The 248895-nt window shown below is 39.4% G+C and overlaps 3 protein-coding genes, 1 long non-coding RNA gene and 1 pseudogene across 26 annotated transcripts; 4 read left to right on the top strand and 1 right to left on the bottom strand.

Annotated features, from left to right (window-relative positions):
* Window positions 1-19800: 19800 nt before the first annotated feature.
* On the bottom strand, window positions 19801-123459 carry TLCD4 (TLC domain containing 4). 11 transcript variants are annotated; one of them, XM_072834622.1, is made up of 10 exons: window positions 123321-123459; window positions 122797-122890; window positions 116388-116512; window positions 115703-115905; window positions 69490-69655; window positions 64998-65087; window positions 63228-63286; window positions 60903-60997; window positions 40935-41008; window positions 19801-25707 (listed from the first exon to the last, which is right to left on the bottom strand). In XM_072834622.1, exons 5-10 carry the CDS (start codon window positions 69642-69644, stop codon window positions 25389-25391), a joined length of 792 nt encoding a protein of 263 aa, XP_072690723.1. In that variant the 5' UTR covers window positions 69645-69655; window positions 115703-115905; window positions 116388-116512; window positions 122797-122890; window positions 123321-123459; the 3' UTR covers window positions 19801-25388. The 11 variants fall into 11 exon arrangements, with proteins under 11 accessions (XP_072690723.1, XP_072690727.1, XP_072690722.1 ...); XM_072834626.1 differs by lacking the exon at window positions 116388-116512; XM_072834621.1 differs by lacking the exons at window positions 122797-122890; window positions 123321-123459 and adding an exon at window positions 117422-117637.
* Window positions 33099-246458, top strand: ALG14 (ALG14 UDP-N-acetylglucosaminyltransferase subunit). 13 transcript variants are annotated; one of them, XR_012035119.1, is made up of 8 exons: window positions 123492-123698; window positions 124458-124640; window positions 128565-128716; window positions 158744-158875; window positions 242082-242297; window positions 243842-243970; window positions 244333-244404; window positions 246230-246458. XR_012035119.1 is itself a non-coding variant. In XM_072834613.1 (5 exons), exons 1-5 carry the CDS (start codon window positions 33178-33180, stop codon window positions 212688-212690), a joined length of 603 nt encoding a protein of 200 aa, XP_072690714.1. In that variant the 5' UTR covers window positions 33099-33177; the 3' UTR covers window positions 212691-213104. The 13 variants fall into 13 exon arrangements, 9 of the variants coding, with proteins under 9 accessions (XP_072690714.1, XP_072690708.1, XP_072690710.1 ...); XR_012035121.1 differs by lacking the exons at window positions 242082-242297; window positions 243842-243970; window positions 244333-244404; window positions 246230-246458 and adding exons at window positions 151150-151265; window positions 212460-213104 and having other exon boundaries at window positions 123485-123698; XR_012035118.1 differs by lacking the exons at window positions 242082-242297; window positions 243842-243970; window positions 244333-244404; window positions 246230-246458 and adding exons at window positions 194642-197886; window positions 212460-212596.
* On the top strand, window positions 89724-98576 carry LOC140638009 (uncharacterized). The gene is made up of 3 exons (XR_012035125.1): window positions 89724-89857; window positions 93262-93310; window positions 95918-98576. It is a non-coding gene; the product is annotated as an uncharacterized lncRNA (long non-coding RNA).
* Window positions 95207-95686, top strand: LOC140638005 (phosphatidylinositol N-acetylglucosaminyltransferase subunit P-like). Its single transcript, XM_072834634.1, has one exon. It carries the CDS (start codon window positions 95270-95272, stop codon window positions 95669-95671), a length of 402 nt encoding a protein of 133 aa, XP_072690735.1. The 5' UTR covers window positions 95207-95269; the 3' UTR covers window positions 95672-95686.
* On the top strand, window positions 97844-97937 carry LOC140639258 (small nucleolar RNA U3; annotated as a pseudogene).
* Window positions 246459-248895: the final 2437 nt, after the last annotated feature.

Genomic DNA, 248895 nt, shown 5'->3' with positions numbered 1-248895 from the left:
AGAAGCCAATTCCATAGAAGAGAAGGGAACTTTTTCAGACTTATTTTATGAAGGCAACATTACCCTGACACCAAAACCAGACAAGGACCACAAGAACATGAACATAGATGCAAAACTTCTTAATGATATATTAGCTAACCAAATTCAACAATACATTAAAAGGATCACACACCCTACCCTGATCAGTGTAATTTATTATAGGGCTGTAACAATGGTTTATCATCTATAAATCAGTGGGATACATCACAATAATAAAATGAAAAATAAAAATCAAACGATTATCTCAATGGATGTAGAAAAAATACTTAACAAAATTCAATATCCATTTGTGATAAAAGCTCTCAATAAAGTGGGTACAGAGGGAATGTACCTCGCAGCTAATATCATAGTGGTGGAAAGCTTAAATCTTCTCCTCTAAGATCAAAAATAAGACAAGGATGCTCACCTCCTCATTTTTACTGAACATAGTATGAGAAGTCCTAGTCAGAACAGTTAGACAAGAAAAAGAAATACAGGGCATCCAAATTGGAAAAGCAGAAGTAAAATCATCAACACTTACAGATATGATATTATGTATAGAAAACCCCAAAGATTCCATCAAAACACTGAAAGAACTAATAAACTCTGTGAAGTTGAAGGATACAAAATCATAAAAATCTGTTGCATTTCGTACACAAATAACAAGCTATTAAAAAAAGAAATTAAGAAAACAATCCCATTTGCAATTGCATCAAAAAGAAGAAAATATCGGGATGCCTGGGTGGCTCAGCCGTTTAGTGTCTGCCTTTGGCTCAGGGCGTGATCCCGGGGATCCAGGATGGAGTCCTGCATCAGGCACCCTGTGGGAGGTCTGCTTCTCCCTCTGCCTATGTCTCTGCCTCTCTCTGTGTGTCTCTCATGAATAAATAAAATATTTTTTTTAAGCTATCTTTAAAAAAAAAGAAAAGAAAATACCAGGAATAAATTTAACCAAGGAGGTGAAAGACCTGTATATTGGAAACCACAAAACATTAAAGAAACTGAAGAGGGTACAAAAAATTGAAAGATATTTTGTGCTCCTGGATTGAAAGAATTAATATTGTTAAAATATGCATACTAATCAAAGAAATCTACATATTCAGTGCAATCTATATCAGAATTCCAGTGACGTTTTTCACAGAAATGGAACAAATAATCTTGAAGTTTGTATGGAATCACAAAACACGGGCATCTGGGTGGGTCAATCAGTTAAGTGTTTGACTCTGGATTTCAGCTCAGGCCAAGAACTCAGGTTGTGAGTTCAAGCCCCAAGTCAGGCTCTGTGTTGGGTGTGGAGCCTGCTTAAGATTCTCTCTTTTGGGGCTCCTGGGTGGCTTATTCAGTTAAACAGCTGCCTTTGGCTCAGGTCATGATCCCTGGGTCCTGGGATCAAGCCCTGCATTGGGCTTCCTGCTCAGTGAGGAGTCTGCTTCTATCTCTATCTCCCTCTGCCCCTCCCCACCACTCATTTTCTCTCTCTCTCAAATAAATAAATAAAATCTTAACAAAAAAAAGACCATGAATAGCCAAAAAAATCTTGAAAAAGAACAAAGCTGGAGGCATTATACTCCCTGATTTCAAACTATAGTACAAAGCTATAGCAGTTAAAACAGTATGGTACTGGCATAAAAGAACAGACACAGAGAATGGAATAGAATAAGGAGCTTAGAAATAAACCCACACATATGTGTCAATTAATTTATGACAAAGAAACCAGGAATATACATTGGGGAGAGGACAGTCAATTTAATAAATGGTGTTGGGAGAAGTGGACAGGCCACATGCAACAGAATGAAACTGGACCACTACATTCCCACACAAAAAAATCAACTCAAAATGGATTAAAGACTTGATCTTAAGATCTGAAACTATAGAACTCCTAGAAGAAAACATAGGCAATAAACTCCTTGATGTAGATCTTGGAGATGATTTTATTTTTAACTGGCACCAAAAGCAAACAAGTAGGACTACATCAAATTAAAGAGCTTCTGTACAGAAAAAAAAAAGATCAACAAAATGAAAAGACCACCTATTGAATGGAGAAATTTTTAAACAAATTATAAATCTGATAAGGGGCTAATATTCCAAAATACATAAAGAACTCATAAATAATAGCAAAAACTTTCAATCCAATTAAAAAATTGGCAGAATATCTGAATACATTTTCCAGATGCTCAACATCACTAATCATCAAGGAAATACAAGTCAAAATCACATGTTAGAATAGCTATTACCAAAATAAGACAAGAACTAACAGGTATTTGCAAAGATGTGGAGAAAGGGAACACTTGTGTGCTGTCGGTGCAGCTACTATGGAAAATAGTATGGAGGTTTCTCAGAAATCTAACAATAGAACTATCTATCATACAATTCAGTAATTCCACTTCTGAGTATTTATCTGAAGAAAAGAAAAACACCAATTTGGAAAGGTATACACACCTCCATGTAATCTGCGGCATTATTAACAATAGCCAAGATATGGAAACAAGCTAAGGTCCACTGATGAATGGATGGGGAAATTGTGGTATATATTCACATATAATTAAAATTATTCAGCCACTAAAAAGAATGAAATCTTGCCATTTGGGACAATTTGGTTGGGCCTCAAATGCATCATTCTAACTGAAGTCAGGCAGAGAAAGAAAAATACCATATTATCCTTCTTATATGTAGAGTCTAAAATAAATAAATAACTAATACAAGCACAGAGATATGGAGAACAGATTGGTGGTTGCCAGAGGTAGGAGGCAGGAAGTAAGAAAAAGGGGTGAAGGGAGTCAAAAGGTAGAAAAAAAATTTAAGAATAATAAAATGCTATTCAAAGCTAATGGTAAACATAATCCCAGACAGGTGGAGGAGGGCCAGATGCAGATCCAGAGTGAATAAGCTATTTGTAGTCTGGTGATTGGATTTGAAAAGGAGCAAAGCTTCCCAATGACCATTTTAAAATCACTGCAGAGACTGGTCAAAGAGTTGGGAGCAAGAAATCAGCATTGGTTCCAATGTCAGAGTGCTTTGGAGAAAGTTTTTGCTAGAGAGACCAGCAGGGGTAAAAAGATTTAAGTTTAGCTGGGGTCCTGTGTTAGTCAGATGGTTCCAACTGCTGGTGAGAAATTCATCTAATGTTTTGTGATTTGGCAGCAATGGCAGAGCCAATCTCAGGCATTAGGGAGAAAACTTGTAACTATGCTGATCTAGTAGGAAGTAAAGGAAATGCCAGGAAAGTTAAAAGGCTGACACCCCTGGTGGAGAAGCAATGTCCAGCAGCATTTTTGCTTATTTTTTTTTTCTTTCAAACTACAACCAGATAGAGAACTCAGTGGAATATCTAAGAAGAACCAGGGCAATCTGTTTTACTGCTGGAAGATCAAGAATGCAGAAGGAGGAGGCCTGAACTAGAAAATTGGTGGAAAAATAAACAAAACAACTTATTTTAAGCCTACCTCTTTGGCTCTTTTCTTTCTCCTTGAGAATAAGGTTCTACAAAAGAAGTTAACTGATAAGTGCTAACTGAGCAGTATTTTGAGTATCTATTTCTATAAATAGTTCAAAAGGAGCAGAAATCACAATAGGTTGGAGCCACTGAGGGAATAGTGACTGAAACTTGTCTTCAGGGATAGGTAGGATTCCTACTAAGTGGAAAGGAAGAAACAGGAGAGGCTTGCTAGGTAGAGGACCATGCCATGCACAAAGGAGGCAGGAAGCACAAGGCTACTATTACTCGTAGTTTAAGCAGATGAGAAAAGGTTCAGATAGACTAAATTGCCAAAGGATACACAGCTCCTATGTTACTATACTGGAAATTAAAGTAAAGGTACTTGATGTAAAAGCCCACATTTCTTCCCTCAGAAAGAAAGGAAAAGAAAAAAGACAAGACTGGTGTCTCCCGGTGCGGGGATACTACCCTAGGCGCTGAATTCTCTTCTTGGATCTTAGATCTCAACCGTTACTCTGCAGCCAGGCATCTCTCCAGCTTGCTGGCAATTCTAGCTGCTTAACTCATATCTGGCAACTGCAGCCTTGCAGAGACACACAGATAAGCTGAAAAACAAAAACAGAAAAGGCAGTAATAATTCTAATGCAACTCTATGGTACTGTCGTCCCCTATCAGACCAACAAGCACATCCCAACACCATCCATCAGACTGCGGGACCAGTCTCTAATGGTGATACCCTATGGACTCAAACAAAGATAGTAGACTTACCATTTCCAGTGCTCTCTCCACTTGATGCCTGGAAGAGGACAGACTCACAAAGCTCCCCACTCTTGGGTTGAACCTGTATCTGAAAAAGTATGGAAACTGCTTCCTAACATGAACTCAATTTATTAAACAAAACATGTGATCGCATTTGTAAATTTGTGAAGGTCACACCAGTCACACAAGTTTTGGTCTTTCTGCCTAACACATAAATATTGCCATTTTTTAAGATGTTGTGCTTCACCTAGATAATTCCATCCAATCTGTCACCTTATTATCTCCATGGTATACTACTCTGAGGGGGAAAAAATAGGTATGCTATTTTTCTTCTAAAATGTATTAAGAAAGGAAGCACCTCCTGACCTCCAGGAATTGGCCTGCTACTATCAGCTAGGCCTTGGGGCTCTCCTGTTGAACATCAACAATTTCACAGAACTTCAGCATCAGACAAGGCTGCTTTGTGACCATGGTAAGTCAGGGCAATAAAAGCCACTCCATAGTCATGTCTGCACACAGACATAACATAAACATTGTGCAAGCCACAGAAATTACTCAACATCCTTCTAACCTGCCTAGTATGAATGACTGGTGCTTCTTTGCCAATAGCCTATTCTCCATTTGGTCTTCTCTCCTTGAAGATAGATTTATTAAGATACCCAATCATGGAATTACCTGTCTCCTGACAAAATCCAGCCCTAAGCACAGCCCCCATTTCCTCAAACTCTCCCTAAATTGTGTTAAATGATAACACAAACCCAAGTCCTATAATTTGTCATGGAGACACCCCATGAGTTCCCCATGGTATGCATTCTTCCTTTCTGCCGTGAGTACTTAACCCCAATTTGTTCACTCACAAGTATGTTTCTAGTAGTCTTTGGAGGGCAATGGCAGTATGTTCTCCTATATCTAAGTAAAATACTGAATACATATGTACTATTACTTATGTAATTATGTGACTTTAAGAATGACAGGAAGTCACATGGACACCTGATGTACATTGATATACAGCCAGTATCTACCAACTAATTAAGCATTGTTTTTTTAAAAAGATTTTATTTATTCATGAGAGACAGAGAGAGAGAGACAGAGACATAGGCAGAGGGAGAAGCAGGCTCCATGCAGGAAACCCGATGCAGAACTTGATCCTGGAACTCTAGGATCATGCCCTAAGCCAAAGGCAAAGGCTCAACTGCTGAGCCACCCAGGAGTCCCTAAGCACTGCTTTTTGTTGTCTCTTAACTTGTCTTATTTCACTGTTTTTTTTTTAAAATAGTATTTAATTTGTTATATTTAAACATTTATACTCCCCAATGGATTCTCCTGGATCTATCTGGACAGAAGAAAGTTTTGATTTGCTTGTTTTAAATAGGTATGTGATCATATATAGCTCAATGCCGCCTCAGGAAGCATGTGCTCATGGGGTGACATTTATAGCATGTAGTACAGGATGGACACAGTACCTTGTTGTTAAAAGACTCAGCTGCTGAACTCATCCTGCAGAAGCAGGAACCCACGGTTCCTTTCAGTATTATTGCTTGTGTTATATCAACTCCTTCTCTGTTTTCTCCCATCTCAGTAAAGTCTACAGACAATATCTTTGTTCAGGTGTATTTTTTGTGGAAATTGGAGATGAAACAAGTTTTGCCTCTGAGTTCATTCTATAAATTGTGGGAAAGTGTTTGGGTTTTTAGAGGCTACAGAATTAGCAATATGTTTTGATCTAATTTTATCTAGATTTTCAAGGAGAGGCTTTCTGTTGACACCTGGGTTGTACACATAATCTGAAAAATATGTTGAGACTTTTTGAACTATAGTGGAGAATGGAAGTGGCTGTAACTACACTATGGACTTTTTTGGAATGGACTTCTCTTTTCAGTCCTTACTACTCAAAGTGGGATTCAAGGTACAACAGCATTGGCATCAACTAGAAGCTTATTAGAAAAATAAATTCCTATCAACCCCAGGATCAACCATGCACAAACCCCAGACCTACTGAATGAGAATCTGCATTTGAATAAAACTCTTAATTCTTTGTAAGCACAATGAGAAGAACTGTGAGTCTGGTACTATACCTCAGTCATCCTTGAAGGAGAGAAAGGATAGAAAGAAGAAAGGAAGACCATCTTATTTTGAAAGCTCTTATGCTAGGTTATCAACAAATGAGTTTATGAGGTCTTTAAACATGAGATAATAAGGAAAATATTTTAAATTAAAATTCATAAATACTATGTAGTCCATAAATGCTTTTTTTGTTTGTTTGTTCTCTAATATCTCATATTACTGTCACAAAATTTCTCACAACTAATTTTTTAAATATAAGTGCTATTATGGTTGAAATCATCTTTTTTTTATTACTTACTTTGACATAAAAATGCTGCCAACTTTGACCTAAAAAAATAAGGACATCAATATTCCTTCTTAGCTACCCAGATCAGCACTGCAGTTTTTACTTATTATTTCCCTTTGATTTAAGTTTTAGGATATTACTAATATTCCCTACTGAAGTTGGTCACCAACTTTCACTCATCTTGTTTTGGTAGGAAGTTAAGTTGCCAAAATAAATTGTATTAAGTCAATATTCACTTTATAATTTTGGCTCCCTTAACATTTTGAAACAAAATCATAAGCACCCTTCAAAATTGTTTTCAGGTTTTGGTAAATTTAAGAAATGCTAGAGGTCACAATGACATTTGATAATGAACCTTGTGCTGAAGTAATCCTGTTGATATAAGTACTTTGAGAATTCTAAGTACTGTGCTGGCTCTCATCCTCCTTAGCAAAGATAAGAGAATGTTGGAAGTGCTCACACTCCAGTGACCTTAAGAACACAGTAAACAGAGAGCACTAGTCTGCTGGGGTAAAGATTTACTTAAATTTCATTGCTCTTCTCCTCAATGTTTGCTGAAGAGAAAGAAGTTCCCCAAGATATTCAACTATCAACTACAATGTTTTTGTTTATTTCCAGGAAATAAAAAATTATGTGAGGACCACACACTTTAGAAATCATATTTGTTATAGGAAATTATATTTTTCCACTGAATCTGTAGGATGTTATTATTTAAATGTTTGCTATTTAAATCATTTGATAGATTGCTTAGTATTTAAATTTAAATTGTTCAACATTGTATAAATGGAATCTACCAGACTTGTACAGACTACCTTCCCTCAATATTTCATGTGAAGGGTCTCATTAGTCAGACTCCAGCCTTAGCTTTCCAATAGCAGTTGCTGAAAATATAGGGGGCCCTGAGTAGATACAATTCCAAACACATCAGAAAGCCTCATTCTTCCACAGAAACCATAATTAGGCAATTCTTATTTATCATTAATGTATTGAAGACTTTCCTTCCCCACAATTAAATAATATATATATATTTGTTTTTTTAATTTTTTATTGGAGTTCAATTTGCCAACATACAGCATAACACCCAGTGCTCATCCAGCCAAATGCTCCCCTCAGTGCCCATCACCCAGTCACCCCAAACCCCTGCCCACTTCCCCTTCCACTACCCCTTGTTCATTTCCTAGAGTTAGGTGTCTCTCATGTTTTGTCACCCTCACTGATATTTTCACTCATTTTCACTCATTTTCTCTACTTTTCCTTTATTCCCTTTCACTAATTTTTATATTCCCCAAATGAATGAGACCATATAATGTTTGTCCTTTTCTGATTGACTTATTTAACTCAGCATAATACCCTCCAGGTCCTTCCACGTGGAAGCAAATAGTGGGTATTTGTCGTTTCTAATGGCTGAGTAATATTCCATTGTATACATATACCACATCTCCTTTATCCATTCATCTTTCAGTGACACCGAGGCTCCTTCCACAGTTTGGCTATTGTGGACATTGCTGCTATAAACATTGGGGTGCAGGTGTCCCAGCATTTCACTGCATCTGTATCTTTGGGGTAAATCCCCAGCAGTGCAATTGCTGGGTCATAGGGCAGATCTGTTTAACTCTTTGAAGAACCTCCACACAGTTTTCCAGAGTGGCTGCACCAGTTCACATTCCCACCAACAGTGCAAGAGGGTTCCCCTTTCTCCACATCCTCTCCAACATTTGTTGTTTCCTGTCTTGTTAATTTTCACTATTCTCACTGGTGTGAGGTGGGGTCTCATTGTGGTTTGGATTTGTATTTCCCCGATGGCCAGTGATGAGCATTTTCTCATGTGCTTGTTGGCCATGTCTATGTCTTCCTCTGTGAAATTTCTGTTCATGTCTTTTGCCCATTTCATGATTGGATTGTTTGTTTCTTTGCTGTTGAATTTAACAAGTTCTTTATAGATCTTGGATACTAGCCCTTTATCTGATAGGTCATTTGCAAATATCTTCTCCCATTCTGTAGGTTGTCTTTTAGTTTTGTTGACTGTTTCTTTTGCTGTGCAGAAGCTTCTTATCTTGATGAAGTCCCAATAATTCATTTTTGCTTTTGTTTCTCTTGCCTTCCTAGATGTATCTTGCAAGAAGTTTCTGTGGCCAAGTTCGAAAGGGTGTTGCCTGTGTTCTCCTCTAGGATTTTGATGGAATCTTGTCTCACATTTAGATCTTTCATCCATTTTGAGTTTATGTTTATGAATTGTGTAAGAGAATGGTCTAGTTTCATTCTGCACGTGGCTATCCAATTTTCCCAGCACCATTTATTGAAGAGACTGTCTTTTTTCCAGTGGATAGTCTTTCCTGCTTTGTCGAATATTAGTTGACCATAAAGTTGAGGGTCCACTTCTGGGTTCTCTGTTCTGTTCCATTGATCTATGTGTCTGTTTTTGTGCCAGTACCACACTGTCTTGATGACCACAGCTTTGTAGTATACAACCTGAAATCTGGCATTGTGATGCCCCCAGCTATGGTTTTCTTTTTTAATATTCACTTGGCTATTTGGGGTCTTTTCTGATTCCACACAAATCTTAAGATAATTTGTTCCAACTCTCTGAAGAAAGTCCATGGTATTTTGATAGGGATTGCATTAAATGTGTAAATTGCCCTGGGTCACAGTCACATTGACATTTTAACAATATTAATTCTTCCAATCCATGAGCATGGAATATTTTTCCATCTCTTTGTGTCTTCCTCAATTTCTTTCAGAAGTGTTCTGTAGTTTTTAGGGTATAGATCCTTTACCTCTTTGGTTAGGTTTATTCCTAGGTGTCTTATGTTTTTGGGTGCGATTGTAAATGGGATTGATTCCTTAATTTGTCTTTCTTAAGTCTCATTGTTAGTGTATAGAAATGCCACTGATTTCTGGGCATTGATTTTGTATCCTGCCACACTGCCGAACTGCTGTATGAGTTCTAGCAATCTTGGGGTGGAGTCTTTTGGGTTTCCTATGTACAGTATCATGTCATCTGCGAAGAGGGAGAGTTTGACTTCTTCTTAGCTAAATAGTATTTTTAAACACCAGCTTGAAAATAATGTGTTCTGGGGGGAGAAGGAGAGTAAGGCTAATAAGTACAGCATAAAGTAAGTGTTTCAAATGGTTTATAACAAATTTTTAAATCCAATATTCTAAAGTCAAGGAGGGGTGTTGGTTCCTTTTCTGGGCAATGAATCCAAGAAGGTTCTCCAGCAAGGAATTTCGATCACTGTTTTCCCTTGAAAATCGCGATTCTTTATATTAAGCTACTGTTAAAACAACCATTGGGAGCACCTATTCATATGGTTTTATCTTAAGCAAGCTTTTTACTGATGTATATCATCCAGAAGTTTGTACAAACTACATAAATTTTACCAAATGAACTCACCCATGTAACCAGCACTGAGATCAAGAGACAGAACATTGCCAGAATCCCGAAGCTTCCATCCTTACCCCTCCCTGTCGTTATCCAGCCTTTGTCTCTCTCCAAGGTGTAACTGTTAACATCATAGATTAGTTTTGCCTGTTTTTTGAAACTTATGTAAATAGAATTATATGGTATTAACTCTGTTATCTATCTTCTTTCACTCAACAATAACATGAGTTCATGTTATTCACCCATATTATTCCTAGTAATTGTAGTTCATACATTCTCATTGCTATGTAGTATTCCACTGTGGGAATAGATAGGGAATGGGTTTTCCATTCTAGTATTGATGACATTTGGGTTGTTTCCAGTTCAGGGCTATTATGAATCATGCTGCTACATATATGGTTTCAAAGCCAAAGTAAAATAATGAGTTTGAATAAGGAGAAGCTTGTCAGATACTTCCTTTTCATCATGAGTTTCCTCTAAGAAAATGAAGCTATTGGACTAGAGAGAGCAGAGTTGAACCTTAGAGGTTAATATTGTATAATCCTAAAATATCATACTAATACTTTCTTCTTCTTATAAAAAGTAGTCAGCTTATCAACTGCATTAGTTTCCATTGCTGCTGTAACAAATTACCACAAATTTGGTGGCTTAAGGCAACACGGATTTATTCCGTTACAGTTCTGGAGGTCGGAAGTCCAGAATGGGTCTTAAGCAGCTAAATCAAAGCATTGGCAAGGCTGCATTCCTTCTGGAGACTCTAGGAGAGACTCTTCCTTGCCTTTTCCAGCCTCTAGATGCTGCCCATGTTCTTCATCTCACAGCTTGCAGCCAGTAACCCATCCCTGCCATCTGCACTTCTGGTCATGTATCCTGCCTCCTTTCCTATATAGATCTTCCTCAATTTATGATGAGATTATGTCCCAATAAGCCCATCATAAATTGAAAATAAGTAAAAAATTCATTTAATACACCTAATCTATTGCACATTGTATCTCATCCTAGCCTACCCTGAACATGCTCAGAACACTGAATTAGTCTGCAGTTGAGTAAAATCATCTCACACAAAGCCTATTTAATAATAAAGTGGTGAATACCTCATGTAACTTATTGAACACTACTTAAAGTGAGAAACAGATGGCCAAATGGGTACAAAATGGTTATAAGTGTATCAGTTGTTTACCCTTGTGATCACCTGGCCAACAGGGAGCTGGGGCTGCCACCACCCAGCATCATAAGAGAGTATCATACCACATGTCACTAGCTGGGAAAAGATCAAAACTCAGAATTCAAAGCACAGTTTCTGTTGAATACATATCACTTTCACACCATTGTAAGGTTGAAAAATTGTAAGTCCAACCACTGTGAGTCAGGGACCATCTGTAATATAAGAACTCTTTTAATTACATTGGATCCATCTGGATAATCCTGTATAATCAAGATCCTTAATCACATCTGCAAAGCCCCTTTTGCTATGTAAAGTAACATTCACAGATTACAGGGATTAGAATATAGATATCTCAGGAGGGCCATTATCAGCCTACCCCAACAATTCTCTGAAATCATGTTCTGCTACCATTTCACCATACATTTTGTCCTTCCCGCCTCACTGAAGGAAAGCAGAAACTCAATGCCCTTTTATTCTGTGATTTCAGCCCAAAAACATTTATAACATAAATTCCTGGAGAGTAGAGAATGACTGCTGTATTACTGTTTCTGCACCAACCCAATAATAATCTGATGCTCAGTCGGCATTCAGTGACTATTGGTTGGTTGACTGAATTCAAGAAGAACTATTCCCTACATCCTCACATCTCCCGGATAGGTAAGAAGCAGCCACATTACACTCATGGACCTGGGGATGGGTGCCTGCAGCTGTGCTTTCATTCCATAGTCAGGTCTTAACCTCCATTTCCTCATCTGATAAATGAGGTGGCTGGCACAGGTAATATCTAGAGTACCTTGCTACCACTATTCGTGTTCCACATTTTAAGTGGAAATGATACCTACAATATACTGTAAAATGAAAAGGTGAGGATTCAAAATTCTGTAAATGGTATGATTCAAATTGACTGTAAAACTATGTACCATACTAACATAAATGGGGAAACCGGATTTGGGGTATTAACCATATTAACTTCACAGTATTTCGGTAAACTTAAGCTGTTATTTTATATTTGAAAAAATATATTTTAATCCTCTATCCAGGATTCTTAGTAGGTATGGAGATGGATGTATATACATCCCAATCTGAGCACTTATACAAAACTGATTGGAAGATATGATGTGATCATATGTGTAGATATTTAAAGTTTAAGAAACAGTGGACTAATTCACTGGGTTTCTCATTAAATTCACCTCATTATAAAAATAAAGCTACTCATTAAACATCAATTACCATAATTATCATTATCCATAGAAAAAGTTACATTAAGAAAACATTAAAACAATTAATCATGGTCATTTCTATGTGGCTAGACCACGGATCCCATTTCTTTCTCTTTTATTTTAGTAAGCAGGCTTTGCTTCTATGATGAAAATAAAATTAACAATTTTAAAGTATTTTCAAGAGTCTACACAAAAATTTTTGTTGGCTTATAATTTGAGCAAGTAATATTACAAATATTCTGTATGTACATGAACGTATATAATTGGAATTATTCAAAGTCTTTAAAGAAAATTTATTGATTTTCTTTCTACCCTTCCCGTAAAACATATTCCTTCCTTGGTCTTCCCCCTCTCAGGATATAAGAACATCCTCCCATTGTTCAAGCCAAAATCATAGAAAATCATTGTTTATCAGGCTTTTTTCCTTACCTCCCCACAAATCCATCAATAACCACTGTCAACTCTACTTCTAAAATATACCCTGAATCTGTTCATTTTTCTCCATCTCTACTGTCAGCACTTTAGACTGAACCAGCATTTTACAAAAACTGTGATTTGCAACCCATTGATGAGTTATGAAATCAGTTTGGTGGATGACAACCAGTATTTCTTCTTTTACAGTGAAATCAAATAGCAAATCTCAGAGTGCATCACTCATGGTTAAAGGGATTGCTTCATGAAATTTTTGTTTATGCATATGTGTTTATGTACTGAGTTACCATATAAAATATGTGTCTTCTTGGCTATCGTGCTAAAAAACATTTGAAAGCCTGCATGTAAGCCCACATCATTTTTCCCCTGGACTGCTTAAAACCTGGAATTCTTACTCTCAGCATGATGAAAAGCCAAACGTTACAATGGCCTAACAACTCAATGTGATCTGTGCCTGTTTACCTCTCTGACCGCATCATATTTCTCTCCTCTTCTTACTAAACATACTTCAGTCACAGTGGCTTTCTTTATATGAAACATACCAAAGTATCTATACCTCGGGGACTTTGCACCTGCTATTTCCCCTACCTACTGTGCTCATCACAACACCTGTATGTTCCGCATGGTCTTAGTACAAGGGTCATCTCCACAAAGTAGCCTTTCTAAAATGCCTCCCAATCCCAACTGTCTTGTCTTATTTTTTTCTTTTCTTTTCTTTTCTTTTCTTTTCTTTTCTTTTCTTTTCTTTTCTTTTCTTAGGATTTTATTTATTTATTTGTGAGAGGGAGAATGTGCAAGAGCATGAGCAAGGGGTGGGGAGAGGGAGAAGCAGGCTTCCCACTGATCAAGGAGCCCAGTGTGGGGCTTGATCCCAGGACTCTGGGATCATGACCTGAGCTGAAGGCAGATGCTTAACTGACTGAGCCACTCAGGTGTGCGCTCCCCACCCCCCACTGTTATTTCTTTCTTTCCCAGCACTTATTACTTGAAATTACCTTGTATATTTATTGCTTTTTGTCAAGTTTGTTTACCATTGTTTTCCAGTGGCTAGAATGTAGGTTCTAAGAGAGCAGAGCCTTCTGTGTCTACCTTGTTCACTGATGTCCTCTAGAGCCTAAAATAGAGCCTGGCACATAGTAAGTGCTGACTAGATGTTTTTTTGATTGCATAATTTACTATATGTGAAACACTATGCTAGATCTGAGATCAAAGAGGAAAGAGTCACTTGACCTATATATGCTTTCCTCCTCCTTACCTCTCCCTTCTAGCTCCCTGTCAAGAAGGCCTCGACAGTTTTGTTCACCATATTTATATACCCTGTGCTTGCATGGTACCTGGTACCTAAAGTGTCAATGTTTTTAAAGTAAATGACCGATTCCATGAATTTGTGGTGGCTCCAATTACACAGAGTTGAATGATTTTCCAGCAGATTTCTGGATCCTGAGTTGAATATACAAAATGTAGGCATTTGGTTAGATATGGGATAAGGATATTTAAGAGTTTAAGCTAATGACTGGAGAGTCATGAAGGGAATGGACAGTGGAGAGTAGACTTCTTTTTGGGTTCACGTTTTCAATACACACAGTGTAGATGCCTTTCTAAAAAGAATGGTCCAAGTTATAAAAGTTTTTAGGTTAGTCATTTTTAAAGAACAAAATTTACATACTGGCACGTCCATTTTCTCACTCCATTCTTTAGAACATAAATCCTAATTAGCATTTATTTTTACTCATTAGAATGCTAAGGAATCATTCACATTTTCCCCTTAGAGCCATGCAGATTTACTTATTTCATTACTTTTCTTCGTGACACGGTGTCTTAGAGAGTCCATCTACTGATTGTAAAAATCCAGAGCAGATCTTTCTATAGATAATTCCATTATCAGTCAGCCAAAGACCAATAAAGTTACAAGAAACAACTAAGTATACCACTCAACTAACTCACAGACAACAAACGTCATCAGAATAGTTTCCCCATCCCAGTTCATCCTGGCCTTGACTTTGCACAGAGCCACCACATAACCCTAGCAGACTACGTTTAAAGTTACTAAGAACACAACAATCTTATGGAAAGTCTGATTAGCCAGTAGTGAGTCAACCAAGGTAATTGACCCATTTGTGATAGACTGGCTTCTCAACATAATTGGAGGATTCAGTTTTTGTTTTGGTGAGAAAGGAATAAATAACTTACTGTTTACATTTTCATTAGTCATTTGCTTTCCTTTCTGATTATATTTTCTTGTGGGAAATAAAGAAAAGGGGTTCCAGTTTGGATACCATAATGGAGATGTTTATATCTTTCAGAGGTTAACACTAGGAAGAGTATTTTAAAAATCAACTTGGCTTCAAGTATAGTGGGAAAGTACATCATTAAAACTTTATCTCTTTTCCCGAAGAATCTTGAAGCACTTAGCAAATATTACACTCAGACTCTTTTGGCTAGGTTCATCGATTGCAAGTGATACCATCTCCTTTTACAAGTGAGGAAGATGGAGTCATAAACAAGGGGCCTTACTCAAGGGCACACAGTTACAACCAAAGTTAGAATTTAAGCCACCTCCAAAAACTTAGCAACTGAAACCAATATTGTAGAATTGCTGGCTGACAGAAATTAGCTTGCCATAACCTGGGCTATATATACCCCAACCTTGATTTTAATTACTCTTTTTTAAAAATTTTTTAAAGATTTTATTTATTTATTCATAGAGATGCAGAGAGAGAGAGAGGCAGAGACACAGGCAGAGGGAGAAGCAGGCTCCATGCAGAGAGCCTGATGTGGGACTCGATCCCGGGACTCCAGGATCATGCCCTGGGCTGCAGGCGGCGCTAAACCGCTGCGCCACTGGATCTGCCCTTAATTACTCTTATCATAGAATGATGAACTTGAAAGAAAAGGAGCCTTAAATTCATCCAGTTGAACTTCTCACCTTACAGGTGAAAACAAATGCCAAGAAGGTGAGAACACTTGCCTACACAGGTCACAAGTAGGTGGTAAGCTGGAACTGGAATCCAGGTTTCAGACTCCCAGATCAAGTCTTTCCACCATGTTACTCAAAATAACAAAGTCTGTGCAGAAGCCTGAGGAGGGCTGAGCTCCCACTACTTGTTCCAGCCAGTGGGAGTGGATGAACTAATTTCTTTGAGAGGAAACATAACAGCTTGGCTATGGCCATAGAAGCTTCCCCAAGACAGAAAGTTCTGAGATCCAGGCTCAGTAAAGAATGAATTTATTTATCCTGGTTGTTCCAGAAGACCTCTTGGCAATCTAACCAGTGCTTAATAAATATTAACATGATTTGGGGTGCCCAGGTGGCTCAGTTGGTTAAGTGTCTAACTCTTCATTTTGGCTCAGGTCATGATCTCAAGGTCCTAAGATTGAGCCCCAAGTTGGTCTCTGTACTCAGTGTGGAGTCTGCTTGTCCCTCTGCCTCTGCTCCTCCCCTTGCTGTCTCTCTCTCTCTCTCTCTCTCTCATAAATAAATAAATAAATAAATAAATAAATAATTTTTAAAAATATATAAAGTAACATGATTTAATAAATGTATTCTCCACTTCACCTGAATGTGTTTGTTTTGTTTTTAGTGGAGAAAAAAAAAAAGAATCCATTTTCTTAATATGTGTCTTGAGGTTAAAGTAGATGACAGATCTGTGAGAGGCAAGGGTTTCCAAACTTGAGGCATAGCAAGTGCAAAGGCATGCAGCTTGGATGAACAGGTGCAGATAGTAGAACCAACCTGCTGGAAGTTAGATAGATAGGATAGGGTAAAATCACCAAGAACTTTAAATTTGGTTGAAGGAGTTTAGACTTGGGAGTATTTTACTCAGAATATTCAGAAATTCTGAGCAGGGCTGTGACACATATTGAGGATGTGTTCGAAAATGAGTCAGTAGCATGTGTGACAGATGGGCAGGGAGGTAGTGTATACTGGGAAAGACCAATTAGGAGACTGTATAGCAGTCCAAGAGGGAACGATTTACAGTGTTCTCCATGACATCTTCCTAGCAATTCAGACACAGAAACTGGAGACCTAACACATTCCCAACAGCCTCCCTGAACCTGCTCCAGGTAACGTGGGCTTCTGCTGTCTGCTTTGAACTTTGCCCTCCACCCTCACCATCCAATGACCACCTCTCCTAGGCAGTCAAACCCCTCCGCAAGGCTGTAGATCTGTCTGCAGCAGTCTCCAACTACCGACCTGCAGCCAGACTCCCCAGAAGGGCCTTATATTCTAGTCATCCTCTCTAAACTTTACCCAAGCTCTTTGACAAGAGAGGGCTGGACTGACACCATGGGCAGCATTGAGTCACGAGGACAGACAGCAGACCTGAAAGGGCTGTGGGGAAACTATGGGTCAGTGACACTCAGGAATCTTGAATACACAAATACGAGGGGTCAGGGCAAGACCATTATTCAGACATGAGAAAAGCAATGCAAGTCACCATAGTGAGGCACTTTGAGACATTTCTTTCCCCCAGAATGAATTCTCCAAGTGGCCATTATGTTAAAAGTTTACCACAGGCTCCATTCTGCTCTTCCAACTACTGTACTTTGCCTTTCCTCATGTATAGAAAATGCCTGAGACCTTGACTTCCCTCTTTCCTCTCATCCACAGCATCTCCGAAGAGCTGTTGCCATTCTCCAACATCTTGCTGAGTCCTCGGCTCCCCATGTTCTGACATCACATCCAGTGGCATCTGTCACCTCTCAGTTCCGCAGCTTTATTCGTGAGTTATATTCAGTTTTTCTAAAGCCTTCTGGTTCTCTCTTTGCAATATTTAGCAGATCTGGCCCTTCTGTCTTTCTTCCTTGTCCAAGGCCATGCATCAGGCTTAACCACTTTGCAGTTGCTTGGCCAATTTCTCCATCACTAGCCTATTTCTGTACTCCCATTCATCTGACACTGAGGATCTCCCTCAGATGCCATTCCAATCACATCACTAAGCCTTAAAGCTATACTTGCTCTGTTGTAATTGCTTTGTTTCAAGTAAAAGCTCTTACTAATAGGATAGGAGAGCTGGAAGGAAAGTCAGGAGATACATAAAACATAACTTTACAGATAACAAGACTAAGACTCACAGAGATTAAGATACTTTTTCACCAATACCTTTGGCCCTTGGATACTTCACTCTTTGCAAATTTGCTCTTTCCTAATTTACAATTCAAACAAAATCCTACTGTCTTGTGCCATATCCATTCGTACATCCTTTCTGTCCACAACACAGTATACTTTCAAAACTTCATTTTCTAAAACCTCTCATGATGAGTCTGACAACACAAATTATTTCACAAAGCTTAACTGTCAGGCACAGTTGGGTGTTTTGTAATCACAACAGACTTGGACTTGGGGTCTTCTGCAGGCTCAGACAATCCACTAAAATCACTGCTCCAGGAGGGTGGCCCCTCATTCCTGCCTCTGCACGGAGACATCTGTCAGCAGTGGGTGACACACTACCAAGATAGATGATAGATACACACAGTCACATAGCATACCTGCATATATATACATATATATATATAAAGACAAATACTATATGATTTCACTCATGTGAAATTTAAGAAACAAAACCAATGTTTGGGCAGGGGGATGGGTTAAATGGATGATGGGGATTAAGGACGGCACTTGTGATGAGTCACTAAACTGTACACCAGAAACCAATATAGCACTGCATGTTAACTGGAATTTAAATAAAAATTTGAAGAAAAAAGGCACATATAATGAATGCTTACATTGCATTTTAATGAAGACAAACATTCTTGTAATGTGCACATGAATTTCACTATATTCATTTTGAGGGGTTCATGTTACCCCAAATGCAATGTTTACCTACAGAGCATGTTCTTATTTTGGTTTCCTATTCCTTGAGATCTTTTATCTCTACTTTTCTATGTCATTCTTCCCAAATTTCTATCTATCCTTGAACTTTATCCTCCATAAAAATGCAGCCTATAATCCATATTACTTTTCATTTCTCCCTACAAGTCCCCTTCTTTGAAAGTTCTGCTTAGATAATTTCTGAAATGGTATAATTAATGATTTGGTAAAATGACATAACAAGATGTAGCAGAATTTAGCTGGAGATAAAAGAGGAAGGGGCTATTTAGCCAATAGGGGAGTCAAGCTCCAAGCCTAGGAGTGCTGCAACAATGGGCTACTCAACTAGATTCGGTGTGCATAGACCTTATTTGAAGAGTCCAATTTATGAGAAGCATCTAGGAACAGATTATCAGTTACTAGAAAGGGGAAAATTGCAAACTTGCCAACTTGCTTATTCTGTGCAGTTTTAAGAACCATCAACAAGGAGGGAACGCAGTAAGTTAACTTTGGTAAAGACTAGGAAAAAAAAAACAAGACGGGTGGCTCATCTTTGAAACAAGCTGAGGTGTGAGAGAGAGCACCCATTTACACTTGCTTAGAGCAGTTCTGAATCCTTGTAATTTTACCTGTGGCCTGTCTCCACTAACAGCTGTGGCTGCTATTTTAATTTTGAAATTCAGCTGTTCCTTTGCCAGTCTTGACACAACATTTTAGGCATGTTCTGAAGCATGACTCATGGTACTCTCTCCAAAGGCCAAACCACTTCAGTATTCTATTCAATTAGCTTTCTGCTTCCTGATCTACTGGATATTCTCAGACCAAGATGCAAAATTAAGACATGGGCAATTTGAGAAGGGAGAAACTCCAGCCAAGACATTTGGCAAAAAACACTTGAGACCACATGAGAGGCCTAAAGAACACGAGGAAGGAGATTAAAAACATAACTGCCAAAGTTTTACTTAATCTAAAAGAGCCTATGGATTAGATAGCACCATTCCTTCCATCAACAAGCATGACTATAATGCCTGCTTCCCCTCCTGGTTTGTTATAAGGCAGGGACCTCAGGGAGAAAAGGGAGGGAAGAGGGTAAACAAGCTCTACAAACATCTTGAAGAAAAATATTAGCTTTAGGATTCAAGAGCTGGAAGAGATGATTTGAGGAAAGTAATTTTTATCATCTATTCATCAATTACTATGAAAGTGTACACTTTGCAGACTCAGACTTTTGCACTAAATAATTGTGATTTTATTAATTTTTTTTCCCACAAAATACAAAGCTTTGCACCACATTAGTGTTCTAACACAGGAAAATTTCACGGTTTTCATTGGGAGGAGGGACCATTTATATATATAGGATATTGATTTTATACACATTCTTAAAATCAAGATCAAATAAAATTTGTCATGACAAAGGAAGGCCAACCTTGTGTAACATGCAGATTATTGCTTAGAACTTGCGTATACTTTGAACTGGCACACATACAAATAAAATATACAAACATTTAACATTTTTAAGGGAATTACCTAGAGATATTAATTAATCCCCTTCAAATTAAGCACAACCAGTGACCAAAGAATACTAAATTGCTATTTTAATTGCTAATAAATCTGAATAACACTTGTTTATAAATTACCAAGTCTCACATTTTGTAAATAAGAGTTTTTCATTCAGCCTTATGGAAATAAATTAGAAGGTGTGTTTCTCAAAATGTTAAATGTATTTTGAAAGACTTCCAAAATCTTTATAACAATTAAATAGTAATGTATATTCCCAGAAAAAAATTTTGTGTATCACTAGAGTTATCACATTTGCTGCAATTTCCAAGTAGCTTTTTCAAATGAAATCCATGTCTAAAAGTTATTATAAATTCTAATAATTACCAAAAATACTCATAACTCATTCTAGTTACTAGTAAGAGTATCATCTATGCAAAAATTCTTTAAGTAGAAAGTAGACATAATGATACTAGAAGCAAACCAAGCAAGAAACAGAAAAATATATAGCATATTTTATTTACAGTTATATTTTTAGGCTTCATTAACCAAGAAGTAGCAAATACCTAATGCACACTTAATTACAGAAAAAATTATGTAAAGATATAAAGAAAAATTATACAGATGATGATTAACGAGTTTTCAGCCAGAGGTACTGTATTTATATCTTTAAGATTTAGAAATACTTCTCATTGTTTTTGGTCTTAAATATAGGGCCTGATATCGAAACTGTCTAGTTTGCTGTAGACATTTTCAATGCAAACAAATGGTTTACGGTTTATGGTGTAGCAAGGGACTCAGTATAAACATTTTCAATGCAAACAAACCAATTTTAGCAGCTAGCCTTCAGTTCTCCACTGCTATCCAAAACATCTTCAAATAAAGGTACAACTTAATATCAAGGCTGGTAGAGGCAGTTTGAGGTCTGGGCTAGAGAGGGATAGGGCTCTAGTCCATGGGTGTTGCACTTGTAAAACATGCTGAGTTATCCACTTGCTGGTAAGCTTGTTTTTAAAAGAAACATGACCATAACTAAATTTGCTCAGTTAAAGAGCAGGACCCAGTAATGCTGCCACACACCAGCAGCCCCTCCTCCTAACGGCCTCATAACACAGAGCTACTTCAGTTCCTCCTCCTGCCATGGGGTCTAAGGAAGAGCATTTAGATAATTTATAGGTCTACAATGAATCCATAGCTGAAATACTATAAAGCTCTTACTGCTAAGCCAGTCTAAGAAAGAGACTACAGATGTTTTTCTCAATAAAACCATAACCTTATTAGCCTTGTTTCATCTTGTAAAAAGTATTAAGTACTAAATGGCTTCTGATAGCCTCTTAGCAATTATGGTTTGCTGACCTCTACTTAAACGTATTGCAATGCTTTTTTTTTAATTGAAAAACGTACTTGAAAACTTTGAAATTTGCCACAACAGATCAGAACACTTATGGGTATGGGGAAGCCTCAAAAATTGAAAGGTGCTGGCATAGTCTTAAGGGTGTTAGGAGGATGAGTTGGAAGGGCTGAAGGAATTCAGAGAACAACCTTTAGATGAGGGAGGGACATCATGCCTTTTAAAGGAAAATCAGTCATGGTGTCTCCAACTCCAGGTCCTGCTGGCTTCTCATTGTTCTCACACGTGCCACATATGCTTCGTGTGAAAAATCCCTTGCAGTAGCTTTAAGGGATTGTGCCTGTCATCAATCAAGCTGTGGTTAAGGCTGGGCAGTTTGTTTGTGTGCCCAGGATCTCTAAACACAGGAGGGATCTCACTGCTGTGTTGGTTCATACCGGTGGAGAAATGCTGTGCCACATTTCTGAAAAAGTTATATGCACTTCTTCTGGAACCCAAGACACACAGATACATAGTCTTCCATAAAGTAAAACTATGATGTCAACAATTACATGGACTTTTCAATTTTAAGCAATAGCCTAGACCACTGAAAGCTGATTCATATGTATATTTACACATTGGAGTTAGCAGTAACCTAGAAACTGAAATTTGTTCAAACATTTATTTAATAATAATGTCTTTTGGAACATGTTTATTTCCCTTAAAAATGAAACAGAACAAACATGAATATTACACTTTCCCCTATATATCTCCATGACAGGATTTTTTCTGATGCATGATGACAAAAGGTGTAACCAGCTGTAAAGCTGGCCCTTACATCTGTGAAGAATCATTCTCTGAACACCCAATGCACCTCAGAGAAAGTGTACAATTTAGAAACTGACACTTTAGCAAGAAGTCGAGCCAAACAGATTAAAATTTAGAAAAGAATTTGATTCAAACACCTATAAACTAGGCAGTTTTTAAAAATAAGACCTTTACAATAGTACTGGGGCATCCTTGGTATATCAATCACCCTTAGGAATGGTAAAGACATTATTATTTCTCCAAACATAGCACTAGCCCATGAAACAACAAAACTAAACAGTTGAAATAAAAATTACATCTTAACTTACCATAAGGCATCAAGACACAAGTTACACATGAGTTAATTTCTTTGCACTTATATAACTCCATTTTGAGTTTTAAATAAATGCAAACAATACTTACTAGAAAGATTTCAGACACAAGAGTGCAAATTCTACAAACTCAAGCTCATAATTTTTAAATTCTCCCAAATAACAGATGCAGAATCTATGATCTTGCATGCTATTTAGTTGATTTTCATTCACTTTCAAAATTTTGTAAGAATTTTTATTTTTTAGACTACTACACATTCAAAGAACACCTTTATAGTTACAGGTTTGTCACTAATCTTCTTCTATAAAAATAGAATTGCTTAAAAATTTATACCAATTTGCTTTTATTTTCTACAAATATTTTAATAGTTGTTAAATTCAGAATGCCTAATAGAATTATTTAAATTAATCCAGTCAAAATACTTAATATGTAAAATGTCTAGCAAAAGTTAGTCATTTAATAAATGAAAAATTCATCGTTTAATAAATGATATGTTCTGTCTTTAACTCCTTGTATCTTAGGTAGGTGGATACAATCACAGAACAGCAAAGTATAGCTCCTGTAAAGATCTGACTTAAAGTAGTATGGCAGTTTGTAGTGTCTTTTCCATTTCATGCATGTTGTACAAGGAAATATGTAGCTTCTACTTTTGGATATTGAATCTGGATGTTGAATTAGCTGTCATGCAGCCAGCATAAAATAAGATTTGCTGACTAAAGGGAATAGTGAACTTTGGTTCAAAACATTGTATTTTAAACATTTGTTTTGTGAGTAGCTATACTAATGAAAAGTGCTGTTAATGAAAGCAAAAATAAAGTTTTAAGCATGAAATAGCAACTATAAAAACTGAAACTGCTATATGGAAACTCACTTATCAGTGAGCTTTATATTACAATACATTGCAATATATTGCTTTATATTGTCTTCATTTTGATGGTGGATTTAAAATCTGTGTTCAGAAACTATAGAAATATCCCAAGAGTCAAAAATATTTACTTCAATTTTTGTTTCTTTTTAAAGGAATTAATTTCCAAAATAGTTTTCTAATATAAATATTTTCCATTTAAAAATCCAGTTTTCTTGCAAAAGAGCAAGAAAAGAACAAGATAAAACCATGTGCTTTCCTACTCCCTCTAAACAACCAATACGCATTTAAGTGCCTGTGATGTCAAAGGCACTAAATTGGTATCAAATTATCAATTTAATATTAGTAGCTTTAAAAACAAATACCTATACATTACTTTGTCTTTCAAAAATAAGTGTACTTACTAAAAGCCAATAAATTTGATTTTCTCATTGAGTTATTGACTGAGATTTCAGTTACTTTCTTTAAATGTTCTAAAACTTATCAGGCTCTCTCTGCATTAAACAGCCAAATCAAATCAAATCAGATCAAATCAGTCTGATCTATCCAGCCAGCCTCCCTTCACCATCATAACATGGGCAATGAAAGGAAATCATTCTCCTACCAGCTGAGAAACTGAGTGGATTAGATCTTTTTTGGGTTGGGTTCAATTAAATTCAAGCAGCTGTCACTGATTAAATTTCTTTCTTAGGTAAGAACAATCATTAAAGTACTTGAGAAAAATAAAGGCAATAATAGTTAACTATTATAATTCTATATTTGGGTTGTAAGAATCAAAGAAGTAGTAAACATATACTTACAAGAATCACAAAAAAAAAAAAACCCAAAAACCAAAAAACGGGAGTCACCAACCATTTATCACCACACGGGAGAAGGATGTTAATAATCAGAATATTTAGATTAAATTATCTATTTTTTTTCCTGTCCTTTAGGAAAGACAGATATCCAAAGCACTCAAAATGTTGGTTAAGCAAGTATGGGTGTAAACTGTGAATAAAATATGAATTCTGACTCTTTTGGAGTTTTGGTCTCATTAAGAGGCCTATGTTAGGAGCGTGACAGATACTGCATAACACTTTGGTACTGATGATGTTGGGTTCTGAACTTAGGGGAGGTTTTGCAAGTAGAGCAAATAGAAAGGTTATATTTTTCATGGAAAAAGTGCAAGGGAAACAGAGACAGCAGTGTTAAAGCTTTTTTCTTAATAATTCCTCCCATCAGCCTAAATAATTATCTGTAACTTGCATTTTTAGAAAGAGGAATTCATCTCTTAAGGGGCTCTGTAAGACCTATCTTAAGCCTTACAACAAATAAAAAAGCAATACTTTGATAAAATGTTAAAAAAAGAAATAAAGTGGTCTGAAAAATCTAAAAATTAAAGTATTTTCTGTGACTGAAGTAATTAAATATTCCCAAAATAAGCAAAAATATTTTATCATTCATAGATGAGAACATAGCTAAACAAAATATACATCATTTCTAATAGCCTAAAGAAAAGAACATTTTAACAATTTAGAAATTAAACCCTACACGGGTATTGATAGCCATAGTAAGAAGTGAGTGCAGTACAACAAAATGTTGAGAGCTATTTACAAATTTAAAAGCAGTTCCCATTCTTTCAGCAAAATTGGTGACATAAAACTAAGTGCACCCAATTAGCATAGTCATCTTTTCACAGAGAAAAATACCAATCAATGCAGGTTAACAGATTTCTGAAAAGATTCACCACTATATTTGTAATTTTTTTATTTAAACCTTTAAGATTTTATCCATGCTTATATTGCAGAAGAAAATCAGAAAAGAAATCTTGGAATAAAATCTAAGTTTTAGTTTCTCTTTTCTAAAGGTAAAAAAAAAAAAAAAGGATTGAAATCCTTGATAACAAATATAATTAATAAGAAGTACAAGAACATGCCAAGAATTCATCCTATCAGTAGATATAATGCAGATAGTACTGAAGTATGCATATCAACAGCCCACTTTTAGTCAAGTTTTCCATTCTGAAGACTACTTTTGGTTTTCTCTTGTCTGATGAAAGAGATGACTTTGATGCAACCCTTTGTAATTTTGATCATCCACATGACATTCATTATATCCAAAACAACACAAGTAGAGATCCAGGAACATTGGATTAAAAATCCAAGCCTTATGTAGGCTTCTGTTCCTAACACGGAATACATGTAACTATAAAAAGGAGGTATTGGGGCAATCCGCACGATGAAGAACACCACTGTCATGAGTATTCCATTGATGACGTTAGCCTTGGAAAACTTAGGATACTTCAGAGCTTCAAAGAACCACCTGGAAAAAATTTTTAAAAGCATCACATTTACTCTGTATCTCCAAGGATTAACCATTTTAATTTTAGTTTTCAGTTTTTAAAATTCAGTGAATATCCCCCTAAGATTTATATAGAGAGGCAAAGGGCCTAGAATAGCCAATATAATACTGAAAAGGAAGAAAGTTGGCAGACACATACTACCCACTTTCAAGACTTACTTACTATATAAAGCTACAGTAATCAAGACAGCATGGCATTGGTGAGAGAACAAATAGATCAACAGTCTTAGCCCAGAAACAAACCCACACAAATATACTCAATCGATTTTTCACTACAGTGTAAAGGGAATTCAATAGAGAAAGAATAGTTTTTCCAACAAACAGCTGGAACAATTGGATATTCATATGCAGAAAAATGAACCTAGGCAGAGACCTCACATTTTATCCAAAAATTAACTAAAAATGAACCACAGACTTAAAATATAAAATGAAAAACTATGAAACTTCTAGAAGAAAACATAGAAGAAAATCTTCATGATCTTGGGTTTGGTGATAATACTTTAGATATAACACCAAAAGCACAATCTTAGAAAACAATATTAAGTTGGACTTTACTAAAATTAAAAACTTGCTCTGTGAAAGGCACTGTTAAAACAAAATAAAAAGATACCCATGCACTGGGAGAAAATATTTACAAAATACATCTAGGATAAAGTACTTGTATCCAAAATATAAAAGGAATTCATAAAACTCAACAATAAGGCAACAACCCAATTAAGATGTGGGCAAAATATCTTAAACACCTCATCAGAGAAGATATACAAAAGGAAAATAAGAATATGAACAAGATGTTAAACATCATTTGTCATTAGAAAACCGTAAATTAAAACAATGAGATACTACTACATATCTATAAAAATGATAAAATCCAAAATTTTGGCAATACCAATTGCTGGCAAGGATATGGAGCAACGGAACTCTCAAGCATTGCTGGTGAGAATAAAACAGTAAAGCCACTTTGGAAAACAATATGTCAGTTATAACACTAAACATATTCATAGCACACAATCCAGCAACCACTCTCCTAGGTATTTTTCCAACTGATTTGAAAATTTATGTCCACACAAAAAAATTACATGCAAATTTTTACATCAGGTTTATTTATAATTGCAAAAAACTGGAAGCAAGCAACTAAGATGTTATTCAGTAGGTGAATGGATAAGCAAATTGTGGTATATCCACACAATTGAATGTCATTCAGCAATAAAGAGGACATTATGTAAATTCCAATTTACATAACCACATGGATAAATCTTAAGTGCAGATTACTAAATAAAAGCCATTCTGAAAACAATACCCACAGTATGATTCCATTTATATAACATCCCAGAAAAAGCAAAACTATAAAAACAGAAAACAGATCAGTAGTTGCCAGAGGTTCAGGGAGAGAGAAAGAGGGTAGAGAGTAAGTGAAGCAGAGGAGATATTTTAGGGTGGTGAAACAATTCTATATGATATTGTAGTAGTGACTGCATGACGTTATGCATTTGTCAAAATCCACAGAACAGCATGAAGAATGTGTACAAATTTTTTTTTTCAAATTTTAAAATATCAGGAGTTTGGTAGTGCCAGGATAGAATCTAGACTGTGACAAAAGAATCTAAGTGCTTTACAAATATATGACATAACCTTACTCTAGGAAGTGCGGTAAACACAGGTGATCTAAGTAACTTTGGAAATGGTGGCTATAAGACTAAAGACAAAACTATACACAAGCGCTGTATTCTATTTGGTAAAGTTGCATGTCATGGAGGAACAAGTTAGCAATTCTGAAACCCATATATATAATTTGGGATTTAACACATAAGTACATTTGTTTGATGGTGAAGCGGGGACCCGGTTTCTCATTGTTGGGGTGGAAAATTACTGACAACTGAGTAAAAGAGGCTAGATTGAGCCATATGATACTGGGTTAGAGTTGAAAACATCAGTATGAATTCATTTAGCTTAATTGTGTGTGTGTGTGTGTGTGTGTGTGTGTATGTGTGTATTTATGGACATAGAATAATTATAGGTAGCTGTATACCTATAATTACACAGGCTAGTATATTTCCCAGTTATCTGGGAAATTATAGAAACAATGATGCCCCAGTAACAATGAGCACACCCAGAGCCTAGACCATGGTCTCTAATACCATTCTCCAATAAAAGGAATCAGGGCTCTTTGAGACACAGCTGATTCTAGGGCTGGAACAGAGAATATACAATATGAATCTAGCATATTTTTTACTGCCAGAAAGTAAGGAAGTACTCAAAAAACAAAATGGTGAGGTTATAGCAAAGGGACACAGAAACCAACTGAAAGAGTTCAGTGGCAAAAGCTGTAACATTTTAAAAACACTTGAAGTATAAAATAAATCCATGAATCCATAGTAATATAAATGAATGAAGGAATAAGTGATTGAAGGAGAAAAGATAAATATCCTATGCAGAATAATTATAAATAATTTCTGTAGATATTGCACTCTCAACAAGGAAAGGCATAGGGGAACTATTCATAGTGACTTCCTTCCAGAGTTCAGGATAGAAAGCAGGTGGGATTGAGAGAGTAACTTAAAAATTGAGAAATCTAACAAATGTTACTTCAGCCAGGGAAACAAGGAAAACATCAAGTGATAAGTCATGTTTATAGCATGTAGGCCTGATATGCTGTCATGGGAATGGTACTTTACTTCTATGGTCTTCCTCCCCAAACCCCATGATCCAACTCTAATCATGAGAAAAACATGAGAAACTCAAATTGAGAAATATTCCACAAAACACCTGACCAGTACTCCTCAAAAGCAACAAAAGTCTGAGAAACTGTCACAACAAAGAGGAGTCTAAGGAGATACAACTAAATGTAAAGTGGTATCCTGGCTGGGGTCCTGGGATAGAAAAAGGAAAACTAAGGAAATCTGAATACAGTAGGGACTTTAGTTAATAATAATGTATCAATATTCATGAATTGTGACAAATGTACCCTACTAATGTTAAAATGTTAATAAGGGAAACTGGCTGTGGGGTTATGAGAAACTTCTGTATCACCTTGCACTTTTCTGTAAGTCTAAAATTATTCTCAAAGTTTATTTTAAAAAATTCAGTATTTTCTCTGTTATTTCTGCTCTTTAAAAAAGATTGTGCTGAGGGATGCCTGGGTGGCTCAGCAGTTGAGCATCTACCTTCAGCTCAGGGTGTGATCCCGGGATCCAGGATCAATTCCCACATCGGGCTCCTTGTGGGGAGCCTGCTTCTCTCTCTGCTTGTGTCTCTGCCTCTGTATGTGTGTGTCTCTCATGAATAAATAAATAAAATCTTTAAAAAAAAAGATTTTGCTGAATTTCACCTCATTGTTTAGAGATTAAACTGCAAATATAGTAAAATATACTATCTTAATATATATATATAAATATATATCTTAATATTTAATTTGACTGAATTAGTTATGACTAAACTAGAAACTGCTTAACCTCAGTAACTAAAGCTTAACAATTAAGAAAACCTTAAAATATTTTACTAAGATCAAAAGATCAAGTAGGAGTAATTGGTAGGATAAGAGGTGTATTACAATTTGTCAGTATATGTAGTGTGAAAAGAGAAAAATCTCAACTATTCAAGTCAATTAAAAGAGAAACTATTTAGGCAGCAATGTCAAATTAATAAAATATCACAAACAGGAAAACCATCACTGAAGCAGTAAAGTCAAAAACCTTTGTTCTAAGGGATCTTCTATCCCTCAGTCCTCTTTAGTCCAAAGACTTCTCTTGTTACCCTCAGCCATTAAAAAAAAAAAACAAACAAACAAAACCAAATAGCCATTTTTTTAGACTATATGGTGGCCTTGGGATTACCAGAAATGCTATCCCTTAAATGACCAATCCCTTTCTCATCACAACTCTTAACACCCCGTATTTCACTCTACCCAATTCCACCTAAACCCATTCTTTGACCTCCCAACTCTCAAAATCCTATCAGCCTCCAGAGTTTGATTACTTCCTTTCCTACCTCCCTGAACTCAGATAACTTCAGAACACACATCAGCACACTCAGGTCTCTAAACACTTCATACATCCCACCCACCCCGTCTGCCTCCAATTTCTTATCACACCACCTTTCCCAGGCATGTACACTGCAAGTCGTACTGTGCTCTGCAACCAGAATGCCTGGGTTCAGAGCCTGCCTCTGCCACTTAGCACCTGTGTTGTCTTTCCTCTCTCCGTCATTGACTTCTATGTCTCAGTTTTATCTCTACAATACTGGGGGCAATGATGGGAACTCCCTTCTGGTATGAAGTAGTTATGACACATAGTAAGAACCCCACTCCAACTAGAGCTCAATAAATAATTATGACTCCCCAATACTGAAATTAAGATAAACAGCAGGCACAACTATAATTTAAAGAGAGCTGGACTTTAGCTGAATTCTCTAATTTCTTTCACCGTCCTTTTACTTAACTCCACACTCCATAAAATTGCTTCTAACCTCTCACCATTCAAGTTACTTCCCTTCCTCATTCTTTTCTACTTGTCAATCCCTTCAGAGGAACTGGCCTCTTCTAACTACTGAGATAGTAGAGTCCATCAACCATGAATTCCTTAAACTCTGACCTCAAGGTCTCAAAACTTCTTTTCAGGCACCTTTACCTTTATACTCAGATAAAGAGGTTTCTCTTGCTCTCTCTAAGGCTAACTGCTTCCCTGCCCATGCTCGGGACCACACTCCATCTTCTGGGACTTTAGTCCATCAATTATCCCCTTCCCCTTGATCCATCTAGGTTGATTCTTTCTTCTCTCTGACCAACTTGCTCAATTTTTCCTAATCCAAAAATCTCTCTGCTTCTCTTTCCTATCACACTTTTTGAAAGAGAAGTCAACAGTATATTCACAGGCATTCTTATTATATCTCATAACCCAATACAATATGATTACATTCCCCTACAAAAGAAATTGGTCACTAGTGGCTTCCCTATAATCAAGACAGTGGGTTCATCTTAGACTTCATCCTAAATGGCTTTTCTATAGCATATGACACTGCCAACCATCATACTTCCATCTCTCCTCACCTCCATGATACTATTTTCCTCTTGGTTCTCTAACTACACTTTTCCAGTCTCTACTTCCTCTGCCTATCCCTTAAATATTTGTGCCTCCCAATCATCATTCCTTTCTATATGTGCTACCAAGGCCATTTCATCCACTCTCAAAGGCTTGACACCCTAAGATGAATATTTGATTTCAAGTCATCTCTCAAGGTCTACTTGTAGTTCCAGATTTTTAATTTATTGTTGAGCATTTTTATGCTCAACAATAAATTTATTGTTGGTGAGCATTTCACAAATCAAAAATTCTCAAATATGCCCAAAACTCAACATGCTTAAAACCAATACTCTACTCCTTGCCTAATCACTCCTCTGTACCCAGCCCCCAACCACAGAAAACTGCCTGTTTCTCTTCTGATCCTCCCAATCATTTTGTGGGGTTTTTGAGAGATGGATATGCTTTTATTTTCATGAATAAACTCCATTTTAGTGTGTGAATATATACAAATATGTAAATATATGATATATATAATGAGTTTGTACAAGCAAACTTTTACAATAACACTAAGCTATAGAAAATTGGCTTGTGTAATTAAATGGTCATATTTCAGGTAGCTACATAAGACTGGGAAGGGCCCAAAGGCCATCTTTTCAATATAGTTTGTGTGTTAGGTGTCATAAGCATCCCAACATTTGCTTTTTCTTTGTTCAAATTCAGGTCTTTCTGTGGAAAACTGTGTGTGTGGTCTGTAAATTTTAATTATTTATTTTTAAACTTGAAGTATAATTGACATATCACAGTATATTAGTTTCAAGTGTACAACATAGTGGTTCCACATTTGTATACACTGGGAACGGAGCACCACAATAAGTCTAGGTAATGTCTGTCATCACACAAAGTTGATACAGCATTACTGATTTATATTCCACAGGCTGTACCTTACCCTCCACATTTTATAAATGGAAGTTTATAGCAACCAATCCTCCCAAATCTTCATCAGTGGCATCACCAATGACTTAACCATCCACATCAGAAACTTGCAGTCATCCTAGACTATTCCTATAGTCTGTAACCAAGCCCTACCCATTCCATTTCTGAAAATTCTTCCTTATCTTCCCCTGATTCATTCCGTTCCCACTGCTGCCATTATAATTTTTGGTCCTCAGTATCTCTAACCTCAATGACTACAATGACTCAAATGGGTCTCCCTTGACCTAACCTTTCTAGACTGTTCTCTTTTCACAAGTCCTATTCTGTATTTAGTCCAGAATACTTACACTTTCTGTTCTCCAAGTACTTCATGCACTTACCAAATTTTTGGTTGTGTGAAAAGGTGATCATCTACAAATCCAGACTTAAAGAAGTTGTCCTTTGGCTCTACTATGAAATCACCATATTCATCTTCTGCCAGTTTTTTTCATGTGACCAATACCTGGTCTTTAAGCCAGTTTCATTCATTCATTCATTCATTCATTCATTCGAGAGAGAGTGAACATGTGAGCAAGTAAGGGAGGAGCAGAAAGAGAAAGACAGAATCTCAAACAGGCTCCGTGCCCAGCACAGAGCCCCAATCTCATGACTCCGAGATCGTGATGTGGGCCAAATCAAGAGCTGGATGCTTAACTAAGTCACCCAGGTGTCCCAAGCCAGTCTCTTTTAAAAGAAAGAGCTCATATATTAATTTGAGGTGAAATAATATTTATGTAATTGCTTTTCCCTTCCTCTCTCACATCAGAAGAGCCACCTATTTTGTTGGAATCTACTTCTTACCTAATTCAAACACTCTTTTATTCCAACAAATAAAGGCTACTAGATTGTGAATATATTCATTAAAGCTGAGAGGGAAAGGGGCAGGAGGAAGAAGGAAGACATGCTTGTGAGAAGAAAGGACAGAGGGAAAACACTCTTTTACCCACCATCTACAGTTATTACTAAAAAAGGTATACAAGAAAAGATAGCAAATTGTACGTGTTTATAATCTTCCAAACCCAACTCTATAGGGAAAAATCTGTCTTTGGTCATTGAGCACTTCTTTCTCCACCTGCACTTCTAAACTTGAACCTTTCAATTATGTCCTGGGAATTAATGGTGCAGTGTGGTATTAACTACAAATAGTGTAAAAACAAGATATTATCTGGTATAATTCACACCTGGCAAAAGCAAAAATGGTTCCTTGCAGGAAGAGAAAGAAAGGAAAAAAGTGAGAAGAGAATGGAAGCAAAAAAGTCCATCCCAACACAGCACTGCTTCAGTGTGTTTTTGGAATTCAGAGTTGAAGGTCAGAATTTTGAGTAAGCCTGGGGTTCTAGGAGATATTGTGAGTTCAAGAGGAGCAAAGAGAATTTTAAGAAGTGTAGCTGTGAATAACAAACTCGATCTTTGTTGACATCCTTGGAAAAACTCCAATAAGGCTATGGATGCTGTACATTTCTGGGCCTGGGCAGTGAGTTGACCCCAGTTACCTTGGTTGCTAATGTAATTTTTTCAGAATGTAAACATTGGTATTTAATAAATATTAACTGTGAAATTTTAGGAGTTCAGAAACTTAATTTTAGAAAAGTTGCCCACTGCTCCAATATTATTTTGGCTCCCCTTCTTCTTCTAAACCATTCCTTCATTATCTACTCCTCCTTATCTTATGCTTCCACTCTAAACACTCAACTTTATCATTTAAGTGCCATCTTTTCTCATGGCTTCAAATGTCACCTCTATCTGATCATTCCAACATTCTTCTCTGTACCTCTCACTATAGTTCTACTCAGATGCCCTGTTTGTCCTCTTACCTAACATCTCCAAACCAAACCACCTTCCCTCTAGTCCTCCCCCTTGCCTCCTCATTTCTTTTCATGGGCCCAATCCTCAAAGGTACAAAGGAGTTGCCCTAAACTCATCCCTTTTCTCTAATCTCTCATCCATTGCCAATTTCACTTTTTCTTCCTTGAAAATCTCTATTTTGTCATCTTTTATCTATCCCCACAGGCTAATTTGGACTCCTATTTATTTCCTGGACTAATGTAATTACACCATCCATTCACATAACTAAGAGTGTCTGCTAACCTCCTAACCCAATCTTTGCCTCCAGTCTTCCAATCTATCCTACAAATACCAAAAACTACAATTACTCAATGCTATTTTCAGAATGTCTTCCCCACTAGACTATGTTCTCATCATCCACTGGTTCAAGTTCAATTAACTCTGACACTCAACACCCTGTAAGTCTATCCACCCTCCTCCTAGGCATACTCTTTGATTCTACAAGAATGGGTTTCTCTTTCATGCAGCATGTTTATTCCACTTTTTAAAAACTTATGTTCATTCCTTCCCCAACCACTTCTAAAAACATTCTAAAAACCATTTTAAGAATATGTCCTGCCTTCTCTGTGAAGGCTTGCATGACAAATATCAATAATAGATATTGAAATGTGGTCCATGCACCCTGAGACTTTTTGGAGGGTGTACAAGGCAAAACTATTTTCATAATAATATTAAAATATTATCCACCTTTCTCCTTGTGATGACTTCTACAATGAGGGTGCAAAGCATGGTAGATAAAACTCCTGGCATCTTAACACAAATAACGGCAATGGCACAAAATGATACTAGTGGACACTGTAGCCTTTACCACCACACACTTGGAATTAAAAATGAAACAAGGGAATTTTTTAAAATGTTACAAAAGGGGGGGGGGGCAGAAACGGTTTCACTTAAGAATGTCCCCAATGAAGAAGAATAATTTCACTGCATCCTGACCTTTAGGTACATCTTTTTAATATTATGTGTGATAAAATGGGAAGTATACATAACACACTTCTGTTGCAAAGTACAACAGTTATCTGAAGGAAAAAAACCCTTAGATGATGATTTGAATTATGAGCTAAACTACCTGCCTTTTCCATGCAACACCATTTTTACTTGAAAAAACAACTGAAAAAACTATGTTATTTAGACTTGGGTATTTGGCAGGCATTTTCTCAAAAATGAAAAGTGAGTTTGTCACATTGAGAAAAGAAGCTTGTCAGTATTTGTTGCCAATAACAAAACTTGAACTTTCAAATGAAAATCAGAATTTTGGAAAATTTTTATTTGCCACTATGATTTTGATAGCCTCCCAATACTTAAAGGCTTTTGAAATGAGATCAGTGGTGATATTAACTAATGTGAGGTTTTAAAATATTACTATTTAATGTACCAACATTTGGAAAACCTACAAAACTCAGTGGACCAAATAAACAAATGACCAAGGCATGATGTTACATAATTATGCATAGGCAAAAGATTCAAAGTGCAAAGAGACCAATGAATTTGAATATAACTCTGTATGGAAAGTTCGTTGATACAGTTTCATATTCTATATTTAGATAACCTTTAAAAAAATACCTCTTGGTATATTTTGGCATAATGTTAAAGAAGAATATCCTTGAATACTTGAAAAGGCTTCTTAAATACTTCTACCTTTTCCTACTACATTATTAACTCTGAGAGGCCGGGTTTCTCTTTCATATGCTTCAACCAAAATAACATTTCACAACAGACTGAAAACAGAGGCAGCCCTGAGATTCCAGCTAAATACCACCATGCTAGACATTAGAAAGATTTGCAAAAGCGTACATCCATGACACTGTTTCCACTAAAATTTTTTTCATTTTGGTAATGTGGTTATTTTTCACAAAAAACACATTATGTTAACATAAAATATTGTTACTATTAAATGAATTAATAAATATTTTTAATGTTGCAGTTTTAATTTCCAATCTGGCAAATATCAGTAGATATAAGCCCACAGGAAATAAAAGTTCATTCAAGTCCTCAATAATTTATGATATCAACAAGTTTGAGAACAGCTGTTTTATACCATTAACATCAGCGCTTTTTTTCTTGCCCCTTTATACATAACGTCTTGTTTTACTAGATCATTTTATACTTTTAAGTCCTACTTTTTCAATCATAGACATGACACCAGACACCATACTCAAAGGTCCCAGAGGGCAGGGACTGGGACTTTAGGTACTGCGGAGGTATTTAGGAAATACTGAATTAACATATTAAGGAGCATGTGTACAAAGTTCTTATAAGCTATTTAATTTTAATAGCAATGAATAAATATGTCCTCATGGCAACTCAAGGCATTTAGACAAGAAGGAAGTTACCACCATTGAATTATTTCTTATAAAAAGAAAACTGATGCATGGATATAACTTAGCAGAAGAAATGTAACTGTGAAGCCCAGGTGTCTAAGCTTTATTTCAATCCTCTTTTCCTCTATAACCCACCACATGCATTCCATGTGCCTTCTTAAATCATACAACACTTTAAAATAAAGAAAACAAAAATTTACAAACTATAAAGAAAACAATTAGCCAATAGAAAACTCTAACAGAGCTTAAATAGCTGCACTCAATTTTGTTATGATCTCCTTGATCCATTATACCATTTCCTGTTCACATTCCAACCACACTTCTCCTTTTCTTAAATTACTAAAGACTCAAAGCTTTTAGATAAAGGTATAGAATTAAACTATTGCTAATTTTATGAGTTCTCAAAAAGTTTCAAACAAAAACAAATTGAAGTTCTTTTAAGCATCAGAGTTAATTTTTGCTTCAATATCGCATATTCTGAATCATATTCAAGAGATGGACATTGCTAGAGCTTAACTGATCACCTCTTGCAGGTCTTTTGACTTCATAGTCATTGCTCTTTGCTCTAGATTTTCACATTATCAGTCTTTGAGGATTGCAGAAGAATTATTATTTTAAATATATAAATGGCCAAGCCTAAGAAACTTTCTATCTTCTTGAAGAAATATTACACCATCTGAAATTACTGGCAAACAAAATAAGACAGTATATAAACAAAACTTGGGAAAGAAAATGTCCAGCAGCAGCTCTGTAATCTATTTGCTCTTATTTGGGGAGTGGAAGGATCACTCTTCCTCTGCTCCCAGAGGAATACAAAAGACAGATGAAAGGGGAACAGGACTGGAGACAGGGACAGTCTGTCTAGAGCAGGAATCAGCAAACTTCTTCTACAGAGAGCCAGAGAGTAGACATAAGTAGTAGGCTTTGGAAACTGTACACTCTCTGTCACAACAAATTGACTCCAGTGTTGTGGTGTAACAGCAGTCATGTAAACAAAAAGCAATTAAATGGCTATTAATGTGCCAGGCAATGAGTGCTGGACCACACAAAGTTTAACAAAATTTTGTCCTTGATCTAATGAAACACAGAGATGAGTAAGACACAGAAAGAAAGAGAGAGAGAGAGAGAGAGAGAGAGAGAGAGAGAGAGAACACTATCATAAAATACACTGATCATAATGGTGTAACTCTAGGTCACTATTATGGAAACACAGGTGAGGGATACACAATATAACCAGAGAGAGATGGGGTTTAGTAATGGAAATAATCCTCAGGCTGAGTCTTGAAGGATGAGTAAGAAGCCAGGAGACTTTTCCAGCACGTGAACAAGTTGGAGAGATTTTTGAGGAGGAATAGGTGGCAGAAAGAGATAAAACAGATGTATTTGGAAAATTTTCTGTCATATTAAAGAGCCCATGTTTTATCTTGTAAGCAGCAGGAATCACTGAGGGGATTCAACCAGGGGAGGGTTGAAAACATTTTTTGTGTTTTAGAGGGATCATTGTGGAAGAAAATACAAAAGACAGATGAAAGGGGAACAGGACTGGAGACAGGGGCAGTCTGTCTAGAGCAGAAATCAGCAAACTTCTTTTACAGAGAGCCAGAGAGTAGACATAAGTAGTAGGCTTTGGAAACTGTACACTCTCTGTCACAACAAATTGACTCCAGTGTTGTGGTGTAACAGCAGTCATGTAAACAAATGAGCATAGCTGCGCCCCAATAAACTTTATTTACAAAAAAACAGCAATAGTTTGGCCCCTCAAGCCTTACTTTGCCAACCCCTGGTCTAGAACAGCACTGTCCAAAAAACTTTTATGCAATAATGAAAATGTTCTATAGATATGCTACCCAATTTGGTAGACACCAGTAACATGGGGCTGTGAAGCATTTGAAATGTTACCAGTTAGACTGAGAAACTGAATTTTTAAATTAAATGTAAATAGTTACAAGTGACTCATGGGTACCCTCTTGGGCAGTACAGGGTTAGAAGTTGGTACAGGAGCCTAGGCAAGAGATGATGGGAACTGATGGTAGAGACAGAGAGACAGTGGCAAGGCAAGAAATATTTAGGATCTAATATGGACCAAATAAATGTAGGTGAGAGAAACAAAGATGATAACCACATGTCAAGCAGGAGTGACTGACAGAGAATGGCTTGGCCACATGCTGAATAAGAAACTACAGAGGGAAATATGTTGCATTCTATTTTAGACATGTTGACTTTGATGTCCACTTGGAAGGAGAAAACACTGGACTATAATACAAAGAAGTAGGTAATATTAAATATGCTCTTTTTAAAGAGAAAGCAACTGTAGTACAGTGATGTTAAATAACTTACCCCAGGTCAGGGCAGGTTAAGTGGCAAGGCTGAATTGCAACTTGAGTTTATCTGGTTCTAAAATTCATACATAGTCCATCACATGAAAATGAGCAAATTGGTAATAGTTGACACCGTGAAAGGAGAACTCACCCCAGGGAGAAGCATTGAGAAGGTCAGTGGGCCCAGAAGAGAGCCTCAGGGAACACCAGCATTTATGGAACTGTCTCTTACCAAGGAAGCTGAGAGAGTATGGTCAGAGAAATACAAGGACTGGGTGAATACGGTGTTATGAAAGCAAACCGTAGAAGAAGGTGCTCAACAGCATCAAGTCCACAGAGAGACATAATGAAACAGGCACCAAACGGAGTTTGCTGCATTTTGCAACTGGAAGTCACTGGTGCCTCTAATGAAATAGTTCCAGCACAATGACAGAGGAGGAAGCCTAATTTTAATGAGTTTAAAGAGCAAAAAAAGGTACAATAGAGAAAGCAAGCATAAACTATGCACTTCCAGTGTTCATTGGGTTTTAGCATGTTGAATATGAATGACATTTAGCATTTACTGTATGTAATACCCAATGGCAAGCACTGTGCCAGGTGCTTTATACACATGATCTCACTGAATCTTCACAACAAACTCTGAGGCCTATAGGCATCATCATCCCTGTTTTATAGGTAAGAAACCAATCTTAGATTAAATAATCTTCCACTCATATACAATGGTGAGTGGGAGAGTTTGGATTTGATTGCAGGTCTTTTGACTTCATAGTCATTGCTCTTTGCTCTAGATTTTCACATTATCAGAGTCTTTGAGGATTGCAGAAGAATTATTATTTTAAATATATAAATGGCCAAGCCTAAGAAACTTTCTATCTTCTTGAAGAAATATTACACCATCTGAAATTACTGGCAAACAAAATAAGACAGTATATAAACAAAACTTGGGAAAGAAAATGTCCAGCAGCAGCTCTGTAATCTATTTGCTCTTATTTGGGGAGTGGAAGGATCACTCTTCCTCTGCTCCCACAACCTTTGGCAAGAAAAAAAAGATCAGTTTAGGGGGACCTAGGTGGCTCAGTCAGTTAAGCATCTGTCTTCAGCTCAGGTCATGATCTCGGAGTCTCAGGATTGAGCCCCCACATTTGGCTCCCTGCTCAACAGGGAATTTGCTTCTCTCTGACCCTCCCCCATTATCATGCACTCTCGCGCGCTCTCTCTCTCAGATAAATAAATAAAATTTTTTAAAAATCAGGCTAATTGCTTGGTGAACATACTAATGACAGATGTCCTGATAAACAGACTTAGCTATTTGTTGCAGGAGAGTCTCATCCATGGAATGCTTTTCAGATATATCTAGTTTAGGATTGCTTATGCTACCCCTTGGGGAATATTTCATAAGTTATGTAACTATCTATTAAATGGCAGTGTTTCATAACCTCTATGTCCACAATAGGAGCTATATATACTGCCTATATGGCCCCTCTTAGATAACCTTATTCCAGAGTCAGCCCAATGCCAAAAGGACCCAGGGAATCCTTTTGATGGTCCTGAACATCTCCCTAATTTGCCAGGGCTTCGTGATTACCTGGATCCTTGGGATTTTTAGTAAAGCTTAATAGAGGGTACACTCAAACCCACACGAGTCTGGTTTGACACTCTCAATTCCCTGGGTTATCTCTGTACTAAGTCACAAAAGGGCTAACTGCCATCCTGGGAGCCTCCCCTGGCTTTGGAACTTTGACCTAAGATTTAAAAATAGGTAAATTTTTCAAAGATGTAGGATGTGAATAAGGGAAGAAACGAAAGAACCACTCACAGGTGCATGAGACAGTAAGGGCTCAAAATGGACCCTAATGAGTAGGAAGAAATAAGGCTGGAGACATATGGAGCACATTACAGCGAACCTCAAAGTCAGAGAAGTGTCTAAATAGGATGCAGTTTTTAGAAGAAAATAAGGTACAGAAAGTGGATCCCAGGGAAGATTACATCAGTAGCCCTGTGAAGAGAGGACTGAAGAGAGGGTCAATCTGGAAGGAGGGAAGTCAGTCAGAAGGCTATGGCAGTAACTGAACTATGGATATCCAGAAGGCCCTCACCTAGGACCATGGACATGGAGTGAAAAGAACAGCTAACGTTACACAGAAAAGACATCAGCAGTCCTCACTAAATGACAAGATAGTAATACAGCACCATAATAAATCCATTGGCAAATATGAGCAACTACCTCCTCCATGGGGTGGAGCTTAATTTCCTTTCTCCCTCACCCCTTAGAGTGGGCTCTACTTCATATCTTGCTTTTCAAGAATAGATAAGGAAAAGAAAAAACTTCACAGTGGAGAAACCTGGTAAACACCACTTTAAACATGGGATGCAAGTTCACATCCCCAGTGATGTCACATGGACATCATGTTTCTCCTGACATGATGTGATGAGAAGGGCATTCTAGTGTCAAGAATGTGAACTGGACCCAAGTTGAACCCAAGTATAATAAAGCATCACCATCCTTCAAAGAGAGTTTTGTTGTAAAGCTAGGACCACCACTTTCTAACTAGGTTTCTCTCACCTTTCCAAAGCTTGGTTTCCTCATGTGCGCAATGGTGATAATAATTAATATCACATATTCTCATTTTTATTCAGTAGCTTTAGGATCTTGGAAAAAACTTCCCCAAACTAAAAGTAAACAGCACAAGTTTAAAATAATGAGATTAATAACCTACCGCTGATTCACAAAAGGGCTGGAAAGTTCTGCAAGCAGGCGAAAATTCCCAATGGATGCCAGGACTCCATACCTCTGGATGATAGACATAAAACACAATGTCAGGGAGGACAAGCTTATCAACATTTCTAAATATTAAAAGAACATTCAATAACTTCTCCATGTAAAATAACAATCAATACCAAAACAGACCATGTCTCCCAGCTGGTTTTCTTCGTTATGAGAATTTAGAAATGTCACTACAATTCTATAATATTTTTAAAAGACAGCATATTGTACAGTTATGTGCACTTATAAAAACAGATTTTAAGCAGTTGTTTCCCATGTTGAACTAATTAATTCTGCAAACAGCCAATGGTAGCAGCATTCTCAAATTACTGTAAAAATAATGACCAAAATAGCATAAATTTCAGAAGTTGAAGAATTTTATAGCAATGAAATACCTAATAGAAACTCATTTTTATATCCATTAATAAAAGTATCTTTAAAATCTCAAAAGTGTACTTAACATCCTAAATAACAATATGTGAGCCTGTGAGTAGATGCATATTTGCCAAGGGTACACACATGCTAAAACTTATTTATCACATTTGACCTGAAAAATATATTTGTCAATCAGAAGATACTGCAGCTAAAACACACACTTTAAGGACCTTTATGAACTTAGAAACACAATGCCTAGTAGTACATTGTATGAATTTAATAATAGGAAAAGTAGAGCTAATAAACATTAGAAAGAAGAACAAAAGTATACATTTCAAAAATATCATGTAATTAAAAAATTATTGCTAGGTAAATAGTCATTTCAGTACTTCTAATTCAATCAGAATTATGATCACACACAAAAAGAAATAGTCCTACCTACCCCCAAAACATTAGACACATATGGAACTTCAGAAACTCGATGCCTAAAAGCTATACCATGCTGTCTTCCAAATGGGAATGATACAAAGCAATAAAAACATGAATTTTTCATTTGAATATTTTCAGTTCTTCTCCATGGAAATTGTTTTAGGGATTGAAACTTCAGAGCTTGGGGATCCCTGGGTGGCTCAGCGGTTTGGTGCCTGCCTTTGGCCCAGGGCGCGATCCTGGAGTCCCAGGATCGAGTCCCACGTCGGGGTCCCGGCATGGAGCCTGCTTCTCCCTCTGCCTCTCTCTCTCTCTCTCTATGTCTATCATAAATGAATAAATAAAATCTTTAAAAATAAATAGATAAAAATAAAAAAATAAAAATTCAGAGCTAGTTACACAAATTAGCTTTTCCAACACTAATTTAGAACTTTTTATAATCTCAAACTCACTGGCCTTAGTGAAATTGAAATGGGTGATGAGGAGAAAGAGAAGAAGGGCACCTGGGTGGCTCAATGGTTGAGCAACTGCCTTTGGCTCAGGGCATAATCCCAAAGGATGGAGTCCTGCATCAGACTCCCTGAAGGGAGCCTGCTTCTCCCTCTGCCTATGTCTCTGCCTCTCTCTGTGTGTGTCTCATGAGTAAATAAATAAAATCTTAAAGAAAAAAAGAAAAAGAAGGAACAGAGGGAGCAGGCACAAAGACAGCGGGTGAGTATTGTACACGGGGGTGATCAACTTTATCTAAAGTCAGCTGAGACACAGCCACACCACTCCAAAAACACTGACAACATAGAACTAATCACTCACATGTGTTATTACTTTAACAAAGAATTATAAAGAATCAGTGTTTATCTGAAATTATATATTGTTTTGTACTATTTACTTTTCTGTTACAATAAGAGCTTTTATTTTAAAAGATTAATAATGGCAATTAGTAGTAATTAAGAATAGGACTAATTTAACAAGTAAATGTATGAAAACAATATTTTTATGTTTTTTTTTAATAGGAGGAGAGAGAAGGAAAGGCGGGGGGGGGGGGGTTGAGGGAGGGAGGGAGGAGGGAGAGAGAGAGAGAGAGAATCTTAAACAGGCTTCATGCCCAGGAGCTGATGTGAGTCACATTCTCAGTACCCTGAGATCGTGACCTGAGCAGAGATCAAGAGTCAGATGCTTAACCAACTGAGCCATCCAGGCGCCCCAACGTTTTTGTTACTTTCTACCCTTTTATTTAACTCTTTTTTTTCTGGATATTTAAATTTACTAGGCTATATTATTGTATATTTCTGAGGCTCTGTAAAAGGAGAATGTAAATACAATTGGGACTAATTAAACAGTTGTCTATATTTAATAAAAAAAATAGTGACAACTTCTTATCTATGACACAGTAGGATATTTTTACTGTTTCCTTTTCCAATACTACTACTATGAACTGCCTGCAGCCATTAGGTGAAATTATATATATATGTAATACACACACACATATTTTGCTTTTATTCCCCAGGAATGAACTACAGTCCAGCATACAATTCACTTTGGTTTCTAACTCTGCTCTTAGAAGTCCACGTTACTTATATCGGTCCAACAGGATGACCTCAACCTAAATATTTTCGTAAGAAAGATGTGAGCATAATATACTTGAGATTTTACTTACTAGCAACAGCAAGCTTCTTAGAGTTATAAGAATTAAGTCCCTAGCTCTCTTAAAAAGGTCCACCCACTTTATTCCTACAGGCTTGTTTTGCTAGACCAACTGTTTGTTTCCAAGGTCCTCTGCATGTATAAATTCATCATATAGACTACTCATTTCTAAAATAGCCATCCTTTTCAACACTCCAAAGCACACTGGGTGGATTCCAAGTAAGTTAGAGTTCTAGTAAAGAAAATCCTGTTCAGTGTGGCTACTCTTTTCTGGTAACATTTTTTAGTTCAGAAGCAGTCTAATTTCCCCAAAATGAGTCATTTTTCCATTGAGAGAGTGTTCATCACAACCTGCACACCACATGAAATAACTAAGGTTTGGATTGTTCATCCTTTTCTGACTGCTTACCGGTCCCCTCAGTAATCACCAAACACTTTTAGAGAAACGGTACATAAATACCCATTTACTTAATGTAATACTTTTCTTCCTTCTCCAATTTATTTCCCCAGTTACAGAAGGACATTCTCCTTGCCTCACACTCTAAACATGTGCTTTTACAGCTGGCCAACATTTGCTAGCAACAATTGTAGCTATGTTGTAGGCACATGTCTATGGACATCATCTCCTTATATTTCCATAAAGTCAAAACTTTCATTGTTTTTGCAGGTTTTGAGGAAGCTAAAGGTGACAAAGAACCTTCATTGTGAAAGCCTCAATGTCACAGGTAAGCAAATCACATTCCTTTTTAGCACTGTTCTATGCATGATGTAGAAGACATTTCGCAGGTAGTAACTTTTCATTTTATTTGGTAAGAAGTTGATAGACCAAATGGAATTTGCCAGACTTACATTTGTGCTGTCTGCCAAATATGCAGACAGATTGAGCAAAATCTAATCCATACTTGAACACATCAACAATTTTTGTTTATGTGGATTCTTTATAATCTTTATAGAAATCAAAAATTCAGCTTGAACTCCATTTTTCAAATCAAAGTACCTCAGAGCTAGGGGAACATCTTGTTGTTGCTGTGATTCGGTGCAACACTTGATAGAATGAAGAAAGTATGATCATTAGTAAGATCCAACAGAATCAGCTCTCTATGTTGTAAGAAGCCAACACATCTGTTATCAAAATTTCCCTTTTTTTTTTTTTCACTGACAGGATGTTTTAGTTGCAACCTCTGAATCAGGAAATGTAACTTTAGTCAGTTTCATAGAGCAATCAAGGGAAAAAATAAAATGTGTACATCCATGTGATATGTCCAAGTTAATTCAGTGCCTGCTATTTTCAACTGAACGTCAATGTCTTTTTGGAAAATGAAAAAGTACAGATTGAGATGCATTTGCTTCTCTCATTCCAGACTTGTGAGACTCCGTCTCTTCAGGTGCTTTTACATCCCTATCTCTACCAGGCCCAGGTTAATTTGCCAGAGCTGCTATAACAGAATACCACAGGTTGGGTGGCTTAAATAACAGAAGGTTATTGTTTTACAGTTCTGGAGGCTAGAAATCCTAGATCAATGTGCTAGAGATCAAGGTGGATCCATGTTCCTTCTGAAGGTTCTAGGGAAGGCTCTGCTCCAGGCCTCTCTCCTAGCTTCTTGCAGTTCCTTGGCTTCTGGCAGTCCAACTCCAATCTTTAGGCCTTTTCCCTGTGTGCATGTCTGTGTCCAAATTTCCCCATTTTATAAAGATACCAGTCACACTGGATTAAGGACCCAACCTTCTCAATGATGACCTTGTTTTCACTTAACTAATTACATCTGTATTGACCTTATTTCCAAATAAAGTCACATTCAGAGATAGTAGAACTTAGGACCTCAACAAATGAATTTGGGGGCGGGTTACAATTCATTCCATAACAATGCCCAAACTCAAATTCTTTTACGCACGTTGTGCAGTATGGTCTATCTTGGTTATCCAATTCCCTCATCCATGTGTCTTTCCATACATCTATAATAACATACCACTATATACTAAAATATGTAATAATATACATATTTCCATATATAATAACTATAACCTTCTTTATTGGTGATGCTTAGAGCATTCTGGTGTTGGTATCATAACTATTCTCATTCTGGTTATCCAAACTTCCAATAGACAAAGATAATTGTTAATGCTCATGATTACAACATACTTCAGTTCCATCATTCAGCATAATGTGACAATGAATGATCCATTATTGTGAATTGCAAATCATGCTTGCCATGATTTTTTTGCATCACAGAAAAAGATTTCACAGGATGTAAGACTTTCAGTGCTAAAATGGTAAAACCAAAATGGACTTGCGCAGGCCACTCCTATCTTTGTTTTATTATGAATTTTATTATAATAAATCTCAAATGTCAGGTGAACTTTTTCATTTTAATACATAATCAGAATCATCTTCCCAGCAATGAGAAGGAGACATGAATAAAGAGTAAATGTCTTGGGATGCCTGGGTGGCTCAGCAGTTGAGCATCGGCCTTCAGCCCAGGGCGTGATCCTGGAGTCCTGGGATCGAGTCCCACGTCAGGCTCCCTGCTTGGAGCCTGCTTCTCTTTCTGCCTGTGTCTCTGCCTCTCTCTCTGTGTGTGTCTCTCATGAATAAATAAATACAATCATTAAAAAAAAAAAAAAGAGTAAATATCTGACCTAACTCATGCCGCACAAAGAAGCACTTTGAAGATAATAGGAAACAAATTGCCTTGCATATGCCAAGTTCCTTGATGTTTTGTGGATTTATTTTTTAGTTTTGGTGATTTGTTTGAAGTTTAGGTAAGTGTTTCCAAAGGAAGTAGTTGGAATATTTCAGTTAAGAAAAGGTCAGGAAAATAAGTAATTGTGTTTAGTTGGAGACCATCCCAGTAAAATTAAAAAGCTAAAATGTCCTGCTTTCCTCTACTACATACTTAAATTCTGCAGTGAGCAGAGCAAGGGAGAAGAGCTTTGAAAATAGTGCACAGGTAGAACATGATTTTTGGGGAGGCGAAAAAAAGCAAGGAAAATAGTTACTTTAGGGAGATTCTTACTTGAAGCACACATATGAAAATCTTAGAAATATTTTTTATTAGGAGAAATCCTCTATTATAATAAATTTATGTGTGTAATAAACATTTACTCTTAATTTTTTAATCTTTTTTTTAAAGATTTTATTTATTTATTCATGAGAGACGAGAGAGAGAGAGAGAGAGAGGCAGAGACACAAGCAGAGGGAGAAACAGGCTCCATGCAGGGAGCCCGACGACGTGGGACTCGATCCTGAGACTCCAGGATCACGCCCTGGGATGAAGGCAGCACTAAACCACTGAGCCACCAGGGCTGCCCTACTCTTATTTTTAAAGTTAATTCTCTCATTTATAACATTGCCTTTCTCTTTTCAGGTAAAGGCAACTCTTATTCCAATCTATTTTTCTAACAATCTTATTCTTTTGTTTAATTGTTTTAAATCTATGGTATTCTAGGTAACTATATCCAATGTTTAGAGAGTATGACAGACCAAACTACTATAAAATATGAATTAATATGTTCCTAGGGTCAGCCAAAGCCATGCTAAATTCCTTACTGTATCTTTCAAGTAAATCATTTTTCCAAAGATGAGATCCAATACTGAAAAATTTTTAATTTTTGTGATTTCTAAAATATTTGCAAACAGATACCCCAAAGTCATGCAAAATATTGAAATAATATTCCAGCAATAGTCTTACTCTCAAACTTTAAGAATTTTAAATATTTCTCTCTACTGAACTTTAAAAATACAAAAAAAAAAAAACATGAAATGTACTGACTTTTTTTAGAGTCTAGAAAATTATTTCTTTTAACTTCTTTCAAATTGGTATACAATTAAAAGTAATATTAACCAAAATATCAAATTAACATCAGATAAAACCTGACTTTATAATAGTCTTTAAATATTAAAAATGACTAGCAAAAATTATAAATTTTGTATGTTACTTTCATCTAAATTTAGACAAAATGCGGTATCTCCACACTTTGAAAAGACTTTCTCTTGAGTTTATGAAAAATTGGGCATAGCATCCTAGCTGTTCTTCTAATTTCTCTCCCCTCTTCCCAAAGAAAAGGGTTAGTTCTCTCATTTCTAACCCAGTGGTTCTCAAAGTGTGATCACTAGCCTAGAAGCATCAGCATCACCTGGATATTTGCTAGATATGCATATTCTTGGGCCCATGACAGATCTCCTGAATCAGAAACCCTGGGGGTCAGATAAGCAATCTAGTTTTAACAGGCCCTCTACATGATTCCAATATTCACTAAAGGTACACAACCATTGCCCTAGCTTACAGATGACCTAGGAATCTCTAAGCCCTCAGGGAAACTATCTCCCTACTTCTCTGACATTGTAATTAGTGAAGATTTACAAATCCCCCCATCAGATCCCACCAGCATTATGAAAGTAAACTAGCTGTATCCCTCTAAAAATTTTCCCCTGACTCCTTAATATCCATCAGGGTTAAGTGTCTCAACAGATCTCTCTGCTTGTCAGAGTGCTTAACTCCCTGCAAATATCTATATTCTTTGTGTCTCATTTACAGTTCTATCCATAAAGCCTAGTGCAGTGCCTGGCCTATATTTTCTGAGTTGAACCTCACCTGCCTCCTCAGTGTGAAACAAGCAGAATCACCTCCAAAACCAGAATCCTAAGAGTCCTATAAACCTATTTCTGAGTGGGTAAGCACTCTAATGAGAATATTAGTATTCCATTCTAAAAGAAAAGGAGAAAAATATCCAGATGTTAATTTTGTAAAGAGATCAGTAGAAAAGAGTTAGAGGTCATCATAAATGTGTATGATAAAAAGAAAAGTCTGATATTTAATCTCCAAAAATTGATACATTTAGATTAGTGAAGCAAGACAGAAAAAAGTGGGTAGGCAAGTAAAAGAGATAGGGAATATCACCTTACTTCTATCAGATTGGCTAGTGTCAAAGCTTAAAAAAAAGAAAAAGAAAAAAAAAGTAAGTGTTTGCAAGGATATGAAGAAAAGGGAACCTTCATACACTGTTGGTGGGAATGTAAACAGACGTAGCCACTATGGAAAACAATACGGATGTTCCTCAAAAAATTAAACATAGGACTACCATATGATCCTGCAATTCTACTTCTTGGTATTTACCCGAAAAAAATAAGAACACCAATTCAGAGAGATATGTGCACCCCTATGTAGCATTATTAACAGCCAAGATACGGAAGCAACCTAAGTGCTCTCTGATAAATGAATGGGTAAAGAAGATATGGTATATACACACAATGGAATATTAGTCATTAAAAAAAAAGAATGAAATCTTGCCATATATGAGAACATGGATGGACTTGACCTAGAGAGTTTTATGCCATGTTAAAGAAGTCAGTCAGAGAAAGACAAATACCATATGATTTCACTTATATGTGGAATCTAAAAAAAACAAAACAAATGAACAAGCAAAACAGAATAGAAAGACTCACAGATACAAAGAACAAACTAAACTAATGGTTGCTAATGGAAAAGTCTGTTGGTGAGGGACAGGGCAGGTGGCCAAATGGGTGAAGGAAGTTAAGATGTACAAACTTCCAGTTATAAAATAAGTCATAAAGATATAATGTACAGCAAGGGTAGTATAGTTAATAATATTGTAAAAACTTGGTTTGGTGATGGATAGTACTACACTTAATGTGTAGATCATTTGGTAATACATAAAAATATAAAATCATGATGATGTAAGCCTGAAACTAATAGGATACCATATGTCAACTATACTTTAATTAAAAAAAAATAGAGGTAAGAGAATTTGAGACCTGCATAACAGCTATGGACCAGAAGGAAACTCGCTAGAAGAGGGCATCAATGAGCCCTTTATTAACTGCATAACCTTATGGTTATTAACTGAATTTCTCTAACCCCATTTCCAGATTTCTACAAATATGATGAATACTTTTTAATAGAGCTACTGTTAGGAGTGCGTGGCGGCTGCTGCACTATCCTCATCATCCCTGTTTTACGGAACAGTGGAATGATAGATGGAAGTGTCTAAGAATGCTACTTGATTATCACCACTGTATCCCAATGTTGATGGCAGAATTTCCATATTTCTTGGCTGGCTGACTGTCAGAATCTTTCAAAACCTTATTCTCTTTGGAAAATTCATTATGATAATTAAACAGTTAAGTCTGGGAAGGCGGGAGACTTAGTATAGTGATCACAAGCCCATGGCATGGAGGCCAGGCTTTGAACCCTCTCTCCTGAGTGACCTTGGGTGAAGCTGATCTAAATTTCAGTTTCTCCATTTGTAAAATGGGCATAATACCACCTTTATGACAGAACTGATGCAAGAATAAGATGAAATGTGTACCAATGGCAACCAAGAGAACTATGAAAACAGAAAAGGCACTCCAAAAGTGAAAAAAAAAATCTGTAGTTTAAAGGTAAAACTGAACCTCATAATTTTTCACACCATGATTATGAAGACGATTAATTAAGCTTAAGGACGAGTCCTAAAAGGGCCTATTCCTTCCTGTCTATGTATTAGTCTTTGGCTCACTGATACTTGGGTGATTTCATGGGATGAATGGCCCAACTGGAAATGATGAGGAAGAGGTAATAATAACACATCACCGTCATGATTAGTGAGGACTGAATGTGGGCTCACTATTCTATTTCAGTATAAAAAATAAATTATGTCAACACATCACTCCTCAAAAATAGCTAATGTTACTAATTGTTGCAGAAAAAAATCCAATTTGAAAAGGAAAATAAATACTTCTTAGGGCGAACTGCTTTATTTACAGAATAGCTTATGCCAAACTTTCTACCTTACAAGGATACTTCACCCAACCCAAACTTCACTCTGTTCATGACAACTTTATGTTCATCACCATCAGGATGTGGTGGCCTCCTTCTTTTACCCACAGATTTTGTAATCCCATCTACCAAAGCTCTTTCAATTTGCCCTTCAGCCTGGACAACTCCAGGTTAAGAAGTATAGCATCTCCAAAAGCTGCCTACTCCACCTTGGAATTGCTATTCAAAAGTTCCAGAACGGGGGATCCTTGGGTGGCTCAGGGGTTTGGCACCTGCCTTTGGCCCAGGGAGTGATCCTGGAGTCCTGGGATAGAGTCCCGCGTCGGGCTCCTGGCATGGAGCCTGCTTCTCCCTCTGCCTGTGTCTCTGCCTCTCTATCTCTCTCTATCATGAGTAAATAAGTAAAATCTTAAAAAAAAAAAAAAAAAAAGTTCCAGAACTACACTGCACCCTCTCTGACCTCTACCTGCCAGTCCCTACTTCTGATCTTGCCAATCCAAAAATCTCTTCTTCACATGATAATTCTTTTTTTTTTTTATTCTTTTTTTTTTTTTATTGGTGTTCAATTTACTAACATACAGAATAACACCCAGTGCCCGTGTCTATCTTCTTTCCAGGTACCATTTCCAACTTGCTAAAAAAAATTCTGGTCTACCCTTTTCACAGGGTTCCTGAGCCTTATTAACTGCCCATCTTCAGAAAGTAAAAAGAGAACAAACAACAAAAACTAACCAATCTCTTGGTGAAAAGAAGCATTTACACATGCACATACATCTTTTTGAAGGCATGGGGTAACCTTTCCAAAGAGAATTTTAGCAGAACATGTCAATCTACTTAAAAATGTACATGCCACTTGCCCAAGATTTCCACTCTACATAATTATTCTTTGAAGATAACTCTGTATTGCACAAATATGGCATAAATATGAAAAAATATAAGGATGTTCAATCTATACATAATCAAGAAACTCTGAACAGACACATAACAATAGGGAATTGGTTAAAGATGATTATATATCCACATGCCACCAAAAGAGATAACAATCTGACCAGATGGCCTGAGAATAAAAACATTTTCGGAACTTAAAAAAGACTTAGAGAATTTACCTCCTTCATGCTCTTCCTTAGGAAATCATTTGAGGTTATGCTACAGCACAACAAGTGAGTGAACCAAGAAAGACAGACACAGGATCCAGGAAACAGTGACCCCACACCAGGAAAGTCATGGCAGGAAGCCCAGGACACTGGGAAGCAGACCTAGAGAGCAAGCTGTTCAGACTGGAGTGGCGAATGGAGGGCTCCAAGGGCTGGGAAAAGACAATTGCAGACATGGGATGCAATCCTTGAGAATATGAGAGAAGTCAAATGTTAAATGATAAAGACAAATGTTGCAAGAAGAAAGGGAGGCACCAGAAACTCTAAGCAAAAATTAGATAGGAAATGTAATCTTGCTTGTGCAGTGAACTATTTTAATAGAATCATCATAAACACATTATTCATTTTCTCTGTGTAGGATAAACTGGACATAAAGGAAAACTCAATATGATTATGGAATAAAAGGTAAATAGTTTAATATAATAGAATCATCATAAACACATTATTCATTTTCTCTGTGTAGGATAAACTGGACATAAAGGAAAACTCAATATGATTATGGAATAAAAGGTAAATAGTTTAATATATTGGCGATACAAAAGTCCAAGTAAAATGACAGAAATTGAGGAGTGAAAAGGGGTTAGAGACACAGAAGGAAGAATTGAAGTGCTAATATCTTCACCTTAAAAAGTGTATCAAGAGGTGCTATGGAACCAGAAATAAGAATTTTCAGAGGAACTGAGACAGAAACTATAACTCCTTTAACAACACTGAAATAGAGGCATGAGCATTAAACTTTTATCTATCACAGCATGAAGATAATAAACATTCTCTCACATTGACCAAGACTGGGTGATAGTCTCCGAGGATGGCCACCACCAATTCCTTCTCTCTTTGTTTGTGCACAATGATCCTCACAGGAAGAGGTGGAGTCTAATTTTCCTTCCCCTGAATCTAGGCTGCCCTAGGAAGCTCACTTGACCACCAGAATGCATTGGAAGTAACATTATGGGTCTTCTAAAGCAAGGTCATGAGAAGCCTTGCAGTTTCTTCCTGAGAAGCCCAAGGCACACGGAGGGGCCACATATGTGCGCTGTAGGCAACAACATGCTGAGGTCCCAGCAGACAGCAGCAATTCACAAGAAGGGGCTACTGGAATGAGCCCCTTTCCACCCAGTTGAGCCTTTAGAGGACTGCAGTCCCAACTGCTACCTAATAGCACCCACATACAAGAACTGCCCTGCTTTCTTCTTTTTTTTTTCCTAACATCATTAAGAACTCATTGAGTCTATGGGTTTCAATGGCCACAGTAGTTTTTGTAATTGATGATCAAAATGCCACATTTTTCAGCCAACAGGACTACCTTCATGTTGGTTCCTGTGTCCTTTTGACACAGCCCCATTAGTCTTTGATGGGTTCCTTGCTTTCTGATACAAGATTACCAGTTATTTTGTTGTATGCAAACTTCAATATGTAAAACAAATTTTACATTTCAGTTTTGATCTCATTTTTGTAATAGTCATACACAGAATGCTATTTTTGACTTATGCATGTGTACATAGGAAAAAAGCAGAAATACATTCCTATATGTAAATGGTAATTAAATAGATATAAGTAGTTATGTCTGGGTTGTGGGATTGGGGCATTTTTCTTTTTGCTTGTCAATGTTTTCTAATCTTCAAGTAAAAATGAATGACCTGGCTAATTAATTTTTTTAAATGGCCTCTGCTTATACATTATTTTTCATAGCTTTTTAATTTACAATGTTGCTATAAGGGGCTTAACCACTGTTTTCCAAATGTATACTTCTGTGGTTCTCTTTCTACCCTTCTGAAGTTCCCCTTTGCCTCTTATAGAGGATTATCCTCCTTCTGGTCCCTAACTGTGACCTTGATCACACTGCCTCCACAAGACAAACCTTACTTCTAATGGCATATGGGCCCCTTTCCCCTGGAACAGCTATGTTATTGCCACAAACTTCATAGCATCTAAGTTACCTTTCTGCCCAGTGTCTCCCATTTCCTTCCATGGTATCACACTCCTCTAGTGCTCTGGGTCATTTTGCCCTTTTCATTCTCTTCATTCTCTGAAATCCAAATTAGTCACCATGGTCTATTGATTACAAAATAGCTTTTAGGTTTTTCTTCTTCATTAATATGACCACCACCATAACCACCAAAATTAAATTCTTCATAATCTATCACTTATACTACTCTGATAACCTCCTACAACATATCCTCCCCCATGCAGTATTTTTTTCTATATATTATTATCAGCTTTACCTTTCTACTATGCCAATTGTATCAAGTTATTTTTTGGCTATTAGTCCTACAGCAATTCTGGGGGGAAAAAAAACAAGGCTGGTAAGTTGGAATGTTCACTCTATCAGGTGACACCATCTTACTCATCCAAATGTACAACCCCTATCAGTCCCCCATGGATCCTATGCCCTTACTACAGCCCCTGAAGATTGGATCTCTTCATAGAACCGAGCCCTTACTACAGCCCCTGAAGATTGGACCTCTTCTCAGTGATTTTCATCATGTCTTCTGACCTAGGAAGCCTTCCCCACTTTTTTGCTGCCAATCTAAACATATTTTTTTTGAGATTGAGTTTAAGTCCCATCTATCTCAAAAGCTTTCTTAGAAATTTTTAAAAAGCATAAATATATATAGGAAAATCTAGGCACAACTTATATTCATTTCAAGAATATATATCAAGTATTGTCAACTGTTATCTCTGAAGAATCAGACCTAGAATCTTATAAGTGAAACTTATATTCATTTCAAGAATATATATCAAGTATTGTCAACTGTTCTCTGAAGAATCATACCTTAGTATAATCAGACATTATACTAAGCATTATATTTCAACAAACTCAGAATTGTGTTTATAAATATCCATATGTAGACAAAAATATTAATAGAAATTAACACATTCATTTTTTCATTCCCTAAATTGCTAAAGCATTACTGATTTATCAGCAGCTGATGTATTGGTTGAATTTTTTTGATAGCTTCCTATGTTTAAATCTTAGCTACCTAGCAGAATTCCACAAGTTCTATCATATCCTTATCCCCTACCCCCAGAGCTCCTTAGTTCAAAACCACACAGGGGTATAGAACTATGCTTCAGTAATCTTGCTTCTGTATTTTCTGCTCCTGTACCTCATGGCTGGCCACCTGATTAGTCCAATGCACCTATGACAGCATTAAGTGTGGCATGTACTTCCAGGGGCATAGGTAACTATTAGATAAGCCTTAGGTTATGTGTAATTCTTCATTACCTTATCCCCGGCTCCCCTACTCAAGAAAACCAACCGAAATACAAATGAGGTAGATGTTATTAATGGGAGAGGTTTAAGTCTACTCTAATATTTTTAGATACATGAATTATAAGTTTTGACACTTTATTGTTAGTGAATTATGACAAAACTCACAACTCACTTCTGGCCAATAACGGGATTCCAACTCTACCATTTATCTACAGTACAACTCACACTTGCCTTGGCCTCTACATGACTCCCTGAGGGAAAACAAGACAGGATTTGTCTGATCCCTTCTGGAGCTTAAAAGAAATTCTCCCTTTAGCCACTGATTATGAAAATCTGGATTTTTCTCACCATGGGAAATTTCATTTTCTTCAGCTGAAAGTGGCTAGGGTTAGAGCTTTAGTAGATAAGAGAGAAGGATAACTAAAGTTATTATGCATCTACTCCTGTTAGCATGGTCTTAAATACTGTGCCACTATCAATGGCCTGGAGTGGGATGGACACCCTATCTCACCACTAGGGCTAGAGAGAAATTCTGGGCATCTCAAACTGGACACTTGTGTAAAAATGTGACTGTGTTCGGCGTGGCAATAATGAGGTGCTTTTTCATAGGTTATTACACTGACCTGGAGCATTTCCATGGAAACTCTTTTCAGAGTACCATCAATCTTAAAATGAGATTTTGGAACAAAATCCATCCTATATTTAATAATTATTTGCTGAACTGTAATCATTCAAGGCTTTTGGTTATTTATTTACAAGACAATCAAAGGTCTAAGCTAACACACAGAACTGGATTGCCAAATGAGACTCATGTGAAACTGATCTTATCTAATATTAAGCTTTACTAAATGTTCCAAAGATAGAAGCAGCCAAATAATTCAGAGGACACAGAGAGAGGTGGGGGACGTCAAAGGCAGCTAGCAAGCCAGGTCCTCCCTGTGTTGAACAGGAAGCTCTGGTCCCTAAGAAATGAAGAGTCTACTAAGTGACATTCACAAAGTTCCCCATACAGCAGTGAGAGTTTCACTTGTAAAACAGATCTTTCCATACCCCCAGAAAGTTGTACGGCCAATATGACGTTCTCCAAGGCAGGCCTCACAGCAACTCCATTCACATTACCATGTCATCTTTGGCCAGGGCCATCTTAAAGGCATTTCAGAGTTAAGGTCTCTTCCTCTTAACATAGGTCAGAACTCTGTTTACCCAAACGTCCTGCTGACAAGATCAAACTAGAGTCATCTTCCCTCCTTTCTTCCCCTCCCTTTCTTCCAAGAAGCAAATGGATTTGTAGGCCAGCTGCTTTCACCCCTTCCTGCCACGGTTACTTAAGAACTTGGTGACATAATTTAGCTTACTCTTACTTGCCCATTGCCTAACTTCTCAGTATTAGAACCAAATCAAATCATTTTAACAAAACTGTTGAATCACAGAATTTCAGAATTAGAATAAAACTTCAAAGATACTTTAGCGTAAACTCCTACCCAAAGTTTTTACTTGCTATATCTATTTTTATATCTAGCTGATTTAAGATATCTTATGGTAGAACTATTTTTAAAAGGTCACTGTTATAATCATCTATTCATTGAGTGTCTCTTCTGTAAAACAGAAGTCTGACCTACTTCTCTTTCACTGTCCTCAAAGGTCCCAGTTCCAATACCTGAATTAATCCAGAATAAATCTACTCTTCTTCCACTTAATAGTCCTCTCACATTCCCAAAGACATTTCCAAACCATCATGTCCTACAATTTATCTTTGTAGGCTCACCTCTCTGGGTCCTTCAATTGTCACAGGACGATAGTTTCCTAATCTAATCTCCACTCCGTTATTCTGGCAGCCCCACCCCCACCCCAGGCATATGCAAGGTCAGGGACATCAGATAATGAGCTTGGGTGTGGTCTAACCAGGAAATCTGTGATTTTTGTTTGAATTGGATATTCTGCCTCCCTTAATAAGAGTCTAAATTTGAAAGCAGCATTCTTTTTGAGCAGATGTGACATGCTTTTGGTACAACTGAAGTTGTGGTCATTTACCACCTCTGGGTCATTCCTCCCTTCTTATACATTGCCACACCTAAATGCAAACCTAACATTTATCACTATTAGGTTCCACCTATTTGTTTCAGCCTATTGCTCCAGCCTGAAACTTTTTAAGAATGTAATATATTATCCAGCATATTATTAGTTCTCCTTCCTCGCCTTCAGTCATTTGATAGGCTTGTTTAAAACACAAACAAACAAACAAAAAAACTTTCTTTATTGTGGTAAAATATATGTAAAAGTTACCCTTTTAACCACTTTTAAGTGTTTAAGTCTCCAAAACTTTTCATATCCCCAAACTGAAACTCTCACCCATTCAACAATAACTTTACCCCTTCCACCCAGCCCCTGGTAACTTTTCTTTTCTGTGTCCATGGATTTGACTATTCCGACACAAATATTGACTAGGGTAGACATGGCAAGCCTCTCAGCTGACATCTATTTTACTGTCACACAGAATATGAACTGTTTCATTTCCTGGTATTGAAAGGAAATAGGCTTCAAAAACCAAGCCAGGTTAGAAAGGGAAAGGGAGACAGTTCTGCTAAAATAATCCAACTATGCAAATCTGAGGGGATTCTCTGCTCTCATAAGAAAGCATGAAGAAGCAACCACAGGGCCAGGAAGGAAGAGCTAGCCTTGAACTCCACCTAAACCAAAACAAAGGGCGGTCTTAAGGAGCTTTGTTATGTTCATGAAATAGGGGGAAAATGGTCACATCAAATATTAAAGTTTTAATATTTTAATAAAAATTAAAACAAATTCCAAAATCCAAACTCATATATTATATGTATGTAGGTCTTTACATATATGCACACACATAGAACATAGTTTTTTAAATAGACACTTAACATTTTTACCACGACTAATCCCTCAATTAATAGTAAGAGTTATAAACTAACTGTAAAACTGTGGTTGCCTATAGATTTGAATAACTATACAAATACTAACAAAAATCTAAATCACACAGACCTTACTACTCAATCTTGCTTTAGCAAGCTATATTGGATGGCTATTTTATTACTTACCTCATCAACAAAAGTATTCATTTTTTGAAAGTTTATTATCTTTTGAAATGTTGCTCTAACAGCTATGATAGTTACCTAAAATTTTTCTTTAAGGCTCTCCTAACAGGAGAAAAGGAGGAAATACATTATTTATGTCTAACTGAGAACAGGCAACACTATTCAAGTCATCTTAAAACATTTTAACAGTTTAACACTGTTAATGATAAACTGTTAGTGAGTCATGGCATTTGTTTCATGGCACTGTTGTGGCAATTCTTTAGACTAAACCGGAAACCAGTATTTTTCTAATTCTTGTCTCCTGATGTAAATTACAACTTTTTATTATATCTGACATAACAAGTCTTTCATTTTTCAATACCACTTCATACATACTTGCTTGCAAAAATGTTTTTAAAATGTGGACACTGGAGTATAACACTAAACAAAAAAACAAATTCTCACCCTCAGGGTATCACACAGCACCTAATTCCCTTACATAAACTCACTGAGAACCTTGGAAACCAAATTCTCTTCCTAAATTGCAGCTGCGTGGTTTAATGATTAGGTTCCAAGGTAGTGTAATAATGCAGAGGAGTTGGGGAAAGTATGTATAGCAGTGCTTTTCTTTTAAAATTTACAAGTTTTCCAAGAGTATTCTAACTCTTATTTAAAAGTTGTGGTTTGATAGGGGGAATGAGGTGATTCACAAGAAACACAGAAGAAAACGAAAGCTACCAAAGAGTATCCTGACTGAGGGAAAGGTAAATACTAAGAAAAAATCTGTAGGATTATCACCTTCTTATATAGAGAGAAGATTTCTTAAGCTCTACATTACTCCACCAGAGAATTTTCAAACTCCATTAAATATACTGAGAGAGGTACAAAAAAATCAAGATGTTATATAACCCATTTAATAACCTATATTTAAAAGGATCTTACTTTTCAACTATTCAATAGAGCATACATTTAAAACCTACAGATAACTCATCTCTATTTTTCATTTTAAGTTTTATTTAGTTACAATCAGTCTTTTGGGGTGTCTAGTTGGCTCAATCGGAAAAGCATGTGACTCTTGATTTCAGGGTTGTAAGTAAGTTCAAGTGGAGAGAGAACTTAAATAAACTTTAAAAAAAAGAAAATTTTTGAAGAAAAGAAGTTACTACAAATAGCTTAATTAGTTGTATGCATATCAAGTCAAAGTGCTTTCCAAACCCCAATTATCAACATGTAAGTGAGGAAATTCATAAAAGTTTATGTAAAATAATAATAGTTGTTGTTACTATTATTATTTTGTTAGCCTTACTTAAATTGCACAAAGTGACCTGGGATTCACTGCTTGGAACAAAAATTTTTCTAGAGTTGAACTGGAAATGTAGAATCCATAAATGACAAAGGATCACTAACTACATCTATAAGCATTTATTATTTTCTAGGTTTTTTTTTTGTTTCCCTCTAAATAGATTCACTTAATTAGATAATTATAATTAGATAAATTTACCTCATATCATTTATTTCATACAACAGAACATAGGAAGAAACCAAAAAAGCAATCATCTCTAGAAAATACAGCAGTTAATTTTTTTATCAACTAAATAAAGTTAATTTCTTTCAAAAAAATCCATCATGCACCTTGATTTTTTTTCTATAAAAGCATAAAAGTCCAAAGAGAAAACAGTATTTATCCCACATAATTAAACACTCAATCTGCCAATCCATGCACAGCCAGCCCTTTGGCAAGCCTGTAATTCAAGGGCTGAGAGAGAACGGCAGCTCATCATATTCACATTTACAAGTTGACATTAAGTGACCTGTTATCTTTCATCAGCTTATATTCTTTTCACAGCACAATGGTTATTTGTGACGCATGTTCAGAGAACATATTTCTATACTGCAGTATGATACTAAACTTACATGGGCACCCACACATTCTTCCCAGATTTAATCAGTATTTTGTTAGTCAGCTTTCATGTTTTTTAAGCAAGTGTTTAGGAAACAAGTGCTTGACACCAAATATTTAAGAACTGTAAAAGGTAAAAATCTATATTTTATAACTACTTATAATCTATTAAAATCTAAAAAGACAAACAGTAGGAAATGCCACTAAAAATAGCCTATTGGTCCAGAAAAATAAAGGATATCTTCTGGATATACATAAAGCACTTGTTTATAGCATTAAAACCAGCATAGTTTTTAAGACATTTATGTTAATGATTTAGATTTATGACTTCAAATGGGTGATATAGTCATGAAAGGCCAATAATATAAGGACTTTAGTAAAACCAAATAAGAAAAAGTCAGTGGTTATATTTAAGTTTTAAAAAGTAGAAAACATGGAGTTGGTATACCATAACTATTACATAAAATTTAGATTATCCTAGGGGCATCTCGGTGGCTTAGTTAATAAAGTGGCTGACTCTTGATTTTAGCTCAGGTCATGATCTCGGGGTTATAAGACTGAGTCCCAGGTCGGGCTCCACACTCAGTGTGGAGCCTACTTAAGATTCTCCACCTCTCTCTAGCCCTCCTTGCTCCTGCTCTCTCTCTTGTGCCCATGCATACACATGCGCTTGCACACACTCTTTCTAAAAAAAATAAAATTTATGTTATTCTATTTTACATGTATCTGTTATTTCCAAATATCTATTTGGGGCTTGTTGGCATATCTAGGTTTAAAAATAATTGATTATGGAGAAACCTAACAAACATACAAGGGATATAAACTTGCTAATTTACAAAGGTATAATGCAGGAAAATAATTTTAGATATAAAACAATATGCATTACTGCCTGAAACATTCTGTTGAGTAGTACCCTCTATTAGTTCAGTCTTAGAACTCTGATGAAGTATCTGTGCAAGACTCTCCCAAATGCTCCAGTCTACTTCAATGTAATTACATATATACATGTAATTATACAATTATTAAACAGAAAAGAATTATAGTAACTGGTTATATAAGAATCTATTCCTAACTCTGGCTGTTAGTCATAAACGCATCTAGAAAGACAGGCAGATATCAAAGGCTACAAAATCCTAAATGGTTTAAGTGAAAATTTAAGAAACTAGGGTCATCTGCCTTAAATTTTATAAATCCAAACAGACATACTAATACAAGCACACAAGTAATTATTTTTGTTAATAAAAAGATGACATATCACAAGGGTGATCCCTGAATGCATCTGGAGTTGGTCTTTATAAACTGAAAATTGTATGCTTCAATGTCTGTTCACCTTTAAGTCATCATTCCCAATCTTGTCTACTTGTCAGACTACTGTAAATTCTGGCACTCACCAGTACATAGTAGTATGCATACAGCGCTGCACAATGGTGAATTATAAAATATTTGTCACCAATCACTTTCCAATACAAAATGAGAATCAACAAATCTGAAAAAAGGAAAAATAAGTGAGATATTACATAGGAAGAAAGCTGTTTTATTTTTCAAGTGTATTTAACTTTCTTCCTTAAGGAGAAGACTACTTCACTAGTCTAATTACCCATGTTATTGTAAGGTATCACTTCCACACAACTGTTTCCCCAACTCTACTGTGACTACCCCCAGATGAAGCCCAAGTCAGGGAATCTAGCACAGTGCTGACCACACAGGTAATATATTTGTTGAAAGTATAAATGAATAACTTGTTTCCAGGGTTACATAAAACAGAAATGTTATTGAAAAAGATAATTTTTAAATAAGCCTAAATTACTGATGTTTGCTACTATAACAATTCAGACAGATAAGATGGCTGCAGAAAAGGTACAAAATGACAACTCATTTATGACACAAATTCAACAAACAATATTTAAAAATTAACAAAGGATGTAATTAAATATTCATTCAAAATAGAAAAAAAAAACCTAAACCAATTCAAAAGATATACAAAGAGGTCAAGGCATCAATTTCTCTTTAAAAGATCCTAAATCTAAGCACCATGATTCAGAAAATAGTTTCCCTTAACAAAACAGAATGTTTAATGAAACAAAAACTTCTCAAAATGTTAACACAACTATTTTCTTTCCCAAATGGTTAAATGTGAAATTTAGACATGGAAGCAAATGGCTATCATAGATGGAAACCAGGGGAGGATTCAGCATTTATGGGGTTGGAGCTAATATATAATATTGGAATCTTCTTTTATACACTAAAAAAAAAGAAAATTACTGATACAAAACTAGATGTGAATATTTTAAGAAAAAGTATTCAGATTACAAATTTTAAAGAGAAAGCAAATAGTACAAATGTGAAAATCAAGAAAAGATAACAGTATTAGAACTGACTGCATGACAGACCTGCAAAGATACATTTTCCTCTACATATTTTGGCTGTACACTCTTTGGTCACCAATTTCTATGATAATGACCTTGTCATATTTTCCACAGACAGAATAAAAAGAATTCACTTTCATTCAGCTTGGTTTAGAAAAGCTGGTTTCAGTTCATAATTCTTATTTTTAAATGCTTCAGATTATTATTTGAGGAAAACTTTATCAAGTTTCTTTTATACAAGACTTTCTGGGGGAACCTGGTTAGCTTAGTGGTTGAGCGTCTGCCTTTGGCTTTGGTCGTGATCCTGGGGTCCTGGGATTGAGTCCTGCAGCAGGCTCCCCGTTTCTCCCTCTGCTCATGTCTCTGCCTCTCTCTGTGTGTCTCTCATGAGTAAATAAATAAAATATTAAAAAAATAAAAGACTTTCTGGGTGGTGACTACTCTCTGAATGGACAACACTCATTAAGCAGGGCATGGGATGTACTATAAATGTTGTGTCATCCTTGTCAATGACGGTATTTTTTGCTAAACAAACATTCTCACTTAGTTTCCCCTCTGTCTCTTGTTTAAAAGGTTATTCCAATCCCATCTCACAAGAGGAGAAATATAACAGAGGGAAACATGGAGCAGAAAGAGTCCATGATCTTAATGGATTATGACTAAAATAGTTTTCCTTTGTGAACTTTCCCCAGACAATACAAAACCACAAGCATAGGAACGCATTTCAAGTGTCCTTGCAAGTGAAAAAGACCTTCATGCTTAAACTTCATTTGCTTCCACCCATTCCACCTGAGAGACCATTTAGGCCAAAAATGGACCATTGCTAGTAAAAAAAATATCTTGGCCTGAGACCCCACTCATAGCTCTATCTTCAAATAGAACCAGAGAGCCAACAAGAAAAATGTTTCATGTTCTACCATCACAGCAGATATTTTTTCCCCTCTATATGGGTCCCACAAGCAGCTTCTCAAATAAATAAACCAAAAGCACAGACTATGTATTCTTTGCAAAATCCCATGAGTAGTTTATTTTTTTAAATTTTTTTCTTTTTTTTTTTTTTTGGTATATTTTTTTATTGGAGTTCGATTTGCCAAAACATAGTATAACACCCAGTGCTCATCCCGTCAAGTGCCCCTCTCAGTGCCCATCATCCAGTCACCCCAACCCCCTGCCCACCTCCCCAACTTCTACTACCCCTTATTCATATCCCAGAGTTAGGAGTCTTTCATGCTTTGTCACCCTCTCTGATTTTTCCCATTCATTTTCTCTCTTTTCCCTTTTAATCCCTTTCAGTATTTTTTATATTCCACGAGTAGTTTAAAAAGAAATAGTGACCAACATATCACATACCAGAAATGAGGTAGCCTGTAGCAATAGAGATATTCACTTTCACAAGCGATGAATCACCCCTATAAATATTTAAAAAAAAGAGTTTCCTTTTTTTAGCATGTGGGTTATAGATGACAGCTACGTTTTTTTTAAATTGAGAAATAGAATTAAAATGCTTCCTATAGATTCTTGAATGGTAAATTGTCATTTGTACCAGGTCCTATGTTAGCTATGATATACTTCTAACTACACAAATAATCATAATTTCTTATATTAGCTAAAAGTTTTATATAAATAGTTTTACCAAAAGACAACTCCATATAAATGTGTTCCCGTATGATTTGTTTCTGAAAGGATTCAAATAGATTTCCAGATGCTGGATTTTTGTATTTTGGGGTGTTTTTTTTTTTTATTCGTTATTCTAAATCAGAGACTCAAATACCTCAAGAAGTCATCTAGCCTGCCCCTGACCTTAAGGCAATCAATACACTATGATTAGTATCACTCTACTGATGACTGGAGAGATCTGCCTATTATCACACAACTGGGAAATGGTCAGAACAGGACAGTTTAATTCTGCTGTTTCAAAACCTATACATATCAAGATCCTACAATTTGCTCTAATAATTGTCTTTACGCCAAGAAACAAATATGAACTATTAGCCTTTTATCTGGTTTATAAGGTGAACTACTGGTGAAATGAACACAAAATTAAACTGATAACAGCTAAACTGCAAATGGAAATGTTTAGCAGAAGTCCCGTCTTCTTTATAAATTTTGACCTGCAAATATAACCCAGGAAAATTGAACCTGGAATAAATTGCAGCATCAAAGAAAAGTAAAAAGCCTGATAAGGACAAGAATTGGTCACTGAATCAAATCTTTGTCATAAAATTTACCTCCCAAAAGAACTGGTTCTGTTGACAATCATTTACTACAATAAAATTAGGAGAAAAAACTTAGAAACAGTTTAGGTAGATAACATGAAAACCTTATGGAATTAAATTCACTAAATTGATTCACTTTGAAAAATACCTTTCTAAAGAGAATTTATCAATACTGATTGAATTCTGATGAGCATAATTCCATATTTATTAAAATGATATTGCTGCAAACAAATAACCAAAAATTAAATTGTCCCACATCCCCCAGAGCCCTCATCTACTACATCCCTATGCAGTGCTTTCTCAAAACATACCTCACCTCTCAAACAGCGAAACTAAGCCTTCTCATATAATGCCAGGAAATACAGTTTGCAATATCTCTGCCATTGGAATGACATTTAAATTTTTCAAAAAGAGTCAGCTTAGAAATTATCCTATTATTGCTGAACATAGTTATTATTAGTACTTCAAATCTCACGTGGTACTAACTTCAACTTCATCTATAATCCTCATTTTTATACCTTTGATACCAAATGATGGGTTAAACACAAGACTGAGTCTTAAGTAGATTATTATCCACATTGACTATCCTATCTCAATAGTAACTCATTTTTGCTCAAAACAGTGGTTACAACATATTGGTTTTACTAACTCAGTATAGATGTTTACATGGTCATCATATTCTCCCTGTTTTGGATAATTGTGATACTCGTACAAAGTGGCCCTCATTATTTGTGTTCAACTCTAAAATCCTTTTATTGCATCTTGCTGAAATAAGCCTGAACACAGGCATTTTAATAAACCATGCACCATCAATATGTTTTCCATTTTAAAGTAAGAGATGTTCTTATTAATAATTAATATCAAAACATGAAATCAATTTGACTATATTGGAAAGAAAGCTTACCAGAGTGGATCAGCCATTGTAGCCTCATCAAAAAAGAAAAGGTACAGGCCAAAAAGCCCAACCACCAAAGAATGGCATGTAGATACTACCCTGAAATGAAACAAAATATAAAGATTTTAGGTTCTTTGCAAGAAACTGTAATTCTAGCGAGACATTTAACATTTTGAAGAAGTTAAATCTGGAAGCATTTAAATATAGGAATGGAGTACATCTAAGAGTATGATATAAAATTGCCATTTAGAAATCCAAGGGCTATGACTTTACTTTGGAATTAATAACAAGAAGGATGCCCAGGTCTACAATTTCCCGCAAGAAAATTGTGGAATCACTTATTGGTTAAATATTCCAAAGCAGGAGTGCCAGGGTAGCTCAGTCAGTTGGGCATCAGACTCTTGATTTCAGCCTAGGTCTTGATCTCAGGGTCATGAGTTCAAACGCTGTGATGGGCTCCACATTGGGTGTGGAGCCTACTAAGAGAGAAAGCGGGAGGGGGGGAGGGAGGGAGGGAGAGAGAGAGAGAGAGAGAGCAGAGCCTATCTAATGATGAGGTTGACAAAATTTTGTACAGAGAGCACCTGGTAAGTCCACTACCCTGCAACCTGCTCCAAGCCCCAACCCTAACAACATCACTGCAGCAGTAGTTTCCTCTTCCAAACAGTTAGGAATAATTTCTAAATCTACTGACCTTCACCAATTCTATATTCTTGAATCGAATTCGAATGGATCGTGAAATGAAAATTTATTGCCTTGGAGATTTCAGTGTTAAATGCACATTCACATGCACTGCTGCACTTGATTCCTATAACCAATCCACGAGAAAGCTAGAATAGCTATTATTAGTCTCTTTTTATCATTATTATGAAACCAATTCTAAGTAGAAAAATTGAGGACCATGAATTTATACAGAAAATCTATTTTTAAAAGAAACACTTGAGTGAAACCAAAATGTTCACGAGATCCGGGCTGAATTTTCTTTTATAGAAGGAATAAGGTTTAGATGAAAAACATCAGTTTCTATGAACATATCTTGCTAATAATTTAATGATTCAACCAACACCCAAGCTCTATGATACACTACTTAAAGAAGTGTACATAGGATACCGTGTATTTATTCACACAATGAAAAAGTTTACAACTAATTAAGTTTCTTTTCTCTTCATTAGAATAAAGCATAAAAGGAACAGCAAAATTTTCTCTTTAGAAATTAATGGGATATCATAAATTTCTGTCTAAAATATGACCCCAAATCTTTAACACTGACACATATCAACTAATATGAAGCTTTATATTAGAAAGTCTTATTGTAACTTGAAAAATCAATATGCTTGATCTAATAGTGTAGGTCTAAATAGATATACCATGTTACATCATATTTAAAATGCTCAAAGATCCTCACTAATTTATTTATTTATTTATTTATTTATTTATTTAAAAGATTTTATTTATGTATTCATAGAGAGAGAGAGAGAGAGAGAGGCAGAGGGAAAAGCAGGCTCCATGCAGGGAGCCTGATGTGGGACTCGATCCCAGGTCTCCAGGATCACACCCCCGGCTGCAGGCGGTGCCAAACCGCTGCACCACCCGGGCTGCCTGATCCTCACTAATTTAAAGGCATTGACAAAGAATACTTTGTAACACCAAAAGATCATTTCAAAGTGTGAATAATCCAATTTATCTGGTTTACAAGTCTGGAAATTTCATGCCAAAGGTATCTATACTCCAAACACAGCAGTTTAAGGATGTAAGTTCCTTTGCGGCAAACAAAACTCTCCATCTAAATAATCATACAATCAGCTTTCTATTGCCATTCAAAAATTCTATGACACCAGAAAGCACAACCTCTCACTAACTTATTTTAGTGTTTAATAAACTTACACCAGAAAGTTTCCCCTTGGAAAAATGCAAACATTTTGTTCCTGATACTCAACCCTCAAGTTCCCTTTTGTGTTGAAATGTTACATGATAAATGGGAAGAATTACAAGCCCTAGCTGATGGAAATGGTATATAATTCATGAGAGAAAAGTTAAATCTTATTTGGATCAAATAATCTCCCACTGTAATGAGCAGGAAAAAAAAATACCCTATGTTTACATACTCCTCTGCATTAAAAGTCTATGCATTCAGAAACCTCTGTTTAGCAAACATTCCACAATCTATGCTTTATTTTTTTTTCTTTCTTTCTTTTTTTTTTTTTTTTACAATCTATTCTTTAAAATCAAACTCTTGGCAAAGCAAAATGTAGGTTCCTCACAGTCTAAAATGAAACACCAAGATGCCCAAAGGAAAATACTTTTTTTTTTTCAAAGAAGGTTAAAAAGAAATGTTTGTGCTAATAAAAAGACAGGGAAATAATGGAAATAATGACCATTGTAGAACAGCAATTTAAAGTTACTGATTAGATCATTTGCAATTAGGAGGAGTATTGCCAACAGAAATTATATAGCTCAAACAGACAAGAGTTAAAAATTAGAGAAGCAGATTTTAAAATTAGGAGTATTTCGACACAATAGGACTTTCTATACCATAGGAAAACAAGTGTATATAAGAAAATGTTTTTTAATTATAAGATATAAATAATACCTCTATAAGTATGTTTTTTTCTGAAAAAGCAACAATTAAATACAGCAATTTATCACTTATACTTAAACTGTCATCTCTCAGGTGTGAATTTTCTGGTGAGTTGTTTTTCCTCCTGTCCTTTTTTCTTCTGTAGGGCTTAGACCGCTCATTATTCAGAGATTCTTTCCTGATTATTAGTAAGAATTATGTGGGTTGTGTTGATCTGGGTGTTTCAAGACTGGAAGCTGATTTCAAGACCTATATATGTATTTTACTCAAAAAACAGTCAATCTTTTTTCTTTCTTTACATTCTACCTCACAGTTTCAGTCTCATGTAAACCAAGCTGGAGTGGAAACAAGAGAACATTTGAAAGAGAGACAAAAAGAGAGAGAACACCATTTGAATAGGGTAACGCATCTTCTATAATCCCAGACTCCTTTTTCAAATAGGAACTCAGTTTCCCAAATGGTGATTCTGCACACCACAGAATGGCAGTGATTAGACTGAATAATGCAAAGCATTTTACAATTTCATTTCATTTTCATCTTTCCCTCTATCTCTCTGTACCATCCCTATTTTGTGGGCTCCCTGCTCTCCAAGATTCAGATGCCCTTACCTACCCTAACAATGGTGAAAAGGAAATGAAAATAGCTCAAAATTTACTCTCAGAAAATTGGTCTCCCATCCCACTCCTCAACCCTTCCTTCTCTTTCCCTATTCTACCTATCTCCATGTTAGAAAGGGTTTTTGAAAATAATGGTTAGTATCTTTTGTATCCCGCTTGTACAAAACATCTTTGTGCTATTAAGACAAAAAACACATACTTATTTTTCAAAACTACACAGAGAAATAGTTTTCATTTTTTGGGTAAAAAGAGCTATAGCATGTATGAACTGGACAAATCAGTGTAAGGTGCAAAAGGAAACAACTGAGGTCTTATTCACAGTCTTAAGTTATAAAAGTGGATGCCTACAAACCAATTTGGCTCAAATAGAGGGGATTTCCAGTCAAATATGACCATTCTCAAAAAAATACTTAGACTCTGGCAGAAGTTAATTCTAAAAGGAAATTTCGATGAAAAATAATTATAGCAAGTTTAGAGACCTGAATTCATTTTATAGTTAGCATTAACTTCAAGTAAACAACAACAAATATACCGATAGATGCTCCAATTCACCGTAGTTTGCAAATGCTTAGTGATGTGTGGGCGAAATGTTCTCAAGCACATGAAGCAGTCATCAGAGTCATTTTGTGTTTGAAACGTTGTGTGAAAGGTTAACGAGTTGCACACACAAAATATCCATAAACCAACTAATTAAAACTCTGCAGATTTCTATACCCTAAACAAGTACTACTCATTTTCCTTTTTTTTGGGGGGGGGGGGGGGGAGTCTTAAATAAAATCTAAAAAGTGTATTTTACTTTAACGAAAGAATAGATTCTGGTGGGCTGAATTATAATAAAAAGTTCATTAAAAGACAGATATTTTAACCATTTACCACACTCTTTGGTGTACAGCATTTAACTGCCTTCAGTCTGGCTAAACCAGACAACACTATATATAGGCTACTCACAGCCCCAGCCAACATTAACTTCTGTGATCACTTCCAGAGAGCATGTGTTTGTTATCATAAACGTTTCAGAGGAGAATGTAAAACAGGACTCTTCTGAAGTCAGCTGGAATCTACTTAAATGTTCCCACGCTTCCCCAGAAAGTTCAATTTTTCCTAACATCTTTCAATAGAAGAATTTTTAGAATTTTCTTGTATGAGATCTATCTACTTACTTTCCTTTTCCTCCTAAGGTCAAATAAAAAAAATATGACCTTAAATTTTGTTAGACCTTAAATGAACAATTTTTTGGAAATATTTTAGATAATTTTATTTCATAAAACTAACTTTCAAAAATCAGTTACATTTTCATATGCTTTACCTGGAGTTCCATTCAATCTTCTTCTCAAAGCTGAGACTAACAAAACCTGGAGAAACTTTTGCTGAAAACCAGAAACTTATAAAGTAGAAAAGAAGCTGAAAGGTGAAAAAGCTGGTAAAAACAGTGCTGGAGACCACTTTGGTGTTGGTGTCCATATTTCTTCAACCTGTTAAGAAAAAAAAGATAGCTGTCAATTGCTTTAAATTGCTCATAACAAATCTAATTTTATTTTAAAAGAGTTATGTGCTTACATTTTTAATAATGTATTTTAACTTGCACAAATACCAGAATACAAGGAAACTAAAAGACTTTTAAGTCTTTATCAGCTATTTGTCACGTATCTTGTATTTGTATTTAAAGAAAAGGGAAACTTATCTTAAATATCTCACTATTGTCAATTTTAGAAGGCAAATTTAACAGTATGATTTCCAAAATTATCTAAGTCTTAGAGTTTAGGAGGGCATTTCAAGTACTATAACTGAAGGTATTCCTTTAGTAATATTTTTAATTAAACTTAGGAAAAATCACCTGATTTCTCTATGCCTCAACTTCCTCATCTATATGAGTTCATTAGATAATTTCTAAGAAACAATTAGGCCAAAAATCATAATAAAACCAAGATTATCTGCAACAGCAAAACAAAATAATTATATTATAAAAATTGTACAGTGAGACAAATGACATTTAAAACAAAATTAAAATGTTAAGAAGAATAATACTATCTTAGAAAAAAAGAACTATACCACTGTTGCTGCTTAAATTAGAATTTAACTTTTAAGAAGTATTCTGCAATCACACACATCTTTGAACCAAAAATAGCCCATGGCTTTTTATCTCTAAAATAAAAGATTTTTATAAAAGAACTTCAGGTTTTAATGGTAGAGTTAGTAGAAAGAATAGTAATATGCATATATACACATTCAAAGTATGTTTTCCATCTCACTGAACTGAACTGTATTTGTATCCTAAAAATCTTCGGAACATTCAGACCAAAAGAAAGACACTAAAGCATTTGCTCATATTCAGCAAATACAGCATTTCTAGAAATGGCTCCATCTTTGAGAGAGCTGACCCTCAAAAGAAAAGGAAATGAATCAATACATATTTCCAGCTGCCTCATGTGAAGAAATAAAGTCACCTACTAAAGCCAATTCACTAGAGAAAAGCCAAGTCATTGACTGTACTAGCAATAACCCCACTTCATTCCCTTCCAACCAGTACCTCATAATAAGAATCAGGCTCCCACAGGACCCCTTCTGACAGAACTCATGTGTCTGTAATGAGTTCTTTCCCCATTCTTTCTTTCTGATGTGTGTGCTCAGTAAAAATATTGATATTACAATTCTTCTCCCTGAGATTCCATTAACCTTATTGTTCATTTACTTTTTTTTACAATTCAACATGTGTTTTAGGGTATTAAAAATTTAATTTGTGATCTTTTAACCTAGGTTTAATATTAACCAAATAACACATAAAAGTTTTGTACATAAATTAAACATTATAATTCACTAAGTGAGATGTAATAGGGAAAATGGTTTTCTAAGATTAAAGTAAATGGGGATCTGGAGGCCAGGTGGGCAGATAAATATTAAAAAATGAAACCAGTAACCAGAAAAGAGTGGAGAGTTTAAGCTTCATTGTGAGGATAGCTTGCCCTGAAGGATTCTGTATGTTCCCTGTTAGTCCTGGTGGGTGGCTGGACATAAGCTACTCATTTACTTTTGTTAAAATTCAACTATATAATGAGCATTTGTTTCATTAATGATTTCTTTTTTTTTTTCAAGATGCAACTTTTTTTTTTTTAAGATTTATTTATTTATTTATTCAGAGAGAGCAAAAGAGAAGCAGAGACACAGGCAGAGAGAGAAGCAGGCTCCATGCAGGGAGCCGGACATGGGACTCGATCCTGGGTCTCCAGGATCACACCCCAGGCCGCAGGCGGCGCTAAACCGCTGCACCACCGGGGCTGCCCTCATTAATGATTTCTAAGTTATATTATAAAACATAGTAGGTATCACACAATATTATCCATTTTATGAACTATTACCCAGCATGTTAACATAAAAACACTTGAACAACTCACCATTAAAGACATTCCTCATTCCAACTGGAAGAACAAACAGTATTAAAATGTCTATCCTACCCAAAGCAATCTGCACATTTCATGCAATCCCTATCAAAATACCACCAGTATTTTTCACAGAGCTAGAACAAATAATCCTAAAATGTGTATGGAACCACAAAAGACCCCAAATACCCAAAGCAACCCTCAAAAAGAAAAGCAAAGCTGGAGGCATCACAATTCCAGACTTCAAGTTATATTACAAAGCTGTAGTCATCAAGACAATATGGTACTGACACAAAAACAGACACATAGATCAGTGAAACATAATAGAAAACCCAGAAATGGACCCACAACTATATGTTCAACTAATCTTCAATGAAGCAGGAAATAATATCCAATGGAAAAAGGACAGTTTCTTCAACAAATGGTGTTGGGAAAACTGGACAGCAACATGCAGAACAATGAAACTGGACCACTTTCTTACACCATACATAAAAATAAATTCAAAATGGACAAAAGACCTAAATGTGAGATAGGGAACCATCAAAATCCTAGAGAACACAGGCAGCACTCTCTTTGATTTGGCTAGAGCAGCTTCTTACTAGACACATTGCCAGAGGCAAGGGAAACAAAAGCAATAATGAACTACTCGGACTTCATTGAGATAAAAAGCTTCTGCACGGTGAAGGAAACAATCAACAAAACTAAAAGGCAGCCTATGGAATGGGAGAACATATTTGCAAATGACTTATATGATAAAAGGTTAGTATCTAAAATCTATAAAGAACTTACCAAAACAACACCCCAAAAACAACCCATTTAAGAAATGGGCAGACATAAATAGACATTTTTCCAAAGAAGTCATACAGATGGCTAACAGACACATATAAAGATGCTCAACATCAGTAAGCATCAGGGAAATACAAATCAAAATCATGAGATACCACCTCATCCCTATCAGAATTAACTGATAACTAAAATTAACAACACAAGAAACAATAGATGTTGGTGAGGATGCAGAGAAAGGGGAAACCTCTTACACTACTAATGGGAATGCAGACTGGGGCAGCCACTCTGGAAAACAGTATGGAGGTTCCTCAAAAAGTTAAAAATAGAATTATGCCATGATCCAGCAATTGCACTACTGAGGATTAACCCAAAGAATACAAAAATACTGATTCAAAGGGGCACATGCACCCTGATATTTATAGCAGCATTATCAACAATAGCCAAATTATGGAAAGAGTCTAAACATCCATTGACTAATGTATGGATAAAAAAGAGGTGTTATAGACACAACCCCCCCCCACACACACACACACACAATGGAATATTACTCAGGCATCAAAGGAATGAAATATTGCCATTTGTAATGATGTGGTTGGAGCTATACTGTATGATATTAAGCAAAATAAGTCAGTCAGAGAAAGACAAATACCATATGATTTCACTCATATACAGAATTTAGGAAACAAAACAATTAACACACGGGAAGGGAAAAGAAAGAGAGGGAAACAAACCATAAGAGACTTTAAAAAAAAAAAGATTTTATTTATTTGAGAGAGAGAACACAAGCAAGGAGAAGGGCAGAAGGAGAAGTAGTCTCCCTGCTGAGCAGGGAACCCGATGCAGAGCTCAATGTGGAGCTCATTCCCAGGATCCTGAGATCATGACCTGAGCTAAAGGCATATGCTAACCAACTGAGCCACCTAGGCATCCCACCATAAGAGACTCTTAATGATAGAGAACAAACTCTGGGTTGATGGAGGGAAGTAGATGAAGAAGGACTAAATGGTGATGTACTTGTGATGCACACTGGGTGTTTTCTGTAAGGGATGAAACACTAAATTCTACTCCTGAAACCAGTATTACACTATATGCTAACTTACTAGAATTTAAATAATAATTTAGAAGAAAAAAAAGAAATTCCTCATTCCTAAAAGGCTACTTTTTGTTAAGTCTGGCTTATTTTTTATTTTTAACAGATTCACTTTCACTTAACTGGGGTCTTTAGGGTACATGTTGAGTCTCCCTTTGCAAAAATGTTTCATTTAAAACTAAAGAGCTCCATATAGTCAGTGGAGCTGTGGCTTCTATTAAAGGCTCAACAGACAGAAGCTAATTAAATTGTTCTACTCCCAGCTTTGTTTCTTATTAAGCAGCTGCTTGCTTCATCAGTCATGCCAAATCAAGGACAAATCCAATGATTTTTTACAAATTTCCCCAGAAAATCAAGGCTTCCGGTAGAAAGCAAAGTGCCCCTTTCATTCGTTGAATCAGACAAGAAAAGGGGGGAAATGGACAATGCTTATTACTGACCTAGATTAAGAATCTTGGAGGGGCACCTGGGTGGCTCAGTGGTTGAGCATCTGCCTTTGGCTCAGGTCATATGATCTGAAATAGACTTGAGAAATAACTCCTGCTATCCCATAAGGTTCCCTCTTGGTCTCTTATATGTAACATTTTTTACAGATATTTATATGGTACTCAATCTGCATATAATACAGAGCTGGAAAAGATAGCTAATATAATGGGTTAACAGAATTAGTTTCTAAGTTATCTTCATAAGCTGAAATAGTGAATCTCAATCAGAAAGAAAAAGTATAATAGGAATACATTTTTTAAAGGCAATACCTAAGTACAAGATTTAGTATAATAGCTACATAACACACACACACACATACACACACACACAGTGGAAGCCTTAGCATTTTAAATTACACAAACCAATGAGAGATAATGTAATGAAGATACGAAAAAAAAGTTCAGGCTCATTTATAGTCAGCATAAAAGTATACCTTTGGATCAAGATACTTATTCTCACTTTACTCTGAATTAATCACATATCATTGGGAACAAGATTACTTAGAAAAGACTCAAGAGCATTCTGCAAACATCTTCGGTGTCATGCGGAAAAGTGAAAGAAGGAACTGATTCTGCATTACTCAAAATGGCACAAATGGGCAAAAATTACAGGGAGGGAAGAGTTCAGCTTAATTTAAGGAAGAACCTTCTAACAATTTAGAAGTGCCCAAGTATCCATCACGGAGGTGGTAAAAGGACCTCAAGGAGGTGGACCTGAGGCGTTGAGAGCACTCTCAAAAAGAAAGATTCTCTAATTCTAGGACTAAACTGAACTTTGGTATCTAAAAAAAAAAAAAAAGAAAAAAAAAAAAGAAAACAATTTTGGGGATGTCTGGGTGGCTCAGTCAGTTAAGCACCTGCCTTGAGCTCAGGTCATGATTTCAGGGTTCTGGGATGGAGCTCTGCATTGGGTTCCCTGCTCAACAGGGAGCCTGCTTCTCCCTCCCCCCTCCCTCTGCTACTCCCCTTGTGCTTTCTGTCAAATAAACAAAACCTTTTAAAAATAGACAATTTTTCATTAAACACTATGTAAACTTCTCAACAGTCTATCATTTAGGTTTTTAAAAATCAAAATTACGTATGTAGGAAAATATTAAGTACATATAACTCAGCGGGGAACACACAGAGTTAGTTGTGGTCTTGAGATTGAACTTCATTCCACCGCTTGCTGTGTGACCCAGGACAGATTACTAAGTTTGCCTTACCTGAACCTCAGTTCCCTGTAAAATGGGGATAATACTACTAGCTTGGCATGGTTGTCATGAGGCATGAACCATACGTATGTTGGACACTTAGAACAGTACGTGGCATACGGTGCACATTCAGTTATGTTTCTGCTTCCACCACTATCCGTCCCCAGCGGCAAGACGGTATGCAATTTCTGGGTCTGTCACCACGCCAGCCAAGGGCAATAAGACCACTGTCTGGCCACTAGCCCTTAGGCCCCTAACCCCTCCCAGTTGGCATTAGTCAACAACACTCTCACATGCAGGCAGACCCCATTGCAGATATCTATCTGCAGAGACCACGTGACTCTCCCTATCATGCTCCTGAGTTTCTCCCCAGCAGCCACCTGACCCAGCCCCTCACTGTTCACCTCCCAAAGCCTCCCACTAGGCCCCCCATTGGGCTGCTGCTCCGTGCCCAGGGAACAGATCTCTGTCCTTGGCCTCTCCTCTGTGAGCTCTGAAAACCACCCTCCCCCACCCCTCCAGTCCCCTCAGGTTGTCGCTGCCTGGTGTCCCACACTTCGGAATCAGGAGGTGGCCCCATGTCCTCTTTACTCCTCATGGTCTCCTTTGGGCCTGACTCCTCCTGTCCCCTGCTGCCCGGAAACACCCAGAATGCTTTGCTCCTGCTATTTAGTGATGCCACCTCTCCCTCTCCTCACTGGTATTCTATATTCCAACCTCTTGGATGTTTTCTCCCAGTCAGAGACTTTGGTCCCAGTTCCCCAATCTCCTCAAGTCCTAATATCACCCTGAGTGACTTCTCACTACGTAGAAGGTGCAGCCTTCCTTAACAACCCTGTCCTTCTTTCTTCATCAGAACTGGCACCTCTTCCATGCCACCTCAACCACTTATGGACCTTTATCATTCCTGACTCACTGTTTTCCTGCCTCCACAATAACATTTCAAGTATTCCCCTGTTGACCTTTCTTCAAGTGTGCTCAGTATTACAACATTTTTGAGTCCACTGACTTGTTGGCTTGTTCCCAACCCACCAGCCCTTTCCTATGTTTTACTTCCCTCTTTCATCAGCTTAGATCCTAGAGCCTATCATTTTAGTAATACTCTTACTCTAACTAGCACCCTACATTCCTTTTCCACTGCCAAGAGCTGGCAAAGCTCCAACCCCAGAACTGCTCAACTATTTACTCAGCGATGAGCCCTAAACAATCAGAGCTCTGTTGGGAAGTGCCACACACCAGAAGGGATTGGGGCTGGTGAGTGAAAAATGGCAGAGGGATTAGACAGCCCTCAACACTGGCTGCACTCCCATCACACTGCCCTGGCTGACCCATCCTCTCACACACCACCATTCATTTTCCAAATCATCCCTACTTTTCAAACCTCTAGCCACGCACCCCCATTCTCAACAGATAACCCCCATCCGACCTCATAAAAGAACAGAAGCCAACATAAGAAAACGCAGTCACCAACTACCTGCATCTTCACCCATCTGTCCTTCCATCCCAGGACAACCTCTCCAACCCATGCACTCTGGATCCATCCTTTCTGGTTGCCCTGGGAATCTTCTGCTCCCCGTGATCCTTTATTCTCTGCAACTAGATTTTTCTACTGGCATTTAAACAGGCTCAAGTTCTCAGTAGAAACAAAAATCAACAAATCCACCACTTCTTTAATCTGATAGTTTTCTCTCTTGCCTTCTCTCCCCCTCCCCCCACTCCCTTGAAAGACAAAGTTCTAGAAAGGTGTAACCATACTACCATATCTCATCTCTCTTGCTCTTTAGCCCACTCCATTCTTGTCCCCACCTTCATCACTCCCCTGAAATGGCTATCACTAAGTCAACAATGAGCCTAACATGGCCTTCGTGTTACCTGAACTCTCAGAAATGTCAGACACTATTGACCACTTTCTCCTTGTAATACTTCCTTCCCTGTGCTTCTCTAACACCTTACTTCATCTTCTGTCCAGTCACTAAATAAGAGAATTCCCTAAGGCTCAGTCCCAGATCCTCTTCTCTCTACTTGCTTCCTATGTGATTTCACCTATATCTGTGACATCAGTAACCACTTACATGCAGAACAATCTCAAGTTGAAATATCCCACCCAAACCCTTTGAGCTCTTGATGTATACAGCCCACTGACTACTTGTCAGTACCACGTAAGATTTCAAAGGCATCTGAAACCAAGCTCATGACTTGACCCCTAAACTTAGTCCCCTTCTAGGCTCTTCATTTCAGTGAATCTGTATATCCAGATTTGACAGCCAGAGCCTACGAGCCATCCTTAATAACTTGCTTTCTGGACCTTCCTACTATGCCCCATAATCCAATCCAAAAAGTCTATGGGTTTCATTTCTCAAAGAGCTTTCAAAAATATCCATTTTTCTCTAGCTATGATCATCACTTTTCTAGACTATCTGTAAACCGGCAACTATCTCCAAACAAACTGGAGGACTCCAGGGGAATCTTCACTCAAAGCTGCCCTTGATTATGTCACATCCTCACCTACCCCCAACTTAAAACCTACAATGGTTTCCAAGTGCTCTTACAAGTACCCTACTTTCTCTAGCCTCAACTGGCACTTGCCCTCACTTGCTACACTCCAACTAATGTGACCTTTCTGTTCCTTAAAGATGCCACGTTCTCTGCCTTTAGAAGGCCTTTGCAGAACCTATCCCCACCCCCCACTCTGCCTTCCACTCCCAGGTTAACCCTCATACTTCTTCAGCTCTCAAGTCAACCCTCACTTCCTCAGAGAGGCCTTCCCCAAGCTCCAGCACCAGGTCAGTCTTCTCTGCTCTCATAGACATAGTGCCAAGTTCTTCCCCTTTACAGCTGCAATTTTTAAAAGATTTTATTTATTTATTCATGGGAGACACACACAGAGAAAAAGAGAGAGAGAGAGAGAGAGAGAGAGAGAGGCAGAGGGACAAGCAGACTCCATGCAGGGAGCCTGATGTGGGACTTGATCCTGGGTCTCCAGGATCACACCCTGGGCCAAAGGTGGCACTAAACTGCTGAGCCACCCAGGCTGCCCTACAGCTGCAATTTAAAAAAAAAAAATATTTTTTTTAGTATACTAACATGCAGTGTTGTATTAGTTTTGGGCATACAACATAATAATTCAGTAAGTCTATATGTTAGAAACACTCACAACAAGTGTAGCTCCCATCTGTCACCACACAACACTATTACAATACCATTACTATATCCCAATGCTGTGCCTTTTATTCCTGTGACTTATTCATTCCATAACTGAAAGCCCATATCTCCTTCTCCCCTTCACTCATTTTGCCCACTCACACCCCTCCCCTCTGGCAACCATCAGTTTGTTCTCTGTATTTATAGGTCTGATTCTGCTTTTTTTTTTTTTTTTTTGCTTGTTAATTAATCTGATTTTTAGATTCCACATGAGTGAGATCACATAGTCTTTGTCTTTGTCAGTTATAGCTACAATTTAAATCAATGTCTCCTTCCCCTAGTGAAATGTGAACCCCATGAAGGTGGGAAACATGAACTTGTTTCCCCTTGCCACTGCATCCCCATACCTAACACAGGCCTGCCACATACAGGCCTCTGCTCATACATGTGTATTAAATAAAAATGATTAATAACAGGCATTCATATCGTTACATGGGCTTTCCATTCTGCTAATACCTCATCAACAACAGGTCTCTCATTTTATAGTATAGTCAGAATATTTGAAAAAAAAAAAAAGAATATTCTAAATTGACAACCCCCGTATTACAGCATGAAAACATATTTACTTCAAAAGGATCCTCACCTCGAATGTCCAAAAGTAAAGAGCACCAACGAAATATTATAAAGTAAACTATTACTGAATATGTGTTTTAGTCCATTTGTATTGCTCTAACAAAATACCACAGACCGGGTGACTTACAGACCGGGTGACTTATAAACATCAGAAATTTATTGTTGCCCACAGTTCTGGAGGCTGGAAGTCTGAGATTTCAACATATGAATTTTTAGGGTGGGGGATAGACAGACATTTAGAATATAGCAGTAACATAAATGGTTTCTCTATCCCAAACTCCTTATAAAAAATGGTATGTGTTCAAAGGTTTCATAATAATTATAATCTGCATTGTATTTTCATTCTCTTATCAACGACAGAAGTACTTACTTCTTGATTTAGCTATGTCACTAGGCCTAACATGTTAAAGTGTTTTAAAAGTTTCTATTTGCAAACTGTAAGCTATTCAGAAATGAACACAGGTCTACAGAAGCTATTTGCCAAACCAAACAAAACCCTATCAAAAAAAGGCATACTTGCACCTCACCCAATCATTCTCAGTTTTGTTTGCATTTTCATATAGGTGGTACACTGCAATTATCTATCTAAATGCTTATGAAATGTCAGTAATTAACCAGAGACAATAAAACCCCCCTCAGTAAAGAATAACTATCACACTACACACTCTTATCTTTTTATTCATGTAAAAACCATTAAACATCTAATCAAATATATACAAAGGTCTCAATTAACTACAGTTATAGGTTTTGGGTTTTATTGGCATTACTGTTATTTTAATTCTACATTGAAAGCTATACGAGAAAAGGAAAATTATGTGCAGAAAACATTCCACCTCTTCTCCTTTTCTGAGCATCAAGTTCAAGAACCATTAGCACTAGTGTGAAAGTCTACGGGAAGCCAGCTACATAAAAGCCAACCTAACTTCCATAATCCTCCAGCTCCTTAACCCCTCTCTGAGAATTCCTGCTGTTTCAAGAAATAATTTCTCTCCTTGGTTTCCTATAGCACTTAATCAGGTCTCCCTTCTATTACAGGTACTTTTAATTAGGATTTTAATAAAACATTCATTCTTATTTTCCTAGCTTACATTTACTTACACTTTTTACATGTTCTGGCTATTAACTTGAAAATAAATAAAATGAAATCTAATACAGTTAACCTATATTGTATCAACTTTTTAAGTCTTGTCTTATTCACATTTTTTAATTTCCTTTTGCACTTACTCTTTGATATGGGATTTGTCTTTATTTTTTTTTCCTAAAGATTTTATTTATTCAAGAGAGATACAGAGAGAGAGGCAGAGACACAGGCAGAGGGAGAAGCAGGCTCCCCACAGGGAGCCCAGTGCAGGACTCAATCCCAGGACCCCATGATTATAACCTGAGCCGAAGACAGACACTCAACCAACCACCCAGGCACCCTGGGAATTTATTTTTATAATGCCTAACAAGAAGTGTGGCTGTAGGAGAGTGACAGGAAAAGACTGCCTTCCCCAGCTCGCCCTACTGCTCTGCTAGTTCCTGATTCCCAATCCACTGAAGAATTCTCACCTTAGAAATTCAGTCCATTTTCTAGGGCCTTAAGGCTCAGAGTACAGATTACATTTTGTTTAACTGGTAAACATTTCCTAGCATCTAACCCCACTTAAAATTTTTATAAAGAAGTTTTTGTTTTGCAAACCTAAGAGATCCAATGACAGCCACTGGATTTTGGATAAACCAGAATGTCTTAAGCTAGCAGACAATAGTAATTGGGAGATTGCACAAAAATAGCACTTGACACAAATAATAAGGGGGTTAGAAGCATGTACAATTAGAGGGCCCATCCTTAAGAAACTCAAGATTTCAAGTACAACACAGTCCCCAAGCCTTAGAAGAGGTTAGTGTATGAGGAGCCCAACAGCTAAAGCAGGGACCAGGTGGCACTGTGTCACCTGGGGGACTTGGGAAGAGGACTGATGTTCTGCAGCCAACTTCTACACAACATCCAATGTCCTTATTTCCCTGCAATTCTCTTCCTGGAAGGGAGCCTCTTGGCTTGGGACATCTCTTGGCTTTCTGCCAACACTGTGAAATCAAGGAAAAGCTGGACAGAGCAAGATTTTTCCAAATATGTTTTGTTCCTCTTCTAAAGGAATCACTGCCAAGCCAGCTGGGAAATCAGAACCTAAGGAAACAGGGAGGTCCTTCTCACCTTCAAATTGTCAATCGGATTACCCCTGAGAGTGTCCTTGGGATGCAGAGAAGTGGCTGAGGCAGGACAAAGCCCGCCTATCTTCCATTTTCTCTCTTTTTGCCTACTCCCCACAGGAGCCATAAAAAGTACTAATGGGGCAAAGGAGCTGAAGAACAATTTAGCAAAATTCTCTCACCTGTTGAGTCTTAAAATACATTCCATTCAATTCAAGAGAGACCTAAAATCAAATCCTACTCCCAGAGGCCATGGGCAAGAAAAATGTAACCTTTCTGACTTGCAAGTCCTATGGAAAGGGATAAGAATGCAAACATTGCAAGACTGTTGTCTGGTTTGAGTGAGATGGATTAAGTACATCAAGCACAGTGTTTGGCACATGTAGCCACTTGTGATAATTCCTTGGCAGTGTGACATCACCACTCCTGTCACCCATGAATCTGAGCTGGCCTTGCCTCCTGATGACAAACAATGAGTAGAAGAGAGGCTGTGAGGATCCCAGGGCCTCAGTAAGCCTCAAAGCACCTCTTTGAGCATCCGCCTTTTGCTCTCTTGAGCATTGCTCTAAACTTGCCACATAAAGAAACTGGTCTAGTCTACTGGAGCATGAGAGACCATCTGCAGAACTGAGACACCCCGCTGACAGACAGCACTCAATACAAGCCACCTGTGCCACACTGGTAAGCCTCCTCCGATCTGCCTGCCCAGTGGACCCTCCAGCTGAATGCAGCCATATATATGAGCCTATAACCAGCAGAGTAACTGCCCAGCCACCCACAGAATCATGAGAAAGAATAAATCACTGTTTTAAGCCACTAGGTTTGGGGGTGGTTATTCAGGAGTACATCAAAACACCACTCAATAAAGGATAGCACCTGTTATCACCACCTTTTCCTAAGCAAAAAATATTACACCCATGTCTCAAATGGTAGGTACCAAGTCACAGAGGGATAGGATATTCAGGATTTAAAGCAATGTGATCATTTCCCCCTCCTTTTAACCTATGGCCTAGGGGCCCTGCAGCTTGTCTACACCTCTGATCTGATTGGGGGATATGGTGGCTTAAATAAGAAGAAGCCAGAGTTTTTAAACTCTCTACGTGGCCTTTCATATTGTTCCCTAAAGGCCACTTAAAACCCTACCAAGGTACATTGAGAGTGGTTTCTCTTCTCTTCTGACATCTCCCGTCTTCCCGTAAGATTGCCTTTGCCCAACGGCACTGTTTCCCAATAAACAGGATATTCACCAGCCTCATGACATCTAGTTTGACACTTGTCAGGCAGCCAAAAAAATCTGAACACAGTGACATGTTTCCCTGAACCATTTCTCAGGCCATGAGGTGATGTACAAAACAATCACATGTAGCTTCGGATGACCTCAAGGTTAACATTTACTACAATCTCATGTTTAAATTCAGGCTAAGTCCTATATAAGTACCTTAGCTTAACCCATAGGCTGGGTAATAAAGAACTGTTCTGGGACAATATTCTGAGTTAAGACTTGAGTGAATGTGATCATGGAAGCATAGACTCAAGGTTCATGAGACTTGAACTTTCCCAGCTTCACAAAACAAGGTCACACTGCACTGACCTGTAGATCTTGGAGTCCTGCAAACACTCTCACATGCTACAACTTAGTAATAACTGAGAGCTGGAACACGCTCTCGAGATTTCTTGGAATGGTGACCCTGAGCCCTTCTCAGTGTGAACATGTACCATCCTTCCTACACGGACCAACTACAGATTTGTGCATGTATGTTTTTAAGAGGAAAATATTTCATTCATTGCTATAGTTCTGATACATTAATGCTGTTTAAACATCCTCACTTCTTAGAGGTGGCTGAAATAGATGATGGAGGATTGAGGAGTGCACTCATCATGATAAGTGCAGGGTGGTGTATGGAAGTGCTGAATCACTATATTGTACACCTGAAACTAATATTACACTGTATGTTAACTGGAATTCAAATAAAAACTTTAAAAATAAATAAGTAAACACCCTCACTTCTTGCTGTGTAAGTTGCAAGCCTAGAAATCCTGGGCAAGTGGGTTCTACTCATAATATTCTACAAAAATTATATAATCTGTACTACCTTATAGGAAAAAATTGCCTGAGAACAATACCAGATTGCTGTTTTAATCTGTCCTCTTAAAGCTCTCTCTGGATTAAGCCCATGATCTTACCTCTCACTCTAATGGCCCTTCACGGAGGAGTGCCAAGGCATGATACCCCTGATGAACAGTAAGGAACATGGTATGAAATGGCATCACAAGGCAAGGTCACTAGGTTTTACTGTACAACACTGGGGATGTTGTTGGGAATCCTGGCCATCGCAAATGCAATGTTTTCTGGCTGAAAATCCAAAGGGGGAAATTTCTCTCACCTCCTAGAATCAGGAATAGATGGATTTCTCCAATTTGATTTCTCTTCTAGAAACCTTGAACCTTGTTGTGGACTGTTTACCTCTCCTCTTAGGCTGCTGGAAAGTTTACAGACAAAACTTCAAAGTACACTAACTAACCTCCCTCATAACTCCATCTTATTTTCCTTTGGTTTATTTTTCACTCTCATCTGAAATTTACTGCATCTTGTCCTATCATATGCATCTTTGTAAACCATCCCGAATCACTTTTGGAATAAGGATGGGTATAAATAAAACTAAAGATATTATAATCAGTGTGTATGCCTAATTCCCCTATGCCAGATGGTGAGTTCTTGTAAGGAAGGGCTGTGCACTGCCCCACTATGAAATCCTTATAGTGTCTAGTGCTTTTACCCCTGAATGAATATTTGGGGAATTAAATGTACAGAATATATAAATTTTGATACCACTGTGTTAAATGAATTACAAAATAAGCAGTATACCAATGATTTTATCTTTTATCCTTAAAACAGGAATGTGTCAATGGATGCATGTACAGGGGTGTCTACAACAGCATTAGAAACAACTCTCAGGGCCAATGATAGGGAAATGATTAAATATACTGGTGCAGCCACACTAGCAAAGGTTATACAGACATTTAAATAAACAAGATGATACAGAAAGGCATTCATTCACCTATCACACACTATAGGGTGAAAAAAAAAAGCAGGCAGTAAAATAATACATTTTTCATAAATACCTGAGTATTTTGGCATTTAGAGAGAAGAAAGGCTATACCCCCAAACTGCTAACTGGCTGTATTCGGGAGTGAAATCAGGGGAAATTGGAGCTGGAGAAAGGGGAAGAAGTGAACTGTCATTCTCTTCTGTATTGATTATTTTCATGGTTTTTGTTATTTGTAACAAGCAAATTTCACTTTTGTAATTAAAAAAAAAACCACTAAAGAAAACATTTAGCAACTTGAGATTATAAAGCATTCTCAAATCCTCAAATTGTCTAATGTCTCAAGGGTTTGGTTGGGAGATACTAAGCTGGGATACTCCAAACAAGCTGCCTTTGCTCCCAGGCTCTGCCTTCCTTATGGGCAACTTGGCCTCCTACCTTTAGAGCCTTTATCTTGCCCTGGATTCCTCCACAAAGCACGTAAGAAATTGGTTTAGTGACATTCATACAGGTTTTTAAAATACGAAAAGGCAAAAGAATCTTTCTCAGTCAGAACACAGCTATAGTCTTTGCAAGTCCTGAAAATAGCACATAATAAATCATAAAAAATTTAAATTCTTAATTGTCTCAATGTTCTCACATGTACTAGAGCAAAACATGTTAATTGAACAAGACTAGTTTGGGGAATTCTGTCCCTAAAACGTTAATGCTTTGTAAACAGGGAAGGTTTAATTGTTCTGATTTTTCCACAAGATGAAAATTCCTTCTTCCCTCATTCCACTAGGTAAATACATATCAAATAGGGAGAAGTTTTCTATGCCTTCAAAGTGTACTTTTGAAAGGTTTTTGTAAGCCTATTTGGAGAAAACTAAATTAACTTGACCAAGACAGATTTTCCATGTCCCCAAAATGTAAAAATTAAATCAAAACCAATGTATAAACCCATCAATGAATGGTTATTTCTAGGTTGGCCATGGCAGGATACGGTGGACACCAGCACAGCACAGGCCAGGATCCCCACACGGGATTCTATGGGAACAGTCAGGTGGACACCAGCAAGTCCAGAGCTCAGAGATTACATCAGAGAAAGCACTAGATCTATACCAGACAGCTGAGGAGAAGGAATGTGAAATGCTGAAAACATATCCCCTAAGGAAAGAAAATCAAACAAAGCAAGGATGGGTCAAAGGGAGGATCTAACGAGTTCAGAATGCGTATGACACAGGCAAGCAAGTACACAAGCACCTCCAGTGAACTCTGACACCTGTGCATGCGGCCTTCCACCCTTTGTGGTACTTGCCCTACTGGTGAGGGTTCCAGGTGTAGGAGTCAGGTGTTTGTTGTTAGGAAAAGGCAATCAAAGGCACACAGATAAACTCTGCCCTTGATTATCAAACCCCAGGACCCAGTTACTGGAAATTAGCTTACGGATGCTGCATGCTGCCTCACCTATTACTCCAAGCTTATTTGGCAATCCCAAAGACTATGAATAAGGATTCCAGTTTGACTGTAGATCTTGAAATAGACATCTAAGGAAGTTTTGATAATCTAACCCCTTTACACAAGGTAATGAGAATATTTTTCCGATTCTCTGTAAGGCAGCTAATTTCCTAATGAGTTTCATCAGCACATGGGATTTTGAAATAACACATCTCATCCACTTTTGTAAGAACTTCTCAAAGCTGAAAGGGGAGTTATGAGCCCACATATCAGACTATGAGCCCCTCTGGTCCCTATCCAGCTGATGAAAGTGGACGTGGCCTAAATCCACCAGGCAATTTGTTCTGGATCCATTTGTCCTCTCAACCTACAGAAAAAAAATCTGCCCTAAACCCTAAAGATCCAAGTTTACTCCTTCCATGCTTCCTTTTCCCTCAAAACCAACTATTTTGCTTTGATGTGGATAGAACCAGTAGGAAGTTCCCCTCTGCACCTGTCCATCCTGCTGCCTTCACTAATATGAGTCCTGCTATGAGACACCAGATGAGTTCCCACACTTCCTCCTGTCTCCACCAACAGAGGTCCAGATTTCCCTATCAATTCTATGCTCCCCTCGAGCATCTCCAACCCCAATGCAACCTGCTTATCCAAACATTAGGCAAACATCTCTAAGCAGTGGACTCTGATCCACTAACGGATGATGAGTTTTTCAGAACTGAATAGGAACAGAAAGCATAGAAAGAGAAACAGAAAACAGAATGCTATGCAGGGTAAGGGTATGTATCATTTCATGAAACTGGTTTCAGACTCACATACACTTACTTACATCCTGGGTTGTGGTCCAAAAACCCATTTTGTACTGTGTTGTAATCCGAAAACTCTGAAACACTGCTTTAGACAGCCTTTATCCCTGTAGTCAGACTACCCCCTTGCTATCCATCCCACTGCTCGACAAACTCCCTTCCCTCATGCTAGCTCAAGCTCTGAACAGACTTCCAGCTGTCTTCTTCACCCGCTGTTTTCACAAACCTTGGCCTTTTACAATGATTCACAAGCTCCTTCTCATGTATCCAAAGGATCGCCTTCTCCTTGAACAGACCAATGTTCTGAGGAAAAAAAAAAACAAAACAAAACTCCCTTGCTATTCCTGCCTTCTTTTCAGGTCTGGGATCTGCTTGCAGAACATCCAACTGTCTCACTATGAATAACAAACCTCTGAGCAGCAGGACTCCATTTCTTTGTGTGCTACCTTTCATCTCCAACAAGATAAAAAAAAAAAAGAAAGAAAGAAAGAAAGAAACACCACCAAAGTCACTCTCACAATACCTTAGGTTTTCTTACAAAATTAACCTCGCTTTCCTGATGTAATGTGTTCTCGGGTGTAATACATTGAGTGCCTGAGACCAATGCCAGGTGAATATAGCTCATCTCCAGTGGTCCCCATCCTTGAGAACAGATGGTTACTCCACCTCCATACTGCCATCTTCTTCCTCTTGCAAGGCAAATGGAAGGAGGGGAAGCACAGCAAGGTGGCTCTCCCTGTGTGGTGGCATCTTTCCTCTCTCAAGGACGAGGGCACAAGCTGTCCAGCACAACTCCACCACTCCCCGCCCCTGCCTTTCCTTGTCCAACTGCCCACAATTCTCCCCCAGACCATTCATTATCTTCCTCCATAGGAAAACTAGTTTTGTGTATCTTCCTGTAGACTGTTCAGTTTACTTTTTTCAGCCAAAATGACTACCCTGCTTTTTAACCTTCCAAGAGATATCAAAGCCAAATCTGTAGGACATGGAACACTAAGTTGAGAAGAAGAGGACAAGGAGACACTGAGGTCTGAAGGTTTCTTACGAAACCTGCTCAGTTTCCTCTCATACTTGGAATGCCAGCTTTGCTGGTGGAACATAAACCTAGGGTAGTCCCCTTGCAGAGCACTAGGGGAGGAAAGAGCTGCACTTGACTCAGAAGGGCAAGAAACTTGCTCAGAGGGAAAGAGAAAGGGAAGTAACACCTAGGGCACTTTCCAGAATTTGCCAGGAAGTTCCATCGCTGGTCCCTTTCTGTAACCCATCCCCTTTCTCACTTCTGAGTTGGGAACCTGGGGGCTCCTTCACTACCTCTCTGGTTGCCGGACTACCAGGCAGGCCCTCCATTCCCCCACCCCACACCCAACTACACCAAGTCCTCCTCCCTAGTCCTTTGGTGGGAATGCTCTTCATCAGCACTGAGTCAGGCCTCTGTTTACCTTGGTAAACAAATGAATCTCTCTCCATTGGTGATTTCAGAGAAGGAAGGAAAAGATAGGCTGACTCTTGCGTCCGTCCGTACTCCAGGGTGTATTGAGAAGACCCAGCTTCTTCCGGTTAGCTTCAGCCCTTGACCCCCACCATTCCTAGGCACCTCCAAGTACTCAGCTTTAGCTTGGAAGAGCCATTTAACCTTCCCGCAAAGAGGCTTACAGTTAAAGTGATAGGAACACAAAGCTCATCGTGTACACAATTACGACCGACTGAGCAGCTGGATGCCAGATGTCCGGCTCTAGACAGGTGAAATTTGTACAAGATCACACAGTAAGGATTCCAACACTGGACGGGGGTATTGTGGCAAAAGGAGTCGCAGGGGTAGGAAGAAAAGATGCGCTCTGTAAATATATTCTCTGGGTCATCTGATGGCATGGGGGGGGGGGTCGGAGTAAGTCAGTGTTCCTGGAGCCATTCTTTCTAATTTTCTAGCATGGCAGGAGTCCACTTGTCTAATTTAGTTTCATCCCTACAATTAAATGAAACGATTAACAAGGGGGAAAAAACCTCTACTTCACACTTAGAAGGGAATGGAGGTTTTCGGTCATTTAACCTTAACTGGCTACATAAAGATGAAGTTGCATTCCAACCTATCCCATTGCTCACACAGCAGTTATCTCTCAACACACACACAATCCCAGATCGATTTTTCTCAACTCCATTTATGACTGAGTGAAGATTTCACTAAAATGACAGCTTTTTTTCCTGCTTCACGCATCAACTCCTAACATCCACACAAACTCTCCCCTCTTGTCCCCAAACTGGTATCAGATTCATTTAAACATTGTCAAAGATCACTCCTTAGGAACAATTTGTAGTCTCACGTAAGTATGTGAGCTGCATTAACACTCACATGTGGACCACTGAGGGGGAAAAAAAACAAAAACAAAAACAAAAAACTCCTGGTCCGCAACAGTGACCCTTTAAGGAACTTCGACAATTCTAAGCACTTTCCCGGAGGTTCCCCCACACTCTTGGGGCTGTAGGAAAATGCTGGCATGCTGGATCCCATTTCCCGGCGGGGTAAACCGAGGCTTTCAGTGTAATCACTCACCGGGGCTGCCACAGTGGTGCTGTGAATAGAGCCCAGGATCTTTCCCAGTAGACTCTTCAGCATGAGGCGACTGAAAATGGGACCCACTTGAGACGACCAGGGTGAATAAGAGCGTGTTGTTTTCTGTAGTTGGGGGGAGGTGCGAGGGGGGAGACTCACCCACTCGGTGCACCCGGCGGTGCCCCGGCCTCCGGCGAGAAGGCCCCCGCGCCCCCCGCGCCCCCGCGCCCCCGCGCCCGCCCCCCGGCCGACACCGCGGGGCGCGGGCCCGAGGATGCTGCGCGGCCGCACACCTGCTGCACCCGCGCCCCCGCCGCCCTCGCGGGGCGCCCACCCGGCTCCGCGCGCCCCAGCCGGCGGCCGCGCTAGGCCGGGACGGGAAGCCGCGGCGCCCCTGGCCGCGGGGCTGCGCGGGGGAGCGCGGGGGAGCGCGGGGCGCAGCGAGCCCGCCCTCGGCCCCGAGCCCCTCCAAACGGCGTCACCTGTGCCCTGTGCCGGGTCCGGGGCGCCTGGCGCGCGGGCGCGGTGCACCGGCCGGGAGAGCGACGGGCGCCGCCGAAGCCTGGTCCTCCGGCCCGAGCCCCCGCGAGCTGCTCGGCGGGCCGGGGAGCAGCCCGAGACCACAGCTACCGCCGCGGCCGCCGCGCCCGCCCGGACTGCGGGCTCGGGTTTCCGCACGGCGGCTCCTTAAAGGGGCCGCGGCCGCCCGGGCTCCGGCTCGGCTCCCGCTCCCGCTCCGGCTCCGGCTCCGGCTCCGGCTCCGCTCGCGGCGGCTGCGACCCGCGGCCAAGGTGGGCGGGGCCCGGGCCGGCTGCGGGGGCCGACCTCCGAGGGCAGCGCTCGGTCCCGGAGGCGCAGAGCCGGGAACGCCCGAGGCGAGCACACCTCGCCGGGGACCGGGCGTGCGGCTCCCCCGCTTCCCACAGCGCGAGCCAGACGAGCAGGTGAGGACGGTCCGGGCCCTGTTCCGCAGCGGGCAGGACCTGGGCTCACCACGTAATGGAGACTCTTTTCAGGTTATGAGTTTATATTATATTTATAAGCGAGAGGACAGGAAAAGGCCAGCTGCAGATTTTCCGTGCCACGTCTGACTTGGCCAGAGCCGAGTCCGCCCAGTTCTTGCTGGGGTTGCAGGTGCATCCCAGCTGGGCAGGGGGCGTGTGTGGAAGAGGCTCGTCCTCCCTCCGAGCCGCCTCCTCCCGAACCCCTGAAAACCACCCCAGAGAGTGCCCTAGCACTCCACCTACACCCAACACCTGGAGCCCCGCTGCTGTCCGGGCGGGGATAGAGGATCTCAGTTTTTGGTGCTGGCACAGAATTCCAAGTTGCCCAGCGCAATTGAAAGTCTGCCGTTCAATAGCAGCTCTCTGACCTGCTATATACAGCCTCAAAAACCTTCAAATATTCTCGATCAACAGGATGGAATTTTTTGAATACAATAAAATAATGAAGAAGTATATTTGGGCTGTTAGAATTTGCGAAAAGTAATCATAAATACTTCTTTTTGGAAAGAGAGGAGTTCTAATGTTAATTAGTAAGCACTACTCTTAATAATGTAGGGAAGTTATTTGTAAGAAATGTCTATCAATACAGTTAATATGTTTTACCTAATATTTACATGCACACACATACACATTAGCTAAACTAATCTCACTGAGGCTCAATTTCCTCATCTATAAAATGGGGATAATTCATAATTACCTCTGCAGACCCCAATCTTGGCAAATGTACCTCTGACTGACCTAGAAAGGCAAAGCCAAAAAAAAGAAAGAAAGAAAGAAAGAAAGAAGGAAGAAGGGAAGGAAGGAAGGAAGGAAAGAAAGAAAAAAAGAAAGAAAAGAAAGAAAAGAAAAGAAAAGAAAAGAAAAGAAAAGAAAAGAAAAGAAAAGAAAAAGACAAAGCCTGTTCTACCCTATAGAGGCAGCGGCCTGCTGGCAATCAAGCAGGGTGGAAGATCCTGCAGCCCCCAGCCCATGTCTTCTTTTTCTCCCCAAGACTCTCAGGAAGTACTAGGGCAATAGTGGCCTTTGACCACAACCTGTCCCATCATATTTGCTTCACACAGTCCTTGACAACTTGGGTTGCCCCACATATGCTTTATGTATTCATGGGGCTATAAGCTCACTCTGTGGTTGGTTGTGTGTGTACATCTGTGGGGGCAGCGCTACATACACAGATTGCACCTGTCATCTCCAGACTCTGCCTCTAGATACCTCCTCCAGACCCTCCCCTGTGTTTGTCTGCAGTGGCTGATAGTTGCTCTGTTTTTTTCTGATAAATGTACCATCATTATGTTTAATATGCATATTTTCTAACACCCAAAGCAGTAGCCAAAGCCAAGTAAACCCACAAAAATCCACTCTATACTCTATGTCCCACTATATTCCTTCTTGTTAGGCCTCTACAAATGCACCATCAAATCTGCAGGATTGTTGTGAGATTACACAGAGCATGTCAGTGAATACATCAAGGACAAGGCCTCAGATAAGGAAAGGAATTCAGTAAACATTAGTTGAATTTTGAAACTTTTAAACTAATCAAAACACAATGACCTTAGGAGGTAGAAAACTATATCAACTGCATATTTTTCATCAAAACTGTAATGCAGCTTAATTTCTTTAAAAATATTCATTTCATTATTCACATTTAAGTCTTAACTGTGTTTTACCAATGCTCTCCTTCCAAGGACAGTTGCCCCAAAGTCTGTTATTTACTATCTTAAGTTTTTCTCCTTCTTAACTGTGAGGTATCAAAGCTGACCTGCACTTCTTAAACTTTTGGTCTTGAAATAGTTCAGAGAAATGAAATTATCTTTCCTTAAAAAGAGAAAAAAAATACAAAAATTCCTTTAAGGCAAATCCCCTCCCCCAATTTTTTTTTCTGCATACACTCTAGACAAGAAATATGGTTTATTGTATTTGTTACTATGTAAAGAAATAGGGTTTATTTTATTTGTTACTCTCTAAGTATTCTTGTTACTGCGTGTGTGTCTTGGTTTTTCTTTTTTAATTCCATGATTAACATGCAGTGTTATATTGGTTTCAGGTGAGCAACATAGTGCTTCAATAATTATATATTCTCATTGCTCATCATAGGTGTACTCTTAATCCCCCTCACCTATTTTACCCATCTTTACACACATATACATACACACACTATATCTCCTTTATCCATTCATCTATCCGACACCTAGGTTGCTTCCATACTTTGGCTATTGTAAATAATGTTGCAGTAAACATAAGGGTGCATATATCCTTTCAAATTAGTGTTTTTGTACTCTGTGGGTAAATATCCAATAGTGCAATTAGTAGATCATATGGTAATTCTATTTTTAATTTTTCGAGGCAACTCCATACTATTTTCCACAGTGGCTGCACCAGTCTTGCATTCTGACCAACAGTGTAAAAAGGTTCCTTTTTCTCCACATCCTTGCCAGTACTTGTTGTTTCTTGTGTTTTTGATATTAGCCATCTGACAGGTGTGAGGCCATACCTCACTGTGGTTTTGATTTGCATTTCTCTGATAAGTGCTGTTGAGCATCTTTTCATGTGCCTGTTGGCCATTTTTATGTCTTCTGTGGAGAAATGTCTATTCATATCTTCATCCCATTTTTTAATGGATTTTTTTTTTGGTATTGATATGATTAAGTTCTTTATATATTTTGGACACTAACCCTTTATTGGGTATGTCATTTGCAAATATTTTCTCCCATTCAGTGGGTTGTCTTTTAGTTTTGTTGACTGTTTCCTTTGCTGTGCAGAGCTTTTTATTTTGATGTAGTCCCAGTAGTTTACTTTTGCTTTTGTTTTCCTTGCCTTAGGAGACATATCTAGAAAAATGTTGCTATGACCGATATCAGAGAAATCACAGCCTGTGTATTCTTCTAGGATTTTTATGGTTTCAGGTCTCACCTTTAGGTCTTTCATCCATTTTGAGCTTATATTTGTATAGTATAAGAAAATGGTCCAGTTTCATTCTTTTGCATGTAGCTGTGCAGTTTTCCCAATGCCATTTGTTGAAGATAAATTTTCCTGATGAATTTGTTTTAAAAAATTCCTAAACTACTAAATGGAGGCAATTGTTTAGAAAAACTGAGACCAAACGCTGTTTCTTCCTAAAATAACAAGATAATTAAGGCAGAAGTATTTTGGAAAACTGCCTCAATTCTCCACCCTCTTGTTAGAGAAGATATAACCAAAATAATAGCAAGCATTTTGATCAGAAAGATTGAGTTAGTTAAAAATGAATAACCCCACGCACTACTTTTTAAATTAGTATTGATAGTTTTCATGTATCAAAAATTTGTGAGTTTTTAAAGTATTTAAAAGTCCTTTCATTTGTTTTTCAGAATTTTTCAAGAAAAAATATTTCAGGATATTACCAATGGTTATCTCTGGGTGGGTAAGATCCTTATGTCTTTTGTGGGGTTTTTGCTTATCTTATGTAACTTTTTCCTATAATGTGTATGTATTGCTTTTGTGTGCATTTTTAATGAAAGTAATACATATAAGTGAATACTCAAATAGTTCATAAAGGCTTATAACAAAAACACTTGAGTCCCATCAGCCCCTTAACCAATTTCCTCCCACCAGTTCCACCCCATGCTCCACATAACCCTACCAGGTGTTCATTTCCTAAACAATATGCTTATATCAATGTTTCCTGCTTCCATTTTTAGACATTATTTATTGACTTCTTGTCATGGAATTTTGAGGATATAGCTCTTTTATGCATACCACCACCACCACTTTGCCCTTACCCTTCTCACACAGCTATGTCACAACTTTTATTCAAATCAATAATTTGTGTTTTGATCATTCTGTCAACATAAATACAGTACACTACTGAATCTAGGAAGCTGCCATAATGGTGCTTCTCTTGAAAATCTCCTGGTCTCCCTGGAGTTAATAATTGCTTTTCTTTTTCACTTATTTTTAATGTATCTGACCCAAATTTTATCCAGATGCTTCAACATATCAAACACCCATCAATATCTTCAATGCTCAAACATTGGAAGTTCACACTCTTATTTTGCTGAAGCACAGATTTCAGTAGTTGACTTGGAGAATGTGTATAGAAGATAAACTATTTTAGCGTGCTTGCATGTCTGAAAATATCTGTATCCTAATTCTCATCCTCAATTGATAATTTGGATAAGATAAAGATCATTTTTCCTCAGCATTTTAAAAGCACTGTCCCCCACTGTCTTTTACTTCTAGTGTTGCCACTGAAATAAATGCCTAATGTCTTTCTGGTTCCCCTTCTTCTGTATGTAGCCAGTTCTTCTTTCTAGAATCTTCCTATTATCTTTATAATCTGAAATTTCACAATGTGCCTTTTGCTTTAGAACGGGCCTTTTTTCTTTGATTGTGCTAGACCTCCAGGGGTGCTTTCAATCTTACCTGCAGATTTTTTTTTTATTATTATTTCTTTGCTAATTTCCTCCTCATTTTCTATGTTCTTTGTGAACTCTATTCAGCAGGAGGTTGGGACTTTTATTATTCTCTAGATTTATTGTGCTTTTATCTCACTGATTATCTCTACAGCTTTCTTTTCTTTTCTTTATTTAAGTAGGCTCCACACTCAGCATGGAGCCCAATGCGGGCATGAATGAATTCACAACCCTGAGATTAAGACCTGAGCTGAGGGCAGCCTGGGTGGCCCAGTGGTTTAGCGCCGCCTTCAGCCCAGGGTGAGATCCTGGAGACCTGGGATGGAGTCCCACGTCAGGCTCCCTGCATGGAGCCTGCTTCTCCCTCTGCCTGTGTCTCTGCCTCTCTCTGTGTGTGTGTCGCTCATGAAAAAATAAATAAAATCTTAAAAAAAAAAAATGACCTGAGCTGATATCAAGAGTCAGATGTTTAACCAACTAAGCCACCCAAGCACCCCATCTTTTCTATTATCTATTGTCTAAGGCAGAGGTTCTCAATTGGGGCAAGGATGGGAGGTGTTGATTCTCCCCCACCCCAGCCATTTGGCAATGTCTGCTGATGCTTTTGGTTGTCATCACAGGGAAATGAGGCATGCATGGACACCTAGTGAGTAGAGGCCAGGGAGGCTGCACAGCCTTCCCACATTTAGGAATTTCCAATCCCAAATGTCAGTCACACCAAGATTCAGAAATCCTGGACCAGGAGAATTACTTATCTTTATCTTCCAACCTTCTACTGAAGTTTCTATTTCAAACATATTTTTTGGCACAGGATGGCAGCATGCAGTGGTTTAGGCTAGGGGAAAAAAATGCAGAGGCAGTGCCCATAGCAAAGTGATGAGGCTACAACAGACCAGTGACAAAGGGGTGTGATCACTGATGATAACTGTTTCTTTCTCACAGATTGTCTAAAGCCACAGGGAAAATGGTGGAAAACTCACCATCGCCATTGCCAGAAAGAGCTATTTATGGCTTTGTTCTTTTCTTAAGCTCCCAATTTGGCTTCATACTATATCTTGTGTGGGCTTTTATTCCTGAACCTTGGCTAAACTCCTTAGGCTTAACCTACTGGCCTCAAAAATATTGGGCGGTTGCATTGCCCATCTACCTCATTACTATAGTAATCGGTTATGTACTCTTATTTGGAATAAGAATGATGAGTACCTCTCCACTTAACTCCATTCATATAATCATAGGTAACTATGCTAAAAATCAACAGCAGAATAAATATCAAGAAGAGGCCATCCCAGTATTAAGGGGTAATCCTATTAGTGAAGTGAGCCACATGTTATTTCTTGCAGCCAAAGAACTTTATGCCAAAAACTAAATTGTATGTAGACTAATACCAAACACTTATTATAAGTTTTTGATGTAATAATTTTGAACATAATACTTTATCTCTTATTAGCAACTGATACCGAAATATAAAAAAAGCCGAACTTCTCTTAAATTCCATTAATCTTATAAATGTTCCCAAATATTAGTTATTAATGAACAGAATAAATAAAATACTGCATTACCATGAAAAAAAATATCTTTCTTTCCCAGTCTCTGATCAGCCCTTCTGTTACAGGAACTCTCCATCAAAAGATAAACACCGTTCTCCAGAAAAGAAACTTCATATTTCACAGAGGGATTGTGTTAGTGGTAGTATGGTCAGTATGACATGCATGAATGCACAATGCTGTATGAGAGGCAAGAAGGGACCCAGTGGTGTCCAAGAGCCTTATAAACAACTTTCAGGCAACTCTCCTTCAGGCTTGCACCTCACTCCTGCCTTCCCTGGTAAGTGCCAAGGCTCCTCAAAGCACTTTTGATTAGCCCCTGTTCCACTCTGTCAAGTCAATTATCTCCATCAGCCAACTTCTGGTTTCCATAATTTACTGAAATGTCTGATCTACTGTAGACTTTTCTCTTTTCTTTTTCCTTGTGGATTCTATCTTGTAAACTCCTTTCTATACTATCATCACTATGTACACTACGAGTACCACTTTGCAAAGAGTAAGGATAAACAAAATAAAATTAAAATAGCAGAAAGAGATCCAGAACAGAGAGAAAGGGAAAAACATGAATCTATTTTTCTTAATTTCTAACTTGTTTTTTTAATTGTGCCAAAATGTTTTCATGAATTTTTAAAAACTTTTACAGATACTGAAATCGATATTACCAGTCAGTAGTTTATGTTCATAACATTTTTTGTTCTATAATCTTATTTATTCCTTTCTTTTTTCTTGAAGCATAGTTGACACACAATGTTACATTAGTTTCAGATGTACAACATAGTAACTCAACAACTTTATACATTGTGCTATGCCCTTCATAAGAGTAGTTACCATCTGTCACCATACAACACTATTACAATACCATTGATGATATTTCCTATGTCGCACTTTTCATTACCATGACTTATTTACTCCATAACCAGAAACGTGTATCTCCCATTCCCCTTCACCTATTTTGCCTCACCTCTGGCAACCATCAGTTTGGTCTCTGTGTTGATGGATCTGGTTTGCTTTGTTTGTTTAGTTGGTTTTTTAGGTTTCACATATAAGTGAAATCATATAGTATTTGTCTTTCCCTGTCTAAATTATTTCACTAAGCATAATGCCCTCTAGGTCCATCCATGTTGTCATAGATGGCAAAAATCTCATTCTTTTTTATGACTAAGTAATATTCCACATCTTCTTTATTCATTTATCAATGGACACTTAGGTTGCTTCCATATTTTGGGTATTGTAAATAATGCTGCAATAATGTATTCATAACTTTAAGATCAGTTTGTTGAATATCCTCCCAGAGTTTTCCAAGCATACATGTATATACTCTGATTTTTTTAAACAACAAAAAGGACTAAACTATACACATTATTTTGTAATTGCTCAGACGATTCCACTCAATGGATGCACCATGATGTATTTTACCAAACCTTTACTGCTAAACATTCATGGACCTTATTGTGGACCAAACTGCCAGTTTTCCAGGTAGAGCAAAGTAGTAATTAATGTCTTACTAGCAATTAATTCTAAGATTCAAAGCTAGTTTAGATTGAACGGGGAAACACTGGAGGGTTCTTGTTCAGGTCAAGAAAGGAACAAGGGGATACCCACTCTCCTACTGCTAATACAGTGATACTTGCAGTAGCAGTCAAGGGAACTAACTAACTAACTAAAGAGAGAAAGTAAAAAACTGCTGGGGAAAAAAGATTATACAGTTGTTATTATTTGTGGATTATATGATTATATACTTAGGAAACCCAAGAAAATCAACTGAGAAAATAAACAACAGAAAATTAAGTATGGAAGCTGGATACAAAATTAATTTATAAAAATCTGTGACATTTATGCATATGTGTACATATATGTATATATAAATACATATGTATATACATGTGTTGTACACACACAATATCCTCTTAACAAATAAAAGAAAGAAAAGATTCCATTTACAATTGAAGCAAAAAATGTAAAAGGCCTAGGAATAAATTTTATAAGGAATATAAGAGACTATACTTTCAGGGATCATTTCTATAGTTTGTTACTAGAGAAGTTTCTCTGAACGTGTAGGGTACAAAAAAGAAAAAAAAAGGAATATGAAAAGCTTATATGAGGAAAACTTTAAAACGTTCTTGCAGGATCCAAAAGTAGACCTGAATAAATGAAAAGATGGACTATGTTTTCAGATTGGAAAAGTCAATATATATCAATTTTCCCTTTAAATTTTTAAATTTAAATTTTTAAATTTATTGCAATCTCAATGAAAATACCAAGAGGCTATTTTCTGGAATAGGGCAAGCTGATTCTAAAGCTTGTATGAAAAAAGTAAACAAACAAAAATAGCCAGAAAAACTCTTTCAAAAAGGAAAAATAGCTTTCTATATATTTTTAAAAAATAAAATTATAGAACCTCAATAATGAAACACCCTGGGATTGCTATAGGAATAGACTAATGGAATTGATTAGAAAACCCAGAAATAGACCCAAATAAGTGGCATCTCAAATCAGTGAGATAAGATGGGACTTTTTAATAAATGTGTATCATCTGGAAAAAAATTAAGTTAAATCTCTCATATTGTATGAGATAAATTCCAAATGGGGCAAATATTTAAAGTATGAACACTCAAATGTATTACAAGAAAATATGAAAAAATAAAAATAAATAAAAATTAAAAAAAAGAAAACACGGGTGAATTCTCTTCTTATTTTGGAATGGAAAAATCTATGATTCAAAATCTAGAAGCCACAAAATATTAATAAATCTAATTAAGAATAAAAAAAACACTATGAGGTAAAAAATAATAATAATAACAGACACAGAGTCAAAACACAAATTACAAACCAGGAGGGGATCCCTGGGTGGCTCAGTGGCTTAGCGCCTGCCTTTGGCCCAAGGCGTGATCCTGGAGACCCAGGATCAAGTCCCAGGTCGGGCTCCCTGCAGGGAGCCTGCTTCTCCCTCTGCCTGTGTCTCTACCTCTCTCTCTCTCTCTTTCTGTGTGTGTCTCCCATGAATAAATAAATAAAATATTTAAAACAAACAAACAAACAAACCAGGAAAAAAGATGTGGTGCTCAAGTCACAGGTAAAAGGCTAATCTCCTTAATAAATAACAAGCTCCTAGAACGTGAGGAAAGAAAGACCAGTCACTCAAGTGAAAGATAATGGGCATTAACAAACAAGTGACAGAAAAAGAAACATAAAAATGACCTATACACATTATAAATGGCCCTCATTCATATAGAATATGCTAATTAAGATTAACCAACCCAGAAATAGATTGTAACTCTTTTTTCACATTATTCTGCCTTTGGAGCATTTACTTTTCACTACATTTTCTTCAGACTGGCACTATCTATCATTGTTTTTGGAAATTTATGAAGCTGTATCTTTTTTAAGTTCTAGATCCCAAACAGTAAAGTATTATTGCTTATAGACATATTAGAGTTTATGCTTAATGTTTCAAAACATGAAAAACCCATGTATCATATGATAAAAATCAGAATATAATTCCCTCTATTGCTATGAATAAATGATTTTTTAAAAAAATAAAGTTGATAGTTGAATTAGTCATGTCATTTTCATAGACCTTATAGCAAAATGCAATTTTTGAATTTAGAAATATTCCTTAGTAAAAACCATCTCTTGCCCGCCCCATCCTCTGATAAACATACTCAACTCCAAATTTCTGTAGTGCTGTAAATCTACTACTTTGCTGGTCATATGTCCACATGCACCATTTATATGATCTATCCTTTATTTTTTATTTTTTGGATCTATCCTAAATATAACTAAAAAGAAAAAAACAAGAGAAATTTTCATGACAGTATTTTTAAAATATATATTTCTCTTCCATGACCCAATCAAATTGATCTCTTAATGTCATTATGACGCTTGTTCATTCAGTATAGTATTACTATAATCAACCCACTCCTGTACATCTAAATGACGTTCATCACTAACTTAAGTTCCTACTTTTAGACACTCTCTATATACAAAGTTAAAGGATCAAGAAAATGTATATGCTGCATTCAGATCTCCCACTTAATCCTGAGGTCTGTATTCTTTGCATTTTGGTAAAAAAAACAACAACACATTTTTGCCCTCCAACAAGGAAGTCTTGAAAAATTACCATCTCTTTTCAAAATACTTTTGTTATACTTTGCAATATACTAAGAATTTTTTTAATTTTAAAAAGAAGGCAGTCTAGTTTTAATAAAAAGAAATCATCTTGTGAGAATGTATTTTCCACAAGGAAAGGTATGGTTCTCGTCGCAGATTTTAAAATTCTCATTGGTAGAAAATAAAAGGTAAAAAATAATGTTTGAAAGACTGTTACAATTAAATGTCTTCAAACTTTGTCAAATATGTTTCACATGTGGAGTATCCCAAAATGCTAACATAATGTTTAATAACCAAAAAGTAGGAAGAAATGGATTGTGGGGTAAGGAAAATGTTAACTATTAGTACTAATTATATGTAACGTATCAGAAACTATAATATCAATAATGAAAAGACCATCAGGATATTTAACTTAATCACTGAATTCTTCTCCTAAAATATAAATCAAGTATTTCACAAAAATAATATGTATACCAAACTGAAATGAAATGGCCAAATTTTTTAGCACAAAAATTATCGTTTGATGTAAATAGGAAACTTGCTTTTCTCCTACATATTTAGTTGTGAGCTGAAGTCTTCAGAATTTGGACCTTTGGCCATAACCAGTTTGCAGACACACTACTACTTGGAGAGGCTCTCAATCTCTCTGCAAGGCTACATGACCCACTAACAACTGTGTCACCTATGACTCCCTTCCTGCCCCACAGAAGAAGCATTCACGGTCTGAATCAGAGCAACCATCACCAAGCTGGTCTCCTGTGCTCCAGCCTTACTCCTACAACTTCTAATTTACCTTTATTGCTATCATGAGTAAGAAAATAATCTTTTTCATATTTAGAAATAAATATGACTACATATTCATCCGAAGTCCAGCAGAGTTCTGGACAGCACTTCACTATCAAAGCCCATCACCAAAGGGAAAGGCAACATATGTTCCATCAGAGTCCAGAGCACAACGGAGAGTCTCACAGCTGTGTTCTGGGGGTTCAATCACTAAAGTTACCTGAATTTTACGTTGCCTGAAGACAAAGTTTCTGTCTCATGCATCTTTGCACCTTACACTGCACCCTGCAAAGTTAAGTGCTCTGCATGTATTCTCTCCTCACATGTCTTCCCCTACTCTTCTCAGCTTGCCAAGGAATTCTTACAGGTATTCAAAGCTCTACAGCTCAGGGAGAGTCTGAACTGATAATCTATATCTACAAAGGAAAAGAGCAAAAGAATGACATATTTCCCCTCATTTTTTATCCTGAGCGATTACCCACAGGTAATAAAAGGCAATCAAGTGATTTAAAGAACTACTTCACCTTTCCTTTTAAAAGCTCCAACAGGGGAACTGACCTCTGGTTTGCAAAGGAAGTCCTGGACCAGGTGACATTTTAAAAATGATCAGGACTTGGCTTTTAACACAATCTTATGCACACAGTATTCTGCTAGTACAGAAAGGGAAAGCAGTCCCCCCACCCAATATATCAAGGTAGAAGTGAAAGGAATTTAACTTCGATTCACTCTGTCTTAATCCAAATTATCAATTCTTTCAACAAAGACTGCACATTTAAGAGCATCACGGGAGACTTTTAAAACAATTGAGTAGATTCTGATTGCTCGTTATACAAGAAATTCTTGAGAAATAAGTAACTATAACCAACAGTTAAAAACACTAACTGTTTACATTCAATATTTGCTATATTGATTTGAAAGGTGGAGGGGACAAATAAAGTTCAAAACCACTTGTCTCCTAAACAATGTAGATGTGGTTTTTGGTTTTTGGGTTTTTGTTGTTTTTTTGGTAGATCTGCCCTTCTTTAGTGTGTAATGACCATTACAACAAGAGAAACTAATCATTCTTTGAATTTGGATGTCAATATAAAATTACAAAGCGTTAACTCACTGACATCCCGGTCATCGCTTCATCACCCTGAACCCAAAACTCAGCCCTTCCACTAGTTTCCAGAGAAAAATTATCTCCGAGAAGTTCATGGTTTTCCCCCCAATTTATATACAATTAAGGAGTTCCTGGGGAGTTGAATGGCTTCCCACCAGTTCTGTGTTCTCTCTGTGTTCTACATGGGAATCGAAGGACTATCTTCTCTTGCTTAAACTCCTTGGAGTTTCACTGCTTGCCTAAAGTAGCGCTTCCAAAGGCAACCCTATCCCTAAAATAAGCCCTAGGAAACATTCTTCAACTTGATTCCCCTCCTTTGCTCTCATTTCTCAATAAGCTCTTGCATTCTCCTAGACCTTGACTTCTTCACCTCCAAGTTGACGAGTCCTTGCACCCAATAACACATGGGCTTTTCTGCTTAATTCTGAGGTCTAAAGTCTGCAGTTGACTTTGCTCAGTTCATTTCTACCCACTCAAGGCAATAGCCTCACCCAATATGGACCCTATCTCAGCCTTGACTTATCTCTGTCCTCTATTCTCCAATCATTGGCATGTATCTAATATCAGCTCAACTTACGCGATACCTGTCTTACACTTTCTTTCTTGAGCTCCAGATTTTTAATCCCAATATCATACCAGGTGTTCCAGGTTCTACAAATGCAGTAAAATTATCCCCTTTCTCCTCTCCATACTTTTTTCTCACTTTTCTCAGTTTATGGAGTAATTGTGCCTCTAATCACCAAATCCAAGAAACCTCAATTTTCCTAAATTCTCCCCACTGCTTAGTCCTCTGCATCCAAGTAGACACCAAATTCTCTCAATTCTACTTGCTAAAGATCTTCCATATATTTACCTTCTCTACCCTTCCTCTTTCACTCTCCAAGTTTAGGCCTATATACCTTCCCAGAGAATCTCTGACATCTTTCTGACATTTTCCCTCTTCAAGCTTTTGTATACCAGGACAATAACTTCTCTTCCCATGTTCTCCTAATGTTTACTACCACATGTTTCACACACAACAGACCCTGAATAAATATTCATAAGTTAGGGAAAAGATTTCAAATCCTTGTAATCTCACATCTTTCCTTTTCTTGGCATTCAAAGATTGCCTCTATCTCTCCAACCTCATGCTTCTTCAGGATTCTTCTAACTTGCTGTTGATTATCTTCTTATTCTTTCGCTTTCAGTCAAAGCTTTCTATTACTCTTTATTGCCTATCAAATAAATGAATGGCATGGAGGTCCTCCATTCTAGCTAAAAGCTACCTTTCCAATCTCATGGTTCATATTCTCCCTCTCACATTCTTTACTCAGTCTAGCCCAATTCAGCCACTAGCCATTCCCAAAACATGCTGTGCATTTTCCTGACTTCTTGCTTTTGTTCATGCCTCTTCCAAAACAGAGAATGTCTTTCCTTGGGACACTTGGGAGGCTCAGTCAGTTAAGCGGCTGCCTTCGGCTCAGGTCATGATCCTGGAGTACAGAGATGGAACCTCGCAACAGGCTCCCTGCTCAGCGAGGCATCTGCTCCCTCTGCCTTTCACCCCACTCATGCTCTCTCTCTCTCTCACTCCCACTCCTGCTCTCTCTCAAATAAATAAAGACCTCTAAGAAAAAGTCTTACTTTCCCCCTTTCTCTGTCAAAAGCATTCCTAATTTTAAGACCCAAACTGAATGTCACTTTCTTCATAAAACTTACAGATTCCTCCAGACAGAATTTCTCTCTTCCTCTTCTCTCCTTCTTTGAAACTTAGTTTACAATTTTGCTTTGTACAAGTATTTTATTTCTTCTACTAAAAAAGTTGTTCAAAGCAGTGTTTTTCAGACTACCTGAAACAGAATAACTGGAGTCTAGTTTATTTTATTTTTTTTTATTTTTTTTTTTTTTATTTTTATTTTTTTGGAGTCTAGTTTAAAAAGAGAAGCAAAATAAAAAACCCTACAGAACTAGTTTCAGGAGGTAGAACTGCAATCTGAAGAACCCTGCAATCTGAAAGCCAGCACCCCCTTACGGTGCACAACAAAGCTGGAGACCTTGGAGTTGCAGAATGGGCCTTGAAGTCGGTAAGCCTCGGAGTTGCATTCCAGTTATGTCTCTGTTAAAAGATAATTCTCAGAAAAAGCTAATAGAACCATAATTCTGATACAGATAGAAAAGGAAAAAAAAAAGTCAGAGATTTTACTTAACTCATTCAATGAGGTAACCAGACAGGTGTCATAACCTGTTCAAAAGAGAATCTGAAACACATTAATACAGGGTTGTAAAATGGCTCAAATATGACGAAAGGCTACCAACAGATAATCTGAAAGGATGTGCAATAGCTCAAAGACAATGAAAGACAAGAATCTGATGACCTAGAAGATGTCCTTTAGGCAATGCAGAGTTTTCTACTGACACAATTTTTTTCTATACCTCTTCCTAGCCATATGACTTTTGAGTATGTTACTTTTCTGACCAGTTACTTTTCCTATAAAACGATAAGATTTCATAATTTAAAAAAATTTTAATGGTAATAATGCTTACCTAATATTGCTCTTGTGAGAATTAAATGAGCTAAGGAGCACCAGGCACTCAAGATGAGCACGTAATACTCGACAAATATTACATAGTGGTACTAGTACCAGTGGCAGAAGTTCCTTGAGACCCTCTCTTGTTTCCTAATGAATGTGTTCATTCAATCAATCAACCAATGTGCATAAAATACCTAATCATGCTAAGTTTGGGTGGATAATAAAATAGTCCTTGTCATCAGGGAGTCCAGGCTAGCCACGGAAATGAGAACTGAGGCCAATAATTACATGGGATATAATAAGTGAAAATAAAGGTATGTGAGCACCACTGACAACATGACTAACCATGTGTGGAGTGTACAGAATGCTTACAGAGAAGCATTATCAAGGGGAACTTGAGCTGAATCTTGAAGGTTGAACAGGAAATCACTAAGCACAGTGTGCTAACAATTATTGTACTAGATCATTATGTATGTTAACCTTATTTAAATCACACAAGAGCCATACAATACAGGCTCACTCTAATTGAGTACTTACTATGTGTCAGGTGCTATTTTAAATAACCATGATTATCTTATTTTATGGAGAAAAAAATCCTGAGGCTTAAAGAAATCAAGTAACCTTTCCAAGATGATACAGCCAATGAGAGGCAAAGCCACAATTCATCCCAAATAACCTCTTCCCAAACTGTAGGAAATATTACCTCAGTTTACTAATAGAAGAATCAAAACCTAGAAAGATGATGAATGAGTTCTCCCAGAGAAACTGATTAGAAATTTTGTCCCTGGTTTTATCAGTCAGGCAAATGGGAAGGAATAATGTTTCAGAAAGAGGGAGAACAGACAAAACCCTGGAAGCATGGAGGTTAGCATGGCTGCAGGAACCAGAAATGTTTGGAACTCAATATGCATTTAGGGAAACAGCAATCAAAGATAAAGCCACTGGGGGCATCTGGGTGGCTCAGTCAGTTAAGCATCTGCCTTTGGCTCAGGTCATGATCTCAGGGTTCTGGGTTGGAGCCCTGAGTGCGGCTCCCTGCTCAGTAGGGAGTCTGCTTCTCCCTCTCCCTCTCCCTCTCCCTCGGCTGCTTCCCCTGCTTGTACTCTCTTGCTCTTGCTGTCTCTCTCAAATAAATAAATAAATTAAAAAAAAAAAAAGATAAAATCACTAAAGTAGGCAGGGACTGTGTGAGAGAAATTACACCATACTAAATATTGCAGACTCTGCTCAGGAGGATATAAAACTATAACAGATTTTAAGCAAGAGAATGAGATCAAAAGTTTGGCAACTGGAATTTAGTATTATTGAGACCAGTATTATTAATACCAATATTATTGAGATCAAGAGTTTTGAACTCCAACAGCCTGCCATTTATCATGACCTCAGGAAAGAGAATCTCTTTGAGCCAGAGTCTCCTCATCTGTAAAATGAATAATAGGGTCACCACGAAGTTTAAATGAAAGAAGGTAGGTAAGTACCTGCTAATGTACTTCCAATCTAATTGGCATTTGATAAATGGTAGTGGTAATATTAACAGTTGTTTATTGTGACTTTGCTGTGATGCAAATACATTGAGACCTAGTTTAGGTCTTTTTGAAGGAAGAACATGTTAAATAAATACTCTTTTACTAAAGTTGTTTGATTTGTTCAGTCAGAGTAGATTGATCTGTTCAGACAGAGTAGATTGTTCTAAATAGCAAAGTCCCAGGAGCACAAAAAGAAGCAGATTTCAGGAATGGCATGAAGTTTATCAAACAGTTTTTGTGTCCCTACCATGTGTGTCTAACATTGTATTAAGTGGTACATATCTAACAAGAATTAAGATACAGTCTCTTTTCACAAGGAGTCAACAGTCTACAATAGAATTATTTTGGTTGATTTCCTTATCCCAGCCTGGCTTCCTCTCTTATTTACAACTTCACCCTCCCCTAAGTTCTGATATTTACATTACTCTCATGGAAATGACCTTTGTTTCCCTACTTGGTTACCTGCCCTCCTCTCCCACCTTGGACTACTTCCTTTCCTGGCTACTCCAGTTGGCCATGTCAGATTACACCTGTTTGATCCAAATCTGTTCCCAGTACCCTGGTTCTAAGACATCTTGCTCCTATAGTGAAGTTAAACCAATTTTCTCAATAGCTGGTAGAATTCTTTTCAGAAGAAAACAACCTCATGAGTCATTGTGAGCAGTATGACTGAGGAATGAGGTTAGCAGGAGACAGGATCATAAGAGACAAAATGTTCTACTTCAGAAATTCACCTGGGGGTAATGGAAGAAGTAGTTAGAAGAGAGAAGAGAAAGAGAAAAGAGATGGAAGACATAGGAACTTCATGTAACACCTAAAATACTTTTTTAAATGTACAATGCTCTTACTTGCATTTCTTTGACTCCCTCATGTCTTCCAAATCTTTAGTAAGCCTTCTATAATCCCGAGGCCCCCACGCCTCCCCACAAACATATGCCTTGTGAGTAGGTTGGCGGGGAGGGGTAAGTGAAGAAATCATGGGGCCAAGTGCCACACTTGAAGACAAAAGGAACAGCATGGAGACAGCACACGCAAAACAATGACACCGGGCATAAATGAACCCATCAGTAGGAGCAGGGCCCAAGGTAATGTTAAAATCATAGACATCTGGGAAATTGGCAAAACTTATCAGCAGGTACCTTTATTTAAAAGTTGTATAATTGGGGCTTGAACCAACTTAACTAGTTAAAAAGCAAAACAGATTATCTCGGCTGATATCTGGGTCATGATTTCTTCAGTCATTGATAATTTGGCACCAATTCCATTGGTCTGCCTTTCCAACATTCCTACTGCCTTCCTCGAAGGTGGTCACTGTTGTCTTACTCAGTTACTGCAACCATCTCCCTGGGACCAGCAAACATTGTCTTTCTCTTGCTCTCTTTAAAACTGTACTTATTTATTTATTTATGATAACACAAGCCGGGGGGGGGGGTGCAGAGGAAGAGAATCTCAAGCAAGCTCCACACTCAGCGCAGACCCCAACGGAGGCTTAATCCCACGACCCCAAGATCATGACCTCAGGCGAAATCAAAAGTGGGACACTTCACTGAGGAGCCACCCAGGCACCCCAGCAGACATTTTCTTAAAGGGTCAGAGAGTCAGTTATGCCACTCTGCACTTAAGGCCTGGAAGCAGCCACAGACAATATGTAAATGCATGGATTTGGCTGTGTTCCAATAGAACTGTTTTACAAAATCAGGTAGTAGACTTTCTGTCCTGCTCCTTCTGTTCCCCATATTATACTCTTTCAAAATGTCACTCTTCTGTATAAACATGTGATTGTCTTCCCATTAACCTCAGAATGAAATTCCAAATTCCCTAACTTAAATTTTATACCATTATCTCCTCTCCAGCTTTTGGCTTCAAACTCAATTTTCAGCACTATTGACTGCTTTAAATTCCCCAGGTTCCTGGTTCTCTCTTCTTTCTATGCATTTGCATATGTTGCTCTTTGGCCTGGAATCTTGTTCTCTTCCCCCCACTCCTTATTAGTAGATTCCTACTCCTCTAAAGTTCAAGTTTCACATTAAGTCTAACTTCTTCCAGGAAGATTTTCCAATCCCTAAATTCTCACAGAGTTGAGGCTGCTGATTTAATTGCCTGAATCTGCTGTTAGTTTGAAGTTCTGTGAGGACAGGAAACTGGTCTGCCACTTATCATTGTATTCCAAGGTGCTCAATAAATAACTGGATTCTTAACTGACGAGGAAAGAAAAGACAAGAAGCAAGCTAAAGATGCAGGGGGGCCTCAAAGGCAATTGGTGCATAAGCTGAGATTTGTTTGAGCTATTCCCTCTATTTTTTTAAGATTATTTATTTATTTATTTATTTATTCATGAGAGACAGAGAGAGGCGCAGAGACACAGGCAGAGGGAGAAGCAGGCTCCATGCAGGGAGCCCGATTTGGGACTCAATCCTGGGACTCCAGGATCACACCCTGGGCAGAAGGCAGATGCTCAACCGCTGAGGCCCCCAGGCGTCCCGAGCTATTCCCTCTAATCCAAAGTCGGCTCCTAAAGCATTTTCCATTTTGCTGTTATAGCTTGCAGAGAGGTTCAGGAAATATATATTACATCATCCTACACTTTCTGATGCAGCAACCAAAGTCCTGAAGGGTTTCACTTTTGGCTTGGTTTCCAAACTTCTTCTGTTCACCTTCTCTTTGGCACCTGATCGCTTACCTCACATCCTGTTTACCATCTTGCATACATGTACATATTATCCTTGCCCAGAGATCTTGGCTTGCCTTTCTCACCAATACTCACATTTCAGTTATCATGTAGCGGGCATATTCTATATGCCAGGCTCACAAGGCTTCTTCTATAAGCCAGTCCTACAGGACTTAATCATTCAGTCCTCAGACGAGCCTTGAAGTGATGTTCTCAGAGATTTCCTTTTATTATTTCCACTCAACAGCTGACAAAAGGAAGACCTAAAGGAAGTAACTCATGAAAGAAAGAGAACAAATGGCAGAGCTGGGACGGAAGGGAGGAAAGCCTGACTGCCGAGCCCAAATTTCTGACCTCATACTACTTTACAGTCCCTCTAGGACCATGTCTGTTTCCCTCTGTGAGTGCTGATCCAGCCCAAGCCCAGAAATCTTCCACAGTGATCCTGCGTGGTCCCTCCTGAACTTCACGGATGGTGTGGCTAAATTCAAGGCCGTCATAATCACTAACACTTAGAGAGCATAGTCACTGTGCTCGGCTCCATTCATTTAACCTGCACAGACCCTAATATGAAAGATAGGGTTAGCTCTGTTTTATGGATAAGGAAACAGAGGCACAAAGAGGTAAAATAATGTGTCCAAAGTCACACAAATAGTAATGGGAGAACTTAGGATTTACACCTGGACACTATAGCTTCACAACCCACACTCCTAGGCAAGAAGAGCACATACAGGAAGAGAAAAAACACAGAGTTCCTCAGGCCTCACAGGATGACATGAAAAATATGGGTGAGGTTGAATGATTTGAGCTTTAATCATCCTGGATAGGAGGTCATTAACGAAGTCTTAGTTATTGCTGCCCAAAATAAACTATCACAAAACTTCATGGCTTAAAACAATCATTTATTAGCTACCAATTCTGTGGCTCAACAATTTGGGCTGGACTTAGTTGGGAAATTCCGCTGCATTTGCCTGGGCTCACTCACACAGGGATAGTCAGCTGTGGTACCTTGACAAGAGCTTGATGGTTCAAGATGGTATCTCTAGGGTCAAGGCCTGCTTCGTGGACATGCAGCTTGTGCTGAGTTTATTCTGCTATTCCCATCTCCTTGAGATTCTTAATAATTATAGAACAGGGGGAGCTACTGGGCCTTGTAAATTCCACTGTTACTCATGCTGGTGGTTGGTACTGGATGCCAGCTGGGCACCTTCTCTACATAGCCTCTCATCCTCAAAGAGGCTAGCCCATGTTTCTTCACAGGATGACAGAAGCTTTCCAAAAGATTGACAGCAAAGCCTGCGAGGCTTCTTCAGCTCTAGGGTCACAAATCCCACATCAGTACTTCTGCTGCATTTTATTGATCAAAGCAAGTCACAAAGTCAGTCCAGATACCAGGAGGTGGAGATCCGGAGTCCACTTCTTGATGGGAAGAACAGAAAAGTCACAGTGCAAGAGGGCATGTATAGTGGGGATAGGCCGAGTTTGTGACCATTAATTGCAATCTCTCACAGAGTAGGTACATGTTTAAGCAAAAATTATTTCAGTCTCAGACATGTTATGATTAACATTTTTCCTATGGTCAATCCATGCAAAGGTAGCCAATACAGTTAACCCTTGAATAGCATGGGGGTTAGGGTACCAACCCCATGTAGTCAAAAATCTGCATATAAATTTTGATTCCCTCAAAACTGAACTACTAATAGTCTATTGTTGTCTGGAAGCCTTACCAATAACATAAAGAGTCAACTAACACATATTTTGTGCATTATATGTATTACATATATTCTTATAATAAAGTAAGCTAGAAAAAAAAATTATAAGGAAAATATATTTATAGTACTGTGCTGTAAAAAATCCACATGTAGGGATCCCTGGGTGGCGCAGCGGTTTAGCACCTGCCTTTGGCCCAGGGCGCGATCCTGGAGACCCGGGATCGAATCCCACGTCGGGCTCCCGGTGCATGGAGCCTGCTTCTCCCTCTGCCTGTGTCTCTGCCTCTCTCTCTCTCTCTCTCTGTGACTATCATAAATTAAAAAAATAAATCCACATGTAAGTGGACCTGTACATTTTGTTCAAAGGCTAACTGTACTTAGATAATATAGGTCTAGAACATGAAAGAGAATCCTGGTTGGACATATGAATTTGAGAGGTATCAAGTGCAGGTGATAAGTTTCTGAATAAATAAATCAGAACCTCCAGGAAGATTGTATGAATTAAGGCAAAGATAAACAAAGAGGTTCACTCAATCCTTCAGACTACCCAACTATGTGAGCACTCTCTTCTTCCTATATACATCAACCTCTCTCTCTAAAAGACACCATTCATGGGCCTACCCAGGTTCTGTAGCCAGCTCAAAGTCCAGTATCTCTGAGGAAAGTACAGCCTTCTCTGTTATGTCTATGTTATGTGGCTGAATATAGTCCAATAATTATAAACGAAACAGAAGTTACTTGATGCCCATACTCAATGCAATATGCAATGGTGGCACAGGAATAAAACTAACCACAATAAAAACTTCGAATTCAAAAGGACAGAATGGGAAACATGCAACAACCAGTAGTCCTTCACAGTTTCTTTCCAAACAGAAATTCTGCTCTAGCCATGGAAGAAATTTCCTGATTAATCGCTCTGGACATGTTTGGTTATGCCCACAATGACCCTAGGTTTACACACTCCAGAAGGTTCTTCCTTGTCATTATCCTCCAGTTTCAAAATGGAGTGAATGCTGGAAAGTGTGCTTCCTAGAAATGGCTTGAGGACATAATGACTGCTTTTGCAGGTCAGATGCCTGGGTTCTTTAGCAATGTAATTTCCTCAAAATCTTAGTAGGCTTCTATGCTATTCCTCTCCAGTCTGTTACATGTGCCAGAAACTATACCCAAAGTTCTTTTCTGGATGGAGCTCTTCACTTCCTTACCCTCTAGTTTTATTGTTTTAATGGTTGCTATTTTGAGGTAATCTTTAAAAACTAAGTGAGGGTAACACTGCTAATCTGACCTTCACTGTAAGGCTAGATCTCTTTGGCTGATGAATCTTAATGGTGGGGCTTTAAGAAAGTGTTTGAAAAACAGTCTTATCCTGTTTGGACCACAGAAGTAATTGAATTTCCTAACCTTGTGAGGCTCCAATTTTCTATATACTCATTCCTTCCATCTCTCCTTGCAAACCTATCATTTCTTTTTTTTTTTTTTTTAAGATTTTATGTATTTATTCATGATAGTCACAGAGAGAGAGAGGGAGGCAGAGACACAGGCAGAGGGAGAAGCAGGCCCCATGCAGGGAGCCTGACGCGGGACTCGATCCCGGGTCTCCAGGATCGTGCCCTGGGCCAAAGGCAGGCGCTAACCCACTGCGCCACCCAGGGATCCCCGCAAACCCATCATTTCTTATGTGAGCTCATTTCTTTTCTTGAAAAACCTTCCTAAACTAGCCAAGGAGCAATAATTTCATTTATATTCTGGTTCTTTACAAATGCTTCCTCTAAAATTCAGCCGTACAAGAAACATGGTCAGTCTTCCAAACTGAGTAGGTGAGAGTTTTACCAAACATCTTACAATGGTGCCACAAGAATCACCAGTTTTCTAGCCTGCAAGAGCTATTTCCTCGCTGCCAAATTAGCTGACCACTTAGGTAATGCTATAGCTTTAAGACTTTGTTACAAGTCTCCCATTTCCAGGTATCGATTTTTATTTTCGAGTCAAGGCTAACTTGCTGTAATAGAGACCCCAGAAAGCAGTGGAAATGAAAGTAAGAAATGAAAATAAAAGAAGATGAGTGTCTTTCCCTCTCACATAATAGTTGGGCCTAGACTACAGGGCACTCTGTTCTGTGAGGCCATTTAGGACCCAGATTCCTTTTATCTTGTTGTTCCACCCTCTCTTAAGATGTCTCCCTCATCTCAATGGTTGCAGATGGTCACAGACATTTCCATGGAGGAGACGGCAAGCAGTGCAAGGGAAGCTGTCTTCTTTTACAAAGATAAGGCCAAAGTCATACTCACCACTTCCAGTTAGAGTCTATCAGCAAGAACTCCCCACAAAATCATACCTAGCTATAAAAGAGGACAAGGAGTCTCTGACCGAGCCAACATGCACCAGAAGAGGAGGAATGGAGGTTATGGCAACAGCCATTCATCTGCCAGAAGAAGTAAGAAAAATTCCCAAGGTTAAGAACCCTCAGAGGGTATAAAACCAAAATGGAGCATATAAGGATTTTTTTCTTTAGAGGGAAAGAGAATGGCAGTATGGAGAAAAAATACAAGAAAAGGAAAACCTAGCTGGTGACTACCTAAGTATTTTCTAGTATTTTCTAAATATATTTTTTAAGCTGTTTTTTTTTAAGGGAAGTAGAAAGAAAAACTAAAGAAAAAATTCCAAATAGAACAGTAGTGATGTGAGAGAAGCAGAAGAAAATGGAGTAATGAAAATCAATGGGAGGGAAAGGTTCAATTACCTGACTGAGAGAAGACAAGAGAGGCTAGAGAAGGAAATACTCTTTGGACTTGAAAATCTAGACATTACTGGTGAATAACAATGGCAGAAACTAGATTGCAGCAAATTAAGAGTGAATATGAACAATGAAAAATAAGACATCAAACATGGATTAACCTCTTTTAAGAACATTGAGTTTTTAGGAAAAAAGAGATAAGATGACTAGTTATGACTAGTTCCACTTGCATCTGGACTAAGATGAGAACTAATCCCCAGGGACCAAGTTGGGGTATCTGGCTCTGGAGACCAGAGAGGCCCACAGTTTATAGCCTCCCTGGCATTATATAATGTGTAACTTGAACAGTTGGCATAGAAAAGCGTTCTGCATGTTAGGTTGGTAAAGTTCTCCCAAAGTTCAGAACTACTCTTGGATATGGTGGTTGAATCCTATAGTAATGGGGTCCTGAGGCCTAAAGAGACAATGCCTCCACCTACCTCCACTCTCATAATCAGTAATTGCCTCTTTGTGCATGAGATAGATGGCTTGTTCTCTGGAGAATCGGGGATCCATGCTGGGTGTGGAAATGAAGGACCCAAAACACCTTAGCCACAGCTGGAGTTTGGGCAACCCCCTACTCTTTAGAATATCATGGAGGGGGGCAATACATCAACGAATATGAACAGACAAAAGAGAGATGAATCAGCAACAGTGAAACATAAACTTCAGGCATTTTTGTTTGGCCGATTAAATTGAAAATATGACTCCCCTCCATCCCAAACCCCCATGAAAAGACTCACAATCAAATTCTAATTAAAGTTGGTGCTGTTTCTTTAAAGTGCCAGAGAAAGTAGCAATCTTTGTTCTGATACTATAGGGCCAAAATTATTTTAAAAGGAATATTTCATGGAGAAAGGATTGGATTGGATTGGATTGGATTGGATTGGATTGTCTCTGACGAAAAAAAGTGCTATTGCAATGTGTGCTTAAATTTTAGATGGCATAGAGATCACTGTGGTGGGAAGACTAAACAACTATTGGGATATTTACCTTCACCCTTAGTCATGAGACTTAAGGTCATTATCCTCTGGAACCACAAATGACTAAGGGGAAAAAAAAAAAAAAAAAAAAAAGAACGCTTATTCAGATGAAGCCTGAGGCATTGGGATATGGAAAAGAAACCAAGGAATAAAAAAAACATCCTCTGATGGGAGGTGGATGAATATTTCTGAAGGACAAGAGGGGCCACCAGACTGAGACTAAGAAGAAATACAACAAAATGGGGAAAAGGCATTTGAAAGCTCCTTTCTTAGGCAGTTTGTTAGGTCTTTTCAGAGAGTTATTGCAGAGCCATATGGTGATGGCTAACAGGGAAGACTGGCTAAGATAGAGCAAACCTAATATACTGCATTTGTTTGTTTCCTTTTGTAGGAGGGGCAAGTCAGGTCAGCACAAATTCAACCAAGTTCTTAACCACTCAGCCACCCTTCAGGCTCGTATATTATAGAGGTATCCTGTATACATAGGACAGTGTCATTCTAGGTCAAGGCCTGTGTCAGTCAATACCTACTTCTCTAGGGTTGAGATGAGAGGGTCCTGCTTCCTCTTTACACTGAGAGGAGCCTCCATATGTGGAGTCCACTAAGAATCGGCTGCCTGGCTACATGCTCAGATGACTACCTCTCAACACCTGAAATACAACTTTGCTTTGTGCTCACCAGAAGGCTTCAGGAAACAGCCCAATTGTGTAAAAACAGGCTGGGAGTGGAAAAACACTCTGGCAAAAGCATAAAGGTGTGGTTAAACACTGGAGTGACATTTTCATGTGGTTGGGCTGTGCCTGGCTGGTAGTTTAAAAGGGTTATGCTGAGCCAGACTGATTGAGGAAGGGTTTTATTGATCTTGCTTTTATTTTTTAATGGGGGAGACTTAAGCTTTGTAGGCTAAGGATAAAGACACGGTGAGAGTCAGTGGTTAGTCAGGAAAGAGAGGGCATAATTGATGGAGGATACTGACCATGGGAGGTTTTGTTTAGTTTATAGCATTTTTTCAGAAAGGGAAATCTAGAGATTCTTTTAAATTTTGAAGTTAAGACGAAGGTACTCCCTAGTTCCCTAGGTAAATACTCATCAAATATTTCAAAGTGGTAAGACTTTCTCAGGTTCATTTGTTATCTTTTATGTTACTCCAAAACAAATAAAACCTGCAAAGATCTCATTGGAGTACTAGAGTGGAAAAGAGAACCTTAAGTTTGGGAAATAGCTAAGTTATCTGAGATTTCTACCAAAAAATATTGTTGGTAAATTAACAACCCTGTCTGTAACAAATTGAGAAGAGATTTCACAATGAATAGGGCACCTAGTCCTGATATAAGGTGAGTAGAACATTAAATAAAGCACAGAGACTGATAAAAAACCAGGTTAGGGATCCCTGGGTGGCGCAGCGGTTTAGCGCCTGCCTTTGGCCCGGGGCGCGATCCTGGAGACCCGGGATCAAATCCCACGTCGGGCTCCCGGTGCATGGAGCCTGCTCCTCCCTCTGCCTGTGTCTCTGCCTCTCTCTCTCTCTCTCTCTCTGTGTGACTATCATAAATAAATAAAAATTTAAAATAAAATAAAATAAACCAGGTTAAAGGTCACAGTAAGAGTTATTTACCTGCTGTGGTGAAATGTATTCATATACATTTTTTTGTTTACACAAAACTTGCAAGAGAAAATAACACTAACCTTTAAGTAGCACATCTGTATATTTCATTCTTCTTATCCCCTTCTTCTTAATGTAACATGTTTTCTGCATTAAGTGTCTTCCCTAGGTAACATCACCATATTCCTGAAGCCACTAGATGGCCACAGTACATCCACCGGAAATCAAATCAAAGCAGCAGCTGCGATGAGTTAGTGTTAGCGTGGTAAAGCCTCAACTTCCTCACCTACAAAATGGGGATGATAATAATACTTAAGTTCACAGGAAGCTGTGAAAAGTGGTTGAGAAGGTATATAAATGCCTACTGAATGGTAGCCTGCATGTTTTATTATGCATGTGAATTTCACAGGTACAATGTATAGTCAGATAAGAGAGAAGGTACAATCTGTGTGTTTCTAACAAGGACAAAGAGCTCTCTGGCAGCAAAAAAAGGATTTGGGAAAGATAGGGTGGAAAGGGAAGATGTACAATGAAGAAAAGACAGACCCGATTGGCAGGCCAGGCAGAGGCATTGTGGGGAGGGAGGGTTGGGATGAAGAGAAAATTAATTAGCAAGATTTCAAAGAAAAGCAGTATTTAGTGCAGAAATCTAATTGTTTCTGACTTTATTTATAGGTCTAGAATTGAAAATATGGTAACTGAAAATTAAAGGAGCCATTATTGTTGTGGTTGTCATTAATAAACAGTACAATGTGGTATGATACTTACCGTGATAGTCTGGGAATGTATTTTTAAATAAGATTTTAATGTCTTGCTAAATTTGGAACTGATCAGGCATTTTGTGTGTATAAGGCTGGAGCAAGGAATTTATAAACATATCTGGAAAGATATACCTAAGATAAATGAACATAAAGCAAGAGAATAAAATTAGTGCGTCTAGTAATTTCACTGTAAACTTATCTTAAACAAGGCATGAATCAAGAGTGATTATATACAGAGAGAGAGAGACATGTCTATTTACTCTAATATCCTTTTTGGAATGCAATTGAAGAACAAGCTAGAAAACAGAAGCAATTCTTAACTGGAATATGAAAAACCCACTTTAAAAAAATGTTTTTTGGTAGGCTCTACACCCAACATAGGGCTTGAACTCACAATCCCTAGATCAAGAGTCATATGCTCTATCAACTGAGCCAGCCAGGTACCCCTGAAAAGGTCACTTTTTAAATATCCTTTGCCTCCTATTTAGCTCCAATTTTATAAAGAAAAAGTCATAGTAGAGTATATTTCTATTTTCCTTTCTTTAATATATAGCACAACAGCTGATATAAATAGATGACAAATACTTTTAATGATACCGTAGAAGGGAAGAGTATGGCTTTCTGGAATACTGACTGCCAATTCCGGGCTCTGTGACCCAGAGCAAATGATTTCTCTGTACCTCAATGTCTTCATTTGTAAAATGGGATCATTATAATGCCTACCTTGTAGGGTATTATGAGAATTAGTTAATTCATGTTCTGAGTGCCTGGCATATAGGAAGCACACAGTAAATGCCAATTAAATATTAACAATTGCCTTAGCCTTTAAGGGTTAGTATTCAAGGAATCCTAGCACGTGGCTTCATTCGGGAAAAAGCTGCAACTTAAACATGTATTAGTATATTTGACAAGGAAAAAGTCTTGGCTATAGCAAAGATTTGGGTTGTACTGGGACAATTTCTGTCCCCTATCCTACCACATCTTCCAGACGATGTCTGTGGCAGTCTGTGGCCCAGACGAAGAACTCCCTTCCAAGTTTACCTTGTCATGGGCAAACATAATGCTGATCAAAGCAGTCTTCCTGGCTCTTGCAGAATAGCTTCAGTCTTTATCCATAATTTACTACTCTCATTAGGCTTCAGGATTGTTGAACTCTGTTGGGAAAGGGCCTACCTGCCAGGGTCCCTAGTGCCCCATGCTCCAAGGCAGCCCATGAAAGCATGGGTTAGGTAGCTTTTCTCTAGGAGGCCCTTTCTCTCTAGGAGGTATGCAATTCACATAGTCAGGGTCATTATTGAGTCACTGCTTGGGTATTAACTGTTACTGCCTTACCACTGTAACCCCAGGACCTAGCCCAGTGAGCTGCACATATTAGGTACTTGCAGAACTGAACCCAAAGAATCGAGAGCCTGCCCTCCACCGTATTTACTTCAAGCCCTAGAAGCCTCCCAGATTAGCATTATCCTGATTATCAAGATATTATTATCTTCATGATTACTTTAAAACTTCTATATTCCCCCAATCTGACACAACTCCTATTCCTCACCACCCTTCAAACCCTTTCACAGCATACTTTGGACCTCCTAATCTGTAACCTGAAAACTTCCCCTCTATCTTCAACTTCTTTTTGAATGACTTCTCCACCTCCCTGCAGAAGCTGAAGACTTGCTCCTCAATATGTCTCTCAAATGGAGGTCATTTGTTTCTCACACATGCACAGGAAGTGGGGAAACTCCTGATCCATATCACTGCTTCCAAATCATTTCTCCTTCTTTCAAAAAAACTAGCTCCTCTGAAGTTCTTGATCATGCAGTTGTACCACCCCAACAGAATATAGACGGCATACTTGTATTAAGGTGAGGATGATTTAATAGAGGTACTATTAACAGAGGTAGGAATGAGGGAAGGAAGGCACAAGGGACAGTGCAGTCACTGAAAGCCAGTAACAGTGGAACTGTCACCATCCCTTGGCCTGAAGGAATAAGGAAAGGGAGCTCTGGGGCCCAGAAGGAGAGAGAGGTGTAGAAGCCATGTTGAAGAGCAGAGACCTTCCATTCAGGGACATGGCCTCCCTGCATCAGATCTACTAAGGCACCCCACTGGCCAAACCCAACCAGAACCCAACAGCAAGGAAAATGTTGACTGAATCCACAGGTTTCAGCTCTCACGGCTCGGAGTGAGGTGGAGAATAAGGAATCTTGAGGGACAAATGAAAGACATCCAGCTTATACCCAAAGGTCTTTTTGGTTGCTATCATCTTCTACACTCTTCTTGAAAACTTGAGCTCATCTTCCTCTCCACCCCTTAGTGACTTTGGCATCCGTGTGCGTGGCCCTTGTATCTTTTTCATCCATTCTTATAGTTACGCCCTAAAAACTACTATCAGTAATAACACAATACTGACTTCAAGCATCCCACTTGCTGACCACTGCCTCTTATCTCTACAGTTCACTGGCTCTAGTTCTTTCATTGCTAATTTTCAACCTTCTTTAGGCCTCCAATGCCCTGACTTTTCATTCTGTCACTATTCACCCACTCTGCTACCTTTACCTCCTGTCTTCACTTTCCCACTATGTTCAGAGAAAGTTCCACAGACCTTGCTCCCTTGAGAAGAATCTTATCTTGCTGATGTATTCACCTGTCAAAAATCTAACTTTGGTTAAAGCCAACTATCTGCCTTTTCCAGTGGGGAAAAAGACATAAAATTATGCTGACTGGTTTCTCTCTAAATTTGTTATCACAAGCTTCAAGTGGGCATTCCAATCTCCCCAGAAATCCTACGCCAATCCTTGCGAATGTGCCAATTACTTTTCAAGATGATTATTTCCCAACTTCTTTCTCCTTGAGCCTCTCACTCTCTACCCTGAATCTCCACACACTCATCTATTTACCACCAACTCTATAAACCTCACAGTACCTGCATTATATCCCTGCCTTATACCCTGTTATCTTGGGATAAGGGTCCCTCCTCCTATCAAAGCCCAGTTCCTCCACTTGTGCTACATTCTGACCTTCTTCATCTTTTGAAGAACTTTGTTCCTACTCTCATTCCTTTTCTCTCTTGCATCAATTTTCCTCTATGGGCATTGTCAACATCAAATGAATATGTCCAATAGTTCCCATCTTAAAGTAAGTTTCCTCAATTTCAAATTCTCCATTTCCCATCCAATTTCTCCATTCCCTTTCAAAGAAAAACTTGAAGTAACTGCCCACAGACACTGTATTTCTTCATCTCCCATTCTCTCTTCTGCCCATTTCCAACTGCCTTCTGTAACCACCATTTCATGGAAATGCTGTTCTTGCTTAGATCCTCAGCGACTAATTTAAGTCATGTGATCCCAACTATGAACAGCATGTGATATAGCTAACTGCACTCCCATTCCTGAATCATTCTCTTCTCCTGGTTTTTGTGGATACCACTCTTTTCTGATTTTCCTTCTGTCTCCCTGGCTTTCCCTTCTCTATTTTTCTTGCTGGCTAAAGCCCCTTTATTAGACCTCTAAATGTTAATGACCCCATATTCTTCGCCCAATACTGTAGCCACTAGCCACATGTGTCTATTTCAATTTAAAATAATTTAAGGAAAATTAAGATTCAGTTCCTCAGTTGCACCAGCCACATTTCAAGTGCTCAACAGGCACATGTAGATAGGAAACAACGTGGACATAAAACCTTTCAATCGTCGCAGAAAGTTCTATTGCACAAGACTGACCTAAACTCCCTCCCTAGGTGATCACACCCAGTCTCATGGCTTTCAGTACCATGTATATGCTGACTTCTAAATTGAAACCTCTAGCCCTGACCCAAGCTTCAGATTTGTATATGAAACTACCTATTTGACATAACCACTTGTATGTCTAACAGGCTATTCAAACCAACATCCAAAACAGAACACTTTATTTTCATCTTCTCCTCCCCTTTGTCAACCCACAAAAGCTTGTTTCTCTTCCTGTCCATCTATTCTTAGCAAATGACACCATCCAACCACTTTTGAAGTCAAAACTCTAGGAGCCACCCTGATCTCCAATATCTAATCCAACAATGAGTCTTAATGACTCTATAAAATATATCTCAAATCTGCCCTCTTCTACCTCCAGTATCATCTTTCTAGTCTAAGTTTCTCATCTGGGTTATTGTTCTATTTATACGAAATCCACTGTACCTAAATCTAGCACATAGCACGTGCTCATTAAATGTTGATAAATTAACAAGTACAATCCTACTTAACAGCGCAAAATAATCTTAACTTTTTTAATATTCATGAATAATAGAGATTTTCCATAGAAGCTTTAGAAAAATAGACTTAAAAGGATAATAAAAATCACTTCCCAGATAGAACTTTACTTACAATTAGTTATGGCTCAATAGCATTACTCATTGCCAATTTTTTTTTTAAGATTTTATTTATTTATTCATGAGAGACACAGAGAGAGAGGGGCAGAGACAGGCAGAGGGAGAAGCAGGCTCCATGCAGGGAGTCAATGTGGGACTCGATCCCGGGATCACGCCCTGAGCTAAAGGCAGACGCTCAACTGCTGAGCCACCCAGGCGTCCCACTCATTGCCAATTACTAATATTTTTCATGCCTTCACAGCACTATAATTTACTTCTATGCATCTGTAATCTGCATTGGTGGTGCAACTTACTCCTCAAGAGAAATTTTAGTTGCTGCTTGCCACTCAGCCTTGCTTTTCCTGATTAATCCAGTACAGCTTCTTGACCTCTTGATAATCTACACATTTCGTGCCTGTCACAGCCCAGGGATCACTGATTTCGTTTAGGAGTTCCCAAGTTTGTTCCTGTCCCTGCCTGCCACCTAACTCCTCTCTGAACTCAACTTCCTTGTCAGGAACACTGAATATTTTGACCCGAGCCTTAATTCAAAATAATCAATAATTCTAAACAATGTCTGCTACTCCTCCCTCTTTGATTCACTGCATTTACTGGCAGCCCCTAAAAGCTTGATCATCCTCATTCATTCCAGCTGCATGCCAATGTGGTCAAGCTGGTTATTTCCTACAGATACAGGTAATTATAGAATTGAGGTGATGGGGTAAAGGAGAGTGCAAGGGTGTCTTCTGAGACCTGCAGTCTAGTAATTATTAATATGCCTGACATCTGCATTACCTGTGTTGGGTTACAAAGCCATCTGGGACACAACATTTTCACAGCAATCCAAACGCTATTATTTGCCTAACCAACAATCATCTCTCCTTTACCCTCCTCCAACTTCCTTCTCTCCAAGAGACCATTGTGTTCAGTACCCACCCTCCAACCAACAGCTGGATACAACAGGTATGTTGTATGCCATGCTCCACCCTACCCAAGCAAGCTTTGAGGTCTCATCCCTTTTATGAATAAGCAAGTGACATAAATATGGCCAGAGAGCATGAAAGAAAGTTGGCTGTAAGGGATTCAGGCAAAAGTTTCCTCACCCCTTAAAAAAAAAAAAAAAAAAAGACCCAATGACAAGATAATGTCCTTTTTTTGGCTCTGGAGATTTCCCCCATCTGCATGTAATTTCTGAGACGCTAACATCTTCTTTGAAGTATAAGGGGCGAGCCTTACGTTGAAGACATTGCTGGGAATGGCAGAGTGGGCAGATGAAAGAAAACTACAACCTTTGTAATATACTTAAGTTGTTTTTTATACTGTGCCAGAGGCTCTGGACTTTGAACTATGTATTTATAAGCCCAGGGGATTCTGATTCCATTAAAATTTGAGGCACTGACTTCTAAGCCCACAACTATAAACCTTCTCCACCACTTCCTAGCTAAGAAATCCTAGGCAAATCATTGAACTTTTATAGAACCCGTGTCTTTATCCTTAAAGAGGGAAATAATATTCACCTTTTGGCCTCATTGTGAGGGTGTAGGGTTAAGAGGATTTGATTGGAAGACTGAATATGGGAAGCGCTGTGAAAATGATGCTACCAAGTCCCTGAATGCTTCTCAGACTTGCCTGCTGATAGAAATTGATACACTGCTTAGATGACCTGATCCCAGGCCTCTCCTGAGGGACTGCATTTTAAGAGACACATTCTAGGCTCCAGGGAAGTGTGATCATCAAGCAAGTCTGGAGCAAAGGAATACACGATGTAATACTCCTATGCGGAGTTAGCATTTCTGGTTTCTGAATCTCCATCTGCCACTATCCCTTGAGCAAGCGGTTTCATCTTTCGGGACCTGTTCATTCATCTGTATACTTGCCCTGTCTAACCTGTAGTGTGTACGGGACTGATGACGAATTACACTTGGGGTGAGGGGGCTTCTGTAATCTCAGTTATTTTTATATTGCTGCAATGCGGGTCAAATAGGCCTCAAAAGATACGCAAAATTGGGACTGGCGGAGGTGCTGGCTTTGTGGTAAAATTAACTGAGTATTAACTGTAGGCGCTGCCTTCTCTCTCCTGCTACCTTGAGTCACTGAGCTTCCACTCCTCTCAGGATCATGGCATAGCTGGAGGTGATCGCGCTCGGCCACTCGGATCACAAAGATCTGTGACGACGCCTAGAAAAGTTAAAAACACGAGTGTCGGGAAAGAGATTGAGATGAGGGCCTTACATTCAATTTTTTCGTACTAAAGTAGCTTTTACTGGCAAGTACGGTCTGCACGTGCAACAGAAACACTTCCTCCGGCATTTAAAGAGGAGGAAGGGGAAGGAAGGAGAGGGAAAGGGGGGAGGGGAGGGCAGAGGAGAGAAGGGGAGGGGGAGGGGAGGGAGGGGGAGGGGGAGGGAGGGGAAGAGGGGGAGGGAAGGGGAGGGAGGGGAGGGGAGGGGAGGGAGGGGAGGGGAGGGGAGGGAGGGGAAGGAGGGTTGGAAGGAAGAATGAAGACAGGCGGCGTATGCTATCGGCCTCAGGTGGAATTCCGAGTCAGCGGCGCCGGACACCTCCGACTTGGGAGCTCCGGAGCCCTGGGGCGCACAGGTGGCCTGACCTCGTCACGGCTGGAAATCACACTTGTCTGGCGCTGAAGCTGCCGAACTTCAGTCCGTGCGCGGGAGCAGCCGCGCGGCACTTCCGCCCGCCGCCCCAGCTCCTCCCGGCGCCGGCAAGCCCCGCCCCCGGGCCCGCCCCGCCCCGCCCCGCCCCGCCCCGCCCGGGGTGCGTCTCCGCGGCGCCCGTACTTCTTGAACTTTGACCGCGGCTGAGGGTGGTGCGCATGCGCCCTGTCTCCGCATGGCGAGCGTCCTTCTTCTGGCGGCGGCGGGAGCTGCGGGGGCCGCGCTGCTGGCGCTGCGGCTGTGGGTTGTGCTCCGTAGTCGCGCCCCCGGGCCGCGTCAGTCTCTCAGTCTCTTGGTGGTGGCTGGGTCCGGTAAGTATTGGGGCGTGACCGTCGAGCCTGGGTCGCTCACTACAAACCCCAGAGTACACCGCGGCGCTCTCCTCTAGTCTCTTTAGCCGTTTTCGGAGCGTTGCCTGCTGGGATTTGTAGTCCCCCCCCCCCCCTCCGTATTACCGGACCCGGTCCGCGCGGCCGGTGCAAAAGGCTGGTTTGCAGACGCGGCGCAGGCATCTTTTAATGACAAATGAGTGACTTACGCTGGTCTGTAATTAAGCTTCCACGTGGCCTGTATCCTTCTGACTAATCATCATTGAGCAGAAAGGACGCAGAAGCCTCATGACGCTAACGTGCAATCTTCCGGAGTAAAAAATTGCTGCTTTGCATTATTAATCGAGGCATTTTGTCTTTAGTTTAGGGATCACCAATACTACATGGTAAGTGAGGGAAAGTGAACTGTCACATTTATGAAATACACAAATCCATGAGGATAGAGACAACATAGAAAATACACATTTCAGAATATGGTGTCAGACTGTGAACAACAAGCTGCTGTGTCAGGAAATACAATTTAAGAGTATTTAGATTTAACAATTTAATTTTACCAACTCGGCAGGCCCTCACAATTTTAAATGGGGCAAGTTCTGACAGAGACAGATAAATTGTGTGCATTTAGAGATGCTAGGAGACTGTATCCACTTAGAATAGTGTTTATAGTATGAGCAAGTGTTCTAAACTTATGTTCAAGTATAATTCATTATTTTCATTCACTTAACGTATATTGAGCTACAGGAGAGGCCAGGCCCTATAGGCTAAGCTCTGGAGACAGCAAAGCCGACTACTGCTACTACTTGTCACAGAGTGGAGACCAGGTACTGAAGCCATGTGAAAGGTACAAGGATATCACAGCGAATGACATGGAGGTCGTGGAAAAACTATCAGAAAACAACGAAAATAGAAAACAAAACAAAACAGGTATTCAGCTATAACCTGGGGAGTACAGACTGCTATGGAAGTCTCCTGGAAGGGCACCATTTTCTCTGAACCTGCAAAGTGCTGTCTAAACTGGGACTTGAAAGATGACCAGGAAGCAACCAAGGAAGAGGGTCAACCAAAGAAAGTGGGACCTGGGGCTCTGAGGACTGGGAGGGTGTGAAGAGAAGTTGATAGGGCTTGGAGTGGTCAGAGGTGCGAGGGCACTGTTGCTTGGAGTTCCATAGGGAGCCCTAAGCCCAGTCCAGATCCCAAAGGGCGCTGTAAACCATCCTCTCTAAAGCTATCAGCACCACTCCACTGCTTCACATCACCTAGGGGTTAGGACCCTATGCTCTAGCTTAACGTAATCCTGGAATTGAATCACATCTCTGCCCCTTACTAACTTGATCTTGGGCAAATTAGTTAACCCCACTGAGCTTCCTGTTCCCACCTTAAAAAATATGAGATGAGGGCAGCCTGGGTGGCTCAGCGATTTAGGGTTTGGTGCCTGCTCTTGGCCCTGGGCATGATCCAGGAGACCCGTATTGAGTCCCATGTCAGGCTCCCTGCATGGAGCCTGCTTCTCCCTCTGCCTGTGTCTCATGAATAAATAAATAAAATCTTTAAAAAAATATATGAGATGAAAGGAGGTGATGAGAGATTAAATGTGGTGGTATTAAAAGTGTATAGCAAATGCTTGACATATAATAAGCATTTAATAAATGGTGACTGTTGTTAATCCTGGTAGCAAAGGGGCTTTTAAAATACTTTTGAGTGGAGAGTGACCCAGTTAAATCTAAGCTTTTACAAAGATCATTCAGCTTGCATTGTCACAATGTTTTGACAAAGACTGAGGTAGGGAGACTTCTGGTTTGCAAGTGGGAGGTGAACGAAGGAAAGGCTCAAGAATGATGTCCAGGTTTCTGTCTTGAACGAATGGATGAATGGATGTTGGAGCCATTCACTTGACAGTATTAGATTTGGTGGACTGGGAACCAAAATTAAAATTGAGAATTAGTCTGGCAAGTGGTGCCTTTGTCATTCACACCATTCAAGGTAGGGGGAGGTCAAGGACCTCAAAGAATCATCCAAGTCAAAGAAAGACTTGTGATCAGACAAATAATAGTTCATGCCCAGAATTTTGGAGGAGTCAGGAACGCATTTTCAGTATTTACCTTTGAATACCAAAAAAAGTCTAGTCTTTTAGATTTCCATAAAATATTATTAATCAACCACATATATTCAAAGAATATCAATAAAAATAACAAATTTTCTTTGAAATCCTGTATGATTTCCTTAGGCAGATTTTAGATTTCATACCAAATGCTCATCTACCTGTGCATTCAATAATAGGAGTGCCTACTATTTTCAAGCCACTGGAGATCAGCAGTAACAAAATGAACAGAAGTCCCTGCCATCATCGTGCTTACCTTCCAGTGGAACAAGGGTTAGAGGAGACAAAAACAAAAGAAATAAATAGACTGTATATTAAATTAAATGGTGATAAATACTATGAGGTAAGGAAAGGAGGTTGCATTTTAGACGGAAGTGTAAGGGAAAGCCTCAGGGAGATGACAGCTATCAAACACAAGGAGGCCAGAGCTGCTGGAGTAGACATAAGCCAGGCCCATGAGGATAAAAAGTAAGGGGTCAAATTACGAGATGCCTCTTATTGAATGTGAGAATGGAATCCCCTGGAGGGTTTTGAGCAGAGGTAAATAATTTGATCAACTCTCCCTAAAGGATCACACTGGATACTGTATTGAGGATAGACTGATACCTTGAATAGACAGGTGGAGCTAGGAGAGCAGACCAGGAAATTGTGGTCATAGTTGATGTGAGGATGATGTGGCCTGGTGCAGGGTAGTAGCCAAGGAGATGATGAGAAGGGATTGGATTCTGAATGTATTTTAAGATAGGGTAGACCTGAGAAGATTTTGTTCCCAAAGAATATATCTTAATAAATAAAAGAGTAAAATGGAAGATAAAGCCCATCATTTTAATGACTTTATTCAATGGCAAGGTTAAATCTTCAAAGAATGTATTCAGTAAATGTTTCCTTTTAAAAAAAGAAAAGACGAGACGACTGGGTGGCTCTGAGCATCTGCCTTTGGCTCAGAGCATGATCCCAGGGTCCTGGGATCGAGTCCACATCCAGCTCCCTGCATGGACCCTGCTTCTCCCTCTGCCTGTGTCTCTGCCTCTCTGTGTGTTTCTCATGAATAAATAAATAAAATCTTTAAAAAAAATAAAATAAAAAAAGAAAAGACTGTTAAAGCAGGTATAATGAAGTTTTAATTGCAATGGAAAATGGGAGTGTTATCCCTTTTATCCTTAATTGGTCCAGCTGTGAAAACAAGTACCTGCTTTGCAAACTACATTTTCTCAAGGCTAAAAACAAAAATACTAAAATGAATGTAAATCAGATGGTGTAAATTACATGCCCCAGACAAGAAGATGAGTGACAAATTATAAAGTATGGTTCTGATTCCTCCTCACTACATAATATATGCCAGTTTTATTTCTATATCTAATTCCTTCTGGAACCTAAAGAGCAATCCTTCCCTTTCTTCTAAAAGAAAATACGTGTGGAGAAACCAGACACTTAATTTGTTTGATTATCCTTCTAGATGTTCACTACTGAAAGCACTTCCATACAACAGTAACAGTGGGGGAGAGTTTAGCAGATGGGGGAAACAGTGTGACCAGAGGCAAGGAGGAGGTAACAAATAAAAACACAGAGAAAGTTAAGGACATCAACTTGGCTGAGGCTGAGATATTGTGAAGTGAAACAAAATAGGTATAATAGGGCTTATTGAGAAAGAGTTTGATTGCTTTGCTTAAATGCTATATAGTTAATGCGAGAGGTTGATGTTCTTTTGGGGTTTTTTTTCCCCATGAAGGAAACCTCAGTGTATACAACTTTTAAATTCATGATTTTGAAATTAAAGTATTAAAATTTTGGAGATCATACAGTTTCAAAAACTGAACAGGTGTTTGGTGAAGCAAGTGAATATTTGACCTGTAGGGTGCTGAGACCTCTCTTTGGAGCGGGGGTTACAGCGATAAATGGAAGTCTTCCCTAGGAAGCCCCAAGCCCTGTGGGTCAGTGCTCATGCCTCCCTGACGTCACATCTCAGCACAGAAACCCTCAGTGACCATCTTGACATTTTCCAGCCTACTTTCCTGATCTCTATTCCCTTATCCTTCTTTGCAGTATTCCCACCATTCCTTGAACACACATCTCAGCTCTTGCCATCTCATGTCCTAATAATCCTGCTTCTACCTAGGGGCGCCCTGCTCCTATTTGTCCATTAGTTTCACCTTTCAAGTCCTCTCAGCCTTTACCAGGCATCTTCCTTCCTCTTAAAGATTGTTTTGTTGTAACCATTTGCTCGCCTCCCCTCTGCCCCCATTTATATTTTGCATGCTGTCTTGTATCACTCTTTCTTTGTCTGTGTGTGCCTTTCCCTTCTTCTACCAGGCTTCTTGATAACAGGAGTTGTGTCTTTTACTTCTTTGTGCCTTCCTTAGCACCTACTGCTAGTGCCAATTTTATTTTTATATAGTTATTATCTTCTTCCCCCATATAAAAGTAGTATTTATACAAGGGCATAGATTAGTGTTTCCAAATGTTCCTTTCGTAAATACGTAAAACATAACATTAGTATAACATAGTCAAATAAATATGTCCATTGGGGGTTTCTCTTTTTTTTAAGGTTTTATTTAAATCCCAGTTAGTTAACACCGCGTACTATTAGTTTCAGGTGTACAATGGAGTGATTGAACACTTCCATACAACACCCAGTGCTCATCATAAGTGCCCTCCTTAATCCCCATCACCTATATCACCCACCCACCCCCACCCCTCTGGTAACCACAGTGTGGGTTTCTTAATCTTAAACCTTCCAATATTTTTTCCAGGTGGGCACACCACTGAGATCCTGCGGCTGCTTGAGAAGCTATCCAATGCTTACTCTCCTAGACATTATATCATTGCTGATACTGATGAAATGAGTGCCCATAAAATAAATTCTTTTGAACTAGACCGAGCTGACAGAGACCCCAATACCATGGTAAGTGATCATTTCTATTTCTAAGAAAGTTAAAAGTTGAATATTGGGTTGAATTTATCTCTGGAAACAATCTTGTGGCACCACAGTTCCCTGCCCACCCAGTGCAGTCAAGTGTTTATTGCTGATGAAATACATTTACTCTGCTACTAAAAGATAAGAATTTCTTTAAAATACATCTTCAAGGGGTGCCTGGGTGGCTCATTTGGTTAAGCCTTCAGCTCAGGTCATGATCCCAGGGTCCTGGGATTAAGCCTCATGTTGGGCTCTCTGTTCAGTGGGGAGCCTGCTTCTCTCCCTCTCCCTCTGCAGCTCCCCTTGATTGTGCTTGCTCTCTCGCTCCCTCTCTGTCAAATAAATAAATAAAGTCTTTAAAAAAAAGAAAATACATCTTTAAGTGGTAGCTTAATCTCTTATATTCTTTTAAATAGAGGAAATTGTTTTTTCAGTTAATTCCCACTGGGAAAATTTTAACTTACATAAAGCATATAGTGCATCTGCTTTCTGGCTCTTCACTAAAATTCTTCATCAATATATTACATTTCTTTTTTTTTTTTTTTTTAAAGATTTTATTTATTCATGAGAGACAGAGAGAGAGAGAGAGAGAGGCAGAGACACAGGCAGAGGGAGAAGCAGGATCCATGCAGGAAGCCCGATTATCCCAGGACCCCAGGGTTAGTGTCCTGAGCCAAAGGCAGATGCTCAACCACTGAGCCACCGAGGCGTCCCAATATATTGCATTTCTTGATGATGTATCTATGACAGTAGTAGTCATAGATATATCAAATCGTATTTGTACCTGCCTTTAAAATTACTTCTGTTTCTGGTTGCTCACTTCAGTTTAGCATTTTTGTCAGAATTAGGGGTAAAAGAACAAAAGTGAAACTACTTCTTTATGAAGGAAGAAAACTCAAACTGTTCCTCGCATTGTTTGTCTCCATCCTTCCCTCCCTTTGATACCTGCCCAGCCATGACGCAGCAACAAGGTAGTTCAAGGGTGGAAGGCAGCTTAGGCTACTCGAAGTGTTTCTCTGTGCTTTTTGGACTTGGGGACCCAGAAGATGGAGACAGTCTTTCTTTGGGGGCAAACCCTATAAACTAAAATTTGAGAGCTGCTGGCAGGCATGTTTTCACCTGGTGAGTAAAGATAAACTACAGTTGGAGGAAAGAATGAGGTTAATACACAGGAAGAATAAAATGAGCAAACAGGTGGTAAGTTCTGCCCTCAGTAACCCCAGGGGTCCAGTTGCATCTGTGTGGGAAAATGGGGATCCAGCAATATCACCCATCTCCCCCTGCCCCTCATTTCTGCTCTCACCTCCTCACCCCATACCACTGCCAGGCTCTTCTAAAGCCTCTTTCAGTTGAGTTTTGGTCAGTCATAAACAGGATCCCTAAAGCACCGTTAAAATGTATTCTTGGAAATTCCATGTCAAACAAGAATCTGCCTGCTGTTATTCAGCCATAACAAGGTGCTGTGGTCTGTTTCTTCTATGTGGAGGATGAGCCAAGTGCTTTATTTCTGTTTTAGGAATCGATACTGTATCTGTTTCTTATGGCCTCTATAACAAAGTACCACAGATGGGGCGCGGGTCGGGGGGGTGGGGGGTTGGCTAGGCCAAGTTCCTGCTGGAGGCCCTCAGGGGAGAGTTCCTCCTTGCTTCTTCCTAGCCTCTGAGGGTTGCCAGCACTCCTTGGCATTCCTTGGCTTGTGGCAGCGTCATTGGAATCTCTGCCTCCATGTTCATGGGGCTATTTCTGTGTCTCTGTTTTCACATTCCCTTCTGATTAAGACATCAGCCATTGGATATAGGACCCAGCCCCATTCTGTATGACCTCACCTTAACTTGATTCCATCTACAGGACCTTTTTCCAAATAAGGTCACATTGACAGGTTCCAGATAGATAGGAATTTTGGGGGAACGCTGTTCATCTCTGTGTGCTAGTAATTGATCCTTTTAATAATGTGCGGGACAGGGGCACCTGTGTGGCTCAGTGATTGAGAGTCTGCCTTTGGCCCAGGGCGTGATACCAGGGTCCTGGGATCGAGTCCCACATCAGGCTCCTTGCAGGAATCCTGCTTCTCCTTCTGCCTGTGTCTCTGCCTATCTCTGCATCTCTCATAAATAAATAAATTTTAAAAAAATAATAATAATGTGTGAGACAGATAATACTATTCTTATTTTATGAATGAGAAAATTGAGACCCAGAGGTATAAGGTTCTGCCTAATATGTGACACTTACCTAAATGTGTCTTCTCTAAAACTTTTTCTGTATAGACCACTCTGCTTTTTTTGTGTATTCTTTTCTAATCCAAAAAGCTAAGTGAGAAAAGAATGCTTTGGGGATTATTCACAGCATCAGAGTCTAAAAATGTCATTGAATCACTTATCTTAGTGTATCAGAAATGATGGAGAATTGTAGAATACAATGGTGATTTTTTACACAAGTGGAATATAGTATTATAATTTAGCACTGATAAAGACTAGTTAAAATATAAAAGTCAAGTAATTACAGAATTGTTATTGTTCTCAACATAAGGAACAGGTATTTTTCTAGCCAGTTATTAGCATATATATTATTATCTTCTTTTTGGAGTTGGATCCAATCAGAGGCTCCAATTTTAATTTAGCATACATGTTGAGTATTTCCCCCCTGGTCCATCAGCATATGTATTACTTGCTGAATTTCATGGTCTAATGAAACATTTGGAAGATTGCTTTATACAGGAAGTGTTTGAGGGTTTTTTTTTTGAGTGGGGGTTGGGGGGGGAGTGGGGGGGGAGCAGAGGAAGAAAGAGGCTGAGCATGGAGCCTGACACAGGGCTCAATCTCACAACTCTGAGATCATGACCTGACTGAGCCAAAATCAAGAGCTGAACGCTTATCTGACTGAGCCACCCAGGCACCACTATAGAAATATTGTTACAGACGCTTTAGAGCCCTGTAAGTTGGGTATCTTTCACTTTATTTTATTTTTTAATTGAAGTCTAGCTGACACACACTGTTACAGTAGTTTCAGGTGTACAACATAGTGATATGACAACTCTATGTATTATGCTGTGCTCACCACAAGTGTAGCTCCCATCTGACACCATACAGCACTATTACAGTACCACTGACTATTCCCTATGCTGTAACTTTTTATTCCTGTGGCTTACACATTCCATAACTGGAAGCCTGTACTTCCCACTCCCCTTCATCCATTTTGCCCATTCCCTTACCCTCTCTCCTCTGGCAGCCACCAGTTTATTCCATTCTAATGGGCCTGATTCTACTTTATTTGTTTCTTTTGCTTTTTAGATTCCATTATAAGTGAAATCATATGGTCTTTGTCTTTCTCTGTCTGACATATTTTACCTAACTTAATACCGTCTAGATCCATACGAGGTTTGGGTCACCTTAATACAAAAGCCAAAGATTTTGAATTTTTAAAGTGCCATTATTTTGTCTCACTATCAAAGTGGTACCACCAGTGTAGGACTAAGCAATTTTGTTGGACTACCTTCTTCCACTGCTGGGGCAATGCAACCCTTTTTAGAGAAAAAATAATATCTCATTCCTAAGAGAGTCTCTACTCATGAATTCAAAGCTGGGAAGAGGCGAGCCATTGAGGGTTGTAGCTTAAACATGCCTGTTATCCTTTCTGCTGGCTACACCATATGCCACACGTCGGGGAGAGGCCAAGTGGAGAGACCTTCCTACTGAGCTTTACTCAAAGGAAGAATCCACTTATTTTCTCTTTTTTCACTACAGCTTAGGGGACTTGTGCCTGCAGCCTCCTAGACAGCTATCTATTATTCCATCCTTGGAGCTCACAAGACTGGGGAGAAGGAGTTTTGCTGAAGAAATCAGTAGTAGTCAATATATTTGCTGGCAGAGCCCTTATTAGCCGAGAAGATTGAACAATGTAGATCTACACGGTCTAGTACAGTAGCTACCAGCACTGGCTCAGCACTACTTATTGAATACTTTTTTTCACTGATCTGCAATGCTACCCACTGTTAAATCAAGTTTCTATGTATGTAAAGATCTGTGTGTGAGCTTTCTTCTTTGTTGACTGGTTTGTCTATTCCTACTATCAGCTCCCATAGTCTTACTCTGCAGAAGTGTCTTAGCGGTTCTTTCTTTTTCACATGGGTTTTTTAGTTAGGTTTGACAAATTCACAAAGAAACATGTTAAAATTTTTATTTGAATTGAGTTAATCAATGCATCAATTTGAGGAGAACTTAAATCTATATGATGATATCTTTCTATCCAGGGACATCATCTATCTCTGCATTATTTAGGTTTCCTTTAATGCTTTTCAATAAAATTTCTAATTTTCTTCATAAAAGACTTGCATATTTTTTATTCTTATATACTTTGCATATTATTTATTCTTATGTACCTTATTTTATTATCGTTGTCAGTGATTCACCTTTTAATGTGATTTACAGTGTTACAGCGTATAAAAATATATTCGATTTGAGTATAGTGATCTTTTAAGAACCACCTTGCTGCACTCTAATTTCAGTAATTTAGACACTTTTGTGTTATCATCTACAAAGATATCATCTGCAAATACTAACAATTAGTGATTCTTTCTAATCTTTATACTTTTTATTTCTTTTTCTCATTTTGTTGTTAGACTTCCATAATAGTAACTAATATAAGCAGTGTAGTAGTCATCCTTACAGTCTTTCTGATTTTATTTTATTTTATTTTTAAAGATTTTATTTATTTATTCATGAGAGACAGAGAGAGAGAGAGAGAGAGAGAGAGAGAGGCAGAGACACAGGCAGAGGGCGAAGCAGGCTCCAAGCAGGGAGCCCAAAGTGGGACTCGATCCCACGCCTCCAGGATCACGCCCTGGGCGGAAGGCGGCACTAAACTGCTGAGCCACCAGGGCTGCCCAGTCTTTCTGATTTTAAAAATTTGCCAAGAGTTTAATTTTAAACCATATTTGGTGGTTGATTTTTATCGAACGTCTTTTCTTTATCACAGATGATCATACTATTTTTCCCATTTTATCTGTTTTCATGGGCAGTTATGTGGTATGAACTAATTTGAAGTCAAAAACTTAAGATATTAAGTCCTCCTAAAAAACAAGGCTTTTAGAATTTTTTAACTGTAAGCACCTCTTCCCATCTTACATATTATTATTTAATGTTTTGGTTCTACCTTATTTTTATACCACCCAAATTACTTAATTACTATTATTGTTTTATACAGTGCTTATTTAGATTTACTCTTGCTTTTTCCTTCCTTTTGGAGCCATTTTCTTTCAGAGTGTATCTTTTATTCTTCCATGGAAGGTCTATAAGTGATTTATTCTTTCCATGTTTTTTTCAGCCTGAGAATATGTTTTGGTTTTGACCTTCCTTTAATTGCATTCTGCATTTAGAATTCTAGGTTGAATTTTTTTCCCTTCATAAATACGTATTTAGCATTCATTTATTTAACAAATACTTGTTGAATACTTTCTGAATATTAGTGATACAGTAGTGAATAAAACATGCAAGAATCTTTCCCCACATTCCAATGGAGAGACAATAAACAAGATAATCAAGTAAAATGTATAATATGTTAGTGTTAAATGCTAAGGAAAATAATAAAGCAGGGGAAGGGAATATAGAATATTGGGGGATTAAAGGGAGGTTGCAGTTTTAGGCGAAGTGGCATTTGAACAAAGACCTGATGGGGAAGGGATGATCAAAAGCCACCTGGGAAAGAGAATTCTTGGAGTGGAAACAATAACTGCAAAGAAGACCCTGAGATGGGGTCATGCCTGGCATATTTGCAAAATAACAAGGAGATCTGGGCAGCCTGGGTGGCTCAGTGGTTTAGTGCCGCCTCCAGCCCAGGGCGTGATCCTGGAGACCTGGGATCGAGGCCCACTTTGGGCTCCCTGAATGGAGCCTGCTTCTCTCTCTGCCTGTGTCTCTGCCTGTGTCTCTCTGTGTCTCATGAGTGAATAAATAAAATCCTAAAAACAACAACAACAAGGAGATCAAATTGGCCAAAGCAAAGTAATCGAGGAAGAGCTGAATAGATTGTGAGCCCATAGAAGTCAGGGTGAGGATGTTGAGATCAGATTTCTTTAAGACCTCGTGATCCATTTTTAGTCTTAGAAGTTTTTTCCCCCCATGTGTGAAATGGGGAACCACTGGGAAATTTTAGATAGAGGAGTGATGTGATTTTTTTTTCTTTTTCTTTAATTGAAGTATGTTGACATATGATGTTACATTAGTTTCAGGTCTACAACATAGCAATGTGATGAGTTTATATGTTATGCTATGCTCATCCGAAGTGTAACTCTCATCTCTCACCATAATAATGCAATTATAATACCCTTGACTATATTCCCTATTTTGTACCTTTTATTCCTGTGAGTTATTCATTCTATACCTGAAAGCCTGTGCCCCCATTCACCCATTTTGCCCATCCTCCCAGCTGCCTTCTCTCTGGCAACCATTAGTTTGTTCTCTGTGTTTATGGGTCTATTTCTGCTTTTTGTTTGTTCATTTGTTTTATTCTTTTTTAAAATATTTATTTATTCATGAGAGACATACACACACAGAGAGAGAGAGAGAGCGAGAGAGAGAGAGAGGCAGAGATACAGGCAGAGGGAGAAGCAGGCTCCATGCAGGGAGCCCAATGTGGGACTCGATCCCGGAACTCCAGGATCACGCCCTGGGCTGAAGGCAGCGCCTAAACCGCCGAGCCACCTGGGCTGCCCCATTTGTTTTATTCTTTAGATTCCACATGTAAGTGAAATTGTATGGTATTTGTCTTTCTTATTTCACTTAACATAATACTCCCTAGGTCCATCCATTTATCACTAATGGTAAGATTTCATCCTTTTTTTTATGGTTACGATCCCATTGTGCATGTATACTGTATCATTTTTATCCATTCATCTGTCAGTGGCCACTGGGTTGCTTCCATATCTTGGCTACTTTAAATAATGCTGCAGTAAACATGGGGTGCATATATCTTTTCAAATTAGTGTTTTTGTTTTCTTTGGATAAATAACCCTATAGTGGAATAATTGGATCATACGGTATGGTATTTCTATTTTTAGTATTTTGAGGAATCGTCATATGGTTTTTCACAGTGGCTACAGCAGTTTGCATTCCCACTAACAGTGCACAAGAGTTTTCTCCACATCTTTATCAACTCTTTGTTATTTCTTATCTTTTTGATTCAAGCCATTCTGACAGTGGTAAGGAGATAGCTTATTCTGGCTCTGATTTGCATTTCCCTAATGTTGAGCATCCTTTCGTGTCTGTTGACCATCTCCATGTCTTCTTTGGAAAATATCTATTCAGGTTCTCTGTCCATTTTTAATCAGATTATTTGGGGTTTTGGTGTTGAGTTGTATAGTTCTTTATATTTGGGGATATTAACTCTTCATTGAATATACCATTTGCAAATATCTTCTCCCATTTAGTAGGTCACCTTTTGTTGAGGATTTCCTTTGCTGTGCAAAAGCTTATTATTTTGATGTAATCCCAATGGTTGATTTTTGCCTTTGTTTCCCTTGGTTTAGGAAGCGTATCTAGAAAAATTTTTCCTTAGCCAGTATCCAAGAAATTACTGCCTGTGTTTTATTCTAGAAGTGTTATGGTTTCATGTCTCGCGTATAGGTCTCTTTTTTTTTAAGATTTTATTTATTTATTCATGAAAGACACAAAGAGAGAAAGGCAGAGATGTAGGCAGAGGGAGAAGCAGACTCCAGGCAGGAAGCCTGATGTGGGACTTGATCCTGAGACCACAGGACCATGCGCTGAGCCAGGGGCAGGTGCTCAACCATTGAGCCACCCAGGCGTCCCACATATAGGTCTTTAATTCATTTTGAGTTTATTTTTATGTGTGGTGTTAGAAAATGGTCCAGTCTCATTTTTTTGCATATAGCTGTTGAATTTTTCCAGCACCATTTATTGAAAAGACATCTTTTCTTCATTGTAAATTCTTGCCTCCTTTGTCATAGATTAACTGACCATTTTAGCATCGGTTTATTTCTGGGCTCTCTATTCTGTTGCATTGATCAATGAGTCTCTTTTTGTGCCAGTACTATACTTTTTTTATACTTTTATTACAACTTTGTAATAAATTTTCAAATCTGGAATTGTGATGCCTCCAGCTTTATTCTTCTTTCTCAAGATCATTTTGTCTATTTGTCTATATGATCATGATATGTCTTTCTATTTGTTTGTGTTGTCTTCAATTTCTTTCATCAGTGTTTTAAAGTTTTCAGAGATCATGTCTTTAATCTCCTTGATTAAGTTTATTCCTGGGAATTTTATTACTTTTGGTGCAGTTGTAAATGGAATTGTTTTCTTAAGTTCTCTTTCTGCTTACTTTGTTAAGTGCATAGAAATGAAACTGATTTCTGTGTATTTTATATCCTGAAATTTTACTGAATTCATTTATTCTAATAATTTTTTGGTGGAGTCTGTAAAGTTTCCTATGTATATAGCATCATGCCATCTGCAAATAGTGACAGCTTAACTTCTTTCTTACCAATTTTGATGCCTTTTATTTCTTTTTCTTATCTGATTACTGCCTAGGACTTCTAGTACTGTGTTGCAAGAAGTGGTAAGAGTGGACATCCTTGTCTTGTTCCTGATCTTAGAGGAAGAGCTCTCAGTTTTTCAACATCGAGTATGATATTAGCTGTGGGTTTTCATATATGGCTTTTATCATTTTTTAAAAGATTTATTTATTTATTTGAGAGAGAAAATAGGAGGAGGGGTAGCGAGAGAGGGAAAGAATTCAAAGCAGACTTCCTGCTGAGCAAGGAGTCAGATGTGATGCTTGATCCCAGGACCCTGAGATCATGACCTGAGCCAAAATCAAGAGTCAGATTCTTAATTAACTAAGCCACCCAGGCACCCCTTCATATATGGCCTTTATGATGTTGAAGTATGTTTTCTATAAACCTGCTTTGTTGAGAGTTTTTATCATGAGTGGATGTTGAATTTTGTCAAATGCTTTTTCTCTGCATCTGAAATGATCATATGATCTTTACCCTTCATTTTGTTGATACAGTGTATCACATCGATTGATTTGTGAATATTGAACCATCCTTGCACCCCCAAAATAAGTCCCACTTGATTGTGATGAATAATTCTTTTAACCCACTGTTGAGTGTAGTTTGCTAATATTTTGTTGAGGATTTTTGCATCTTTGTTCATTAGGGAAATAGGCATGTAGTTTACCTTTTTTGTGGTGTCTTTGCTTTTGGTATCAGGGTAATGCTGGCCTCAGAATGTATATGGAAGCTTTCCTTCTTCTTTTGTATTTTGGAGTAGCTTAAGGGAAATTTCTATAAATCCATCTGGTTCTGGATTTTTGTTTGTTAGGAATTTTGAAACTACTGACTTAATTTTGTTACTAGTGGTCAGTCTGTTCAGATTTTCTTCCTGTTTCAGCTTTGGAAGATTGTCTTTTTCTAGGAATTTATCCATTTCTTCTAGGTTATTCAATTTGTTGGCATAGAAGTTTTCTTAATAGTCTCTTATAAATCTTTGTATTTTTGTAGTGTTGGTTGTTACTTCTACTTTTTCTTTCTTTCTTTCTTCTTTTTTTTTTTTTTTTTTTTTTTTTTTTTACTTTTTCATTCTGATTTTATTTATTTGGGACCTTTCCCTTTTTTTCTTGATGAATCTGGCTAAAGTTTTATCAATTTTGTCTTTCTTTTCAGAAAACAGCTCTTGGTCTCATTGATCTTTTCTATTGCTTCTTTAAAGTCTCTACTTCATTTATTTCCACTCTGGTCTTTATTATCTCCTTGAGTTTTGTTTGTTCTTCTTTCTTGTTCCTTTAGATTTAAGGTATCATTGTTTCATTATTTGAGATTTTTCTATTTTTTTTGTGGTAGACCTATATTGCTATAAAATGAACTACTTTTGCTGTGTTCCAAAGATTTTGGACCATTGCATTTCCAGTTTCATTTGTCTCCAAGTATTTATTGCTTCTTTGACTTTTTCATTGACCTATTGACTGTTTAGTAACATGTAGTTTAAACGTGGATAGAACTAAGAGGATATTATGCTAAGTGAAATAAGTCAATCAGAGAAAGACAAGTTACTTCTACTTTTTCATTTCATGATTTCACTTATATGTGGAATTTAAGAAATGAAACAGAGGAACATAGGGGAAGGGAGGGAAAAATAAAACAAGAAGAAATCAGAGGGAGACAAACTATAAGAAACTCTTAATCATGGGAAACAAACTGAGGATCGCTGGAGGAGAGTAGGATAGGGGGATGGGGTAACTGGGTGATGGACATTAAGGAGGGTATGTGATGTAATGAGCACTGGGTATTATATAAGACTGATGAAGCACTGACCTCTACTTCTGAAACTATTAATACATTATATGTTAATTAACTGAATTTAAATAACATTTTAAAAAGATTTTAGGCACCTCTGATTTATATTTTAATAGGATAATTTGGACTGCTGAATAAACTAGAGAGGAGAAGAGCAGAAGCAAGGAAAGGAGTTTGGAGGTTATAGCAGTGATTCAAGGGAGGCCAGTATGGTTTGGACCACAGTGGCAAAAGTAGATGTGATGGCATATAGTCAGATTCTGGATATATTTTGAGGGTAGAGCTAAATTGTATTTGTGTGCAGATATGATGTTTGTGGGTATGGGAAAGAGAGTAGAGGATGACATCCAGATTTCATCTTAAGCTACCAGAAAAATGGAATTGGCCATTAACTTAGGCAAAGAGGATTAAGTGAGGGAGGAGGAGGACTAAGGGTGGGATGTCTGTAAACATCTATGTAAACATGTGGGCTCTGCAGTTGGATCTGTGAGTCTGAAGTTCAGGAGGGAGCTCTGGTCTGGAAGGTGAATTTTAGAACCTTCTGTGTTTACATGAGGGTACTTAAAACACAAAGCTGGATGAGATCACCCAGGGAATAAGTATAGTTAAAAATTAGATGAAGACCAAGAAATGAGCCCCATAACACTCCAACTTTCAAATATAGAGAGCTGTGATTGTCACATCAGTTTGTGGTTCCTCTGTCACCTCTCATCAAGAAACCACAGGGGTCCTCAGACCCCAACCCCAGGATACTTGCATAGTAATGTAGTTATATCTTTCTCCCAGATGTCTATGTCTCAAGCCATCTCTCCTTCATTTTTTTCTTATTTTTGGCAAGTAGGGGTTGCCCTTCTTTTGACTTCAGATAAAAGAATATTTTCTTCCATTTCTAGGAGCATTTTAATCTCTTTATAGAGGGCTTCCAGGTTAGTTTATATTGCCACCTTGCCAGAACCAAAGTCAAATTAATTTTCTAATTAAAGTCAGAGTTTTAATATGTTCTCTATATTGATGTATATTCTGGAATTTTTGTGTAAGTAGCAACTCCCCCCCCACCACCAATTTTTTTCTTTTCTTTTTTTTTTCTGATATAACTGTACCAATTGAAATTTCCTAACAATAGAGAATGTTCTTATGGTTAAAGGCCTTGATTCTCACTCTCTAGTTTGATTTTTAGATTTTTTAAGTAAAGCAGAAAGTCTGCAGTATTTGAAAGCATCAACAGTAATTGTGCTCTATGCCTGGACAAGGTGTCTCATCCACATCGCTCAGAGCACTCTGGGAATAAAAGTGCATCGATTCACACTTGGTTCTGGTGAGAAGCCAAAAACCACATTTGCAATACAAGCCCGCTGTTCCAAAAACATAAAGACCTTCCCAGAAATCAGGAGATACAAATTACCAGTTGTTAATCACTTAGATTTACCAAGTAGCATAGAAATGTTGTCGTTTGGTTTATAACTTACTCTGATATGGAATTACTCTGTAAATTTCTAAATGTTTTTGCTAGCTTGTAGGAAATGTATTTAAATGCTTTTATTTGTCTATTTATGCTAGGTATAAATATACAGTAGATTTTAAGCTACATCTTAATATAATTTTGCTAATTAAATGGTAGAGATGAACTATTTTTGTTACAGGAACTTCATTCAAATTTTCCCCGATTCCTTTGATTCAGTATAATCTTTAAAATGGTATTTAAAAAGTAAGGTGTGTAATTTATCCTATTGGTTACATTGAAGTAAAGAGAGATAATTATTTGTACTTTTTAGCTCTATTAGCCTGTTTCTCTGCATGGTTTTGCAGTTAAAGAGAAACAGGCTTTCCTTGGGAAATGCATCTCAACCCTGCTGGAATAAAGCAACTGAAAGTAGAAAGATGAGGACTGAAAGCTAAGCAAAAACACGCACAAACTAGCAAAACAAAAACAAGAAAACAAATGTTTAGCTGTGAAATTACTTACATGAAAAAAAACTTGAAAAGCCTCCCAAAGAAAATGTAATTTCCACTGGGATTAGTTCTAAAGTAAAAAGTAGCTAAAGTACTATCTTTCAGAAAGATTGGAGAGTAACTTCTCCAAATAGAACCAATTACCAGAGCTGTGTCATATGAAGGTAAGTGAAAAATCGAACCAGAGCTTTCTTCCTGGAGCACAGCAGTCTCTGCATGGACCTGTGTTTTGTCAGGGACACACACGTGGGTGAGACGTGGAAGGGAAGAGGCTCAGGGCATTTCACTGGGGATTTTGGTTCATCCTTCTGTTCCCTTCCCTGTCTGAGCCTTATCTGTTAACTGCCTCCCTTGACAGCCGTTACTCCTGTGCAACTTCTGTTAGCCCTTTTAGATCATATCACTAAAGGAAAAAGCTCAGTGACACTTGAATAAAGCATTTTCAAATCTACTTGTAAAAATTACAGGGTAGGCTTTTTTCTTGCATAAAGGAACCAAAGTTGCTGAAAACTGATTTGAAGGGTTAAAAATTAGAGCCAACTTAACTTTAGGGTCATTTCACTAGATTTCCCACTACTGTATAAGTAACTTATACTGTTTTACCAAGAAAGCTATTTGTCCATTTATTCAAAAAATATTAAATGAGTACCAATTCCGTACAAGACACTATGCTTATATATATGTATATATGTATATTTCAGCAAATCTTTATTAAATATGTCCCCCAATCAACTGTGGCAGGATTGTGATTATTTTTCCGCCTCTTTACTCTTTTCTTTCAAAATCTTATTGCCTATTTTTTAAATTTATTTAAAAACTGCAGACAGTGAAGAACTTCTTCACTTACTTTATATAAAAGAAAAAGTGGGAGTTCCCTGTTCCTATTCCAGTCCCACTCTCTATAAATAAACATTGTGCGAGCTTGAGTCATACCTGCCAGTATTACTTTTTGCCTTCTGTTGTCCATGTACTATAAAAAATATAAATTACATACGTATATATGTGTATATATAAACACATAAACCACAGGATGGGGGCAGGGGATTGCTGGTTTATAAATCAAACCCTATATCATTTTCAGCATTTTTGCATGTAACTCTATAGCTTGATAGCTTTCCATGTTGGTACATATAGATCTACCTTGCACTTTTTAATGATTGCATAGTAGTTTACAGTGTCGATGTACCATTTCCCTGCTGTGGTTTTCAGTTTTTCATTGAATACTGCAGTAAACATTTTGTGCACACAAATACTCTTATGTGTGTTTTATCTTGATTAGAAAAGAAGTTAAAAAGCAAAAAAAGTGGGGCACCTGGGTGGCTCAGTGGTTGAGCGTCTTCCTTTGTCTCAGGTCGGGATCCCAGGGTCCTGGGATTGAGTCCTGCATCAGGCTCACTGCGTGGAGCCTGCTTCTCCCTCTGCCTCTGTCTTTACCTCTCTCTGTGTCTCTCATGAATAAATAAATAAACAAAAAACCAAAAAAGTCCAAATTAAGTAGCTTGGTGAAATTAAAAGGCATATCAACCCTTTCCCACTTAGCATTTGGCTAGATTGTTAATTGAATTCTTGTTTTAAAGTAAATGTAGGGTAGTCCGGGTGGCTTGGGCAGCCCGGGTGGCTCAGTGGTTTAGCACCACCTTCAGCCTAGGGCCTGATCCTGGAGACCCGGAATCGAGTCCCACATCGGGCTCCCTGCATGGGTCCTGCTTCTCCCTCTACCTGTCTCTCCCTCTCTCTCTCTCTTTCTGTGTGTCTCATGAATAAATAAATAAAGTAAATGTAGTAAACATATTAAAGAGTATAAATATCATGTGGGGTAGAGACATATAATAGATATCCCAAACAATTGTTCTGGTCACTAAATAAAACTTCCTGTGCCCTCTACTCGTATCCATAGACATTAAATAGGACCCATATATGTGGGGTTTTTTTTTGTTTTTTGTTTTTTGTTTTTTATATATGTGGGTTTTGAGCCTCATGCCGGGTGTAGAGATTACTTAAAAATAAAATCTTTTTAAAAAGAAAAGATTTTCAGTTTTCCCAAATTTATAATGCAATAGTAGTCAGAATTCTAATGATTTCCCTTTTTTTTGTTTTTTTTTGTTTGTTTGTTTGTTTGTTTTTTTACCTTTCTTTATTCAATACTATGTTTGCTTTCCATTGGCCAGGCATGGTTAGTGTCAGCATCCTCAGCCCCTGTCGCTGTCATTGCCCCCTGCGTCCACCCGGTGGCAGCGCACTGCGCCGTAGCTCCCTATTCCCTCTCCCGGAGTGAGCCGCTAGGGCGCAGATTGCCAGGGTGTGTTACAGCCTAATCCCGCATGGGGAAAATGAGGAGAGGCTGGCTCGTTTCTTTTTTAGAAACATCATATATCCTTGCTAAGGATGATTTTCCTCTCCTGAGTTGAAAAGGCTTTTAGAGCAATCTTTCCACGTTGGAGAGTATTTTTATCTAAGGATTTGATCCACCATGCACCTTGCTGAGGTTGCAGTACTGGCATCTGTTTTATGAGCTCTTCTTGTTTGAGATAGGTAGAGCAACTCCTGGAAGCTGTGCTGTCCCCAAAGTGAAATCCTTCTTGAAAATCAAAAGTGAATATTTGATTAATTTCTGTGTGCAAAATTTGGACCAAGTTTTATGAGGAACACAGATAAGGAAAGGAAGTGCCCTTTTGCCTCAAGAAATTGATACCTGTGGCTCAGCAGTTGAGCGTCTGTCTGCCTTTGGCCCAGGGTGTGATCCCGGGGTTCTGGGATCGAGTACCACATTGGGTTCCCCACAAGGAGCCTGCTTCTCCCTCTGCCTGTGTCTCTGCCTCTCCCACTGTGTCCCTCATGAATAAATAAATAAAAATCTTTTTTAAAAAAATTTGGGGTGCAGTTGGAGAGGCATAAGCACAAATACTGGAAGTCTTAAGAATTAATAAAAGTGTCACTGGGCAGTGCTACCTCTGGAGCCTAGAGTACAAATTGGTTGAAGCCTGCCTACGGACTAGTTAGGCTCCAAGGCCGTCTACCCTATCCTGGCAGAAAAGCCATCACTTACTACTGGAGAGGTTGAACTAAATAAAAAGTGGAACACCAAACCAAATTGTAGATGGGGTAAGACAGTGCCTTGTGAACAGTGAGCTTAAGGGGAGTGTATACTTACTCCTGGTGCCCCCAATATGTATCACTCAGGTCTCCTATCCAGTCAGTTCCCAGAATGCTACATTTATTTCACCCAGGCAGGAGACTGAAGATTAGCTTCAGGAAAACTGGTTTGCTCAAGAGAATAGAACTATAGATTCTGACACTTGGGATTTCCCCCAGTGAGATGGCCAAATGGACCACTTGTATCCTCCCCTTAACAAGCCCCACCCAGGACACAGGGCTTCCAGTCTGCCTTTTAATGCCTCCTTCCTTGATAGGAACTAGGGTTTCTCAGCCTCAGTGCTATTGACATTTGGGGTCAGGGAAGTTGTGTGGGGAGGCTGTCCCCTTGTTGAGCAGCAACCTGGGCCTCCACCACTAGATGCCAGTAGCACTCCTCCTTTCCCCAGCCCTCATCGGAACTGTCGCCAGACCTTGCTGAATGTCCCTGGGGAGAAACCCATCCACCTCTTGAGTCACTGGCTTGAACTGGCATCCACAGATTCAGACATTGGAGGGAAGCCTCAAGCATAAGGAAAAGCAAAACTAACTGGGGAAGGAACTTTGAGAAGTAATCAGAGGAAAGAGCAAATCAAAGGGGGTGGGGTGGAGACCTTAAAGGAACAGTTTTTCAGGGAAGTGAAAGTACATTGTAGCTTTGGTTTTATAAGATTTTAGATATTTATTGGGAAGAGAGAGAGAGCACAGACAAGCGGGGTCGGGGTAGGGGAGGGAGAAGCAGACTGGGGCCTCCACTCAGGGCTCAACCCCGAGACCCTGAGATCAGGACCTGAGCCAAAGTCTGACTCTTAACTACCTGAGGCACTTGGGCGCCCCAGGATCAGGACATTATATCTTTAAAGAATGATATCATTAAAAAACAAACAAACAAACAAACAACCAGCTCTTAGAACTAGAAAGACCCTTGGCTATTAAAATTTTGATTGTAGGAATAAAAATCAAAATATTCAAAGATCATCCTGAAGAATTCGGATATAAAGCGGAACAAAAAGGTAAAACCAATAGAGAAAAGATTAAAAAATTAGATAAACTGGATGTTGGAGGACTACTCTCCAGAAAAAGCAAGAACACAGGGCAAAGCTTTAATTAAAAAAAAAAAAAAAAAAAAAAAGATCACCCAAGAAAAATTCCTATAAGTGAAAGGATATCTTCAAACTAAAAGACTGTCCCCAGCCCAATTAAATTGTCTCACAAGATATATCATCATGCAACTTCAGAACTGGTGATACAGGGCAGCCCAGCTGGCTCTGGTTTAGTGCCGCCTTCAGCCCAGGGCCTAATCCTGGAGTCCCAGGATCAAGTCCCACATCGGGCTCCCTGCATGGAGCCTGCTTCTCCCTCTGCCAGTGTCTCTGCCCCTCTCTCTCTCTCTCTCTCTCTCTCTCTCTGTCTCTCATGAAAAAATAAAATTAAAAAAAAAAAGAACTGGTGATACAGAGGTGATGCAGAGGATAGCCAAAAATTTCCAAAAAGAAAAAAGAGAAGAGTCACAGTGGAGCCCAAGACCACCATGTACAGTAGACCTAGAGAGCAACTGTTCGGGAGTGGCACCAGGGAACAGAGAGAGAACTCCAGAAGGGATGGAGCAAAAAAGTAGTGGTGATGGTGAGTACTACCACAGTTGTTTGACCAGAGTTTCATAGGGAACTTCAGAACTCTGTGTGTGTGTACATACATAAATATATACATAGAGCTTTGATTAAAAAAAAAAAAGATAAATGCTTTGAATGCAGGGGAAGGAGGGATCTCAGGGCTAGAGTGTTGGGATGGAGGGGAGGTGGCTTCTCTGAAAGGTAGAGGAAGATGAAGAGGGGAGGATGGTGTGGGGGAAAGTGCTGGGCACAATCAGGCAAATGTAGAGCATTTTTGAACCAAGACAGGAGATTGGGAAAGAAGTTGGTTAAATTATAAGAAATTACTTCAATTTTAGAAACTTGAGATCTCATCTTAGAATGTCCATTACAGAAAGGATCTAAGTGATCCAGGGTTTTTTTTTAATTTTTTTTTTAAATTTATGATAGTCACACAGAGAGAGAGAGAGAGAGAGAGGCAGAGACATAGGCAGAGGGAGAAGCAGGCTCCATGCACCGGGAGCCCGATGTGGGATTCGATCCCGGGTCTCCAGGATCGCACCCTGGGCCAAAGGCAGGCGCCAAACCGCTGCGCCACCCAGGGATCCCCAGGATTTTTTTTTAAAAAATGATGCAGAGGGTAGAGGGATCCTCTCTAAGTTGTGAGTAATAGTTGGTTTTTGCTTTTGTCTTTGGACATTTTTCTATATTTTATAAGGTTACAATTAGAAAACAATGAAAGTTATGTTTTAGAAACAAACTAAGAAGAGATAAAAGCCCAGTGGAAATATTAACCTATTGATATGAAAACATTTATTTTCTAAACCCAAATAGGTATCAGAAGCATGAATCTTTTGGGACAGATATCTTTACCTTTTTGGAGGCACGTTAGTTTTCTGTGACTTTAATAAACAGATCTTTTCATTTGTATCCCTTATTCCGTACATGCATATAAATCAGTGGCAGTTTGGTGGTTACAGGACTGATCAGTTAGGACCTCTGAAGTTAACATGGTGTGCTTGCATTCACAGCACCTACTGTTTTCCACAAGGTGGGGTGCTAACTTCACACAGTAGACTGTCTGTTATAACTTTCAGAAACTTCTAACTCTAATGCATGTGCTAACTCTTTTTCATAATTCCTAAGCAATTCTAAGAGAAATAATGTTTGGAAGTTATACAGTTGCAACTGTGGCGTTTCACTTCATTTGTAAATTAGGTTAGACTCGTGATTTACATTTTTAGAGCGTGACTAACCTATATAGGCACTTTTCCTCTTTATGGTGGACCTTGGCTGTATTCAATTACAAGCATAGATAAAGAATACCTTTAATTTGGTGAAGGCCATTTTAAATAAGTGAATACACGAATAAGGAAATGTTTGTAGTCTATTGCAAATAGAGATCCTGATGTGGCTATCTCAGTGAATAAAAGATTATTTTCAAAACACTGTATCAGGTAGATGTACTCATGGTTCCGAAGTATTTTAAATTGCTTAATCTCATAGATTCCTTCCTAAATCTTAATTAGCCCATCCTCCCTTTCTACAACAAAAGCACATCAACTTAAACTTCCTGAATCAGATTCTGAATTGATGGAAGACTTGAAGAAAGTATGAATAACAACATACTGCAGTTGTGTCAGCCTTCTGGTAATCTGTCCAGTTTCCCTATGCCAGTTAAATTTGTGTGAAAATCTTACGACATGCAGAGCCAGTAGCAGTTTAGTATATGATGCTTCTATTTCTCCATTTTGAAGCAAAATAAAAACATTCTAATAGCAAGTATTTAAATGTAAACATTTATACAAAGTAGCATACTTTCCCTTTGTCCTTTTGCCACGGTAGAGGTTCTTTGGTCCCTTTAAACCATTAGGCTCCAGGAAATAATTGTGGAGCTGGTAGTTAGAATCATGGCAGGCACAATATAATTCTAAGCCATACAAGTAGTGAGGCTGACCATTGTACTTGCAGTTTCAGGATTGACCAAAGAGCTGAGCATAGGAAGGAAGTGAAGGTGATGAGTGCAGAGGGATGTTCACTTGTCCTTCGAGGACATGATAGATGCTCGATTCATAACAGCTGATGAGGAAGTGCCATGAAGTGACCTATGGGTGAAGAAGTCATAGGGCATGATTGAGTCCTGCTGATAACCAGCTCTGCTCACTTGGGCGAGTTAGCCTCTCTGGACCTCATTCTTTTTCTATGAAGCAGAGGCCTGGCTGAGATCTCAAGGGATCCTCAAAAAGCCACTGTGATCACCACAACTAGCTCTCAAGTCTGACTTATCAAAGACAAATGGAGCTCTGCTCCAGGCCATGCCACTCTAGGACCCACTGGTGCCTACCTAGAATCTTCATTTCTGAACACTGCCTTTTCCTAGATTCCTAGGCTGTCTTGCTCTATCTACCCACTTGCCAGGTCCACCCATTGCCCTGGTGTTAAGTACAAGCCCCTGTCTGCCCCATTTCAACCTAAAACGTGCCTATAACATCTCTTAACATTGATATACTTCGTACTTAGTGTTTTACTGACTCATAAAATTATGATCAAAAGCAGACTCTGATCAATAATGATGTGCTCTTGATCTGTTTCCCCTTTCACCGTTCAACCCACCTAAAAACCTAAGAATCACCCCAAATCCTCCAGCCTCCAAAAGTCCCTCCTTCCCACCATTTGCTCTCTCCATTCCTTCATCACAAGGCCAAAAGCATCCTTTAGGCCCTGGACATCATTCTCCTGATATATTTCAGGGATCTGCTAAATGAATTTTCCTTGTCTGGGTGAGCCCCACCACTTCTGTTCATTCTCTCCCTAACTGCCAGAGTGGTAGTTCCTGAATGCAGATCCTGTCACATTACTCTCCCTTTTTTGTCAGCCTGCAGTGGCTCCTCATTGCCTTTAGCTTTGAGACGTGCTCCTCAGCATGGCTTTGAAGGCCCTGCCTCACCACCTCCATTTCCTCTGCTCTCTGCTTTGCTTCTGTATACCAAAACATAGTTCCCCAAATGTTCCATGCTATTTCATGTATCACTGCTTTGAACATTCAGTCTGGAAGACCCTTCCCCCTGGTAAATTTCATATCCTTCCAAGTCAGATCAAGTATCTCTTCTGTAAAACCTGACTTCATTTATCAAAATATAGTCCATTGTTTCTTACTTGGTGCTAATGTTACCTTTAATAATTATGTCTCCTGTTGTATTAATCTCTTTGATTGCAATTACTAGTTTTTCTGTGTTGCTCTGCCACACTGTAATGAATTCTTTATGAATGTCTTACCCACCCTTGTGTTGCTAGCCCAGTTCCTGTCACCTGGTAGGTGCTCTAGAGTATTTAATGAATGAATGAATCTGTGCTCACAAAAAATAAATAAATAAATACAGCTCTGAAATTCAGTGTTCACCTATGGTACTGATAGATTTTCTATCGTTTTTGTTTTTGTTTTTTTAAGTAGGCTTCATGCCCAGCTTGGAGCCCAGTGCGGGGCTTTAACTCATGACCCTGAGATCTAGACCCGAGCTGAGATCAAGAATCAGATGTTTAACTGCCTGAGCCAACCAGGCACCCCAAATTCATACCATTTTGCAGCTGAAAGGGTGTTTCAATTGCAAGTGACATAAAACTAAACCCCAAACTGGCTTGAATAATAAAGGGAATTTGTTGACTTACAAAATGGGAAAAACTCAGTCGTATTTCTGGGTGAGACTTGGTTGAGCTGCCCAAGGATTTCACTAGCAATAGCGTCTCTCTGCTCTGTCTTCTGCAGTGTCAGCTCCCGTTGGCCTCCCTCCCCACAGTACTGCCAAGGTCAGCTCCACACTCTCCCCTCAGGGTGGCAAAAACCAGTAGTACCTCCTGGCTTCCTATCTTTGCACTAGCCTGTGTAGAGAAGAAAGTCTCTTGTAACATGTAGGAGATCAAGAGAGATGAAGCTTCTTTTTCCCAGAAGCCTCAGCAAATGTCTTCAGTCTCATGGTCCTCAGTTGGGTTATAATTCCATCTTTCAGCCAGTCGTTGTGGCCGGGGATAAGAGTTTTCCCATTTTACTTAAGCCATTCCAGGCCTACTCTTGGAATTAGAGGTTTGGGGGTGAAGGAGACACAGGCTGAAATGCTACTGTCTCCCTGAGAAAGTAAGAGGGGTGAGTTACCCAAAAGAAAGCTTGGATATTGTTGACAAAGGTTATTGTTGACAAAAGGAGGGGGCAATACAAGGTTGGGAAGAAGACAATTACTATTCATTATAAAGGACATTAGAAATTTGAGGGACCAGAGTCCCGTAATTATTTTAATAACAAATGGATTTTTTTTTTTTTTATTTCCCTGAAGTCTAGACTTCTAACTAGGGAAGGGCTTCTCAAAGCGAGGAGTGGATGAAAGCCATGAAAGCCCAGAGCAGCAGCCTTGCTTGTCTTTGACAAGTCAGACTTGAGAACCACTTGTAGAATCATGGTGGCTAGTTGAGGACGCATGATCTTGGAAGGCCTCCTTGTGAGAAACTGAGGTCCAGAGAGATTGACTCATCCAAGGTGACAGAGCTGGTTATCAGCAAGACCCAATCTGAAGCCCCTGTCTCCTCCACTCCATCATGGGATTTCCTCATCAGCTACCATGATGTGAGCAACTACTAAGTACCTAAAGGACATGAACATAAAACATTTTTGTGCATGCAGTAAATTATGGTCATTTTGATTTCAGAATGATGGAACCATCCAACATATTTTTTTAATATATGTATTATACTTGGCATTATTGAAAAAACAGTTATGAAAGAAAGCTGAAACCATTTTTGGTTGAATGAAATTTTACCATTTTAGTTTTGTCTTGTTTCCAAGATTCTGCAATAGTGTGGCATTCATTAAATAATAAACATATTGTACACTTCAGTGTGTGGTAACAGCAAAGAATGACTTCATAGACCACTTAATCTGCTCTGTTGTGGTTTATGATGCCATCTGGATTCCTTGGTGGAATTATTTCCATCTAAATCACTATAAACTTCTATTTAGGTTGTCACAGATCTAAAGCCAGATATGTTTGTGGGTTTTAGCAGTGATGTAATTCTGGAAGATACTTTGAAAGTTACAAGTTGTCATATACCATTAGCATTTAACTCCGTGTTTCACATAATTTCAGACAAACTGGAAGCCTGAAAAAGAATCCATTTCCCTATTATTTTTTTTTCCGTAGGCATTCTCCCTTTCTTGTCCATCTTGCCACTATACATTCAGTCAAGCATGCGTGGAAAACACTGGGAGGCTCTGTGGGTATACACCGTACTATAACACATGGCCTCTGCCCTTTCTTAATTAGGACACTTGGATGGATGGAAAGGATGTTTCACTAACTAATATATGTCCTTTTCTAAGATACGGTGGAGAGAGAATAAGGGAAAGCGACGATCTTACTTCTTTGTCTTTTATATTACTGCCATTCGTGGGATAGAGACTGGATCATGTTGCAAGATCTGCACACCCTGAAGGATTTACATGGGAGCTGCACAGAAAGAAAGCGCTCTGCTGAAACATACTTTCTAGGAGCATGTAATTCATTGGCTACAGGCAAGTGCAATAGGAAAACAACAGAACTTGGTAAAGCTCAGCAGAAAACTCTGAAGTTTTCTGAGGCCCTATCATTTTTATTTATTTTTTTAATCAGAAAGGCTTGGAAGCAGGGGAAGGAGACATCGGTACCTGTAGCAGGTGGGGGTGGTGTGCCAGACCTACAGTGCAGAACAGGATCCAAAAGAGAAAGTAGTGGCAGGAGGCAGAGAGCTCAGCTCCCACAGAGCCAGGGAAAGAGATAAGCTCTGAGGGTCTGTGGATATACATGGGGTTAGGTGAGTTGACGAACAGAGAAGGAAAAAGAAAATGGGTCAGGATGGATAGTTGGCTATATATAGAAGCAACAGAAGGCAGGAAGCATAGCTCCATAGGAAGCTGGTACAGCTCATTATGTTGGGGAAGGCAGGCTCCTCAGAAGTGGGGTACAAAGATAGAAGGGCCTTTAGAAGGGTGAGTCAGCAGCATATTTCAGGACACATGAAAGACCTGTTCTACCACTTGCTGGCTCTGTCACCTTGGGAAAATTTAGATTTCTCATCTGTGAAGTGGGGAGGTTGGAGTAGTCGGGTCACTTGCAGTCCTGAGATGCTATAAGGTAAAGAGTCAGCATCCTCTCCCACACAGACCCCAGTCTGGACATCTAGAAACTACAGTGACGGTCAGTTCTCTAATCAGCAAGTACTGACCGAGCATCCGTGGTGTGTGAAACACCATGCTGCACACTGGGATTACAGCAATGAGCAAGAGGAAATCCTTTCCTTTCACGGAGGTTGGCTCTGAACAGAGAGGCAGACAACAATCAAACACAGAAATGAACAAGTTAATTGGAAGTATGAGTAATTGCTGCGACGATGGTAAAATAAGACAGTGCGGTGGAAGGTGACTGAGTATGGGGGAGGGGCCAGTGGGGAGGCTGCCTCTTCTCTGAGGAGGTGATGTTCAAGTAAGACCTGAATGGAGCCAATCTCAGGGGCACAGCAGACTGCTCAGAATGAACCAAAAAGATCCTCAGGAAGGAATGAGTTTGGTGCATTCACACAGCAGAAAGCAAGCGGGTAGGGCTAGTGAGTGAACAAGGAACGATTAGAAATTTGGATTTTATCACAAGCCTTTTGAGAGTTGTAAGCAGGAGAATGAAAGTGAAGATCTGCTACACATTAGCATCTCTGGCAACTCTGTAGAGAATAAAGCATAGGGGAGCCAGAGAAGAAACAGAGATGAGTTAAGAGGCTGTTGTAGTCAAGATGAGAGATGGTGATAGTTTGGACCAGGAGTAGCAGGGACATAGGAAATAAGTAGATAGATAAGGAATGTGTGTAGTAGTTTTGAAAGAAGGAAACACTGGAGCAGGTCCTCCCACCCTCCATCCCTGTCAACCCCAACATAGATTTTCATGGCCTTCATATATAACCAGGAAATCTACTTAATGATAGATTCTACTATTCATTTGTCTATTTCTGGCTTGGGAATGCAGAATAGCGTGCTTTGGGAGATTTGATCATTCACTTTTGAGTTGTAATAGAAAAGCCTGGTGAATAGAGGAACACTAAAACAAGTATGCATTCTTGGCCCCAGGGGAATGGATTCGGAGCCAGTTTAACAGCCACAGTGTCTTTCAAAGAAAGAACATTTCCTGGGTCCAGAATCCAGGAAAGACTGACCCTGCTTGGGTTGTAAGGCCAACCTCCTGAACCAGATATTGGGTCTGGGGATGAGGAGTGGGGGTGGTAACATGATGGTTGAAGCTTCCTTTTCGTCCTGCATCCCATTAGTAGGAGATAAAAGAGGGTCAGGGACATTTCCCTCAAGGCAAAGGTACAGACTAACAAAAACAATATGTCTATGAAGATGCCTTCATTTGGATTTCTCAGATGCCACACCCCCTAGGAATGTCTGGCCAAAGGTCATAGCCAGGCCTGAATTGTAGCTCTCTGAAACTCTGTCCCATTCTTTTGTCTTCAAAGAAACTTTTGTTAAAATCAAAATACAAGCTTGTTATCTATAATTTGTCCTTGTTGACATCTTTATATATTTGATTATTTAGTATATAAAGTAATAATAAAACTCTCTCAAGAGTTTGCTATGGCCTAGCCCTTAGTGTTTCCTTTAGACAATACAGGACATCACATACCCCAACACCAAATTCTGTGTGTCAAGCATAGCTAATCTGAGAGCCTTGTTCTTATCAAGATGGTGCTGGGTTCCCATCCACTTGACTACACATCTGCATAACAAGTATAATACAGAAACTGTGGACACAGGACTTTTCCAAGCAATTTTAGGTGCAGAATGGGATGCTCCGCTCGCTCAAATCTAGCAGGCTCTAGCATTAAAAAAAAATGGGAAAGAAAGGGAAAGCCTTTTATGCTTAGACCTCAAAGCCTCAGGGACACTCCTCTCTTATGGATCTGTTTTCTGGGAAGAGGACCCATAGGGCTGAGAGGCTTCTTGAGGCCCCTGAATGGTCATTTTCACAGAGAAAAGTCTAGGCTATTTACCTGGAACACATTATCAGTGGAGGGGACATTGGTCTTTGGATCCTTTTCACCCTCCCTCCTGTTTCCCGAAGCTCTTAGAACATGGTCCCTCCTGGCCCTAGCTGTTTATAAGCTCCCAACCCCCTGCTTTGCTTGGGTGTTTTCTCACTAATCTCACTGAATTCCATTCAGTTCAATCCATTTATTGAGTGGCCTCTGCAAGTAAGACCCTAAATGTGCACTGAGAATCCCCTTCTTTTTGTCCTTTTATATTCTCCATGTAAATGCATCTCAGCTAGGTGACAAGATTGGATTAATTTATATTACACATACAATAAACAACATACTGAATCACTCATTCAATAAACACTTATTATAGCATCAACTGTAAACCAGGTACTCTTAACAAGCACTGAGGTGGCAGTGATTATATTTCCTGGCCTCCCTAGGTAAATTATGTTCTAATGGGGGAGACAGATAGTAAATAAGTATATAATATGCGAGTTTTAAAATATAATTTTAAAACACAAAGGAAGCCTGCTAATATGTACATGTGGGGGCAGGAGGCATCTTAGAAAGGTTAGTTGAGCAAGGTGCCTCTGAGGAAACCAGACCTAAAATGGGGGAAATGGGTGGGTAGAGACTTGGATTTGGAGAGAAATCTTTTTGGTAGGATTTCCAATTAACCTGAACTTCTCATCAAAAAATTAAAATGTAGGGGCACCTGAGTGGCTTAGTTGGTTAAGCATCTGACTTCAGCTCAGGTCATGATCTCGGGGTCCTGGGATTGAGCCCAGCATTGGGCTCCTGTTCCACAGGGTGTCTTCTCTGGGGGGTGTCTTCTCTCTCTCCCCTTGCCCCTCCCCACCATGCTTATGCACACTCTCTCATTCTCTCTCTCTCTCAAATAAATGAATAAAATCTTTTTAAAAAAAAATAGCAATAATGTAGGGAAGATTTGGATAGGACTTGGAGATAGAGGGCCTCTCCAGTATAGAACTGTAGGCTGGACCACTGCACCATACAGATTCTCCTGTCCCCTGCCAGTTGGGGTCATGGTTCTGACCTCCCAAGCTCGTCATCACCTGACTCTTTTCCTGTTTATACACTGGTAGAACTTCCCGCTTGGCTTTCTTCCCAGCTACCACTTACACTCTTCATCCTTGATGGTAATGCAGACTCTCCCATCATGTTCCCCAGGCTATTCTGAATAAATTTCTTTCCCTGTGACTTGGAAGAACCTATTCATTGTCTTGCCCTGTAGGTTACTATATAGTTTATCATTTCACTGGGACACTTCTGAGAACAGAAAGGGCACTGTTAATAATTATGCTGGGCCTCCAGGTATAGATTGGGACTGTCCTCTGCAAACTGTGTGGTTGTCACCAGAGATACGTGGTCATTGTCCCAGTTAGCTCCAGCCACAAGTGAACTGACTGCCCTCTGCTAGCATCTGATCCAGAGGCTGAGTTGGGCTCCTTGCATGTTTGTCTAGAAGTCAAAACAGAGGCCATCCCTCTTTCCTCACCAGCCTTGTTTTTCACTCCTAGGATTGTTTTTCTAGTTTCCATCTTGGAAGTCCCTCTATCTCCATACTAGAACATCCCTCCACTAGTTTTCATTCCTCTTCTGAGAACGGAAGAGACTTCCTAAATCTATTTTCTCTGTTTCTTAAAGCTGCTACCTGAGATGAGATGTAGACTGTTCTTCTGTGTCCAGGTCTGACACCGCTGTCTTCAGACCCAGACACTTTTGCAAAACTCCTACGAGGCCTGTGTGTTTGTCTCCCTGGAGTGAAGATAGAATCTGAAGAGTTGGGCTTCATGAGGCAAAGTCAAACTGATGTCCTTCCAGCCCCTCAGGACACTAAGAATATCCAGAAATACTGTACATTGCCTCTTTACAAAGTTATGTGCGTTAACAGCTTTAAGAGATTCAAGGGACAGGGATGCTTGGGTGGCTCAGTGGTTAACCACCTGCCTTTGGCCCAGGGCGTGATTCTGGAGTCCAAGAATCAAGTCCCACATCAGGCCTCCTGCATGGAGCCTGCTTCTCTCTCTGCCCCTGTGTGTGTGTGTGTATCTCATGAAAAAATAAATAAAATCTTTGTGAAAAAAGAGAGAGAGAGAGATTCAAGGAACATGATAAACACCCATGCTTTTTTAAAGAAAATTTTAAAGATATTAAGGTCAGGCCACAAAATTGGGAAGTAATATAAAAAATTTTTTATAATAAGATCCTTCTGGGTTATTTTTACTATAATAATAACACTGACATATTATTGGATTCAAATATATTTTGCAGTACAGGTTCCATAGTCCCTTATCCAAATCCCCAAAAAGTTCTGGAAACCAGGGGGTAGAAATTCAAAGTTTGTCACAAGTTTGACAGTAAAATCTGATTTGAATTGGCCTTAGTCTCATAGTCTTTGTCCTACTTAGTGTGACTATTCATGTTTTGCTATGGAAATATTAATATGTTTGGTTACTTCACCAAACTTCAAAGGGGGACATATGCTATATGTACTGTATTACCTGTTAAAAATACTTCTGACCCAAACGTTTTCTAATACGGGATTTTGGCTCATAGTACTAGTTTGCCAGTTATGTGTTTTTGATTAATAATCTCCACAAATCAGGTAAAGTACAGACCTCAAAGAAAATTCCTTACAGAGTTGTCCCCACTTTATTTACTGCCCCCTGCCTGTTTGGTCTATATAGCTTGGGAACTAATCAGTATTATTTTCCAGTTAAACATTTAGTACCTTAATCCTGTGGAAGGAGATACCATGTTGATTTAATAAATGATGAATGAATAAAAACAGTGAATAACATGTTGAACCCAGATCTCCCCTTCTCCACTTGTGTAACATGGAAGGAAGAGGAAAGAGCCCTTTACAGTTACATGTGAGACACAGTAGTCACACATGCAGTCCATATTCATTCTGTGCTGAGTGTGTAAGAACTATGCTCATGCCCTCCTGGAGCCTCAAAGAGGCCTCCAGAAACAATTTCATACCTTTTTCTAAATGCATAATCTTAGGACCAGTAATTGTGGGTCTTCCATTAGTGTAGCAAAAGGCTTTTCTATTCTTTTCTCAAGTATATTGTACTTCCAAGACCAATAAGGGGGATGAGAAGAGTGTATTAATATTTAGCCCTTTACTGTCCAACTTAACCTGTGTGATAGCCAAACTCCAAGAAACCCCCAGTGATTCAAGCCCTTGTGTAGTTCCTTCCATAATAAATATGATTTATCTTTGTAACCAGTAGGACTTTGTACAAGTGACAAAGTGTGGCTTCTGATGTTAGGTTATAAAAGACATTGTGGTTTCTGCCTTTCCCTATCTTGGATCACTTGCTTTGGGGAAGGAAACTAGCTGCTATGTAATGAGAATACTCTAGTAACTCTATGGAAAAGTCCATGTAGCAAAGAAGTAAGATTTTCTGCCACAAACTTGCACTAAATTGCCAGTCATGTGAGTGAGCCACCTTGGAATTGGATCCTCCAGCCCCACTCAAACCTTCAGATGAACCAGCACCACCAGCACCAACCAAAAACTTGACTTCAGTTTTGAAAGAGACTGTAGCCATAACAAACCTGCTAGCCTACTCGTGGATTCCTGATCCCCAGAAATTTGAGAAACAAAAAATATTTGTTGTTTCAAGCTGCCAGGTTTGAGGGTAATCTGTTCTACAGCAAAAGATAACAAATATACCAGGAACTTTGATTCAAGGAAGAAATGTTGGTTTCTCTTATTGTGAAAGTAATAATACGTGCTTGTTGCAAATTTCAAACATAGATATATGTGACCTAGAAAATAAAAATACCCAGTTATTCCACCTTCTTTGCAATTTATGACGAATAGTTCCAGATTTTCTCCAAGTAGATACTAATATGTATACATGTGTATATACAAACATACATGTGTTGTGATTTGTTAATACAGACTAGATCATATTAAACATACTGTCCTGCAACTTGTAGATTTTCTTTAACAACTTACCATGGTACATCTTCCATTTAAGTTCATATAAATCTATGTCATTTGTTAGTATATCTTCATATATTTTGTTGTGTGGTCTTATCCATTTCTTACTAGAGGATATTTGGGCTGTTTCCAGTTTCTACAAATACAAAGCATCATACAGTGGATAAGCATGTAGATAAATCTGTGGGATATATTTCTGGAAACAGAAATGTGGATCAAAAGTAGACACACTAGGGGATGCCTGGGTGGCTCAGCAGTTTAGTGCCTGCCTTTGGCCCAGGGCATGATTCTGGAGTCCTGGGATCGAGTCCTGCATCAGGCTCCCTGCATGGAGCCTGCTTCTCCCTCTGCCTGTGTCTCTGCCTCTCGCTCTCTCTGTGTCTCTCATGAATAAATAAATAAAATCTTTAAAAAATAAAAAGTAGACACACTTAAAATTCTGATAGATATTTTCAGATTGCCCTCCCCAAAAGCTGTATCCCAAAGTTGTACCAAGGAATGTAAATGTCTATTTCCCAACACCCTCAACAGCATTGGGTATCCGCAATCTTTGACAATCAGGCAAGTGAAAAATGATTTATTGCATTCTTTTGTGTTTGATTACTATCTTTTCACATCTAGCTATTGGTGTTTCTTCTGTTTGGGATTGTCCATCTCCTTTGCTAATCTTGATACTAGATTATTTGTCTTACGTATTGGTTTGTAAGGACAGTTTGTCAGTCAGCATGTTAACCTCTCTACCTAAAACATATTTTCTAGAAAATTTACCCCAACTTATCATCAAAACCAACTTTAACATTTTAGAATCATATTTAGGAGCTTTTTTGTCTTAACCCAATGATGTGTGTTATACCAAGTATAAAAGAGGCTTTATAACTTAATTTGAAAGTAGTTAGAATGAAAATTTTAAATAAAGCATTTCCTATGTGTACAAGTGTTAACTGTTACTGTGTTTATCTTGGGTATCAGTGGCCTGGTTGATTTGGATTTTTACTATTTCCTTCTAGTTTCCTGAATACTATATTCACCGCATTCCCAGAAGCCGTGAGGTTCGGCAGTCCTGGCTCTCCACAGTGGTTACCACCTTGTACTCCATGTGGCTCTCCTTTCCCCTGACTCACAGAGTGAAGCCAGATTTGGTATGTATTACCATCACTAAGGAGATGGAAAGTCACACTCCTGTCGATCCTTTATTAGTAGTAGGACATAGTGTTTTCTTCAAAAGCTACTCTTTATCAGGGTGCCAGATTTTACACTAGACCTTTTATGTTAAAAATTGATCACATGAATGCACTCTGCTGAACGAGGTAAGATATTTATCTTCCCTTTCTAGCTATAACTTGAAGTCTAAATTTGCCCTCTTCCCTCCCCCTTCTCTTGTGGTGATAAGCCCTAACACGACAGTGTCTTTAACCAGTTTGTCTTCCTCTTCACCTATGGTTCCCAGGCCAACATTATGCATTTATCAGCCAGAAGAGAGCCAACTTTTTATTCCTTTTCAGTACTTTTTGTTTTTGTCAAGATTGGCTTACCAGGTTATGGTATGCACTGGGATGAATGTCCTACACATCCAAGTTGTTATAGGAAAGTAATACAGAAAACAGAATTTTTATAAAAACGTAATTATTACACTGTGTTCAACCTTACCTTCCTTATCATCTTAAGTTCTCTGTGGTCTTCAGGATAAAGTTCTGTTATTCAATTCTAAATGTATTTTATTTTTAAAGGTTTATTTATTTATTATTCATAGAGACACACACAGAGAGAAAGAGAGAGGAAGAGACATAGGCAGAGGGAAAAGCAGGCTCCCTGCAGGGAGCCCAATGTGGGACTTGATCCCGATCCAGGGATTCCAGGATGACACCCTGGGCTGAAGGCGGCGCTAAACCGCTGAGCCACCCGGGGATCCCCTCTAAATGTATTTTCGTAGACAATGGAGAGCAATGGATATGTTATCATAGTAGTGTACACAGTTCTTAAATAATACTTTCATTCCTATTTTAAGGCAGAATCCATTAATTGGCATAGTCTGAAAGGAAACTCTTTACTTGTTCTTCACATACACGAGTTCTGGCACAGCAGATGGTGTTCTTATGAGTAGTTGAACAGAAATGTGTTTAGCTTGATTTTGAAAGATCTCTGAGTTTGGTCATTGCCTTTCATCAGCTGGATTGCACTTCAAGTCCCTTCTTTAGATGAGAATTTTAAAATATGAATTATTCTACATGAGTAGTTTAGATTGTTTTTAAAAGATACAATTTACAAACAGTGAGATGCACAAATCTTTTTTTTCCTGAGTTTTATTTAAGTTATCTCTATCCAATGTGGGGCTCGAACTCTGAGATCAAGAGTCACATGCTGTCCCAATTGAGCCAACCAGGCGCCCCAAGAGATACACAGATCTCAAGTGTTTGATAGTTTGACCATATTCCTGTCAAGATAGAACAATTCTATCACTCTATAAAGTTTTCTCCTGCTTCTTGCCAGTCAGCCTCTATCCCTGAGCAGCCGCTTTCTGATTTCTGTCACCACAGATTAATTTTACTTATACTTATTTTTAAATTTTTGACAAAAAGAGTTTATTTCATAAGCTCCCACCACATTTTTAGTGTGTAGAATTTAGATATTTCCCTAAAAGATCATTATTGCCCAGAAAAATTTATTTCTAAAATTCCAAAGACAGTGGAAAAGAGAAAAAAGGTCTTGACATTTTAGGCAGGAAATTTGGGATTTATATTTACTGCATCACTAGAGGCCTGACCACCATGACAGGCAACAGCTAGCTTGAGTGTGGTTTAGGACTCTAAAGGGTTAAGGCTCAGAAGGAAGTAGTGACAGAGGTGGATGATGTGTGTTGCAGACAGAGGAGCTCTGGTGACTGCCTGACCGAAGTATTTGATACCCTTGTAGTAGAAAGAGTAACCGGTGGGGCTTTAGGACACTTGGTCCCAGGCCCATGTTGGCTTTTATTTCATTTTAGTCAGTTCTCTTCTGGGCCTCATTCTTTACCTTAAAACTAAAGGATTGTACTAGATATCTTCTCAGTTTCCTTCTGACTTTAGTCTAAAATTTTATGAGTGCTATAAATTTGCTCATAAAAAGTGAAAGGGGAAAAAAACTATTATGATGTTTCTAAAGGAGTAAGAGTGAAAAGGGGTAGGGGGATATTAAATACTCAATTTCCATTTGGAACTGAGTTAGTTAAAAGAAATTATTTCAAACCTGAGCATTTTCCGATCAGCTGCTCTGATACAGTTGGCTTCACAAAATCAATTGGCACTTAATGAAATCCCCTTCACTTTACAGAGAAAAGCTAATAGTTAAGAGACCTTTTTTACTATAACATGCAGATCTTTCTTGTATTCTTCTTTGGCTTTCTTATGACTTCCATCACAAAGCATTATTCCTTCTTTACTTGTTTAGGGGGGAAAAAGTGAAAGAAAAACCCACTCTTGGGAGAGATAGCAGCATCAGACCTTAAATCACTGGAGTTAGCTGAACGGCCAGGTGCCTTTCTGCTCTGCGTTAAACTGTGTGCACCTGAGTCTGCTGCACACTCAGCTGTGTCTCTACATCATTTTGCCATCAATAAAATACAAACACAGGCACTTTCCTTTTTGTTCCAGAATGAGTGCTGAATAATAGAACATTTTAATGTTTTTCAAGTGGAAATTCCATCTAGTGTATATTGGGTACTGTTCATTGAGCACTTAGATGTGCCAGATGTAGTACGAGTATGAGTGCTTGCATCCCTGCTGTATGAGATAGGAAGTGCTGTGGTTCACATTTACTGGGTGAGGAAACTGAGGCACTGAGGTGGGAGGTTACTTGCCCAGAGTTTGCACAACAAAAAAATAATGGAGCTAGGAATAAATAAACAAACAAACAAGCCAGGAAACAATGGAGCTAGGAATAAAAAATAAATAAATAAATAAATTGAAATAAATTAAAATAAAATAAGCCAGGCCTTGCTGATTCCAAAGCTCAAGGCATTAACCACTGAACTGTGTGCCACTTTGCTTCTGGCTCACACCATGGACGCTACTATATTCATTCATTTGTACCAATTAAGAATCAATTGATACATTATTTTCTTTTATTTAAAGATTTTATTTATTCATTCATGAGAGATACGGAGAGAGAGAGGCAGAGACAAGCAGAGGGAGAAGCAGACTCCATGCAGGGAGTCCAATGTGGGACTCGATCCCAGGACCCCGGGATCACGACCTGATCCAAAGGCAGATACTCAATCGCTGAGCCTCCCAGGCACCTGATACATTACTTTTTAAAATAAGTTACATGAAATATCACTCCCCCTAAGTAGTAGTATAAAATGAAAATAAATCCCCAAAACTCCCAAGTACCTGCTTTCATAGAGGTTTAACACTGATATAAATGAATAATAGCATGTGTCATGTATATTTGTCAGAATATCTTTAAAACAAAGTGGTACTAGAAATGGGAAATAATACTATTAAAGAAGTATTATTACAGAATTCTACAAATGAGATTGACTTGGAAAATTAAAATTCATATTTACCAGTTTCCTGTTAGAGAAATATGTACACATTAAACCATTGTGAGGATATGGACTGTTTCATGCCTTAATTGACTGTTTTGGGAGACCTCAGCCTAATCTCCGCCAATAATTTGAAAGGATAGTTTCTTTTTTTATAAGATCATCAGATACTTTTTAGGTGCTTCTAATATTTCACAGGTCATATTTTTTAAGAAATAGGATTTTGCCACGCATCTGTGAACAGCCGTCATAAGTTCATAAGACTGTTGTTGAGTTTGAAGATAATGGGACCAAAAACAGAGCAGTAGTTGCCAGCATCTGGGATTAACTACAAAAGGACTTAAAGGAACATTTTTGGGGTGAAAACTGTCCTGTATCTTGATTGTAGGGATGGTGGTTAGTTGATTGTATTTGTTAAAACTCAGACCTGTACACCAAAAAAGGGTAAGTTTTACTGTATGTAAATCGTACGTATCTCAATAAATTTTCATTTTAAAAAAGATAGAATGGATTAAAATGTGTATCATTGCCCAAAGCAGCACATTTAGCTTCCAGTAGTCTTATGTATATAGCCTTTCACTCACTATCTTTGAGTAAAAGTGATTTGATGAGTCATTGCTTACTGCTCTTGACACTAATCACTGCAATGTTTATAAGGCCTAAAGAAGTGGAGCAAATACTTGAATTGCATTGACAGCATTTGTCTAAAATTTCTGACATAAAACGTGGGACCTTTGTATTAAAAATCTGGGTCAAGAAGCATCAGAGAAAGCAAAAATAACACTTCATCAAATGAACTGAGATCTCTGGTCATTTTAGTCACTTACTGTTTTCTGTTTTTCTCTATTACCTTGGAAGCAGCAAATACAGTTAGGCAAATTTGGACTGCTGTATTATGTTTGATTCGTAGATGAATCTATGCTCAAAGTGGTAGTTTTTCAAAGTATACAGCAAGTGCCTGCCGTGTGCTACTTTTCCAGTTGGATATCTAATAGGCATCTGAAACTTTCTTAGTCCAAAATAGTAGATATTTCACACTCTTTCCCAATTTTAGCAAATTTGCTCAGTGAAATCCCCAGGAGATATCTTTGATTCCTCTTTCCCACACCCTACTTCCTGTGTTCAATAGCAAGCCCTACCAGCCATGTCTTTAAAATTTATCACCTGTCTGTTTATTTCTGTCCATTTGCACTGCCACCATGACGCCCTCTATTGCCTGGTCTCCCAGCCTGTCTGCGTATCTGCGTATGGAAGAAAGTTCATGTCCACCTGCAATTTCTTTACCACTTAACAATCAATGTAATTTTTTAAATGTAAATTAGATTCTGTTACTTTATACTCAAAAATCCTCCAGTGGTTTTCTATGCTGTTAGAGTAGAGTCCAAACTTAGTGGAGCCTGTGTGCTCTAGCCCTGACCTCCTTCTTTGACCTCTTCTCCTCTTCTCATCCCCTAGTTCACTATGTGCCAGCCACACCTGCCTTCTTTTTTTTTTTTTTTTTAAACAAACCCAGCTGATTCATATCTCAGAGCCTTTGTACTTGCTTTTCTGTGCTTGGGACTCTTCTGATCTAAACATAACCAGATCCCTTTTGTTCTTTGAGCTCAAGTGTTACCTCCTTACAAAGACCTGATTGCTAGCAGTTCAGCTAATGTCCTCATCCTCTATCCTGCTTTATTTTCTTCAAAGTACTAATCCCAATAAAAGTTATCTTTTTTATGTATTTGTTTATCATCATTCCATAAGAAACTGTGCCTGCCTTGTTCACTGTTAGGGAATGGTGCCTGGCCCAGGGTAGCCACTCAGCACATATCTTACTTAGATAAATGTTCCAGTCACTGTGCTGGTTACTCAGGATGCAAACATATGTGAGACATGGGCCTTGCCCTCGGAGAGCTTATACTCTAGTGGAGGAAACAAATGGGAAAGTAATTGTAATTCAGTATGCCAAGTTCCTTAGTAGTAGCAAGTCCAAATTGCCATAGAAGTATCAGAAGAGGATGCCAATGGTTGGTTCATTCCCAAATATTTGTTGAGGTCCTACTCTGTGCCAGGATTTATACTCTGTGTGAGAGATATAAAAGTAAGCACAGTAGGCAGCAGTCTTGCCTATAGCTGGATGGTTACAGTGTGATAATCCTCTCTGGGGAGTGAGGTAAGGCTTCAGAGTAGAGATGACATTTAAGCAAAGGTGGATGGAAGAGAGAATAGAAAAAGGTCATTTTAAGAAGAGCAAAAGTAATAAGTCAGGTGAGTAAAAGTCACATACTGTACATAAATTTGAAACCTTTGACTACACCTTTATTAATTGGCATTTTACATATAACATTGTTATTAGAAATCAGTAGGACCTAGACCTTAAGAACTCAGTACAAGTAATAAGTAGTTATTTTTACAAAACTAAATATCATAGGTACTGTTAAGATGGCATACTTGGCTTTTTTCTTTAAAATCCCCATAAACAGGCATTTTTCATTGAAATTTCAGTAGTTAAAGGAAATAACCACTTCACCATTTTATTATCATGTAGATTTATGAGAATGGATCCACCTAAAAGTGATATTTTTAAAATCTTTTAGAAAAAATAATTATTGAGCAATGCCTGGGTGGCTTAGTCAGTTTAACATCCGACTCTTGATCTCAGCTCAGATCTTGATCTTAGGGTCATTAGTTCAAGCCCCAAACTGAAAAAATTACCGAGCTATTCTGATCTGTCTGGCACTCTCCTGAGTACTTTACATTCATTAACTCATTTAATTTTCCTAACAGTCTCCTGACATAGTATTCTTTATCTTCATACCATAGATGAGGAGCCCAAAGTCCAGCGTGGTCTAAGTAACCAGGGTCACAGAGCTAATCAGTGTAGCTTAACTCTGGCTCTCTTTAGAAATGTATCAGATTCTGTCAGAATTAGCTAACTTGCTCAATTCAGAACTTAACTAGTCTTTTTTTAAACATCTGTATTGCAGTAGGCACTGAAGGGGGTTAACGCAATATAGCCTGTGTCTTTGAGAAGCTTTTATTTAGTTAGCTTCAAGAAAAATAGTAAAAAAAAAAAAAAAAAAAAAAAACACAGGTAGACATGAAATAGAGAGTAATTCTATTGGAAAAAACCTATTTAGATCAGAAATTTTTCTTCCATCTCTGTAGCTATAGCTTGTTTTGCTACTTGAGATTCTTTTTAAAAAACATTTGAACACATTTTTAAAGCTTTTTTAACATTTTGAAATAATTATAGATCCCAAGAAGGTGCAGAAATAATACATAGAGTTTCATGTACTCCTCACCCAGCTTCCCCTAATGGAGACAAATATAACCGTAGTACAATGTCAAAGCCAGAAAATGTGTATTATTAGTACAATACTGTTAACAACCAGACTATACTCACTTTTCCCTGTTTTTTATATACATTCACATGTGGTTGTATGTGTGTGTATGTATAGTTCTGTGCTACCTTATTCATGTATTTATTTGTGTAACTACCGCCAAAATCAAGATATAAAACTGTTTCGTCACTGCAGAGGAAGTCCCCTGTACTTCCCTCATCCCTGTCTCTTGGCAGCCACTGATCTGCTTTCCAGCTATACAATTTGCCATTTCAAAAATGTTCTATAAATAGAATTAAACAGTGTGAAACCTTTTGAGGTTGACATTTTTTGCCAACTATAATGGTCTTGAGATTTTTTTTTTGCATGTATCAGTAATTCCTTTTTATTGGTGAATAGAATTCCATTGTACAGATGCACAGTTTGCTTAGCCATTCATGCATTGAAGGACATTTGAATTGTTTTCAGTTGCTGCTGTAAGTAAAACTACTATGAACATTTACGTACAGGTTTTTGTATAATGATTAAGTTTTCATTTCTGTAGGTAAATGCCCACAAATGAGATTGTTGAGTCTGATAGAAAGTTCAAACTAAATTTTGTAAGAAACTGCCAGACTATTTTCCATAGTGACTATACCATTTTACATCTCACTAGCAGTGTACAAGAGATCCAGTTTCTCTACCTTCTCTCTAGATTTCTTGATATTATCATTACTTCTTATGTGTGCAGTGACACACCATTGTGGTTTTAATTTGTATTTCCCTATTTGCTAATGAATTTAAATATCTTCATGTACTTGTCATTAACATGCCTTCTTCATTGAGAGGTCTGTTCTAGTCTTTTTGCACAGTTTCAAACTGGGTTGTTTTACTTTTGAGTTTTAAGAGTTCTTGTCTATATTCTAGATATAAGGCTTTGTGCTGTATTGTGGTTTATAAATATTTTCTGCCAAGTCATAGTTTCTCTTTTCATCTTCCTAACAGGGACTTTCACAGAGCAAAAGTTTTATTTTGATGAAATCTAATTTGTCAATTTTTTTTTTTAATTTTGGTTGTCACATCTAAGAACTCAAGTGAAGCATTCTAGATTCTGCCTATCCCTAGATTCCAAAGATTTCCTCATTTCTTTCCTAAGAGCTATATAGTCTTATGTTTTACTTTTGAATCCATAGATAATTTTGAATCAGTTTTTGAATAAAATATAAGGTTTAGATGAAGGCTCATTTTGCCAATAGATGTCCAACATGATCTGTTTTAAAAAACAAAAACGAAACAAAAAAACAACTTTCCTTCCTCCATGGAATTGCTTTTGCCTCTTTGTCAAAAATCAGTTGGAAATTTTTTTTAAGAATTAGTGTGGTGTGTTTGTGTTTATCTATTCCTGGACTCTCCATTTCATTGATCTCTATGTCCCTCTGCCAGTACAACACTATTATGAATGATATAGCTGTATATAGTAATTCTTAACTTCAAATCGAGTTATTTCTTCCACTGTATTCTTTTTTAAAATTATTTTAGCTCTTCTAGTTCCTCTGCCTTTCTGTGTAAATTTTGGAATAAGCTTGTTTATATAAATACAACAAAATTTTGCTGGGATTTTGACAAGAATTACAATATATGTATGCATCACTTTTAGGGAAATTGACATCTCTGTTGAGTCTTGCAGTCCATAGCCATTGTATGTCTGTACATTTTTTTTTAAGATTTTATTTATTTATTCATGAGAGACACAGAGAGAGAGAGAGAGAGGCAGAGACACAGACAGAGGGAGAAGCAGGCACCATGCAGGGAGCCTGACATGGACTCGATCCCGGGTCTCTAGGATCATGCCCTGGGCTGAAGGCGGCGCTAAACGGCTGAGCCATCGGGGCTGCCATATTTGTACTTTTAATTTAGGTCTTCTTTTATTTCTTTCATCATCATTATGTAATTTTCTGTATATAGACCACATACATATTTTTTAATTGATATCTTAGCATTTTACTTTTTTGGAATGATTGTAAATTATAAATAGTATTATGTTTTTAGTTTTGGTTTCTACTTCTACATGTCTGTTGCTAACATCTAGAAATACAGTTGATCTTTGTTTTTTGTTTTTATGATAGTCACACAGAGAGAGAGAGAGAGGCAGAGACACAGGCAGAGGGAGAAGCAGGCTCCATGCACCAGGAGCCCGATGTTGGATTCGATCCCGGGTCTCCAGGATCACGCCCTGGGCCAAAGGCAGGCACCAAACCGCTGCGTCACCCAGGGATCCCTGATCTTTGTTTTTTTTTATCTCATATCTTGTGATCTTGCCTAACTCATATATTAAATCCTAAGAATTTTTAAAATATATATCCTGGGATATTCTAGACAATCTCATATTCTGCATATAGGGAAAATTTTTCCCTTCCAACCATTATATCATTTATTTCATTTTCTTGCCTTATCGCAGTGGCTAGGACTTCTAGTATTATAGTCAATAAGAGTGGTGAGAGCAGGCATCTTTGTCTTGTTCCAGGTTTTAGGAGAAATGCATTCACTCTTTCACCACTAAGGATGATGTCAACCGTGGGTTTTTATAGATGTTCTTTGTCAAGTTGAGAAAGTTTCCCTTTGCTGTTAGTTAGGGTTCTCCAGAAAAACTGAACCAGAAAGTGGTGCAGGATTTTATTCAGCCTCTTTGTTCTATTCAGGTCTTCAATTAAGTGGATAAGGACAATCCACATTAGTTGAGAGAGCAATCTGTTTTACTCAGCCTACCAATTCAAACACTCATTTCACCCCCAGAATACCCTCACAGACATACCCAGAATATTTGACCCCATTGCCCCGTCAACTTGACACATAGTATTAACCATCACAACCTCTGTTCCTAATTTGCTGCAAATGAAAAAATTAATGTCATTAGTGATATTGACTTGCCAGGAACTTTCTTTTTTCCCTGAATTGCTGTTACTTGATTCTCTTGTATAAGAACTTCATCTCTTATCATATTTTTTGGTAATCAAAAACCTCTATAACATGTTCAAAGGAAACGTAGCTGGACAAAATAAATTTTGTCAGGTTTTTTTGCATCAACTAATATATGATATGTGATTTTTCTTTAACCTATTAATATTGTGCATTACCTTGATGTTTCAAATATTGAAACACACTTGTATTCTTGGGATTAAATCTCACCTGATCATGTTATAATTCTTTTATATATATATATATATATATATAAAAGAATTATATGTGTGTATATATATATATATATACACACACACATACACACACATATATATACATATATATACATACATATACATATACATATATATATCTGGATTTGACTTACCAGTAATTTGTTGAGAATTTTAATGATGATAGTCGTGAGTGGTATTGGTCTTTAGCTTTTTGCTTGGGACTCTTTTTGTCCGATTTTGGTCTTGAGATAATAGTAGCCTTATAAAATGATTGAGAAGTGTTTCACCCTCTTTGTTTTCTGGAATATTGTTTAGAATTGATATTAATTTTCTTTTAAATGTTTGGTAAAACTCCCCAGTTAAGCCATCTGACCCTGAAGATTTCTTTTTCAGAAGCTTGTTGTGGATTACATTTCTTTAATAGTTATAAGATTATTCAGATAATCTGTCTCATGTTGGGTGAATTTTGGTAGTTTGTGATTTTCAAGGAATTAGTCCATTTCATCTAAATTATTACGAGCATAGAGTTGTTTATGGTATTCCCTTATTGCTTTTTTTTTTTTTTTACCAGCTTTAGGATCTGTAATTACTTCCTCTGTTTCTTTCTTGATATTGGCAAAATCTGTCTTCTCTTCTCTTTTTACATTTGTCATTCTTGCTAGAGATTTATCAATTTTGTTGATCTATTTGAAGAGTCAGCTCTTTTTTTCACTCATTTTTTTCTGCTCTTCATTGTTTCCTTTCTTCTGGTTGCTTTGAGTTCATTTTGCTCTTTTGGTTTCTAAAGGTAAGGGCCTAGATATTGATTTAAGAAATTTCCTCTTCTCTAATATAAGGATTTAGTGCTACAAATTTCTCTTTCGCACTGTTTTAGCTTCATCCTACAAATGTGGATATGTTGCATTTTCATTTTCTTTAGTTCCAACTTTTTTTTTATTTTCTTTGAGTCTTCTTTGACCCATGGATTTAGAGTGCTTTGCTTAATTTCTAAGTACTTGGAGGTTGTTGTTGTTGTTTTTTTCCTATTATCCTTCTGTTATTGATTTCTAGTTTGATCCCATTGTGGTCAGGAAACCCTGCTCTGTTTTTAAATATTTCATGTTTGTTTTATGATCCAGGATACAGTCTGTCTTGGTGAATACTCCATGGATGCTTGAAAAGAATGTATATCTTACTCTTGTGTGGAATATTCTGGAATTGTCTGTTACATGTTAGCTGGTGGACAATGTTGTGGTGTTCTTCTGTATCTTCACTGATTTTCTACTTAACATGTCTACTGATAGCCACAAGAGACATGGAACACTTTGTTAGCCCTTCTAAAACCACGGCTAACTAGGCCCATTGATCTTGGCCCTTCATAATCTGTTGTCTGCCCTTTTCCCCTTATTGTAATTGACACGTTGATCTCTCAGTAATATGAATTTTAAATACTCTTTGTAGTTCCCTGTTTGCATCTTGAAACCCCAAAATTTCTTCACTGTTGTATCTTCTTTGGTTTCTCCTAAAGATAGGAGTCTTTAAGTCAGTCTTTTAGTGAGTAGACTGATCTGGTACTCTCTTGAAAATATACTCCTGAGGAGAAATTAGTGTGTTTCAAGGAGGAGAAGAGAAAGTTGAAATTGAGAGATTAGTAGTCATTAAGCTACAGTCAGAGAACTGCCTGTGTTGGGGGAAAAGATCTGTACAGTTCTCGAGGGCAAGGGCTGTGTATTTTTGTTTTTCCCATGGTCCCTTCCTAGAAAAGTGCCTTCCACATATTTGCGGAATGACTTAAAAATAAATGAATGAATACTGGATGGTGTGAGTCATCACAAAAACAAAGACACCCACTCCCTAAACTGCTACTCTTCTCAGGCTTTATTGAGTGTCTGAAAGACCAGAAGAAGGGTTTTGCGAGTCCACAGTGTTTGATTACTGGCTTCATTCCAACCTGGCTGTTGTTAAATGAAATATTCAGGCAAAGAGCTCTGCATACAAAAATGAAACCTAATTTAATTTTTAATCAAGTAAAAAATAAATTTCAGATTCTACATGTATAACAAATTGGAAAGAAATGGACCATTTCAGCCTAATACTCTGCCTCTTTGCCTGAAGCTGAAGCTGGTTTAATTCGCCATGACAAATTTAGATGTATTTATTACATGTACACTCATGCTTTGTATGAAAGAAGACCATTATTTTTCTTAGTCTTTTTTTCCTATGTTCCATACCCAGTTTGAGCTGTGAAATGTCTAAGTTCAGTAGCAAATTGATGACATAGAGAGTGGATTATTGTCCATAAGTGGCATACTGTGATTTTTTTTTCATTAGATATTTTCTATGGTGAGCCACAAACTGGGCGGCACTGGGATTACCACTGTTTGCATAGCATATAAAATTTTTATTGGCCTATTGATTGACATGTGTTTGAAACATTAAGAAGTCAATTAACTTCTTGTTGACTTGCCAGAATCCTTACAGGAACTTTCTTTTTTCCCTGAATTGCTGTTAGTTTGATCCTCTTTGTATAATGAACTTCATCTGGTATTATATTTTTTGGTAATCAAAAACCTTTATAACACGTTCAAAGGAAACGTAGCTGGACAAAGAAAAAGTCAGCTGACCCAAGATGCCTATCTGTAAATGGAGTTAAGTGAGAATAAGATTTTTCCAGCCAAGTCAAATAAGAAATGATTAGACTGCAATTATCTCCCGCTTTATGTTTTTCAGGATTAATGAAATCATACTTGTGAGACATTTGTTTAAATTTGTTCGATTCCTATACCTTTGCTAACCAGTCCCCTGTAACACAGTAAAATAATGGCAGTGTTCCTTTGACCCAGCTTGTATTTCTCCTTGGTACATGCACTATAAACTTAGTAACTTTCATGAAGATATAGAAAAACCAATTCTATTATACGTGCATTTAGCAAGTCGGATGATGGTTAGAGTCCACTATGAGAAGCGATTCTATGTGAAAATCCTCCCACGTATCTGGTTTCTTCTGACTGACAGGCTGCCTCTCCCAGCTGCATGGTGAAATTACCAGCTGTGCCACTGACACATTGGCTGGGTGACAACCCGTAGCTGCTTCCATCCACAAACGAACTATTTAATTTAAACATTATGACTTCTGTTTCACATTTTGAGTGACCTCAGAACAAAATCTGGGTCAGAATTAGGCTGTATGTAACCAGAGATTGCTTTGAGTTGTTTTTATTTTTCTCCACTTTAGGGGATTCTCCAAAGCTTGAGAATGATTTTTCTCTCCTTTCTAAATTGATCCTTTTTCCACTTGGCAAACATTACGTTTTTCCTCTCTGCAGAAGCCAGCGTGGCTTTGCCTACCGGTTTTCTCTCTCATTTCACTTTGCCTGCTTCACTGTCTGAGTTTGTCACCGTTCCAGCCCATCACAGGCATATGTGAGCACCAGGCCTGATGGGGCCTCTTCCTTTCAGGGTGAAAGCTAGCATGTTTTCCTAAGGATAACAATGTGACTACAGTGAAAACAAAAACGAACGTTGAAGGAAAAGGAATTCAGTCGTGAGAGGATGCGAAAGGGAAGCGTGATGAAAACAAAGCTGTTTCCAAAGAAAGGACTCATGTGCAGCCAGAGGCAGTGAACTTGGAGAGCCTTGGCCTTGTGGGAAAGGCGGTGGGAGGCCCAGGCAGCTAAGTGAGAACTGGGGGGCGGGGGGGGGGGGTGGGGAGTGGAGAAGAGAAAGGAGATCTTTGAAATGATCCTCAATTAAGTATGTGATTCCTAGAGCCAGTCCCAGTTTCACAGCCTCTCCAGGGCCTACTTTAAAGTTTCAAATGAATCCAGATAGCTCTATTTATATAGCATCTGAAAATCAATAAAGTGCCATTTGTGTTTAGCATTTTGAAAATCTCTTTTTGGTCCTGAGGGGAAAAGGAAGAGAAAGGAGCACAGAGAGAACACAAATAGTTGAACATGGTATGGGAACGCTTAGTTGGGAAGGCTGGGGCAGTCCAAGTCAAGTGCACTCTTGAAAGATTTGGAGATGGCCAGGACCAGAGCTGGAATGGAAGCAGCTGGGAGAGTTTTTGGAATTGAATGCAGACTGTGAACTCCTTGAGGAAAGGTAAGGTACATTACTCATCTTGGCAATCTCAGCACCTATTAAAGAGAAGTCGGGGAGGAGGGATATAGAAAGGAAAGAGAGAAACTGTGAAAACTTAGTGATGACTGCTTAGAGCTTACTTAAGTGGAGTGGAAAAAATAAAATGAAACAACAACAACAAAAAAAAACATTGCAGAACTGCTCTTGGTGAACTTTTGCACCCACTGAATTAATCCCTGGAACTCATCTCATCTAAGGATTTTTTTGATAGTGCATTTCCGAAGTGTTAAATGTTGCCTTTGTCAAAGAAAGCAGAAGGAAGTGGAGAGTTTCTCATTCATCTTACGCAGAATACTGTTGGTTTACTTTATTTTTTTTATCAAGATGCAGTTCACACAAGACAACATAAAATGAACCATTTTAAAGTGTACTAGTCAGTGACAGTGAGTACATTCACTGTGCTGTGCAACCACCGCCTATAATAGGCTCTGAAACATTTCATCAACACTTGCTTTACTCTAATGCCTGAGTGTCATGGGATCACTTAGGGCTTTGTCTTTATAAGAAAGAAAGAAGAGAGAGAGAGAGAGAGATATGCACACATACCTAGTCAGTGTTTTGTAAAGCCTCTGGAGACTAAATGCCATCTCCTTCATTGTCTTTTGAATTTCTCATCGCCTTCATTGCCTTCCCCCACAAGACAGTAGCTAAAACTGTACCTTTTAAGGCTAACATTTCCTCTTTAGCAGTTGCTTTTTGGTGATTTATTTTTCTCCTGGCCTCCTGGTATAATCCTTATTTAAGTAGCATGAATACAGTGAAACTACCTGGTCATGGATTTCTTTTTCTTTTCTTTTCTTTTTTTTTTTTTAAGATTTATTTATTGGAGAAAGAGAGAGTGAGCACAGGTATGGGGATGGTCACAGAGGGGCGGAGGGAGAAGGAGAGAGAGAATCTCAGGCGACTCCCTGCTGAGCATGGAGCCTGACTTGGAGCTCCATTTAACAACCCTGAGATCATGACCTGAGCCGAAATCAAGAGTCAGATGCTTAACCAACTGAGCCACCCAGGTGCCCCTGGATTTCTTTTTCTAGTATTAGACATGTATGAAGTTAAATCAGCTGTAGAAAACTTATTCTCTACATGGAGCATGAGATTTAGGATCCTACTTGCACCAGGACAGCATTTTATAGATGTAAGCCATGTGCTTTTTGCCTTCCATGGAGCCTTTTTCATGGGGTCAAAAGAACAAACTCTGATTTTCTCTAAGGCATATTGGCAAATAATTATAAAAATATTCTTCAAAAGGACCTTCCAGTCAGGGTTGGGGAAACTATGACTATCCTAGGATTACTGAGGGGAATGAGTAAACACCTTACAAATTTCAAATGTTGTTGTGGCTTACAGACAAAGATGTTTTAGCATTATGGTTAGAGGAGTTTGAAGGGTTGGATTTGAAACAGGTTAGAGAGCTTGAGCTGTTATTATTGCACACACTCTTAAAAAGACCAAAAAGTTCCCTGCTGATAAGACCTTTGAATTACAGAAAGAACATGTTGTGACTGATCATTCCTTTTAAGAAATGTGAATACCAGATTTATAAGATTCATATGTTTATGATGTCAAAATTTCCATATTCTGTCATAAAGAATGAAATCTGCAGGGGGATCAGCTGTAGAATTGCAAAGGGCAGCAAATTCCGTTTGTTAGCAGAATACCGTTTTGCGTTCTTGGTCTTCCTGACTTCACATTTAAGCGATTTATACAGATCTTTGACAAAGCAATTTTTTAAAAATATTTACAGCCAACAGTTTGTGAAAACAGGTTTGGCCTTATGGGCTAAATAATTGCTTTTCTCTAAAGACAGGTGTCACATGCTCAGATCAATTGTGTCCACATCTTCAAAGCTCCAGATGCTGCTTTTCAAAAGATTTGCTTACACAATACAGGATTTTGTAGATAAGTCGTGTTCGCGGAGGCAGTGCCCAGGGCTCAGGGGACTTGGTCTGGTGCTGTTTTATTATTCCGAAGCCAGCTGTCCTGTTTGAGCTTTTCAAGGAGCCATGATTCAGCCTCTGTGGAAGTCACATGGGAAAAAAAAATTCCTTAGGGCACCCTGCTGGAGGACAGAATTGGAGTGGATGGGCACTGGGAGTCGGTAGAGGTATGGTGTGCCCTCCTCTCTTTGGAAACCAGGCGGGGCTTCTGTGTGGCAAATTGCCAATCTTCAGCTCACACAAGAAGAGTTCCCCACTTTTGCTTTTTAAGTTTCAAGAACTCCCCCTGACTACTTGCTTTACATTTTTTCTCTAAATTTCCATTTTGTTGTTTTCTCTGGTCTGCATCCATTTGTCATACCGTAGTTGTGGTATAGGAGAAAAAAATGCCATACTGGGAATCAGGAGGTTTGGGTTTTACTCTCAGCTTTGTCAATAATTAGGTGTGTGGCTTGAAGCTAACCAGGTAGCCTCTCTGAGCTTAGTGTCACCTCCCTATCAGATGGGAATGATAAGAAGCTCAGTAGAAAGAGCATAGATTTCAGATCCACTTTGCTTTTAAACAGGCCACTCTCTGCCAGGAAGGTGATTTCCCAGCCATTCAAAACCACTAGCTCCTGCTCACCTCCTGCCAGAATGACTTAACGTTCCTTGCACCTCCTGCATCTCATAGAGTCACAGATAGAGTGGAAGCCCAAAGCATGTTCTGTTCTGTCTCTGTTCATACTTTGACCATTCTTTCTTCCTCTTCCTTATTCATACCTCTGTGCTCCCACTGGGATCATGTTGAAGCTGCAGTTTTCGTCTTCCCTTTGACATCTCTCCCACCTAACTGTTTACAAAGACCGTGGAGTTTGGCCTGTTAACCTCCACTCTTGGGCAGTTGCCTTAATCAGTTTTTATTGCAGGAATTATTCTTTTCCCCAGAGTCTATTGAGAAATAGAACTCAGTTTTAATTTTTGACAATTCTCCCCATTTTTTCTGTCCCTGAACCCAGCACACTCACCTTTGTTGTAAGGGGTTTCTTGCTGTTGGCTGCAGGAAGCAGATAAGTGGTGACAAAAGATAGAGGAGGATTATGGGGAGCACCTGGTTCGCTCAGGTAGTAGAGCATCTGGCTCTCACTCTTGGAATGGTTCGAGGCCCACATTGAGGGTAGAGATTACTTAAAAAAATTTTTTTAAATAAGCCTTATAGGAGTTAGATGTGTAAGAGCTTATGGGTTACTTGATGGACTTCATATAAATATGAATTGAATAAGGTCTTCATATAAATATGAATCGAATAAGGTCTTTCTCAGTACCTTTTCTTTGTCTACTTCAGTAATGAGACCTTTCATATTTCTAAGACAAGCACTCCTTCGGCCTCCTGACTTTTCTTTTTTATCAGCAAATTCTAAAGCAGACTGATGTTCCTTGGGCCACATGTGAACACAAACATGTTTTGTCATATTCATATAGTTAGTTGGTCAGTATTTGAACCACCTAGTTGATCAGTATATTTCATATAGCACCAAAAAATCCGTATTTCTGTATCTTTTTGAAAAATTGGGTGGGAGGATATTAGCCAGAGCTGAGTAGTGACTTCCCCATCCAGGATACATGCTCTCTGTGATCTCTTACCTCTGTTTCACTTAGGTGGGTTGTATGAGTGGACCATGTTTGTGTCCAGCCTTCAGGCTTTTTCCTGAGGACCTTAATGGGTCATAGCAGTGGGAGGGGGTGACTGGTAGATCTCATACATATCATGGAGGACTAGATGCAGGGATGTAAGTGAAGACAGTCGGCTTATTGTGCACAGTAGCCAGGCAAACCTGCTGTCCCTGAACCCTTCCTATTTTTAAGTCCTAGAGCTGCTACCACTAATGTGGCAGAGTAGTTAATATTTATTAGATTACTGATTATTATTATCTTTATGGATCTCTAGATACAGAGATTAGTGTGGATCCTCATATTCCCCTTCCTGAATCACAGCAAGTCACCCCCTGGTGGTACACTTTGAATTATAAACTTATACAGATAATACCTTAGTAATAATTTAATCTCACTCATTTTATTTATTTTTAACTTCTTGATTTTTCTTAGAGAGTAGAGGCAGAGGGATGGAGCAGAGGAAGAGGGAAAGAGAGAACCCCAAGCAGTCTCCACACTCAGCATAGAGTCCGACACAGGGCTTGATCTCTTGACCCCAAGATCATGACCTGAGCCAAAATCAAGAGTTAGACACTTAACCAACTGAACCACCCAGGCACTGCCCTCGCCCCTCATCACACACACACAACATACTCTCTATTTTTAAAGCTTAGATAATAGAGTCAAGAGGGGGAATGCCTTGTCCAGAGTCTTAGGACTCATAACGAAGCATGAACAAGACAAACCAGTTCTTCTCACTCCCAGCTCCAGACTCAGCTCTAGGCCACACCACAAATGAAACAGATTTCTCTCCTCTCTAAGGGTAACCAAGTTTATACTCTTAATAAGGAACAGAGAAAATGGGCTTGGGCAATACACATCCTGGAGTTCAGAATCTAGGTCTGCTATTCTGATATTTGGGCAAGCTTATGTGAGCTGTTTAATCTCCATAAACTTCCTCTTCTTTATCTGTAGAACAGGGACCATAATACCTACTTCATGTGAACACAAGTAAGATATGCAGGAGAGGCCTCCATAGTAGTTTCCTAGGTCTTCCTCTGCCCCCTTTGTCAATTCCTTTCCAAAAATTCAGAGGCTAACAAGGAGTTAATATTTTTAAACTTAAGCCAAGGAATGTCTGCACAGTGCCCAGCTTGGATGATGTGGTATGCCTAACTGTTTTCATGTTGATTTTCATGCCACAGTGAGCCCCTTCAGGCATGAAAACAACCAGGGATTATTTGTTTCTCTGTTCTTTCTTTTTTGGCTCTCTTGTTGTATTTTCATCACAGTCTCCAGCCCTTCCAAAAGCAGTCTGTCAGGATTTACCAGTGAATCTCAGCTTTCTCCTGTTGGGCATCCTTCTGAATCTGGCCCTCTCAAGGAGGAGCTCATCGGCATGGGCCCGATTCTTAGTTACAGAACTCTTTTCCTCATTTTCTAGATGCTTCTTCTGAGCTTTGCTTTGCACTATCCCTCCATCCAGATCTTTCCTTCCTGTGAACACCTCTTCAACTAATAAGTTAGCATTTAATTGTTCTGTAGTCATTTTAGCTCCGTTACTTTTCTCCTTCCCCAGATTAGATTGTGAACACTTTAAGGTCCAAAAACTAAGTCTCCTGGCTTTATCATTATCTACTATGGAGTTTAGCAATCTGTCAGTTGCTTAGCAAGGTCTTTGATTAATAGCTGGCTTGTAGGGAACTGGAACAGATAGCAGACAAGAGGGTGGTAGTCAAGGAGGAGATATTTGGCTGACCAAAGAGGAAAATGGTGTAATACTCTTGTCCCTCTTGATCCCACTGAAGGTGAATGGAATTCAGAGGAACCTTGAACTGCTTCCTGGGTCATCTTTCTTGCTGGGACTCTCTCCCTCCCTACTAGCCAGGTGTGCCATGTTCTACTTATCAGAGAGCATGGGAACTTAAATGTCCTCTCTTCAAAGAGTGCCATGGCAAGTTTAAAACTGTGCTAAGCTCTCTTAAGATTGAAAGATTAGGAAACATAACCAAGGCTTCGGAACTCAGATCTTCCTTTACTGCCATTCTGCCAAACGCCCACTTGATTCTTAAGGAAAATGTTATTCGTTGAATTATTTCTTATTTTTTAAGAGGATCTCAACCATCAATGTAGAATTGCTTTCTCTTGCCATTTCCTTATATCACAAGACCTAGATATCAGAGCAGAATTTTACTGATTATAATCTGAATGCGTGTCCTTTGAAGCTATTTATTTCTGAATTTTTTACTATTTTATAAACTTGTTATTATTTACAAATGGTTACAATTATTTGTAAATAAATTACTCACAAATTTGTTACTGTTTTTCATTGAATAACTGCTGTGAGCTAGGCACCACGAATGGTGAAGATGAGACATGGATGGCATTTATGTTCAGAGGAGTAGAAAATCTAGGAGACAGGGAGTACCTGGGTAGCTAATTTGGTTAAACATCTCTAGGATTCACTCAGGTCATAATCTCATGGGTCATGGATTGAGTCCCACTTCTGGCTTCACTCCCAGCAGGGAGTCTCCTTCCCCTATTCCCTTTCCCACTATCCCTCCCCCTGCTCACATACTCTCTCTCTCTCTCTTTCTCTCTCTCTCTAAAATAAATAAATTTTTTAAAAAATTTAGGAGACAACCATGGCCAAGGGTAGGAAGGAGGGATCATGCAGACTGGGAACTGACTCACCTCAAAGTTCGAGACAGAAACACCAGTGTGATTATTTGAAGGTGTTTTAAATCCCAGGCCCCCTTTTGGAGGTGAGAGCAGGTTAATGAGCCATTATCCCACTATTCCCGGCTGCACAAACTACATAGTAAAGAATATGGCATGAGGTTCAGAATGTCTGTCAGAATGATTCCAGAAGGCAGGAGCAGTGAATGTACTTCAAAGAACCCAGAACAAATAGCCCTTTAGGTCAGTTTTTAAATCAATAGCAGATCGGGCACTACAAGAGGAAGCCTGTTTCCGAGCCAAACAGTGAACAATCCTAAAAGTCCAGGCTCCCACAGTCTCTGGGGAGTAATTAGAACTTGTTCAGTAATCAGCCAATTTGGATTTCTGAGCATGATTCTAAACACAAAATGATAAAAGTTGGGGAAAGTAAACTAACCATTGCTTCATAATCAAATCACATAATTCAATTAGAGAATCATAAAGTTAGAAATGCTGGAGGGTTTTTTTGTTTTGTTTTGTTTTTTAAGGAAAAGTTATTTAAAAGCAATGCTATTAAAATAAAAATAGCTAAAAATATACAGTAAAACATTTATCTCACTAGGGACCTGAAAACAGTTAAGTATCCAAGTTGGAGTCTAGCCCTCATTAGACCAATAAATTAGTTTTGGAACTCTGAAGTCATTATTTGATTTCTTTTGTCTGCCTAGCCAATTCAGATGTGGGGGACTGTTTGCTCTAGTTGTTGGCAAAACACTATAAACATCCAGGTTCTGGTTGTTGTGTTTTTATTATAAAGCACAGGAAAATTACTTTCATCAGAAGAAATGAAGGGTTAGGATAAATTGTGAGTAAACAAGAGCTTTTGGTTAAGTTTAAATATGGCCTGCTATTTATCCTACACTGGAAATATGAGACAATTCTATATTTACAGATATAGCAACCCTAATATTTGTAACGAAAGGGAAAGACTCTTCCAGATTGTTTGCTTAAGTTTGTCTTGTTGTTTAATCAACAATGCAGACACAAGAAAGGACTGAACAATATCTTACAAGATGATACTTTTTCCTGTGATATCATTTTTGATCTGAAGTTTCTTTCCAGCTTTAAGAGTCTTAAATTCTTGATTCTAAAGTGATGTACTAGGAAATTCCACCAAAGTAAGGCTGCTTGGAACAGGCCCAGTTGGCCCTGGAACATAGATAGTCTCAAGAGGGGAAGCCAGTATATGATACAGTATGTGACTAACTTGCAGAATATTGCCTGACTAGAAGTACCTCGGAACTTTCCCTGACTCTGCTAACACACCCTTGGGAACCACCAAATCTGGCATTTGTATGTCTTAGTAACAAATATGGAGAACTAATTATTACTTAATAAGCAGCAAAATCTTACTAAGCTCTCCCACAATAAGATGGTAGCTTACTCTAATAAGAGAAAAGAACTATAAAATAATTCATAAAAGTTAAGTTTCAACTCTACTTCTGATTTGGTTGATGGTATTTATTTCCCTAGACTAGAGATTCGGGGTTATAATGACATTCACCAAAAGACCCAAATTACGTTTACATGAAAGTTCATATGACGAAACAATAATTAAGTTAGGTTAAATGTTTTCACTATTTTTACTTTTTATCACTTTGATTTGTTAAAAGTGAAGACTGAGGGCAGCCCCGGTGGCTCAGCGATTTAGTGCCACCTTCGGCCCAGGGTGTGATCCTGGAGACCTGGGATCGAGTGCCATGTCGGGCTCCCTGCCTGGAGCCTGCTTCTCCCTCTGCCTGTGTCTCTGCCTCTCTCTCTCGCTCTATGTATCTCATGAATAAATAAATAAAATCTTTTAAAAATATAAAAATAAATAAATAAAAGTGAAGACTGAAACAATAATCAAATTTAGTTTTTGAATTTCAATAGTAAGGAGTGATAGAGAATCTTAAGCCTGTTTTATGTGGAATAATTGGGATCTAAGTTTCGAGACTAATTTAGTTGCCTGCACCATCCCTCATTCTTTTCTGAGTTGGTTTTCTGATCACAGGGTGGTAAGATCAGTACACAGTATTCTAAATAAATGGTCAAAACAGTTCTTCTGTCTTTATTCAGTTTCTTTGTTTATATAATGAAGAACTTTGCTTGTTTTTATTTCTGCTAGGCCCTGTTGGAATTTGAATTCTGTCTTCCAAATTTGTACAACTTTTCACTAAATATGGAATGATACTCTGATTTTTTTTTTTCCCTTCCAGTCAACAAGAACTTCCTTTTCTTTGTAGAATTTAGGAATAGCAAAAAGAAATAACTCATCCTTTTGGTATTTTCTAAATTCATAATATACAGATGAGTGGCTAATGGCTACATTAGCTAATAGATAGCTAATAGAAATATCAGTATACTAGGCTCTTTCTCTCGTGCTTTTTAATAGATTTCATTTTTTTAGAGAGGTTTTAGGTTTATAGCAAAATTCAGTGGGAGGCATAGGAATTTCCCATGTAACTTCTGCCCCCACACAGGCATAGCCTCTCCCATTATCAGTGTCTCCTACCAGAGTGGTACATTTATTATAATTGATGAACCAAAACTAACACATCATTATCACCCACAGTCCATAGTTTACATTATTTTCACTTTTGGTGTTATACATTCTATTGGTCTTGACAAATGTATAATGACATGTATCTAGCATTTTAATGTCATACGGGATAGTTTCCCTGCCTTAAACATCTGTGTTTTGCTTACTTATAGTTATTGGTGTATACCCATTCTTATGGGTTGTTTTAATTGCATTTCCCTAATGACATGATGTGGATGGTCTTTTCATATGCTTATTTGCTATTTATCTGTCTTCTCTGATGAAGTGTTAAGATCTTTGATCCATTTCTTCTTTTAAAAAAATATTTATTTTAGAGAGAGAGAGAGAGACAGCATGAGCAGGAGGTCCAGTAGAAGAGGAGAGAGAGACTCTTACGCAGACTCTGCTGAGTGTACAGCCCTTGCAGGGTTTGATCCCAGGACCCTGAAATCATGACCTGAGCTGAAACCAAGAGTCAGATACTTAACTGACTGCGCCACCCAGGCACCCCTGGTTCATCTCTTAATTGGTTTGTTGATTTTCTTATTGTTGAGTTTTAAAAGTTTTTTGTATATTTGAGATCCCAGGCCTTTACCAGATCTATTTTTTGGTAAATTTTTCCCCCCTATCTGTGGCTTTTCTTTTCTTTCTCTTGATAATACCTTTTGAAGAACGGAAATATTTTATTTTATTGAAGTCCAGCTTATCAGTTATTTCTTTCATGGATCATGCCTTTGTTGTTATCTCTAAAAAGTCACCAACAAATCCAAGGTCACTTAGATTTTCTCCTATGTTATCTTCTAGGAATTTCATAGTTTTGCATTTTACATTTAGGTCTATAATGCATTTAGAGTTAGTTTTTATGAAGGGTGTAAGGTATATAACAAGATTCATTTTTTGTATGTAGATATCCAGCTATTGGAAAGACTATCTTTGCTCCATTGTGTTGCCTTTGCTCTTCTATCAAATATCAATTGACTCTATTTGTGTGGCTCTATTTCTGGCTCTCTGTTCTTTTAATCTACGTGTCTATTCTTTCACCAATATCACACTGTTTTGATTACTGCAGTTTTATAGTAATCTTGAAGTTGGGTAGTGCTCATCCTCCAACTTTCTTCTTCTTCAAGATTGTATTGGCTATTCTGTGTCTTTTGCCTCTCTATTTAAATTTTAAAATCAGTTTGTTGATATCCATAAAATAACTTTCTGGGATTTTAAGTGGGATTTCTTTGAATCTGTAGATCAAATTGGGAAGAACTGACATCTTGATAGTATCAAGTTTTCCTATCCATGAATATGGAGTATCTCTCCATTTATTTAATTCTCCTTTGATTTTGTTCATCAGAGTTTTATAGTTTTCTTCGTAAAGACAGGCCTGTACATATTTTGTTAGATTTATACCTAAGTATTTCATTTTTCAGGGTACTAATAGAAATGGCAATGTGTTTTTAATTTCAAATGTCAGTTATTCAATAGGAATGTGATTGACTTTTGTGTATTAACCTATGTACTGTAACCTTGCTGTGATCACTTATCCTAGAAATTTTTTGTCAGTGTTTTCAGATATTCTACATAGATGATCGTATCATCTGCAAAGACAGTTTTATTTCTTCCTTCTTAATCAGTGCATCTTTTATTTCCTTATCTTATTACATTGGCTAGGACTTCTAATACAGTGTTAAAATGCAGTAATGAAAGGGGACATCCCTGCACTGTTCCCGATCTTAGTAGAAAGACTTCTAGTTTCTCACCATTAAGTGTGCTAGCTGTAGGTTTTCTGTAGATATTTTCTTATCAAATTGAGGAAGTTCTTGTCTATTTCTACTTACTAAGAGCTTTTATCATGAATGACTGTTAGATTTTGTCAAATCCTTTATCTCCATTTGTTGATATGATCACATGATATCCTTAGCCTATTAATATGATATAGTACATCAGTTGGTTTTCGAATGTTAAACAGCCTTGCATGCATGGGATAAATCCCACTCAATTGTGGTATATAATCATTTTTAAAAGTTGTTAGATTTGGGATCCCTGGGTGGCTCAGCAGTTTGGCGCCTGCCTTCAGCCCAGGGCATGATTCTGGAGTGTCGGGATCAAGTCCCGCATTGGACTCCCTGCACAGAGCCTGCTTCTCCCTCTGCCTGTGTCTCTGCCTCTCTCTGTGTGTCTCCCATGAATAAATAAATAAAATCTTAAAAAAAAAAAAAAAGGTTGTTAGATTTGATTTGCTAATATTTTGGGGGGGTATTGATTTGCTAATATTTTATTGAGAGTTTTGCATCTGTCTTCATTAGAGATATTGGTCTGTAGTTTTCTTTTTTTGGTAATGTCTTTGGTTTTAGTATTAGGATAAATATGCTGTCATAGAATGAATTGGGAAGTATTCCTTCACCTTCTGTCCTCTGAAAGAGATTGCCACCAACCTCTTAACATTATGCCTCAGATTCTCCAGAAGTAAAGAGTGCATATACCTGCTTAACTACAAGTAGTGGGGACATGCAGATTAATGAGCTTCAGATTTGTGACCAGTTTGGTAGCTTGTTGAGTCTCATGATTGGGAGCCCCATCAGAATAACGTGGAAGAGGGAAGAAGTAATTCTCAAAAGAAAGGAATGCTGGGCAAAACAAAGATAGAGGTCTACCATTATCAGGTCAATTCATTAATTCATTAAATGAATATTTGTTTAGCATCTGTTACATGCTAAGCACTGTTCTAAGGGCTGGGGATACATCAAGTAACAGACAGATGTCCCTGCTCTCGCAGTTTACCTTCAAGCTGGTCTGTCCAGCTGCAAAAGCATGTTGGAACTTGAGCAGCCAGTAAAAGTGACATAAAGTGCTTAGACTTCTGAAGCTAGTCTGTCTCTTATTTCTTGGTCAGTCACTTGAGGCCATCGCGTTAATGGTGGATAGCAAGCTAGTATTTATGCCCTCATGATGTCTTTGTAGAGTTCTGCTGTGGATTCCAAAGTTTCAGACCAGTGGATGCTATCACTGTGGTTCAGGAGTCTCTAGCATCTAGAATAGGGAGATGAACTGGCACTGTTTCAGCTCCAGGACACAGCATGTTGGCAAGAGCCAGTCAAGTTATTGCAGGGTTTCAGTCTCAGACCAAAATGGGATAAAAAATCAGGAGCCTAAATAGAATTATCCATAGAATAGGGCTCAAGCTGAGGTTCACTGGATACACAGGAATGCAGGGGTTTTACACATACACACATCAGATCCATGTTTAAGGCAGAAATACTAACTTCAGTTTACAGGCCAGGCCCTGGAAAGAGTGGTGGACCTGCCAGTCTTGGTTAGATTGACTTGGGACATGGGCAGGACCCAGTCTGTTTTTGTTTGTTTGTTTGTTTGTTTGTTTGTTTGTTTGTTTGTTTTAAAGATTTATCTATCCATTCATTCAGAGAGAGCGAGAGAGAGGCAGAGACACAGGCAGAGGGAGAAGCAGGCTCCATGCAGGAAGCCCGATGTGGGACCCGATCCGGGGTCTCCAGGATCACACCCCAGGCTGTAGGCAGCACTAAACTACTGCGCCACTGAGGCTGCCCCATGGACCCAGTCTGTTAAGAGAAAAATGTCTTCAGACAAGAAATGACTGTAGAATGGCAGTAACCACACACTATCAGTAAACAAAAGTAATTGTTAATCAATTCCATAATTAACCAGTCCCATATTTTCATTTAATACTAAAAACAAAAACAAACTGGGGGGGGGGGGAAGGCACTGAGATCAGAGCTGTAGTTGCAAGTATTAAAAATTCAGAATTAACTTGCTTAAACAAACAAAAAAATTTTCAATATTGGCAATACAGTGATGACTAAGACAGATCCTCCCCTGTTCCCTTCTCCATCCTGATCTCACTATGTAGAGTGATAACACTTTCCCCTTTGGGGAATCTTAGGAGATACAGTTATTGTTCCAGCTCTGGAAATCACATTTCGTTCTAGGCACCACACTTTTAAAGAACCACTGACAAATTGGAACATGTTCAGAGGAAAATGACCCAGATGGTGAGGGAATATGAAACCAAGTTATATGAGAAACAGTTAGAGGAAGTAGGGAGATTTAGTCTGAAGAAGAGAAGGTTAACCAGAGAGTATTACAAAGACCACAGTTTTTAGATTCTGGAAAAGACACTACATAAGCTAGGGATTTATCATTCTCTACCTACTGGAACCTCCTAGAACAAGGGCCACTGTGGAGGAGATACAGGAAGAATGTCAAAAAGAACTTGATAAAAATCCAGAGTCATGCCAAAAGGAATGGATATCATTGGGAGGCAGATCCCAAGCCCCACATCTCTGAAGTTATTCAAACAGAGGATGTCAGTCAGTCAGTGCCTACTCACATTATACTTCTTCTGTTGGTCTTTCTAGATCCCCCATGGCCGATAACATCTCTTTCCCTTGTTCTCTTTGTACTTTTACCTCTCAGAGGTGCTTCCATGATTTATGTCTGGCTTTCACTAGTGAGTCTCAACCCTTTCAACATAATGTATCCTTTATATAACAAATATTTTATAACATGCCCTTTCTTATCCTGAACTGAAGTTCGTAGTTGACATAACCCTCCTCTGTGTCACAGAATTCCAAAATACCATATAATGCCCTAGTCGTAATAATATAAAGGAGAATTAAAAAGAAAGCAACTAGTAATCACATTGCATGTTTTACAGTATCTCCAGGCATGACCACACCAGGAGTCAAGTAGATAGATTAGAATGTGGAGTCGCCATGATTAGGACAGCCGTAATGCAGACTGCTGCGGGTACATTGTATTAGTAACTCAGAAACTGTAAGTGGGTTTGCTGCCTCTCATGTAATTATCTTTTTTCTTTTCTTTTTTTTAATTTATAACTTTTTTATTTTGAAATATATATATAACAGGGGTGCCTGGGTGGTTCAGCCAGTTAAGTGTCTGACTTTGGCTCAGGTCATGCATGATCTCAGGGTCCTGGGATCCAGCCCCGCATTGGGCTCCCTACTCAGCAGGGAGTCTGCTTCTCCCTGCTCCTTTCCCTTCCCTCTCCCCCCTGCTTGTGTTCTCTCTTTCTCTCTCTCAAATAAATAAAAAATTTAAATATATATATATACGTATATATACACCATAAAATTGACCATTTTTAAGTAGACAGTTCTGTGGCATTAAGTACATACGTTGTTGTCAACCAGTACCACTCCCCATCTCCAGAACTTTTTCAACTCCCCCAATTTGTGATGTAATTTTCCTGAATCGTGAACAGCTAGCTCTTGGTAAAGGTCCAAACAAAACAAAGTATAGTCTTTGCTCAATTCCCATGGTAGTTCTATTTGGAACATTCAGTGTGTGTAAGAAACATACAAAAAGATCTCTTTTGTCTTTCTATGTGAAAGAGAATTAGGTTCTATGCTCAAATAATTATAAATGGAATATCACCTATACATATGTCCAGTGGGACACAGAATAGTGCTTTGCTGTATTAAACTGTCCCAAATATTACAGAATGTGTGTATCCATGCCATTGTCCACTAAGTGCAAATAGCATCCCCCTACCCCCGTCACTGTGACAACCAGAAATGATCCTGTTAGTTCCCCGATACATTGTCACCATTAAGAACCAGGCTATAGAGTGCATAAACTCCAGGAAGGCAAGACCTGGTTTTGTTTTCTTACAATTTTCTTAGTACCTGCTACAAAGGGCGCTCAGTGTTTGTTAAAGTTGAGAATGCGGTAGAGAGGATGCCCAAATACCCTTCAGGTGTCTCTAACTCAGCTTTTCTAAAACTGAACCAAGGTGTCATCTTCCTCTTCTCTACCCCAGCTCCCAGCCTGTGTTACCTCTATCATATCTTTACAACAGTCTTAAATGCCTACTTCACTGCACACATTCAGCCAGTCACTAGATCATTTCGCCTCTGCCTTTCCTAACTGGCCTCTATTTCCCCCTGCTCCAGCTTCCATTTATGTTTTCACCCAGACTAATAGCCTTGTTTCCAACCCCCATACTACCTCCTTTTCAAATACACAGTGAACTCTGGGCACTCTCCATACATGGCCAAGCTCTCATGCTTTGGTAGTATAGTTTCCTGTGCCTAGAGCAGTGTTACCTTTGTCATCTAGAAAACTCCAGATCATGCATCAAGACCTGGCTTAAATGTCTCCCCCCTCAGCTCCCAAACCTGAGAAAGAATTACTCAGTGTGTGTCTCTGTTCATATCTTTGTTGTGGCATTTGTTGTACTAAACTTTATTTGTCCACATGCCTGTGGTCTCTGCCAGACAGAGTTCCTTGAGTAGAAGTTAAGTGCTCAAGCTTTGGACACAGTGGCTAGAGTTCGAATGCCACATGATTTACCAGTCCTATGGTCCTGAAGCCCCAGTTTTCTTATCTGTAAAAATGGGGATAATGTAATGCTTATAACATATTTAAGATAAAGCCTGAAATGTTAATAACCATTATCATTGGCTTTGTATCTGTCCAGCACCCCCAAGTAAGCATCATAGGGAAGATGCTTACCAACTGTCTTGAATGAAGGAAAGAAAGAACTGCTGCTATTGTCAAATTCTAGATGTTATTATTTAGTCACAAAAGCGGATGTTCTGTTTGGCAGTTGTAGCAAATTTTGTCATGAAGAAATTTAACCTTGGAAAATATTTTTTTTTTGAAAGAGATCTATTTTCCTAACTTTTTTAGGTGCATTATAAAGCATTCTCTCTGAAACAGTACTGTACAAACTTTTGGGCTTACAAAGTCCATGCCCACCGCGGAAAGCTGTGTGCCTAGAAACTCCCGTGTGGGGGGATTTTGACTTCTGTCTTCCAAAATGTGAAGTGCGGGGAACGTCTGCTTCCTCTTACCTATCTGGAATGGTGAAGAGCAGCGAGCACCACTGGTTTGGTGAGCTGAGCTCAGTAACTGTCCTGCAGCTGGCTCACCTTCAGTTAAAATATATAGTCTTCTTCAGCTTATGGCTCAATTGTTTCCTTACTTTGAAAGGCCTTTCTTTTATATGTCTCAAGTGCTGCTTGCAGTATAAAACTAAATCCTAAATTTTAAAAACTTCCATAGCTAATACTCTGCTAAATGTTTAAAGCCTGACATTTAATCTGCGTGAACTGAATCTCTCTGATTTCACTGTTTGCAGCTAGTAAATGTCACTCTAAACATTGTTGCCTTCACTCACACTTAAGCCTTTCATCTGCAGTGGGGGCAGCCTGTCAGAGAATTCTTTGTGTGCCACTCTAGCAAGGGGAAAAAAAGACTCCGGCCGGCCTTTAAACAGAGTGAAAAAAACTGCTTGGAAGGCAAAGACGACCCTGTTTTTATATGGTGTTTGTGAACACACAATCCTGAATCTACCAGATACTCTTAAAAAGCAACTATATTAGCTCAGTCTGAACAGGGTCCCCGCTGAGCTCATGCAGGGTTGCCAGCCAGCTCCCCGCTCTTTTGTGCCTGGAGGGGGATGGGAGGCTGGGGGCAGCGGCTAGAGATGTTGTCATTACTTTAATTTCACTTTTGCCTACAGGAGGAATCTTGTCATCTTCTGGCTCCCCAAACTATTTTCAACTGGGGCGTTTTATTTCTTAGTTCCTGAAGGCTACTGGCACACAGATCCGCCCTCACTTTTCATCATCTTGACATAAAATGGAAAATCAGTCTGTGGCTCTTTTCAGAGCCAGTGATTTACTCCTGTTCTTTTATCTGTCTCCCCGTTACGTTCTTTGTTGGGACATATTTTTATTTCCCGCGTCTGCAGCCTTTTGTTCTGCTGGGATGTTTATGGTCATTCTTCCTTGCTTGCCTCCTCCCCAGCCCCCCTCCCCCCAGCCCCCTGTTGGGATCCCTTCTTTCTCTGGGCCCCCAGTCCTTTGCCCTGCCCCTTCTGTGTGCTTGCTGCTTCAGGCCAGCTGCCTGCCTTTCCCCCCAATCAGTACCGTGCGCTGCGGGTGCCACCTCCACTGCTTCTCCCTATCTTCCCGCCCCCCTTCTTCCTGTACCTACAGGGCTCAGTCAGTAGTGGCCCATGATAGAGCCGGCGACAAGCAGACATGCTGAACTCATCCCTAACCACGGTGGTAGACAACAGATTCTCAGCTAAATGCTTAGGTATATGTGTGTTTTTACAGCAGTTGATGCCAGTGCTTCCGGTTTCCTGGCAGCCATATGGAAGCACAAATTGAAATCTGGAAATAGAACATTCTATAAGAAGCACTAACGTGGAATTTTAGGAAACCATGGGCATTTCTATCAGACATAGATTCAAGTTTCTATTCTGTTGTTTATTGGCTTTGTGGACTTGGACAAATTCATTCATTCATTTAACACATGTTCATCGAGTGCCTATTATGTGCCTTGTATTTAGCTCTTAGGGAGCCAGTTAATAGCCCTCTGTCTTCCCCTTTTATGTTCACAACCAACTGAGAAATAAGACAGAAAGGAAAATATTAGCTTTATTGAGTGATAAAAGCCAGATTGGAGGATGTGGCTCTTATATGTGGCCACTATGGGTTTACTAAGTCTTCTCGCCTCAATTAGGCTGCTGGCTTGCCTCTCTCCTCTACTCTGCACACAAGCCAGAGTAAAGGACAGATATGGAAGATGAATAGGCTAGAAGAAAGAAAGTGAAAAAAGCCCATGGGCCTGGCAGGGTTGAGCATCCTCAGTCTGTTCTAAAATCCCTGCCCAGGCAAGCCACTCCTCTTCCCCAGGCAAGGGTTGAGTGAGAAGACACTTCGCTCTTCCCTCCAGGGAGACAGGATGGGTGAGCTTCCCCCTTAAGTGTAGGCATTACACTTCTCCAATGGTTACCATAGTAGGCAAAATAAATATTGCCGGTCTGTCTCTTCACCTGTGAAATACAGATAATCATACCTATCTCTTACTGTGGCTGTGGAGACTGAAATGAGGACCCACTAACTGTCATTTTTTGGTCAGAATCAGCCTGAAATAGAACTGGTCGTTCAGGGGTCTGATTTATCTTTATTGCCCCCTCTCTCTTTTCTTTCTGAGCCCTAATTTGATCATTTTTCCCCTCCTCATTCCTGTTTTAAAAAAATAAGTGGGACTACTGGTCCTAAAGCTTTTGATTTGCACGAAGCATACTGGCCAAATCTTTTCTAATCCTGGCTTATGTGTTCAAAAAAACTCATTAATTTGGACAAAGAAAGTATTTGGAACAATTAAGTCTACTTCAGAATGACAAAACTGGTTGTACCTGAAGGGTCACTAAAGTACAATACATGGCTGCAAACAGATATTATTACATGAGGAATACGTGCCTTGATTCCTCACCTTTATTGTTATATTAACTTGAGTGATGCTCACAAGTTTCTCTATTACTGTAGAAAATAATCTAAATCTAAAACCACGGTGATGAAGGAAAACAATACAGATAAGGAGTTTTAGAAAAGAATTTTTAGGGTGTTGGGACTTTATGTTGGGGGCAGCAGGAAGCCTTTGACGATAAGTGATAACAGGATCAGGTTTGTATTTGAGGAAGAAGTCTCATGGTAACGCTGCAGACATTGGAGCTGAGAAGGAGGAGGAGGGCCTGGGAAAGCAGGTAGGAGGCTCTAAGCAAACCAGGTGAGAGGCTCACCCCAGGTGGTGGAGATCAGGGCCAGACTGAAGAGGCCTGAGAGATGGAATTGGCAGGGTTTAGGTGAGAAGGTTTAGGTGAGAAGGGAGACAGAGAAATGGATCAGATAAAAAAGCTGTTTGTTTGTTTGTTTGTTTGTTTGTTTGTTTGTTTGTTTGAAGTTAAAATAAAAAAGATTTCAGATGGTAGTGCTTCCAGAGCCCCTTCCCCAGCAAGATTAGAGGGTTAACATGTTGAATCCAGCCTAGGAAGACAGGTGGAGCCAAAAGAGAGATAGAATTGACCAATAAGAGGGAGTGGACCACTCTCCTACGAGAGAGCTAGAGAGGGAACCCCCTGACAGGTCAGAGCAGCAGGGTATGGTATAACACAGGGATTTGCTTCCTACTGACTGAACAGAGAAAAAAAAAAAAGGAGGAAAAAGGAAGACAGGAAAAGACGTAAGTAACCATGTTAGGGGCATTTGGGGGCCACATGCTTTCCAGAATGCAAGGCTATCATAGACTCCTACCTCATGCACAATTATGTCTGACCGGTTTTTTCAAAAACCAGATCTAACAAAAAGTACTTAATCAGATACTTAGCTAGATGTTACTTATATTGGAGACTGCATGTTTATTTTCTTTGGATTTTTTTAAATTGCATTCTTCTTTTGCCTTAAACTGGATTAGAAAGAATTCAGGCCCTGGAACAGGCTCTCTCCTTGTAGTCTGATTTTATAGGGTGCTACAAGAACTTTTGGGTTTTTTTTTTTTTTAAAGATTTTATTTATTCATGAGAGACACAGAGAGGCAGAGACACAGGCAGAGGGAGGACAAGCAGGTTCCATGCAAAGAGCCCGTGGGACTCGATCCCGGGAATCCGGGATCACACCCTGAGCCAAAGGCAGACAGACACTCAACTGCTGAGCCACCCAGGCCTCCCAAGAACTTTTGGATTTAAAACAAAGATTTAAAAACTATGAATAAGAAAAGATCAGTGAATACTCTTGCAAAGTGGAAGGGGAAAGGAGAGGGGATCAATTTTATGGCTTTAGAACAGTCTGTGATGTTCTTCTCTCACTTTTTTATATCTGTATCTATAGTCTAAAGGTTTATATTGATTGAACATAATAGCATTCAGTGCCCCTCGTAGCAGAGCATTACGGGCATATCAGTGGTGAACACACACTTTAAGTTTTATAAGTGATTACATAAGGCAATGAAAAAATATTTCCTCTGTTTAAAGACTAAAACTTTCCTGCTCGTTTCATAGTTTTTAAAGACTCTCAGTATTGGAGTGAATAGTTTTTAACTAATGACATGTTATAAAAAGGTTTTGTTTTTCTTTGTGGAGCCAATGTACAAGCCATTGGGTTTGGTTTTGTTTTGTTTTATTTTTTGAGGCATTTTGTGATGTTAAACTATCCACCATCCCTGGAGACCCAACAGTGAATCAGCAGTTTCTGCCACCTTCCCCCAAGACGTTTTTTGTGCACCCATTTTGTGCAAAGTACGTGATAGAAGCTGAATGCAGTACCACATTTGTAGATTATAGGCTCCCTGATGGTTCGCCCATCTTCCCAGGCCCCCGTGCCAAGAAAAATGCTAGGCATCGTTACAATTCCTTATACGTGTTAACTCACTTAATCCTTACAACAAGCCTGTGAGTTAGTTACCTGCCATTTTTTAGCCTCATTCTGTAGTGAAGAAAACTGGGGCATAAGGGAAAAAACTGATTTGCCCCAAGTTTGATGGTTACTAAGCAGCAGAGATAGTATTCAAAGCCAAATAGTTTGAAGCTGTGGCATCCGCACCGTCCTCATTTTAGCGTGCTACCCACTCTGCTCAGGATGTAATTGTTGAATTCATGAAAAAAATTCTTAATAAAGACATTCAGGTGAGACAGCCCAGAGTGATGGGCTAGTGGGAGCTCTTAGAACCACAACGTGGATTTTAATTCCCTCAGTTACAATTAACATGAAATTTAAAGTTAGCATCTGCCCCATATGTGAGTACCTTGCTCCAATTCTCTAGAATTCCCCTTGCCAACGGTTTCCCGAACCAAACACAGTGCAGTTTTGTTTGGGGAAGCAGCTCTCCAAGACAGGAGCCACAGTGAGCTGGCAGGGGAGGTCAGATGGGCTGGACCCTGGTGGGGGCCTGAGTCAGGGACGATGATGAAGGAGTGGCATTAAAGTCTGTGCGGCGCTTGCTCTCCCTGGAAACGCTCTGTCAGACTCAGGAAGCCAGATTGAATCCTGGCGGAGATAATTCCACTTTATGCCCTAGAATGGACCTCTTACAGAATTTCATTTTCAGTCTTGCCCTGGGAAGCTTCACCAGTAAATAATTTGGAGTACGTGTTATTTGCCCTCTTCGCCGAATTGCACAAAATAGGGGTCTGTTCTTCTGCCAACCCACCTCCTTTTCCCTTAAAAGGCTCACACGAGAGGACCTGGGAACCTGCTGCCCCAACAGAGGATGCCTGGACTGTGGCCCAGCAGTGCCCTCAGTGCAGCTCTGGGGAGGAAGAAAGACTATAATTAAGTCAAAAGAGCCACTGTTGATCTTGAAAGAACATCAGCCATACAGATGACATGAGGATTCCTTTCCTCCTTCAGTTCGAAGGCTGTCTTTTGGAATTTGTTGTGAGGGAACCCAAGGCAGAGAGACTTAAAGAAAAATAATAGCAAATATGCGTAAGGGACCTGCTGAGTTCTAAGTGTTTTGCAAGCCTTATGTCACTTAATCCTTACCATAGGGGATCGCTGGGTGGCTCAGCAGTTTAGTGCCTGCCTTCGGCCCAGGGTGTGATCCTGGAGTCCTGGGAACGAGTCCCATGTCGGGGTCCCTGCATGGAGCCTGCTTCTCCCTCTGCCTGTGTCTCTGCCTCTCTCTCTCTCTCTCTCTCTCTCTCTCTGTGTGTGTGTGTCTCATGAGTAAATAAATAAAATATATTTTAAAAAAATCCTTACCGTAACCTTACCTAGACAGCACTATTTCAATTCCCCTTTTACAGATGGTGAAACTGAGGCAAAATTAGGTGAAATAACTAGCACAAGTTCACACAGAGATGAAGTGGCTGAACCAGGACTCACTCCCAGGCAGTCTGGCTGGAGAGTCCGTGCCCTTACCTGGAGTCCTGCCCTCTCCCTGGCCTGTCAATTGCTCAGATATTGCATCTTGTTCACAATTAGAAACTCTTATTTCCAAAAACACGGGTTCCTATCTAAATTAGAAAACCTAGAGGTTCATGATTCCATAGTGGTTGAGAATCTCTTCTTTAACCAAATTTGGCTTTTGGTCAGGTAGGGTGTTTCTCAGAGTACCTGCTAGATGAAAACCTCTTGCCCCTTCCTTTTTTTTTTTTTTTTTTTTTAGGTTTTATTTATTTATTCTTGAGAGATACAGAGAGAGGGGCACAGAGAAGCACAACCCCTGCGGGGAACCCAATGTGGGACTCAGTCCCGGGATTCCAGGATCACACCCTGAGCCAAAGGCAGACACTCAACCACTGAGCCACCCAGGCACCCTTGCCCTTAAGAAGACACTGGTGGAGCGCCACCACTGAGGCCCTACTTCTCCAGCCCTCTCCTCCCCAAAGACCCCGGATGTAATGCCAGAAAGCATGCAGCAAACCATTCCCCCACGTCTGCAGAGACGGCTTCTTCAGCATGGGTGAGATGGGGCACATTGGTAGCTAAGAGAGGATATGCTGCTTTGCCACCTGCCATCTCCCTATTAATGAAAGTCCCTTTCTGTTCTCTTACACCTCAAGTGCCTTCTCTGTATCCTGTCCCTACTCTCAGAATGCTGTCAACTAATCCTTTTTAAAGCATTAACTACTAATTTAAGGACCTAGGTTCTAGTGCTTTAAGATAGGTCTCCCCAAGCTACTTGATTTCTAGGAGTCTTGCCAAAAGAGTTCTCTGCTAATAGGGGCCTCAGGCTCGCTGAAAAGCTCCTCCAGATGAGTTCAGCTGGGCTCCTGCCCCCAAAGTGGTCTTGCAGGATGAGAGAGAGAGAATGGCCTTTGATGATCACCAGTAGCCTCATCTCCTTCTCCCTTAGCACACACAGACCCCTTTTGCAGGAATAAATAAGCGTAGATGGGATGCCAGCCTCCTTCCTGCAGTATAGCACAGAGGTTTACAAGCTATAGTTTGTACCAGAATCTGGGAGCTTGTTGAAAATGCATATTCTTGGACCCTGGACCCAGAGATTCTGCTTTGGAAAGAATTACATTTTGGGTGATTGCCCCTCGGTGAATGTGATGGGAAGGCCCGAGAAATACTAGCATAGAGTCGCTTCTGTCCTTGCTAGTTGAAAAGGGTCCTCTCTGAATGGAACTGGGATAAACTCATTCCTTCTCCAGTTCCTACCAACGTCCCTGTCCTCTGAGTCTATAATAGGAGGGAATCAGTAGTGTAACCTTTAACTCAGCTAAAGGTTAAAGTCAATAAAAACTTCAAAAACTACCTTGATTTTGACAAGCAGGGTCACTCTGCTCATGCATGTTACTGATCGAGTCAGGTGCACCATCACTAGGATTTTGATAAATGTGTGGCAGACCACTAAGGGGAAATAACTTGTGAATAACTGAATGCACAGAGTAAAGCACATGTTTGTTGGAAAACCTTGACAGCTTACTCAAGGTGCGGCGTCCGAGCTTGGCAGCAGAGTCTATGTTTAACCAACTACTTAATCCATCTCAATTTATTGAGTAGTATCCTTTGTCTTTATTTCATTGTCTAAATGTCTCTCTTTTACACACACACACGCACACAACCAGAATCTCATAGGCAAGCGCTTCTGTGTATCCTTTTGACTCAGAACTAAGGAATCAGGTAATCCTCTATAAAAATTCATAAACATTTTTATATAGGCATAGCTTAACGATATTATAGATTTCGTTCCAGGCCATAGCAATAAAGCCAGTATCACAATAAAGCAAGTCAATGAATTTTTTTGGTTTCCCAGTGCATATAAAAGTTATGTTTATGCTATACTATAGTCTCTACTAAGTGTATACAATAGGATTATGTCTAAAAACTGCATATACTTTAATTTAAATATACTTTATTGCTAAAAGATGCTAACCATCATCAGAGCTTAGTGAGTTGTAGTCTTTTTGCTGGTGGAGGGTTTTGCCTCGATGTTGATGGCTGCTGACTGATCAGGGTAGTGGCTGCCGAAGATTGGAGTCATTGTGACAAATTCTTTTATTATTATATGAGAGAGAGAGAGAACACACATGAGCAGAGGGAGAGGGACAAGCAGACTCCATGCTAAGCATGGAGTCTGATGTGGGGTGCCATCCCACAACCCTAAGATAATGACCTGAGCTGGAATCAAAAGTCAGACCTTTAACCAAATGAGCCACCAGGTGCCCCATGACAGTTTCTTAAGACAGCAGTGAAGTTTGCCACATTGGTTGACTCTTCCTTTTATGAACAATTTCTCTGGATCATGTGATGCTGTTTGCTAGCATTTTACCCATAGCAGAATTTTTTTTCACAAACGGAGTCAGTCCTCTCAAGCCCTGCTGCTGCTTTATCAACTAAATGTATGTAAGATTCAAAATCATTTGTTGTCAGTTCAATAATCTTCACAGCATCTTCACAAGGAGCAGATTCCATCTCAGGAAACCACTGTCTTTGCTCATCCATAAGGAGCAACTCTTCTGCTGTGAAAATTTGATCATGAGATTACAGCCATTCGGTCCCATCTCCAGGCTCAACATCTACTTCTAGTTCTCTCACTATTTCCACCACATCTGCAGTTACTGCCTCCACTGAAGCCCTGAACCCCTCCAGGTCATCAGTGAGGGTGGGAATCAACTTCTTCCAAACTCTTGTTCATGTTGATATTGTGAGCCCTTCCATGAATGCAAGCGTTCTTAATGTTACATAGAATGATGAATCCTGGGCAGCCCAGGTGGCTCAGCAGTTTAGTGCCGCCTTCAGCCCAGGGTGTGATCCTGAAGACCCGGATCGAGTCCCACGTCGGGCTCCCTGCATGGAGCCTGCTTCTCCCTCTGCCTGTGTCTTTGCCTCTCTCTCTCTCTTCTCTGTGTATTCTCATGAATAAATAAATAAAATCTTTAAAAAAAAAAAAAAAGAATGATGAATTCTTTCCAAAAGGTTTTCAATGGACCTTTCCCAGGTCCCCCAGCGGAATCACTATCTATGGCAACTATAACCTTATGAAATGTATTTCTTAAATAAGGAGACTTGAAAGTCAGAATTACTACTTGATCCATAGGCTGCAGAATAGATGTTATGTGACGCATGAAAACAACATTTAAAAAAATATAATAAGGGGATCCCTGGGTGGCACAGCGGTTTGGCGCCTGCCTTTGGCCCAGGGCGCGATCCTGGAGACCCAGGATCGAGTCCCATGTCGGGCTCCCGGTGCATGGAGCCTGCTTCTCCCTCTGCCTGTGTCTCTGCCTCTCTCTCTCTCTCTCTCTCTGTGTGTGTGTGTGTGACTATCAAATAAATAAATAAAGAAGAAGAAGAAGAAGAAGAAGAAGAAGAAGAAGAAGAAGAAGAAGAAGAAGAAGAAGAAGAAGAAAACAACATTAATCTTGTTCTACATCTTCTTCAGAGCTTTTGGGTGACCAGGTGTGTTGTCAATGAGCAGTAATATTTTGAAAAGAATCTTTTTTCTGAGCAGGAGGTCTCAATAGTGGGCATAAAATATTTTAATATATTATGCTGTAAACAGATGTACTGTCATCCAGGCTTTGTTGTTCCATTTCCAGAGCATAGGCAAAGTAGGTTTAGCATAATTCTTAAGGGCCCTAGGGTTTTCAGAATGTTAAGTGAGCAGTGGCTTTGACTTAAAGTCACCAGCCACATTAGCCCCTAACAAGAGTCAGCCTGTCCTTTGCAGCTTTGAAGCCAGGCATTGACTTCTCTCTGGCCATGAAAATCCTAGATGGCATCTTCTTCCAATAGTAGGCTGCTTTGTCTATGTTGAAATCTTGTTGAGTGTAGCTACCCTCGTGAATTATCTTAGCTAGATCTTCCGGATAACTTGCTGCGGCTTCCATATCAGCACTTGCTGCTTCACTTTGTACTTTTATGTCATAGAGATGGCTTCTTCCCTTCAATCTCATAAAACAACTTCTGCCAGAATTGAATTGCTTCTCTCATTTCCTACCAGTGTTCCTGTCTTTTGAGTATATAACAGGAAAGAGTCATTAGTGTAGACTTTGGCTCAAGGGAATGTTGTGTCTGGTTTGATCTTCTATCCAGACTGCTACAGCTTTCTCCATATCAGCAATAAGGCTGTTTTGCTTTCTTATCATTTGTGTGTTCACTGGAGTAGCACCTTTAATTTTCTTCAAGAACTTTTCCTTTGCATTCACCACTTGGCTGACTGTTCAGCAACTTTTGGCCTCTCTTGACATGCCTTCCTCACTAAGCGTAATCATTTGTACTTCTCTATGTAAAGTGAGAGACATGAGACTATTCCTTTCACTTGAATACTTAAGGGCTCTGGTAAGGATATTAAATGGCCTAATTTCAATATCATAGTGTCTCAGGGAATAGGGAGCCCCAAGGAAAGGCAGAGAGACAAGGGGAATGGCCAGTTGATAGAGCAGTGAGAACACACAAATTTATCAAGTTTGCCATTTTATATGGCTGCTCCCCAAAACAGTTACAATAGATCATTGATCACAGATCACCATAACAAATATAATAATGATGAAAAAGTTTAAAACATTGCAAGAATTACCAACATGTGACACAGAGACATGAAGTGAGCAAATACTGTTGGAAAAACAGCAATGATAAACTTGCTCAATGCAGGGTTGTCACAAACCTTCAATTTGTTAAAAACAAAAGCAAAACAACCCAGTATCTGCGGAACACAATAAAGCAAAGTGAAGTAAAACAAGATATGCCTGCACTGCCAAAATAATCTGGGTGTAAATTATCTAAGGAAAACTGCTGATTAGTTTTCAGTTCAGCACGATAGAAATTTTATACATGGCTATATGAAAAAAAAGAGAAGGATCATGAAGAAAATATCACTTGTCTAGTCAAGAGGGGCCTTGACAAGAGTCAAGAATTATATAATTGCTTTGAATAAGCCAGTTCTTTCCTGTTTAGAGAGGATACTCCCTTTTCTTATAAAAATGTTAACCATTTTTCCTATTTAATCTGCTGAAAAGGTTTCATAATTCATCCTACTCCAATGGTATGTTACAGTCTACCACTAATTTCTCTATTAAAGCTATAAAATATTAGTAACATTTGCCAGAATTTCACCTTTAGTTAAACTCCGTGCATCATATCTGCCCTGAAGCCAGCCTTGCCTTTAGCCCACTTCCAGCTAATGCCAGATTTGCTTGACAGGTGCAGGACCAGGATGGTGGACAGAATAGCCCATGCTTGTCTTCTAAAAGCTAGGTTTGAGTCTCAGCTGTGTGACCTTACGTGGGTCATTTAATTTCTTTGTGCCTAGTTTTCGTGTCCTAAACGAGGATAACAGCATCCACCTCAGAGAGTGATTATAAGGTTTAAGTGAGGTAATTATGCAAAATGCCACACAGGCTGTGCCTGGCAATAGTATGGGCCTGTAAAGGTCAAGGTCTTGCCCTTCTTCCTCAGGCGACAGGAGAGAACTGGACCAAATGACTCTCAGAGTCTGCATCTACAGCTAGCAGTCTGTGCTTCTGGGAGAGCAGCTGAGTAGAGGGTGTGGGGAAAGCAAAAGGAAAAAATTCAGACAGTTGAAAATACAATGAAAACAACAACAACAAAAAAAAGCCAAGAGGGCAGGAAACGTCACCTTGACCATTTGGTCCTGACAACAGGAAAACTAAAAGATTCAATTTCCTCAACTGCTTCCAAGAAGGGTTGGGAAAACAATGTTTGGTTAGCCTGACAATGATCTTTAATAATGACATGAAGCAGGCATGGCTTAACTAGACTATATATATATATATGTTTTAATTTTATGTATCTACTTTTTTTATGATGGAAGATCAGGGCAAGGAAATGAAATGCCAACCCACTGTGTCCCCTGACAACCTCTGAGTTCTTTCGCCCACTCTGCACTTCCAGTGGGAGGATTGGCCGGCAACATGTACAGAGTGCCAAACCTTGTGGGCCTTGGTCTGTAGGGCCTTACTAACATGCACTGGAACTACATAGCGCCTCTGAGTTGTGGAGGGGACGCTGGAGCCTGTGTCTCTGCCCCCTATTTAGCCACCACCCCTGTCGCTGAACCCAAACCCAGCAAATCAGGAAGGTCACCAGAAGATTAGGAAGTCTAGTTTCCCATACAAGGGGAAAATAGCCAGCTCTGTTTTGAAATGAACAAGATCAGGCTTATTCATCATGTCATCAGGCTTGTTGACCATGTTGTAGCCATTCAGCTTTCACAGCCATTGGGCCACAGGCTGAGAGGTAGCTACTGGGGCTCCACAGACCCAGAGCAGGAACATTGAAGAATCCCTCTGTCATCTACCATCTGTGGAAATCCAGAAAATACCACTGCTGGTCATCAGGCTCCTTCTATCATTTTTTTTTTATACAGACATCACTTGGAGTGAAGCAGTCGGGGCAAAAAATATGACTGGAACATAGAGACCAAAATGGATGGTTGGGTTCTCTGAAAAAGTATCCTCTGAAGGGTAGGATAAATCATGCCAGGTCGATGCTATCCATGACTGTGACAGAGTATGAGGCTAGAGCTTTGTGAGCACTCCTCTAAGAGTTTGAAAAATGCTACAATTCTACTACTTCACTTTTGGATAGATTATGATAATAGCTGCCATTTACTGAATTTTTACCATGGGCCAACCACTATTTGATACTTTACATGTATTATCTTATTTAATCTTCACTGTAACACAACTATGTAGATGCTGTTTTCCTTGTGTTCTGGTTGATTACTCTTCCCCACCTAACATTCTCTGCCTCACCCCTACAAACTCCCAAGGAGAATACATTAGAGTTTATTATTAGAGTTTCTTATTCGCCTCCACACAAGGACATCAGACCAGGGTCATCTGGCCCTGCATGTCTTTGTTTCCAATATGTACACAAGAAGTCAAACCCCTGAGATAGAGTTTCACTTGGACATAACAGCTCTGTTAAATTATAATCTGTTTCAAAGTCCTGCCCCTCTCCAACCTCTCAAACTTTTTCACTGGCCCTTGGTAACTTACGGTCACCCACAAAATCTGTTCCATCTCCCCTGCCCCCTGCTCTATCCAATGTCTGATTCACTTGGAAGACTATACCACTTCATCAGATCCTTGCTCACAAACCCCCTTCTCACACATCTTCCTTGACCTCCATATCTCCGGTTTCCCTATCCTGCTTTATGTTAATATATTCATACATGCATCTGTTATTTTCTATCTGCCTACTGCAGTGTATGCTTTGTGAGGGCACTGACTTCTGTTCACTAATACATCTCTAATATCCAGAACAGTACCTGGCATATTATCTTTGCTCAATAAATATTTCTTGAAGTAATCCATAAATGAGGAAACTGAGCCATGCAATGGATAAGCAGTTTGTCCCTGGTGCTGTGGACACAGCCAGCCCAGGTCTGTGTAATTGCAAATGCCTGGCACATAAGTACCATGTTGTCCAGCCTCTTGTGGATCATGTGAATGCAATATGAGCAAGAATATCCTGGCTGAACTGGAGTAATCAGTGTCGGGGTGTCAGGATAGGGAACTTAATTGATTGGGCAAGATACTACAGGACCAAAGTTCACTGCCCTTTTTTTATTATAGTGTACAAAAATGTGATTTAGAAGTAGAGTGTGTATTTGGTCATTGAGGTGACCAAAATTTATTTCTCATGTATATTTGGCCTTCATCCACAGTTCCTGACTCAAAACTCCTCTAAAGCCCTTGGAATTTCCTAAGTTTCCTAAGTGATGAGAATAGTAAAGGTTGTTGGGTTTTGTTGTTTGGGTTTTTGTTGTTGTTGTTGTTGTTGTTGTTTTTTGGAAAGCCCCTGAGATGTGGGCTGGTTGCTGGTTGCCAATGTAGCCAACATGTGATTCAAGGGTTTGAATTCTCAGTCCTGACCTCCAGGGAGGGAAGAGGACCTAGAGGTTTGATCAATCACTAGTGGCCAATGATTTAATCAATCATGGCTGTGTGATGAAGCCTCCATTAAAAAAAAACTAGAAGACAGAACTCAGAGAGATTCTGGATTAGTGAGCACATGGAGATTTGAGAAGAATGGCAAGCTCTGAGAGGGCCTGGAAGCCTGGCTCACCCTTTTCCCATCCCTTGCCCTGTTATCTCCTCATCTGGCTGCTGATTCATATCTTTAATATCCTTTGTGATAAATCAGTAATCTAGCAAATAAATGGAATTTCCTGGGTTCTATGAGCCAGTTTAGCAAATTAATTGAACCGAACGAGGGGATCATGGGAACCTCTGATTCACAGCCATTCAGTCAGAAATACTGGTAACATGGACTTGCAGTTGGTGTCCTGAGTTCCAGCAGGTGGTTGGAGCCTCTGGTTTGTAGCCTGTCAATCAGAAGCACAAGTAACATCCTAGTTGTGTGACTGGTGTCCGAAGTGGAGGGCAGTCTCATGGGACTGAGCCTTTTACTTGTGAAATCTGATTCTGTCTCTGGTAGATAGTTTCAGAATAGAGTTGAATTATAGAACACCCAGTTGGTGTCTGGATCATTGTTGGTATGGGGAAGTATACACAGACACACAGACACACATTGGAATTGGGTCCAGGAACCTGATTTACAGTAGGAACGGTTTTTTTTAGTTGTCACCAATCAAAATGCAAGTAACTGATCCTTTGAGGAGCCAGCAATAAAATCAGTATCCTTACAACATGAGCACATTAGCCTACATGGGAACAATTTATAATTTACATACCTTTTTGATATGGTTTAAAAGAAAATGAAAGCTATACTTGGGTCTAGAGAAATAGGGAAGTATCCAGGTGGACCATGGCACATTCGTTGCAGCGAAACAACAAACAACTGTGTAGTACATGGAATGAAAGTAGTGAAGAATTGGGAAAGTAGACCTCAAAATGCTATATACACAATGATGACAACTCTGAAAACTCACTGTGTTAGCAAACGAATTGTAAGGGACCTTTAGGTTCATAAATAGCTGGTGATTCCAGTGTTTAGGATTTATGTGGTTATTTCACATTGGTTTTGATATTTAGATGTTTCTGTTGAACTGTTAATACTCAGATGATTAAATATACATAAAAAAGAAGAAATACAGTGTACCGTATCGTGAGCCAAGGAATACATCATCCCATCTGCTACACATCCTTTCCTTCCTGCTGTCCACCTCCGCTGCTCACAGACACTCCGTGCTGCCTTTCCTCAGGCTTACCCCCTGCCTTCTGGTGCTCTAACAGTAACCTCTACGTGTTACAGACCACCTGCTCTCCAACTGTATTTTCTTCCTCACTCCCTTGATTATTCTCAGATGCTTCTCTCTCCAGTTTCCTGAACTGTTCCCTTACTGATGGTGCCCTCCTCCCCTCTGGATGAGGCCTTACACCTGTCCTTCCCATCCTGGAATGCTTGCCTACCAGCCTCGTCCTCATCCATGACTCACTGTGCCTGCATCCTGTGCTCACGATTCAGCGTTCAGTCCTGCCTGAGCACATCCTCTGCCTTTGGACATGATCCACCCCTCCTCTAACTCTGCATTTGCTGCTCTCAAAGCCTTTGTTCTTCCCATACCAGTCTGGGTTCTTGGTAACAAACCATAAAAATCTACTCTCGCTGATTGAAACAGGAAAAGAGTTTAGTGAAAGGCTACTGAGAGCTACAGTTTTGTGATTTGTAAGAAATATATAGTTGGTCATTCAGACCAATATTCAGATGACCAGCCATATATTTCTTACATGTATTTGGTCTTAGTCCAAGGTTCCTGGCTCAAGGCTCCTAAAACCCTTGGAATTTCCTGTGATAGGGCTATGAATGAGTCTTTTGTTACATTAATAAAGGTGACTTTGGAGTCCTGGTTGCCGGGAGGACCAACCCTGTGATTAGAGGGTTGGAATTTTCAAGTTCCCCCCACCCCCCATCTAGGAGGAGGGAAGAGGGCACTGGAGGTTAAATCTGCCAGGGGCCTGTGACTTAGTTGATCATGACCATGTCATGAAGTCTCCATCAAAACCCAAAGGACTAGATTCACAGAACTTCTGGATTGGTGAACACTTGAGAGATTGGAGAGAGTGATATGCTATACCTCATCCTACGAATCCTCTTCATCTGGCCGTTTATTCATATTCTTTATCATATCCTTTAATAAACTGGTAAGCATAATTGTTTCTCTGAGTCCTGCAAGCTGCTCTAGCAAATTAAAAACATAAGGAGGGCAACCCGGGTACCTCAGCGGTTTAGTGCCGCCTTCAGCCCAGGGCATGATTCTGGAGTCCAGGGATCGAGTCCCATGTCGGGCTCCCTGCATGGAGCCTGCTTCTCCCCCTGCCTGTGTCTCTACCTCTCTCTGTGTGTCTCGAATGAATGAATGAATGAATGAATGAGAATAAATAAATAAATAAATAAGGAGGAGGTTGTTCTAATTTTTAGGCTATAGCCTGTCAGTTGGAAGCAAAGATAACAGCTTCTGGCTTGTGATTGGTGTCTGAAGTGAGGGGTGAGAGCCCATCTTGTAGGACTGAACCTTTCACCTGCGGAATCTGGTACTATCTCTGGATGGATAATGTCAACATTGAATTAAGTTCTCAGTTACACTACTGGTATCTGAGAATTGTTTGATATTGTGTATAAGGGACCCTCCCCTGCTCCTCCTCTCACACACTTTGGAATTGAGTCTGGGAACCTTAAAAAGAAGAGCTCTTAGAATTACTGAGAAAGGGGCACCTGGGTGGCTCAGTGGTTGAGCTTCTGCCCTTGGCTCAGGTCGTGATCCTGGCATCCAAGATCAAGTCCCTCATCAGTCTCCCCGCAGGGTGCCTGCTTCTCCCTCCGCCTATGTCTCTGCCTCTCTCTCGGTGTCTCTCATGAATAAATAAAATTTAAAAATCTTATAAAACAAAAAAGAATGTTTAAAAAAAACAAAAAAGAATTACTGAGAAAATTAATGGAGTAGGATGAGAAAACATGGAGGGTCAAGCTAAGAACTGGGCAGGTAGGACCATGGCCAAAATTCCATGGCCACCAAGCTGGTGTGGGAGGACCCTGTGCCACCACTGCTAGACAGTGAACACTACAACAAGCACCACTAATATTGGACAGGAGACTCTTCTGGTGGCACGTTGGCCACAAGAATAGTTTCTTATCCAGAGTTGCTTTTCTACACTGCTAGCTCCTAGTCAGAGGTAGGCAGAAACATCCAGCTGGGTCCCCAGCCCATCCACTATTGGCAAAGAGGACCTAGAAAGAAGTCTCACTTGTGCTATGAGAGGTGGGCTCTACTTGCTGCCACAGTTCAGTGAGAAATCGCTGGAACAGATTCTAGGCAGGAGCAAAACAAAACACAGTGGGGCCCATTCCCAATCCATGACAGTTGTTTCTACAACTTCTTTAAGTCCTTGAACTGTTTCTTCTAACCTCTCACTCAGGGAGAACTCTGGAACATAGTTCAATGCAAAATTAAAACCATAGGGGTCACAGATTTGTAGAAAAAGACGTTCAAAGAGCATGATTTAGAACAGGAAAAAAAAAATTAGATTTCTACCAATAAGAGAAGAGTTAATTGAGTTATGAGATATCCATAGAATTAAATACATGCAGTCAGGGATCTCTAGGTGGCTCAGTGGTTTAGTGCCTGCTTCGGCCCAGGGATCGAGTCCCACATTGGGCTCCCTGCATGGAGCCTGCTTCTCCTTCTGCCTGTGTCTCTGCCCACCCGCCCCTCTCTGTCTCTCGTGAATAAATAAATAAAATCTTTTAAAAATAAATAAATAAATAAATACATACATACATACATACATACAATCATTAAAAAACAAGGATTTTTTAAAACTTTTTATAACACACAAAACTAGCTAAACAGAACTTTATGGTGTTTACATACAATTATGTGTGTGCATATATGATCCTATTTATAGTAAAATATAGAAATGTTTATATAAAGACATTTTTTGAAAGAGAATGTTAACAGATTGATGAAATTAGAAGGATTGCTCTTTTTCTTTATGCCTTTTATAGTTTTCACATTGAGCTGAAAATTATTTTAGTATGTAAAAGAAAATCTGCTGGGGGCAAACTTCCAGTCCCATCATTCTTATCCTTTGTCATGTCCTCAAAAAGTACAGGTTTTCCCACACTAACCTCAAACTCAGGATTCTTTTCTTCTGGTGTTGAAAGAGCTCACTGTCTGCTATAGAGTAAGTTCCTCCCTCCCCACCACTCTGTTCCCACTGACCTTTTACGTTCCCATGTAGATCATTGGTTCCTGCTCACCTCACCTGGCTCCTCCTGAAGCTCTCCTCCCCCTCCAGCTCACTCTTCCCCTGCCCTGCATTTTAGCCCAGAGATTCCCTGAAATAGCTATCCCTGAGGTTTCCATTACTCTTTTCTTGGCCAGATCTCGGATCTCTATCATTGTAGCTTTGATGATTATGAGAAACATTGATTCATTCTCTTTGGCTCACTTTTGGGCACAGGCTATGTCAGGTAGCCTTGTGGTTTTCTTAAGTTTCTGAAAAAAGAAGGTGCATGCTTAAGGACCTCATCTGACTTTGCTTCCTAGTAAGCCTTATGTCCAAGCAGTTTTTCTCCCAGTGTCTCCAGACAATTCCCAAACCTCAGTGTTTGCTTCCTTCTGCATCTCCCCATTCACCTCTCTAGAAAGTGGAGCCAGTATCCTACAAACAGAAGTGTTGATTCTGAAACCTGTGACCTCCACAGGTCACCTGAACCTGTTCAGCTTTGACAATGGGCTCCAGTTCTCCAGGTTTATCCATGGCCCTAGAAGCTCTGCTGAACCTTCCCTACAGCTCTGTTCCTGTAGTTCATGAGCTCTCTCCAGCCTCGACCTCCACCAGCAAGAGACTGTTTGAAAGCCTAGCTTTCAGGCTGGTACCTCAGAGTTGGACTCTGCCTCTCTGTTCCCTGCAATTGCAGCCCTAGTTGGACTCTCCATCTGGCTTGCAGTCTCTCCTTCACACGCTCCCTGTTGGTGCACTCTCAACCTCATGGCCTCTTAACTTCAAACCAATCCAGGACCCCAAAGGTCCTGGCCCATATTCTGTGTATGGGGTTCCTACTAGGCTGGGAGTTGAGTTCAGGCTACCCAAGTTAACTGCATCTCTTCATACATGCTGATGTTGTGTCTCAGCCAACGGGACTTGGCCTCTGGTGACCCAAGTCTACAGAACAACAATCCTCTTGTAACTATTGATCCTTGATCCGGCTCATCCACCCTCATGACTTCATATTTATATTAGCCCTGACCTCTTTCTGTTCTCTAGACCTCTGAGTTATATTATTCTTAGTACATCTCTTGGATTTTATGCTCTCAGAGAAGCTTTATTGGTCTGTTAATTCATCTCGCAGGCACGTACTGAACACCTACCAGTTGGCACTGCAAATAGTCCGAGGCTAGTCAGGGAGTTAGACAAAATAAAGGGCTATATCAGTTAGTATACTTTTTATTGCTAGTGACAGAAGTCCTGATTCATACCGCTTAAGCAAAAATGGAATGTAGTCTCTCACCTACCTGGCAAGTCTAGGGATAGATCTGGTTTCCTTCAGGCACAGCTGGATTTGTGGATTGTAAATGCTACCTTGGGACTTGTCCTGTCTTCATCTCTCATCTCTGCTCTCTTCTACGTTGTGATGGCTTCATCCTCATGGCAGCAAGATAAATGTTAACCATGCCAGGCCTACATCCTCCTAGGTCCCAGTATAGCAAAAAAGACATTGCTCTCTGAGCAGTCCCAGCAAACGTCCCACTGCATCTTGTGGCATCTCACTGGATTAGGTGCTCTTTCCTAATCAGGTGACTTTTGTCAGAGAAATTCAATGCCCTTACTGGTCAGACTGGAGTCATAGGTCCTCTCCTTATGGTTGAGTATGGAGTCCACGCCAGTGCTTAAGTTGAGAGACAGGTAGCAGTGGTTCCCCGGAGAAAAGGCAAATAGATGTGGGATGGTTGGGATTTTTTGGTTTGGGGTTTTTTTGGGGGGGAGGGGTTAAAAGTTGTCAGTTATAGCCATTATATATATATATGATAAATGGGTATAATAGAGTCACAGAGTTGAGTGTAGCAAAAAGAGCATTTGACTCCATATACAATAGGCAAAGAAGGATTCCCTCTGCCCTTACTCCCTTGCTCCTTCCTTTGGGCAGAATTTAGTGAGTGCCTTTTTTGTTCCAGGTACAAAATATAGAGGTTGACCCTGCCCATAAGGAGCTTACAGGGTATTGAGGAGGAGAGGGAATAAAAGCAATGCCCCACATTGATTGAGAATGTCCATTTTAAGAAATAAAAATATAAAGAATACTTCTATGTTTTTTATAAAATTAAAAAGACAAAAAAAAAATTAAATTAAATTAAATTAAAAAGACAACATCAACCATTATATTGTTTAACATTGTTTAAATCTTTTATACTTAATTCTATTTTGTTCAGTCCTTGGAATAAGTCTTTCTGATACGCTTCATTGAACAGTGGAAACTCCATAATCCACAATGTTTTAATTTTTTGCCTAGGCTTCCGTAAAACTCAGGAGTTAAAACCTGTGCTTAATTAAAAGTAGCATTCCTTAGCCTAAGTTTTCCTTGAGATTAATTTGCCCTTCTTTTTTTTAAGTACTTGATTTATGGTTTTGTGGTTTTATCATACCTATGATTTTATACTAAGTGCTTCAAAATAGAGATGTGGCAGAGATAAATAAATGAATACCTTTAACTTCTACTTTCATCCTGACAGTCTCTGCTTCTGATCTATAGCAGGTTGTCAGTACATCTCCCACCAATGTCTAGTCATTTCCCTGTCTACAGACATCTCTATCAGAGTATTCACAGCTTGTGTATATAGAGAGCAAAATGAACACGTGTGGATGTGTACATTTTTTGAAGGCAACAAGCATGAAAATATTTTTGTGACATTGAAGACCCAACAAGTAGTCTTTACATTATATTTTAACCGTAAGTTTCATTTTGTTTTGTACAATGGAAAAAAAGACTGAGAAAAGCAACATATAATCCACAGTTTAGTGGATTCATTAATGCAGTGGTTCCCGACTGGAGACATTTGGCAATGCCTGGAGATATTCTTAATTGTCTTGCCTACTGGAATCTTGTGGGTAGAGGCCAGGAGTGCTAGTAGACATCCTACAGTGTGCAGGACAGGCCACCACAATGAAAAATTATCCTATCCAAAATGTCAATAATGCCACTGTTGAGAAACCTTGCATTAATAGGATTTTTAGAATTCTAAACCCTGAAAGGATTCAGAACAATCTTGTAACTTAGGCATAAGACAAAACTAGACGCAAATTAAAGTCATAGAATTAGAAGAATCGTGGAGCTGACAAGGAAAGCCATTTAGTCCAGTCTCCCTGTGTATATGGTAACTGAGTCACAGAAGAAAAAGTGACTAAAGCAATAGAACTCCTCCACTCCTGGGGCGCCTGGGTGGCTCAGTGAGTTAAGCATCTGACTTGTGATTTCTATTCAGGGTCATGAGATCGAGCCCTGCATCAGGCTCCATGCTCAGTGGGGAGTCTGCCCCAGATTCTCTCTCCCTCTCCCTCTCCCGTTCCCCACTGCATGCGCTCACTCTCAGTCTCTCTCTCAGTCTCTCTCTCTCTCTCTCTAATTAAATCTTAAACCAAAAAAATGAACTCTCCCACTCCTAAACTTGTGATTAGGCAACTTGCCCAATCTTTCTGTGCCTCAGATTCCTATTCTTTTTTTTTTTTTTAATTTTTATTCATTTATGATAGTCACACAGGGAGAGAGAGAGAGAGGCAGAGACACAGGCAGAGGGAGAAGCAGGCTCCATGCAGGGAGCCTGATGTGGGATTCGATCCCAGGTCTCCGGGATCGCGCCCTGGGCCAAAGGCTGGCGCCAAACCGCTGCGCCACCCAGGGATCCCTCAGATTCCTATTCTGCAAAAAGGGACAATAAAACTTGCCTCAAAGGATTGTTATCAGGAGTAATTAAAATAATGTATGTGAAATGTTTATACAGTGAGTTGTTGGTAAAGAGTGGTATTGAGAGCCGAGGCAGTGATTCCCATTTCTATTTTGCCCAAGTTGTTTGCACCTTGTTCCCCCGACTCTCAGTCCTGTTTTCTTTCTATTACACTTTCTTGAGGGTCTATGAAGAAAGGTTATAGGGGCAACTCACTAGGGATTAAAGAAGACTGATCTGAAAAGCAGCTTGGTAGCTGGTAATCCAAGAAAAACTGAACAAAAATTCTTCATAAAGACAAGGGGTTAAATTTTAGGTAAACACTTTAAAGAGGACACAAAAAAGATTGGTTCCCCCCTGAAGCAGGCACCTTCTCTCTTCCCAAAGTTCTGTGAATGGTGTGCCAGTGGTCATGCCTCCAGGAAGGGCAGCGCCTAGATCAGATAACCTTTATCAAACCCTAAGAGCCCTGGCCATCGCCTGCAGCTGAGGTAGGACGTCTGTCCATCTGGGAGAATCTCTGAAATGCCAAGATGCTGAGGTAGTGTATCTAGGGGCCCTTTCAACTCTAAGGTTCTCTGAGGTCTGATAAGTTTTGTGGACTTTTTGCAATTGTAGGTAATGCCCAACAGGCATGCATTAGACAACCACATATCTCCTGTTTTATCATTTGTGGAATAAAAAATGCTTTATTAGGGGCACCTGGGTGGCTCGGTTGGTTAGGCATCTGACTCTTGATCTCAGCTCAGGTCTTGATCTCAGGATCATGAGTTCCAGCCCCAGATCAGTCTTCACACTGGGTGTGGAGCCTACTTAAAGAAAGATGCTTTGTTAGGGTTACTAATTCAGTCAATACAAGCATATGATTAAGATGTTTGTGCAAATACATTTTTTGCTGAAAGTAATAATAAGTTATCTTACCAATAACTCTGTGAAATAGGTTTCCTCTCATTTTCTTAAAAGACTTCTAGGGCACTTGGGTGGCTCAGCGTTTGCCTTTGGCTCAGGTCATGATCATGGGGTCCCGGCATAGAGTCCCACATCCAGTTCCCCATGGGTAGCCTGCTTCTCCCTCTGCCCTCATTTTCGCCACTCTCTCTGTGTTTCTCATGAATAAATAAAATCTTAAAAAAAAAAAAAAAAAGACTTCTAAAAATTCTTCGCAGTTGCTCTAGGAGTTGAATTTTTATTTTTTAATTTTTCTTGTTATTTTTGCCAACTAAATTGTTTTTAACCAGTGACTATCTATAAAAATTAGCAGAATTCAAAGACATTAAACTCTCTGGACCACAAGAACAGATTAAATTCTCTTGAAGAAGAAATTACATTTATTTAGTACCCTTCTCTCAAATATCCCATTTGTTGGGTTGAACTCCTAAAATGATTCTATATCCCACAAAGATACTCTACATAGTCATTTATTTATTTGTTTTTTAAATATTTATTTATTTATTTATGATAGAGAGAGAGAGAGAGAGACACAGGAGGAGGGAGAAGCAGGCTCCATGCCAGGAGCCCGACACGGGACTCGATCCCGGGACCCCAGGATCGCGCCCTGGGCCAAAGGCTGGCGCCAAACCGCTGAGCCACCCAGAGATCCCCTACATAGTAATTTAAAAGACATTTTCTCCTACATCTTACATGTCACCGCTCCAACTATTATAAAATTATTTTAAGAGATCAAGAACAAGCTGATACATGAGAAAATATTGACTCAGAGCTAAGTTTATCTGTCTTCGATGTTTTTACGTGATCCATAAAACAGTTGGAAAAGAGCAGCACACGCGCGTCCAGTGAACACTGGCTGAGCACCAGGCAGTGTGCTGGATGCCTCTGGTCGCACAGGGCAGGCCCCCGGGGCCCAGAGCAGTTCTGTTATTTGCCCCAGGTCACACAGTGATAAGCAGGAGAGCCTGCAACACAGCCCTGCCTGCCTCCCAAGTGCATGGGTTTGCTACATCCTAGATCTTGACAAGGAATAATGCAAGGCATAGAGTAATAAAAATCTCTCCTAAAATGTGACTGTTTTTAATTTCAAATGCCTCTTTTAGATTAGTATTCTGTATGTTAATTTGACCTTCAACTTTGTGTTTTTTTTAAGGTGTTGTGTAATGGACCAGGAACATGTGTTCCTATCTGCATATCTGCCCTTCTCCTTGGGATACTAGGAATAAAGAAAGTGATCATTGTCTATGTTGAAAGCATCTGCCGAGTAGAACATTTATCCCTGTCCGGAAAGATTCTGTTTCACCTCTCCGATTACTTCATTGTTCAGTGGCCGGCTCTGAAGGAGAAGTACCCCAAGTCTGTGTACCTCGGGCGAATTGTTTGACGAATGATAGCTTCTCTGGAATTTTGCAGTCAACCATATTTATTATAAATGGAGTAGAAAATACTACACGTTTTATTGTAAAGGCTTCTGAAGATCCTGAGAATTATTGGTGGTGAAGAGTAAAAAAAATGTATAAATAACCCAGTAAGGAAACCAAAGGTGCTCTTACAAAACAAACATTAAGGGGTCCCTGGGTGGCTCAGCTGGTTAAGAGTCAGACTCAGGTCGTGATCTCAGGGTCATGAGATCGAGCCCCACGTCAGGCCACCCCACTCAGCATGGAGCATGCTGGAGATTCTCTCTCCCTCCCCCTACCCCCCCCCCCCACACCCGTGTACTCTTGCTCTCTCAAAAATATAAATAAAATCTTTTTAAAAATAAAATAAAAATAAAACAAACATTAATACGCCATTATTTATGCTTCCGTGCACCAAATTTCTTTTCTTTTGTATCACTACCTACAAGTTATCTTCTGACTTGTTTTAGTAGTATTTTTCCTACAACTAAATATAGAATTAGTATGATTAGTAACATTTCCTGTTCTGCAACTCTTTTTATTTTACAATATTTTGCCTAGTAAAAAGAAAAAAGATATTTCTTAGTTTTTGTTCCGATACAGCAGGCTCTGTTTCCTGTATGGAAGCAGTAAAGTCCCTAGTGAATCTCTTCAGCATATATCACATGGGCTTCATGACAAGTTATACTCCGCAGGCTTCCAGAACCTTGAGCATGAACCAGTATCCTTTTTTGTTCTTCGGTTTTGCTTTGTGAGTCGTTGCCCTCAATCCAGAAGACCTTTTGAAATCTCTTGTTTAATTGTTAAATTAAAAGGTGACCAACTGTCCTAGTAATAAAAGCATCATTCTGGTTTTCAGAAATCTAAACTCTCAAAACATATTTTTTTAATGTTTTAGTAAATTCACAATGTCATGGTCATCATCGTCCCTGGAATTTTGAGGTTGTTTAGACTTAGTAGAGGATATTTTTACTAAACATTTATGTGAGTGCTTGCAATATGCTTCTAAACACTTTTCAAACGTTAATTCCTATAATCCTAATAACGACTCGATGAGGTAGGGTCTGTTATTATTCCCCTTTTACAGGTGACTTGTCTAAGATCACATGACTAGTAAATGGCAAAGTCGAGATTCAAGTCCTGGCAGCCTGACTGGAGAGTGAAGCCCGCTACTTGGGCATGTGGCCTCTGCAGCCACACAGGGACCCACACTCAGGAAGGCCCTGCACTGGTTTTCGGGCTCTGCTGTCACTCAAATTCCTTAATAGATGTAGAACAAGGGACCCATGTTGTATTTTGCACTGATCCTCACGAAGTATTTAGTTGGACCTGCTTGAGAATCTGTGCTGCCCTGCCTAGTACAATACCTAGTGCGGCACCAGGCCAGGGAGCTCTTCAAAAAAATAGGAATTCCTCTTTCTCTAAGTTCTCTCCTTTAACAGTGAGAAGACCTCTTGTAGTGTTGGAGTTTTTAAACTTTCTTCTCTTAAATCTGTTTAGTAAGTATGACATAGATCTAATAAAGAATGAAGAGATTAAATGTCAGTGGAAATGCATGAATACCTTGAGATGTTGGAAAATGAAAATGCTGAGGCCAGTCTAGCTTTTATTGTTCTTTGGGCAAATCTTCTCTGGATTAAGTAGGCACATCTGTCATCAGGACGTTTTCCTAGGTGTTTGGCTGAGAAAACCCTCAGAATAGGGAAACTATTTTGCTGTCTGGTTTGGTGGCCACGGGAGAGCCAGGAGCTAGCTCATTGTGTGCTTTGACCTTAATCGTCAAATGTCAGGTGCTGCCTCCGCTACCCGATGGAAAGGCCTGGAATGTCAGAGGAAATAAGTCTACTTTTCTCGAGAGAAAGTGATTTTTTTTTTTTTTTAGGGATAACAGCATGAACATTTTTTTTCACCTTTGACTTTTTCTCCGCTCTGCACTTTGTTCCTAAGTGGCACTAGGTAAATAGTCGATGCATGAAATTGGACTGTGTTCAGTTCAATAAATGCCTGTCCGTGCGCCAGCGCAGCCTCCCCGGCCCCCACAGGTAATCCTGCTGCGGAGGCTCCTGTCAGGCCAGAGCACACAATGCTTAGGCCGGGGAGAGTTGTAGAAAAGATGCCGTAATCTTTTCCAGAAATGTATGTCCCAGATGTTTTGCAGAGACTTAACTTAGACAGTGGTTAGCCTGGAATGTCAGAGAAAGAACCTCGTGTGTGTTATATCACTAAAAATTTAGGACTGTCTTCCTGGATTCCGACTATCATGCACACATTCAGAGTGAGGTTTGCTCAGTTCCAGATTATTTGGTAAACAAGTGCCTGCCCTGCTGTGTGTGGTGGTTATGGCTAATTCAGGGCCTCGAGGTCACAGTGACCAAGGGAGTTCTGCTTGAAAAAAATAGTGCTCTAGCCCCAACTCAAACTGAAGATCAGTAGCTAGCTTGTCCTTTCTGATTTCTCTTGAAACACTCTGGAATTCACCTCTTACTGGAATAGACTGTTCATGAAAAATTAATTGCATCAGTCTTTAAATGAGAGACAAGGAAACCACACATCCTGCCCACACCTACTTCCCTGGAAGATTTTTATCTACAGTTCAGTTGTCCTGGAGGGCTTCAGCAGCTTGCCAGAGCCGAAAGTCTAACTATTTCAAATAGGACATCCAAAAGTCATCCCGGGAAGCTTTAGCCAGGAACTTAGAGTGCTATGAAGCCGTGTCAACAAGAGCAATGTACAATTTGAGCTTAAGTAGCAAGAAGTCCTTGCTGGAAAGGAGATGACCCTGGCTTTTCCCTACAAAAGCAACTTGAAACGTGTTTATTTGGCCTTCCAAAGTTAGATTCAAACTGAGAAATGTACTACCCCCCTCACTGCGCAGTTCCTTAGACTGAATCAGTGCTTTAATTCTCCCGAAAAGCCCCATCTCACCAAAAGGAGTTTGACAGCAATGTATTAAGCCTCTTTTATCCACGATAAGAACGTCATTGAGTGTTAAAGGTTGTCCTTCTCCATACAGCCCAGCGTGGGGGGCCGTGCACAGTTTCTTCTCCGATATTGCAGCTCTGGCCAGCAATGAGCAGACACCCAGATTTTCTTGCCTGCTCTGAACTTTCTTCTGTTCAGCCTGTCACTCGAGCACTCTAAAAACAAATAAACAAATTGTCTACACTTCTGTTCTTGCTGCTAATTCACTTTAAACATGGATTTGACATACTTTCCCCTTTTCCCTTCCAGAGTAGTTAACTAGCCGCTTTCGTATCTCTCAAGCAACAAACTTTGGAATAGCTGCTGTTTTGTACGCTCTTTCCTTACTCCATATATAATTAATTGGTCCCCCCCTTTAAAATCCCCAGAATTTTCCTTTGTCTTCCCATTTACTTCTCTCCATGTCGTCTGAATTCACTTATCCGTTCTACCTTTGAACTAATTTGCACCCACCCTTTCCTCTTCAGTCCCATGGTCACAACCTAAGCCAACTCTTCAGCATAAATTCCTTGTTTTCTTAGCACATTTGTTGGGAGACTGAGGCATAGAGAGATTTAAGTATCTGCTCCAAGATTTTATAACTAGAAAGTGCCAGAGCTGGAATCTGAGCCAAGGCATTCTAGCTCCAGCCAGACTTAATGGCTAGGTTAGGTTAAAAAGAAAAAATGCCTGGAAGGAAATAAACAGGGTGCTCTGATGGAGAAGGTGGTGCTGGGTGCTCTAGAACGGGATGTCAGGAAAGGCTCTCTAAGAAGGATGTCTTAGCTGAGATCTGAAGGATAAGCCTGGAATATTTGTCCTCCTCCTCCTACTTCCCCACCCAACTTACATTTCACCTCCCCCACAAATTGTTCTCCATCTCCCACAGCCTTGTTTCAGCAACTTCTTCTCTAAACACCTTGGTGACATAGGCACCCATACCTGAGGTTAGCGCTGAGCTACCTAAAATCGTATTTCAGTACCTCGTGCCTAGAAACACCTGCAGAGAGAGGGGAGAAATGAATGGTTCTGATAATTATTTCTTTATGTTCTCCTTATGTCAGGGACTATACCTCATACTTATGTGTCCTTGTTCCACTCTTGGTCACACCTGCCACAGTTCTAGACCAAATGCAGGCATCACCTAACGATATAAATTCTCATACCTTCTGACTTTGTCTAGGCCTACTTAGTTACAGCTCACCTAGACCAACATGCTCAAACTTTTTGGACTCAGGACCTCATTACACTCTTGAAAATTATCAGAGACCCCAAGAAATCTTTGTTTATGGTGGCTGTGTATGTCACTATTTACCACATTAGTAATTGAGACAAGGAAACTCTCTAAACACAAGAATACACAGGACACATTCCATTAGCCATCAGAGCAACGATATCCCCGCACATCACGTAGCATCTAGAAAACCATAAGATCATGAGAGAATGAGCAAGGAAAAGAAAATGACATCTTTTCATTATTATGAAAATAGTTTTGACCTCATGGACCCCTGAAAAGGTCTTGAAGATCCCCCTGCAAGGGTTCCTGGGTTACATTTTGAGAACTGCTGCTCTATATGATGGCACATCTATAACTTCATCTCCTCTACCAGCCTTTAGTCAGTCAGTGATCTATGGACTAGTTTTCTATTGCTCTGTAACAAATTGCCACAAATTCAGTGGCTTCCAACAACCCCTGTTCTTTCTCTGTTCTATAGGTTAGAAATCCAGGTAGAGCCTAACTACTTCTCTGCTCAGGGTCTTACAAGGCTTTGATCAAGGAGACGGCCAGGGCTCGGTTCAGATCAGGAACTCTCGACCTTCTTCCAAGCTTGCTTAGAAGAATTCAGTTCCTTGTGGTTGTATTACTTGTGGTGACCTGCTCCTTAAAGCCAGTGGGAGTCCCTACTGCTGCTTGTCTCTCTTAAGGGACGGGCACATATAGGATAATCTCCCTTTTAATTAACTCAAAATCAACTGACAAGGGACCATATTTACATCTGCAAAGTCCCTTTGCAGGTATTAATGTAACATAATCAGGGGAGTGATGGCCCATGATGTTCACAGGCCCACCTATCCTGGGGGATTATAAAGCTGAGGATGCCACGGGTGGAATATTGGTGGCATCGCGAGTTTTGCCAAACACAGTCTACCAGAGGTGTTTTGTTTTGCTTTGGGGGAAAAATGTTCTTCAGACCTTTCAGTTGGACTACAAACTGCTGCCTTAGTGTCCAAGTTTTCTATTTTTTTTTAAATATAGGAATGCATATCTTCCAAACTGCATCACTTTTCCAGCAAGTTCTCCTGTGCCCTGGTTTGTTTACCTGTCAAATAGGCAGAATGATGGTCCCTCCTTACAGAGCTGTGTGCATCAAACTAAGATGGTACATGTGCCACCATTAGCAGAGAGCCTGGCACATAATAAGCCCTTAGTAACTCTGTTTGCAAGTAACCAATGTGACTTCCATGGTATGTAAGTGGCCTGAAGAAGGGGTGTCCTTAAACTCAAGGCAGCCACCATTTCCCACCCTCTAGGATAGCTATCATAAAAAACATTGTTTTAAAAGCAGAAAGTAACAAGAGTTGCCAAGGATGTGGAGAAATTGAAACTCTCATACACTGATGGTGGGGACATAAGATGGCTTTGTGGCTGTGGAAAACAGGTTAGCAGTTCCTTAGGAAGTTAAACATAAAGTTACTGTATGGCCCAACAATTCCATTCCTAGCTACATATACCCCAAAGAATGGAAATCACACATTCACACAAAAAGTTGTACACAGATGTTTGTGCCCCCGTTACATAAGAGACAAAAAATGGAAACACCCAAAGGTCTACTGAACAATGAATGGATTAACAAAATGTGGTATATCCATACAACGGAATGTTACTTGGTCACAAAAAGGAATGAAGTACTAATACGTGACGTGGTACAACATGGATCAATGAACCTTGGAAACATGCTCAGTGGAAGAAGCCAATCACGAAACCACATATCATATGATTCCCTTTATTATGAAATGTCCAGAATAGGCAAATCCATAGAAAGTAAATGTATTGTTGCCAGAGGCTGTGGAAGGGGCAATAGGGGGGATTCCTACCGGCAATGGGATTTCTCTTCAAGGTGATGAAATGTCCTGGGATTAAATGGTGGTTATGGTTGCACAACTCTGAATATACCAAAAACAACTGAACTGTATGTACACTTTAAATGCGTGAATTGGGGGGCTCCTGGGTGGCTTAGTTAAACGTCTGCCTTCGGCTCAGGTCATGATCCCAGGGTCCTGGGATCAAGCCCCACTTCGGGCCCCTTGCTCAGCAGAGAGCCTGCTTCTCTCTCTCCTCCTGCTCGAGCTCTCTTGCTGCCTCTGTCTCTCAAATAAACAAAATAAAGTCTAAAAAAATTTTTTAATTAAAAATAAATGGGTGAATTTTATGGTATGTGAATTATTTCTCAAAAAAAAAAAAAGGATTTCTCAACCATCAATAGTGAAGGAATCCGTCCATATATATTTGTGGCTGTACATATAGGTGGAAGAAGACAAAACAGAAAAGTAAGTACAGCGGCCAGGAAGCTGCTGCAGGGAATGTTCTTTATTGTGATTTCCCTTCTGCCCCGAGAGGAAACAAGGACAAAGCAGGGCTTTGGGGCAGAGCTGAGTAAGAACTGGATGAAACTGCCTAGTGAGGGGCCTGGGGGAAGAGGCCTCAGCAGGAAGAAGGCTTTCCCAGGCCTCCTCACTGGAGACGCCTGGTCACAAGGCCTCAGGCCAGCAAAGAGCCAAGTGCCCGAGTCAGCTGCCGCGTCCACGCGTCCACACTCGCACCCATGTGCTCTCCTGCAGTATGGCCCGGATTTCTCCATCAAGAGGTAGACCCCAGGGACTCTAACTCATCTGGCCTGGGTGGCTTGCCCGCCCCTCGGTGCAGCAAGAGGGGGAACAAGGTGCTGACCTGGTCTCTTGAAATGCTGGCCCCCTGGGCCCTCCACCTTGGGATGGCCCCCCAGCACCAGGCCTGCGCCTCCAGACGCCCAAGCCACATGCAGGGACCTCGCCTGGGTGTTCTGGCTCCCAGTCACATCCGGGGACAGACGAGTCCTCTCAGTCCAAGGTGCTAGACCTGGGCGGAGAGAAGCCTCCAGAAGACTCAGGCCCTGCCATTCCCGTCACTCCCCGGCTCTCTAGGCCTCCCAGCCCAGTCTCCCCTGTGAGTTTCTGACCCACCGAGTCCATGAACAGGATGAGATGGCTCCCCTTTTCTGCCACCAAGTGTGGGGGGGAGTTTGTTACAAAGCAATAGGTAATTAGAACAATAACCTTTCAGAAGGAGCCAGTCCCTCCAAAGTTTGGTTACTTTGGCTTAATATTAGGAGAGGAAACGATTTCTCGCCCCCAAGGCCAAGGGAAGAAAACGTATTTCTACCCCCAGGATAGGAAAGGGCTTTTTTCCCTCCTTGCTCCTTGGCCTGCCTGTAGCAGTGGAACAGAAACCAACGGATTCTTTTAAATCTTTTAACCATATGCAGATGAATAAGCAATGGTTGGACTTGCTTCCTAATCTCTTTTCCTTTCCTGAATAACTTTTTTTTCCACTCTAATAAACTTTAGCATTTAAACAGAAGTCATGTGTCACATACATGACGATTAACAGCAAGAATGTAGAAAACGAGATAGCTGCTGAGCACGAAAACTTAATTAATAGCCCAGCCATTCAGCCGAAAATAAGAGCAGTGTTTCTGGCAGGGAAATGTGAAGTCTTTTTTCTAACTTGAAATTCCTTTTTTTTTTCCCCCCACTCTCAGGCTTTTTAGGATCGTGATTTAAAATTCAGTGACTACACAGAGAACTTTTTAAAGTTTCCAGTTGATCTCCACTGATTGAAGTGCAATATCTTGCAATGACACTGAGCAGGGCCGCTCTCCCCACCCCTGGGTCCCCCCAGGAGCTGCCAAAGCCCAGAATCCGCAAACTAAGACTCGTGCAGGAATCAAATGGCAGGAGAGCTGAACAACAGCAGAGGGGATGAGGGGTCTGCAGCGACAGCCTTCTCTCTCACAAACAGGGGAAGGAAGGTTCATTCTTGGGGCGCCTGGGGGGTTCACTGGGTTGAGTGTCTGCCTTCGGCTCAGGTCATGATCCCAGAGTCCTGGGATGGAGCCTCACCTTGTGTTCCCCGCTCAGCGGGAAGCCTGCTTCTCCCTCTCCCTCTGCCCCTGCTCCTGTGCTCTCTCTCTTGTTGATCTCTTCTCAAAGAAATAAATGAGATCTTTAAAAAAAAATTTTTTTTTCTTTAAATTAGAAAAAAAAAGAAGAAGTTTCATTCTTAAAAAATGGAGGAGGGAGAAAACAAGACTTCCATGGGAATATCATATGCAGAGTTATCAGAAATTCGGCAAGGGATTAAAAGCATCCAAAATGTTCTTTATTCAGTTCCTGTCAGAGGCTCCATTTTCAAGCTGATTTGTCCTGAATTCTCGGGACATGTTATCATGCAAGGCCCAAGGCACTTGGGGCACTGACTCCCCCAAACAAGCAGAATCTGAAGTGGCCAGATAGAGAGCTTCAAATGTTCACCAAAACCATAGAGAAAATAAATTGTTTATGGATGGAACGATAGAAGTCCTGAAATTTGATTCAAAACCCATTGCCCAGAGCCCCTGGGTGGCTCAGTGGTTGAGTGTCTGCCTTCGGCTCAGGGTGTGATCCTGGGGTCCTGGGATCGAGTCCTGTATTAGGCTCCTCATAGGGTACTTCTCCCTCTGCCTGTGTCTCTGCCTCTCTCTCTCTCTCTCTCTCTCTCTGTCTCTCATGAATAAATAAATAAAATATTTAAAAACAAAACCTATTGCAAGTGAGAAAGGAAGGGAAGTTTACGGATGAAACAGGATTAGCCATACATAATCGCTGGGGACAGTGGGTGCACGGGGCATCCTACGCCAGACTCATCATATTATTGCCTCTGCTTTCCTGTATATTTGAGCATTTCCATAATTAAAAGTTTGGGAACACCTGGCTGGTTTAGTCATAGGAGCATGAGACTGTTGATTTGGGGTTATGAGTTCGAGCCCCACATTGGGTGTCAAGACTACTTAAATGAATAAAACTTTTTTAAAAATTTAAAAATTAAAAAAATAAAAATAAACTTTAAAAAAGTTTTAAAAATATAAATTTTTTTTAGTAGGAGTGAGACATCTTCAGATGCTAAAAAATAAGAGTATATTATTATGGATAAAATGAAATAAACTAGGTTTTACAATGAGAACAAGAAAGGAAATCCCCAAATTCCTCTTATTGAATATTTAATTCCTAAAAAGAAATACAGTCAGCCTATAATTCTGATTCCTGAACCAGAATAGGTTTTTGTGACTTAAAATATTCACGCTGGGGCCTTTTAGTACGCTGCTAATCTCGTACAAAATGTCACCTTCTTCTTTATCCATATGCTTCTCATCATTCAGTAAATATTTGCGGTGTTCCAACGTCAACATGGTGAGCCATTCACAGGAGGCCTAGAAGTGTTGGCTCCCACTGAAGGTGCCCCTTTCTCCAAGGACACACTCCCTACCCCTTTTCAGAAAATTACGATAACACAAGTCACCTCTGTGAACTTTGAATATTAGAGGTGGTTCTGACCCCACACCTTGGCGTTGCTGAAGAGAGCGCGTTGTGGAGCAGAGAGAGGAAAGGCAGTTGAGTGGTAAGAGGCCCAGGTTCAGGTTCTGTTTGTGCTTAACAATGGTTAATTTTAGTATTTCTGTGTTTCCTCACCACAGAACATGAAGGACTCAGACAAGATAATGCTTGAGGTCTCTTCTGATAACAGTCCTGCCACCACAATAGTAGCTCCCATCATTTATTGAGCACCAGCAACATGCCAGGTGCTGCACTAAGCATGGGACATGCACTGACCCATTCCTCAGATACAAGCAACTGAGGCCCCACACTTTAGAGATGCCTCCACTTGCCACTCCCCTCCTTGTGGGATCAGGATGGTGCGACCACCCTGAGCCCACACTCCCTTTCTAGACCAGGCTCTGCCTGCCTAGGGCTCCAGAATCGCCTGCCTCAGTGGCCCAAGCCGCCTTCTCGAGCTTGCATGGGCCTCTTCCCCCGGTGTGCCCTCCCAAGGTTGGCTTACTGGCCAGTGAGCGGGGGTACGGGGGCAGGAGCATGGAAGGATCAGGACCTGTAGGTTGGAGTGTGGACACTCTACACAAAGCTCCTCACCATGCGAGATGGGACCAAATAGAAAGAAAAGGGATATGTGGGCTGGGGGTATTTTGTTTACACTCGGCTCAGGTCCTATAAATGTTAGGGATGGGCCTAATGAGGCATGGATGATGATGATAATGATGATGATGATGATGATGATATCTATTTTACAGAGACTAAAACCGAGATGCAAAAGCTTGAGTAATTTGCCCCAAGCTGCACAGCTGGTTAGTGGCAGAGCCAGGGCTTGGGTTGCCATCCTTGTGATTCCATGCTCTTCCCTTTCATGCTGCCACCCAACAAAACCGCAGAATCTGGGATCCCTGGGGCTCTCATGAGACAGAGATGGTCCTGAAAAGCTGTCGGCCACCAGTTGAGTTGCTTTTCTACTGCCTACTACCTAATCGGTGCCAACTGAGAATGTAGCAGACAGCAGTGGTGGCAAAGCCTCATCCAAAAGAAATTACCATGGGAAGTTGATTCAACAGAAAAATATTTGATACAAGAGTATGACAGTTAATCCTAGGATTTCACTCTTTGTTCTGAACTTCTGACCCACAGCTGCTGGTGCAGCCACGGAACATCAAGAAGGTAACTTAACTAGATTTTAACCCCGTCCAACGAACCTTTGGCCAATCCAATAAATAGGTCCTTGTTGACTTCCTTTAAACTCTAAAACCAGGAAATCACTTCTACTGTGTTAGGATCCCCACCTTCCCTTCAAGGACATCCTGAGGCACAGAAATAAAATCTAAACAAACATCCTTTCAATTACTATTCATAATGAAACAGCCAGCAAATTATACGTAATCTGAAAAAGCAAATTTCTGAACAAAGCTATAAAAATATTCTTAGAGTATTTTTAGAACGCATAATTTGATGGACTTAATACCAAGCACTCGATTTAGTTCTGTTTGGGTACTAACCACAAATATCTGAAGTCAATGGTAATAATAGCTAACCGTGTGGAGTGCTTATTATGTGTCAGGCGTGATTCTCCATCTTTAATGTGTCCTCCCTCACCTGACCCTCATGACAGCCACAGAAAGCAGTTCATTTTATGGCTTCTTTGCAGTCAGGGACAGAGAGAGGGTTTGGTAAGCTGAGAACTAGGAGTGTACACAAAGCGCTTTATCAAATTACCATGTGTAATAGAAAAAATGGAAACAATCTAAATTGGATAAATTATATGTCCAGACAATGGACTTGTGTGCAGTCATTAAAAATCATATTGTTGAGTAATATTTAACGGCATAGAAAAATGCTTAAAGTGTTATACTAAGTTTTTCAAAATAATGCAAACAAGTGTATATTATGAGGACGGTTTGAACCTCTATGTAAATAGATACAAAGTTTTAAAAGGGCTAAAGCTATGTAAAAGGTTTAAAATGGTTATCTCTGAGTTAAGGAGTTATGTGTAAAGTTTATTCCATGATTTTTTTTAAAAATTCTATTTTGATTATGTATAACATAATGAAAGAAAATAAGATTTTTAAAAAATGACTGAATTCTTGTGAACCATCAGTTCAGGGAGTAGAAAAAAAAAGGAAACCATAATATATCCAAAGAAATACCATGCTGGCAAGTGCAACAAATAATAATAGAAATAACTACCCGCTAAACGTGTCTCCTACTTCCTGTTTTACATGCAGCTTTCACAACATCTCACTTGATCCTACAAGGGCACTGAGAGGGAAAAGAGTCTTAGCTCCCACTTTTCAGATGATGAAAATAAAGCTCTGAGGGGCTGTGACTTTCCCAAGGCTGCACAGATGGTGACATGGTCAAGGCAGGGCTAGAATCTTGGGATATTCCGTCCCAGGGCAACATCTGTGAACACAGGCCCAGTGTGTGGGCAGCCAGAAATGTGTTGTCCTGGCCACATTCTGACTTATTCAACATGAATTGAATAAGTATAGAAGCCGACTAAGCCCCATGCCTATTTATGGGAAGGCCAGTGAAATAGGCATCTGGAGATCTGAGTTCTAGTCTTGGATCTGCCATTAATTAGGTCGTGGGCAGATCCTCTGACCTCTCTGTTCATCTAGATCCAACACAAGTGTAATCGAGCTTCTTAGGCTCGATTCATTTCTACTGAAGATGAGCGGGAGGAGAGTTGCATCACATATCACCAGCAAAACATTCATACAGTTTCCTTTAAATACTTCCTTTTCCCCTAAATTCCCTCCTCCCTTATGAGCTGCCCAAATTCTTTGTTCTGTTTCTTTCTCCCTTTAAAACAAAAGCAAAACAAAAACTCTTTTCGCCCCTTCTTTATCTGAGCCACGCTCTTCCAAGATTTCTCCCTATTCCAAGTCTATTTTCATTCAACAAATATTTCTTACATGCCTGCTGTCTCCCACGACTGTTCTTGGTGCTGCAGGATACAGCAATGGACTTTGCATCCCATCCATTCTTGCATAGAGTTATCCCACTCGGTCTCAGTTTGCATCTAACCAAAGACAACCTATGGGGGTGGTGAGAGAGTATTTTAATTACTAACTGGTTTTTTTAGTGTTACACATAAAACAAGAGGTGAGTACTTATTGTTCTTAAAGGACTGCCTTGGCTCTATTTTTTAAAAATGATTCTCTGATTCCACTAAAGTAAATTCATAGTACTGTAGGGGAAGAAAACAAATATCTCTCTACCCTTCTGGGTTTTTTGCTGAGACACCCCTTGTAATAAAAGATTAACAAGAATAAAACAAATTTAATTTAGTGCATACAGGGCCCCCCCAAAAAAGGAGAGCACCCGTCACATGAGGAATTTATTTCCTGCTTCCCAGGGGACAGCCAGCTTGGTCAGAGTATCCTTCTTGCACTAGCTGTTTCCCAAGTAACTTAAATTAAAATAATCAATATGCCAGAGCGGCGTACCGTAGGGCAACCTGTCCTGAACCCCATCAGTTCACAATTTAGAAGCTGAGTTGGCATCCATGTCTCATTGAACCAGTCCCTCAGTCCAGAGAATAGGCCAGTCCAGTTAAATATTTGTGTCTCATTTCAGTAGGTTTTCTTACAGGAAGGCCCCTACAGCTAGTCCTGTGTGGCTCAAGCAATCAGGTATTTAGTAAGAGGCATTTATACAGAAACAAAATAAAAATGATAGTTCATGATTAGCGCAGACTCTAATTCTAGTTTCTGAGTTCTGAAGGACGTTAATTGTGAAGATTTCTAGATGTCCAGCTCAAAACATCTTTAGACAAAGGGAAGGCAGGCAGTGGTGATTTGAAAGAGTCTCCTGATTGACAGTTTGAATGTCTCTGGTGATGTTTCTGAGCGGCCCATAGAGCAATAGGCATGAAGGTTGTCCATGCATGGGCTATTCGTTATCTATTTTATTTTATATTATTTTATTTATTTTATTTTTTGTTGTTGTGTTGATTTCTGTAGTTAACATCGAGTTGTCCAGCTTTAGCTTGTGCGGCTTTGGAAAAAAGGGCAGATTTAGTTCTCAATGATTCTGAGTCAGGAGGGTGGGGGAAAAATTGGACATGTTCATTTGGAGAGTTGTAGCATGATATTGGAGGAAACTAGAAGAATTCAGGATCTAGTCAAGTTTATAGGTAGACAATGAAACCTCAATGACAACTGACAGAACTAGAATCTAATATCCACAAGTGCACATTATAGGTTTTACTGACAAATGATTTTTTTTTTTTTACAATCACCACGTTTCTATCAATGATAACCACGGTAAGACTAATTTATTTACAAATTAAGTCTAGTTTCAATAAACTTGGCTTGTGTATTTATATGAGTGCAGTAAGAATAGCTTTTGATCATATAGAATCTTTACTGAAACTTTTCAGAAGGAACTTCAAATTGGACTTTTAAAAGCTTTCGAGGCTGAGAAGCTAACCCAAGGACTTGTCATCAGACTTCGCCTCTAACATCTAGGTATTTGGGGAAATTCCTCTCTTCTTAAGGTCTCCAAAATATCCTGAGGTTCCTGGGCTTGCCAGGAAGTGACCTTCCTTACTCACCTGGTAAGACTGCCAGGAACACTGGAAGCAAAGTGCCAGGCCAATTTTTCCAAGAGACTATTGGCTCCATAAAGCCAACCATAGTTCCTTGAAGCGTCTGATCGTATCTGAGTCTATACATGTGTCTCTCAAACATGACATTCCAGTCAATGTCTTGGTAATATAACCAATGCTTCCAGTGTCCTGTCATAAGGAGAACAAATTCTTGTTCTATTGCCATGAAAATATAATACAGTTTCCAAATTCTAGGGGGATGAAGTGGGGAGAAAAAGATCTATATGTCATAATTGTTCATAAAGGTATATTTTACGAAATTGCTTTAAGTCATAGTTAGCTTAAGAGAAAAGAGTAAAAGTTTTCCTTAAATTTGGAAGAACAAAACATTTTTAAGATCACCAATGTTGGGATCCCTGGGTGGCTCGGCAGTTTAGCGCCTGCCTTTGGCTCAGGCTGTGATCCTGGAGACCCGGAATCGAGTCCCACATCAGGCTCCCTGCATGGAGCCTGCTTCTCCCTCTGCCTGTGTCTCTGCTTCTGTCTCTCTGTGTGTTTCTCATGAATAAATTTTTTAAAATCTTAAAAAAAAAACAGATCACCAATGTTTCAAAGTCATAAAAAATTATAACTATAATTATCCTCCTCAATTCATTTAGTCCCATTTAATTAATTCGTGTAGCCTAAATCCAGCTTTCCATTAGTTTTGGAAATTCTTACCCAGCTCAGTTTGATGATCTCAAAGCTATCAGAAACCTGTATTCTAGAGGACTTGTCAGAGTCCTTTCCTCAAACCTCTCTGAAGATGAAATATATTCCCAAAAGTATCAGAGTAAAACAATAACCATCTATAAATGACAAAAGACTTAAAAATACTCATGGTTAAAGATCTGATGAGAGTTCATTATAATGCAATTGAAATTTGGTTATTTTTATGCCATGCAACATTTTAAATAATAACTAGAATAAATAAAAACTGGAATTATGACTGATAATATTATACCAGGACATATCAGAATTTTAGGAATTTTACATAATTTCTGGACACTTATATTAATTACATTCACCCATATAACATAACTTAGGAAGGTTTAGCACCACTTATCTGGCAATGCTTCCCATGTAATTTAAAATAACAAAATAACAAATAGGTGAATTAGTGTAACATTTCTCTTTTTATTAGGAGAGAGAACAAATCCTTTGACTTGTCCCCGGAACCTTCTGGAAATTCCCAAAGTTTGTTTGAGGTCAAATAGACTTTGTTTAGAATCTGATTTGGGGGAATTTTGTCGAAAATATCAAAGAGGTTTAAAAACATTTTGTTAAATAGGATCATATGTCACTGTGAAACAATGCTTAGTTATCTGTTTAAGCATGGTGACAAAGATTTCTCCCGCAAACACCAGAAGTTAAAAAGTTGTAAGTAAAACTGAGCTCTTTTAATAGAGAAGACTCAGTTGTTGTTGTTGTTTTCAAGGAACTGAACACATTAAAACACAAAATATTTGCTTCCTAGACAGATTACTTAAAAGGTAAGGAGAAATCTTTTACAATATCTTCTCAGAAGCAGATTGAAAGCCCAAGCAAAGTCCTTTTAACACATGAAGGAAAACTAAGTTCCAGTGTTACATAAATACACGATTGATATTAAAGCTTTCTTTTAAAACCCTTATAGCAAATCTATTCCATTTCATTCAATTTGATCACACATAAAATTCCTTTCCCAAAATCCTTTTTTTCCATAAACTTCCTACAACTTTCTATGGCCTTTTTAGTTTGTCCCCTGTCATCTTTCCCACTCAGAAGTAATCAGCTTTACTTTAGGAAGAATTACTTTCCTTTCCCTCAACAAACAAAATATATGGAGATCTCTGTTCTCCATATATTTTCTCACTCAAATAACCTAGGTCCTACGTTCCTTGCATACAGAGTTGTTCCCCTTACTATTTTAAGTAACTTTAGTCTCATATATTAACTAAAATGCTTAACCTAAGAAACCCTAATTTGTAGTGAAAGCCAAGAAGTAAGCAATTGTGAACTGTTATACCAACGGTCTTTAGATTGGCAAATTTATGAATATGTTTCATAATTTCTATAAACCTACATTTCCTTAGAGCAGAGTTTTTTAATATGGCACAAGACATGTTTAATCAACCCAAATATCCTTAGTTCCTTTGTCATAAGAGGTCAAAAGTATGTAAACTTAGACTTCTTTAGCAATTAGCGTTTCTGTATTTTATCTTATTTGGAAATGCTCTAGCCTTTCGGTGAATTCCCATCATCTAATTTCACTTGGATGGTGCAAGTTACCCAAGAGATTTGGAAAAGTATTTAAGCAAACATGCCATAAAGTAATCATTGCCAAAAAGGGCACCTAAAGCCTCATCTCCTTTACATGTATTCAATTCATTTGTTCTTAACGATCATGCTTAGATTACTCAAGATTTCATGAGACGTTAGCCACCATCTTAAATTATTTTTCTTGCTTACAAATTCTCGTAACAGAGATAACATGAGGTTTTTTGACTTTTAGCAAGCCTGGGTAAAATAAAATATTATGCTTAATGCTGATAACTCTAAAAGTATAATACAGGTCTGTACAATTAAACCAACAAACTTAAATATTTTTTATTTATCAAAAATTATCCTAGATAATGTGAACTTGGAAACCATTTGGGTTAGTTTCTATTATATTTCTGAGATTTAGAAATGCTTAATTAAAAAGTACTTATTTTTACTCTTATACAAATTAATTTTGGCAATACTATTTGGAGGTTGAAACATAACCATATCCTGAATGCACACACGTAGACATACACACAGCCAAACACAGACAGCTATCTTACATTTAAATTTTTTAAAGGTCTTATTTATTTATTCATGAGAGACACACAGAGAAAAAGAGGCAGAGACACAGGCAGAGGGAGAAGTAGGCTCCATGCAGGGAGCCGACATGAGACTCAATCCCGGGTCTCCAGGATCACACCCTGGGCTGAAGGCGGTGCTAAACCGCTGAGCCACCAGGACTGCTCCATTTAAAATTTTAACCATGAATCAGGTATAACAGTATAAGGCTCGCTAGTTTATAAACAATAATTGGAATAAGTTTATCCATTCAGATAACCATAGTAATTTTACTATTTGTGAAGAAGACCTTTAAGATCTATATTCACCCTTGAGAGGTAATCTTAAGGAGGCTGTAGTCTTAAAGAGTTTGGGCAAGAGAGCCTCTCCAGCCATCTATATTTTTAAAAGGCCTCTTTCCCCACCCAAACAGTCTCCAGTGAGTTTTAGTTACCTCCTAGGGTGTTTACCTTTCAAAGACATGGTAAGATTTACATCTTCAAGGCACAGAGAAAGAATACAAGTTTTCTTCTAGGAATTTGGATATATTTTTCCATTATGAGAAGTCTAGGGTAATTGCTATCTAAATTTTTTTCCTCTTGAGTGTAGGACAATTGTACTTCTAATGTCCTGATTTTTGCCGTATCTATGGATGTCTGAAGGCAAATAGGAAAGGGTCTAAATGGATTTTGAGTTGATTTCAGAATTATGCTTTTGTTTTTCTAAAGAGTTAAACTGTAAATCAGTAATTCTTGGGGCTCCTGGCTGGCTCAGTTGGTGGAACATCTGACTCTGGATCCCGGGGTCATGAGTTTGAGGCCCACATTGGGTTTAGAGATTACTTAAGTAATAAATAAATCTTTAAAAATAATTAGTTTTTAATTTTAAGTAATCTCTTAAAAATAAATCTCTTTAAAAAATCAATAATTCTTTTAAAAATTTTTATTTTTAAGTAATCTCTACATCCAACATGGGACTCCAACTCACCACCCCGAGATGGAAAGTCCCATGTTTCACCAACTGAGTGCCCCAAGAATTGTTGATTTTGAACTCTTTTTAACATTTGCATTCCTGCAAGCTATCTTCAAAGAATTGCATAACCTTTTTCATTAAAACACTTAGAAGTTAATTTGCCCACTCAACCGTATTGTTTTGAATTTGACTTTTTATATCAGGGAGAAAATTTCCAACTAAGATAGAAATCAATAGACTTCAATGTTCTGCTGTCCAGAGGACATGAATTCTTTGGGTGGAGGCCTAGAATATATCCACAAAGGACATTGCATAGGAAGGCCTGAAGCTTGCAGAGCCTGATTACAGAACCCAGCAAAATGAGCCTCATTGTCCAGGCCAGGCACTTCTGAATTTATTTCCTGGCTTTTAGCATTTACACGAGTAACCTGTAGATCCTGGGCCCAGAGATTAGGCTGAGTGCTCTCGGTATAGCTTATAGGGAAAGGGAAGTTAAAATAAGCAGGTTAGTGTTTAAGGGATTTTCTGGGGAAGGGGGAGGAGTTTAGGAGTTAGCTTCTTTGCTGAGGAGACTGAGCTAGATTGTAAGAAGGGGAATTTACATTGGATGTGGACTTTAATTTTGTTCTAATTTCTTCTCTTTCATCTAGTGAAAGGAGTCCCCAGGGCTAGCCGTTCTGCTTCTTAGTATCCACTTTGCAATTTGGGCTTTCCATAGGTATAATGAAACAATTATTTAGGATGAATGCTCTCTAAAAATTTGTTTCAAATACAGGAATTTTTCAAATTCAAAAGATCCACTGTCTGGCCATTGGCCAGTAGGATCTATTCATCCCAATAGCCACTTAAACCAACAGACCTGTTTTTGTCTGCACCAGGATGTAAGAGGTACCCCAAAGGAGAGTGCAAAAGATGCAGTCCACACAAGTTCCAGAAAGGTCACTCCCGGAGTAAGCCCAAGAAAGCAAAGGCCATCCTTGTCACAAGGGGTAAGAATCATGTAGCGAAAACAGTGTCTCCAAGTCTCTAACAGAAAAACTAATCTGTGACACAGGGCAAGTGCTACTGGAGTGGGACTTCTCCAGAACTAACAAGACGATGAAGGTTGAGATGACAGAGGCCCCTTATGAACTGGGATTCCTTACCACAAACTCCCCTGAGAGCAGGCACAGTCTACAAAGAGAAGGCTGCTTGTGACCTTGTGTCTCAGAACCCCAGTCTATTCCACTGACCACCAGATACACACCAGTATGTACACGTTTCAGATGGCACAGGCCAGAGAATAATCTTAGTGTTGATAAAGCCAAAGTCTCAGGACATAAAATAAGACAAAGGGAAAAACTCATTAGTCCTATGAGTTTTATGACAAACAACACAGAAGAAAGAGACAAAAGAAAACAAAGGCCACCTCTGGGAAGAGGATGGATAGAAAACAGGAGTACTCATTACCAAATCTTCACCAGAGTCGCTATATACAAAGAAATAGTTCCACAGGTATTTCCTCCTGCCAGTCTAAGTTTAAAAAAAGGGCTCTCCCTACCCTCACTTCCAACAGACCCCGCAGGCAGAAGTCCAGGAGACTGGTGCGGTGAGAATTCCTAGCCTCTGCCAATGCGCGGCGGAATTCCCACGCTCTCTCTGCTACAGCAGCCCCAGAGCAAGCAGGTGCAGCCTAGTGAAATCTCCTGGCTGCCTTGCCAAGACCGTAGGGGAAAAGAAAAATTTCCCTCTTCCCTTCTAGTTTCTTGGCCAAGACACACCCCATCATAAAAGATCAACAGGAAGAAAACAAATTTAATTTAGTACATACATGGGCCCGAAAGTGGTGACACCCAAAGTAGGGACCGAAACAGGCAGCTTTTATACCTTTCAGACAAAGAATAAATTTATAAAGAACTGACAAGACCAAGGATGCCTCTACCCTCCAGGTGCTGCGAGGGTACCCTTCACATAGGGACTTTATTTCTTGCTTCAGGGGGTCAGGGGAGGGTTGGAGTGCCCCTCTTGTACTAGCTGTTTCCCAAATAATTTTCGTTAAGAAATAATCAACATGCCAAAGTGGCCTGCCTTGAACCCCATCCACAGTGTCTCCCTCACAGTCACTCATAATTACAGCAAGCCTTTCCTGGATACTCACAGCGCCTCTTTCGCACTAACTACCTTACAGTGAATTTCCACAATTCAGTGAACTATAGGTACTATTATCACACTCCTTTCCTCAGTGAGGATACTGAGGTGTAGAGACTTTTAGTGACTTGCCCAGCTCCGGGACTCAGATCCACACCTGTGTGACCCTAGACGCTGTGCTTTTAGCCTCTGTCCCGACTGCACCATGTCCCCAGTCCTGGTCTTTACCCAAAGCCACTTGGTATCTCTGGGACTTACTGACATGATATTAGAATCTATGTTCCTGTTCTGTTTTTGCCACATCCTCTTTCTTAGTCTGTCCAAGTTGCCATGACAGAAATACCATAGAATGGGTGGCTTATGAGCAACAGAAATTTATTTCATTCACACTTCTGGCGTCTGGAGAGTCCAACCTCGAGGCACTGGCAGGTTCAGTGTCTGGTGTGAACTGCTTTCTGGCTCACAGATGGCCACATTTTTGCCACAAGCTCTCATGGGGGCAGGGGCAGGAAAGCTCTCCGGGGTCCCTTTAATAAGAGCGCTAACCTCATTCGTGAGGGCTCCACCCTCGTGACGTCATCACCACCCAAAGGCCTTTCTTTGCCAGAAAAAGCTCCATTCATGATGCTGTTTAGAGAACTAACTTGTCTGCCTCTCAACATGTTTTCAAGTCATGGGCTTAATAAGCTGCTCCAGACCCCTCATGTGGAATCTCTTTTCTCTTTCCCTCTGGTTTTCTCTTTATGGACTCCAGGTTTCAAATTATTACTACAACCTCCTGTCTGTGACAATGTTTTTTTAAACAGTTTTCTTAGAAAACTGCTTTTCTCTGTAGATGAGTGAGAACTCCTGCAGGGATTCATAAAGAGCCAGGATAGGTTTTTATTTCTAACCTAAAAACAATAGGGTAAGTGGCCGCATGTCCTTGGTGAACCGCCGGCACATTCTTCACACCAGCATTGGCTAGAGTGACCTGGCGCTTCTTTTTTCCTTTTAAAAAAATTTTTATTTATTTGAGAGAGAAAGAGTGCTCGAGCAGGGGGAGGGTCAGAGGAAGAGGGAGAGAGACAAGCAGACTCCGCAGTGAGCACGAAGCCCACCTTGGGCTTGATCCTGGGCCTCTGAACCAAAGCCAGACTCTTGGTGGATTGAGCCACCCAGGTGCCCCCCATCTGACACTTCTAACCTGAGACCGATCGAGACAATTCTGATTCAGTGTCAGAGTTTTTAACGGCTTTATTGTTCCTTTATTGTCTAACAACCTTTTAGAGGTGAATGTCCACATAATTAAAATATCTGAGGGCCACCACGCGAGTCCGGCTCACAAAGGGCCCTGAATGCATAGATTTAAGGCAGGGTCCCTTGAAAGGCATACTCCAGTTGTGAGAGGAAACGAGTCAGCTACACAATGGAAGGATTTCCTTGCTTTTTCCTCTGCTGTTCCAGAGATGCTCTAAAACTCAGATTTGTTTAACCAAACCTGTTAACTTTTCATAAATTTACTGGGTTGCAAATGGGAGCTGATCTACACCATACACAAATTATGTCTGAAATAGTTTGGAAAACTAAAGGTCTGGCTGCCACTATTACCTATGTAAAGTACCTGGAAATCTTACAAATAATATTTTTAAATATTTTTTCCCCAATGACTAAGCCAGGGATTCTTAAACTGGAGTCCGTGGAAAGGTTTGAAAATTGGGGGATTTACCTATGAATTTTCTGGTAAGATAGTCCATAACTTTCATTAGAATCTATGTCACCCTTTTTCCACTCCACCCCCAAAAATACAAAACTTGCACTTAAGTTTTATTTTACAATCTTTTATTTTTTTTTCAATCTGAGGCTTGAATTTAATGAAAAAACAAACAACCTTATCTCCCTTCCTTCTGTGCCTGTTCAGTCATCCCACACCTCCCAAAATGAATGGTGTGTGTGGGTTGGTGCATCTGTAAAGCCTTCTCTTAGGGTAGCAGGATGTAAGAAAAAAAGATGGAGAAAAAGTTTTTAAATAGGGGTAGACATTTTCTTTTTTTATAGTACTCTGCCTTGAATTTGTTTTTGTTTTTGTTTTTTTTTTAATTCTTTCCTGAGTTTCTTGACTATTATTATTGTTACTTAGTAGCCTTCACTGTAAATTCTTTCGTGGACAACTGTGAAGTGCTAGATTCTATTTTAGCTAGCTGAGCCGACACAGCAAATTTATGTTCTGTTATAAATTAAGTGATGTGATGACATATGCTTAGTGGTTAGACTGACATGCAAAATAAATCAAATGTAATCATTTGAATATAAGTTTGAGATATAAAATAAACCATTTGGGGGTTGAAACAAAAGACATAACTATAGGAGTAGCAGTCTGCCAAAGCACAAATAAGCTAATTCTGCTTGTAGTCAGCAAAATAAAAATAATTTCAATAATTTCAGTTGGATTTTTTTTCTCCTATGAGTATCATACCTCTTTTCTCTGTGAGGAAACTGAGCTCAAAGCGGTGAAAAAATTTGCTTAAAGTCCTACAGCTCGTAGGTGGCAGAACTGAGATTCAAACCTGCCTATATGTGATGCCAAAGCTCACTGGGAGAACTGTTGGCTAGGATTGCACTTTACGCACTTTTGAATAGCTGACAGGTGCCAGCAGATCGCTATACAAATAGGTATTCAGTAGGTGCTTTTGAAAATGAGTGAATGAATAAATGATAGGTTTAGTGAGAACAAAGGATAAGGACTTCATTACACGTTATTGTCGACCTTTCCGATAGGTCTTGTTCACCTCCTATCCGGGGGGCAGTCTACACAACCTACAATCCAGCAACCCAGGGATTCATCAAGTTTCCCCGGTTAAACACCAGAACTCCAGGGCCCTGGTGCCAGGCTGCCTGGGTTTAACTTCTTCTTCTTTTTTTAATTGAAATATAGTCGATATATAATATTGTACTAGTCTCAGGTGCACAACACGGTGATTTGACATAGACATTACAAAACGCTCACCACATTTGGTGGTGTCACCTGCAACGTTATCACGATGCTATTGACTGGATTCCCGGGGCTGTGCTTTTCCTCTGGGCCAAGTGGCTTCATATCTGGACGTTTGCACCTCTCCATCCCCTTCACTATGCAGCCCATCCCTCCGCCCCGCACCTGCGGGCTTTACCTGCTGTCTCTGCCACTCGCCCTCGCCCCGACCCAGTCACTGAGCTCCTCTGTGTGTCAGCTGTGTCACTGGTAAGGAGGTGGGGATCCCAGTTGTGACTTCTTTATAGGGTTGTTTTGAAGATAAAGCAAGTTAATAGATGTAAAGCACATTAGAAAACACAGTAAACACTCAATAAAGAGCTTTATTAACTTAAATGCAGTTCTTCAGAGCCCTTGTAAAACCCTTACCATCCTTTTGCAGTAAAGCTTTTCCAAAAAGTGCGTCCTACCAGGGTCATGTTTGTGTTCTTTTCCTGGAGTTTCCTGAGTGTGCGCTGTGTTGACATCCCATCATTAATATCTTCTGCTGTCGGTGCTAAGTTTTTCATCGCGGCCTCAGATACCCCCGGGGTTTGCTGCTCTTCAGCAGACCTCCAACATGATACCAGGACCTGAAATGGCAGAAACTGAAAGCAAAATAGAAAAACTCAGCCAAGAAATGCTGGGTGACTTTTCCCTTTGCTGTGTATTTAAAAAAAAATAAAATAAAATAAAGGTAAATTGAAAACCTATGAAGGCAGGCATACTGTACAGGGCTGTTTTGGTTTAATTTTCTAAATATCAGTACAGAGTTTTCATTGCTTTGTTGAGCAGACAACTCCCGAGTGTTTACTGTGGTGTGCCCGGACTCTCTATATACATCTGGTGTCCATCTAGCCTGGATTTTCCAGAACGATCCTAATTTTAAATGTCTTTGGCATCTTTTCATGGAAATAAATTAACAAGGCTGGGAGAGAAAAGGCTTTGTCAGAACTTCTGGCTAGAGTTTTGCTTCATATTTACGTTCAGCTGTGTTGCCACTTGCCCCAAGCGTAGGAGCCGCCTAGTAAAGAAGCCTCCACGAGTCCTGCGGGGCTGCTGGAGCCAGGTGAAGGCACTTACCATCCCATGCACTCTGTTCCCCCCTTTGGGGGAGGAGATTTAAATATTCAGATTTTTATCCACAATTCTGGTTGTTTATTTGGGGCTGGCAATACTGAGAAGTAACTTCTTATATTATATATTCTTAAACTGTTGCTTTTAAAAAATTTTGCAAGGAGACACATGACTGTAATAAGCAGAAAAGAAAATAAAGTTTTTAAAACTCGAATTAGGGGCACCTGGGTGCCTCCGTCATTTGGGCATCTCTTTCTTGATTTCAGTTCAGGTCATGGTCTCTGGGTCATGGGATCAAGCCCCAGGTCTGCTCCATGCTCAGCAGGAAGTCTGCTTGAGATTCTCTCCGTCTGCCCCTACACCCTGCTCACACCCACTCTCTCTCTCAAATAGATAAATAAATTAAAAAATATATAAAATAAACTGGGCAGCCCGGGTGGCTCAGCGGTTTAGTGCCACCTTTAGCCCAGGGCCTGATCCTGGAGACCTGGGATCGAGTCCCACGTCGGGCTCCCTGCATGGAGCCTGCTTCTCCCTCTGCCTGTGTCTCTGCCTCTCGCTCTTTCTGTGTCTCTCATGAATAAATAAAATCTTAAAAAAATAAAAAATAATAAAAATAAAATAAACTATTGACTTACTACCACAAAGAAAGTGGACATTCTATTTTTAAGCAGCCCATTAGTACGGAGTGGCATCACTCCAAGAAGCCAAAAAGCATACACTCTAGGAGGACAGAGATCATCTGCTTTTCTCATCTTTGTGTTCCCACAGAGAAACACTTGATAAATATCTGCAGAGGAATGAACAAAGGCCTCTTTAATATTCTCTTAAACATCTTCGCTTTCCCAAATAAGAAGACCAAACATTATAGGTCACCTTAAGTGTGCCCAGAGTTATATGTGACACACACAAAACAGATAAATATAAATCTGTATCTATGCCTGTATGTATCTGGATTTACACACAGACTAAGTATTATTTACTTGATGGAAGGATTCACCAGATCCTTCTATGTAGCAAAGCTCTGTACGTTTAAAGTGGAATTTGATTTTCTTCCTTTTTCCTATGAAGTAGTGGAGTAGTTTGAAAGAACTTTGGTCGAACAACAGCCCTGGGTTCGAATTCCACTTCTACCTCTGACCTCTTGTGTGTCCAGGCTTTCGTTTAATTGTTTTACCTCTCTGGGTCTGCGTCATTTCCACTGTGAAATGAGGAAAATTGCAAATGTTAAGGGTTCGGCATTAAAGCACCTAGTACAGTGCCTGGAGCACAGGTACAAAGGGTACCTGCTGTCACTGTAGTTTACTCAAGCTTTAGGGAACATGCAGTACAGGAATCCAAGTATCACCCCAACAACAGCCACCAGTCCCCAAATGCATCAGAGAGGCTCACGATTAATTGGCATGAGAAAAGAAGGCCTTCCATGCCCCATCCCAGCCAAGTGATATCAATGCTTAGACTCGCAGCATTTCTCGCTTGGCGTTCTGAGAGCACAGAGGCCTCCTTCACTTCCTTGTTTATGTGACAAGAGGAGGGGAAATCCCACCCTCCTCCAGCCTCTGCAGCCTGCCTTTTTGAGGCTCAGCCAGGGAAAAAGAAAGCAGTGGTTAAATTCGGGAGCAGGGGCTGGAAAACCGGGATATTGGCATTGTAGCCTAGCCAGAGGAATAATTAAAGCTTCAACTCAACAAAATTACCTAACCTTCAGTGTAAACTTGTCAGTCCAATAAATAAACCAAGAGCTGCACCATATGGTGAGGTAGGAAGTGTCCCCGCGGCTGCCCCCTTCCTCTCTGAGGCGTGAGAGGTGCCTGAGGCCTCACAGGCCTGTGGGCTGAAAGCCTCGAGGCCCCCCAGCGTGGCCGAGCAGGGAGATGTGCTTCAGATTCCTGATGCCAACCCCCACTGAGCTTTAAGAACCAGGGCCAGTGGGGTGGGGGGTAGTGGGGTGCTGGGGGGGGTGCAGGAGGAAGGAGGCAACAGGCAGGTGTGTTTCTTGCTCCAGAACCTGGTCTCCAGCAGCTCTGGTTACGTGGCTACCAGCCAAGCCATGTCTGGGGTGAGCTCCCCTGTGGCCTGGTGGTGCAGTAGCCCTGGGCCTCTGCTAAGACCTTTTGCAAGTCCGCCAGTGAACAGACTTCCTCCTCATACCACACCGGTCATGATCTTCTAGAACTGGAACGGGACTTTCAGGAAGTGGATGAGGGGCCACAGGCTACTGGGCACGCCCACCTCGACTCCACAAATGAGAAGATCTCTGTGTCCCTTTTGTCCTTGTAGTGAGTGTGTAATGCCATTACAAGTTAAAGAGAGACAGAATGGCTTTCAAGGGAGGAAACCCAGAACTTGGGCCCCCTTGTCCTGGTCACAAGCGAACGGAGGGTTCAGATACTTTAGACCAGGAAATTACAGAGAGAGCACGGGGCTAAGGTAGGATAGCATTGTCCTCGAAGTGTGTGTGCGGGAGTGTGCATGCACACACAGACACACACACAGCATACGGAGAGTTCACTGAGATATATTAGACGGCAACTTGTACTTCTCTGAATTTTTTACAATTAGCCAACACAGTGTTAAATCCATGGTACATGCTCAAGTGATATTTGTTGAATAAATGAATATACACCTGTTGAAATAAAGAGCCCTGGATGGTTGAGAGTGAGCTTCATGGAGGAGGTACTAAGTAACCTAGATCATTACGAGGCATTGACCGGAATGTGGGTTAATAGTAAATTTTTCAGTGTTATGGTCAGAACTATGTAGCCTATAGTGGTCATAATTATTAAAAAAAAAAATTCCTTTCTGCTTCCATCTCATACAATATGATGGGAGGGAGGGCAAACCACTTAACTTTTGACTGATCTTTTTGCTACTGAAGGGAAGGATGTTGTTCCCTAAGGACCAGATGTACAGCTGTCCGATTTTCAGTCCTGATTTTCTACTCTGCCTACAGGCTTCTTCAAAAGAACCAGGGCACAAAAGGCCTACTGGTGAACAACAGGGGTCAGGTGATCCTGCTCTCAGAGCCTCTCATGGCCAGCCAAACCCAATGCTTGGCTCTGTCGAAGATGGACCTGTAGGGCAGGCTTTTTGGTGATAACCTTCACTGTACCTGATTCTAAGCAGAGAAATTGGTAATTAAAGCTCAGGTGACTAGATCTTTTCTCATGAAAACAACAAATCATAGCATAATGATTATAGTGTAGTCTCTAGTGCTTTTTCAAATATTGTATCTTTGTAGAAAGTTTCATGTGTTCAGTATATTTTGAAAATAACACGTCTTCCTTTACCAGAGCAGGAACAGCCTCTGAGTGAAGACAGGAGAAAGAGAAATAGGCCATTTCTGAAAATGTTGGTGGCTATTCTCAACACATCTTGGTGTGACTTAAGGAAATACTAGCTGTTTGTGATGGTTAATTTTATAGCCAGGCTGTGATACCCAGATGTGCGGTCAAACACTATGGATGTTTCTGTAAAGGTATTTCGGACGAGATTAATGTTTGAATTGGTTGATTTTGCTGTCCATGATATGGATGGGTCTCATCTAATCAGCTGAAGACCTGAATAGAGTAAAAATCTTACGTTCCCTGAGCAAGAGGGAATCCTGCCAGTAGAAGGCTTTTGGACTTGAACTGCAACATTGGCTCTTCCTAGGTCTCTAGCCTGCTGGCCCACCCTTCAGATTTTGGACTTACCATCTACCATAATCACATGAGTCAATTCCTTAAAACAAATCTCTCAATAGATTAGATAGATAGATAGATAGATAGATAGAAGATAGATAGACATCCTATTGATTCTCCTTTTTTCCTGGAAAACCCTAACTAATACACTGCTGTAACAAATAACCCTGCACATTTCAGTGGCTGAACACAAAATTAATGTCTTGCTCAAGGAGCAGCCCAATGCCAGACTTCCACATCAGGGGCTGGTTTTTTCACCCTGTGGTGATTCAGGGACCCAGGCTTCTTCCATCCCATAAGGCATTATCCTCCAGTCCCCCCAAATCCTCTCTGTCTAGCCAGCAGAAAGGAAAGTGAGAGTAAAGAGGCACACTTGCTTCTCAACCACTTTGGCCAGATGAGACCCACATCATTTCCGCTCCCTCTCCATTGCTGGGAACTTAGTCACATGACTCCATCAAGAACGATGATAGGACTGGGAGATGTGGTCCTTGACTGGGAAGCTACTTGCCAACAACTGTCTACTCTAGAAAAGGAAGCAGGACTTTGGTAACTACCATAATCTTCTTCATGAACCCTCACTTTCTTATCTCTGTGTTTAGGACTTAGTCCACCTCAACTGTCATTCCTTTTGTGTTTTTCTTTGGTGAATTTGTTTCCTTCTGACATGACAGAGAGTCTCTTCTGTCAATTTTCTGTGATTAACCTCATATCATTAGACCTTTACCGATTTTGAATCTAATAAGGAAAGCAAGGTTAACACAAATTTAAAAGGTTAAGTAATAATAGAAGGCAGTGCAGTGCATGTTTTATGTGTAGGAGCAGAACAGATGGCAAGCACCATGGGTGTTCAGAAAAGGGAAAGAATTCTTGAGCTGCTATGTCCAGAGCAAGCATTCGGGGAAGAAATGAACTTGAATTGAGATATTACATATGAGTGGGGTTTCAGTAAGCAGCAGGGATGGGAAGCACATTGTAAGGAGGGTGAATAGGAGACAGGCAGGAGAAAGTACTTTTGAGGAATAGTCAACCAATCTAACTGGAGGGAACACTGGGGAGAACATTAGTTTAAAAGGAGGGCGGGGGATCCCTGGGTGGCTCAGTGGTTTGGCGCCTGCCTTCAGCCCAGGGAGAGACCCAGGATCGAGTCCCACGTCAGGCTCCCTGCATGGTGCCTGCTTCTCCCTCTGCCTGTGTCTCTGCCTCTCTTTCTCTTTCTGTGTGTCTCTCATGAATAAATAAATAAAACCTTAAAAAATAATAAAAAATAAATAAAAGGAGGGTGGGGGGAATTAAACCTAGGTTCTGTTTGAAGTGAATTAAAGTATAAATACTGGAGATCCTTGGAAGGATAATGTAATAGAAGTTTGCAGGATGGTTGGGAGGAGGAGCAAATAGAGGCAGGAACCCAGAACTTTCATGATCCTGGGTTACAATCTGCAGTAAATCACAACTGTTTTAGTTGCATGTGACAGAAGTGCAACTTCGCCAGGCTTATGTAAAAAAAGGATGTCTTGGTTTTTGTACACAGGTGATCTAGGCTGCATCTGTTTCAAGCACGGCTGGACTCCAGGAGCAAAAGCGCATCATTAGAGCTCACTCTTCCGTCGCTCAGCGCCGCGTGATTCTGTGTGCCACCCTTTCCGGTCTGAGCGACAACACTGTATGGACAGCTTCAGCCTCACATCCTTGACAGGCCCGACAGAGAGTCTCCCTAGATCGGGCCTATGGGGAAGTCCCTGTGCAGGTACTTCTCGTCCAGGTTTGAGTTGTATGTGCACCCCCTGAGTCTGGACTCATGTGGCCAGTGCTGGGCCATGTGCCCCCTGAGGGGGAGGATAAAGGTATTTGGGGGGGGGGTCGGTATGGAGAGGCTAATGTGTCCCATCTGAAACAGCAGAATGAGTTTACCATGAGAATTTATTATCAGAAAAGGGAAAGGAGTGCAGTTCACTACAATCTCCATTTTTTTGCATTAGGCTTTCCTTTTTTTAAAAAAATATTTGAAGTTCCTCATTAAACAAGCAAAGATTTGGGTCCCTCTTCATTGACTGGATCATGTTCTGCTAATATCTTCCATCTCATCTTCCTATATCACCTGTGCTAGTACGAAGCGGATAGTCAACACTCAGCTTTTTCTCTGAATTTTACTCCGGGATATCTCGTGTTCATCCCTTCATTCACACTCCCCATCCTGGTCCTGGGAACAAAGCCCTCATGCTCCTTGCCTGGCCTCCTGAAACAAACTCCCTGCTGGGCTTCCTGTCTCTAATCTTTGAACTTTCTAATTCATCATGTACAAACCACCAGAGTCATCTTCCCAAAACACAGGTCAGACTGTGACAAAATTCCAAAACCCTTATGGTGATACGACCATTTGTTGAATGCACACAAATTCCCCCCCTCCCTGTGTTACACTCCTTTGCAATGTGACTTCACTGCTTCTCCTCTTGAGGCTTGGAGTCCGTTTTCCTGCTTCCTTGAATCTGGGTTGGCCTTGTGATTTGGTTTGACAAATGAAATGCTGCAGATGTGACATGAGCGTTATGAAGCTTAGGCCTAACAGGCCTGGTAGCTTCTGCTTGGCTTGTTTGGAGCGTTGCCCTGAGACTCTGATGTAAGGAAGCCAGCCTAGCCCAGTGGAGGATAAGAAGGTAGGTGGGAAGAACTGAGGCTCTCTAGCCAATACCCGACACCCAACACCAACTGCCAGACTCATGAGTGAGGCCATCTTGGACCTCCCAGCCGGCTAATTGGCTGTATGCAGGCCATTAATAAGCCCAAGAAAAATAATAGCAGGATACTCAGCCAAACCAGAGTATCATGAGAAATAAGAAATCATTGTTATTTTAAACCACTAAGTTTTGGGGCAGTTTGTTTAGCAGCAATTGGATAACTGAAACAGAATCAGTAGGGTTTATTTGAAGGTGAGAGAGAAGAAGACTAAAATGACTCCCATTCAGTGAGGTTTAAGGAAACAGTGAGTTCATACAAGGGGGTCATGAGCACTGGGAGCCTTCGGGGTATTCCAGTGGGGTGTCCAGTAAGTATTGAGTATGTGGATCTGCCTGGATTGGGACTTCAGTGTCAGTAGTTGGGAGTGGATTAAATCCCCCAGGGCTACCCACTGAGTGAGAGGAGCAGAAGCCAAAGGTCAGAAGAGAAAGCCTTGGGGAGCATCAACAGTTAAAGATAGGCAGGGGAAAGAAAGCCAGAAGAGGAGATGGTTTTTAACACCGTTAAAAAGGGATGGGGTGTTTGTACTTTGCTTTTATTCTTTACTTCTTTCAGGTTGGTCAAAAAGGGAAAAAAGAGAACAGTAGAGGAAGTCAAGAAGCTACCCAGAATGCTAATGTAAGGATGTCGCGAGAACCTAATCAGTCATTCTCAGGATGCAAACCACCCTTGGAAATGCAGCAGGTCAGCGATGAGATGCTACCCCGTTGCATGCCAGGGCATGGGTGACGTGCTTAGCTCAGTGGCAGGGCAAATTGTATGGGGAAGAAAACAGTTTCTTTGACCAAGTTTGCCACCCATACTCCTCTTTTACTCAGACAGAGATGCAAGGAGAACCCAAACAAATGCAGAGAGATATAGACAAACCAGCCAGTCTAGTCAGCGCAGAAGAGGCAGGTATGTGGGTGGAGGCAGTCACAGAGGGACGCGCATCAAAATCTACGGAACACGGGCACAGTGAGGACAGGGACAAGATGCAGGACAGTAGCAGAGAGGTGTGCTTCTTGAATTGTCCTACCTCTGCTTCCACTTTGTTTCTCTCTCAGATCCAGCGCCACTGTAGCTTTATGAATACTGCCTGTGGGAATCTTGTTTGTCCCATTTATATTTCAGGATATGTAAGTATTTGTTACATATTTATCCCAGAGTCAGAAACTCCTCATCTAAAACATCACCGTAACAGTTCAAATTAACAGAGCCACTGATACTCTTTATAATACGTGGTGTGTGTGTGTGTGTGTGTGTGTGTTTAGTAATCAGGTCATATCTTTAAAACAAACTCCACTATCTTAGCTTTGGTTTCCTCATTTTATGATTTTTTTGACGTTTTGTATAAGACTGCAGTACTGTTTACACCTCCATGCCTCTTAACCAAAGATTCATTTTAACAAACATACACTAAGCACCCATACTGTGTGAGGTTTTGTAGGACACACACAGATGTAGGCAGTGGTGTCCTGGTAAGCCGGCACTCCAGAAAAAAAAAAAAGACCTGATTTATAGCATTTTTCAATTTTTGCAGTATAAACACTTCCACATGGCTGATTTCAAGCTACCAGTGGTTTAACAGCTGACTTACAAAAAATCCTGAATACTTCGCTCCTCTAGGACAAACACTTAAGAATAAGCTGCCACAACTGTCAGCTGTGTGTGGGAAACTATATTGGTCCAGGCAGCCCGGCTGGCTATCCAGCCAAAGTGTGTCCAGGCAAGACCAGCACAAGAACCTCCAGAACAAGCCAAAGAATCATGAGAAATTTTAAGCTGTTTATTAAGCCTCTAAATTTGGGGATGATTTGTTACATAGCGGTAGCTGACTGATACACATGAAGTACAGGCTGCATTGGTAAGACTCAATCGAGAAGCTGGAGCTGTTTTCAGCCTTCCCTTCTTTTTGGCATCATAGTCCTATTCATAGGCTGCCTGGGAAATTTTGATCTTTCTTTTTTTACAGGAAGCAAGACTTCCTGGCCACCTGGTGCTAAACATAAACACTGGCACCTCCAATGCTCTTGGCCTTTGGATATGCTGCCCAGTTGAATTTTTGATCAGACTAAGCAAAACAAAGGTCCATATCTATAAACAGTAGTTTTAGGAGAATATGTTTTTTTTTTAAAAAAAAAATCAGGACTGATGATTTTCTCAAATGAGGGGAATCGGAACTGCCATGAGCAAGACCACCCAAAGGCAAGTGGAACATTTAATAACATTCTTCTTATCTTATTATCTCCTCTAGGTACTGACCTTTCTCATTTGTAATGGACTTTGACCAACTACAACTGATTTGTTAAATATTGACTTGATGTAATAGCAAACATCCAGGACTCATTTATTCCAATATATTCCATTTCTAAAGTTAGTATTCTGTTTGGGGGTTACCCCCTCTGTTTGTGCATACTTTTCCATAGCAGACCCCAGCTCCTCTAGGGGTCTTTCTTCTGCTAAAGATTTCCAAAGACAAGATCTGTCCTCTTGGCCCGTGTATCATTATCACATGTGAAACACTGATGACTCCAAACTATCAGGAACCAGAGCAATGAAAAAGCATTATTTTAAATATTCAGTTTCCTAAAGAAAAGAAAGAAAATGATGATCACAAAAGTCAAGAGAGAGTTTCCTCCGAGGAGGAGGTGGAGGCTTAATGATCAGAGAGAGACAGAGAAAGAAAGAGTTCGTCTTGTCTGGGTAGTGGGATCACATAGCATTTGCTTCATTGTAATTTTAAGTATTCATGTAAAGTTTATACTCTTGTAGATGTAGGTTTTATTTCACAATAAGAACAATAATCAGGGGCACCTGGCTGGCTCAGTTGGTAGTGTGTGATTCTTGGTCTTGAGGTCATGAGCTTACTAAAATAAAATTAAATCTAAAAATTAAAAAGTAATGTATTTTGTATTCTTTCTTTTTTGGATTGTATCACCTGCGAACTTGTGAAAAATGAAGAATCAGGATCGCTCTCCCACCCCCAACTTACTAAGCCTCCTGCACATTAAAGACTGAGAAGCACCACCCAAGATGAAAAGACTGCAAGTGGGGATCCCTGGGTGGCTCAGCAGTCTAGCGCCTGCCTTCAGCCCAGGGCGTCATCCTGGAGACCCGGGATCGAGTCCCATGTTGGGCTCCCTGCATGGAGCCTGCTTCTCCCTCTGCCTCTCTCTCTCTCTCTCTCTCTCTGTGTGTGTGTGTCTCTCATGAGTAAATAAATAAAATCTTTAATAAGTAAATAAAAGACCCCAAGTCACTAGTCCTGAGGTGTTGGGAAATTCACCTTATCCTTGCCTTAAGTTTCTCATCTGCGAAATGGGTATACTACAGATCTGGCCTCCCTTCCAGACTGCTGTAAGGAGAGTATGAGAAGATATACCTGAAAGCACTTTGAGAAGACAGTAAAGCACCATCTAAATGTTAGGGACTGTTACCACCTTGGGATAGAGCCCTGAAAGAATTGATTACAAAGAAGCAAACAATGATCATTCCTTTACATTTAATATTTTTTGGAATCTTTTTCAATCTGATTTTGCTTTGTCAAAACTTGCTTTCCTCCCTGCCCTGAGGGTATTACCAGCTTCATGACCAGATGCGTGGTCCTCAATGCCCTTCGCAGCATCTCTAGGGCAGAGAGCTTTCCTTCCAAAGGCACTGGGGTCACCAATGAGACTTTCTGACAAATCGAATCCTGTCATATGACAGCAGTGTTCTGGCCTCACCTGGGCAGAAGTGGAGCTGCAGAGGGACCTGTGAATGTGAGGCAGCCAGGCCTCAGACATACTTCCAATTGCTCATGACTCTCACTTTAAAAAAAAAAGAAAAAAAAAGCAGAACTCCTGTGCCTTTGCACATTGTTAAGGCTCAAAAAGTAAAGAAAGGAACCAGGGACACCTGGCTGGTTCATTCAGTGGAACATGTGACTCTTGATCTGAGTGTTACAAGTTTGAGCCCCAAGTTGGGGGTAGAGATTATGGAAAAATGAAACCTTTAAGAAAAATAAATACATAAAATAAAGGACTAGATGTCAACTTGGAAAAAAAATCCCTCAAACTTATTAATGTCATTGTCATGATTCTTGATAGTCTACTGATGGCGTTTGTGTAGAAGAGCGTCCACATAGCGAACCCGAACTGCTAGCCATCAAGAGGCCTGCTTGCAAGGTTGGCTCTTGGCTGGTGTCTGGGAACTTAGGTTTGAAAAGGTTCCCACTTAACTGATAAGAGTGGCTCACCATGTCTAAGCTGTTTATCTAAACAACGTGATTTATGCTGAACACCTGCTTTCCTCCTGAGAGCCCAGCGTTTGGGTGTACGCCAGGCAGAGGCTGCCTCCACGAGCAGCGTCCAGTCAAAACCCTGGGCACCGAGTCTCTAATGAGCTCCCCTGGTTGACAACATTCGGGATGTGCTCTCACAGGTGGAGTTCGTGGCTGGGAGGATCAGCACGTCCTTTGGGCCTCCCCTGGGAGAGGACCCTTGGAAGCTTGCGCCTGGTTTTGCCCAGACGTCACCCACGTGCTTCCTCTTTGCTGACTGTTTGGTATCCTTTGGCTGTAATAAGGCAAAGCCACGAGTGCAATGGGACGCCGAGTCCTGTGAGGGCTCCTCGTAAACCACTGCATCTGGGAGTGGGCGTGGGCACCTCCCAACACAGCACTAAACTAGTTGGCTCTGAATGAAAACCAGTTTTGGGGAAAATACCGCAGCGCTATCTAATGTAATGTCGATAAACGGACACACCATCTCATAAAAAGACACAGAAATATAGGATCTGAAAAAAAAAATGTTCCTCAAGAAGTAAAGGATAAAAATGCTGCCAAGCAACATGCTGTCCTCAATGAGCGGTCTCTAGAACTAGTTGCTGCTGGGAGGCCTTCGGCACTGTAGACGGCACCTGTAATGTTTAGAGCGAAGCAGAAAACGGCAGTGCTGTCATTTGCAATTTTTAAATCACTTTAAGAGTCCCCCCTGCTCTGCTCCTACCGTGGATTTGATTTCATTCCCACTATTGAGGAAGCTAATTTTGATATTCATTCGCAAAGCCTGCGTATTTTAAGAGTAAAATGTAGAAACGTAGCGGGTTGTAGAGATTTCCAAACTAATTGCTTCAGCATCAGTTTCAAACATACTTATTCAACAAGAATTAATTGGATGCCTTCCCCAGGCCAGGCGGACTTGTAAAATTCTTGGATAGAACTTGAACCCTGCTGTTTTCATTAGGATACCGCAGAATGCAGCTTACAGGCCTCTCAAAATCCCTTGCTTTATTTTCTCTTAAAGATGATCAACAAAAGCATGGATTTGGGCTTGTTGTTATGCTGGGCTTTGTATCAAATGAACTAGTCAAGTGTATTGTTTTCCATCCCTTTGATGAAATGCAGATTTTCCATTAAAGAGGCAAATCCTCCATTTAGAAAAGCATTTAATAGAATGGTACTTCTCTCCAGCTGGTTAAATTTAGAACACCAAAAACAGTTTCATGTCAGAGTCTTCTCCAAGTCCGGGCTGGGGCTGTTTTCCTTTGAGGGTGAGCTGGGTGCATGGGCCCCGGAGGGAGGGAAAGCCGTCCCCTGGATCCTGGTGCCCCGGTTTCCTTACCAGGGGGTGCAGATCGCCTTGCTT

Source organism: Canis lupus, chromosome 8 (genome assembly GCF_048164855.1).
Source record: "Canis lupus baileyi chromosome 8, mCanLup2.hap1, whole genome shotgun sequence".
Lineage (NCBI taxonomy): Eukaryota > Metazoa > Chordata > Mammalia > Carnivora > Canidae > Canis > Canis lupus.
This window is presented reverse-complemented; position numbering and strand designations above follow the sequence as displayed.

Bases quoted from the DNA above. Each gene is read 5' to 3' on its own strand.
- TLCD4 (XM_072834622.1), bottom strand. From the start codon at position 69,644: ATGGACACCAACACCAAAGTGGTCTCCAGCACTGTTTTTACCAGCTTT. The intron at 65,088-69,489 runs GTAAAGCATATG...GTTTCATTTCAG, and splicing joins AAGATTGAATGGAACTCCAG to GGTAGTATCTACATGCCATT. The intron at 60,998-63,227 runs GTATGTGATATG...TCCTTTTTTCAG, and splicing joins TACAGGCTACCTCATTTCTG to ATTTGTTGATTCTCATTTTG.
- LOC140638005 (XM_072834634.1), top strand. From the start codon at position 95,270: ATGGTGGAAAACTCACCATCGCCATTGCCAGAAAGAGCTATTTATGGC.
- ALG14 (XM_072834606.1), top strand. From the start codon at position 123,563: ATGGCGAGCGTCCTTCTTCTGGCGGCGGCGGGAGCTGCGGGGGCCGCG. The intron at 123,699-124,457 runs GTAAGTATTGGG...ATTGAGCTACAG, and splicing joins CTTGGTGGTGGCTGGGTCCG to GAGAGGCCAGGCCCTATAGG. The intron at 128,717-158,743 runs GTAAGTGATCAT...ATTTCCTTCTAG, and splicing joins ACAGAGACCCCAATACCATG to TTTCCTGAATACTATATTCA.